Source organism: Cryptomeria japonica, chromosome 5, assembly GCF_030272615.1.
Source record: "Cryptomeria japonica chromosome 5, Sugi_1.0, whole genome shotgun sequence".
In the NCBI taxonomy this organism is placed as follows: Eukaryota; Viridiplantae; Streptophyta; class Pinopsida; order Cupressales; family Cupressaceae; genus Cryptomeria; species Cryptomeria japonica.
Window position 1 is genome coordinate 859160579 of NC_081409.1, and position 288358 is coordinate 859448936.

Here is a 288358-nt window from a genome sequence, read left to right on the forward strand (position 1 = left end):
TAATCTTGATTTGGCAACTTTAACCTTCTAAGCCTCTGTCACTCCTTCACACTCAAAGTGGTTTTCCATGCCCTCAATCCACTCCATAACAGTGTCTATGTCCATTCTTCCACTGAAATGTGGCAATCCTTCAAAAGCCTTGGTGTTCAAAGCCTTACTAGCCTTTACAAATGGTTCTTCATTGAACAAGGGATCTGGTTCAGGGATAATATCATCTATGTCTATAGTTTTCTTGCCTTTACCCTTGGTATCTTCATCCCAAGGTCCTTGTGTCCTCTGATCCACCACTTCCTGCAGTTTATCCCTTATCTCACTCATAGCTTCTTCAAGGAGTCTATTTTTCTCCTTTTGTTCTTCTACTTCTCTAGCTAGCTCTGCATTAGTAACCATTTTGCTCTCCCCTACTGATTCACCAGTATATAGAGACATACATAGTCCAACAAGTCTTTTACTTGCTCTGATACCAATCTGATGGGATGGGGTTAGAGCATAGATTAGGCTAGTCTATCCCTAACCCCATCCCATCAAGTTCCCCGACCTAAAAATAAGAATGTTATTGGAACTAAATGGGTTCTTAGGAACAAATTTAACGAGGATGGTCAAGTTATAAGGAATAAGGCTAGATTGGTTTGTAAAGGATATTCTCGGAAGGAAGGAATTGATTATGGAGAGACTTTTGCACATGTAGCTAGGATTGAAGCTATAAGATTATTTCTTGCCTATGCTGCCCATAAGAACTACAAGGTTTATCAGATGGATGTTAAGTGTGCATTTTTGAATGGGGATCTTGATAAGGAATTTTATATTGAGTAACCTAATGATTTTTCACTATCAGATGATACAAACATGGTTTGTAGGTTAAGGAAAGCTTTATATGGATTGAAACAAGCACCTAGAGCTTGGTATGCAAGGTTGGATAAATATCTTTTGAAGTTTGGTTTTACTAACGGTACTACTGACAGTAATTTATATTATGAGATCACTAATGTTGATATACTAATTATTGAAGTATTTGTTGATGACATTAATTTTGGAGGTGAAGATAAGTTGTGGATGGAATTTTCTAAGAATATGGAAAAAAAATTTGAAATGTCTATGATTGGGGAAATGAAATTTATCTTAGGGTTGCAGATTATTCAAACTGATAAAGGTATTTTCATCTGTCAAACTAAGTATACCAGGAAATTGTTGAAGAAATTTGGTATGGGAGATTCTAAACCGGTAAGTACTCCTATGGTTACAAGTGAGAAATTGACAAGAAAAGATGTTTCTGCACCGGTAAATCCTACAAGATACAAATATATGATTGGAGATCTGCTCTATTTGACTCAGACTAGGCCTGACATAATGAATATTGTTTGTATTGTATCAAGATTTCAGAGTGATCCTAGAGAAAATCATGAGTGTGGTGAAAAATATTTTTAGATACTTGCAAGGTACATCAGAATATGGTTTGTGGTACCCTAAGGATGATAACTTTACTTTATGTGCATATACAAATGTTGATTGGGCTGGTGATGTTGATGATCGGAAAAGTACTTTCAATGGAGCTTTCTTTCTTGGAAAGAAACTTGTTTTATGGATCAGCAAGAAACAATCATGTACTTATTTATCTGTTGTTGAAGTTAAGTACGTTGCTGCTACTACTAACTATACACAGGTTTTATGGATGAAACAAATGTTGAAGTATATAAAGGTGGATTGTGATGGACCAATAGTTATTCACTGTGATAACTTTATTGCTATTGACATATCAAATAATCTGGTATTTCATTCTAAGACAAAGCACATATCTATCAAGTACAACTTTTTGAAAGAAAAGGTGGAAGCAAATGAAGTTAGATTAGTTTATGTGAACACTAAAGAGAAGATTGCAGATATCTTCACTAAACCTTTGACTAAGGAACCATTTGAATATTTCAGAGATAGATTGGGAGTTTCTGCCTCTCTGGTAGAGACTTGATTGATGCTGATTGGCATCAGTTCAGTATGCATTATCAGAGATATTTTTCATTCTGACACTGATGTGGGGATGCTACTGCTCAGGGGGAGTAGTTATCTTTGTGATTCAATGGTTTATGTTTTCTTTGCTTTGATATTTTTGTCATATTTTTGGCATTGATGTCAAAGGGGGAGAGATATTGATGTGAAAAAGAAAAACTTAAGGAGTTGTATACTTCATTGCCATATCTTTAAGTCAGAGATCATTGGATGTCTTCCATTGGGGGAGACTTGTTTGGCATTTCTTGGTACTTAGATTTTTTCATATCTAGTGTTGTCATTAATGTCAAAGGGGGAAATTTTTGGCCATTTGGAGGAATTAATTATGTGTTGCATTGATGTTTTGTCATTGATGGCAACACTAGCTATTTGGATGCTTTACTAGCACCCTTTTCGTCCCGGTAGGTTGAGTGGTTTCTGGTTGGTTTGGATCCGACATGATCTGATAGGCTCCGGTATGGTTTGGTTATGGAATTGGCTTATTCATGATACTCATGTTCATATTTAGTGAGTTGGTTTTGGTTTGGTGATTGGATGCTATCCTGTTTGCTTGGAAGCTTGGCTTCTAGTTCTGGCAAGGGTTTCACCCACAGAGCTTTTAATGAAGATCTCTGATGATATGCATAAGTGGTGTAGGTGCATCTTCTGGTGGAGTTTCAAGATGCTATTGGTGATCATGTTCGAGACTTGGCGGATGGAGATCATTGCTTTAGTGTATGGACCTATATTGGGTCTCGGTTGATCTAGGTTATGGACTGACTTAATGTAACCTGTGGATTGGACCTCTCGATGTGTTTTTGGGATGTCTTATGTGTTGGATAATATTTGTTAGGTCTAAGGATGACATGTCTTGTAATTATGTAATCGGTTTATTATCTAGTGACCGACCTGATTGTTTATTGTTGAGGGTTTGTATATATATGATGTAAGATCTCATTGTAGATCATGATAGGTATAAGGTCCGGAATGTGTGAGGATATGTAATGTGTGAGTAATGCAATATCATTCAGGCAGGGGATTTGGTGGATCATTGAAGATCAAATTGGGTTTATGTAAGAAGATTTAGTCCTCCGGTATTGAGCTTAACCAAAACTGTACTCAGGCATAGGAGATTCTATCTTTGCAATTCAACACTTCTTCTGGATTGTAGTCTGGCTTTCTATGTAGTCAGTGAGGCTCCTTTTGTGATGAGCAGTGCGCTCTAGGCTGTTGGCCTTCCTGCAAGTGTAGGCCCCTCAAGTGTAATTAACATACTTACTGCAGAAGTATTATCTGACTATGGGTAGGCTTCCCACCGTGGTTTTTCCCTTTACCGGATTTTCCACATATAAATCTTGGAGTCTTGTGGATGGTATTTATTCTGTGATTGTTTTTTATGCTTAATTGATTTAAATGATATTCTGGTATTTGGTTTAAGCATTTTGGTATTAATTTTTTGGGTTTCGGTATTAAAGTTTTAATTGCTAATGGTTTCAGTAATCTGTGACAACTGATTCACCCCCCCCCCCTTTCAGTTGTCTTCTGGTTATTTGAACTGTCTAACAGCTACAACTTAGCCTCCTTTACTTCCACATCTCCTTCATAGATTATCTGTAGCTTAACTCGTGTTTCTTTTGCAGATGCATAGTGCATAACTTTGACAAACTTTGTGTCTGACAATCCACTAAGGATAACATTCTTGGCTTTAACATTGTGTTCATATTCCCTTTTTGCATTGGGATCGGTAGGAGTGGAAGGGATAGTATACCCATTTTTGATAGACATCCAGACATCATATCCTAGGGATGACAAATAAGTTTCTATTGTTCTACTCCAAAAAGCATAGTTGGTGCCATTAAACATTGGTACTTTAGCAAAAGAGGATTCATTCCTAGCCATTGTATTCACAAAATAGAATCTACCCAAGCTAGAGAAAGATTTTCAAATAGGAAACCTAGGCTCTAATACCAATTGAAGGAACACAAATGGACCACTGAGAGGGGGGTGAATCAGTGGTAACTCAAAACTTTCTCTTTCTAAAAGATTAAAGCTTTAATAACAATGATCAAGAGGTGATGAGAAAAGACACTAGACAAATTTTCACACACACATAAAATACAAGACCACAACACAAGATATACAAGGAAAACCCAAGGTGGGAAAAACCTCCATGAGAAATGTTGCTAGAGTCTACTGCTCTAATCCAGCCTCACAGTGAAAAAGTTTGATTATAAAGTTTATGGGCACCAACCCAAAGGAGCACCAACCCCTAATTTGAGCATCCATTTAGATGATTACATTAATTTAATAACAACAACAGATTGAATACCTTGTTACAAATGATGTTTTGTAACACATTGTGTTTTCCTCACCTGAAACTGAATCTTCTCTTTTCAGCTTATAGGCTTTGTCTTCAACTCTCTAATCTCTACAATAGATTTTTGCTCTCTGCTTGTCTCTTACTCTACTCCACATGATGTGAAATACACACTGTATTTCTTACACTATGTTTTCTTACTTTTGTTTCATCTACAACAATGCATTCCAGTTTGAGTTTTACAACACACTCACAACACAACATTTTTTTCATCTAAATTTATTTGATCACAGTCCTTTTTACTCCTTAGAATTTTCCCTCCAAAAACTTTTCCCTCCAAAGAAGAATTCAAAAATTCTTATTCAGATCTAGAGATTAATCTTCCTTAATTTGTGCTTTCTGATTTTCTGCCTTTCGTATCACATTCTTTCTAAATTCATTCAGTTAAGTTAGCATTCTGGAGAGATCTTTGCATGCAACACTTCTTCTTGTAAATGAAAAATCTAGTTGTCATTTGCTCAGCACCCATATCTTAAGAACAATCTTTGATTTGTCGTGTACATGCCACATCCTCCAAATCTTGTTTTATGTCGTCGGGTCAAACTTGGTCAAACATTCACATGGATCTCTAATGTGTTGGCATTGGGTGAAATATGTTAGGGTTTCAAGCAGACCCGAAGCAAATATGAACTAACAATTATATGCAGATTTAAATACAAAAGATAAAGAAATAAAACAAGACACAAATAACACAGAGATTTAACGTAGCTCACCCATAATGGGTTACGTCCACCATACACAACCGTCCAATCTTTCTTATTATCCAACAAAAAATAGTACATCAACCTTACAATGCCTTAAGCATCCCAGCCGCTTATAAGATGTGTTTTTAGGGCAACAAACAAAGTCGACTTTTTTAGTGTTTTATAACAATGTCGGTTTTCATCAATGAAAAATGGCAAAAAAAAATTTCTCGGGGGCGGGGCTGCCGCCCCCAAACCCCTGCCTGGGGCCCAGCTCGGCCTCGGACCCCAGCAAGGATACATGCTGAGTGTACAGTACTTTGCTGATCAATCACCACATTTCAACAATCTCCCACTTGGAGACTGATCAGGCTCCACACTGAACAATCTCCCACTTAGAGACTGATACTACACTACACCACTGTACATGCAACATCCGCTGGATAAAACACTAGGACTTGACTGGTATAAATTCCACAATTATCAATCAAGAAGACCAACAGAAACTGATGAAGAAATTAGCTTCTCCTGTGGAACTGCCTTTGTGAACACATCGGCAGGATTCTCACTTGTGTGAATCTTCTCAAGCCGTAACTGACCCTCCTCCAAAATAGTCCAGATGAAGTGGTACCTGAGCTGAATGTGCTTTGTCCTTGAATGAAAAGCAGAGTTCTTTGCAAGATGAATGACACTCTGGCTATCAGTATACAATGGGCTATCCTCTTGTGTTTGACCCAATTCCTTCAGAAAACATTGCAACCAAATCATCTCCTTGCTGGCTTCTATAGCAGCAACATACTCAGCTTCAGTGGTTGAAAGTGCAACAACCTTTTGCAGCCTAGAAATCCAACTGACTGCAGTTCCCCCTATAGTAAAAACATACCCTGTAGTATTCCTCTGTGAATCAATATCACCCGCCAGATCAGAGTCAACAAATCCACTCAGAGTAGCATTAGATCCTTTGAAACATAATGCCTTCGTAATAGTTCCTTTCAAATACCGAAGAATCCATTTCACAGCATTCCAATGTTCCATACCCGGATTACTCATAAACCTGCTCACAACTCCCACTACATGTGCAATATCTATCCTTGTGCATACCATTGCATTCATCAGACTGCCAACAACTCATGAATACAGGATGTTAGACATTTTATTAACCTCTTCCTGTGCCTTCGGGCACATCTCCTTAGTCAATTTGAAATGACTAGCCAAAGGTGTACTAACTGCTTTTGCATCCTGCATGTTAAATCTTTTCAACACCTTCTTTATATACTCACTTTGGGACAAATTCAAGGTTCTATTTTTCCTGTCCCGTGTAATCCTCATACTAAGAATTTGCTTAGCTACACCCAAATCCTTCATAGCAAATGACCTGGCTAATTTATGTTTAAGATCATTTATATGTTGCATGTTAGACCCAGCAACAAGCATGTCATCAACATAAAGCAACAGGATAATATAATTGCCATTATCAAATCCCTTAAAATATACACAATGATTAGAATGGCATCTATGATAACCGTGTTCAGCCATGAAACTATCAAATTTTAAATACCATTATTGGGGTGCTTGCTTTAGGCCATACAAACTTTTCTTCAACCCGCACACCAAGTTCTCCTTACCTTTGACCTCATATCCCTGTGGTTGCAACATGTAAATTTCCTCCTCCAAATCTCCATGGAGAAAAGTTGTTTTGACATCTAATTGTTCAAGATGTAAATCATCTGCAGCCACAAGACTAAGTACAGTTCTAATTGAAGTCATTTTTACAACTGGAGAAAATATTTCATCATAATCTATACCCTTTTTCTGTGCAAAACCTTTTACCATAAGTCTGGCCTTATATCTTTTTTGACCTCCTTGCTCCTCCTTCAGCCGATAAACCCATTTGTTAGGCAAGGCTCTTTTTTCTGCAAGTAAAGGGACTAAGTCCCAAGTCTTATTTTTCATCAAGGAGTCCATCTCCTCTTTCATGCCTAGCTCCCACTGTTGTTTGGCATCTACCTGCATTGCTTCTTCATATTCTTCTGGTTCACCAGAATCCGTTAATGAAATAGAATACAAAGAAGAAGAAAATCTTTCAGGGGGTCTACTTGTCCTCGTAGAACGTCTAACACTTGCAGGAGTTTGTGGGATAATCTGTTGTTGCTGAGCATCAGGTACCTGTGGCATTTCATTTTCAGGAATCTCATCCAACACCACATATTCTTGTTTGTCTTGTTCATGCTTCTTTTCCTACATCTGTTCTTTATATGTAACCTTCTCATTGAATATAACATCTCTACTTCTAATTATTTTCTTATTTTCAAAATCCCATAACCGATAGCCATATTCATCTATCCCATATCCAATGAAGGTACATTTTTGAGATTTAGCATCAAGCTTGGTTCTATTTTCTTTATCAACATGGACAAAAGCTTCACAACCAAAAGTCTTTAGAAAAGAATAATTTACCTTTTTACCAGTCCATGCCTCCTTTGAAATACCACTATCCAAAGGGGTTGAAGGTCCTCTATTTATCAAATAGACAGCAGTATGTATAGCATCTACCCAAAAATGTAAGGGCAATCCAGCATGTAATCTCATGCTCCTTGCACGTTCCATAATAGTCCTATTCATTCTCTCTGACACACCATTTTCCTGTGGAGTTCCTGGAACTGTCTTTTGCTTTCGAATCCCATTTAAAGAATAGTAATCTTAAAATGCTCTGCTGCAATACTCACCTCCATTATCCGATTTGAGACACTTCAACTTTTTTCCTGTCTCATTCTCAACCAAAGCTTTCCATTTCTTAAAAGTTTCAAAAACATCTGATTTTTGTTTTAGGAAATATACCCATGTTTTTCTGGTTGAGTCATCAATAAAAATAACATAATAACAAGAGCCACCAAGAGATGATACCTGAGCCGGTCCCCATACATCTGAATGTACAAGCTCTAACTTCTCACTCTTCTTCTCTTTCCCAACCTTGAAAAATCTGACTCTTTTCTATTTACCATAAACACAGTTCTCACAGAACTCTAAATCAATCTTCTTTAGTCCTGGCAATAGATTTTGGAGTGAAGGATTTTCATCCCTTTCTCACTCATGTGCCCAAGCCTATGGTGCCACATTATCAAATCTGTTCTAGCAACATTTATTGTTGTTGTCCCTGCAGTAACTTTATCTGTAGCAGCTAAGGTAGAGTAAGTGTTACCAGTACATAGATATAATGTGCCTACCTTCGCACCTTTAGCTACTACTAATGATCCTTTAGTGACCTTTCACATACTGTCTGAGAAGGTAACTATGCAACCTTCACTACCTAGTTGCCCTACAGAAATTAAATTTCTTCTTAAATTAGGAACATGTCTTACCTCCTGTAGAAACCAATCATTACCATTCTGCAACTTGATCTTTATCTTTCCTTTTCCAACAATTTGATAGGGCTCATCATCACCCAAATATACCTGTCCAAAATCACCTTGAACATAATCTAGAAAATATTTTCTATGGGGTGTAGCATGAAATGAAGCCCCAGAATCTATTACCCAGGAATCATTAACATTATCCAAACATAAGATTAAAGCATCTTGTAAAGTATTACTTGCAATATTAGCATCCTTACTATCATTTTCATTTTTGTCTCCTTTATTTTTTCGAGACCAACAGTCTTTCTTTAGATGACCAGGCTTTCCGCAGTACCAGCAATCTTTCTTTCCTCTAGATTGAGAGTGTCCTTTCTTTGAATTCCCTCGTGACTTCTCATTCCCAGGGCCTTTTCCTCTTTCCTTTGATCTTCCTCTGTTCTCCACATTCAAAACACTACCTGATGATGTTGAAGTCTCACCTGTGCTTTTCCTTCGCATTTCCTCGCTTAGGATAACACCAACAATATCATCAAATACCAAGGTATTTTTACCAGAGATAGAGTTACTTACAGCCATAACCAAGCTATTCTAGCTTTCTGGCAAAGAACATAAAATCAAGAGAGCCCTAACCTCTTCTACAAAGGTAATTTTTACCAAAGACAGTTAACTGGTAATTGTATTAAATTCATTTAAGTGCTCTGCTACAGATCCTCCCTCACTCATTTTCAAATTAAACAAACGCTTCATAAGAAATACCTTATTCGAAGCCGAGGGTTTCTCATACAACTTAGCCAATGTTGCCATCAAATCTACAGTCGTTTTTGCTTCTATTATATTGAATGCTACAAACGACGCAAGGCACAATCGAATGGATCCTAGTGCCTTTCTATCTAAAATGTCCCACTCTTCATCTGATATTGTGGTCAGTTTCTTTGCCTTTCCTTCCAATGGCCGCCACAAATCCTTTTGATACAGGTAATCCTCCATCTACATTTTCCATAACTGAAAATTCTGGCCGTTAAACTTTTCAACCTTGAATTTGGAATCCTCCGTTGCTCCCACTCAAATCTGAAAGTCCTGCCAATTTATAGAAAACCTCGCTCTAATACCAATTGTTAGGGTTTCAAGCAGATCCAAAGCAAATATGAACTAACAATTATATGCAGATTTAAATACAAAAGATAAAGAAATAAAACAAGACATAGATAACACAGAGATTTAACGTGGTTCACCCATAATGGGTTACGTCCACCATACACAGCCGTCCAATCTTTCTTATTATCCAGCAAAAAATAGTACATCAACCTTACAATGCCTTAAGCATTCCAGCCACTTATAACATGCATTTTTAGGGCAACAAACAAAGTCAGCTTTTTTAGGGTTTTATAACAATGTCAGTTTTCATCAACGAAAAATAGCAAAAAAAAATTTCTCGGGGGCTGCCACCCCCGAACCCCTGCCCGGGGCCCAGCCCAGCCCCGGACCCCGGTGAGGATACGTGCTGAGTGTACAGTACTTTGCTGATCAGTCACCACATTTCAACAAAATACCCATCATGTATTTTACCATCGCAAAATCCTACCTGCAGGATGGCAGAATTGGGCCCCATCTTCCATCTAACTTGCTCAGCAAGATCATTTTCATTCATCTTCCTATGCACGGGATAGTAGGGAACTTCAATTTCTTCACTTTTTGTTATCCCGCGGGGTTATTTTTCCACATCCATCTTGTCATGGGATAGCGGGGAACTTCATTTGCTTCATTTTTTGTTATCCCGCAAGGTTATTTTTCCACGTGCATCTTGTCGCAAGATAGCGAGAAAGCCTATGGTGATAAACACAGTGTGATATCTGCACATTTTTAGGTAGCCACCTTGGTCAACACACACATGTTGACCTACAAAATAGCAACCACACTTTGTTCTCTATCTACGCATGTAGTGATAAACACATTTAGTTTTCCACAACCTATGTATAGAAACTTTATCAACAAGACTCAATTGATCTTCCAGGCAGTCAAGGTATCTTGCATAAATAAGATGTCTCATCAATAAACTCAGGTGTGAAATGAGTAGTGACAAACACACTGTATAGCCAACATGAAAAGCTCCAATGCATTAATGCCAACGCTTGAACCAACACTTTTCCATTTGCATCTTGAACCTAAATCAACTCTGCATCTATGTATGTTGACATCAATGAAAACTCAATGCCAAAAATGTCTTTGTCAAAGATGCTTTTAGGGTTTCTTAGATCTTCTTCTTTTGATGTATAGCTTTCTATCTTCTTCTCAAAAAAAGAATTTTGAATGTAATTTTTTCTTCATTATTCTGGAAGCAAGGCTTCCATGTATATTGTGCAAATTTTTAATGACAATCGGTGTTATTTTTAATTTGTAGGTGCTTTGTATTTTGAGTAGTTGTAATCAGAAGAGCAAGAGAAGAATACGGGTTTCTCTTGCTTTTGTCTTCTATATGTAACAATGTTATTTATGAAATAGACAATCAAGGATTGTGTGTTTTATCCCAACAACCCTGGTGTTTATTTTATTTTTGCTTCTCTTCAAAGAAGACTTCAAAGAAGAGATTAAAATGCTTGAATACGATGATGAATAATATCTCTTGTATGTAGGATTTTTAAGTATGATTGCAGGAAGAACCAAGCTAATGGGTGTTAATGTCATGCATTAATGCTGAGATTTTTTTACTTAGGTGTAAGGTTGCATACTGAGAGTAGACTCTATTGCCCATGCAAGGCACTGATCATGGAGTTATTTTTTCAGTTTTCAGAATCATCATTTCATATTCAAAATCTTTTCTTTTCTACATTAGGAGTAGGATTAGTGTATAACCCTTCCCTCAATGAGTGCATAGATGCTTATAAACTAAGGTTATAGCCAAAAATAGGAGTTTATCCATCTCCCTTAGTATATTCTCATTGGGATGATCTTTTGTAACATGTAATGTCAAGAGTGTAGGAAGTTGTTAGTTATTTGGACATTATATAGGTTCATCCGCCTTGGTCTCGTAGAGCCAAAAGTGTAGGAGACCTCAGTTTTCTAATTGAGTCTCGTTCAGTTGGCCAAATCCTTCTCTGAGTTTGTTGATGAGTTAGTGGCAATTCCTTTATAACTCAGAGACTATTGGTTTGGGAACCAACAACATCAATCGAACCTCAACATTTAGCATTTTTCTCCTCTCTTTGCATATTATCTTTATAGTCCTATTCATACTTAACATTTTTACATTCTTCCTTTTTTTTCCATCTAATCACCCATCTATGATTTGTTTTTCATACACTTTAGCGATATGCTTCTCTATGGTGTCCAGTTTTAGCTACAACTTCTTGTCCCTTTTTAGTTTCCAATTGCATATCATACACTTGCATTCTATTGAAGGCTCATCGTTCTTGGATTTGGCACTTCTTGATTGAATGGGTACCTTGACACCCAATCCAACTAAAAATTCTTTTTCATTTCCCACTCATGACCCAATTTTGATTTTCCTTTTCTTTTCTTCTTTCATGTACTTCCAACAACATCATTTGTGCCTTTCTCAGCAACATCATTCACATCAACATTGTCTGCATCATTGTCATCACCCTCAATTGACTTATTTTTACTATTACGAGAATCCAATTCCATTGGAACATTATCTATGGAATTGATATCTAACTTAATTAACTCATTTCAATATTTCCCAAAGGTTTATCCTTCTTCACTAATTTTTGGTGCATCCACAACTATTGTTTGATGGACCATCAATAATAACATTACCAAAGTATGACATTATGTTTCTATTTTTGTGTTTTAATGGCCTTCCTTCAACACTTTCAGGACTTTAGTTGCTCGACATCTCTCAAAAAATATAAACTATAAGAAATGGAATCTAAGAAGATAGTGTTGGTAATTGACATTCATTTAGTGGTCTCTGGTGGTTCCTAGTGGTTTCTGGTGGATGATTATTGGTTTAGGGTTGTCATTGATGGTAACTCTTCATGGAAATTAGATCTGGTGGTCATAATTCCTCTTATCTAGAAGCAAGTGTTAACCAGTAGTTGATTAACCAGTATTTCAGGTAGAACAGAGCATTTTTGGGTCCGCAAGCTTTCCATTGATTGCAGTGCATTGAATCATGTTCTTGTTGATTGGGGCGACATAGACACATCATTTTTCTATTGTTTTGGTGATCCACACTCATCTTTTTGGATCTGGTCTAGCCAACATGTGACTACACGTTACACCTTCAGGCTAACATGGTAAATAACCTATTTTGTAGTTGTCGGTATATAAGTTTGGAGTCGGTGATCTTTTTGATGTATAGTGCGATTGTATGCAAGCGAGAGGTGATCGAGAATCCATTTTGGTGCAGTTTCACGTGCGCATTCTTGATCTGGTAGCTAACTGAGACAGAGGACAGGGCAGAACATAGTAGAATAGAGAAGGTGATCCAGTCAGTGTATTCAACACTCAACCGGAACTCATCCAGGCATTGTAGATGCTATTTCAGAGTGCATACATTGTAATTCATCACTGTAACAACTTTCTAAGTCAGTGACACTTCCTTGAGGGTTGTATCCTTCTGAGTTATTGTAACTAAGCAGTGAGCTCTAGGCAGTGTGCTTGAATGCATGTGCATTCCCATTTTGTAATATTATCTTGCTACTAGACATAGTGGAATAATATTATGGGCTCAAATCCCACTGTGGTTTTTTCCCATTTGGGTTTCCACATAAAAATACCAGTGGTATGATCTTGTGGCTATTTGTTTCATGTTTCTGCATTTCAGTTCTTAGTGTTTGCATCTGGTGATTGAAAGTTAAGTTTGAAACTCTGCTAACCAATAGATCATTGATTCACCCCACCCCCCCTCCCCTCTTAGTGATCCCTGATTCCAAAAATTGGTATCAGAGCCTAGTACCTCTGAGGAAGCTTAACCACTTGAGGAAGGTTCGGGAGATTGATTCAATAGAATCTGATTTTCAGATGCAACTCAATGTGGCACTTGAAGATCTTGATGCAACTAGAAATGAGATCTATACCTTGAAGAAGAACTTGAATATTTTGGATGATTTCATCAATGACTTGAAGGATCAAGCGAACACTTTTAGAGACAAGAGGAAAGAACTGATGGACAAGCTAAAAGAGAAAGAAGATCATATCATGGAATACCATGACAAAGCTGATGAAGTTAACAAGCTTGAAAGAGAGAATGCTTCTTTGAAGAATGAGATGCAATCCATAGTGATCTGGTTGACTAAGGAGATTGAGGACTAGAAGAAGAATGAAGAGAATATGGCACAATCACTAAAGGAAAGACCAAATGAATGTTGGCCATTTGGAGGAATTGATTATGTGTTGCATTGATGTTTTTTCAGTGATGTCAACACTAGTTGTTTTGGCTTCTTTACCGGTATCCTTTTTGGTCCCAGTAAGTTGTTTGGTTTCTGGTTGGATTAGATCATGATGATCCAGTATACTCTGGTATGCTTTGGCTTTTGCAATTGTCTTAGATCTGATATTCATGCTACTCAGATTCATATTCCGTCAGTTTGTTTTGATTTGGTGATCAGATGATATCTTATATACTGGTAAGCTTGGTTTGTTGATCCGGTGAGGGTTTCACCAGTAGAGCTTTGCTGAAGATCTTTGATGTTATGCATAAGTGGTGTTGGTGCAGCTTCTAGTAGAGATTCAAGATCCTGATAGTGATCTTGTGACTGATTGGGATCATTTCTTTAGCATGTGTGGACCTAAATTGGGTCCGGGTCTATCTAGGTTATGGACCGGCTTAATGTAACGTGTTGTTTGATCTTCTCAATGTGTTTCCAGGATGTCTTATGGGTTGGATATTATTTGTTTGGTCTCAGGCCGACATGTTTTTTAATTATGTAATTGGTTTATTGTCTAGTGGTCGAGCTTATTGTTTATGGTCGAGGGTTTGTATATATATGATGTAAGATATCATTGTAGATCATATAAGGATATAAGGGATAAGAAAATGATGTATAGGAGCGAATAATGTAATAATCATTCATGTAGAGGATTTGGTCGATCATTGGTGATCAATTTGGGTTTATGTAAGAGGATTAAGTCCTCTGGTATTGAGCTTAACTAGAATTGTATTCAGGCATAGGAGATGTTATCGTTGCAGTCCATTCTTCCTTCTGGATTGTAATCTGGATTTTTATGTAGTCAGTGAGACTTCTTTTGTAATGAGCAATGTGCTCTAGGCTATTGGCCTTCCTACAAGTGCAGGCCCCTCAATTTGTATTCGCATACTTACTGCAAAAGTATTATCTGATTGTGGGTAGGCTTCCCACCATGGTTTTTCCCTTTACTAGTTTTTCCACGTACAAATCTTGGTGTCATGTGGATGGTATTAATTATTCTCTAATTGTTTCTTGTTCTTAATTGGTATATCTGTTATTTTGGTAATTGGTTTATGCATTATGGTATTTATCTTATGTGTTTCGGCATTGATCTTATGTGTTCCGGCATTGATCTTATGTGTTTCGATATTAAAGTTTTAATTGCCTAAGGTTTCAATAATCTCGTGATAACTGATTCGCCCCCCCTCTCAGTTATCTTCTGGTTATTTGAACTGTCTAACAATTGGTATTAGAGCTCTGGTCCTCTCTACAAAAGCTTAACCACTTGAGGAAGATCCTATGGTGACTAACAGTTCAAGTTCATCTAGTTCATCTATTGTTGTCTTTCGGAGAGAAACTCCTAGGCTTGATGGAACAAATTACAGAGTATGGAAGACTTAGATGGAGACTTATTTGAGATGTCTTGGTAAGGAAATTTGGGAAATCACAGAGAATGGAGTTACTCCTTTCAATCTGGCATTTGGAAATCCTCCTCCGGCAAACTTGGATAAGGAGCTTGAGAATAATTGTAAGCTAGAGAAGCCCTCTTGTGTGCACTTTCTAATCAGAAAATAATGGGATTGACTGACAAATCATTAGCAAAATCTATATGGGACAAGTTGGAGACTCTTAATGAAGGTGACCCTACTGTTAAGATTACTAAACTTGATGGTTACCGGGTAAGATATGAAAATTTGAAGATGGAAGAAGATGAAAGGATTACTGCATTCATGGAAAGGGTAAATGAAATTGTCATGGGAATTCAATGTTGTGGTGGAACTCTAAGCGAAGATGAAATTATTTCTAAAGTTCTGAGAGATTTACCACCAGCTTGTAAGATGAAGGCTACTGCAATTAAGGAATTGAGAACAATGGCTAATACTTTTATCAATAGAGATACCTTGGTTGGGAAATTATCTACTTTTGAGCTTGAAGAATTTGGATCTTCTAGAGCTGTGAAGTCTGAACCTACTTTTCATGCATTTACATCATCAACCGGCAAGCTAGATTGGAAAGATTTGTATGCGAAGGAATTGAATGATATGAAAAGGGAAGATGAAGAATTTGAGCAACTTGAAGCCCTATTTTCTAGAAGAGTACCTAAAGGACTGGTAGGAAGTATGAAGGAAAATCATCTTTTAAATGTTTTGCATGTAATAAGATAGGTCATTTTGCATCTAGATGTCCTAAATGGAATTCAAGATTTGAAGAAAGAGCTAGAAGCTCTTTTAAGCCTAACCCTAGATTTCAGAACAAGTATAAGTACAGGAAAACAAAGATAAATAATGTTACTTTGTGGATGAGGAAGGTGTGACTGATTTTGATGATGAACCGGCACAAGAATCTGCTAGTGGTTTTGGCAATGGAAAGGAATGGGTGTTCTTGGCTATCAAGGAAGATGATCTGGCACTCGAAGAGAATGTACTTGAAGAGAAGGCCCTGGATGCTAAAATTTAAGATAAGGATGAATGTTTAATTGACAGTGGATGTTCACATCATATGACTAGAGATAAAAGAAATTTTCTATCTTTGCAAGAATTTGATGGCGGACTAGGTAGATTTGGAGATGACAAAGCATGCATGATCAAAGGAAAAGGAACTATATCATTAGATGGTAACACAATATTGATAATGTTTATTATGTTGAAGGTTTGAGGCATAATATTTTGAGTGTAGGACAATTGGTGGATAAAGGATTTCAATTACAATTCAAGGATGAAAAATGCAAAATCATTAATAGATCTGGATTGGAGATTGTGACTGGTACCCAGACAAAAGGTAATATATTTCATTTGAATTCCGGTGAGAAGACATGTTTGAATGCATAAATTGATGAGAGTTGGCTATGGCATAAAAGGCTATGTCATGTGAATTTTGATTGCATGGTAAAGATAAATTCAACTAAGAAATTTAGAGATATACCTAAGATTGTGAAGCCCTATAATTTGGTACGTAAAGAATGTCAAATGGGATTACAGGTCAGAACCTCTTTTAAGATTATACAAGATAAATCTAATGATGTTCTTGATCTTATTCATACTTATTTGTGTGGCCCTACTAGAAATAAAAAATTTCAAGGTGATAGATATTTTATGCTAATCATTGATGATTATTCTAGAATGATGTGGGTTACTTTTCTAAGGGAGAAATTTGAGGCTTTTGAAAAGTTTAAAACCTTTAAAGTTAAAGTTGAAAATGAGGTGGGATTGAAGATTAAGTTCTTAAGGTCAGATCATGGTGGAGAATTCACATCCGGTGAGTTTAATGACTTTTGTGAGAAGCATGGCATAAGGAGACAATTTTATGCTCCCCGGACACCTCAATAGAATGGATTTGTGGAAAGAAAGAATACAACTATCTTGGATGCTGCTAGAACCATGATGATGGAAGCTAATATACCTCATTCTACTGGAGAGAAGTAGTGAGTACAACATTCTATACATTCAACATAGTTCATATCAAATGGGAAATCGGTAAGACACCTTATAAATTATGGTTTGGCAATACACCTACAGTTAAGTATTTCAGAATCTTTGGTAATAAATGTTATATCAGGAGAGATGATTTCATTAACAAATTTGATCCTAGATGTGATGAAGGAATATTTCTTGGTTATTCTAATGAAAGCAGAGCATATAGATGTTATAACAAAAGATTGTAGAGAATTGTGGAGAGCGCTAATGTCAAGGTGGATGAGCAAAATAGAATTCAAATCAGAATTTATGAGCAAGAACCGGAAATGAAAATGACCATAATTGAACCAAGTACACCTTTACCATAACATAATATTGAACCAGTTACTCTGGCAATATTAGAAAATTCAACAGTAACTGAGGAACAGCAAACAGGAACAGAGAGTCAGAAGACTCCTAGGTATGTAAGGTTGAATCATTCAAAAGATCATATCATTGGGGATAAGAACAATGGAGTGATGACAAGAAGAAGATTGGTAGCTAATGAGGTATGTTTAATTTCTCAAGTTGAATTGGTATCAATAATTGAAGCATGTAAAGATGAATGATGGATGAAAGCTATGGAAGAAGAATTAAATCAGATAGAAAAGAATAACACATGGATTTTAATTCCTTGGCCTAAAAATAAGAATGTTATTGGAACTAAATGGGTTTTTAGGAATAAATTAAATGAAGATGGACAAGTTGTAAGGAATAAAGATAGATTGATTTGTAAAGGATATTCTCAGAAGGAAGGAATTGGTTATGATGAAAATTTTGCACCTGTAGCTAGGATTGAAGCTGTAAGATTATTTCTTGCCTATGTTGCACATAAAAACTACGAGGTTTATCAGATGGATGTTAAGTGTGCTTTTCTGAATGAGGATCTTGATGTGGAAGTTTATATTGAGCAACTTGATGGTTTTTCACTTTCAGATGATAAAAACATGGTTTGCAGGTTAAAGAAAGCCTTTTATGGATTGAAACAGGCACCTAGAGCTTGGTATGCAAGGTTGGACAAATATATTTTAAAGCTTTTTTTCACTAAAGGTAATGTTGACAGTAATCTATATTATAAAGTCACTGATGATGATATACTAATTATTGAGGTATTTGTTGGTGACATCATTTTTGGAGGTGAAGATAAGTTGTGCATGGAATTTTCTAACAATATGGAGAAAGAATTTGAGATGTCTATGATTGAGTTGTTTGGTTTCTAGTTGGATTAGATCGTGATGATCTAGTATACTCTAGTATTCTTTGGCTTTTGTAATTGTCTTAGATCTTCTATTCATGCTACTCAGATTTATGTTCAGTAAGTTTGTTTTGATTTGGTGATCAGATGCTATCTTATATACCGGTAAGCTTGGTTTGATGATCCGGTGAGGGTTTCACTGATAGAGCTTTATTGAAGATCTTTGATGTTATGCATAAGTGGTGTTGGTGCAGCTTCTAGTAGAGATTTAGGATGCCGATGGTTATCATGTTTGAGACTTGGCTGATTGGGATCATTGCTTTAGCATGTGTGGACCTAGACTGGTTTAATGTAACGTGTTGTTTGATCTTCTTGATGTATTTTCAAGATGTCTTATGGGTTGGATATTATTTTTTTGGTCTCAAGCCGACATTTTTTATAATTATGTAATTGGTTTATTGTCTAGTGGACGATCTTATTGTTTATGGTCGAGGGTTTGTATATATATGATGTAACATCTCATTGTAGATCATATAATGTAGATAGGAAAATAAAATTCATCAAAGCAAGTAGCAAATTAGACTAGCTCAATCACGAAAACTAAATTGCCATGATAACAATCCTAATTACATTCAATAGAAAACATGAAGACAAGATATTCAAAACGAAATTAAAGCAAACCAAATGCAGATATCTCCTTCATAATTCTCCATTGTCCTTCTTTCTCCTTCAAATTAGTGTGTTTGTGGACCTCACCTACAAGTGCATAAGCATGATGAAAGCAAGATTGACAAGACAGCATAAGGATACTACAAGCATGATTGATTGATCGGGGGGGGCCATGATTGAAGAAATTCATCCAATTTATAGATAAATTAGAGAAAAAACAAGATTAGCATGAAGAGATTTGAAAGGAAATTTCAAATCAAGAATGACAAATATGACAAAATTGACACTTTCTATGCAAGATTGATTAATTGACAAATTATGACAAGATTGAAATGTCATTCCCACAAAATTAGGGGAAATATTAGAAAAATAGGAGAAAATGGAAAATTAGATGAATTAGGAATTAGGAGAAATTAGTAAATTGATGAAAATTAGGTAAATTAAGAATTAGGAGAAATTAGTAAATTGGAAAATTAGGTAAATTAACTAATAATTTTTCATTCATTAATTAATTTACAAAAGGAGGAGGAATTAATTAGCCAATTAAATAAATATTTAATTGTGACAAGAAGACTTAGGATAAATAAATAAATTATTTAACCTAGAGAAAAAATGACAAACAAGATTTTATGAATAAATCATAAAACCTTAGAAGATGAATTAGAAATGAAAGGACGACAATTAGGTCTTGACAAAAGATAATTGATGTCGATTCGATCATGATTCTGATTAACAAAGGACCAATGCTAATAAATGATTTGATTGATAAATGCGCCAATTGACGAGGAACAATGACTAATTGATCCAAATTCACATGATTGAGAAGGACGACGATCGATGATAAATTGATCGCAAAATGACAAGATTGAAAATGACAACGATCGATGACAAATCAATCGAAAATGACAAGATTGAAAAATGACAACGATCGATGAGAAATTGATCGCAAAATGACAAGATTGAAATGACGATGTCCAAAATGATGACAAATGAACACGCACATTGATACAACAGGATAAGATCGACCAAAATCATGATTGAAGATTATTATCGACAAGACCAAATTCGAAAGCGAGACAAATGAATAATGTAGAAGGAGGACTCGATGCTCGCAAATGATAAAGACCAAGTGTGCAACATAGAAGAAATGTTAATGCGATGCAAAAACTCTAAAATAAGGCAATGCGCAAATGTTAAAGTATGACTCCGCAAGTGTTGACCATTTTTAGACGTCTACATTTTGCCCCTCTTTGAGACAATGCGATTCTAAGTGTTGTTTCAAAGAACAATAATGAAAATGCCCCAGACAATGACAATGACATATGCATGCCCCCTCGAGGAATTGGCCGGAAAAATCTAGAAAAGAGGCCAATTGATCGATAAGAATGACAGAAGATGATAGGTTCGAACGGATCACCAAGACTGATAGAAGAAATGTTAGTAAGAAGAAATTAGAGAGAGGACAGTTAGAGATGAAGGAAAACTTGCTTTCATCTCATGCTTATGCACTTGTAGGTGAGGTCCACAAACACACTAATTTGAAGGAGAAAGAAGGACAATGGAGAATTATGAAGGAGATATCTGCATTTGGTTTGCTTTAATTTCATTTTGAATATCTTGTCTTCATGTTTTCTATTGATGTGGATAGGAAAATGGAATTCATCAAAGCAAGTAGCAAATTAGACTAGCTCAATCATGAAAACTAAATTGCCATGATAACAATCCTAATTACATTCAATAGAAAACATGAAGACAAGATATTCAAAATGAAATTAAAGCAAACCAAATGCAGATATCTCCTTCATAATTCTCCATTGTCCTTCTTTCTCCTTCAAATTAGTGTGTTTGTGGACCTCACCTACAAGTGCATAAGCATGAGATGACAGCAAGATTGACAAGACAACATATGGATACTAGAAGCGTGATTGATTGATCGGGGGGGGCATGATTGAAGAAATTCATCCAATTTATAGATAAATTGGAGAAAAGACAAGATTAGCATGAAGAGATTTGAAAGGAAATTTCAAATCAAGAATGACAAATATGACAAATTATGACAAAATTGACACTTTCTATGCAAGATTGATTGATTGACAAATTATGACAAATTGCTGTCATTCCCATGAAATTAGGGGAAATATTAGAAAAATAGGAGAAAATAGAAAATTAGATGAATTGGAAATTAGGAAATTAGAAATTGATGAAAATTAGGTTAATTAAGAATTAGGAGAAATTAGTAAATTGGAAAATTAGGTAAATTAATTAATAATTTTTCATTCATTAATTAATTCACAAAAGGAGGAGGAATTAATTAGCCAATTAAATAAATATTTAATTGTGACAAGAAGACTTAGGATAAATAAATAAATTATTTAACCTAGAGGGAAAATGACAAACAAGATTTTATGAATAAATCATAAAACCTTAGAAAATGAATTAGAAATGCAAGGACAACAATTAGGTCTTGACAAAAGATAATTGATGTAGGGTCGATTTGATCATGATTCAGATGGACAAAGGACCAAATGTTGATAAATAATTGAGATTGGTTGACAAATTGACCAAGATTGAAAAAGAGATCAAATTGATAGGCACCAATTGACATGATTAAAGAAGACAAGGATCGATGACGAATCGATCGCAAAATGACATGATTGACAAGGACAAGGATCAATGATGAATCGATCACAAAATTACAAGATTGACAAGAGGACAAAACCCTAATTCTATCATCGATTAGGATTGACGATGATGATAAATGAGCACGCACATTGATGCGACAGGATAAGATCGACCAAAATCATGACTGAAGATTGTTATCGACAAGACCAAATTCGAAAGCGAGAAAAATGAGGAATGTAGAAGGAGGACTCGATGCTCGCAAATGATAAAGACCAAGTGCGCAACATAGAAGAAATGTTAATGGGACACAAAAACCCTAAAATAAGGCAATGCGCAAATGTTAAAGTATGACTCCGCAAGCATTGACCATTTTTAGACGTCTACAGGTTTATTGTCTGGTGGACGATCTTATTGTTTATGGTCGAGGGTTTGTATATATATGATGTAAGATCTCATTGTAGATCATATAAGGAAATAAGGGATAAGAAAAGGATGTATAGGAGTGAATAATGTAATAATCATTCATGCAGAGGATTTGGTCGATCATTGGTGATCGAGTTGGATTTATGTAAGAGGATTAAGTCCTTCGGTATTGAGCTTAACCAGAACTATATTCAAGCATAGGAGATTCTATCATTGCAGTTCATTCCTCCTTCTGGATTTTTATGTAGTCAATGAGACTCCTTTTGTAATGAGAAGTGTGCTCTAGGCTGTTGGCCTTCCTGCAAGTGTAGACCCCTCAATTCGTATTCACATACTTATTGCAGAAGTATTATCTGACTGTGGGTAGGCTTCCCACCATGTTTTTTCCCTTTACCAGGTTTTCCACGTACAAATCTTGGTGTCATGTGGATGGTATTTATTTTCTAATTGTTGCTTGTTCTTAATTTGTATATTTGCTATTTCAGTAATTGGTCTATGCATTTCAGTATTGATCTTATGTGTTCTGGTATTAAATTTTTAATTTCCTAAGCTTTTGATAATCTGGTGACAATTGATTCACCCCCCCCCTCTCTTAGTTGTCTTCTGGTTATTTGAACAATCTAACAATGAATGCTTCAGGCTTACCTATGAGAATGATTAGTTCAAGCTTGAGTTGACTCAGTCAAGGTATAATGGTCAAGAACTTGAAAGACAGATTGCTACCCTAAGAGATGAACTTGCTACTACTAATGAATACAAAGACAAATTCAAAGATATCTCAGCAAGGCTTGATGAGATAATGAAGAGTCAAAGACATGGAAAGGACATGTGAGGACTTGGATTTGAGAAAGGTGAATCCTTCGGATCTGGACAAGGCAATGCTAAACCTGATCAAAAGAAGAGCAAGAATCCTCCAGTAAGAGAACCTAATGCTCATAAATTCAATGGTAGATTCTTTTCTTGCAATAAATTTAGTCATATGGTGAATCAATGTACAAGCAGGATGAATAATGGAATGAATAGCATGAACAATGCTCCTACCTTTATCGGTCAGTGTTTCATATGCAATAATTTTGGTCACAAGTCAAATATGTGTAGAGCAGTAATGAATAACTTCCAAAATAAAATATGCTATGCTTATGGGATGTTTGGACATATCTCTTATCAATGCATGACAAGAAAAAATTAGATGAACTTCGGACCTATGCAGAATAATATTGTGTGTCGTGCGTGCAACAAAACCGGTCACATTGCAAAGTACTACAGAAGCAAGAATAGTGTTCCAGTAGACAAGAGCACATTAGATGAGAAGGGAAAAGAGAAGGTAGAAGAGATCAGAGACAAGCATGAGAAGATGTGAGTTAAAAAGGATGAATCTAAAGTTGACAATGGGTCTGCACCAAAATCCGGTGCATGATCTTCATCCAGTAACTAGGGCTTTATGCCTTAGGGGGACTTTTTCGTGCACATTCTAAGAACCCCCTCTTTGGTAGTCTGCAATCGATTCTGGGAGGTTGTAGAAGGATTGAATCATGTATATTGATGTTATCCAAAAGTTTCAGAAAATATTTGATGCTCTGGTATGCGACTTCATGAAACATATGGTAACCGGTTACATTTGTTACAATGGAAAATTAGGTTTTCGAAGGATAAAAGAGAATTTCAAAGTTTCATTTGTCACAATACAATAAAGAAAATAGAGCAGAGAAGAGAGAAAAGTGATTTGGTTATTTCTACAATGATTTCGGCAACTCTAAGTTGAATTTTAGTGCCCAATTGTGAAGCAAGTAATCTAGCTTTCAAAATGGCTTCAGCTTCTAGTATTGCTACCCCATTGGTGGTTGAGATTAAGGATAGGGCTCGACCTGTTTTCAAGAAACACCCTTTCAAGTCAGTTGAGGACAATCCAGAAGGTGCATTCTCATTAGTGCCCTATGGCATGCTTCATAACAAAGATATCAAGGCTTACATTCACTGTGATCTTGAGGAGGTTGGAAATGCGAACATGCTGAATCTTTACAACAAACATTTGGCTGATGGTTTGGGAAATTTCAAACCCAAGTACAAGGTACTTCAAGACAAGGATTTCTCACAGTTTGTGCATTTTCTGTTGTTCAATGAAGCTAATTGGATCTGATACATTCTTAGTTGTGTTCATGATGAGTTTATATGGCTTGATAGACCACATAAAATCACCAAGAAGGCGATTCAAACTATGACAGACCTAGATGAAACTGGTGAGGTTCCCAACTTGAGGAAAGTATCAACTGACATGATGATAGCCATCACTGGCTCTAAGTTTGATAGCAGATTGATGAACATTAATGACATTCTACAGAATGATGTAAAATTTGCATCAATGGTAGCCGATTACAAGGTTTACCAGTCAAGTAGGTACAACTCTATCTCTAGTACTAACATATACTCTACATACCATATGCTTAAGGAAGATAAAAGGTATGACTTGTGCACAGCCCTCTTGAATGAATTGTTAAGAAATCTGAAGAAGATCAAATAGGATAAGAAGCACACATTCAAATATGGGACACTTCTCATTTTCTTGGCCTTATACTTCCTGAATGAGATACCCGGTATAAAAGGGAAGGTCCAATGGGCCTATGATAGACCGGTGGCCATGCAGATCAAAAATGAATTATAGGGAATTGGAGATGCAACCATGAGAATATCTTATCTCTAGGGATATTTCAAATCCTTTCAGACAACAATGAAAAGAAGGGAAAGGATCCCTAAGGAGTTAGTTGAAAAATACGAGCAAACCATATGATTCATGGTTGATGAGGATCAATGCCTAATGTTAGTGGTGGAACCTAGGATTGTATGGATCATGCCCATGGGGTATGAAGTTGACTCTGTTACACTTGAGGCATATTCAAGGAAAATTTCAAACATTCAAGGAGAAAGACCTTGAATTGCATAGATAATTCACTGCACCGGCAAGAAAAAGAAAAGTTACCAAGATGGCAGAGGAAGTGGCTACTCATATGGGTTTCACCCAGGAGGAGGTGAAGAAAGAAAGGGAGAGATATGCATAGAAGGAGGCAAAAGAGAAAACCAAGAAACCTAATGTTGATCTGGTTCCCTCCAAAGTCAAACCTAAAGAAACAAAGTCTGCTCTTGCTTCAGTGGTACAATATGCAAGACCTAGCCCATCCGGGAAAGGTGTATTGAAGAAAAAGGAGAATCCTAAAAGAAACTATGTTGCAGTATCTTTGGTGGCTTCAGAAACAAAGTCTAAGGAGGAGGCAGGAAAGGCGAAGAATAAAGTAGAGTTTGTCAAAGTGGTGAGGAAGTCACAGTCCAGTGGAGCCCAACAAAACAAAAAGGAAAAATTGGATCATGTTCTTATCGAAGGCCTAAAAGAGAAAGGAAAATCAAGACTCAACATGAGTTCGGTGTTCAACAAGGTAAATCTAAATATGTTCCCTCATTGAGAGTAGATTAGTTAATTGATGAAATAATTGTAGATGGTAACTTAAACAATCTTGGAGTGTGCTATGAGAATTTTGATGAAGGAGATAAGAGAAAAGTTGAAGAGGCAGTTGTATTATATTTACACAATTTTAGAAAAACATTAATTGAATTGGAAAAGTCCATTCCAAAGTATTTTTAGAGTCTAATTGATGGAAGAAGAATGAATGCAAGTAAGATTGACAGGTAAATGAAGGAGAGAGAACTAGTAAATGTTTGTACTTGTATTACTCATGGTGAAGCCAAGAGACTGATTGAAGAGGTGAATATGAAATAATTCCGAAGCAAGAACAAGATTAACAGATTGATGATTGGAAATGCAAAAGAGGTGAGGAAAGAAACAGAGGAGATATAGAGAAAGATAATTTAGAATGACCCTCTGCACAAGGTTGCATTCAAACCATCTCAGACAAAAGATAAGCAAGGTGTTTCTAGAAGTCAGAAGGTTGAAACTCAGTCTGAGGATCATCTGGAAGATCAAGGTAACACTACACTTAATCTTGATACCGGTGATTCTCCTCTAGTGGTGGATAGCTCTACAGTCCTTGAGATCCAACAGGTTGATACTCCACCAAGTGGAAACACCAGTGCAAAAGATAAAGAGGATGGTGAAAATAAAAAGGATGTTGTGTCTGCAAAGGCTAAGGTTACTGAGGTAGATAAAGGAAAAGGAGTAGGTGACCCGGAAATTGTCACTCCTCCAGTTACAGGGGCACCACCTCAGATCCCTATTAATCTTGATGGTGTTGTTGATCTTGGAAAGATGTCTCCTACAGAAAATCTTATGCTCGCATCTGTTGTGCAAGCCTAGGCCAGTCAAGATCTGGTGAAGTTAAAGTCAAAAGATAAAAAGAAAATTTTGATGTCATTAGATGTCTTGCAAAAGGTGGCTCCTAATGTACAGTCATATTCAAATAATAGCCCCTCAGGTAAATTGTCAATTAATTAACAGTGTAAATACTAGTTCTGATTCTTTGGAGAAGACTACCACATAGAATTTTTTGGATAAATTCAAGGATGTTAGGAAGCAAACATTCTAGAAGATGATAGAGAATGATAGAGTAAGATTAAATAAGATATTGCGGATTATTTCTTACACATTGTCAAAAGTCGATAAATTGTACAAATCTTGCCTAATTTTGCCCAAATTCACTGTAGATATAGATAAGCAGATAGGTGTTTGCTAGGGTAAGCTTGTTGGTATTTCTCAATCCTTTGATCCAAATGTAACATTAACCAAAAGTATTGAAGGGCAAATTATAGCTCTAAATGATCAGATCTCAAGCCTTTAAGCAAACAAGGACAAAAATTTGAGAAAAGTAGGTGAACTCTAGAACCTGATTGCCACCCAATTGGACACTATATTAAGTAATAAGGTGGATTGTATGAAGGAGATGGCCCATTCTGTGTCATCCAACCTAAGAGAATTATAAATTCATGCTACTGTATTTAGTGCATTTATCACAGTTTTGGACAACTTGAAGAGTGGGTCAGATACTCACCTAGGACTTTTGAAGACTACTTATGCTGACATCTTCAAGTATTTATAAATATCTCTGTATATAAATTTTGGGTAGCACCCCATCTTTGGCATTGTTGTCAAAGGGGGAGAGAGACGGTGAAAAATGTATAGTATTGAAGAGTTGAATTCTTTGTCTAAGGGGGAGCCTTAGAAATTCTTTTGATTCATTTGAACAGGTGTATAGTTCTCAACACTTAGTCATTTTCATGAGTGTTGCCATCAATGTCAAAGGGGGGATATTGTTGGCAATCGACACTCATCCAATGTTCCTTGGTGGTTTCTAGTGGTTTTTGGTGGATGATTATTGGTTTAGGGTTGTCATTGATGGAACTCTTCATGGAGATTCAATTTGGTGGTTGCAATTCCTCTTATCCAGAAGTGGGTGTTAACTGCTAGCTGATTAACCGGTATTTCAGGTAGAACAAAGCATTTTTGGGGTCTGGAAGCTCTTTGGTGATTGCGGTGCATTGAATAATGTTTTTTTTTATTTGGACAACATAGACACATCATTTTGCTATTGTTTTGGTGATCCACACTTATCTTTTTGGATCTGGTCTAGTCGACATGTGACTACATGTTACACCTTCATGCCAACATGGTAAATAAACTACTTTGTGGTTGTCAGTATATAAGTTCAGTGTGGGTGATCTTTTTGATGTATGGTGTGATTGTATGCGAGCAAGAGGTGATCGAGAATCCATTTTGGTGTAGTTTCACATGTGCATTCTTGATCTAGTAGCTGACTGAGACAGAGGACATGGCAGAATAGAGCAAAACAGAGAAGGTGATCCAGTTAGCGTATTCAGCACTCAACCAAAACTCATCCAGGAATTGTAGATGCTATTTTAGAGTTCATACATTGTAATTCATCACTATAAAAACTTTGTAATTCAATGAGACTTCCTTGAGGGTTGTAGCCTTCTGGGTTATTGTAACTAAGAAGTGAGCTCTAGGCAGTGTGCCTGAATGCCTGTGCATTCCCATTTTGTAATATTGTTTTGCCACTGGCCATAGTGGAATAATATTGTGGGTTCAAATCCCACCATAGTTTTTCCCATTTGGGTTTCCACTTAAAAATACTAGTGTTATGATCTTGTGGTTGTTTGTTTCATGTTTTTGCATTTTAGTTCTTAGTGTTTGCATATGGTGGTTGAAAGTAAAGTTTGAAAATGTGTTAATCGGTAGATCACTGATTCATCCTCCCCTCTTAGCGATCTCTAATTCCAATAGATAGACCCCTGGATCATGATTCCTCGAGCAATGAATGAAACCCTACTAAATAATTTTTTTTAAATGAACCAAAATTCAAAAACTTTGAGGATAAATAATTTGTAAAAGAAATCATCACAGTCACTTATAAATTGGTTTTGTCCAAGTCCATTATACAACAATGCCTATAGTAGCAAATTGTCTATGATCTTAATCAATTATACAGAGCTCAAAATAGAACAAAATGTGTCAAAAAAAGTACCAAATTTTGATTGTATTTATACCAATCCACATTTGGAAAATTCTACAAGGCATTTTAAAATTGATCTTTTTAGCAGAATTAAGTGGGATTTTGGCATCGTAGATTGAAAATGGGCGAATCTCTCCAGCTATTAAAATGGTACGTTTTGATTTTCGAGGCAATCATGGACCTATAATTATTGTTAACTTACAACATGGCTTCCAGAATGGGTCCTCCTAAACAATTGTGGTATCAAACCCCTTAGTTGGGATTGGTGAAATAATGGGTGCACGTACATTGGAACCTTTCAAACTTGTTGGCAAAAAAATTCAATAGGCATGAATGGCCCCCAAAAGATGATGGCGAATTACATTGCTTATGGCTCAAAAAATATAAAAATTGGGAAAATGGGAGATAGACCCCCAATCTCTCATATTCACCAATTTCAAAATCCCTGATCTCGACTATTCACCAATTGGCAAAAATTTGCCACTAAAAAAAAGGTTGTTGTTGAAGGTTGCCACAATGAAGAATATGGTTGGATGAAATGCCTTGAATGATTGAATTGAATTTCTTCCTTGTTCTAATCTCTTGTCCATTTGTGTTCTATGATTCATGAGAACTAGACCGAAAATGAGGGAGAATATCTTGCTTATATACCTCTCCCAAGCATTTTGGGGTGCAAAACTTGAAGCAGGCCAGCACGGGAAAAGATTTCTCACTTAACCAAGCTAATCATTAAGTGATTTGAATTTAGGCCCAAACACTGGGGAGCAAGGCACCCTAATTGGCTCACTCCTATGAGCAGGTCACCCTAGGTGCCTTTCTCCCTCCAATGTGGCCCCAAATTGAAACCTGAGGTCCAAAGTGGGAAGAGGAAGGCAGAATGAGATGTAGAATTGAGCTAGGATAAACAAAACTAGATGCAAAAGGTCGTACATGCTAAAATAGACCCTAGTTGAGCAATAATTAGCATAGGGATGCAATTTATGACATTGTAAAAGGTTATTTGCATGGACTAATAAGATTGTATTATTAAGGACTTGTTCATCTCTCAAACTTAGTGTCATCCTATCCCTAGCTTGTCTTGTTTTTAGATGTTCTTTCTCTTCATTTCCACTTTACCTTGAGTATGAGCATAGCTTCATTCTCCAACTAATGTGTGGGATAAATTTAGTGTCATAAATTATACTCCTTTAATTGTGAGTCCAATATCACACTGTCCTTAGCACTTATTTTAATTTTACCACTCCTCTAGAAGTACTTTGGTACCTATTCTTGCCTTAATTAATCCTTAATTCAAGAATATGAGTCATATTTTACTTTAATCCATTGACACACTCTTGTTTGGGCCCTTAGTTTTAGTCTTCCCTTTATCATATACCATTCTAAGCTTATATGGGTCCTATCTCCTTTTAAAATTAAATGCACTTTTTCCCCCACTTAAATATTGTCATTTTTAATATATATTAAAGTTCCAGTATCAGGGCCCTATTATCTTCCAATCCTAAACATTGGAGCCTATTTTATTGGGACTACAGGGCTTAGCACCATAGACCAATTCTTTTTGGCTAAAATTTTAGGAGGATAAAGTGTCAAGCATGCCATTTCCAAATCTATCCTTGATATGTGAAAATGATTATTTTAAGTCATCCAAAAAGTGAATTTACCTTGAGAACCCTATATAAGACAACATCCTTTATTCATTTTCTGAAGGAACACAAATGGACCACTGAGAGGGGGGGTGAATCAGTGGTTACTTAAAACTTGAACTATCTAAGAGATCAAAGCTCTAATAATAGAGGTCAAACAACAATAAGAAAAGATATTAAACTAATTTGAACATACACATAGAAAGTAAGCCCACAACACAAGATATACAAGGAAAACCCAAGATGGGAAAATTCTTGGTGAGAAATGTTGCTAGAGTCTAGTGCTCTAATCCAGCCTCATCGTGAAAAGGATCTGATTACAAAGTTTATGGGCACCAACCCAAAGGAGCACCAATCCCTGATTTTTATGGGCACCAACCCCTGATCTGAGCACCCACTCAGATGATTACAAAAGATTTATAACAGCTATAGATTGAATACCTCATTACAAATGATGTTTTTTTAACACGTCATATTTTCCACACCTGAAACTAAAACTGTTATTTTCAGCTTACAGGTTTTGTCTTCTGCTTTCTGATCTCTACAATAGCTCTATGCACTCTATTTTGTCTTTTCACTAACTCTTTTGATCTCTACAATATCTCTCTATACTCTATCTTGTCTTTTCACTAGCTCTTCTTATCTTTGTTCTGATCAGATCCCTGCTCTTTGCTTATCTCTTATTCTACTCTGCATGGTGTGAAATACATACTATATTTCTTACTTTGTTTTCTTACTTCACTTTCATCTGCAACAACACACTTCAGTTCACCTTGAACAACACAAGCTCGACACTTAGCAATTACTTCATCTACATACTTCAAATTGATCACAATCCTTTTACTCCTTGGAATTTTCCCTCCAAAATGGATTTTCCCTACAAAGGAAAATTTAAAAATTCTTCTCGAGATCTAGAGCTTAATCTGCCTTAACTTTTGCTTTCTGATTTTCTACCTTTCTCATACTGTCTTTATAATTTCATTCAGTTAACTCAACAGTCTGTCATGATCTTTGCATGCAATGCTCATTCTCATAAATGAGACTCCTAGTTGTCATTTCCTCAGCAACCATATATTGTTAGTAATCTCTTATTGGTCCTATACATGCCACGTCCTCCATATCTCCTTTTAAATCATCGAGTCAAACTTAGTCAAATGTTGAGTGTACCGCTTTTGTGTCCAAAAATTATAGGATACCCATCGTGTTCTCAACATCACAAACCATGCCAATCGGATGGTGTGACTACGTGCTTTCTTCCATCTGACTAACCCATAAGTTCATTTTTCATTAGACTTTATTTCTGTGAGTTGATAGGGTGTTGTGCAAAACACGTTGTTTGATCTATTGTGCACGAAGTATCATTTTTACCAAGACATCTCATGTGCCATAGAAAAAAGATTCATATCTCTATAACACCAGGGGTCAGCAAGAAACGAATTGAGTTTTGTCGAAAAGCAAAGTCACATCGAAAAAAGAATATCAGTGTGACCCAAGGGTGTCGAGGAGACTTGTTGGATCTTTCACCCTCTAGCAAAGTCACACCAAAATGCAAAGGTGACAAACAAGATGTTATTGGCAAGACACGTGTAATGTCACATTGAAATAGGAACATCGGTGTGACCCTGAGGTGTTGAGGAGACTTGCTAGATCTTTCACCGAAAAGAAAAGTCACACTGAAATCCTTGGTGATAAACACGATGTGATTTCCAATTACTGTTACACTTTGTTTGAGTCAAGTCAGTTTGCCCAGTGAATACTCCATACTTAACCAACTTACTTGCATTGTTCTCATTGTTCTTTACTCAACCTATGCCAACCAAAAAACAACAACAATTCTATCATTTTGACCTTCATCAAGAGTATTTATCATCATGCATCTTTATCTAGTGCCTTACTTCAATTGTGGAGAACACGATGTGATTATTGTACAACAACATACAACACCTTGCCTTTGTCCTCTACTTCATTTGAGACACTCATCACCCTGCATCTCTATCCCATGCATTACTTCAGTTGTTGACATCAATGACAATCTAATGTCAACATTTTCACCTCATTATTATCTCTTTATGTTATCATTCTAATTCAAGAGATTAATTATTCTTCAAGAGAAGATCTAAGTTTTAGGAGAAGCTATCTACAACAACACATCTTCAATTATGTTTTTAAGATGATTTATCATGTTATTGCATCAATACATGGAGGACTTATTCTAAGAGCATTGCATCATCAATTGGAAGTATAAAAATTTCAATTCAGCATTTTCATTCAATTATTTCAGTTTAGATTTCTATTTCTTTATAATCATTTTTGTAGGGTTGAGTCCATCTTGGGGTTTGACTGAGGCAAGCCCCTATATATCCCAACACCATTTTATCTCTCCTTTTGTGCGAATTCAAGCTCAAAAATAGGTTTCAAATTCAAATAAAAGATACAAGGGTATAGTGCAAATAGAGATAGAGGCAATCATAGAGATCTCAGCAAAAATAGGATGACTAGGGCCCCTAGTGCCATAGTCTAGGTGTTTTGACCTAAAATTTGACTAGGAGAAAGATTGGAAGCTCCAAATTTCTATTGGATTCCTATTTTTCACCTAGACACCTATCAAAAATATGGTTCCTAGCCCTATAGTCCACCTATTTTGACCTCATATTTCTATGACAAATTCCTCTCTACATCACCTTTGTAGCTTTGTACATGTTAGTTGATTTCTAGATCTTCATTTGTCTATCTATAATTTTTATTGTCAATTTTGAACCTTTTAGCCTAGTTATTGTATCCTACTTATCCAATCAATCAAACACAAAAATAGAACAATCAAACTATTATATCAAGCTCTCCAAGGGGTTTGCAGCTGGGCCCAGTGCTTCTTCTCCAATATAATTTATTGAATTAGGTTTGATTCCTAGTTTAAATGATTATACTAGTGAACCCCTTTTCCACTAAATTATAGTTGTAATGTGGTGAAAATTAGGAATTAGGGTTTCACCAAGTAAATCCACTAAATAAAATAATTACCACAACATACATTGAAAGAGGATTGAACCCAATAAATCTAGGCTCAATCTCAATGGGGAAAGGGCTAAGATTCAAATTTTAGTCACTTGTTAGAATTGATTATCCTCTTTCTTAGTTGAATTTGGAATGTAATTATGAAATTAGGGTAAAAGTATGAATAATTAAAGTATATCATCTCAAACAAATTGCTATAGATATCCAATAGAGCCAAAAACTAAGATATGGGCAAAAGAAGATTTTTTGAACCTGTTCCTAGAAGCTCGGCCTGATCTTTTGGGACCAGGTACCATAGACTTGCCTTGGTCCTGTTAATTTTTCATCATCAAAATTTAAACCTATTCATCACTATTGACACTACCAGAATTCTCAAGTACAACTCCTACACACAGAAAGAGAGGAAAAGATGTTGGGAATAAGGGTTTGCCTTAGGTCAAACCCCAATTTTGGAATTAACCATAAAATTGACTTGATAAATATAATGAAATACTATAATAAAATACTTTCCTTTTGAGGGAAAGGCTTAAATGCTTGAAACAATAATGCATACCTTGATTCAAATTTTTGTTTGACCTTCACAAAGGTTTTAGGGTTTCATGTAGGATGTCTTCATAAAAGAATGATATGTCATCTTCAATACTTGAACTTGACTTCACTTCTGCCCCAATGCTTGATGAATGACCAATTGCTTGCTCACTTGAATATGCTAGAGTGTAATTAAGATCTTGATTTTGGTTAGGTTTTGAATGAGAAGGTTAGACCTCTTTTTATACTTGACCATCCAAAAACAAATTGAATTTCCAAAACAGACCAACATGGGATCAAATTTCTCACTCAAATAAAATGACCATTTTGAGGCCCCAATTTATTGCCTGATTGGGAGGACTAAGGTGTGGGATGCCCTAGTCCTCATTTAGGACCAAGACGTGGGCCATCCTAGTCCTAATTTAGGACCAAGGTGCCCAATACCTTGGTCCAAAAAATAAGGATTTCAGAATGAAGGGGGCGATGGAGAGGTGATGAAAATGTGAGTTTGGATTGTGGTGTGAGCAGAATCAGCATTGTAATTAGGCATCAAAAGCCAAAACACCAAAGTGAGGTCTAGGTAAGGACGAAATTGTAAGCGAGTACAATTTATAATTCTACAACAGCTAATAATGTCAAAAACATTTTGATAGCTTCCAGTCTAGCTACAAGAGAAATCCTCAAAATACAAACCTTCCAATTGAGCATAACCTTTTCACACTAATTTGGCCTTATTATAAATCACCCTTCCTTCTTCATTCAACTTGTTTCTAAAGACCACTTGGCGTCAATAATAGTTTTGTCTTTAGGCCCTAGAACTAACTCATGTGTCTCATTTCTCTTAATCTAAGATAAATCTTCTTCCATAACATCTTTCCAACCTTTCTATTTTCTTGCCTCTACATAACTTCTTGGTTCAATCTTTAACAATAAGGAAAAATGCACTTTGTTCACTAGCATTTTGTGTTCTTCAAGTTTGAACACCATTTTCTTTATCTCCTATAATATGATCTCTCTCTCTCTCTCTCTCTCTCTCTCTCTCTCTCTCTCTCTCTCTCTCTCTCTCTCTCTCTCTCTCTCTCTCTCTCTCTTACAGATTCTTCTTTATTTCTACAGACTGGTTCACCTCAGTCATCATCTTCCAAAACCTCAAGTTATTGCATTGTCTCATCAATACTTAAATTTACACTTTCCACTACTTCCTTAAATATCTTGATATAACATCTATATGCTTTATTTGTCATTGAATATCCAAGGAAAATACCTTCAATAGATCTATAGTCTAACTTACCCAAATTTTCTTCACCTCTTTTGATGCAACACTTTCTTTCAAAGATTCTAAAATTCCTAATAGATGTTTGTCTCCCACGCCATAGTTCATATGGTGTCTTTGTATTCCTTGGTCTAATTTGAGTGTTGTTCAAAATATATATTATTTTTTGGAAAGCTTCTCTCTAGTACATATCTGGTAATTTTGCACATACTTCAACATGGTTTTTGTCATCTCCTGGGCAATTTGGTTCTTCCTTTCGACCACTCTAGTTTGTTACGGATTTTTACCTATGTAGAATATTTTCTTTGAATCTCATGCTTTGCACATTATTCTTCATATATGTCATAAGTAAATTCTTCACCTCTATCTAATCTCAAACACTTGATCGTTCTATTGGTTTCATTTTCCACCAAAGCCCTAAAGGCCTTAAAGTTCTCAAAGGAATTAAATAATCATTCTATAATAATCATCATTAAGCATAATAAAATAAATGTCACCTTGTATGCTCTTTTTCCTCATAGGATCACACAGATCAACATGAATCAATTCTAATGACTTTGTAGTAGAATACTCCTTAGTAGTGAATCTAAACTTTTTTTAATTTCCCTCATGACATGGTTTATGTCTAGTGGATGAGAGCTTATTGATCTTAAACATCTCTCTCACCATTCCCTTTGGGCTAATTCTCACAAGATCATCAAAATTGATATGTTCCAATCTTCTATTCCAAAGCCAACTTTATTCTCTTTGTATACAAAAGCAATTCTATCAATTTACATCACTCAAATTATGTACATCGATGTTAATTTTTCTTCCTTCTTCAACTAACTCTTTGGTATCCTTCTATCTGATTTCACATCCTTTCTCATTGAATGATAGACTTTAACCATTATCACACATCAAACTTACACTTAGAATATTATGTTCTAAACCTTCTACGCATAGAACATTGTAGGTTCTTGTCTTACCACCATCAAGACTCGATATACCCTTACCAACAATCCTGGCAATAATATTATTACCAAGAGTAACATCTCCTTCACTAAACTTCTTAAAATTCATGAACTTACTCTTATCTCGAGTGATGTGACTTGAACACCAATTGTCTATGATCCACAAATTCTTCTCCTCCTATGCATGAAGTGATTTTGAGCCACCAAAGATTTATCTATCTTCTGTTCTTCTATTTTATTCTTACAAACCTTTCTAGAACTGTTGTTTTGATTCACTGTGTTATCTCCTTTAATCTCTAGAATATGAGAACCCATAAAATTGTCTCTATAGTTTATTGAAATATGTCCATAGTTGTTGCACTTATGAGAAATAATATTAAAATTAAATAATGGAGATAACACATTTATGCTAATAAAATTATTCCTTCTTACATGACCTTTCCTACAATCCACAACCTTATGACCAAAATGATTGTAAGTAAAACAATAACCTGAAAAAAGAAAACTTGAACCTAGTATTGAATCCTTGTCCTCTCAGTTCTTTCCTTTCAAATCTCCTATTCTATCATCCATCTTTCAACTTTCCTTTGTTGTCACAATTTGTTCTATCTTATAACTTCTAGATCCCTTTTCTTTTAGATTCTCTACTATTGTCTTCACAAATTATTTTGCACTCTTTCCCTTCTATTCTTCAATGAAAGCGATATCAATTTTAATATGTGATGACCTCCAACTCCCAATAATCTAATCTATAATCTTTGTACTCTTCAAATTTCATCTTTAACTGATCAATTTGCTTTGTCAAGATCTTTTCTCAATGCAACTATGTATGCCTCTAGTTTCTCATAGTCCTTGTCTTCATTTAGCAACCTCTTTTTCAACACTTCTTCAATCCTTTTTTTCTTCTTCTATTTCAATTTTCAATTTAATGATAGTAATTTTTTCCTTTTCAATTTTATAAGTCAACTTTTTCAAAAAAAATCACCTTTTTAGTGATCCTCTTCTTTAATGTTTTAATCTCTTTCCCACCATAAATAAATTCTTCCACAAGATCAACCTCATCATCATCATCTCTATGTTGGCATTTTTGATGTTTATGTTGTGATTGTCATTGATGGACACACACTTGCATTGAGATCCCCTTTATATGTATGAGCTAGAGCTCAACCGGTATTTGTTCCAACCGGTATGTTGTATTCTAGTCTTTAGACTATTGGTGATTTTGCAGAAAGTGTTTCCTGGTCTGAAGCGACATGTCGACCCCAATTAGTTCGTAGATCTCAAGCAGTACAAGGGAGAAAAGTGGCATAACACATTCTTACCAGTCTTCATTTTTGTCAAACTGGCAACCGGTATTTAGTATGAACCGGTAATACTCTGTGTTGAGTTACCAACCAGCATTTTGTGATGAGTTACCAATCCACCGATTGTCTGATGGTGCCAACACACTGACGGTTATTTTTGTGTCATGTTACTGAGTATGTCTAGATTCATTGAACCTAGGAAATTGAAATGTAATCCTATTGGACCGACATGAAATCAGATTCCTTCATAAGGACATCATGTCTAGGGTTCTAGGTTGTTGTTGAAAGTTTTTGTTTGTGCTAGGGTTTAAGGTGGTTGATGAGTTGTTGTAAGAGCGATCTTATCTAAGAAGATCAAGTTGTAATTGAGTGAGAGATAGAGAAGACTAAAGTAATGCTGGAATGCATTAGCTGTGAGCTATACTGGATCTAACCAAGCAATATGTGCTATCTGATAGATCACACACTTGTTGATTACTTACCTCTTTGACAAGTCTGTAGCCCTTAACCGGGTAGGCTCAGAGTAGCCTTTGTAAAATCCTCTAACAAGGCGGTTCACCTTTGTGAATCTAAAATCCTCTAGCAAGGTAGTCCTTGATCGGACTTATCTCCTAACAGAGATTGAGATTCCTAACAGGATCTATTCTGGTGAAGAACATTGTAAGACCTTATCCGGTTTGACCTTAACCGGTCTGGTTTCTATTATGTAGATAGTGACTTGTGAGTCCCATCTCACTGTGGTTTTTCCCGTTTGGGTTTCCATGTCAAATATCTTGTGTTATGGTTGTATTTCTTTTGTGGGTGAATGTTTTATTTGCATTTTGGTTTGCTTGTGTGATAACCAGTCTGTCTATTAAGCTGTCTTACCGGTTTATCTTTAGACTGTTTAAGTGCAGTGTTTTTCAGTATACTAATTCACCCCCCCCCCCCTCTTAGTATTCATCACTCTAGACTTCATTCTGGTATTTATAACAAAACTCTCCATATCCATGAATATATCCCTTTCACCATCATTCCTAAAATTGCCTTGATCTTTTTTTCATCAGATGATCCACTATCCTCATTTACAAAGAAACTCTTTTGATTCTTGTTAGATTTCTTCTTCTTATTGAAAGACTTCTTCCCATTATTTTGACCTTCAATGTTATAATATGTATGGGGAGACGTAGCCATAAAATGTCCTACCTCACCATAGTTGAAACATTTAAAAGGCAACTTACCCTTATACTTACCAAAAACTCTATACAATCTTCTGAAAAAACTTGCTTATTCTCAATTTGATACATCATCAAAAACCTACTTACCTTGCTTCTAAGACACCTTGAAATTAATCTCCTTCATTAAGGATTTTTCATTGTCAAATATCATGTCATAAGCAATTAAGAGCCCATGCAACTCATCCATAGTCAACTTGTTCAAATCTTTATCTTCTTCAATTGCAGCCACATTTGGATCAAATCTTGTGTATAGGAATCTAAGTATATTCTTTACAATTACCAATTCATGTAGTTCTTCATTGATTCCTCTAATAAAATAGACTATCTCATCATCCCAAAGAAAAAAAAAATTTGCAATATTTTCATCCTTGTAATGCCTGCCAAAATACCCTAGAGAAACGAACCCTCTAATATGCTATAGAGATAAAAAAAAAATTTAAATATCATCCAGTACAACATGTACAATTAAGTACTCTTATGAATTTAACATCCATTAACAAAATATACATGTTTCACCATGAACATAAACATAAAAGCATAACCATATGAACACATTACACAAGCATATATAAACATAACATAACAATTATTCTTCCCTAGGTCATCTCAACATCATTACTTACAACATCATCAAACATATCTCTACATAGCATAACATCTTAAATTACTACAATGACCAATGCATTCTAACTCAATTAAAATTTCTCTTTTGATGCATACATAAGAATCCTTCATTATCCTAACTATCATGAATACATCCATTAATAATGCAAATCCCATTAGACCCCTTAAGTTCATTTTAAGAGGACCAATCCAAATGTTCCTAGGCCCAATTACTTATTCAACATCCTAGCATCAATATTCCATTTCCAATACTAAATATATCTCCTTAATCATCATAGACATTCACATAACACTAAATACATATCCATAGAATCTAATTCCATTAATAAACAATAACCAAGATACATCAATATGCTCACCTACTATATCATCTACCATTACAAATGAATGCAATATCTATTTACATCAAGGAGCATATCTCTCAATCACAATACAACTATCTCATGAATTCTACACATGCATATGGCATATGAATCATATACATCAATCTTCTACAAGTATGATCCATCCATAGCTGAAGAGAGAAGAGTCCACATCATGCACAAGAGCATCCAATGAAGAACATCCCAATGGAAGAAGGCATCAAAACATTCAACCATGTGGAACCACAAGGAACCATTCTCCATGCTAGGATATGACATAAGATCCCACACACACTCTAGATCTAGGTTGACACCTAACAGCCAAAGAATATCACTCCACGCATCATGCGGCTAAATCAAAGCTCCCTATAAACATAAGACCTCCAGAGTCTACTCACAAAGTCAAGACTCAAGGTGCTAGGACCTACATGTAGGGAAAGAGTTTCATCACATGATATCGTTGTCGAGGGATATCCTAGAACTTTGTCCTAGCATCAGTGATACACATGTGGAACTATCTCAACCTTTTTGGAAATCAAGGGAGTTCAGTTTATCCGGTTACCAGATCTTCCCATACCTCACTCCAGTTTACTCCACGTCATGAGATGGGTTCTCAACACATATATATATTTCTTATCTTATTAAGATGAGTTCTACTACCCAACCCACCTATGATTAATTTTATTATGTTAACACTGTATTATTACCATGAACCTCCAATGAGCTATCCCAATGGTCTAGACCCTAACTCCATAACACAAGGAATCCTAGCAGTCCATTCCTCTTGACCTCGATAGACTCATGGAAGCCCACTCCCCCTAACATGCACCTAGCCCTTAGGGTGATAACACATGCATCTCATAATAACAGTGAGGAGGCTAAACCAATATAATTCACCAATGACATTTACATAAACATATACAAGAACCATAAATCCAAACATTAGATCAAGAGCCTCATATTGTCAATTACACATATAGGCAAGGCAAAAATCCTCTTGCATAGCCAAAACACAATCTCCTCTAAAGCAAGGCATTGGTCCTCTCACTAGAGCCAAAACATATACCCTTCATAACAAGAACACTCCTCTTGTTGGAGCAATGCAGCATAAACCTCAACAACAAGGCACAAATCAATATCACAATCACCAAATCAATCCCGGAACAACTTCAGGATTCTGATGACAACAGAAAATAGAAAATAGCCTCTGGTACCAAGGACTGAACTTGGAAAATCAAATTCCAAAGATCAAAATACAACAAATTAGCGCATATGACAATTTTTGCAGTGCTTTTAACATCTTTCTCAAGACCTTTAACAACCAGAATGTCATATTTGATAATTGTTATGGCACCTTTGACAGGTATAATGGAACATATAATAGAAACAATGGCACCTTTGACACAGAAAACAACGCCTTTAATATAAATTGTGGTGCATATGACTCAAGAATTAGTGCATACAAGATAGTGTCTCAGAATTACAGAAAATGAACTTAGACAATTGCAAATCCAAAATAAATTCTTCTAAGGTAACAATCAAGGTCTCAGATCAACCCAGAAAGAGACGCAAAATCAATAATAAACCAAGGACTTAAACAAATAACACAATGGGGATTGAAAGCTTAAAATATTATTTCAACAAGAAATGAACATGGCTCCCGGCCAACCATAGGAAGCTTAAACACAACAAGGCAAATAAGACTCCAAGAATCATAAATTTCCAATTCCCATATAAAATGACAATAGATTTCCAACACCTCTCAGACAAGGATGCAACACTCAAAGAATTTTACAGCAGTCATAGGGAAGGCATAGTGTTGTTCACGACAAGGAAGTAACAATTAAATAAAATCTAAATTAATATCTTTTCCCAAATCAATAATATAAACTATATCATTATTCTGATTTCATTAATATCTCCCATCTCTCAAACAACAAACACATAGGCACAAAGAAGACATTCTTTTCCGGAATGAAAATTTCAGAGAATGAGAACAATGCAACCAACCTAGAGCTAGAAGTTATGGCAAAGCAAAAATCGAAGAAGAGCAATTCCAATTCAAAATCCAGCAAGCTTCAACAATCCAAGCTCCAAGCAAGCAAACTTCAAAGCAGAGAAAAATCCTGAGAGGCCAATCCCTGGCAAAGCACATAAAACTCAATATATAGAGAATTAAACCAAAAACTATTGAAACATGTCGGCCAATAAAAATAATAGATTAAAATATATTTCATACCCTTTCGAAAATCAAGGTAAGAATATAAAATATTATTTAATTAAATTACCCCAAAATATCCAACCAATAGAAAATAAGGGTAGGTAGAATAAATAATATATTAATCAACCCAAAGGAGTAAGAAGAGAAATAATAATAATATAATCAACCAATTAATTAAATAAACCAAGGTACAATAAAATATGAAGGCCCACTTAAATATTAAACCATAAAATAATATAAATAAACAATTAAATAATAATATCTCACAAGCACAACTCCCAAGAGGTTCCAATCATAAAAAGGGTAAGTAAAGAAATAATAACAAATAAATAACCAATAAATAGATGAACCAACAATAAATAAATAAATACTAAACAAATAATTAGTTGTACGAATAGATATAAATACTCTAGCCAATATAATAAATAAATAAATAATATTTTATGCATAATTATAAATGCCAAATACTATAATCCAAAAATGACATTAATAAATAATAATCCCAATAATAATAATCTCGCATTAATATTAAATATTAATATCATCTATTAAATTAATTTATTATTATAAACTATATGAGCCAATTTAATTAATTAATAATTAATTAAACAATAATCACAATATGTCAAGACAACCCAACATAGGGTAACATAAATACCACAAGATAACTCTAAACAAAAAACTAAAACTCATAGGGTACCAACTTAAATCTAGAGTGTAGAATGGGATTTCATGTCACCTCCGATCAACTTGCCATTGGGATGAAGACACTCTTAGACCTGTGAAGCCAGGTGGAGTCGATGTCTAGTACCTGCAAACCTATCACCACCAACACATGCACAACAACATATACAATAACAAATGTCTTGAAATAAAGTAACAAGTGAAGGGGAATCACAATGCCATATCGTGCTCATAAATGAGTGGTATGACATCGTCCCTATCACAAACACAATAGAAGACATACATGACAACCAAACACTACCATCGTCATCATATTCAATATAATCATGAAATAGGGTCAGTACATAGTATGATACCATCAAATCATCTTTAAATAGACTAAGCTATATCAATCTGATCCATTGATGTACAAAAAGGCAAGATGAATTAGGGAGGGGCACTACAATCCTCGTTTATCTTTAGACTTTCAAACTAAGATGTACAAGTTTGAAGTTTCACTTCCTTGACCTTCTCATATCCTTCAAAGATTGTATGAAAATTGACTCATACATCGTTATTTTTTTTGTAGTACATAACTTCCACATACTCAAAATTAGTTAAACCACTAATAATGGCATTCGTATCCTTAGCATTGTTATCAAAAACATTCTTACCAACCTAATCCCTTAGGGAGCTATCAGGGATCTCATATCCATCCAAAATAGATTATCAAACCTCAAAAACTAAAGCCACCAAGTACGATTACATTCTTCCACTCCAAAAAGCATAATTGGATCCATCAAATAATGGAGCTTAGTTTGAGGACAAACCTTCCTAAGCAACTAAGTGTGCCATCTCCGATCAACCTAAAGTTGTTAAGATTTATTCAAGGAACTTAGCTCTGACACCAATTGATGCGCACACAATATACTAAGAAGAGGGTTGAATCATTATTATCCAATTTCAACTCAAATTAAACATTGATCGCCATTAATAACTTCTCCAGCTATAGATCAAAAATCATCAAATCAAATTAAACCAATACCCTTAATGATACAACAATTAAACAACATAAGCAAACACACATTCACGCAATGAATGCCAAATATACATGAAAAATCAAGATGGGAAAAACCATTATGAGAATAGCTACTTGGATCTACTATCAAATTTATCCTCACAAAATTAAAAATCACTTACACTCGTGAAGTAGGCACCAAAGTATCAAAGACACCAATCCCTTATTGTATTTGTAGGCACTAACCCACTAAAGACACCAATCCCTAATACATAGATTGTTGAGATAAAGGTGTCTCGGCCTTAGAGAGTCCCAAGATATTTTATTTAATTAATTTAATGGTCCCTAAGTTGTTGATTTTATTTATTGAAGGGTATAAGATTCCAAATTGTTAAGTTACATTACAAGACCTAATGGTAAGTTGGTTTGGAATATGCATTGAATGTAGATTAGAATTGTGACACTTCTCACATGGGCACACTTTTGTAGAGGATCAATGTTGAGGACCTTCTCAAATGTGAACCTAGGTGACATGTAGGAATTCTTTTGAGCTTGCACTTGTTGGGGTTTGGAAATATTCTCTATGGAATCAAATTTGATCACTTGAATCGACTTGGAGATATATAGAAAGTTCTAAAATGGTAGTTGACTAGGTTTTCTCTACTTGTATGCCTAGCATGTGAGAATAAAATATTATTTGTATTAAATAATATTTTGGAGCCTTGCATGTTGTTTCATGTTGCTACAAGATTAGCAAGTTGCCTTATGGGTGATTTTGGACCTATGCATGTTGTTTGTTATGCATGCATATAGAGACTATGGAGATGACATGTGGAATCCTTGGGTGTCTATGATGAAGATGTATAAAATGTTGACAATAATTTTGTAGACTTTATTTTGTATTGTTTTGAGAAGCCATTATGATGCTAGAATTACTTTAGACATTGTATCATAGTTTGAAGATACCGACAAGAGCATAGACTATGTGCATTGTATTGTAATATATTTTTACAATAATATAAATAGATATATGCTTTGGTGTGGTGAGTTTTTTAACCAAAGTATTTTCACATGTAAATGTTGTGTGTTATGGTTTTATTTGTTAAATATGCAATTCAATGTATGTGCATCTTTATGAATCTATAAGTTGTTTGAAGTTTGAAAATATTTTTTTGGATTCATTGTCCTATGTGATTTGCATTAAGAAGGTTGTTTATACAATCTAATTTTCTTTCAATTGACACCAAAGTTTTGGCAACTTTGTTATCCTTGGTGGGTTGTAAGGTTTTTTGTGTAGATCATGTTTCAATGGGAGTTTTGCAATGAGAAATTTCTTAATCTTGTTGCAGGCTTAATATGACAAGCACATCCAAAAGAATAGAGATGGATAAATTTAATGGCAGCAATTTTGAGTTGTGGAAACTCAAAAAGGAAGACATGCTTGTAGATAGAGACTATGGGTTGTGATATCTGGAGCAAAGCCTCATACCATAGCTCAAGAAGTTTGGGATACAATGGATTATTAATTTGAGGGTCTAATAAGAATTTGTTTTGTTGACTTTGTGCTCTTGAATGCACATGAAGAGAAGTTTGCAACTAAGCTTTGGAAAAATCTTGGTGACATTTATCAACAGAAATCCTTGATAAATAATCTCTTTCTAATAAATAAGTTGTATTCTTTTAGGATGGAGGAAGGAGGATTTGTTTCAAATCATATGAGTGCATTAAAAATGTTGGTTGCCTAACTTAGCTCTATTGGTATTAATATTTATGGTCAAGAAAGATGCATGCTTTTGTTTGGTTCTTTTTTGGACTTGTGGGATCACCTTGTGACGGTTGTTGCAAGAACAAAGGGTACTTTCAAGATGGAGGATGTGGTTTCTTTGTTGTTCTCTAAAGAGATGTGAAGCAAATCTTTTGAGATAGCTAAAGAGGCCCTAATTTCCCACAATATATCAATGGAGAAAGGAAACAAGGACAAGAAATTCCAATCAAAGTCTCAGGTGAGATCAAAGTTTCCTAGTAAAAAGTAAATCCAAAGTGTTGGAACTATGAAGAATCTGGTCATTTCCAAAAAGATTGTAAAGAGGAGAAGAAAAAGAAAAATAAAAAATTATGTGATTCTGATTTCAATAGTCTTCTCAAAATGATGTGGATGCTCTCATCATAGCCTTGGCAACACATGCATTGGAAGATGTATGGCTGATTGAATCAGGTGTTTCTTTCCAAATGACCTCTCATTTGGTTTGGTTCTCAAACTATGAAGAATATTATGGCAGGAATGTGTATCTAGGTGATGACTCTCACTTGGAGATTGTTGGTTTTGGAAGAGTCAAGATCGGATTCCCTGATGGTAGAGTGAAGGGGATTGGTGGTGTATTGCACATTCTTGGTTTGGTGTAGAATCTTCTTTCAATTAGCAAGCTAAGTGATATGAGAGTGCAGATTGTTTTCTCACAAGTTGGATGCAAGATGACTAGAGGTTCTATGGTGCTTACAAGGGTTCTCAAATAGGCACTCTATATAAGTTGTGTGTATGCACAATGCAAAAAAAATTCTATGAAGTCCAAGAAAAGGGCTTTGAATTATTCATCCTCACCATCAAATCAAGAAAAGAAGAAGATTGTTGTATCTACATCTAATGGTCGTGCTTTCTGGGTACCTAAAGGTGATAATGCTTTGGAGATTAAGCTCCTAGTTGAGAAGACAATTTTGTGGCACCAAAGACTTGACCACATTGGTGAAAGGTTTGATAAGCCTAAAAAATAAGAGCAGTGTTCAAGGCCTTGATGATTGCAATCTCGAGTTTGAATTTTGCAAACATTGTATGAATGGAAAACACCATGTTTCTTTTTATTCTAGTTCACATAAGTCTTTTTTAGTTTGAGACTATATTCATTCTGATGTGTTTGGTCCTATTAATGTGCCTTCTTTATCTAGATCTATGTACTTTGTCTTTTTCATAGATCATTATAGTAGGACATTTGTGTATTTCCTCATAATTAAATTTGAAGTTTTTAGTTCCTCTAAGGAATTTAAGTAGATTGGTAGGAAAATTAAGTGCTTTAAGATGGATAATGGTGGTGATTTTTTCTCCACGGAGTTCAATAAGTTACATAAGGGCCATAGGATTGAGAGACATAAGAAAACATCTATAGAGAGGATGAATAGAACATTGATGGAGAGAGCTAGGAGTATGATGAATGGCGTTGGCCTTGAACAAAATTTCTAGGTTGATGCGGTAGCCACTACATGTCAACAAATCTCCTATTTTAGTGCTTGTTGAAAAGACCCCTATGGAGGCATGGTTTGTAAGAAGCCCTCAATAAGACATCTCAAATTCTTTGGATGTGAGGCATATGCTCATGTGCCTAAAAAGAAAATATCAAAATTAGAGAACAAGGCAGTTAAATGTATCTTCATCACCTATGGTGTCAGTGTGAAGGGTATAAGCTTTGGGACCCATTTATCGAGAAGGTGATCTATAGTATAAGTGTAATCTTTCAAATTTGAAACCTTCCATAGTTAATTTGTAGCTAGAGAAAGAAGAGAAACAAAAGGAGGAGGTAGTTCAAGTTCCACCCACTCATAAGGGAGATGAACTATGTCCTTCTAATGGACCTAATGATGAGGAGATCTCTAGTAGCTATGAGAGTTATTAAGAGGAACAAGATCCTCAACCTAGGCCTTTAAGGAGGTCTATTCAGGTTACACGGCAACCAAAAAGGTTTGGTGATTCACTGTTAGATTCCAGTTGCATATTTTATTTAATTGCTAACACTAACGAGCCTAGGACTATTAGAGTGGCTATGGGTATGCATGATGTAGATTCCTAGATAGAATCCATGATTGAAGAGATGGATACATTGAAGAATAATTATACATGGGAGTTGGTACCTTTTCTTGAGGGATGCAAACCCATTGGTTGTAAATGGATGTTCCATAAGAAAATGGGTCTAGATAGTAGTGTTGAGAAGCACAAGATATGGTTGATTGCTAAGGGATATTCCCAAGTGGAGGGAATTTATTACAGGGAGATATTCTCTCTTGTAGCTAAGCTAGCATCCATTCAATTCTTATTATCACTTGTAGCAACTTATGAATTGGAAGTTGAGCAGATGGATGTGAACAAATTTACTTCATGCTGATGAATAATGATGAACAACAAATACCCTAATCGGTACTGAGAGGGGGGGTGAATCTGTACATACAAAAACTTCTCCACAACTTATCAAGTTAAAACAATGCTAACCAGTTGTCTTCATCACTAAACTTAACCATGGCAATACCAGTTAAACACAGTAAGACTTCAGATAGCTAAACCAGTAAAACTGAATACTTCAAATAACATTCAACACTTGATAACTACTTCACCAATATACTCATGCATGTGTTGTATCAGTAATACCATAACCATTAGCTTTGCATGCATATTCATCTAAACGAAGACAGCTCAATCATCACATGAAAAATGCACAACTCATGACACAGATTTTTCACGTGGAAACCCAAATGGGAAAAACCACGGTGGGGATGAATACCCACAAGCTTGTTTTTGAACTCTTTTGAAGCTTGCTCTGTTAGGAGCCTAGTCTGGTTAAAGACTTTACAATAAGATTCTGTTAGGAACCAATCCTGTTAAAGATCACCCAATTAAGGGATGGCTATAATACCCTGTTAAAGGTTGAAACCTTGTTAAAGGTTACCTCGCTAAAGGATTTAAAGAACTCAATGATCTTGAGTCACCTAGTTAGAGGATTTGCAATAATCCTATTAAAGCGACCCGGTAAAAGGGATTTTCCTACTGTTGAAATGGTTAGAAGACAACAGGTAAAGCTTTGATGTGATAATAGCACTACATGCTAAGGCATATCCTTTTCAGCTCATCTACTCTGCAATCACACTCTACAATTTTCCACTCACTGGTCTGGCAAGTATCTCATCATTCGGATACAAACACAACATTTGCCAACATGAACAATAAAAAACATCATCGACCTTATAGACAACAATTAGGTCGCTAGCATAAACCCTAAACATTTTAGGTTTACAATTACAAGCAGTCCAATCCTGACCGTTCAAACACTTTGGATAGAATAAAACAATCTCAAATAGATCACAAGTTATTTTGCATCGTCCATTCTTCACCGCATATGGAAATCAGTAACCCATCACGCTTTCTTCACATACCGCTAAGAATAATGCTCATTCTCGAGGTAAACATTTAATGCAATCGATCTTCACATGCAAGATCCTCAAGGAAATCCTTCACGAGCACAAAACTGACGTGGCATCTTGGTCTCAACCGTATCTCTTAGCTAACTCATCACAGAATGTCACCGGTTGCATCGCAAAAGCTAGATTGTCAAACCGGAAACCCTAGAGCTGAGACTACCAACTGGTAGTCACACTTAGTGAGCCCCAACACCAGTCCACTTCATCCTGGTTGACCATAACCACTTCCAATCTTCATACCAATTCATACCGGTTCACCTATTCTCATCAATGACAACATATATTATCACCGCTTCATCATATGCCAACAATCTCCCCCTTTGGCATTGGTGGCAATACTAAGTGTATCATTGCTCAGTATCTGCACCATGCTCAATAACATATACCGGTTGACATATACCTGTTCAAAGATCACAACCACCACCATCTGGACTGGTCAATGTGTACTCTTCCATATGTCTTCATCATCAGATATCTTCTCCCCCATACATAAGATATCTTCTCCTCCAGATATCTTCTCCCCCTTTGACAACAATGCCAAAGTGGAGGCACAACCTTCCAAGCTCCACTATGTTGCTCCCCCTGTGGAGTAGCATCCTTCAACACATCAATCCTATAAGATTTGTCACTGTAGTACCTGACTGATGCGGAGCACACATTTTTAATTTACTTCATGAAGGGGCAGAACCCCTAATTCACCTCTCAAATAGGTAAATGTAGTTTTCGGTAAGGGCTTAGTGAATATGTCTACTAGCTACTCCTTACTGGAAACATGTTCTAATACAACCTCTTTGTTTTGAACCTTCTCTCTCAAGAAGTGATACTTGAGCTCAATGTGCTTAATTCTAGCATGCAATACCGGATTCTTGGAAATATTTATTGCACTTGTGTTGTCACAAAATATACTCACTGGTTCAGATATAGGTACTTTGAAACTATCCAATACATGTTTCATCGAGATTGCTTGAGTGCAGTTCATAAATGCTACCACATACTCCGCTTCAGTTGTAGACTAGGAAATACAGCTCTTCTTCTTACTCATCCATGAAACTAGTTTTCCACCAAGAAAGAATGTTCCACCAGTTGTGCTCTTCTGGTTGTCCACATTACCTATCCAATCTGCATCGGTAAATACTTTGATATTAAAATCACCATTGTATGGATACCACAATCCATAATCAATTGTCCCTTTCAGGAATCTAAGAATCCTCTTGACTGCTACTGTATGAGGGAAAAGTGGGCGAATAAAACTTAATATGTGAAAATTTAGTTAAATACTAGTCCACACACACACAGAGGACTTCTTGGTGCAAGCTATGGAGTAACGTAGTATTACTCAGCTTCCCAAGGAGGGTCCCATGGTTCTCTATCTCACAATGTCCCTCAAACCAATGTTTTGCTCTCAGATCACTGAGCAAAATGGTTCAGGGATGGCAAATGCAAGAACGAGGGATGCACTGATAGTTTTTAGTATGAGATGGAGATTAAGCTATGTATGATTCTAAAATGCAATAAACTAAATGATAAGATGACAAGATTTGTATGAATACTATCCTAGCATACTATATTTAGTCTATAATTGAACTAAAATGATAAAGAAAGTAATCTAAGAATGCATATTAGTCTAATTTATGATCTAAAAGAGGCTAAATGATGAGCATATATGGAATGAAAGCTTGAATATATTTGAGCATAAGTGTGATGCTTCAAATTTGAAAGATGATTGTTAAGAATGGAGGAATGAGAGCTCTATTTATAGCCGAAACAGGGCAATGGATGGTCAAGATTGAAAGGTTTAATCAAGGGCCAAGTTTGAAAGTTGGGGATCCATGTGCACAATTTGCACCAATGAAATGATGACAAGTGTCAACATAAGATTGGGTTGAAAGAAGGGGTTGGAGGTATTGAATGCCTGAGAAGACCTCATAGTTATCTAGAGGCTAAGGGTCAAGTCTAAATTAGGATTACCCACTGGATTAAGAGTTAATCCAAGGATAAACCTTTGTGCAAATGATTAAGAGATAATCATGGTCAAAGCATTAAAGGCCTGATGAGACCCTTGGGTTGGATAGAGGTTGAGTCAAAACAAATGTTTTAACCATGTGGGAAGGTTTGAATTAAACATTAATGGTTATTGGAGACTTTGGGGATTAAGTGGTTGAAGATTGGAAGCCTTTAATGGTTTTCAAAGACTTTAAGGGTTTTAGTGGTTGAAGGTTGAAAACCTTCAATGGTTATCAAAAACTTTAAGGTTTTTGAGAAGTGACTTCCCTTTGCTTAGGGATGTGACAAAGTTTAAGGGAGGGTTAGGTTAATTAGAAGCGATTTGAAGATTCTAGAAGGGATTAGGAAGGGGTTTGGGATTTTGCAAGTGGATGGGGGGATAATAGGATTTAATTGAATTAAATGATTTTATTCAATTTGGTTGCAATTTGGAGAAATTAAATAAATATGATTTATTCAATTTAGGATAACTATTTAATTAAATTTGAATTTAATTAAAAGTGGATAGGGGGATTTAATTGAATAAAATGATTTATTCATTAAATGAATATAGTGAATTTTATTTAATAAAATAGAAGAATGTGGATAATTTAATTAAATTGGATTTAATCAAATAGAGAAATGAACATAAAATATTCATTTAGGAATATGGTCATTTTTATACGTCTACATTTTGCCCCTCTTTGAAGTGACGTGTGTGCACATGTTATTTCAAAGAAAATGATGTGTTTTTGTGATTTTATGATCAAATGCAATTTTTGTTGTGTCGCTCTTATGATTTGTAAGTTGTGCCCCAGATTTGATTTGATGTGTGATACCAGATTTGATTTGATGTGTGATGCCCTAGATTCGATATTTTGATGGTGATGCCCCAGATTTGATTTGATGTGTGATGCCCCAAATTCGATATTTGTGTCATGTTGTCATGATTTTATGTAGTTGTCCAATATGAGTGTCGGTATAACTTGTTTTGATGTGAGATATTTCAAGTTATGTAGATATCAATGTGTTGTTCTGATCAAAATATGATTTATTTGCGTGTTCTATTTCAAGTTCGATGTGGGAAGCCTGATGTGTATTACAAGCCAATATGGGTTGGAAACTTGAGTTGTGTTACAAGCTGATATGGGTGGGAAACTTGAGTTGTTTTACAAGTTTATGTGATTTTGGTACTTGAGTTGTTTTACAAGTTTTGATATGGTTTTTGAGAACTTGAGTTGTGTTACAAGTTGATATGAAATGATAGGTTTTTGAACTTGATGTAGATGAGCAAATTTGTTTCATGTTGTTGATGTAAGTTTGATTTTGATATCTTTGTTTTGATGTGGAAACTGATATTGGATTTGTTTTGAGATTTGATATGATAATGCCCCCTTGGGAGATCGTTCGTGCACACAAAGCATGAATGATCTCTCGAAAGAAGAAGAATGTTGTTTGAAAGATGGAAGAGTAGATAGTGATGGCATGCATGGGTTTGATAAGATTGATTAGATTGATTGGAATGAGAGCAAGTCTTGTTTCAGGTATGACACCTCTTGTATAAGACATGGATGATCGAGCGCCTGGTTTCAAGAATGATACCACCTGTATAAGATATGGATGATCAAGCATCTGGTTTCAAGAAGGATACCACCTGTATAAGACATGATAGAAGATAGTTTGGAAGAATGATGAAGATAGTTTAGAAGAATGATGAAGATAGTTTGGAAGAATGATGAAGATATGAAAGTGAAGAAAGATTCCATGATGATGTGATAGATATGCATGCGAGGGATGCAATGATGAATGATGAATGATATTTTGAAAATGAGATGTATGATATGATATGCAACTAATTGTAAAATGATATGCAACTAATTGTTTTTGGAGCATCCCTCATTCTGTATTTGCCATCCAATAGAACCATATTTTTGCTTTCTTTGTAAATATCATCATTGAGCATTGATTTGTTTAGGATATGTTGAAAATTTATACAAGCATAATGGTATAATTGAACCATAATGACTTGAGAAAAATTTACATGATATTTGATTTTGCAAGATAGCACAAGCGTCAAGGTATAATTGAACCAGGACGACCTGAGTGCATATTGCGTAAACATACAAGAGTTAACCTTTGTCCCATACAAATCCAAAATGTCCTCAGCGATATGCCACTGGATTTCTTCATAGGACAAATTTGCATGGTAAAAGACTTCACTCACAGATAGAAGACAAATAAAACATCACATTCCTTCCTTGCTTCTCTAGTCGTAAGACATCCTGGAGGTGCTCAGGAGATATGATAAGCAAAAATTAACAACCATAAGTAATCATGCATGCTATTGGAAATGTATTCTTGTCAATTAAAACATCTTGCAAAATAGATCTTTGTTCAGTTGAAATCAGTTCAAGTTCATGATGTTTAGCCTTCTTGCATTGTCATTTGTCATTTGTTGGTTGTTTTGATCCTTGTTGTCTTGCTACGTTTTTGGTCTGATGTTGAAAATCTTGAAGGCGAAATGCCCCAAGCGAGGTCAGGATTTTGCCCCTTGTCGTTGATACTACTTTGATATGGATATGAATACTAATCACCAAGCCATGGTGGGATATTATTTGGATAAGTGTTTCAGATAAACCAAGGACAGTGACTACATTAAGTATGTCCAAGATTGATAAGCATTTGTGAATTTCTGGTGACGTCTCAGATGGGTGGATATGATATGTACAATATGATTTGTGAAACATGTATTTCCATCAATTGATAAAGATAAGGCTAACTAGAACAAAACCCAGCAGTCAGATTGATTGATGTCATTGTTATGATGTGGTTGATGATTGATGTATAAAAATTTATTTCTCTTGATGAATTTGGAAAAACTAGGTTGTTGTTTCTTCAACGTGATGTTACGATAAAGGTTCTTTCTTCTCAGAATAAGGAGATTAGTCATGCATGAGTGATCAATGGTTTCCTTTGATTGGTTTGGATTCAGTTGATTCTTGTTTTTGAAAATTTCAAATCTTACTTTATCAGAGTGAAGGTTTAGCTGTCCCTTCACGACAAAGCGTGTCAAATGATATGGATAAAAGCTTCCCGATCTGGAAACTGGATTTGACAATTTGAAAGTTTTAAACAAGTGTTTTTGAGATAAAAATCCGTAAGATGGTAAAGGATTCTGTTGATACTGATGATGAAATTTTTCCGGATTATGATAGGAGAGACGTCCTTTATCGTGCGATTCGTTTAGGATTCTGACAACTTTTGTTTTAGCACAAATTTAGCTCGAGAAATAGTTTTAATGGTTTGTTTGTCACTCTGCTTTGATGAAAAATGATGTTGATGGATGGATTGATTATCAAGACTTGATGATTGATAGGAATGTCTGGATTCAAAGAGTGAGTACCCCGTATAAGACCAATCTGTCTGGTTTCGAGTGTACCTATCCCTGTATAAGACATGTTTGATGTTGATGTTGATTTCGAGTAATGAATTGATTAACAAGACATGTGATAAGTTTCATTGCAGACTTTGAGAGTTTTCCTGTTGTTGATTTGATTTGATGGATGGTCCATGTGTTCATGCTTTGATTTTTTTTTTGTTTTGATTTTTTTTATTTTTGTCAATTTTTAGTTTTTGGATATTTTGATTTTTTTGAGTTTTTGGATATTTTGATTTTTTTGAGTTTTTTTGGATATTTCGATTTTTTTGAGTTTTTTGGATATTTTGATTTTTTTGAGTTTTTGGATATTTTGATTTTTTTGAGTTTTTGGATATTTTGATTTTTTTGAGTTTTTGGATATTTTGATTTTTTTGAGTTTTGGGATATTTTGATTTTTTTGAGTTTTTGGATTAGAAGAAAGATGTATTTGGTTGCCCCAATGTATATCAAGACAAGGAATGGATGAATGAATGATTGAACCATTGAGGTGGAAATAGATTTGTTGTCCATAGTTTTGATCAAGATCAAGGATGAAAAAGGGGATATAGATAGAGATAGGATATAGATAGCACTGGATGATGGAAGCAATGAATAGATAGGATAGATAGATATGAATTAGAGTGAAGCAAGATTGTAGAAAGAATTGGAGGGTAGAAGAAATGAATATATAGGATAAAGGATATGGATTAGAGGATTTGGGAGATATGGTAGGAAGAATAGAGTGGATGAACTTTGCCCCAAGCATAGAGGTTTCCATTTGTAAAAAGGTGATATGTAAGATTGTCATAGTATTTAGCACCATCTGAATAAGTGTTCTCAAACTTTTCAAAGATAGAGACCCAACCCACACTTAGAACCTCTGGAAAATTCAACTGAACATTTCTAGCAACTAGGAAGCAGACTCAAAAGGGAAGAAGAATCCCAAACTGGATCAAGGTACTTAGTTCTTTGATTACCCATGTGTGTGCAAGTGGGTTCATTCTGGCTCATATGATCATTGTAATCTTCAGAATCCAACATGGCTAGCTACATGAGTTACCTTAACTTCAAAAGCATCCTAGATAGAGCCTCGCTGCTAGCGAGCATCCATAGCCCCGACGAGGTTATCGTTGTAATCTCACAAATATTGCTCCATTGTTAGCCAGGCGTCCATAGCCTCGATGGAGTTACTTGCATGTTCCCATAGCCAATCATTTTGATATTGCATTTCATTGCATTTTGCTTTTCTTGATATTCATTTTCTTGCTCATGCTTTTGATATTTCTTTTTTATTTTTTTTATTTTATTTTTATTTTTCTTGCATTGGCTTGTAAGTGATGAAACTTACATGGGTGTGATAATTACAGTGGCGCTGAAGCAAGATTTTAGATTTTTCACTAGCCATGTCTTCAATTTAAGAGATCACAATGATTTTTAGAGCAATCGATTAAGTGTATGAGATATAGTAATCAAAAGATGTCGGTACCAAGATACGATAAGTGGTTCTTTTCTGGATTGAGTGTGTATCCCAACCAAAAGAAAATGTTAAAGAGGAACAACCTCAGATTCTGAAACATTTCATGAATAGATATCTAGGAAAAGGACTGAACATGAGATTCGAGCATGGGCAAGTATGTGACAAAATGACACAAATGCCTATTTCACAGATGAATGATGTATGCAAAGGATTGAATGAAAGGGATGGAAGGATAGAAAAGAGGTGTTGGATAATAGATAGAATGTTTGAAGATTTGTGCAAGGATAGAGGGAAATGTTTTCAGGATGAGTGTTGGTACTTGAGAAGTGATGAAGAGATGGAGGAAAATTGAATTTTGGGACAGAAGGACCCAAAATAGATAGAGGAAATGATAGAAGAAGTTTTGGAAAGATGTTTAGATAGAGGATTGAAAGAATTTCAAAGATGTGCTCCTCATTGATCTTTCTTATGGATCATTTGAGGTGATGGATTTGTGGATGGAGGGAAGTAAGGACCCAAGATGGATGAAAGCGATGGAGAGTTTGATTGTGGAATGAAAGGACCTAAGATAGATTTGGAGGATGAAGAGATTCCTTGATCTTGATCTTGACTTGGAGTAGGATCATTTGAGTTTGTGCTTTTCTCTTGATGTTGAATTAGAATAGTGGAGGATATGGAAGGCCATCTCAAAAGATGTTTTGTTGGATATGGAAATCTTCTCCACTTTATGATTTTTCCTTGTTTGAACTGACTTTTGAGTTTGATTGTTGGATACTTTGCAAGATATTTTAACATTTGTGACAAGAATACATAGCACACATGAAGACAATGATCATCCTAATGCTAAACATTGAGTGTATATTCTTTTGAGGATGTGTTCAAATCCTCGATGTTATCACGGGTTTGATTTACAACAAAAGACACATCAGATAGACTCTTTATTCAAAGGTCATTGACAATATCATAGCCCACTAGTCTCGATACTCCGTCAGCTCAAACAGCCTTGTCACCCCCTAAAGGGCACCCATTTTTTTGCCTTTTACCAGAAATTAACTCAAAGTGAATTGCTTCACAATTGAGTAGTTATCTTGGGAGATATATGGTGAGTAATCTTGGGGGCAGATTCTTCCCCACCCTTGCACTATGATATTGCCAATGTTTGGCGACTGACTCGGTTCAAGGTTTCTATTTCTAAGGTTCATAATCAGGCTTCCTGTTCGGCCGTCAGTGATAAACTCCCTCAGGAGGCTTCCCAACCTTTAGAACAAAGGCTTTACATATTGTAAAGATACTGGGGGAAGGCTAATCGCTGCGCGTAACCGTTGAAAGGGACTTTCATCACCCTCCACTTTTGATTATAGTGGGTTGGAACACTTGGCTTCAAAGTCGTTCCCCACTTAGGTCGTTCCCTTCACACCGGCCAAAGAATGGCTTTAAGAGTTTTTCAACCCCTCGGGAAGGTAGGCCTGCTAAAGGATTTAAATGCTTGAAGTACATAAAGCTTAAGAGTGGCTTGGCTTTTTGGTCACCCAGTTATGGGGAGAGCATATACCTTCCACTTTCGAGACAAGGCAATCAAGTTGTTCTTTTTAGCCTTCAAGACAATGATTTGCTAACTTCTATTTGGAGATGTTGCTCCAACAAGCATGGTGTTCCTTTTTAACCTTTCATAGCAAAGTGTGTATTTCCAAAACTTTTGTAAAACAAGCCTGGTCAACAAAAGTAAATTGTGATTTTTGGTCAACAAAATTAAAGTCGATAGGGAAAAACTTTCCCTCTTTGCCTTGCACAAAATGAAGGTGAGGTTCTTTTACTTTGCAAAATTAAGTGAATCCTTTTAAACACCAAAGGATAGTGAGGTTCTTTTTAAAACATTTTGTCAAAGTAAAGATTGTTGGTTCTTTTCACAGCTTCCAAAATGAAGTGTTTTTCCTCTAATCTTGCAAGAAAACAAATATGAAATTGTTGTTCTTTTTATCTTGCAATAAAGAAAAGATGAAGTTTTATTTTAAAACACCAAAAAGGAAGGAATGAAGTTCATTTTATGCATCCAAATGAAATGATGAGGTTTATTTTAACTTGTGCAAAAAAAACGAGAGTGAGTTCTTTTTAACCAACTTTTGTTGAAAGAAAGTAAAAAAAAGAAACTTGAAGCTTCTAAACTAACTCCTTCCCCTGCACAAAAAAGATTAGAACCTGCACATAGTCAGTGATCAAATGTTAGTGTGGGCTTACACAAGCCTAAATTCTGATCTTGGTTACAAATTTTACGATTCTGATCCTGAAATGCCCTGAAATTTGTCTAAGTCTGAAATTTGGAAGATCTTCCAAAAACTAGATTTTGCATTATAACTCCTAGAGGTCTGAAACCCCTCTCAAACATCCTGAAAGTATATATGGAATATAGCTTAAAGTATAAGAAAGAGAAAAGAGGAAATGTCACTTATACTTAATGTTATATTCCATATATATTATGCCTCCCACAAGCCTAATTTTTGACTCTGTCATAAATTTTTGGCTTTGCCAACTCTATGCGTTAAGAAATGATGTCTATGAGCTAAGAAAAAGCCCCTACGAGCTATTATGTGCCCCCAATGCGCTAAGTTGTTTTCTTGATGCGCTATTCTATTTTTCTCCCGCGTTGATACCTACAGGAAAATATTAGTGTTTTGATGCGCTAAAAGATTGACTTCACGCGCTGGATGATAGACTCCATGCGCTAAACAGTGGACTAGATGCGCTAGGCTGTTAACCGGATGCGCTACTCTATTTTTTTTTATTTTTTTTTTAGCCGCGTCGAGACCTACAGGAAAAACTTAGTGGAGGCCATGCGCTAATGTTTTAACTGCACGCGCTAGAGGATGGTCTCCACGCGTTGAACAGTGGATTGGATGCGCTAATCTGTTGGGTCGATGCGCTACTCTGTGTTATGCCCGCGTCGAGACCTACAGGAAAAATTGTTAAACAAAATCATGCGCTAAGAGAAGGTCTTCAAGCGCTAAAATAGAGAGCCCACGCGCTAAACAGTAGGCTAGAAGCGCTAGACTATTAAGCGGATGCGCCAATGTACATTTTCGACGCGCTGATTCCTGTTGCCCGCAGACCTGCAAAAGTGATCAATTTGAAAAATCGATTTGTTATTTGGGGTCGAGCCCCACGGTGGGCGCCAGAAATGTATGCGGGAAAAGTGGGCGAATAAAACTTAATATGTGAAAATTTAGTTAAATACTAGTCCACACACACACACACACAGGACTTCTTGGTGCAAGCTATGGAGTAACATAGTATTACTCAGCTTCCCAAGGAGGGTCCCATGGTTCTCTATCTCACAATGTCCCTCAAACCAATGTTTTGCTCTCAGATCACTGAGCAAAATGGTTCAGGGATGGCAAATGCAAGAACGAGGGATGCACTGATAGTTTTTAGTATGAGATGGAGATTAAGCTATGTATGATTCTAAAATGCAATAAACTAAATGATAAGATGACAAGATTCATATGAATACTATCCTAGCATACTATATTTAGTCTATAATTGAACTAAAATGATAAAGAAAGTAATCTAAGCATGCATATTAGTCTAATTTATGATCTAAAAGAGGCTAAATGATGAGCATATATGGAATGAAAGCTTGAATATATTTGAGCATAAGTGTGATGCTTCAAATTTAAAAGATGATTGTTAAGAATGGAGGAATGAGAGCTCTATTTATAGCCTAAACAGGGCAATGGATGGTCAAGATTGAAAGGTTTAATCAAGGGCCAAGTTTGAAAGTTGGGGATCCATGTGCACAATTTGCACCAATGAAATGATGACAAGTGTCAACATAAGATTGGGTTGAAAGAAGGGGTTGGAGGTATTGAATGCCTGAGAAGACCTCATAGTTATCTAGAGGCTAAGGGTCAAGTCTAAATTAGGATTACCCACTGGATTAAGAGTTAATCCAAGGATAAACCTTTGTGCAAATGATTAAGAGATAATCATGGTCAAAGCATTAAAGGCCTGATGAGACCCTTGGGTTGGATAGAGGTTGAGTCAAAACAAATGTTTTAACCATGTGGGAAGGTTTGAATTAACCATTAATGGTTATTGGAGACTTTGGGGATTAAGTGGTTGAAGATTGGAAGCCTTTAATGGTTTTCAAAGACTTTAAGGGTTTTAGTGGTTGAAGGTTGAAAACCTTCAATGGTTATCAAAGACTTTAAGGTTTTTGAGAAGTGACTTCCCTTTGCTTAGAGATGTGACAAAGTTTAAGGGAGGGTTAGGTTAATTAGAAGCGATTTGAAGATTCTAGAAGGGATTAGGAAGGGGTTTGGGATTTTGCAAGTGGATGGGGGGATAATAGGATTTAATTGAATTAAATGATTTTATTCAATTTGGTTGCAATTTGGAGAAATTAAATAAATATGATTTATTCAATTTAGGATAACTATTTAATTAAATTTGAATTTAATTAAAAGTGGATAGGGGGATTTAATTGAATAAAATGATTTATTCATTAAATGGATATAGTGAATTTTATTTAAATAAATTGAGTAATTTATTTAATAAAATAGAAGAATGTGGATAATTTAATTAAATTGGATTTAATTAAATAGAGAAATGAACATAAAATATTCATTTAGGAATATGGTCATTTTTATACGTCTACAGCTACCAAGTGGATTCTCTTGGACTTTTTTGAAAACGGGCCACAATGACCACTGCATGAGCAGTATCCGGTTTGTTGTGTACCACATAGTGCATCCTACCGATCATTGATCGATACTCCTTCTCATTCACCAACGCTGAATCATCTTCCTTAGTCAATTTGCAGCCGGTCACCATCGGTGTACCAACTAGTTTGCTCTCCTCCATGCCAAAGGTCTTCAATACCTCTTTAACATACTTGGACTGGGTAATAAAGATACCCTCTTTCATCTGTTGAATCTGTAGACCAATGAAGAACTTTATCTCTCCAATCAGAGACATCTCAAACTCTTTCTTCATTCCATCTGCAAATGCATGGCTCATTTCATCATCTCCTCCAAAGATTATGTCATCTACAAACACTTCACAAATCAGAATCTGATCACCTTCAGATTTCAGGTAGATGTTGTTGTCCTCACTTGTTCTCTAAAATCCTATCTTCACAAGATGAGAGTGTAACCGTTCATACCATGCCCTTGGTGCTTGTTTCAATCCATACATGGCCTTGTATAATCTACACACCATGTTACTATCTTTTGATAAGGCAAACCCATCTGGTTGCTCAATATACACTTCCTCTTCTAGGATTCCATTCAAGAATGCAAACTTCACATCCATCTAGTATACCTTGAATCCCTTAAATGTTGTAAATGCAAGTAGCATTCGAACACCTTCCAGTCTAGCCACTGGGGCAAAGGTTTCTCCATAGTCTTCTCCCTCTTCTTGAGCATATCCCTTGCATACAAGTCTTGCCTTGTTCCTTACAATTGTGCCTTCTTCATTCAGCTTATTCCTGAAGACCCATTTGGTACCTATGACATTCTTGTGTTCCAGTCTGGGTACCAAAGACCATGTTGCATTATTTTCTATCTGGTCCAGCTCCTCTTCCATTGCCTTAATCTAGTCTTCATCTGTAAGTGCCTCTCTAGTGGTCTTAGGCTCAAATTCAAAAATCATGCAAGAGTTTTCTTTCACCTTTCGTCTTGTGAGTATCCATGCATCTTTATCTCCTATGATCTGATTCGGATCATGATGTAGTTTCACATATCTAGGAATGACTCTAGTTGGTTCTACATGATTTTCCCCTTCTTCTTCTTCTCCAACTTCTTCTTCACCTACTGCAGCTTCTACCGGTACAGGAACACTGAGGTCTTTACTTGTTTCTTTCTTAACCAGTTCCCAAAGATTACACCTGGTTCATCTTCCACTTGCTCCCTGCTGGTTTCCTTGTGTTTCACAAGGAATTCATCAACCCTGACATTGGTACTCTCAACAATTTTTTGACTCCTATTGTTGTAGCACTTGAGAGCTTTGCTTTTAGTGGAATATCCCAGAAATATCCCTTCATCACATTTAGCATCAAGCTTGCTCAGATGCTCACCTCTCTTGATATAACACTTACTGCCAAATACTTTAAAATAACTCACAGTGGGAGTCTTCCCGATCCAGTACTCATAAGGGGTTTTATCTTTACCTTTCTTGATGAGTACGTGGGACTGCAGTGCTCACCGCTTCTCTCAAAAAGTGTGAGCAACCTTTCCTTGGATCAGCATTGTTCTGGCCGCTTCAACTACACTCCTATTATTCCTTTCTGCTATGCCATTCTATTGTGGTGTCCTTGGGGTAGACAGCTACCTCTTGATACCGTTCTCTTCATAGAACTTGTTGAATTCATCAGAAGTGAGTTCACCTCCTTGATTAGTTCTTAGGCATTTTATCCTTTAACCACTTTCCTTCTCTACCAATGCTCTAAAGGCTTTGAACTTTCCAAATGCCTCAGACTTGTCTTTCAAGAATCTGACCCACATCATTCTTGAGCAGTCATCAGTAAGAATCATGAAATACCTATCTCCCTGAATACTTCTAGTTTTCACTAGACAACATAGATCGATGTGCACAAGATCAAGTAAGTTCTCTGCTGAAAAAGACTTACCTTTGAAAGTTGAGGAAGACATCTTCCCAAGTTGGCATTCTCTGCACAAAGAATTATCCGGTTGGTTCAGCAAAGGCAATCCTCTTACTGCCTTGATCTTACTGGCTTTTACAATATTTTCAAAGTTTATATGACAAAGTCTCCTATGTCTTATCCAACTGTCATCAAACTTCGCCATCAGACACTGACTAATCTTGGCATTCAACTGAAACAAGTTACCTCTGGTCTTCTTACCGGTGGCAATAAGTTCACTACTCTTTCCAATTATACTGCAGACTCCACCTTTGAACTCCAGAATGAGTCCTTTGTCATTTAGCTGAGCAACACTCAAAAGGTTATGCTTAAGACCTTCTACCCAGTAGACATCATCTGCACTGCTCTTTCCATTCAGTGAGATGGATCCTTTACCTTTCACCAAGCATGGTGCATCATTGCCAAATCAGACAACACCTCCATCATATTCTTCCAAAGAGAAAAACTTTCTCCGGTCACCAGTCATGTGGTGAGAGCACCCAATATCAATAATCCACTCATTAGAGTTGTCAAGGCGAGAGACAAGGGCTTTCTTGTGAGACACTTCTTCCTTTACATCTACACACACTATGTCCTCATTCTCTTCATCCTCAGATTCTTCATCAATAACACCTTCATCCATTGCAACAAGACAATTTCTCCTACCTTCTCCTTTATACTTTCTAAACCTCTCTGATTTATCCGTATTGTCATTGTTAGGACAGTTAACAGCTATATGTCCTATCTTATTGCAGGAAAAACATTTTAAAGGAAGCTTACCTCTATATTTTTTGGTGCCTTTTGGAAGTCTCTTGGAAAGAAGAGCTTCAAACTCCATCAAAATCTCTTCATCATCCTTATCTCTGCATTTCCTCTATTCATAACTGGTACTTACTTTTTTTCCTTTTCTGGTTGGTGCAGCAGATTTTCAAAAGGTTGACTCAGTCTTCTGAACATTGCCATCATATCTATTCAATTCATATGCAGACAACTTTGCAATGATAGAGTCTAAGGATACCTTGGTTTTGTCGATAGACCTTAGCTCTTGAATAGCAACAACTTTGATTGCATAGATCGGTAACAATGATCTCAAAACTTTACTGACAATGGTGGCATCATCAATTGTTCCACCAGTGCTCTTGATATCTCCAACCACAGTCTTGATCCTTATGCCATATTGTTGAATGGTCTCTCCTTCAACCATCCTCATGTCTTTAAATTTTCCTCTAAGGCTCTCTTCCTTAGCTTGCTTGACATGCTCATCACCACCATAAATGTTTTCTAGAGTGTCCCATACATCCTTAGGATTGTCCTTATCTTATACATCAATGAACTCAATATCGGAGAGGCTGCTAATAAGGGGTTCCATGACTTGCCCATTTTCTTGAATCTCTCTTTTCTGATCATCGGTTAGAGTGCCAGTGGGGATTATATAGGCATTCTCAACATAGCTCCAATGTTGAGCACCCAAACTCTTGATATAAATCTTCATTTTTTCCTTCCATATTTTGAAGTTATCTCTATTGAACTTAGGACCTTCCCTCTTCATCATTAAAGTAGGATCTTTTGCCTCAAGCAGTTAAGCTTATATCACCGAGGACCTAGAGTTGCTCTGATACCAATTGATGAATAATGATGAACAACAAATACCCTAATCGGTACTGAGAGGGGGGGTGAATCAATACATACAAAAACTTCTCCACAACTTATCAAGTTAAAATAATGCTAACCGGTTGTCTTCATCACTGAACTTAACCATGGCAATATCGGTTAAACACAATAAGACTTCAGACAACTAAACCAGTAAAACTGAATACTTCAAATAACATTCAACACTTGATAACTACTTCACCAATATACTCATGCATGTGTTGTATCAGTAATACTATAACCATTAGCTTTGCATGCATATTCACCTAAACAAAGACTGCTCAATCATCACATGAAAAATGCACAACTCATGACACACAGATTTTTCACGTGGAAACCCAAATGGGGAAAAACCACGGTGGGGATGAATACCCACAAGCTTGTTTTTGAACTCTTTTGAAGTTCACTCTGTTAGGAGCCTAGTCTGGTTAAATACTTTACAATAAGGTTACCTCGCTAGAGGATTTAAAGAACTCAATGATCTTGAGTCACCTAGTTAGAGGAATTGCAATAAGCCTGTTAAAGCTACCCGGTAAAGGGATTTTCCTACTGTTGAAATGGTTAGAAGACAACAAGTAAAGCTCTGATCTGATAACAGCACTACATGCTAAGGTAGATCCTTTTCAGCTCCTCTACTCTACAATCACACTCTGCAGTTTTCCACTCACTGGTCTGGCAAGTATCTCATCATTGGATACAAACACAACATTTGCCAACACAAATAATAACAAACATCATCGACCTTATAGACAACAATTAGGTCGGCGTTGACCCTAAGATTCTTAAGATCTAAATCTGACCATTATGTTTGTTGCAAATCCTAGAACGATCACATTCTCATTATTGTCCTATATGTGGATGATATGTTATTCATTGGGAATGGTAAAAGAATGATTTTAGATTTGAAGTCTCAATTGTTAGCATAGTTTGAGATGATACATATAGGTGTAGTTAGGTTCATTATGGGAATGGAGATCTAAAGAGATAGAGCTAATAGAAAGAATTGGATCAGCCCAAGCAAGTATGTGAACTCTATGTTGGAGAGGTTCAACATGTCAGGTTGCAGACATTTAGTTGTTCTAGTTGTTCAGGGAACGAAGCTTTCTGTGGAGGATTGTCCATAGTCTCCTACCAAGATGGAGGACATGATCAAAGTTTCTTATGTGAATTTTGTTGGTAGTTTAATATATGCTATGATTTGTACGAGGCCAAACATTTCCTAAACAATGGGAGTCCTTGGTTGATTTACGATTAATCCAAGATGAGTGCATTGGGATTTGGTGAAGAGAGTGTTCATGTATTTGTAGGGTACTTTTGAGTATTCCTATGTTTCCATGGTATTGTACCTTAGCATTCTTTGAGTATTTGTGGATCTGTGGATTCTGATTGGGTAGGTGACATTGACAGCAAAAGATCCACCTATGAATATGTTTTCACGAGGTTTGGTGGTACAATAAGTTGGATGAGTAAGTGGCAAGTTGTGGTCGCTTTGTCCACTACTGAAACAGAGTACCTGGTAGCTACTCATGCTTGCAAAGAAGTCATTCATCTTAAGAGATTGCAAATTTGTACATTGGTTTTGATGCGAGACATATTACTATTTATTCTGACATCCAAAGTGTCATTTTCTTGGCAAAGAATCCTACTTTCCATGCTAGAACAAAACACATTGATGTGTAGTTTCATTTCATTTGAAATATGGTGGAACATGGAAAGATGAAGTTGGAAAAGGTTGACACTTTGGTGAATGTTGTTGATGCATTAACTAAACCAATGAGCACAGAGAAGTTCAAAAGTTGTGTTAGTATAATGGGCCTTGGGGCCTAAGTTGTGATATAGTGACTCATGTAAGGTCTTTGACAAGTGGGAGAATGTTGGGATTAAGGTGTCTCAACCTCAAAGAGTCCTAGAAGATTTTTTAATTAATTAATTTAATGGTCCCTAAGTTGATGATTTTATTTATTAAATTATATAATATAAGTTTTCTAGTTGCTATGTTACATTGTGAGGCCTCATGGCAAGTTGGGTTGCAATATGCATTGAACAAAGAGGAGAATTGTGACACTTGTCAAATGGGCATACTTTTGGAGAGGAACCATGTTGAGGAGCTTCTCAATGAGCACCTAGGTGACATGTAGCAATCCTTTTGAGCTTGCATTTGTCGAGGTTTGGAAAGATTCTTTGCGGGACCAAATTTGACCACTTGGATAGACTTGGAAATAAGTGGAAATTTCTAAATGGAAGTTGGCTATATTTTCTCTATTTGGATTCCTAGCAAGTGAGAATTAAGTATTATTTATATTAAATAATATTTTGGAGCCTTGCATGTTGTTGCATGTTGCTACAAGATTGGCTAATTTCCTTATGGGTTAGTTTGGACCTCTACATTTTATTTGTTATTAGTTTGCATGCATGTAGACTATGGATATGACATGTGGCATCCTTGGGTGCCTATGATGGAGATCTATTAAATGTTTATGACAATCATTTTATAGAGTTGTTATGATTTTGGATTCACTCTAGACTTTGTATCATAATTTGAAGACACTGTGCATTGTATTGTAATATATTTTTACAGTTAAAACAAATAGGTATGTGCTTCAGTGTGGTGAGTTTTTGCCTAATAGGGTTTTCTCACATAAACTACGTGTGTTATGATAAAATCTAAAATTTAATGTATGTGCATCTTTATGTATCTGTAAGTTGCCTGACATTTGCAAAGAAATTTTTGCATTCTCTCCTTTGAAATTTGCATTAGGAAGGTTGATTTTGCACTTTGTTTTCCTTTCAGAGATTGGAGCACAAACTCGGAGGTGAAACACCAATTCCACGGGAATACAAGGAAATAGATTAGGGACCTTTAGATTTAATAACTCAACTTCCACTAGATCAAATCAACCTCTAGACACTCTCCTACACACCATATGATATTTTGATAAAGGTGCATACAGATTAAGATGCTGCAAATCATCATCCTAATGTTTGCATGATATGAACTTGTATCCTCAAAAGTACACTTATAAATGAATGTATGGCACCTATATATGTGTGTTACAATTACAATTACAAACATACCTTGGCCCAAAATACAAAAATAATATCCATAAGTTGACCACAAAACATCTTCCCAACCAAACGTGTCCAAACATGTAATAGGCCAGGTCCAATAGCCCACGCGCTACACCAAAAGTAAGAACATGCCTTGTGGATCCCAATGTAGACTCATATGGTCTCAATGGTCATCTACACACTACCTTTGAAGGGCACACGCCACAAGTTGTTGCCGCATCAAGCTAGAACTACATTTCATTAATTCTCTAGCACATTGAAACTTTTGTCGCTTCAAACATGTAGACCACTACACACCAACTCTGAAAACCCTAGATAAAGCTAAATTGTGTGTAAACATACTCTCTTTTCAAACTACAAGACACAACTCCCAAACATGAAGAAATATAGATTACAAGAAGGTACCAAAACAAGCTCAATGTCTTGGGTATCTTACTCCCAACACTCTAGAATAGACGTTTGGATCACTTATATTGTCATGACTAGATACGACGTGATATTATAGATATATTCCAACTTATTCCATTTTCATGGTAATCTACAATATTGTTGCGATTCAAAATAATCTCATATGACATGATAGTAAATACTATCTTCAACCTTCTGAATGCCACAAAAGTAAGCAGCATATCTGACATTCATATGAGATTAACCCGCCAATTGGGGAACAACTTGGATGTTTTTAGTGAAATTTTCAAATTCTAATTGATTGGTGATGCTACAAGATATACTCTTCTATTCATTTTTTATGTTTAATCATATAGTCTACAAACTCTTTATTATCAGTTCACGGCCTTTATATGTTATGCTAATGTTTTGGTGGCCTTGCATGGCTTGTATATACTACATTATTGGACTTTCGATTTTGTGACCCTGCATGGTCTATGGAGGTAGATTTGTTTTATGGATGTCTCTCATGGTTGCCCTCTCTAGTATGTTGTTCCATTTGAACTAGTGGTTGTTCTAGATTCTCTCATTTTGGAAATCAACTATTAATTCCAAAAAAAATTAAAAAATAGCACTACAGGGTTTTGACATGAGAATGTGTACTTAAGAATCTATAAGAGATTCTCTTGCAACATTTGTTCACCTGCACACATTATAAGTTATTGTTCTCCTACACTTGTCATTTTTTCCTACAAAAACCTTTAGGACTAGTCAATGCAAACAAGAACAATTCCCTTTGTCTTACCAATTCACACCATGCACAATCTTGTATTTATAGCATGTGCCCACCTCTCGCCACTATAATCTAACTACTTTCTAATAAAGATTTATACCATTATCAAATCAGCATTCCATCAAATTTGAGTGTTGCCTTACAAAGTAATGATTGATGTATATCAAAATGTTCCCCAAAATCCCTATAGGATATTTAAATACATAGCCTTGTTTTTGGATCACTTTTTAAAACATAAGCTAACAACTATGGGATGAAAACTAATTTTGGCTCTATTCCTAGCCAAGAGATACTTCAATCACTATAATGGCCATTAGAGTATTTTGATTTGTTCTTTAATGGCCCAATGATCTACAATAGTATTTAAATGCTTTTTGCAATGCATAAATACTTTTTGCAATGCATAAATAAAGTGATGGAATCAACAAATTGTTTTAAAGTTTTAGCTTCCTCAATGTAATGATCCAATTTCTAGCTCATGCTACTTTCTTCATTTTTTGTATTGATAACAAATCAAGGAGTCACCTTCCACTTCCTATGTTTTAATATTATGAGAAATTACCACCCCTAGATATGGAATTACAACTTGCCATCCCATTTCATTATTTGAGAAAAAACATAAAAGGGAGAGCCTCCATAGAGTAGATCACCTTACGAGCCCTGATAGCGAAACCTTCCCATGCGATTCCTAGTTTTCCCTTGCAGCCCCATCAAATTTAGTTTATAGTATCCTTCTTTTCTATAACCATAACTTTCTTTTCATTATTTATTTGACTTTTATTTTTGTCACTTATCCCTTGAAGAGGTGAATTTAAATAGTGCTTGTTGTTTGTTCTTTATATTTAATATATAATTCTGCCCAAGGGTGTAATACCTCTAAAATTAAATTGTTTAATATTGATAAATCCATTCCCATACGTTTGTGATACAAGGATCATGCCAAGATCATTGGCTTGTAACAGACAAAGTATCTATTATGTCCATTGCTTCCTATTTTGCCAAAAGTAAGAAACGATAGAAGGATTTGGCATAACAAACATTGATCTACTATGTAGCTTGATAAAATGGAAAAGGATGACAAATACATAACATGGCACAATGGCATGATATAGGAAATGATAAATGAAATGACTCAATAAGATAACAAGAGTGAATGTACTATATCATGTTTGCTACACTAACATCATGTAATTTCTAAGCTAAGGCATAAATTTAAGATGATCTGCAATCACTACTAACAAAGATATATTGGCCAAGGAGATGAAAACGTTTGCCCTAAGGAACTGAATCTACTGAGAGAGAAATAAAATAGAATTGTCTAAAGTGGCTCAAATTTCCAGTCAACAAATTATACTAGAAGGTGCACCTGCACTCCAAGCTCTTTGGAATGAATTTGCACCTTACATGTTTGTAATTTAGCCACTTAGTTTGAATATCTAAAGTGTTTTGATGTTATAGTACATCTAATCATTTCTACTTTTTTCAAATAAGTTGCCTACATTGAGAGACAAAAACCAAAAACTAATGCGGTAAGATATCACCCACAAAGACCAATGATGTAATTATCAACACCCACAGATTAGATACCTTCTTTTTAATATATTGCTAATTGTTTACAAATATGAGATCAATACAAGCTCTTGCGAGAATAATCATGTAATGTCCCCATTTTTGTGCCTTCCTAAGCATCAATTATTTATAGAGATTAGTCTATTATCAGTAGTCCTCGTAGGCTAATCTAGTGATTAGGGGGCCCTTTGTGGGTGATTCAGAGTTTTTCAACTGACCCTTGGGTTGTTTTTTTCAGTACTCTCCATCTAAGAGATTCATTCTTTGGTGGTTTGCCTTCTAGAGGTCTTTTAGGCTTTGTTTGTACATACTAATTTTAGTAAGTATCTTAAGCATTTGGTTTCATACTTACTATTTATAGCACGCCATCTAGATGGTTGGAGGGTACCACGGCTATTACTGGGTAGTTCACAGAATTAATAAAATGTTATGATATTGACATTTATTGGAGTTAAATGATTAATATTAATTTATTAAAGTTACTACTTTAATAATAATAATTAAATTAATGACTTTATATTAAGGGGATATTGTAGTGGTATCAAGCAAATTTTTCCTGCCATCCTATGTAGAGAAAATTCAAGAGTGAAAATTTTCAATAGTATCACAAAGGAACAACCCAGTGGCAGCCTCCACAAGTTTCATAAGGTGAGAATGTATCAAGTATCATTGGTCTTCATAGGAGTTCATTTGATAGTGTTACAAGACTAATGGCTAAAAGGAACAAAAGACGAGCAAGATCAGTTATTCCTAACACCAAAGCGAAGAGGAAATTTGACACCATAATGGACATGATGTCTCGGTTATCAAGACAGGGTAGAGTGCATCTCAACACACTATGCACGTTGGTGAGAGAAGTGAGTCTAGCAAGGGAACCCCTACAGGTTTAGTGCTTAGACCCCTACAACCTACCTTTACTCGCAGGGAGGAAACACAAGCTACGTAAGCTCAAGGGCAAGAACTACAAATTTCTATGACTGGGGAGATTAGACTGCATCACGTAGAGTATATGGCATTACCCCCAGAGATCAAGGAGATGGTGACATTAGAGCAATTTATGAACCATAAGAGGCAAAGATTAGTTGCAACAGTCAAGTCAGAGCACAAAGCACCTCAAGGTCAAAGGGATTTTCAGCAGGCTGTGAGCAAGGTAACCTTGCCACATTTTGATAGCAGCAATAAATGCACTACGAGAGCTTGGGTCTAGAAGTTGGATAAAAAAAAATTCTTTCAGGCCTATGCTAGAGGAGGACACAATTAAGTTCACTACTTTACACTTGGATGGTGTAGCACATGAGTGGTGGTACCACGGTTTGGTGACACTAGATCACAATCTTTTTACCACCTATGATGAGTTTACCACTAAACTCATCAAATGGTTTGATAGGAAGGATCCAGAGATGTATTTCACGGAGCTTGTCCAGCTCAAAACAGAATGGTTCCTTAAAGACATTTATAATTTTCAGAGATTGTCCACGATGGTGCTTAGTATCACGAAGATGAGACTTGTGATCCTATTCAATGAGGGACTTTTGGAGCCCTTACATGCATGGATCAAGACATTTGACCCTCACACTCTGCAGGAGGGCATGAGGAAAGGTAGGAGCATGGAACTTGCTACCCCTAGTAGCAAAGTGTCATCTAAGTCCTTTCCCTCTAATAAGGACAAGAAACAGTTACAAGAAGGAATGGATCAGCTTAACATACCTTTTCAAAAAACTGGTGATGAGACTCTAAATGACTTGAGAAGGAAGAAATTGTGCTTTAAATGCAAGGGTCCTTGGGCATTAGCTCATAAGTGCCCTATGGACAAAACTAATCAAATGGAATATTACTATCGTGATGAAACTAATTCTAAAAATTTTGATCAGCAATCTAATCCAGATCAAAAGAGGCAAAAAGTGCATTCGACAAGTCAAATAGAGAATCAGGAGAAGTGGCTCCCATAACACAACGCTATAGCATTCAAAAAGAGAGTACGTTCATGATTAGAGGAGTCTTGGGTGGACAACGTGTGATTACTTTGTTGGACATGAGTGACACACATAGCTTCATTGACGAAGGGTTAGTGGCTAGGAGAGGAATCAAAGCTAAAGAATTCGAAGGATTCAGGATGAGAGTTGCAGATGGCTTCATTCTCACTTGTAATAAAAAGACAACCAACTTGACCATTCAGTTAAATGACCACAACTTCCAGTCTGATTTCTATGAGGTTAGTATAGGAGAGATGGATGTTGTGATGGGCATGACATGGTTTCAGTCTATTGGAAAATTCTACCTCAGCTTTTGAACATTGGAAATGAAGTTTGATGTTGATGGAATAAATCATGTTCTTAGAGGAATGTCTGATGGGAGTGACCATAGAGCCTCACTTAGAAGAATGGAGCCACTCATTCAACATGCTCTGAAGGAGTGGGATAGCCCTAGAATCAAAGATAGCGCGTGTAAGTTCTAGATCTAGTGTTCATCATTGTGGCAGTTTACTTTCCTTGAATGATCACTATTGAAGGAGTCAACTTTCGATGTTTGTTGATAACCCATTGTTTGAGATGGGTGCTGATTTGGCTCATGACAATCTTCTTTTCAAGTTGGAATGTAATTTCCAATCTGATGTTGAAGGATATGCCTTTGTTGATAGCTCAGAGATTTCTCTGTGTGCAAGCGATTTTGATCATGGAGGCTGCAAATCACAGTGGTTAGAGGGTCATTGACATACCCATATAAAGAGGATAATTCTGTGATTGGGCACAATGCTACCCCAATCTCAAAACATACAAAGAATCTGATTATCTGATTATCAACAATCTTATATTTATTGGGTCAGCTAGTAGTTTTGAAAAGAATAATTTTCAATGTGATATACACTTTGGGACAGCAATGCACAGTGACACCGATGAAAGGGAAATTCAAAGTGGTGTATCAAAGAGTGGTTCATTAATGGTGAACATCAAATTATCAACCACATTTGATTTCATTGGTTGTGTTGGCATGCAAGTTTCTGTGATGAAGAGTGGAAAAACAAATATGTCATTTTGTAATACTTGTGCCAGATTTTTGGCAATGTTTCCTCTTGATTTCTCTTGGGGGTTACATATGACACATGGACATCATGATATCACTTACTTTAAGTTGCTGTCAATTTTTATGGTGCATAGGAGAATGAAAACCTGGTTAGCTTTGAACCGGACAATAAGCAAGCATATCGCATGGGGCAGCAAGTTGAAGTAGGGATTTCAAAATTCATACATTTGATTTTAGTTTATACCTTGATGGTTGATGGCAGCCCTACCTTGCTGCTCATCACATTTTCAAATTGCAACTTGTTGGCAGCAGTTTGGGTGGAGTTGGAGGTAGGGCCTTGTCACTACAGCCCAAGGCAGGTGCATGTTGAAGGGGTTCTACCCTTTTATGACAGCAACAATGTTCTTGCAAGTCTGATTTTCAATTTGTTGAGTGCTAACCCAGACTATACTAGCTGCCTAGAGTGGATGGACTTCATACAAATGATAGATATTTGTCTAGTCCATATAACACAATTCATCTCTAAATGGATATTTAATGATATTCCTAGCAGAGCAATGCAACAGAAGCCACTCTTGCATCTAAAATCAATTTGGTATCCAGGTATTGATTGGAGAATTTGGTATTAATATAAAGTTGACAAATGTAATTGCTTGTGGGCAAGCAATTTTGGGGAGGGTGGACTGTAAAGTCCCCATTTTTGTGCCTTCCTAAACATCAACTATTTTCAGAGGTTAGCCTATTATTAGTGGTCCCCGTGGGCTGACGTGGTGATTAGGGGACCCTTTGTGGGTGATTCAAGGTTTTTTGGCCGACCCTTGTGTTGTTTATTTCAATACTCTCCAACTATCCATCTCAGAGATTCAATTGTTTGGTAGTTTGCCTACCAGAGGTCTTTCAGGCTCTGTTTGTACATACTAATTTTAGTAAGTCTCTTGAGCATTTAGTCACATACTATTTATAGTAAGTCATCTGGATGGTTGGAGGGTAACATAGCTATTACTGGGTAGTTGGTAGAATTAATTAAATGTCCAATATTGGCATTTATTGGAGTTAATGATTAATATTAATTAAATTAATGATTTTATATTAAGGGAATATTACAAACCTTGCGACTAATATTTGCTCCTTTCAAGTAACCACACTAGAAATCATCTATGGAAGACCAAGAGTCACAACTTTAAAATCCACTTATTATAAACCACCTCCACATTAGAAGCCAATTATGGAAGACCAAGAGTCACAACATAGAATTCAATATTAGATGTCCCATTGGGATTTAAACTTGGGCCTCCAAGAGTCACAACTTAGAATTCAATATTAGATGTCCCATTGGGATTTAAACTTGGGCCTCCACAATGCCCATATTCAGAAATCAATGATTTAATCAATTGAGCTCAAATTCTCAACCCCTTGGACTCAGCTATCATTTTCCATAGTCCTGTATCAACGAATATATCGATTATTGAAATTAAAAGAAGAGACTCTCAATTAGCATCATCTAAAAAATTGTCAATCAATTCAACAAAGATATCAATGAAAAGCCCCATAGAATTGTCGATTGAAATCACAGATCCATACCATTGGTCAATAATTACACCGAATTGACAATGCACTGTCATTTTGCTGAAGACATGGATCCATTCAATAAATTGCAATATTTCCTTTGCACTAATACAGATTGTATGTCTAAGATCCTCCGAATGCTTATGAGAATTAAATTTTAGTATCTTCACAAAATTAGTGTTCTTCCCATAAACTAGCATGCTTTGCAAAGAACATAGACTTAACTTTCATATGTAAATATCCCATGTGCTAATACAGTTGTGACCAAATTGGGAGTAGATTGTCAAAGCTAGATGAACACATGATATGAAAAAACATTCTTTCAACTTAATACACAAACCAAGACCCATGTGATCGAGAAACTGAACACAAGAAATTCAATGCACAAGAGAATGCACAACTTTCTCTTATAGAAATTTACAAGCTTTATGTTTTAGTTTCCAGAGTTAGGATTAAATGTTTCGCTGTAGATGAAATATGGCACCTGGTTGTGAATGTGACAATCGATAAAAAAAATTACTCATCCTCAACCTCTGCAGAAAAATTTGGCTCTTCAGGCTTCTGTAACTTGGGCATTTGATCATTTGCACCATGAGAACTCATAGCCCTCGTCCTAAGAACCCCTCTCCTTGTATTCGCAGCAAAGCGAGATGCCAATAATGTAGCCCCTAGAAGAGGGTTATTCTGAGGAACTTCTGCCATGGCTGTGGAAGGGGTACCATAGCTTTCTGCATTAGCATCATCTGCTGAAGTAGCAAAATCATGACTGGGTTCCAATTCTTGCTTTTGATAATAGTAGAAGCTCTCCTTCTTAAGAAGTTCTGCTGCTAACTTTCTTTTCTTGTAACGCCGCCAGGCTGCTTGTATAAAGCAGGCTGACCATGTCCTCCACTGATGAGAATAGAACCGAAATGTATGTTGAAGTTTCTTGCTGTGCAACCGCCTGAATTGATTTGCAACAAACTTTAGATCTTCAGCCCGCAATGCAAATGCTTCTACTTCCACCAATGCTCTAACAGTCCTTGTCGAGGATGGTAAGTTTAAACTGGATTTCGGAAGCAATGCCCAAGTGAGCAACTCCTCACCACAGAAATCACCAGGACCCAATGTAATTGAATTGAAAAAGCCAGTTCTACCTCCATTGGTTGTTGCACTGTCTAAGTAACCACGGATGATAAAGAGCATTTCATTCACTGGATCTCCTTCCCGGACAATATATGTTCCTTCAGTGCTTAGAGCAGGTGTTAGCCGTTCACATATAGCATCAATAAGTTGATCATCCATTTGTGAGAAAAAGGGGACCTGCATATAAGAGTCTAATAAGAACATCTTATTTTTTTAGATCAAGGAAAAAAAAATGGTAACAAAAAGTTTAAATATTAAAATATCTAGCTAGAATGCTAAAGCTACCTCCCAATGCTCTAATCTTCTGAACTATTTTGTACTGAAATCCATAGTTTGGATTGATTTCATATACAAAATCCTAATGGACAAGAAAGATTTATCCCTTATTGCATCTCCATACATGTGGAGGTAATATATAGATGCAATGTTGTATTCAACAAATATGGGACATTTGCAGAAACTGTAGATGAAAATGCAAGCATCTAAGAGTTATATTCAAAGAATTAAGTTAAAGGAAATTTTGCTCAAATTCTATTCTATGAAACTGAATTCATCACAATGGACGGGAATATGCAGTTTCATTACTGTAGTCTCCACTGTAGAGGGCGAAAACAGCAATTTCACAGTATAAAATGACTAGGTGAAAACTAGCATTAACAGATGTTTATAAAGGAATGAAATATATTTTAAATAACCGAAAGCTTTTGTTTTTAGGTTTTATTACCATGATAGCTGTAATTTCCCTTTTTGGATTTTTATGGAATATGCAATTGCTTTGTGTTTTTTCTGATTTTATATCAACTTGTACAAACATCAAATTATTAAACAGCACTAACAAATAATAGTGGAAAATCTAACATATCAAATAATGATAGAATCTGAAATTCTCAGTAATGCTGTAGCATCCAGAACAGCAATTTTATTTATTTATCCAGCAATGAAAACTCACAATGCTACCCAATACCAAATGCTACAAAATTTCCCAAATGCTAGTTATAACAAATAGCAGCGAGAAAAACTCACAAAGAAATTTACTCAGCATGTATGACTGCCCCAAGGGAGTGTAAGGAAAAATACCCAACATATCCCATGATTTTCTTGATCAAATATTCATTATAGCTTGAGGCAAGCACATACTACTATGCCCTTAAGGCCAAATAAACATAGTTAATTTCCCACCATTAACCCTTAAACAAAAAAAATGCAGCTATCAGATCTAAGAAATTTTAACAATATAACATGTAGATTAATACTTTAAGAACATGAAAGGAGAAGAAAATAGACAGAAAAGAAGAGACCAATATATGTGGGGAAAACCCATTTGGGTTAAAATCTCCACTCCAAAGCATCAAATCAATGTATTAATCTTGCTCCTTTAGAGGAAAACCAACAGCATAAACCTACATAAAAAAAACTCCTCAAGTCTCCATTTCAAGCCCTCAATATACTGAGGGCTTACTATGGGCCCAAACAAGTGAAAAGCACACAGAATATACTGAGAGGGAGTGAATCAGTATTTTGAACTTATAAACACACAAAACCACATAAACAAAGAGATAGAATAAAGAGAGCAAACATCAACAAAGAGAACACCAAATTTCACATGGAAAACCCTTTTGGGTAAAAAACCACAGTAGATCAATAGCTTTCATTCATGAAATGGGCACCAAGCCAAATTACATAAGTGAGCACCAACTTTCCTCGAAGCACCAACTTCAGTTTTCACAAACTCAAATGCACTGAAACTTATAAACACTTTTCATAATACACTGAGCACTTCAATCACCATACAAAAATTACACACATCCCGCTGAAATAGTTCTTGACTTCTTTATCTCTAGCAAGTTGAAAAGACAACCAAAATATATCCCACACCAAAAATGAAGACAGCAGTTAACAGCAGAAAAATACACTTCAAAAGCTTAACATGCAGCAAACATGCTCGTCTCCATAAACTCTAAACAAGCAAGGAATGGCTGAGGTATTTATCAATTACTTCAGCATTCAAAATGATTCCCTTTTTAAGGCTGACTTTACACAACTGTCGTCAGGAATAAGCCACCCCACTCATAGTCTGAAACTGTCAAAGTATACAGACACCTGCAGCTGTCATACACTAAGAACATACCATATCGCCTCACTAAATTACCACATCCAGCAGATGATGTTTATTTCACGGTTCACCCAACAATACCATGGATAAAATATAACTGCCACTAATTAAGAAAATCACTGACTAGCTTTGACATGAATGACAAAATATTCAACAAGGTCCAAAACTACCATGGTAAGAATTCTCACAACCCACACCTAAATTTGACTCATTATTTGTCATTCACATTTTATAAGATTCTCTATGATGCATCAAAAGTGGGTCAAGATACTTGGTCCACTTTGTAACACCCTATAATCATGCTCTTACATGTAACAAAATTTGTCATATGTAACCCCCGTGTCTTACATGACATAGCAACATTAGATGCTCTTACAACTTCTTATACACACCACAAGGTGCCAACACCTGGCAAGGAGCGCCACCTAAAAAATCCAATGCCCCATTATGCTAGAGCACAAATATTATATAAAATAAAATATGATAATGTCCAAATTATCTCTGAGAAAATGTTAAATAACAAAATAAATAATTCCAGGAACTTGCAAAGGTTGAGACACCTTAATTCCCAATAGAGAGTATGGTAGTCAAAGCATTCCCAATAACGTACAGCAATTCAATATGTCCTTTAGACCACATTATATGGTGTGATGCCTCTCAATACACAAAAATAGCCTTCGTAGCTTTAGGCCCCACTTACCCGGTTTTGTCCCCTTTTGTATAAAATTTAAGATTTGTATTGGTGAGCAACTTGGAGCTTTACCCAACAAAATTAATATGAATTGACAGCCTCCAATATGATCAAGACATGCAGCAATTCTGCTGGTATACCTATGGCTATCCAAACAGAATATAATCATGCTGCTAATAACCCAGCCCAAGTACAAAAGTACAAGTACAGGTAAATTTGGTACGGCAAGAAAATTACACTAACCACCTTAATAAGAAATAATATTCTTATAACACAAGGATCAATCAGAACACACAGAAGTATAGGAAGAACACTTCATTGATGTCTTCATGTTGCCACTGTTACACAAGTACAACAGAAAACAGCTAAATCACACATGAAAACTAGGACAAGAATTCGAAAATCACCAAAAACCAAACTGAAAATCTGAAATCTTCAACAATATCATTGATATGGAAATTTTCTTGCAAATTCAGATTGCTCCAACACAATTATGATCCTTGATGTAGAATCACCTCAATTAGAAATGAGGATTTTCATCCCCAAATCCATAATGAAACAAGAGGAATTTTTATCTTAGGAAATCAAAACCAAGGATTTTCATCCTTGAATGCCTCAAACTCCAAATTGGAAGGAATACTGAATGACAATCAAATTATTTGCTTTGAACTTTCACCTCTCTTTTATGGGCACCTACTTTGGGTCCTCTATTTTATTTTATTTTTATTTTTATTTACTTTCCCTCCAAGTATTTACAAATACTTTTAAATTACATCCAAAAAGCCCTTTCTGAACTACATTTTGAATAAAGTGTTCAGAATAATTTTAAACAATACATAGGCCTCATAAATATTATGTAAGTTGCCCACTTGAAAATAAAGTGATTGGGCCCAACTTAATATATTATTAATTCTTTTAGTCCTAAAAAGGGGACATGACAATAGCTTATAACTATTACCATTTTAATTTGCCCTTTTTAGGACAACTCAAGCCAAAGTATGTGAGGTAAAAACTCTCTTTGAATCGGCTAAAAAACCTAAAACAATTAACACACTCACACTTATGCACACTATACAAATTTATCATCTAGAGTTGGCATGAAAAGAAATGATTTGAGAGCAACATGAGATATCCTTTTGATCTTGGAGATTGAGCACAAGATGTAAAAGTACTTATTTCACAACGAAGTTTCTTGCATTTGCAAGTAAACAATAAAAAGAATTGAAAACAAATGTTTAACATTGGTTAAAGCAAAGAGCAACAAATTCACATCAATGACAGGAGATGATTAAACAAACTAATACTAACAATCGAAAAACATAGTGCAAGATTTAAGAGAAGCAAACCACTTAATTGCATGCAAAGCTACTTCCAAGAAGAAAGACGGGTGCTAATGCAAAGATCAACGCCAACCTTTTTTTATCACACTTATCAAATTCTTAAACAAAAACATAATAACTCAACTTCAATGTTTGGATGACAATCTCTACAATGTAAGTCTGACTTCAACTAGCATTAACAAGTTATGTCACTAGAGTGTTTGTCATATAGGCATTGCAAAGCCAATGATTTTGTGTCATCAGGAGCTTGAATATACGATTTCTCCAAAGGGCAAGTTTTATCCATTCTCATACCTACAAGTTGACTATACCACCAACATTACTGAGTATGACACCTTGCTTCTCGAATTGTAGAATCTAAAAGATATGGGGACTAAGCTGCTCAAAATTGAAGGCGATGTTGTGTTGATAGTCAAACAAGGAGCAATTCCAAATGACATAGAACCAACTGTGCCCCTAGAGAAATCAAGATGTGTTTACTATTGAATCAGTGTATCAAGTGCTTGTAATTGATAATGTGGACAACTAATAAGTGTTATGTTGGGTCAAAAAAATGCTCCACAATCCTAGAACACAAATTTCACCTTCAAAGCCAAGGTGCGTCTTCAAAAAGATAAAACAAGGGCTGGTCAACAAGATAAGGAGGGTCAAAGGCCATTTGACGAGAGTGGATATTATCTCCTAGGCTTCAAGATCAGCTTAAACCCAGAAGTGTGTCCCTAGAGATATCCTAAACAGGTCTGAAGGTGTTGAAAGATGGTGCAATGTATGGAGTTTATAGTTGTATTCAATGTAAGCTTAAACCCAAAGGTTGTCACTAAGTTAAAGGCTAACCAACTGTACAAATGACCTCTTATATGGCTAATATTGACATCATTGTAGGAAATGTAAGATGAGGGTACAAGGACATGATTCTCAAAATGATTCACTTTGTAAGGTTCAGAAATTAGCTCCTTATTTACAATGCTTAATCATGAATTGCAAAAATGCTAAGACTAACTCTAAACAACTAGTTAAAGATTTGTTTGTTTTAAAGAGTGTGATTGAATCATTTGTTTCCAAGGATTGATACCTATCCAATGGGTAACAAAGTCATAATTTACCAAACGAAAAACAATGAATAGAAGCATAAAGGAAGTAATATGAGCATCAAATGCATCAAAGAAAAGATATCAAACACAAAACATACTTAATCATCCAATATTGTCCCACAAAAATCCATATGCAAAGAAGAAATGGCCATTAAAAGGTTTGCAATGTTTCCAAAATGTTCTTACATTTCTCATATCAAACATTACATTCATATTAGCAAGTGTGATAAGAGGAAACAAGCAAAACACGAACAAGAGATTACGAATTTCCCTGAAGACATAGATAATCCTAGAGACATTCAATTTCTAACAGCCATTACAGTTTTTTAACTTTCATATGCTTCAAAAGTCACATTGTCCTCTTAAGAACCAAAAATTCAAAGTTTGAAAACCTAAAATCCTCTTGCTGCTGGAAAATTCCACTAAAAACAACAACGACTAACTCATGCAATGAAGAAGGAACTTGTATTTATAGTATTGTGCCCTCATCCATGCATGGGAATCAAAAGGAGATCTGAAGTTTCAAAACCACTTACCAGATTAATGGTGATCTATGTAATTGATAGCCAGATGCTAGCATGAGAACCATAAAGAATTAAAAATTCACCACCGCATTGGTGGTTGCATGGAGCACCTTAATTTTTTCATTGTTGGAGACTTGGAAGTACATATGAATCTGCACCCTTAAAAGATGAGCAATTGTGTGTAGGAAAAATTCAATTGGGTAGTTGTAGAGTCTTTTGGGTCATTAATGGCATCCTTGATCGTGCTAACAGGTCGGTGGTAGTGAACAGTGTAAAACGTGAGAGTTTTGAAGTTTCGGCAATTCAAGATACCTCATGACCATATCATTGTCAAAGAGTTAGGGATTAGGAGTAAGCCATGCTTCATGCTTGAAGTAAATAGGTAAGGGTATCTCCACATCTCCAACTCCAAAAGGATCCTGTAAAGAAAATTGTTGGGGAGTTGAGGACCGAAGGTACTATTGTGACCTTTTCACACATCACCCCATTGCTAACGGGGACCCCCTCTTTTCCTACTTTCCGCGTGTTTAGGTTAGGGTTTTGGCAGCTTAGTGGGCAATTTTGTGTTTCCTGCGCCCAAGTCTTGGAGTTTTGATCATGCCTAGTGTCGTTTAGGGTTTTTGAAGTTATAGGATCAAGCACATAAAGTTGAGATTTTAAATGATCCTAGTTTTGTCCAAGTGTAGACCTTTTTGAGCGTTAACGTGTTTTCTGAACGTCCACGCCGATGATTTTAAGTGCTAAAGTGTTTCAAGACCTTTTGGAGTTGTTTTCTCGCTCCTAGGAAGTTATTCAAGTTGATTTCACACTTTATCCCGATAGATTTCCTTGTGTTACGCTCAAATCTTTGGTAAATTTGCCTAAGTCCAGTCGAGTTTTATTGAGTTTTGAAGTTTCCTAGTGGTTTTGAGTGGAAAAATCATCATTTTCCAGATGAAAATCCATACTAGAGGTGCTTTTCCCCTCATATTCTTGACTACCCATGATTTTCCCCCACTCAAAATCCAAACTGGACATGGATTTCCCCTAAAATCCAGACTTGCCCCATTTTTCCACCACTGTGAATCCACACTAGGGTCGATTTTCCCTGGAATGCTATAATTTTGGCTAAGTGTTAGGATTTTGTCCTGACTACCCTCGTTTTTCCACCGGGAGTATGGATGGGATTGCGGATGACGTTTGTGTTGATTCCACACCTAGGTCGATTTTCCACCAAGCCTTTTGTGACAATTTTTTTGAGGATTTTTGTGTAGATACTCATTCCAGACTCAAGGTGATTTTTCATTGAGAGAGATTTTGATATTTTTGAGTCCGGATATTCATCCAGACTAGAGTCGATTTTCCACCAAGGGGCATTTTTGTGTTGAAGGACGAAGTTTTAAGTGGAATTTTCATTCCAGACATAGATCGATTTTCCCCTAGACCCCATTTTTGTGCACGTTGATGAATTTCAATGGGATTTTTTTTATCCCTACTAGGATCGATTTTCCCCTAAGGGGATATTTTGACGATTTTAAATGATTTTAATGGGATTTTTCAATCCCTACTTAAATCGATTTTCCCCAATTGGCCATTTTGATTTAAATTTTGAAATATTTTTTAAAATGAGCCTCTTTTTAATTGTTTTTAAATGAAAAGCAAGGATTATTTAAAATAAAAGAAAAACAGTTAATGATTTGCAATAAGCATTTAATGTTTTCAACCTTCTAGAAGCAAATCGGTTTTTACCAGGCAAGTATAAGAACAAGTTTTTTTATCCCACATTGCTTGTGTGGTGAAAGTTGATGGTGAAAGCAAGTTCAAAAGGGGATACCCCAGCATTATTTTGTTACTAAGTTTGCCAAGTGTATCCATGAAAGGATGATTTCCTCTCCAGCTGGCGATTTTTGGTAGAATGTCCAAGAGAAGTGATTGATTGAAGACTATCCTCATTACCATTTTTTCCAGCTTAGCGACATGTTTGGTGGCTGCCATTGATGCCATAGTGCCACAATTTTTTGGAGATAGCACCATTTTGGGTGAAGTTCATGATTTTTGCTTGGGGTGATTTTTGTGTGAGGTTACCACCTCTAACTTTGGCGATTTTTCCTTGATGCCGCCATTTTTGCTTTCTATTCACAGATTTGGGTTGGCAGATTGAGGTACATTTTGAAGGCATTTTCAGACTTGTGTGAGGTGGCGCCATAGTTGGAGGAGGGCGATTTTGTTTGCAAGTGTTTTGGTGCCATTTTTTGGTGGATTCCCTTCATGTTTGGTGGTCGCCATCACTCCCTACCTGCTATGATTACTCCAGATCTGAGTTTTAACACCATTGTTACAGCCAGAGTTCCGTGACTCGCGGTGAGTCACGCGAGTCAGCGGGCCGAGTGACCTCCGCCGGGTCACGGCGACCCTGACCCGGGCCCGGACGAGTCACAGGGTGTGACTCGCCTGACTCGCTGAGTCAGCGAGTCACCCCCTGACTCGCCGAGTCCGAGGGTCGTGACCCGACCGACGCAGCTTGCAAAAAGTGGACGCTAAAACAAAAAAAACATAACACATTTTTATTATGTTTTGTGCCATTTGCCTTTGTTATAACCCTAAAAGGGATTGCCATTCAGTTTTATGAGTGGAAGAGAGGAAAAAAGAGAGGAAGAGAGGAAAAAAGAGAGCCATAGTTTTGCAACCAGCTGAGAGGAAGAGGTGAAAAACTTGCACAAATCACATTGAGGCAGCACTACAGTTGCATTGAGAGCATCAAGGAGCTCATTTCAAACACTTGTCAACAAATTTGAAAGAGGTAAGTTTTAATTTTTATTGATTATGTTGGTTTTTTTTCTATATTATGGATTTTTTCATTTTTTTTTATTTTTTTTTTAACTTCAGCTTTCCAAATCTATATTGTTGCTTGCATACTTCAATGATTCAATCACAATGACATAAATAGAACAATAGCATAGCAAACCCTAGACTTTTTTTTTGAAAAAATTGTATACATGTATTTATAATTTTTTCTAAAAAAAATCTAGGGTTTGCTGATTTTTCTGAATTGTTAATTTCTTTCTTTGAAATTTGAAAATTTTCAAGAAAAAACACAATGCACAAATTAGTCTTTGCTGATTTTTTTTAATTAGTTTAAAATTTTAAATTTAAAACTTTGTCAAACACAATGCTCAAATGGTGATTTGTAAAATTGTCTTATTGCAGCAGCCCTCACGTTTTGAAAACAATTTTTTTTCCTAATGGCTCATCCTAATCCTCCACCTAGGAAACATGGTCAAAAAGATGAGGCATGGAAATACACTGAAGAATTCCCTGGTAGATAGAGAAATCAAACCAAGTGTATGTTTTGTAAGGAAATTAACCATGGGGGGATAAATAGAGTAAAATATCATATTGCTGGCATACGTGGTCATGATACTAAGCCTTGTGACAAGGCAACTCCCGAAGCAATCTGTTTTTGTTACGTCCTATTAGAAAACTTTGAAATACATAAGCAAACAAAAAAAAGACAAAGAGAGGAGTTATGTCATATTGGCTCCCCTCCACCCACATCCGCATCCGGCTCCACATCCACAACTGCATCCATAGGTTGTGTTGGAGAGGGTTCTTCTATGCCTCCCTTTCGTCCTAGTGCTTCTGCTAATGCCAGTACTTCTATTCCTACTCCTAGTCACACTTTTGGTCCTAGAGTGCGAAAATCCAAGATAGACAATTTTTTTGTACCACGCACTACTCCTAGCGCACAACCCTCGCTTGAGAGCATGTCTTGGAACAAGGAGGTCCATGATGTAGGAAGAAAAGCAATTTGCAAGTTTTGGTACTTCTGCAACATTCCATTTATTGCAGCCAGGTACTTTTTTATTTGATTGTTTTAAATTAAAATTTAAAATTTTATGGTTAGAATTTGAAAGTTGAAATTGAAATTGAACTTTTCTTATTTAATCTATTTCAATTTGTGACAGGTCTCCTTATTGGCAAGGCATGATTGATGCAGTAACCATTTGTGGGTCGGGGTTTAAAGCCCCTAGTGATACTGAGTTGAGTGGCCCTCTCTTGTTGGAAATGGTGGAAGATATGAAAGTTGACCTAGAGGACCACCGCCAATCTTGGAGCCAGAAGGGTTGCACCATCATGACAGATGGTTGGACTGATAGGAGGAATAGAACACTCCTAAATTTTCTTGTTTCCAGCGGAGGTGATTGATCATTTTACTTCTCTATATGCATTGTGATTGAAATTGAATAATTTACATTCTAATTTATTGATAATTAATTTGTTTTATTTTTAGGATCCACCATGTTTTTGAAGTCCATCGATGCTTCCTCACATGTCAAAAATGCGGCATACTTATGTGAGGCTATTGAGGAAGTTATAGATGAGGTGGAGGAAGAAAATGTGGTGCAAGTGGTGACGGATAATGCAGCAAGTTATGTTGCTGCAGGTAAACTTTAAAAGTTTTCTTTTAAGTTTTAACTTTGAACTTTTAAACTTTTAAGTTTTTAACGTTTAAATATTAATGGTAAAATTTCACATCTAATTCTTTAACTAATTTAAAATTGTTGCAGGAAAACTTTTGATGGAGAGGCACCCAAAAATCTTTTGGTCTCCATGTGCGGCCCATTGCCTTGACCTCATGCTGGAGGATATAGGTAAGCTTGGATGGGTGAAAGAATGTGTTGAAAGGGCCAAGAATATATGCAAATTTATTTACAATCATGCATTGGTCCTTAGCATTATGAGGCAATACACGGGGGAAAGGGAGTTGGCTCGTCCTGGTATAACGAGATTTGCCTCAAATTTCCTCACATTGAAATCCTTGTTAAAATCAAAGGCATCTTTGAGGCGCATGTTTGTTGGTGAGGAGTGGACTTCCTCATCCTATGCTACGACCACTGCAGGGATGGATGTAGTAGATTGCATTTTTGATGAGCCAGGTTTTTGGGTCCCTTGTGCAGAGATCGTGCAGGTAATCTTATAAATTTATAATATTATATGCATATTTTTATTTTGTTTGCATTGTGCAACTTTGCAATTTTTCTTATTTTCATGCACACTTGTGAGTTAACTATTTTTGTTTAACATTATTTGCAGGTCACTGAACCCCTAGTAGTTCTCCTACGAGTTGTTGATGGGGAGAAGCCCGCTGTGGGCTACATATATGAGGGCATGGATAGGGCCAAGGAGGCCATTAGATCCATATATGCTAGAGTTGAGGATAAGTATAGGCCCATTTGGGGCATAATTGATAGAAGATGGCATAACCAACTTCATAGGCCCATCCATGCAGCAGCTTATTACCTCAATCCATCATTTCGTTTCCGTGCTGATTTCAAAGCGGATGAGGAGGTTCTTAGCGGGCTATATTCAGTAGTACAACGGATGGTCACTGATTCCACAGCTACACTTCTTGAGATGGATGCATTTAATAATGCATCAAGGGCAATCTTTGCCAGCCAATTGTGCAAAGAGGGTCGAACAAAATTGCAGCCAGGTAGAAAATTCTAAAGTTTATGACATGCATTTTAATTTTTCATTTTATAATCTACCTTGAAAGTTGGAAATGAGACTAATGTTTTTTTCTTTTCCTTATCTCAGATAGATGGTGGCAAATGTTTGGGCCTTCAACCCCAAACCTTCAAAAAATTGCCATCCGCATATTGAGCCAACCGTGCAGCGCTTCTGGATGTGAGCGCAACTGGAGCATGTTCGAGCACATCCACTCGAAGAGGCGAAATAGATTGTCTGTGGAGAGGTTGAATGATCTAGTCTTTGTTCATTACAACCTCCGTCTCAGGACCAGACAGATTTTGGACGATGACTCCTCTCCGATCACTCTAGAGGAAGTCGACCCCGAGTCCGATTGGCTCACTGAGTCCACCGATCCAGTCTTCACTGATGAGGACCTTGAGTGGGTTGACCAGGCAGACAGAGAGGCTGAGGCTGTGGCTATGGCAGAGGAGGATAGAGCACGATCAGGCACAGCACCTATGGCTACTCAGACTGGCACATCACAGGCAGAGACTATGGCTACTCAGTCATCCAGGACCTACCTTAGACGCCTTTGTAGGAGGCAGATAGACGAGGCTGAGCCTGAGCCTGAGCCATAGACTTGTTTCTTTTTACACTTTACAGTTAGATATATGTTTGGGAACATTTGAAGTCATGGATTTTATATTATACATTGGACAACATTTATAACTCTATATATCTATGTTTTCTAATTCCTTCAGCTACAATTTACATTTCTACGCATCTGATGGATGTATGTTTATGTATGTGATCAAATTAGCTTCTATTTGATGATGTTATAGTGTCTTTAAGCTTAATTCAATAATGAGTGTATGAAACAAGTTTTAAATCGTTAAAAATCTCTAAATTTCAAGGGTTTTCTTATTTTGCCGAGTCGTTGCCGAGTCCGAGCCAAGTCACGAGTCGAATCAGCCTTGCCGAGTCAGAGCCGAGTCCGAGTCTAGGAACTTTGGTTACAGCTGGTGCGACCTCCATTGTTGGCTGTTCATCCATTTTCAGACTTAGATTTTCATTGCCCAGCGAACTCCAACTTTGGCGATTTGCATTTGGGAGCATTTTTGGTCAATTTTCAGACCATTTGAGGGCTGCCACAGAGATCTGCAACTTCATTTTGGCTGCTTGTCCTCAGAAAATTAAACTTTTGCCAGCCATACCTATGTTCCCAAATTTGATTGCTTGCGTCATCAAGATTGATTTTCATCGAATTTGTGCATATTTGAGTGATTGCAACATGTTTTGAGAGATTAATTTGTATAGTTGCAGGTTGTCTTCAGATTTGCTGATAGCCATTGTTGACTTCGGAAGGTGTCCTCGGACATAATTTTGTATGAAAAAACAACCTTTCACACCTTTCGTTAGTCATTGTTGATCCGGTATACTCCTTTGCACTTCAATTTGAGCATAATTTCTAAGTATAAGGAGGTGTTGATTTTAATGAATTTCATGAGGGTTTCATACCCTAACCTTGTCACATTTTGTATATAAAATTGTTGAAATCTATCTAGAGTGTGGATTATTTTCCTGATTTCCATACTCTAATTAGTCTAAATCATTGAGAAGTCAGGAATTTTGTCAAGAATATTTTTATTTTCCTAAGTTCTAACTTCTAGCTTCGTACAGGTGCGATGTCGAAGTCCGGACTCAAGGAAAGGAGAGAACAACATAAGATACTTGAAACTGGATTCTATCATGAATCCAAGATGTCATCCAGATGGAAGGAGATTACAGACACGAACATGCATTTCCTGAACATGAACCAGATGCGACAGCGTATGTTCAGAATTGGAAGCCAGATTCCTTCCTAGCATATGTGAACATTATGAAGAGTGGCATTTTCCAAGCCGCTGGATTTCCACAATCCATATAGTGCAGTGAGCTTATCCTGGAGTGCGCACGATGTTACGATCCTCGCTCCCGAATGATCAAGACTCCTAAGGGTGCCATCATTGCCTACCTTGTTGAGGATGTGATTGCTAAGGTGTTTGGAATTCCACGTGGAGCAGACATGAAGGATATAACTAAAGATGAATATGAAGACCGACATAAGAAGAAGATGGATGCGTGTAAGACTATGGTGAATAAGGAGTGGATGATCAAGCCTAGGCCTCATCATTCCAAGGCTCCAAAGACACTCATGTGCACAGATTTCAAAGAGGAATATAGTGATTTAGTATTCCTTCTTAACCAAGTGATGGGGATGCCGTAGAGTGCAATATATGATGGATGGATGTTCCATTTCATCCAAGATTGTCTAAAGGGAACATTGATAAATTGGTCTAGAATCATAAGTGACAATCTGGACTTTCAGCTGAGGAATGTGGAGCGGTCCAAGTCATTGGCCATGACTTCCTACTTGGTATACCTGCTTGCACGGTTTGTTACATACAAAGGATTGATATGTAGAGGTGAAGTCGGGAATGGACAAAGACAATTCAGAAGTTATGAGTGCTATCCACAGTTGACCATGTATAGAGTTGAAGATTACAAGAGAGTGAATGATGTATTCACAATGTACATCACGCGGATGCTACAGGGTGGAGTCCACAAGAGGTTGTCCAAAGAGGCAATGGAGCTGATAGAGAAATATGGATCGTGGTATATTCAGTTTCCCACTTTCACATACCTCAGGATTCATGGGTTTCAATCCGAACCCTACAGGCTTCCTAGGTATCCTTCTGACAGAATGATCTTGTTGGAAGTGGTGAGACAGCTTCTGGAGTTTGATTCTATTCAGAAAGAGAAGCACAGGACAGGCATGACATTCCCTATTTCAATTGGGAAAACATTGGAGGTTTGTCAATCCGCCTTAGCAGCCAGCACAGCAAATGAAGAGCTTGCATTCTATCAATTTGCAGCATATAAGAAAAGAGAAAGGTTTGATCCAGATAAGAAAGTTGGAAGGATCAGGGGAGAGAAGTTCATCCACAAGGTAGACATAGAGGATTATTGGGTCAGCCTGATGGACAAGCAGGTAGTGAAGAGATGAATGTGGTCTCGAATGTCAGTGGATTTCATGAGGAAGTGTGGACTTTTCCTCATTCCTAATCAGGTGTTAGATGACAGAGATCATATGCATCCACAGTATGAAAATGAAATGTAGAAGGCGATCTTATTGCCTAATTGGTCAAAGTCAAAAGAGAGATTTGAATGTATTGATGAGAGACGTCTTGAGTTTCTCCTAAGCATGGGTAGATATTCATATGAATAAGTTAGTTGATATGGAAAAGATGAAACCAAAAGAATCCGCTTCCAAGAATGATCATAGGACTATCAGTGATGTCAGGATTCATGCGGATGAGGAGAGTCAAGCTCCCAAGAGAAGGAAGAACACACCAGGAAAAGTCAAGGCTAGAGGGAAGAAGATTGAGGAGGTCAAGAAGAAGAAACAAAAGACTACCATTCCTTCGTCTATCATTCCTTCACCACCTCTCAGTGTCTCATCAATCAAAGAAGTTGAAACGGCAGAACAAAACAAGGAGTTCAAGCAATGTTCCAACACAGTGATATTACCAAAGAATATTCAGGATTTACATGCCACAGCGACATCTGCTCCACCTAATGAAGATGATGATCAGTCGGGATCCCCTACTGTTTTTTTGGAGGTTAGTTTGGGAAAGAATGTATATGATTTGACCAGGAACAATCTTGATGATGATGATGATGATGATGATGATGTTATCTCGACATTGAGAGGGCTTGATCGAGAGATGTGTCTTGATGATGGTATGGAGATGGTCGCTATTCCTGATTGGTTGATGAAGAGTATGGAGAAAAGTAAGAAAATGATAGAGGTACAGCCTATTGATGGCATTGATGACTACTTAGCTAGGAGCAATAAGGAGAAAGAGCCTAAGAGAGCTGAGATTTTGTCACACATAGCTAGAGATGAGACAGGAATGCAGATTGCGCAAGTGGTTGTTCCTATTGGAGGTTTGATGACAGACATTGCTGCTCCTATGGATTTCCAGATTACTTCCGTTGCCCTTGGTCGTACTACAAGAGAGCAAGAATTTCAGGAGGTTGGTGATAACCTTAGGGCAATCAGTGCGAGATTGGATAGAGGGATTGCAGAGAAAGAGAAGTACAGAGAAGAGAATATCAGACTTAGAGAGTACATTGCAAGGATAAGGCATGAGAATCCCACCCTTATTTCCCCTATTGCAGTTGATCATGGACTACATCTATGAGGCGGCGAGAGATATACTCTCGGAGGTGGAGAAATGGATTGAAAGTGCAAGAAAACAGGCAGATGACTTCCTTACTCAGTTTGTCCATGCATATGACAGGACAACAGGGCTCATGTTCAAAATCCAGTATTTGGAGGGAGTTTGGAAAGAATTCAGACCTATCCAGGAGAAGACTATTCCATGCCTCAGAGCTTTGAAGAAGATTCCCAAGTCCACATTGATCAGGGACGACATTTGTGCACAATGGAGACAAATATGATTTCCATGGCTGGTGTTGTTCATTAGCCATGAAGAAACCAACTTATGAGAGCGCCCAACTGAGTTGTACAGAGATGGAAGGATCAGTTCATGGTATTCAGTTGAAGATCCTTGCCTCAATTGAGGAGTTATTGGGCATTGATGTTAGTGATGCTAGTGGTTTACACTTAGCCCAATTAAGAGACAAGATGAAACTTATGTATTTTTGTCAGTTGGACTCTTTGAAGAAGAGTCAGATGGATGATTTGGTCTCTTTGTTGATTCATGTTCATAGTTCGCAGAAGCTCATGCCAGATTGGGAGAACACTTTGGATGCTTGCTCAGATGCATTGGACATGATTGATTTACAGCAGGATACCTTACCTAGCATTTCCATGGAGGAGTTAAATTTTGTATTGGCTAGATTCTTGGAGTATGCTAAGAGAGAGAGAGAGAGAGAGAGAGAGATGTAAGGAGGAATCTTCTAAAAGATTCCCTATTTGATGACTAGGTATCTTTCTATTGGGCCATATGTTGGTGGCACCATTTTCGATGTAAACCCTAATTAGGGCAATTCTAGGGTTTTGTTGGCATGATCTTGGCCCTTAATTTAGTTTTAATCTTGGCCATCCATTTTGTATGAGACTCTATATATACCAAATTGTCTCTCATTTGTAAAAGAGTTTTTGTAGAATTGTTGGTATATGCTGCAGCTATTTGAATATAAATCATTGTTAGACTTGATGGTGATTTTGTCTTTCAAATGTTGTTTTACATTCATGGTTCTCAATTCCTCCAAGTTAGATTAGAATTTTAGATTAGAATTTGTTTTCATGTTTATTAGATTGAGTGGAAGATTTGTTGAGTATATTTGTGTGGAATCCTTAATCCATACCACTAGCCTCTTGTCGTTGGTAAGTGTGCCTTGTGTGGTCAACTGAAAATTTATGCAAACTTAACTTCGATTATTACATATCCATTGTTATGCATCGACTTGGATGGTCTCAATGCTTGATGGTAATGGTTTGAAAATCTATGAAGTATACCTTAGATGATTGCACTAAGCTCGTGTCAAAACCTATTTGTGAGACCTTGCCTAGTTCGATTCCACTAAATCTGTTCATCATTTCCTGCATTCCTAGGCTTGGAATAGATTTCCTGAACCCTATTACCTTTTGCCACTTTTTTAGTAAGAATTAAAGTCCAGAGCTACATTGCTAAATCCTAAGTTGTCAACACACCTATTCCGCATATTTCATGATCAAAGAAGATAATTCGAACATTCGTGCAAGTCCCCAAGTGAAAACAGCAATTCACATCGACCATTGAGTTACCCACTCGTCAAGACCTGACATGTATAAACCTTGGAATCATTTTAGTTGATCTTACCCTTAGCATCTAAGGTGATTTTGTTCAAGAGAGGGTAAAGTGCTTTGGTATTTTATTCTGAATGTTATGTGCCTAAAACACACATCAACAGGTACCAAAGAATTCATCCCCAAAAAAAGGGACGCCCAAAACTCCAACTCCAAAAGGTAACTTAGTGTAAATGATCTAGGTGTCAGTGTTTCAAAGAAAAGCATGTTAATACAACAAAGTCTGAAACTCCAACAAGGAAAGGGAAAAGAGTGAGGAATGGATGAAAGGTATGTCAAGATGAAAAGTTTCATATCTCAATAGGATTGACGGAAATGGCAATATTGGGTAGAAAGGCATACCAAGAAAGGAAATTATGAAAATCCAACATTCAATATAGTCCTTAGAAAACAGAACAATAAAATCTCCACACTTAAAAAGTTTGAGACCCTTGCAACTTCCAACACATGAGAGAGACAAAAGTACAATAATAGGCAAATACCTCAATAGATTTCCAAATTTTTCAAATTGGGTCCCAACATGTTCAATGGTGATACAAATCATTGAAATTTTCAAAAAGATTGATACTATTAGTTCTTTGTATTTTATGGGTAGTTATACTTCCTTACATAGAAAAGTTGACAAATGTTTCCAAGGGAATTGAAGCTAATCTTGATTCAAAAATTCTTCAATTGAAGGGGAACAAGATTCTTATAAAGTCTTGTGTCTTTAGAAAGCATGTTTAATTAGCATGATCAATACATGAAAGACCTAGTTTAATCTCAAAAATAGAAATCCACTAATTATGAGCATATTGACATAATTGATACTAATGAACAAAGGATGGTTAGTTTGGGTAGATGTTGCACACCCAAAGAGCAAGAAAGGTATAAGGAGTTGTCATGAAGATACAAAGAAAAATTTGCATGACCATATGTAGATTCGAAAGCTTTTCGACCTAAGGAGCTCTCACAATATCCCAAGAAAGACAGGGGTTAAACCATTCTATTGGAAGCATAGGCGATATAATCTATGTCTGACTAGCACTATCTCTAGTGAGATTCATAAAACAGTAGGTCTTTCTCATTCATCACTCTACCTGGGTTGCCAACATTGTGCCTATCAAGAAGAATGGTAGAGATCAAAATTTGTATTGACTTTTGAAATCTCAATCAAACCTCATTAAATCACAATCATCCTTTGCCAATCTAGGACCACATTCTAAAGTATCTAAATCTGAGATGCTATAATTGCCAAATGGTTTTCAAAGATACAATCAAAATGATGTATTGTCAATCTTGGACCACATTCTAAAGTATTCAAACTTTCAAGGATCAATGGTTTCAAGGGCATACCAACCATTTTCAAATTTTTGTTGAATTGAATTGTCAACATTGCTATTCACATCAATTCTTGAAGATAGTCAATACAAGGATCCAATTGAAAGGTGCATATTTCATCTCCTCAAGCTTGAGGAAAAAACTAAAACCATTAATAGGGTCACTAAACATCAAGGATATGTCAAGAAGGTTTTTAACAATAAAGCTCAACAAACGGATTTCAATGTTGGAGAACAGATCCTATTTTGGGACAAGAGCCGCACGGCCAAAGGAATGCATGAAAAATTTTATTTCTTGTGGCTTGACCCTTTCATATTTTGAAATTTCTGCAAAGATGATACATATTATCTAGCTCAAATGAATGGCACATGTCTGCCTTTGTCTTATAGATACTTGAAGCTAATGAACCCTTTGGGTTTCAAAGGGTTTCCCCTTCATGTTTGTAATGTTTTTCCCTTTCTTGCAATGTGTTTGGTTATCATATCATTTAGGTTAGCCTAGTTTTCTATGTAGCTGTTAGTTCTGTTAATGCATGGTAGCTTATGCAAGATAAGATCTTCCTAAACCTTCCTTGTTCTGTTATTTACATGCTTCATGTCAGATTTATATTGCATATGATTATCGGATTGTACAAACATCACTTATCATTATGCTATCGGGCTAACAACCCGATAGCATATTAATGTCAATTATTAATTGGCATTAATATGCTATCGGGGTATTAACCCGATAGCATATTAAATGCTATAAGTCATCGGGTTATTAGCCGATACATACTTGCTATCGGGTGCATAACCATTGGCACCGGTTCACATCTGTTATCAGGCGTAATTATATCAGGCATATTTGTTATCGGGTTTAATGAATACACCGCTTCATTTGGAATTAACATTAGTTAACAACTGCACTGGTTGGATTACATACATCGTGCACTTTGAATCATCGGTGTTTATATGAACCGATTCATTACATTGATCAGTCATTATATTATGATATTACAATATGCTATCGGGTGTTTTGAACCGATAATCAGCATTGTGTTAATGGTATAATTACAAAGGCACCGATCAATGGGTGCATTGATCGGTCATGCCTAAAAGGCATGACCGGTCAATACACCAATTGACCGGTTGCCTAAATGATATATATGCCAATTGAATTCATTTGGAGTAGACATAGAAAATATTAAATGATCTCTCTCCTTCAGACCTGCAGATAAAATCAGAATTATCAGACATTGACATAATTCCTCATATCCATTTATAGCATACATAGTTCATAACTTGTTCTTTAATTGAAATTGAAATAACTTTACATGGTATCAGAGCCAAGGTAATCGAACCTAAGGCTATTCAATTTTGATAAAATTCAAGGACTAAGTTACAAACTACATCACATTTCCATAATGGCCAACGCTATCAGATTCGAAGATAGACTCGGAGGTAGCGAAGATTTTTCAGCTTGGAAGTTTAGAATCAAAATGATTTTAAGAGAAAACAAAGTTGATTCATATGTCCAAACTGAAAGTGCACAACCAGAAGATGAAACCGAGAAATCCACATGGATCGAGGGAAATGATAAGGCCATTAAAATAATAGTGGATGGGGTAAGAAATAATATAATGCCCATCATTAGAAAGCAAGAGACGGCTTATAAAATGTTCAAGGCACTTGAAAAGACATTTGAGATATCAAATGCAAGTCGTACTCTAGCACTAAAACGAGAAATAATTCATATCACCATGAACAAAGGGGAGACAATCAACGCCTACTTCATGCGGATATCGGTTCTAAAAGATGAACTTGCAACTCTGGACTACGAGATCCGAGGCAAAGAACTAACACTCATTGCTTTAGATGGGTTGCCTAGTGGATGGAGCACATTCGTCCAAGGCATCAGTGCAAGGTCTAAATATCCTAAGTTTGAGAGACTAAGAGATGACTGTCTACAAGAAGAATCCCGATTGAACAAGGTAGGAATAAAACAGAAGAATATAGATGAAGACTTGCAAGTCCTAAATACAAACATCAATAAAAAATACAAAAAGAAGCAATTCAGGAAAAGAAAAGCTAAACAAGGCAAGAACACTTCTAAGAAAGACCTATCACATGTTCAATGTTATAGGTGTGACAAATTCGGACACTATGTTGCAAACTGTCTGGAGAAAGGGAAGCAAGCCACATTTGCAAAAGTGAAGAAATCTAGAAAAGAAAATGACTCCGAGAACTATGTCCTCTACTCAGCACTTACAAGCCATACTTCAAACAAATCTAACTCATGGGTGATCGACAGTGGTTCATCCAGACACATCACCGGCTTTAGAGAAATACTAGACTCCATGATAGAGAAAGATGATGAGGAAGTAACCATCGGAGACGATTCTTCACATCCAGTCAGAGGAATTGGAACCTGCACCATCAAACTGAAGTCAGGCATGTCACTACAACTTGAAGAAGTACTATATGTTCCAGGCATCAAAAGAAATCTAATCTCCATATCAGCACTAGAAGATCAAGGATACAGAGTGACCTTCATGGAAAACAAGGTGTTGGCTTGGCCAAAGAGATCCTCCATCAAAGACGCTAAGGTCATTGGTCGAAGACAAGGTTATTTGTATGAGCTATGTATAGAGCCCAATCTAGCATTGATCCATGAAGCAACTAATGCAAATGAAGTATGGCACAGGAGATTAGGTCATCTGAATTATAGAGCTTTGTCAACCATGGGAAACCTTGTCACAGGTCTACCTAAGTTGAAGCAATATCATTCAGAGGCATGCAAAGGGTGTGCCTTAGGTAAAAATACCAAAAATGCATTTCAGAATAGTACTAGGAAAACTAGCAAAGTTTTGGAGTTAATTCATTCTGATGTATGTGGACCTATGTCCGTACCCTCGCTAGGGGGATTTTTGTACTATGTAATTTTTGTTGATGACTACTCTAGGAAGACATGGATCTACTTTCTAAAATATAAAGAATCAAAAGAGATCCTAAGTAGGTTCAAAGAGTTTAAAACATTAACAGAAAATCTCTCTGAAAACAAAATTAAAACCTTAAGAACTGACAATGGGGGGGAATACACATCAGAACTATTTAAAGACTTTTGTAAAAATTATGGGATTAAGAGGGAGTTGACAATACCTTATAATCCACAACAAAATGGAGTAGCTGAAAGGAAAAATAGGACCATAGTAGAAGCTGCCAAAGCCATGATACTAGATCAAAATCTAAACTTGAACCTTTGGGCAGAAGCAACTAACACTGATGTGTACATACAAAATAGATGTCCTCATTCACACCTTGAAGATAAAACTCCTGAGGAAGTCTTTACCAAGACAAAACCAGATATCAGCCATCTTAGGATATTTGGGTGTCCGATCTATATTCATGTACCTAAAGAGAAAAGACTAAAACTAGAACCCTCTGGAAAAAGGGGAATACTTGTAGGATACAGTGAAACTTCTAAAGCCTACAGAATCTATGTACAAGGACAGAGAAATATTGAACTCAGTAGGGATGTAATCTTCGAAGAAGATTTAGCCTTCAAAAGGGCCCAAAATACAATAGAACCTGAAATTCATAATCCTACTCCTAACCTAGAAGAAGAACCTACTCCTGAGCTTCAGAGGGAGTATCTTGAGGAAACTATAAGTGAAACACAAGACCCACCTATAGATAATCGCAAGAAAAGACCACTATGGGCCACCAAAACTATAGTAGAAGCTCAGAAGTTCGCTGCTCCTTCAGGAACCTTCAGGAAAAGCAAGAGGCCTAATAAATTCATCAACTATGTTGCACTTATGAATGATCTATCTAAAGCTGAACCTAACAATGTTTCAGATGCACTCAAACATCAAGTATGGATAGATGCCATGACTGAAGAATATCAGTCCATTATGAAGAATGATGTTTGGGAGATTGTTCCTAGGCCAACCAAGAAGTCTGTCGTGTCTTCTAAATGGTTGTTTAAAATCAAGCATGCTGCAGATGGCAGTATTGAAAAACACAAGGCCAGATTTGTAGCTAGAGGGTTCTCACAGAAGGAAGGAATAAATTACAAAGAAACATTTGCACCTGTTGCCAGGTACACATCAGTAAGAGCTGTCCTAGCCATTGCAGCAGCAAAGGGGTGGAAGGTACATCAGATGGATGTTAAGACAGCATTCCTAAATGGCGAGATCGTGGAAGAAGTCTACTTAGAGCAACCTGAAGGGTTTGAAATTCATGATGCAAAGTCTCATGTGTGTAGACTCAAGAAAGCTCTTTATGGGCTCAAACAGGCTCCCAGAGTTTGGTATGAAAGAATTGACACCTATCTCTCAAAGCTGGGTTTCTCTAAGAATGATGCAGATCCTAATCTCTATCTCAAAAGAAATAAAGGTGATATGTTAATATTAATTTTATATGTTGATGACTTATTAATTACAGGAGATAATCACCTAATAGATCAATGCAAGAAAGATCTATCCACAGAATTTGATATGAAAGACTTGGGGCTTCTTCATTACTTCCTAGGATTGGAAGTATGGTAGAATTCTGATAATATTGTACTGAACCAAGGGAAGTACACCTTGGACATATTGACAAGATTTAGAATGCTAAACTGCAGACCCATGACCTCTCCTATGGAAACCAACTTCCATAAACTTAAAGAAGCAACAGCAGAATCAAGACCTACTGACCCCACTCAATACAGGCAGATGATTGGGTCCCTGATGTATCTAGTAAATACAAGGCCAGATATCTGCTATGCTGTTAATGCCTTAAGTCAGTTCATGTGTGAACCTTAGGAGATACACCTGGTTGCAGTAAAGCATATAATGAGATATCTATAAGGTACCCTAAAGCTTGGTCTTAAATATGAAAAGGTTGACATAGATCTACATGGATTTACAGATTCAGATTGGGCTGGCAGTGTGACTGACAGAAAGAGCACTTCAGGGTGCTGCTTCAGTTTAGGGTCAGCCATGATATCCTGGATCAGCAGAAAACAATCTTCAGTAGCTCAGAGTTCCACAGAGGCTGAATATATTGCAGCTTCAATGGCTGCCCGAGAAGTAGTATGGCTAAGGAAATTGCTCGTGGGATTATTTGGAGAACCTATGAAACCTACAGTCATTCAGTGTGATAATCAAAGTTGTATAAAACTTTCTATAAATCCAGTATTTCATGACAGGTCCAAACATATTGAGATCCCATATCACTATGTACGAGATATGGTTGACAGGAATGTGATAAAGTTAGAATATGTGTGTACAGGAGATCAGACTGTAGACATTCTAACCAAACCACTTTCCAGAGTGAAGGTTGATCACTTCAGAAAGGGTTTAGGTATGATAGAAAGGTAATCTGCTTTGTAATCTATACTTACATATGTTTAAGATGTTTAATGTGTAAACTTCTTTGTCATGTCTGGACTATCTCTTGGCTTCTTGCCACCTGTGTTCATATCTAAGAGGTGACGATCTCTTAGACACTAAACACTTGTATATAGACATCATAAGGTGACGATCTTATGATAGTCAAACCAGTAATCATGTTGGATCACTGGTAAGTCATGGATGTGTCATGACTATGTTGTGATACAACATTTGTACAAATGTTATTGCATTATCACAATTTGGATATAATGAGAACTTAAACACTTCTCATATGGTTATCCTTGTATTGCGTGTTAAGCAATACTGATATCACGTGTAGGTGATATCTCAACCATTGATCATGATTGGATCTCTGGTAAGTCAAGGATTTGCCATGACTATGTTGTGATAAACATTTATAAATGTTATTGCACTTATCACAACTTGGATATGATGAGAAACTAACCTTTCTCATAGACTTATCCTTAAGTATTGCATGTTAGGCAATACTAATGTCACGTGTTAGGTGATATCTTGATGAATCTTACAGATCACATGTTTTGATGATTTCTCACATGATCAGGTGATGATTCTCTTACTTTTATCACATGTTAAAATAATACTTTATGTCACATGCTCAAGTGATGTTCTTCTATTTTGTATCATATGTCTTGATGGTACTTCTCATGCATAAATGATTTTTTGCTGACTGACATTATCTTAGTTATGAAAAGGAAATGTGATGCAGGTTGCCTTATCTATCTTCCAAAGCTAAGAGGGAGTGTTAATGCATGGTAGCTTATGCAAGATAAGATCTTCCTAAACCTTCCTTGTTCTGTTATTTACATGCTTCATGTCAGATTTATATTGCATATGATTATCGGATTGTACAAACATCACTTATCATTATGCTATCGGGCTAACAACCCGATAGCATATTAATGTCAATTATTAATTGGCATTAATATGCTATCGGGGTATTAACCCGATAGCATATTAAATGCTATAAGTCATCGGGTTATTAGCCGATACATACTTGCTATCGGGTGCATAACCATTGGCACCGGTTCACATCTGTTATCAGGCGTAATTATATCAGGCATATTTGTTATCGGGTTTAATGAATACACCGCTTCATTTGGAATTAACATTAGTTAACAACTGCACCGGTTGGATTACATACATTGTGCACTTTGAATCATCGGTGTTTATATGAACCGATTCATTACATTGATCAGTCATTATATTATGATATTACAATATGCTATCGGGTGTTTTGAACCGATAATCAGCATTGTGTTAATGGTATAATTACAAAGGCACCGATCAATGGGTGCATTGATCGGTCATGCCTAAAAGGCATGACCGGTCAATACACCAATTGACCGGTTGCCTAAATGATATATATGCCAATTGAATTCATTTGGAGTAGACATAGAAAATATTAAATGATCTCTCTCCTTCAGACCTGCAGATAAAATCAGAATTATCAGACATTGACATAATTCCTCATATCCATTTATAGCATACATAGTTCATAACTTGTTCTTTAATTGAAATTGAAATAACTTTACAAGTTCAAGCTTCACTGTATTGCCCAATGAACAAGACACTGATCAAAAATTTTAACCAAAGATTCAGAGGTTCTCCCCATGAACCAAGCATATCTTAAGGTCCCTAGAAAGAGCCAATTGTTGCAACCCTACAAAACTCAATGTTGATCCACATTTTTCCATGTCACTAAAGCATTTGTTATACATTTGATGAAAGGCCAAAGATTTGATGTAATTCTTGTCCTCCATATTTTTTTCTGGTTTCAAAGCTAGTTCATCATTACAAGTATCTCCCTTTGAAGAATGTTGTGTGCAAGGGTTAAAATGTTAAATGTTAATTTTCAAATATCATAGAGTTGTTCACCAACAATTTTCATGTTCAAGAGGCAAAGAAGACTTAAAAAACATGCTGAGAAATCATGCTAGGTGGCAGTCCCTCTCAAATCATGTGATAGGCATTAAATTGCTAGGTAAAGAATGTTGAAAGTCACAAGGAGGAAATACTTCAAGTGGCAATGGAGGAAAGATTGCATGATGGGTGTTCATAAAACAAGCGATATAGTCAAGATCACAACATTAAATGTTGTCAACCTGGCAATGACCCTTGCAAAGCACAACCAGCAATAAAAAATGACAAATGTGATAGGTTTTAGTGGCAACAAGTGTATTTTCACATGATGCAGCCAATTGAGAAAGGAAATGAGTCAAAAGTTGTCTGAATAAGGCAATATAACTTGGCAGAAACCCTTCCAAACTGATACATGACAAAAATACAAAGAAATTATGACCTATAGGGCACTTAAATGGCAACAAGAAGATAATTGTGCAAATAGGGTTTAAGGATCAAGCAAAAGCACCAAAAACCTGTGATGACTTTCATATTAATATATTAGCAATCACATGTTAGAAAGTTGAAAGCCTGAAGATATATTCCAGGTCATGCAACAAAGTGTTGATGGCAAAATTGAGTGATGAAATGGCTTGATGAATAGGAAAGTTGACCTAAGTTTAGAATTTGTTATTCATTGTACCGTTTCATAGGTCAACTTTCCTATTCATCGCGTGATTTCATGCTTAGTTGACCTTAGTTTAGTGTGATGATGTTCAGCATCAGAAGCTAAAGAAAACACTCAAAACTTGTTCACCCTACCTATGCATCCACTAAGATCATCTTTCCATAGCAATTCATCATAGTAATCTTCCAGTGGGTGTTACTAGTGGATTTTGACTTATGATCAAAGGGATTTCAGATATTCAAGTTGAGAATCTTGCAAATTAGCCAGTTTTGGTTATTTCTGTTTTTGATTGTGTTTAATTTTGGGCAAATGAGGAGATTCTATTATAAGATGCCTTTGTTTCCTTTGTGTAGATTGTATATAACTCCTCTCCAAAAGAGAGAAAAAGAAATAGAAAAGAGTACATGTGACTAAGAATGAAGGGCTCAATATGTTCCCCCCAAGTACTAAATCGGTCACATAAGTACAACCAATATCCTCCCCATACAAGAGAAAGGAATAGACGAAAACACAATAAATGCATTAGTGAAAAAAGGAAAGGAGGACTTGATGTGACCCCCCAAGGACTGCTTCATTATGTCCCTCCAAGTACTGAATCGGTCACATAAGTACAATCATATCCCCCCACACAATTGGCTCAAAAAGTTGTGTGTTACTATTGATTAGCACCTTTTGTTCTAAATGCGCAAGTTGCAATATATGAAGTCAATGATAAAGTTGATTTCCTCTCTTGTACTCCGAGAGAAGATGACTATGAGGCCTCAAAACCATATGATAATCATCATGCAGAGCTTGTTGATTAAAAAGTCTAAGAATTGGTTGAAAAGGCTCACAAGTATACAATTGCATTGATTGAAAAACATGAAGGAAGCACTGCGCAACTAGCTTAAGAAAACAATTGGGGCGTACTCTATGAGTTTAACTGGGAGTATGGCACACCCTCAAGATCGAGAGCTAGATGCCACTAATTGGAAATCAAAGAAATGAGTTTGAAGATATGCTCCGAGCTTTGATCTTAGGGAAAGCCTGTTATGACCCTGACCTGATTTAGCAAGATCGAATAGGAAATTATCTCACAGTAGTGAGACTTCACAATTTCCTTTTATTGTTAACCATGACACTATACCCACATATCCACAGAAAATTGTATATCATTATGCATAATAATCAGTACTTGCTACTATATATATCACTCACACTTCCTTTATGGCAGCGATTGCGATGTCCCCATCCTTAAACTAATGAACAAGGAGTAATAAAACATATATGTGATCAAGGGTGGCAGACCTTGAACACCTCCAAGTAGTTAGCAAATAGAATTTGATAAATTTGTACATAGTATTTAAGAAGTTCAAGTACATAGTTGTATATTATATCAATAAAGATTGTAGCATGAAGACCTTATTAAAGAAAATCGTGTTATTCATAAGACTTAACGATATTCTTATCAAGCATCCAAGTACAGCATTGAGAATAAGGAGTGTCTTCATTAATAAGTAAATTAATTACCATGGAGCAATTATGTTTAAAGAAAGAAATGCAATGAGAGTTATTTAAAGACAATCAATCACACTACAATGAATATGGACGGTGACAATAAGTTGATTATGAATAAAGGCAAAGTTTGTCAATGCAATCACATCATCAGTAATGGGCAAGTTCCAAAAGAGGAGAGTAACTACAATAAGTTCATAAAAGACTAGCGACTGTATTAAGGATGATCCAAAGTCAAATACTGTACATTGACCAATATATGAAAATTCAGTTAATACCGACAGCAATATCATATACAGCAGCAACTATATGAAGGAAACTGTGACCAAATACATGCCTATCAGCAAAATAAGAATAGTTCATTATGCTTTCCCATTGAAAAGAAATAGATGACCGACTTATAGATATTTATACATATTGATAAAGACCACAGTGAAAAGGTTTTGATGATCAACACGGGACAGTGAGGAGCACTTAAAGTTTAATCTATGATAACTATTCTTGGTCGACTATAGGAACAAAATATGTTAGTCGACTCTATTCTTACTTAAAGAGGAGAAATTAATATGCATTACAGGGTCAGCGATTTAAATATACTCTAACATGAGTTACAAAGCAGCATTGAAAGATTTGTGGAGGACTTTCACATTATCGTGTCACAAAGGGGAAGGATGATGATCTACAATAATTAGCTAATTAACGATGAATTAGGAAATGGCACAAATCAAGTGCAGATTCAAAGATAATTGCAAACTTTCCTAATCTTCATCGGTCTATTTGGATGCAGTGACTCTTCCATTGCATCATTGTGAAGTTCTCTCCATGTTGTCCATGAAGATAGATGATATTTTATCTTGTACATCACGTCTTTCATGCTTATATATCTTGACCTCTTGCATCTTATCTCACTTGTCTTTGACTTGAACTCCTCCATTTTGTTCGTAGAGCTATCCCCATGTAGTGGTTGAATCCTTGAAGTGATGCCTTGATGTAAAGAAATGCTGTTTCAAGCCTCCCAAGCCTTGACTTGTAAACTTTGCCCCTATTATTGCTAAGTTCACCTCCTCACATCATCCATCCAACTACTGGCCCTTGATTTGAAGTGATTTTTCAAGGAAAATCAGATTCTCAGGTTATTTTTTTTATTTTTTTTCTATGCTTTTTTAAAACAATTTGTTTATTTTTTGTTGCATTTAGATGAATTAGAAATGATTCCTAGGTAGTCTAAATCCATTCTAAGTTATTTGCACAAGATTTAACACTAGATTTGGCAAGTTTAGTTGAATTTTTCACAATTTTTTTGAGGAATCTCTAGTTTTCAAAAAAAAATTCAAACCCTAATATTATTTTTTTTTTAAACTTTGAATAATGTCTAAATTTATTTAAACTAATGTAGATAGTTTGCTAAATTGTTTAACTAAAATGTTAAAAAAAAAAAATCACTTTGTATGTGTAGGTTAAGTAAGCATTAACCATGGCAAGGGAGGAATGGCCACTAGATCCATGCCCATTTGGATATATAGGCACACGTCCTAAAGGTGCTAGAAATGGAGCATGGAGGTATGCCTATGAGGGACCCGATCCTGGGTCAGTTATATGCATAAAGTGTGAGAGAATACTTCATGGAGGCATCACCCGCCTCAAATACCACCTTGCAGGAATAGACAGGCATGATGCTAGAGCATGCCCTGGGACCAATGAAGAAATAAAAAGACAAATGAATGCTCTACTTGCAGTTGGGGAAGAGAAGAAATTGCAAAAGGAGAGGGCAAAGCTAGCCATGAGATCAGCCATAGCTGAATCTCAAGGTGTTTCTGTTGACATTGAAAAGGAACGAGAAGCACTTGAGGCCATAGTGGGCTCTCGGCGTGGCCCACGTATTCGCAAACCCACCACCACCTCGCCCATCCCTTATGCTTCTGCTTCCTCTAGTAGAGTACCTGGCACTGTTCCATCATCATGATCAGGGTCCATAGGTCATTATTTTGTGCCCAGGAAAACACCTGGAGCACAACCATCATTAAAGGCCATTGAATGGAATAGGGAGGTACATGAGAAAACCGACATTACAGCAACTGATTTATGGTACTTCAACAACATTCCATTCAATGTGGCGGACAATCCTTATTGGCTAAATTTGGTGACTGCTATGACAGTTTCAGGAAAGGGGTACAAGACCCCTTCTCGCAAGGATTTGAGTGGGAGGTTAGTAAATTACTACATAGTCCACTTGATTTCATTTTTAATTATTTTTTAGATTTCTTGTTTATTAAATCAAAATTATGTACTAAGACCTAATTTCACTTTGCTCTTATAGGTTGCTCACAAATGCAGTTGCTAGGGCAAGAGAAGTGATGGAGGAACAAAAAATTGAATGGGCAAATTATGGTTGCACCATTCTTTCTGATGGGTGGACGGATGGCCAGAATCGCACCATCATCAATTTTTTGGTTGTTTGCAAGGACAATGTAGTGTTCTTGAAATCTATTGCTGCCTCCAGCAAGGTGAAAAATGCAGAAACATTGGCTGGAATGTTGGAGCATGTCGTCATGGAGGTGGAGGTAGAGAATGTGGTGCAAATCATCACAGATAATGCAGCAGCATATGTGTCAGCAAGTAGAATCCTTTTGAATTATCACCTTTAGGCATTAGCAATATTTTCATTTGTTGTGGCTTTGTTTTACTTGGTTGCATCTTTCTTAAGAATAAATTCTTCTTTTGCAGGAAGAATCCTCCAAGAGAGGCACCCCACTCTTTTTTGTACACCTTGTGCAGCACATGTCCCTGACCTTCTTTTGGAGAACATAGGAAAACTTGAGTGGGTGACTCCAATTGTGGAAGATGCAAGGAGGATCATGAAATATATTTACAATGACCCTTGGGTCCTAAATTTGATGAGATAGCACACCCAAGGGAAAGATTTGGTGAGAGCTGGTGTCACAAGGTTTGCAACAATTTTCTTGACGTTGCAAAGAATTCTTGCTGCATTGACTTCTTTGAAACAAATGTTTGTGAGTGGAGAATGGCTTAACTCACTTTATTCAAAGAAGCCTGAAGGAGAGGTTGTCGCATGCATAGTCTTCAACGGCCAATTCGCACAAAGGGCTGCAGAGATTGTGAAGGTAACTTCAAAACTTTAATTTTTAAATTTTAATTATTCTTGATTCAAGTCTCTCATTACTAATTTGTAAATTCATTATATAATCTTTTTGTAATTTGTATTTTTCAATTGTAGGAGTCAGAGCCCTTGGTTCGAGTTCTTCGCTTGGTGGATGGGGATAAAACCCCAATCGGATATCTTTATGAGGCCATGGATAGGGCCAAGGAGTCTATCAAAAATTACTACAAGGGGGATAGACTCAAATTTGATCCCATTTGGGAAATTGTTGATAGGAGGTGGAACAATCAGCTCCACCAACCCATTCATGCAGCAGGGTACTTCCTCAACCCTCGTTTTAGGTTCGGGGGTTTTGTTGACGTGTATTTTATACACAATCATACACAGAATAAAATACCAATAGGCATCTTATCCTCTCTTGAGAAAATAGTCTCTAACTGCTGAAGATCTGCAAAAAGGATCAGTTAGGTAGACTCCAAGGTTCTTTTAGTAGGGTCTCTACGTGTGGACAAGCTTTTTTAGTGGTATGATGTGATTTGCTGTTTCCTCCAAGGGGTCTTACGCATTCTAAAGCTCGAAGATTTTACTAAACTAAAAGGAACTTTCAAAAAAAAATAGCAAAAAGATAGGGTTTAAAAAGGACTAATCTAGCCTAACCCTATGAATGACTTAGTATGGACGAGATTTGGCAAGACTCAACCAACTTCAATTTTGCCATAAGATAACAACTCAATTGAAATTAGTGCGATCTTCTAAGGTAATATAATGGTGTTCAATGCATCAAAGATCAAGGACACTACTATGAAGGTACATATCCAAGACACAATGATAATTGAAGATTAAGGACTCCAAGTGTTCTCCAGTCGACCACTCAAGGCGTTCCTACAATCAGCAAGAAGCTAGTGGTTTGGATTACGAATCCTACCAAATATCAAATCTCACACTTAGTCTTTCAAATTAACAAACTACTTCGATTGAGCACGATTCAACTGTATCAAACAACCATGAAGATAACTCAAGAAATTTGCAACAAAACACCATAACTTCAATATTTTATTGATTTCCAAGTCATCATGTACAACAATTGCTTGAATTTCTCTCTTCAAGACTCAATCTTGCTACAAAATAAAATTGCTTCTAACTCTAATCTCTCTTACATCAACTATTGACTATTATCTGACTATTACTCTATTATCTCTTTTTAATGAAATGAAAAATGGGGGTATAAATAGCATCCCCAGTTACAATGAAAGGTCCAGATTGAAAGTAAATCAACGGACAAGATCATGACACCTAAACCCTAATTAGGGTTTGTTACAAATGACCTCCTTTTTACTGAACAATATTAAATACATAGCCAAATATTAAATTCGGCACAAAAACCTAGGAGGTATTAACCAATGAGAAATAAGATGTCATGTCATCTGTAACAACCTTTCATCTAGAATCTTATTCCCTTTCCAATTCTCTTTCTTAGCATATGCAATGAATTTTGTCACGATTCCTTCGATTTCTGTAATTGGAATCTCGGGAAGATTCTTGATACTCTCTTCCAAGTGGATGACCTGATCGAATGCATCTAGAAGAGCTGCGTCCCAAGTAGGTTCAAGTTCCTTCGTTCTATCAATCAGGAGCATGGTGGCAAACATCTGATCATACTGCTCATCTGTAACATCTGCGTCCTTGCGAAAGATGATCTTGATTCTATCCTCAAATTCCTGCATATCCACATCTGTCTCGACCTCGATCCTTCTGCCAAGAATGGTACGAAGTACCTCAAATACTCTGTCCTGGATCGGATTGATCACCTCCTCAACTTGACTACATCTAACACTGATGTCCTCGAAGAGAACACTCTTTATATGGAGTAAGGTTGACCACTGAAATAAACTGTGAGAATCACCTTCCAAGATCCTCTCCTGCGCTAAAATTCTTCTGGATGTATGTCTTATTACTTTCAAGACAGGGATGATAACGTCCTTGGTATGGGCAAATGCAGCTACTGTTACCATCAACCTGTGGATTATCTCAAGAACTTGGATAGCCTGATGAATGATCTTCGTCATCCTTGTAACAAACTCTATGGCCACTGTATGAGATCTATCCATCCAACTACATGTACGCTGGACCAGGTTCCTGAATCTTTCTGCTTCATTGATCGATTGAAGGGGCAATGCCTGCACTGGTGATCTAACTGGATCCTGACGTCCCAAAGGTTCATTGATGTGACTGAAATATGTCCTCCATGCACCGACCTCTCTCTCAAGCTTTCTATTCTTTTCTACTTCTTCTCTAAGCTTGTCCTTCAATGCCTCAAATGTGTCGGTGGCATCATCTAAAGTCTGCTCTGCTGTGGATGGTCCTAACTCAATAGTCTGTATATCATAATCCTCTGCTAGGATCTCACCCTCATATTTATCTGCTGCCGGTGTAGCTATCTGCAATTTTCTAGATCCAGTCTCATCTCGAATCATCTTGGACACCTTAGTAGCCTTCTTCTTCTCTGTTATCACATGTGAACGTCCAACAAGGCTCTCTAAATCAATTGCATTGTCCTCGTCCTCTACTACGATCACCTTGGTCAATCTTTCCTTCAACCAATCTGGGATATTCGATCTTGTCTCTTGAACTTGAATTTCTTTATGTACTATTTCTTCTTGTCTGGGAGGAGATGTTATTTCATTATCTTCTTCTAAATCATAGTCTTGGAGAGATCCATCCGATGAAACATGCTGTGCCTGTCCTTCCTCCTGCCTGTCATTTTGTACCATAGACTCCATGGACTCTTCCACTCGAAGTGTTCTATCCTCTGGTCTGGAAAAAGTACCTGGTGTTCGATCTTTGTTGGCACCTTGCTTTTTGTTGGAAGGCTCTTTCTTTTCTGATCTTTCCTTTCTCTTCGAACCTCTCGGATGGAGATTGCCCTCACTGGCACATTGAAGGTTACCTTCACCTGAATTCCTAGGATTAGGACTGCCTTCACTCACACTTGCTCCACCTTCGGCTGGCTTCTCTTCCAAAGTAAAAGACATAGCTATGCCTTGTTCTCTCAACTTCTGATGCTGAACGTCTACCCATCTGCGAGTACAAGACAAAACTGGTGCCATCAAAGCATCTAAATCCACAACCTCGGGCTCATTCCAATCCAACCTTATTGTTTTGCTTTCTCTATCATAGGAAGACTGGATATGCCTGCCATTGTCCTGAGCTTGGTCGGCCACTCTGTAAATCCTGCATTTCCTGATGAAATCCAAAGGCAATCTAGAATGTATCTTTCATTTCACTTCAAGATCATCTAGGAGGTTCATCATAAAATCTTCAATTTGATGCTCATGTCTAAATCTTCTACCGACCGTCTCCTCTAAATGTCCATGTGGATCAAAACTCTCTCTCCAAGCAAAAGATGAAAAAGAATACAAGGCTAACTCCTTCTCTGCGTCATCCATGGCTAAGACATTAGGGCATACCTCAACTGAATTACCCAAAATAATAGGTACTTGGACTCCATTCTGATGTCTGTGTCTGAATGCCTTCACATATGCTGCCAACTGCCTTGTTACTTCAAGTAACACAATTCTGTCTGTCGGATATCTCGGCAACATGTATGGTGGTAAAGGACATCCATGCACTCTAATGTAAGTAAACTTGGGAAACTGAATGAACCAAGCACCGTACCTCTTGATGAATTCCTGGGCGTCCTGAGATAATCTATTGTGAATCCCTCCTTGCAACGTCCTCGTGATGTTCATCGTGAAGGTATCATTGACTAACTTGTAGTTTTTCCCTGGCGGATGATGCAAGTAGGTATAGGATTCACAAGCTCTGACCTCGCCGGGTCCTCTTCCAATCACTCCTCTATGAGGTAGTCCTGCGTACTCAACACTCCTGATCAAAGCATAGATGACGTATGAACTCATGTGGAAGGACTTAGTAGCCCTGAGTCTCCCCAACTGTACGTCTAAGCAATGGCTAATTATCCTAGCCCAATGTATTGTACCCTTTCCTTGAACAATCACCTGGATGAAGTAAAACATCCACTTCTCAAAATAGAAGGCATGAGGTGCTCCTGTAACTCTGTTGAGCATAGTAATCAAATCTCTGTACTCCTCCTGGAAATCAATCCTGTGCGGTGTGTTCGGTACCTTGCTTAGACGGGGACGACTCTTAAGTAGCCAGTTCTTATTGATTATGCTTAAGCAAGCATCTGGATCATCATCGTACACTGATCTGGCTCCTTCAATGCTCTTGTATATCATGTCCCTGTGCTCTGGAAGATGGAAAGCCTCACTTATAGCTTCCTCTGAAAGGTACGCCAAAGTGTTTCCCTCATTGGACACAATTGTCCTGGACTGTGGATTGTAGTGACGGGCACACTCGATCATCAACTCGTGGCACTGAATAGCTGGAGGAAAACCGGCCGCCTTGATGATGCCACTCTCTATTATTCTCCGGGCGACAGGTGATGGCTTGCCAATGTAAGGGACCTCTCGAAACTTCTTCGTGCTAAAGTTCCCCAAGTTTGTATCTCCAATGTTGCTCCACTTCGACACGATCTTGGTCTCCACTTCTTCGGTCTTCTGATCTTCTTTCATGAGAGCTGAACGGTTGGTGGATGCTCCCGTCTTCGGAGTCGCCATACCTACACACCATTTCATTATAAGAACTTGATTTTGCAATAAATAACATAGATTAGAGAGATAAAGTTTTTAGGAAACCTCATGATAAGTCTCTAGAGTTATCATTTCCTAAAAACAAAAGATTGAGCAATGAAATTCAAAATTCAAAACTTCAAAACTTAAAATATGACGATGAATGAATAAAGCAATAAAATCAAATCGCCATACCTCAATAGAGAGCTAGCTCTAGAATGCAAAAGACAAAAGATCGCTTAGGCAAAATTGATGTATATAAATGATCTTCAAAGTTATCTCCTCAAAAGATCAACTTCGCCACCTTTGGATTGAACGTGATCTTCAAGTTCACCTTTGGCGTGGTCTTCAAATTCGCTCAAATGAAGTATCGCACCACCTTTGATGTAATAGCGCTACCTTGGATTTGAATGGAATTCGCACCCCACACTTCGCACTTCCTTCCTTCTCCTTAATTCGCATGTAGAGGGATAAAAATAATGATGTGAAAACAATAGTTTTCACCCTCCATATATAGCGCTTGCACCTCTCCATGCCCTTAGGCCGACTTGGAGATAAAACAATTTTTTTTAAATGATTTTTTAATTAAATAGCAAGGCCGACCTCCATATATGAGCGCTCAAATTCGATTTTTATTAATTAATTAATTATTAAATGCCTTTCGTTTTAATTTATAAATTTTGATTTTTAAATAAAGGCAAAATAATTAATAAATGATCAACGCCATATTAAATGCTAATTTAAATAGGATTTTCAATTTTATCGAACTTAGCATTTAAGGAAAATTTGAAATGTTTATTTGGCGCCAAAATTATGAAAATGAAAGGGACGTACCTCATCGCCCTGGTCCCTTGGAGAGGGACAGGAGCGATTCATGATTTTTTGTCTTGATTCTTGCAACTTCAACGTTCATCTCCTTCCTTTCCATGTTCAATACCGATCATTTTGATGGGTCCTTCGAATTTGATTGCCTTGCATGTGCGCATAAGTGCCTTTGGGTGTTCATCGCCCTGGTCCTTGTCCAAAGGATAGGAGCGATCTCCATGTTTTCACGTAGACCTTGCGTTTTTGATCTTCGATCCTTCATTGTAGAGCGAATAACTTCATTGCTTGTTTCTTCTACGCTTGTTCCATTTGTTTTCATGAAGTGTTCGGACATTTGAGAGGATCATCACCCTTGTCCCTTGGAGAGGGACAGGAGCGATCCATGTCTTTCTCTTTAATCTTAGCAACTTTAAACTTCGATCTTTGTTGTGATGTCTTCCAAACGCCGTCCTTTACCTTGTTCATCTTCGCCTTGCTTCAACTTTGAAGGAATATGAGTGTTTTTGATGGGATCGCCTTGGTCCTTGTCCAAAGGACAGGAGCGATATGAGCTTTTTTAGCATGTTTGACGATGTTTGGACGTTCAAGACCCTTGCACGTGATCTTCAAAGAACGCCTTGGACCATGTATAATCTTATGAAGTCTTGACTTAGCACGCATTTGAAGCAAAATAGAGAGTCCAAGGCAAATCGCCCTGGTCCCTTGGAGAGGGACAGGAGCAATATGGTCCATACGTTCATCTTGGTGATTATTTTACGTTTGAAATCTTCATGCATCACCTCCCTATCATACCATGGACCCTCTAAGATCTTGCAAAATCTTGACCTTACGTAAATCTTGCATGAAGTGGCCAATATACCTAATATCGCTCTGGTCCCTTCCTGAGGGACAGGAGCGAACTTCATCATTTTAAGCTTATTCTTGTTTATTTCAACTTGCAATCATCTTCATTACGTGAAATGATGTCCTTTCGACCCTCTTGGTTGCTCGAAACTTGTTTGTCCTTTGAATTTTATGCCATTATGGAGATATCGCTCTGGTCCCTTCCTGAGGGACAGGAGCGATCTGGGTCTTAGAGTGTAAATCTCTTCATTGTGATGACCTTTAAGTGCTTGTGCTCGATGAAGATGTCTTGAAATGTCTTTGCCACCCTTTGTCTTGACTTGGATCGGTTTTAAACTTGAGTGAGAAGCAACATAACCACTGTATCGCCCTGGTCCCTTGGAGAGGGACAGGAGCGATCCATCTCTTGTGGCCTTCATTTCATTTTGTCAGGTTCCAAATTTATATTCAACGGATTCGTCATGCTCCACTCCATTCATCCATGCCTTGATAAAGTCTGCAACTTGGCAAGAAAATTAATTATAACAAAAATCGCTCTGGTCCCTTCCTGAGGGACAGGAGCGAACTGGGCATTTTGGGACCCTTGTGGACGTTTAAAAATCTTCAATTTGTATTCAATGAGTTCATCTCATGCTCTTCCTTGCCTTTGGACGTAAACTTGTCTTGATTTTTGCCTGGATTTTGCCCAATGAAGGACATCGCTCTAGTCCTTGGGAGAGGGACAGGAGCTATAAGGTACTTCACCCTGGTCCCTTGGAGAGGGACAGGAGCGAACTTTGCATTCTGGACCATTCTCCTTTGTGATAGCACTTCAAATTATATTCATTTGGTAAAGCATCTTCCTTTGGACCTCTTCAAATCATCAAGTCAACGAAATCTTGCAAGGACAAGGCAAAATTTGATTTGTAGCTCCGGTCCTTCACTGAGGGACAGGAGCGATTTTTCTCCTAGAGGCGTTTCGGTGCTCATGAAAATCTTCAATTTATATTCAATGGAAAGATCTCGCCGTTCTCCATCATTTCCAATTTGAAATTCGTCTTGACTCTGCAGGAATAGTGAAATATTTGAAAATGAGCTCCCGTCCTTCACTGAGGGACAGGAGCGATTTTGCTCCTACAGGCCAAAATAACATGATTTTTCACATTTTAACACTTCACAAGGCAAAAACAAATCATTTCCAATGCCCAGGACCAAAATCAAAAAAGTCAAAATTTAGTCAAAATATTCAATCGGACAAAAATTCACACTTCACTCTCAACACTTAGACAAATTTAAGCTCTGCATCAACATTCCAATTGAACATTAAACCATTCTGGCGAATTCTTTGCATTCAAAATTTGCATCCTAGAAAAGGAAGCTCAAAAGCTCTCAAAAACGACTGGATTTTGGCCTGAAAAGACAAAAATAAAAACCCTAAGGCTTGACCCTAAATCCAGACAACTAACTGACTAACAAAATCCTAAAAAACGAAGCAAAAGGCGAGCAAAAAGAGGGGGTCCCCATTTGCGATGGGGCGATGTGTGAAATGGTCACAACAGGTTCTTACTCGGATCCGAATGGAGAGGTCATGGAGGGCCTCAGTACATGCATTGAGAGGATGGTACCCGATCTTGAGGAGAGAGACCTAATTGTGAGTGAGCTCCAAAATTATGAGGGAGTAAGGGGTAAGCTATTCTTTTCAGAGCTAGCTAGGAGAGGAAGAACCACTCAAACCCGAAATATAACATTTGTCATTTGGATTTTGGGATCTAAAATGATTGATAAATTATGTTTTCTCCTTTCTCTTTGCTTTCTAACTTTTCCATTTTATTTATTTTGCAGATGCTTGGTGGCAAATTTGGGGTGAAACACCCCACATCTCAAAAAATTTGCCCTCAGAGTCTTATGTCAGCCTTGCAAGTTCATCCAAATGTGAGCGCAATTGGAGCTTGTTTGAAGCAATCCACACGAAGAAGAGGAGCAAGTTAGTGCAAAAACGCCTCAATGACCTTGTCTTCGTGCAATATAATCTTTGATTGCGCGTAAGGAAGGTAGAGGAAGTAGAAGGTGGTCCAATTGACTTGGATGATATAGATCCTTACAGTGATTGGACATCACAGGAGCAGCCTCCATTGTTTTCCGACACTGACATCACTGATTTGGAGAGGCAGGCTATGGAGGAAGAGGGGGGTGGATTTGGGCTAGATGACATTGATGAGGAAGTGGAAGACGAAGAGGATGAGGATTCATTGCCAGTGCCAGAAGCAGGTGGAGACATAGCTTCATCCAGGATGGAGGATGAGCCAGCCATACCGAGCGAGGAGGCACAGTCACGCCCACTGCAGACTTATAGGACTAGACCCTCTAGTTCTACCTCTCCCCAAGTTTTTGCTAGAGCTAGGAAGAGGAAGTTGTAATTGTAATTTGTAAGGTTTTACAAAAACTATTTACTATATTGTTTTTAGGCTTCCAGCCATCAGCATTCCTCATGAGGATGCGATTTTGTAGACACTTTGCATTTAAATATATCTAGAATCAGCTTGTTTCTTTTGTGTTATCATTTATTGACTCATTGGATGCATCTTCTCATTAAATTTTGCAAAAAAAGTGCATTTTTTATTGAATTTAAGCGTGTTTTTAAGTTGCCGAGTTTTTCACAGAGTTTTTCCAAGTTTTTCCTGAGTTTTTTTCCCAAGGGCTTGGCGAGTCGAGCTGAGTCGCGAGTAGTCCAGCTATGAATAATAGATATTAGTAGGAAGTTAGATAATAGACTAGAGTAAGAGAAAAGGAGATTGTTGCCAAGAGTTTGCTGCAAAAAAAACATATTATTTTCATTGAAGATATGGTAAATTTCATGTGTTGATTCAGCATTTTTGCGTGGTCTTTACTTCTCATTTGTTTTGATGTTGATTAGATGGATGGAAGTTATTGTGGATGATTAATGGTGAAATTTGCATGTTCATACTACTTGTATTTTGGTGATTGCCAAATACTTTGCGTGGTCAACTTAACTCTTTATTCAAGCTCAACTTCAATTGCTACTCACCCATTGATATGCATCACATTGATGGTGTCTATGTTGTTGGTGGTGATTTGAACATCATAAAGTTGCCTTAGAAGATTGCACTAGCTTTGTGGAGTTGTTCTTAGCATGGCAAAGCAAAGTCTAGTAGAGTTTCACTAAATCATTCATAATCTCTTACATTCTTAGGATTAGATTAGCTTTCTAAACCCTCAATCTTTTTGTCCTTTTTTCAAATCAAGTTTTGCATGTTCCAGCAACATTCATGTTCAATGTAAGTCCCTTGTGATTCCAGCAATATCACATCAAACCATTGAGCTTATCCACACGTCAAACCCTGACATTTGGAATCTTGGAGTCACCTCATATGATCACATAGCTTAGCATTCGAAGGATTTTGTTCAAGAGCGGATAAGATACCTTCGTATTTTATTATGTGTAAGTGCATAAAAAACACATCAACACATACCATAACTACAAGTGATTGGAAAGATAATTGCATATATTTAAGAAAGATCAGACATAGCAATAGCATCACTTTACGCAATATTGAGAACCCTTGCAAATTTACTAAGTCAAATCAGAAATAGCATTCATCACTATAAACAATTGGGAAGATATTTCATAGTAAATATCATCCTTGCATAATTGTTAACAGTCATAACAGAAACAGCAGAGATAATCTTAGTATTGTTGTATTGCACTAAGTGAAGATATAGTGACCAAAATCAACTTTGTTAGCAGCAATATTGTTCTTATATATCATATCAATTGTATAACATAAGAACAATCTTCTAGAAGTAGTATCAGAGCATTGCATTTTGTAGTTATATTGCATTGTTCCTAAAATGGGACATTACAGCAATCCTATCTAAAACATAACAAAACGCAATTAATATGAATGGTTCAAGAGAGTTTAAACGAGGCATCTCACAAAGATTTGTTATGAGAGGGCATGGTCAGCATAAAGGGGCGCCTCCTTGCAAATCATTACACCCATGGGAAAGAATTGTGACTCTCTAGCATCCAACAGAAGATATAAAGGATCAGCCCAGAGAACCAAGCAATCACCACCAATCATCAGAAGAAGACAAAGAGGAAGGGATCAGACGGATAATAAACTGAATGCACAAACAGTTCAATCATGCTAGGGGTTTGGTATGAGTTTCCATATACTTGGCATAATAAATATTATTCACTGCTGCTAACTAATAATTAATGTTTAGTAATATGATGTTCATGATTGTGCAATAGCATCTATACCATTGTGTATGAAGGCAAAGATAGATTATTCATACAGGAGTAAATGCATTTATGTTTATATCTGACTGTATGCAGAATTCATTTTATACCTATATGCTTAAAAGATTAATTGAGAGTGAATATATAATTAAATCTATACACTTGATAACATAATATACCTACAATATTTAATTCTATTGAGGAAGTAGAGGAAGTGCAAGGAGGGGGAACAGTGAAAGACTCCTCACTAGGTATGGTGCCTCGTAAAGATGGTTGAGGACCAATGGTTAAGGACCGCGAGGCCACCTCCGATGATGGTTGAGGATCATCGATTAAGTACCACATTAGGTCAAGGAGGATAAGGTCCTAACCTTGGGCCTAGGGTTGAGGGTCAAAGAAACCCTATTGCAGCACCCCTACTATCTCCATATTGATCAATTGTTGAAGGGATCCTCAAAAAAGGAGAGAAGAATAGCATGATAGAGGGGGATGGTGTACAGGGTCCACTAGGTACGCCACCTCATGAGCGTGGTTAAGGACAACATGAGGCCAAGAGGGACAGGGTTTCCACTCTTGGGCCTAGGGCCGGAGAAATTTAGGGCACCTCATCATGACCATCCTATCTCCATCCTCGTTATGGTTGAGCCTATGAGATCATTTGAATTTACGTGTTATAAGTGTGTTTCTCCTTTAACCCCGAAGATGGATATATTATATGTATTATGTCTACATTATTACCTAATGTAATGTCCCAACTTCGCAAATCTAAGAAAACACGTAAACAATGAATTTTAATGATTGATTAATTCATTTAGGGTGTAATTTGTCTAAATTCATTTGAGTTTATTTGTTATCAATAAGTCAATTCCATATTTAATTCCTAGTGGGATAAAAGGGATAAGCTACCTTAGGATGCCCGTAGCGCTTATCAGGCCCAAGGACGGTACACACCCCCTTGGCCCTCCTGCCAGAAGCCCTTTGTCAACTGCAGTGGGTGGCCTACCTGACAGAGGCCTAGTTCCTGCTATCCCTGTTGCCTAATTCCTCATCTATCTCACTGGGTTTGGATATGCAATTGCTTTATTTATTTACTTGGTAGTGATTATTCCTATTAGTTCTTAATTGCATCATGTGGTCTATTCCTTGAATGATAGTTGTAGTTTATTTATTAACTTATTTAATTCATGAGAATTTATTCATATCTTATATCCCTAAACGTATATATATATATATATATATATATATATATATATATATATATATATATATATATATATATATATATATATATATATATATATATATATATATATATATATTATCGTTGAAATATTGATTTATGTTATTAATCTTTACTACATTATACTCTCACTATGTCTATGCATGTGCTGTGAACTATATGAAATAAATTACATATTTTATGCAACCATGTTTTAATAAACAACAAACATTAAGTACGAAACCCTACTAATTTTGATTAAGCTTACTGCAGAAGTATTTAGGGGCGGATGTATGACTTACCTACGCACTTCCCGCCTTCCCTTTGTCTTCTCTCGATCCAATTCTTCACGTCCCCCTTCCCTCTTCCCCTCGCGTTATGCTAAATACCCATCGCGAGGGTCGCGCGGCTTTTCCCACGGTCGTGACTGCTGGAGAAAGGGTAAGCGGTGGTGGCTATTGGAGTCACCGCTCCCTGGTTCCCCGTGACTCTTCTCAGCGCTTAACCTTACGCCCCATTTTTAGACTTTTCCCCAAATGCATTGCATTACATATAATGCGATTTGCCAATAAGGATATATTACATAGTTTTAATAATTCCGCATGAGGGTAATCGCATTTCAAAATAACAATATTTATAATGCATTAAATTCTATATTGCATATTTATAGTATATATATTTATTTAACAATATTTTATGGTAAAGTTAATTTAAGGATTTAATAATAAAAACATAATCATTATATCAATATCAGTATAATTATTAATTTAATTAATAATAAAAACATAATCATTATATCAATATAAACAAGGAGTCATTTCTTCTTTTAAATAATGGTAGGTATAATTATGCAATAATTACCAAAAAATGTGCGGTTATGACAGGTTCTCTTCTCCCTTTTATATCTCATTGTTGAGGGAGTCACAACCTTTCCTTTCATTTCTTTTGACTTTTCATTAACTTAATTAATCATATTTAATTATTTTACTTTATATTTTAATTTAATTTTAAATATTTTAATTTTATTATTATCATTTATTATTGAATTTTATTTCAAAGTGGGGACATTACACCTAACTTGGTTGCAGGTTTCCAAGACAAACTTATCTCATTCTTTTCTTAGGTAAGAATTATCTCTCTAACTTATTTTCCTTGTTTCATTTGGATTTTGTGAAATTAGGGCAAATTACAAGGTAATCCAGAAAAGGGGCATTACAAAGCCAAATAAAAGAAGCTATGGGTTTTGTCATGTACAATGTTGATGCTCAGTCTATTGAAGAATTATGTTGGTATGTTCATGAAATTTGGGTTGTACCTTTGTAAATTCCTCTAGCATTATTTATTTTATATCAGAAACTTGGGATTTTGCCTCTCCTCAATTGCAAAAAACAAAAGTTCACAAAAATGGGTATGCTTGGTTCAAGGAAGCACTTGCTCATGACTGAGGGTGCAAAGTGATGTAGTAACTTCCTAGGAAAGCTAAGTAATTGTGCATATTTCAAGTAACTTTCGATCCCTAAAATATTATTTATTGTAACCTAAAAAATAAGTGCCTTGGGTATTGTAGCAAAATTTGATGTTCTCATGCTTTATTTGCTCGTTTCAAAAATGTGACTCACCCAATGGATGGCAGCATAAATTTGCAACATTGGAGAAATCACCATTGGAAGGGGATTTTCCTCTACATATTAGAGATGCAACTGCCTTGTAAGATGGAGGCATTTTTGGGTTTTTGTGTACTTACCAAAAAGTATAAAAAGGAAAAAAGAAAATGAGAAGGGGAAGACCACAAAAATCCTAGATAGATCTGTTGATGTATGTAGCTAGGTCGGAGCCCTTCTAGGGCCAACCTAGCTCGCCTAGCATGCATGTGGCCCTGTCGGCCTTAGAAGACATTAATAGTTGGGCCCTAATTGGGCGTCATATGTAACTTGTGGCATATGTAACTTGTGATTAAGTTAAATGTAACTTGCAACTAAGGGAGACTCATATGTAACTTGTAATATATAGGTCTAACCCTATCCTTGGCGCCAAAAGTATATGGCCGACTTGAGATTCATTAGGAGGTATTGATTCATATATATGCAAGGTGATGAATTGAATAACATGAAGGACATGTAGTGTGCTCGGGGGTGACGATAAGAGCTTCTTGTTTATGGTTGGGAAGGCAACAGATCTGATGTTTGCCTGTGGTTAACGAGCACTACCATAAAATCAACATGGTATCAAAGCGGGTTCCTTCTATAGAGCCTAACCGCTTGAAGGTAGATCTTGTGCTTTTGAGGGAGCTTGACATTTCAGCTCCAGAGGGAGCTTGACATTTCAGCTTCAGAGGGAGCTTGTCATTTTCAGCTTCAGAGGGAGCCACGTCATCATGAAGTTTTGTTAGTGAGTTCTTCTCTATGAGGGAGAAGTTCAAGGTGCAAACCCTTGTTAATGAGTTCTTCTCTGTGAGGGAGAAGTTCGAGGTGCAATCCCTTGTTAATGAGTTATTCTCTGTGAGGGAGAAGTTCGAGGTGCAATCCCTTGTTAATGCATTCTTCTCTGCGAGAGAAGTTTGAGGTGAAAGCCCTCGTTCCACCCTCTGCGAGTAGGCATGGTGGAGATGCATTCTTCTCTGGGAGAAGCCTGAGGTTAGAGCCCTCATTCCACCCTCTGCAAGTAGGCATGGTGGCAATGCACCCTTCTCTGGGAGAAGGTTGAGGTGAAATCCCTCTTCCACCCTCTGCGAGTAGGCATGGTGAGCCCACCCTTTGCGAGTAGGTATGGTGGGTATCATGGAAGAAATTCCATGATGTGCTTGTTCACCCTTTGGAACCAGCTATGGTGAACATCATCCATGGGAGTAGCCATGGTGGTTGTATTCACTTACATTTTTCATGGGAGCAGCCATGTATCTCGGATCTTGAGAAGGTCTCCTCCCTAGGTAAGAGGGAGTGTTGATGTATGTGGCTAGGTCGGAGCCCTTCTAGGGCCGACCTAGCTCGCCTAGCGTGCACGTGGCCGTGCCGGCCTTAGAAGACATTAATAGTCAGGCCCTAATTGGGTGTCATATGTAACTTGTGGCATATGTAACTTGTGATTAAGTTAAATGTAACTTGCAACTAAGGGAGACTCATATGTAACTTGTAATATATAGGTCTAACCCTATCCTTGGCGCCAAAAGTATATGGCCGACTTGAGGTTCACTAGGAGGTATTGATTCATATATATGCAAGGTCATGAATTGAATAACATGAAGGACATGTAGTGTGCTCGGGGGTGACGATAAGAGCTTATTGTCTATGGTTGGGAAGGCAACAGATCTAATGTTTGCCTGTGGTTAATGAGCACTACCATAAAATCAACAAGATCAAATACAAAATTATCACGAGCTTGCTCAACACAAATGTAGAAAGTAGGAAGTGGAAGGGGTATATAGAAATGAATAAATAACGAATTCAACTTCCACACAAAAGTTAAAAAAGGGGAAAGACATGCACATTCATCAAATAGAATCCAGAGTTCAACAAATCTGCACAGCAGTAATAAATAAACTTGAATGAAACTTACAAATTGCAAAGAAGTGTCATGAAAAATAACAGTAGCATAATCTAACATAAGAAAAGATGATGCTTCGAGGTCAAATAGAAAACCAAAATGTTGTTCACCCTGTTATTCCTCAAAATTTTGCAAAAGTACAAAGTCCCTTTTCTCCCTATACAATCTATTATTTAAATTTTCATCCAAAAGTGGTACCCAGAAGCCAACCTTGATAACCCTCATACAATGATAAGACTATACATTTTACAAAGAAAGGTTGTTCACTTTCCCATACAACTGTTTTATTTCTTGCCCTTTCTTGGGTTTAACAATGATTTTAAGATATAATACAATTTCTTTACAAGTGTATGAACTTAACTCATTTAGTTAATTGCATTTCAAACTTAAAGAACTTTATAATTAAATGTTAGACTTCGCCATAACTTTGACACTCAAATGGTTGTCGCAGCATTTTGTCAAACATTTTGCATGTGTTGGTCGTAGATGTCCATTCCTTTCAAGTATTCAGTTGAATGATTATCATGAGCAGCCAGTATTTTGTCTCTTAGCTTGACAGAAAAGTTATTGGATGACTTTGACTAAGCAATAAATTTATATTCAAATGCCTTACCTTCTGCTTTCCCATTCAAGAAAAGGTAGGCATCTCTATTTGAAGAGTAATTTGCGGTTGAGGAACTCCCCCTTAGGACAGCAGAAAAATTCCCGAATTTCTTCTATAATCTTCTGTTTGCTACTAGCTTCTACATGCTTACTGCCTCTTTCCTAATAAGTCTTCACTCCAAAATGCCCATCTTCATCCCAAACAAGCAATAGTGATTGAAAATGTCCATCATATATATCACCTGCCTCATGTAGATTATGCGCAATTACTTAAGGGAATTTGGGTGTCAGCAAGAGTTGGCTCCAATTCAGTAACCTTATATTCCTTTGAGCTGTAAAATAATAAGAAAATTGACCTTGCAAAATAAAGCAAGAAATTGTAAAAGCAATTCGTTGGCAACAAAATAATGTCACCAAGATGGCTGCAGGCTTCTTTTCACTTATGGAGATAATTGCTTCCAATATACTCATTACAACTTGTTCGCTCCCTTTCTTCCTAGATGCTTGCTAAAGCTTTCTCACAAACTGAATAGCTATGTTTTCCTGATTGATGTTCAAATGGTATCTATTTGAACTTGAGTAACAGCAACATTTGACATATAGACCACCAATGATAGGTTCATCCTTGAGACACTCGCATTTCATGTTCTCAATCGCTTTAAATTATTTTCAAAAATCCACTTTCTACAAATCTTGCAACCATTACATCCCACGTGATGACATTTCTTCAGACATTCTGTCAAACAGCTATAATGCTTTGTCTTATTTCTACATTTTGCATATAAGTTTACTAGGATGGCTGCAAATATAGCATATGAAAAACTTCTATATCCTTCATGCTTGGATGGGTGTTATGCCATATTTCAATGCTCTCGTTTGTTAGAGACCATAAGATGCTGACAAACGATTGGTTTGGGGAGTTATTCATTGCAAATGGTGGAATAATGCGATTGCTTCATGAGGATACTCATGTCCTCTATATGCTGCAAAACTCTTATTCCATGAAATATTATTCATTCTTTCATGTGATTGAATAATGTATAGACATTCACCAAATTTCTGCACCTATTTTAAGTTTAAGCTCCCAAACTGCCATTTTGGCATAAGTGTAGGGGCTGTCTGGAAAGGCCATGGTATTTTGGCTTCACTTACGAGAGCAATATTTGCTAGAAAAGTGTTGACATGTTTTCAACAAATCCATTCGGCACATTCTTGCAGTTGTTGCCTTTCTTGGGATGACATCCCTCTAGAGCTTTACGCTTTTTTTCAAATGATATATTTTTGAGTGCTCACATATCATCTGTAATGTCCCCATCTTGAGATAGAATTTAATAATAAATTAAAACATAAAATAATAAAAATATAATGTAATATAATAAAAATATAATGTAATATAATTAAAACATAAAATAATAAAAATATAATGTAATATAATTAAAATGTAATTAAGTTAATTAATGGTCAAAAGGCATGGAATGAAGAGTTGTGACTCTCTCAAAAATGAGATATAAGAGGGAGAATAGATCATTTGAAAGGGGCTAAGGAGGAGGGAAGAAAGGAATGAAGCATGGGAATCAAGGAAGGATTAATGGAGGAAAAAAGGAATGGGAAGTAGATAAGGTTTGGTCTCTTTCAAAGCACAAGAATTATGATTGGTTGTGCTATTTCAAAGGGTGGAAATTGTAATAGGTTGTGTCTCTTGCCAAAGAGGTAGGTGTCATGTCCCCTCCTTGATCGTTATATATATTCTGAAATAAGCAATTATTATTATTAATTAATATAATAATTACCAAAGAATGATTATTTGAAATTTATTCATTTATTAAATATTATTATTTAATTAATATTTATTACTAATAATATTATTGAAATATTCAAATAAAAATATATTTATATTAGCTCTTACTTGGCATCAAAATACAATTGGAGGTTCTAAATCAATTATCAAAGGTATAAGGGATCAACAGCTCATCACAATCACCTTGAAATAATATTGCCAACGATGTATATATCTTTCGTTACACTATAAAATGTACGTACTTAGGCACTATGGTAAAAACACTTTGTGGATGTCGAATACGTAGCTGGCAAAGATAAATGGTAGGAGTCACTATAAATAAGACATTGAAATATTAATGTTTGACTGAACCGTAATTAAGAGTCACTAATTAAATTGGAGGATAAGAGGATGTGATACCATAGTTATCTCCTATCAAAGAAGTCAACATAATGAAGAGAATCGATATAATGACCATAAGTCTCCATTGCTTATCAGACCGATCTCATAATAAGGTTAGACATTATCAAGCGGAGACACGATATAATAGTGATGCAAAGTGTCTAAGGGGTCTCTCAAACAACCAAGATCAAGGGTTAAAGCCTGTTGTGACCATTTCACACATCGCCCCATTAAAATGGGGACCCCCTCTTTTTTGCTTTTGTTTTGCCTGTTCTTCTCTCTGCTTTAGGGTTTTGAATTAAATGAGTGAGTCGTCTGGATTAGGGTTAAGCCTTAGGGTTTCCTTTGATATTTTCAAGCCAAAGTCCAGTCCAATTTTGACAAATTATTAAGCATCCTCGCATTGATTGCAATTTTGAAATAAGATGAGCCTGCCAGGAAGTCAAGTTTGTCTCAGGATGGGTCCAGTTAAGATTTTGAGGGCACATTCAAGTTAGGTTTAAAGGTGTTAGCATTTCAATGATTAAATTATGCAATTTTGTCCAGGTGAATTTTGACCAAATTTTGGAAAGTTTACTAACTTGCCCCTGGCCTTGGAAATGGCCTAATTTTGCCTTGTCAAGCGATTGAAGATCAAAAATGTGGATATTTTGGCCTGCAAAGGTGAAATCGCCCCTGTCCCTCACCTAGGGACCAGGGCGAAATTGATATTTAGTGCAAATTGGTCATTGACTTGCTTAATTTGTTTTGTGCAGGATCGCCAAGGGATGTGATCGAACACGAATTGAAGATTTTGAAGATTTCGAAGACTCAAAAACGATGAATTTTGAAGATTCAAGACAAGTTCGCTCCTGTCCCTCACCCAGGGACCTGAGCGATTTTCCTCAAACACATCTCCTTGGACATTTTTGGGATTTTGACTCTTGGTCATAGCTTGCAAAATAATGATACCTTTCCCAGCAAAAGAGAATTGAGATGAAAATTGTAAAGATTTGACCCTAAGGACCAAAATCGCTCCTGTCCCTCACTGAAGGACCGGAGCTTGAAATCCAAACTTATGTTGTCCACACAAGAGTTAAGTGATTTTGCGATTTAAGGAGGTCGGGAGAAGAAGGCTTTGTTCATTGAATATAACTTGAGCCGTCTACGAAGTTGAAAATCAACCCAAATTGGCTAAGGTGCTCCTGTCCTTGACCAAGGGACCAAAGCGAATATCAAAGGTAGCTCCTGTCCCTCTCCCAGGGACCAGAGCGATTTTCCCTCAAGACATGTTTTTGGCCAAAGTAAAGCAAATTTCAAGATTGATATGAAGGAAAGAAGGCATCGTCACTCCATTTGAAGATAATTTTGAAGATTGCAAAACGAAAAGTGAGCCCATAATGGCCAAGGCGCTCCTGTCCCTCTCCAAGGGACCAGAGCGATTTCCTCATAAGGCAAATTTCCCGCAAAGTTAGAACGAATTTTATGTTGGAGATGAGTGAATGAAGGCACAATCAACCCGTTGAAGACAATTTTGAAAGTTGGCGAAACACAAGTGAGCTTATAAATGCAAGATCGCTCCTGTCCCTCTCCAAAGGACCAGGGCGAAATATAGATTGTCTAGCCTCCCTCTCCAAGGGACCAGGGCAAAATATAGATTGTCTAGCCTCCCTCTCTAAATTTGGACAAGTCCAAGCCTAGGTGCATGATGGAGATGATATTAGGAACGCTTCGAAGAGGATCAAAGTTGCAAAGACCACGAGAACTTGATGGAAATAGCCAAAGCGCTCCTGTCCTTGACCAAGGGACCAAAGCGAAATATTCAAGAGTACCTAATTCTAAGAGGCCACTTTTGTTTCAAACATTCAGGATGGAGTAAGCAATAACATTTTACACCTTGAAGACAATTTGATATCAATATGATTGAGGATTTGCGCCATGGACTAAAGTTCGCTCCTGTCCTTCACTGGAGGACCAGGGCGATTTCTATTAAACTAGTCATTTCCTTCCAAAACCATATCAAGGCGAAGTCATGCAAGATCCAAAATGTCTTTAGGAAGACGATGGATAAGGAGTTAACGTCAAAAGTCAACAATTTTAAGCTCAAGTATAAAATTCGCTCCTGTCCTTCACTAGAGGACCAGGGCGATAATCTTTGGAGGAGCTCATTTTGTCTTGGAAGGCAAGTTAAACATGCATAGAACAAACAAGGATGATCCTTGCCTACCTCGCAAATTGACTTGGCAATCAAAAAGACAAGGATCAAGGACAAAAAGACAAATCGCTCCTGTCCCTCACCAAGGGACCAGGGCGAAAAACACACTAGCCAACCTTCCTCTCCAAATTCGGACGAATCCAAGTCAAGACGCAAGGTCAAAGTGATGTTTAAAAGGTTTCACGGAGGAATGAAGTGACAAAGGCCATCAAGTTGATAAGAAATGGCTGGGGCGCTCCTGTCCCTCTCCAAGGGACCAGAGCGAAATGTTCAATATGCCTAATAGCCTAACGATTAAAATACCATTTCTCATTTTCACGACTTAAGATAAAATGGGGAAAGCATGTGTTGTACCTTAGAGGTAATTCAAGGACGATAAGATCAAGAATTTGCACAATCAACTAAATAGCGCTCCTGTCCTTCACTCAAGGACCAGGGCGAAAATGCTTTAAAATGCACTCATTTCAAAGATTGGATAAATTGACCTCGAAATTCTAAGAAAAAATGCCATCTTGGACGTCAAAAATGAGGTCTTGGACGTAAAAAACAAGAAGTGTGAGGTCCAAAGGGTATAGGCGCTCCTGTCCCTCTCCAAGGGACCAGAGCGATCTTGTTAATATCTATTGTTTTCCATGCTTGGGCGCCAATATCATTCAAAGTGCATTAAATGCCAGTTTTGCTAAAACTCCAAGATATTCTAAAATTAAATTGGCATTTAATGAGAGTGCCTAACATTTATTAATTGGTTTTAGCCTTTTAAAAAATCGAAATTTAATTGCAAAGGCATTTAATTAATTAATTATTAAATTAAGTGAAGGGAGTGCGCTTGGGGTTTTATTTTAAATATTTTATAAAGGTCGGCCTCCTTTTTATTTAATTTTGTTTATTATTTGCTTCATTTCCACCAAGTTGGCCTATTGGAAATTGCCAAGGTAAGCGCCTATATAGTGGAGGGGTGTTGGGCGATTTTAATCCATCATTCATTCATTTGTTCAAATGCGATTTGGAGAAGGAGAGAAATCTCATCCAAGGAGAGGTGCGAATCTTGATCCAAGGAGAGGTGCGAAATCTCAATCCAAGAGGGAGTGCGAACTTTGTTGGAGGTAGAGCGAATTGTTCCTCAAGGCGTTGAAGGCTAAGGGTGGTGAAATTGCTAGAGGAAGCTCACGTTGAAGACTTCGATCCACATTTTGCCTAGCAAATTCCTTAATTTTTGCATCTTTTTTAGAGCTAGTTCTCCAAGAAAGGTATGGTGAAGATCTTCCTAGTCTAATTTTGAAATTTTGAAATTTTGAATTTCCAATTGCATAATCGTCATATTTAGGAAATGATAATTCAAAGATTTATCATGAAGTTTCCTAAATTTAAAGACTTAAACTTAATCTATATTTTTACGTTCCAAGGTATATTGCTCATTATGAAATGTTATGTAGGTATCACGATGGCGACCCCAAAGGCAGGAGCATCCACCAGTCGTCCAGCCCTTATGAAGGAAGATCAAAAGAATGAAGAAATGGAGACCAAGATCGTGTCAAAATGGAGCAACATTGGAGATACCAACTTGGGAAACTTCAGTGTGAAGAAGTTTCGAGAGGTCCCCTACATTGGAAAGCCATCACCTGTCGCAAGGAGAATAATTGAGAGTGGCGTTATCAAGGCGGCCGGCTTCCCTCCAGCAGTCCAGTGCCATGAGCTGATGATCGAGTGTGCCCGCCATTATGACCCACAGTCAAGATTGATCGTGTCCAAGGAAGGAAACACTTTGGCTTATCTTTCAGATGAGGCTATCAGTGAAGTTCTTCATCTACCAGAACATAAAGACATGATTTACAAAAGCTTGGAAGGAGCTAGATCCATGTACGAAGATGATCCAGACAGTTCCTTGAGCATCATCAATAAGAATTGGTTACTCAAAAGTCGTCCTCGCTTGAGCAAGATTCCCAACGCACCACATAGGATCGACTTCCAGGAGGAGTACAGAGATTTGATAACCTTACTCAATCGAGTTACAGGGGCTCCTCAAGCCTTCTATTTTGAGAAGTGGATGTTCTTATTCATCCAAGTGATAGTTCAAGGAAAAGGAACAATTCATTGGGCTAGAATCATTAGCCATTGCTTGGACGTACAGTTGAGAAGACTGAAGGCTACTAAATCCTTCCACATGAGTTCGTACATCATATATGCCTTGATCAGGAGTTTTGAATATGCAGGACTACCTCACAGAGGATCGATTGGAAGAGGACCTGGAGAAGTCCGAGTTTGTGACTCTTATGTTCATTTGCATCATCCACCTGGGGGTAATTACAAGTTAGTCAATGATACCTTCACAATAAACATCACCAAGACACTGCAAGGCGGGATTCATAATCAGCTATCTCAGGAGGCACAAGAACTTGTAAAGAGGTATGGTGCTTGGTTTATCCAATTCCAGAAGTTTACATATGTCAGAGTTCGTGGGTGTCCTTCACCTCCATATATGTTGCCAAGATATCCGACAGACAGAATAGTACTACTTGAGGTAACTAGGCAACTGGCAGCTTATGCGAAGGCATTCAGACACAGACATGGAAATGGGATTCCTGTACCTATCATACTAGGAAATTCAGTTGAGGTATGTCCTAATGTTCCAGCTTTACATGATGCAGAAAGGGAGTTGGCCTTGTATTCATTTTCATTCTTTTCATTGAGAGAGAATTTTGATCCTTATGGACATATAGAGGAGACAGTTGGTAGAAAATACAAGCATGAATGTTAGGTAGAAGACTTTTGGATGAATCTCTCAAATGATTTGGAAGTGAAGAGAAAGATGCATTCCAGATTGCCTTTGGATTTCATCAGGAAATGCAAAGTTTACAGAGTGGCCGATCAAGCTCAGGACAGTGGCAGGCACCTTCAATCCTCCTATGATAGAGAGGACAAGGCAGTAAAGATAGATTGGAGTGAACCTAAGGTTGTGGACTTGAAAACTTTGATGGCTCCAGTTTTGTCTTGTACTCGCAGATGGGTTGATGTGCAACATCAAAAGTTGAGAGAGCAAAATATATCAATGACTTTTACTTTGGAGGAAAGGTCGGCAGAAGGAGCAAGCGTAAGTGAGGGCCATCCTCATCTTAGAAGCACAAGCGAAGGCAATCCTCACCCCAGAAGCGTAAGTGAAGGCAATCCCCATCATAGAGGTGCGAAGAGGAAGGAAAGACCTAAGAAAAGAGAATCTTCCAAGAAGAAGCAAGAGGCCAATCGAGATCGCTCATCCGGCACATCTTCTCGACAAGAGAAGAGGACACTTGAAGTTGAGGAATCTATGGAGTCAATGGTTCAGAATGATAAACCTGAAGAAGGACAGGCATCTCAACGATCATCAAGTCAATCTCCCCAGGTCAATGAGCTACATGAAGACAAAGATGATGATGAAGCGACGTCTCCTCTCCGGAAAGAAGAGTCACTACCTAAAGAAATACAAGTTAGAGAGACAAGGTCCGCCATTCCAGATTGGTTGAAGGAGAGACTAACAAGGGTGATTGTGATCGAAGACGAAGAAGATAATGTGATTGATTTAGATAGCCTTGTTGGAGATTCTCAGGGAGTAACAGAAAAGAAGAAGGCCACCAAAATGTCCAAGATGATCAGAGATGAAACAGGGTCCAGGAAGTTGCAGATAGCTACAACGGCAGTGGACAAGTACGAAGGTGAGATCCTTGCAGAAGAATATGATGAAGAAACCATTGAGCTTGGTCCACTCACCACCGAGAAGGCATTGGATGAGGCAACTGATTCATTTGAGGCACTTAAAGATAAACTTAAGGAAGAGATGGAAAAGAGTAGAAAACTTGAGAGAGAGGTCAGTGCTTGGAGAGGCTACTTTAGCCACCTCAGTCAGCCTTTGGGACGTCAGGATCCAGTCGTATCTCCTGTGCAAGCACTTCCCCTTGAATCAGTTGGTGAAGCAGAGAAAGTTAGGAGCTTGGTCCAGCTTATGAGCTCTTGGATTGACAAAAACCATACAGTTGCTGTTGAGTTTGCAACAAGGATGATGCAGACCATTCATCGGGCTATCCAGGTCCTTGAGATCATCCACAACCTAATGATAACAGTAGCCGCCTTTGCTCATACTAAAGATGTTATCATTCCTGTTCTTCAAGTAATCAGGCAAACACCAAGAAAGATCTTAGCACAAGAAAAAATAATGGATGGAGGAGCTCATAATTTACTCCAGTGGTCTACTTTCCTCCAGATGAAGGAAGTTCTCTTCGAGGACACCAGCACCAAATGCAATCAAGTAGAGGAGGTCATCCATCCAATCCAGGACAAGGTGTTTGGGGTTTTATGTACTATTCTTGGCAGAAGGATCGAAGTTGAGACAGATGTAGATCTTCAAGAATTAGAAGAAAGGGTCAAGGTCATCTTTTGCAAAGATGAGAATGTGATTACAGATGAGCAAAGAGATCAAATGTTTGCTACTATGCTCCTGATTGAGAAAATTAAGGAACTCGAACCTGAATGGGACGCAGCTCTTCTCAGGGCCTTTGATCAAATTATTCACTTGGAGGAACGAATGAGGAATCTTCCTGAGATTCCTATTGCTGAGATCGAGGGAATCGTGTCTAGATTCATTGCATATGCTAAAAAGGAGCATTGGAAAGGGAATAAAGTTCTAGAAGAGAGGTTGTTATAGATGACATGGCACCTTAATTGTCATTGGTCTATGTTTCCTAGATTTTTGTGCCAAATTAAATATTTGGCTATGCATTTAATGTTGTGCAATAAAAAGGAAACTTTTGTAATAAAACCCTAATTAGGGTTTAGGTGTCAGAATCTCAGCCATTGATCTTCTTTTGATCTGGGCCGTTCATTGTAATTGAGGATGCTATATATACCCTCACTCATTTTCATTTTGTAATTAGAAATTAGAGATTAGAGAGAAAATAAGAAATAGTTAGAAGATTAGAGCTTTTAGAAAGAAGAAAGTTATTTTGTAGCAAGATTGAGCATTGAAGAAGGAATTTCAAGCAATTGTTGTCTATTTTGGCTTTGAGATCAATAAAATATTGAAGTTATGGTGTTTTATTGCAATTCTTGTGGCTATCTTCATGGTTGTTCGTTTTCTTGAATCATTCTCAGTCAAAGTAGTATTTAAGTTTGAAGGACTAAGTGTTGGGCTTGATTTTGGTGAGATTCACGTTCCAAACCACTAGCTTCTTACTGATTGTGGGAACGCCTTGCGTGGTCAACTGGAGACTTGAATTACTTAAACTTTCAATCGTCATTGAGCTTTGGATGTGTGCCTTTGTGGTAGTGTCCATGATCCTTGATGAATTGAAAAATCATTTGTTACCTTAGAAGATCGCATCAATTTCAGTTGGGTTGTTATTTCATGGCAATATTGAAATTGGTAGAATCTTGCCAAGTCTAGCCTACATTGGGTCATTCATAGGATTAGATTAGATTTTATCCCTTGCAAACTCTACCTTTTGATCTTTTGAAGAACTTGTTAGTTTTAGGAAATTCCTGTTTTTGCAAGTCGGAGAACGTAAGGCCCCTTGATGAAACAGCATTCACAACGACCACTGGTGCTTATCCACACGTAGAGACCCTACATAAAAGAACATTGGAGTCACCCTGATTGATCCTTTTTGCGACATCTTCAGCAATCAGAGGCTTTATTCAAGAGAGGATAAGGTACCCTTGGGTATTTTATTCTGTGTATGATTGTGTACAAAATACACGTCAACAAAGCCCAAACTTCAACTTGATCAATGATCACTCAACTAAGGACTCTAGCCAAGACTACCCTCCTCAAGGGCATAATGAGACAACTTGATAAAAGGCACAAGCAGGGCTTGGGGCAGGAGTTCCAACATGTCCACTGACCTATGTGGACCCAATACAACCATCCTCACCCCTTAAACAAACTCAACTAAGTCACCCCACACCATTTACCTTCTATGAGGCCTAGTCTCTAGTAGCCCTACTCAGAGACCTTTTCCACCATATCGTTTGACTCACTGGCACAAAGGACAAAATGAAACCATTTCCAGATACCCTTTTGGGGTTTACAAAACATATGTCAAAATCAGTAAGGGGTGCTTTGGAACGAAGTGTTCAAAACTTGACTGCTATAGCCCTCCAAGAGCCTTATTAGGTCTCCAAATGCACTATGGCCACCTCTTAGACACTTTACCAATCTGCACAACCAATTTGAAAGGTAAGGACATGTCAAATATGAATCGATTTCATAGGTTTTATGACCTCCTTGGTTGTTTGGGTACCCAAACAACCAATGTGTTTCTTAACCTTGTCAAATCGGCTTAATACATAGAGATATTAAGCCTTCAATGGCTCAAACCACCACTTGAACTCCTTCCCTGCAAAAGTGGTTAAAAACCCACCTGGAGCATCCTCATACCCACCATTCCACCAAGTCTTGAGTCAAGCCATTGGTGGAATGATTAGTTATGCATTATTCTTGACAAAACCCTCAAACTCCAGGGTTTCAGACCAGTTTGCACAAATTCGCTTGTAGAATGCACAAAACTCTATGTAAACAAGCCAAACCGGTGCCAAATGAAAGCTAACACATGGGCCTCTCCAGCAAGTCCAGCCTTGTGTGCTAATTCATTCAAATGAGAGAGATATGAATCAAAGAACAGTGTATTTTGCAGGAAATTGCAGAGAAAAGTTCATTAAATTGCTTCCAAACTTGAGATCTCCGTACAAAATCATCAACCAACCCCTCTCCAACATTTGAAGGGTCTATATATACACCAAACCAAACGGCTATAACCACTTTTTGAATTGGTTAGCCTTACAACCACCGCATGGTGTGTTAAGTGACTTGACAACGTTGAACAGTTGTCAAGCAACTTTTACAAAAATTGCTCATTTTGCACAAATGACATAAATGACCCCTGTTGACCAAGACAACCTATTTGAGTACATGCAATCAACTGGCACTACGGCCTTACAAAATGACTCCAGAAGTTAGAAGATGGTCCTTGAGACCTTATTGCATCACAAAAACATAAAACACAAAAGCAAAACGCATTGGAACTTCATGAGCCTTCTAGGTGATCCTGCACCAAATAGGCAGATAAATGGCAATAATTACTACTACCCAAGGATATCGATCAGTCATCAATAATAATTGTTAGCCCTTATGAATAGCAGCGTATAAATATATTGCTACATATCGGTAGATAATATCTAATAAGAAGACATGATTAAGATTAATGCTAACCCATCATTAATGGCAACGATATGATGAGTCATTAAGAACAGCAATTATGCTAATTGATAGAAAATAACTTAATTAGTTATGAAGACAAACCGCTGGGTATGGATGGTGTCCCATCGCATATGAAGAGGTGCCATCCTATGGTTTTGCAAGGTATAAATGGGAGATCAAGCACTGTCCAACAAGGGGAGAAAAAAAATATATATATCTGCAGCATCGATCAGATCAAATCAGAACTGTTATTAAGTTACAGGCAGTAACATCCTTGTTCTGAGTGGTATGCATAGGGGATGTGTTTAGTAGGTATGCTTAATATATGAAGCCCATGAAACCTGTTAAGGTTTGTATGCAGAATTTAATAATAATATTACATAGATTGCCATATGTATAAGAGTAATAATTAATTTCATAACAGTGGCAGACCAGATCTGTTATGCATCAGAATCTATCTGTCCTTTTACCAGCCACTGAATATATTAATAACTAATGTTTTTAGGCAGTGGTAGTATCAATAATGAATATTGCAGGTAATTAGCCAATCTATCAATAACTGATTATATTTATTAATTTATTTATGTGTATATATTCAAATCAGAATTATATATATATATTATATATGGTGTAATATCTATAAGGTTATATACATATATACGTATATACTATATATACATAATGTCTTAATCAGACAAATAACAATATTAAATTGTAAATTAGAAAGAGCTCATAAGGTAATAAACGGTAAGGAGAATATGTTTTACTACTGTCTGTGTTTAAGAAGTTGGGAAAGGAGATGTTTTCATGTAGGGACATTAAAATTTTGTTTGACACTTGCACTAAGGACTATGTATGTATGATAGATGAACAATTTATTTAATAATAGTTAATTGATTGAGCAGTGGCATATCACTGATTGTATTCTGATTAAGGTGTAAATGCCTCCTAATATATTTAGTTTGAGTCATAAGTATATAAAAATAGATTAATTATGGTTAAAACATGTCTAAACCTAGTAGGGGACATTACAAGCGGTATCAGAGCAACTTTCCTGCCATCCTGTAGGAGTCAGTTAATGCATAGAAGAGGAAGAAAAGGAATATGCACGAGTCCCAAGGAAAGGTAAATGACCACCCGTATTAGTTCTGGTATATGTTCTAACCCGCACTTATTATGAAGCCACATTTCAAAATACATGTTTGATATTGACCATCATAACCAATAACATATATATAAACTTATTAGTCTGCACTTAATATTATCCAGGGAAGTAAAAGGGATCTGTAGTGGGGAGACACTGCCCACCTAAGTAAATCACCTACTGAATCTTAATGAAGCAGTAGGCCAGGAGGGCACGTGACTGCTCCTGGGCTTGGGTTTGGCAGAATTCAGCCACCACTACCATCCACTGACTCTCTGGCATAAGGAAACTGTAATTATGGAACAAAGTATGAGCTAGAAGACAAGACCCACGCCATAGGGGGCCAGAAGGGCATGTGACTGCTTTTGGTTCAATATGGGACAGTTGGGCAAACCTGGTCATACTTTGAATCTCTAACTTAAATGATAAAACCACCTCTACCATCCACTAGCTATCTGGCCAAGATAATGATTAACTGAGGAACAAGGTATGAGCTAGGGGATAAGACCCATGCCATAGGGGGCCAAAAGGGCATGTGACCACTTTTGGGCTCAATATGGGACAGTTGGGCAAACCTGATTGTATTCTTGTTTCGAATTCTTATAATACAATGAATTACCTTTATGATCTTGTAAATAATATTTGTTGCAAATGTAAATGATTTATGGTTATGTGTTTACTATATGCCTGATGTGTCTTCAACTTGATTGCTCCATTACATGTATGTTTTGTATGAATACATATGGGATTGCTTAATGCTGTTATGTTTTCGACATAATTACATCATACACCTTCCTAATGTATGCTTCATGTATTCTTTGTATATATACTACTTGTATTTATGTGATTGCTTGATGTCGAATATGTTTTTTCAGCATGTATACCTTGTGTCTTTATTTGTTGCTTCATGACTAATGTGTCTTCAGCATGTCCACTCCATGAGTGCCTTTCTTATATGTGCTTTGTACCCTACATATATTTGTGTATGGCTTCAGGCCTTACTTGTCTTCTGTGCATACTTTGTGCCTCAGTATGTTGGTATATTACTTTGTATTTTACATGAATGCTCCATCTATGCTCCATGCCTTATGTATATTACTTCATGTTTACATGTGTGCTATACTTTGTGCATATACTTATGCTTTGTCTGATATGCATTTAAGTGAATTCCTTCATGCTTTAAGGGTATTCGCATACCTGATGTATGTTTCTCATAAATGTATATACACTCACATATATACTTCATGGCTTAAGAGAATTTATGTGCATTCATAATTAAAGTAAACTCGTGCTTATGCACTGTATGATTCATGTGTTACATGTATTTCATTTGTATGTTGCATGCCTTAATTGTATTCACTTATATTACACATATGCATCACACCTTCTATATTCATGTGTATACTCCATATTTTATGTAGATGCTTCTTGCCTTATATGCTTTGGATTTACACCTTGTGTGTATTCACATGTATGACTCATGTCTTATGTATTCATGTGTATGCTTGATGTATTGGATCTGTGCATAGAATGTTTACTCTGTATATGTTTTCATATACGTGCCTTGCACCTCCATGTGACGTGTACGCTTCATATTTTATGTGTATTTGCAAATATTGCTACATGCATTACTTATGTCTATGCTTAAAGACTTCCATGTATACTTCAAGCCTTTGCATGTATTTACATGACTTCTTGTGTATTACTTTGTACCCTCCATGTCTTACATACTTTTAATGCCTCATGCTTCAGTCCTCGCATGTATTCATGCATATTAAATGTATTGCATGTATACTTCATGTATGCTTCGTGCCATTATATACCTTGATTTCTATTGGGAGATGACTCAGTGTGAGGAAATTGTCAATTGCTTAAGGACAAGCAATTTCGGGAAGGGCAGACTGTCATGTCCCCTCCTTGATCGTTATATATATTCTGAAATAAGCAATTATTATTAATTAATATAATAATTACCAAAGAATGATTATTTGAAATTTATTCATTTATTAATATTATTTAATTAATATTTATTACTAATAATATTATTGAAATATTCAAATTAAAAAAAATTAATATTAGCTCTTACTTGGCATCAAAATACAATTGGAGGTTCTAAATCAATTATCACAGGTATAAGGGATCAACAGCTCATCACAATCACCTTGAAATAATATTGCCAATGATGTATATATCTTCCGTTACAATGTAAGTACTTGGGCACTGTGGTAAAAAGACTTTGTGGATGTGGACATAAGTGAAAGATTGAAGCCATCCAAGAACCATGGAGAATACGTAGCTGGCAAAGATAAATGGTAGGAGTCATTATAAATAAGACATCGAAATATTAATGTTTGACTGAATCGTAATTAAGAGTCACTAATTAAATTGGAGGATAAGAGGATGTGATACCATAGTTATCTCCTATCAAAGAAGTCGACATAATGAAGAGAATCGACAGCTAATGAAGAGGATCGATATAATGACCATAAGTCTGCATTGCTTATCAGACCGATCTCATAATAAGGTCAGACATTATCAAGCGGAGACATGATATAATAGGCAGATCAATGGCGATAATTACTACTACCCAAGGATATCGATCAGTCATCAATAATAGTTGTTAGCCCTTATGAATAGCAGCGTATAAATATATTGCTACATATCGGTAGATAATATCTAATAAGAGGACATGATTAAGATTAATGCTAACCCATCATTAATCGCAACGGTATGATGAGTCATTAAGAACAGCGATTATGCTAATTGATAGAAAATAACTTAATTAGATATGAAGACAAACTGCTGGGTATGGATGGTGTCCCCATCACATATGAAGAGGTGTCATCCTATGGTTTTGCAAGGTATAAATGGGAGATCAAGCACTGTCCAATAAGGGGGGGAAAATGTATATATCTGCAGCATCGATCAGATCAAATCAGAACTGTTATTAAGTTATAGGCAATAACATCCTTGTTCTGAGTGGTATGCATAGGGGATGTGTTTAGTACGTATGCTTAATATATGAAGCCCATGAAAACCGATAATGTTTTTATGTAGAATTTAATAATAATATTACATAGATTGCAATATGTATACTAGTAATAATTAATTTCATAACAGTGGCAGACCAGATCTGTTATGCGTCAGAATCTGTCTGTCCTTTTACCAGCCACTGAATATATTAATAACTAATGTTTTTAGGCAGTGGTAGTATCAATAATGTATATTACAGGTAATTAGCCAATCTATCAATAACTGAATATATTATTTAATTTATTAATTTATTTATGTGTATATATTCAAATCAGAATTTTATATATATATATATATGGTGTAGTGTTTATAAGGTTATATGCATATATACATATATATACATAATGTCTTAATCAGACAAATAACAATATTAGATTGTAAATTAGAAAGAGCTCATAAGGTAATAAACGGTAAGGAGAATATGTTTTACTACTGTCTGCGTTTAAGAAGTTGGGAACGGAGATGTTTTCATGTAGGGACATTACAATTGGTTTGACACTTGCATTAAGGACTATGGATGTATGATAGATGAACAATTTATTTAATAATAGTTAATGGATTGAGCAGTGGCATATCACTGATTGTATTCTGGTTAAGGTGTAAATGCCTCCTAATATATTTAGTTTGAGTCATAAGTATATAAAAATAGATTAATTATGGTTAAAACATGCCTAAACCTAGTAGGGGACATTACAGCAGGCATGATGAAGAGATGTGACCTCTCCCTCACAGGACATTTGAGGAAGAGAGGGAAGGGAGATCAATTTGGAGAATAATATATTATTCTCAAAGGCAGCAATGAAAAGTGGTGACTCAATTGTTATGGAAGGTGGTGCCTCAATTTTTATGAAAGGTGGTGACTCTTCCCCCAATAAATTATAAAGGAGAGATCATTCCAAGCATTCAAGGATCACTCACTCACTCATCAATCATCTAATCATCAATCACTTAGTCATCAACTCGCCAATACCTCAAATCATCCATTCAAAGGAATCCATTGAATCAATCAATCAATCATACAAATATCATCGAAGGTTTCTGATTTAATATAATCATTAATTATTCCTCTCAGCAGTCTGACCCAACACTCCAGTTGGTATGAATTTCTGTGCATAGTATAAAGTGTTGTAGCTACATATGTTATTAATGCATTCTTATAATTTATGATGCAATGCTTTACGAATTATATATAAACCAGCAAATAGAAATCTGGCAAATTATATTCTGTAGTTGATTTATTGTATGTCAAATATATTTCTGTGCGTGTTCTCAATGTCTAAGAGTATATCTGCATATATTCCGAGTATTTCCAGACATTATAGAGAGAGAGAGGATTGAAAGTAGGGGAACAGTGTTGGGGATACCTTCTAGGCACGCCATCTCATGGTATAAGACTGGGGAGTCCCATGAGGCCAAAGGGGTACAAAGGGTGCTGCCTTTGGGCCTATGAAGGATAGACTTTCTGGGCACACTATTGGGATGGTCCTCATGCGCTCTATCATGGTGAATGAATGTGTTAATCATGAGACATAGGATAGGGGTGACAAGGTTAAAGAAAATGGTGATAGGATACCTCACTAGGTATTCCACCTCATATGGTATGGGACACATGAAGCCAAGGGGGAATGAGATCCGCCCTTGGACCTAGGGTAGAGGGTCTCTAGGGCACCCTATCAAGCATAATTTAATCTTGTAATTAGGACTATGTCTTACATATTATGATTGGTTTTTCCTACTTAATCGATCTATTTAATGAAATATGATTATTGTATATTTTCTAACTTACTTGCAGGGTTTCAGTCAAAATAACAGGTATCTCTAACCCCTCTCCCACTTCAATTAGGGCAGAAATTGGGTATCTCTAATTTGGGGACATTACATCATCTTATTAATTGCATACACATAATTTGAACAATTGAAAGAATAAAATTAGATGGCTCAAAAATAATCCAGCTTTCAGAACATACCCGCCGTACAAGGTTCAAACACAAGTGACGCTGTATATCGCGACGAAGGTCTGTGGGTAAGCCCCGCAAAAGTGTCTCTTCATCAACCCCTCGAGTAGCAACCCATTTGTACTGAACATAGCGACGAACACGTTCACGGAGATCTTGAGGTAGTTGACGGTGTCTCATCCATTCCTCTGTATCCCTTCTTTTGACTCTCCACTCTTCAAGCCTAACTGTTAGAGACTGTAAGTAGGTCTGTAGGAGAGAACATATTGAGGTATTTAGATAACATAAGTCAACTAGCTGTATCATAATAAAAAGCACACTTCCATTTCAAGATAAAAACCTTAAACTTCTAAAAAAGAGAAGATGATATTGCAGGCTTTGAAGCAACTTGTAAAAGAAAACAAATTAGACAGCAGCAATGATCCTATGATCATTATGGTTCCTGCTTTAGAGAAAATTGTATTGTATGTAGGGCAAAGAAAGGAAGACCATGCCTATCCTATATCTATGAATTTTTCGCATTTCCTTCCATTTTAATAAACCTGCTTGCATTTGAATGCTTCTAAATCTATATGTCAGCTAGAACTTCAATTATATGATCTAGCTGTACAGCCACATTTCTCGGCATACTATTAAGACAGGAAAAGCTCTCTTTGAAATATTCTCAATTCAGTTTTTGTCAAAGAGAAAATAAACTCCCTTCCTAACAACAAAAATCATTATATTGAAAATCATCAATGCCTGGCCTTAGAAAAAATTATAATTTTGGTACAGAGACAAAGTGCCTCACATGTGTATCCTCAATCCAATTAAGCTATTGCCCTTCTGTCACTTCAGAAATATTTCATATTCCCAAAGTTGTGGTTGGGTCGAACTCAGTAGAAAATTAAATGTTCAACATAATTTTATGGAAAAAGTTTAGCATCTATCACAAGCATAGCTAAGCATGGTTTAAAGAGCTGACGGTGATCGTGAATAAGTTGATTGCATATATAGAAAAATTCTTCCTTGAGAATCTTATTTGCTGAGAACCTCTTTATCTGTTCAAACATGTAAGCTTGCATATATCTAAGCCTTATATCAAAGATGGTGAAAGACGTTTTACCTGCATATTTCCGATCAGATGTGCAAATAATACCAAACCAACAATGCAAATAACAATTGCAAATGAGTTCTCCCAGATATAAGTGCTGGTTACAAGATTTTGCCCCACTGAACTGCAAGCACACAGCACACACAGTTACATCCTATATCCTATTTTATAACACAATGAATGTGAGCTTTCAAAGTGACATGTATGACATCAGTGCAGAATTTCTTCTTCAATGTGTCATTCTCCATTATTTCAGCCAGAGTTTGCCCATTTGAAAAAATAAATGCAGAGCAAATCAGAAGGCCTAAAAGCTGATTTTCAATTGTAATTAGTATAACGCTGAAACCCAGAACAGGTTATGGGGTGAAAGTATTTACCACTGATTTTACACTACCAGATTGAAGCAGTATAATCAATAAAAATAGTTACAATGAACACAATAAATACCAGAAAAGCAGTTATTTTCATATAGGTAGTATCTTTACAACTGTTTCAGTACAGAGAGACCCAAAAAGAAAGTACTGCACTTAGATGTGTTGCTGCACTTTCAACCCCATGAACCAGAGAAATGTTCAAAATCAACATTTGTAAGCAAATCATTAGACGGAAACAAGGAGTCCTAATATGGACACAAAGAGTCAACCAGAAGGTGAAGTGACAAGAAACAAAATATTGGAAAAACAATCTTTAGATTGGTTTTGCAGTAAAGAAAAAAGGAAGAAGCTCCTGAAAAACTCAAAGGGGGAAACATCAAAGAGAGAGCTCTTGGAGAAGAAAAAGAAAAGAGAGAAAGGGGACACATAGGGCTCTTGTACAGGAAGAGTCGAGGGCTTTTGAAAAGGAAAAGTGTAGGGAACTCTTGAAACTTTGAAAGAGGAAAAAAAAAGAGGGGGGTATAAACAATGACTACCAAAATCTGTTAATAGATGCCTGTAGGAGTTTTCAGAGCTGCAAATAGTATGGTCTGTAGCTGCCTGTAATGTTTCCATAGCTGCCTGCAGCGACCTATAGTGTTTTGCTAAGTTACCGGTTTCTTTGCCTAGACCCCCCGGGTCCGGGGCCAGTTCCCCCTGGGTCCTAGTCCTAGATCAGTTCTCCCTGGGTCCGACCAGGGTCCTGCAAATGCCGTGTGGGTTCTCCCCTGCCGATCCCAGAAGAACCCGGGAAGAATTTTGGAGGCTTTCGCAGAAACCAGGAAGAATTTGATGCAAAAGTGAAAAATTGTGACTTTTTTAAATCGCTTTTTAATGCCAAAAAAGCATATTCGACTACCCAACCCTAATTTGATGACTTAAAACACTAAAAAGGTAAAAGCTACTTCATTTTTGCACGATAGAATGAAAACATAACTACTTTGCTCCATTGCTGAACTTCATTTTTTGCTTGCCATTCCTCAAGGAGAGTTGAAGATTGATTGTTGCTTGTTCCTAGCTGGTTCCTCTAATCTACCATGGCATATGGAGGATGATGATGATGATGATATTTTTGATGACCCATATGATATTTGATCAGTGATGGCTGATTGTTGTAGCTTGACATTATTATTTTTGAATTAAAACATTAATATGGTGGTATATTTACTATTTTGCTATGTTATTTGACTATTAGCATAGTGGTGTATTCTGAAATTAACTACTGCTGCATATATATATATATTTTTTATTTTTACATGTTTTTGTACTAACGAACCCAAAACCCCAAAAAAAATTTGCCGAACCTGCGAACCTGAGTCTCAAACCCGAACCCAAGCCCGAACCGGGACCAGCAAGTTAGGTGTTTCGTTTCACAGTAATAAATTACCCGTGTCGTTACTTGAGCAACAACAATGTATGCATGTAGCATGTTCAATAAAAATCTATGAATTTATTTAATGAATACTACGTTGAATTTGGGTCCACTACAGGATGTGGTACAGGGTTACAAGGATGGGTTGTCAATTGTCAGTAATTTGACCTCATACCCTTGTCTGCATCAAGATTACCCCTTGAGTGGCATGGAAGACTTAACAATTATTTTATAATAGTTCCAGTAAATAAAAAACTTATCCAACATGAACACGACATTCCAGTTAGTAACCAACCTTTCATATTCATGCAGGTGCTATATTTTCACTATGACTTCTCTAGTGCTTCAAGCATCTATTAAATATAAGCCCTCAAAATTAATTTTCATAGTCATATCTGCAGATTCCTATTGCTCATATGTAGTTTACTAATTTCTCTTTTCTATTAATATAATTTCAATTTTTCATATCAGAAAAGCATAATAGCATTGGACACTGATCTAGGCTAGTGATTTATTATACGAGCATGTATCACATACAATAACACACAAACTATGGAACGACAATTATGGTTGTATATTTCAAATAATGATCATTATGGTTGTGTATTTCGAATGATGATCATTATGGTTGTATATTTCGAATAATGATCATTTCCTGTTCTATTGAGTTATTATGTAAGTAGGCATCATCTAAATGATATGGTTTTGTATCTACACATCATAAGTGCCCTGTAATTAAAAACACATACCAGAAAGGCAGGATATATTTGGCCAAAGTCTTGTGAGGTTTAAGTTATCTAGGACACGGTCATATTCTTTTAACCTCTGTTACAAGGTTGGCCAAGAACCCTGGATAATCCCAAACCAGTCTAGGTTCAGGCTGGGTTGATGTCAAACCTCCTTAGGGAACCCATACACAACATTTGATTGTTTTCTTGTATAGGATAGTCTAAGAACAAAAAGGCCCAAAACATGATAATATATATTATACATTTAGATATTCACAGAACCTAACTAATCATACTTACACCATACAGACAGATAACCTAAGCTATCAAAACAATCAGCAAAGTCCTAGCACATTCCTAGAACCTATTTCCCTTAGTAGGTGACCTAAGAGCTTGTAGCCCTTCTCAGAGACCTTTTCAACTGTAACTTTCTTCATACACCTGATAATGGAGATCTGAGACCTGATTCGGATACCCATTTGGCCCTTATTAAACATATCTGAAAATTAGATGGTGTTGTTTTGTACATAATGGGTCAAAACTTGCTGTTTACAATCAAATTTAGGCTTGTTTAGCAGACAGTTTTGTAAAAGCAGAGACTAAATGGACTGATCAGGCCCTAAGATTGATAGGGAAGGTGTAAATGGACATTTCTAACATGTCTAAACAATCATCTTGCATTGATCACTCACAAACACAAGAAATTCAAAAAAATACAGTCATACTACCATGTAGAAGCTTGCAAACCAAGGGTTTGATGAACAAGACACCTACACGTGTGGACTAGGTACGAAACTTGGCACACTTTACTGTAGACTAATAACAATTAACAATCCAACATTTGGAGAATTTTGGCAGTTGGAAATTTAAAGTAAGCCCTTGCCCTAGTTTGAGGCCAAAATAACATAATTAGGCCTAAAAATCACAAAACTGGGTGTCAAGACCTCAAATAAATCTTGTTAGCCTTATTTTGTCCTTGTTGAAGTGTCTACACCTTCACAGAGGTGAAGGGTTTTCTCTAGATTGCTTCTGTTAAAATCAAGCTTGCTGTCCTGTCAATGAAAACATGACAGTTTTGTGGAAACATGAAAAAAACTCAATAAAATCATTTCAAACTTCACACAATTGAAATATTCTTGTCATACAACATCTGTACCTACATAATTCTCATGCATTCATAAAGAAAAGGTTGTTCTCCTATGTTTAGATCATCAAAATCCTCTCCTAAAGTCACTCAACTAATCCTAAAGAAGCTCAATAGCATGTTAGGAAGGGAAAATCAGTTAACTATTACTGTAGCACACATATCTGACTCCCTTTCCACCTCATTTACATGATGACAAGGCTTTATGGCCTTATTTAGTTTATAACTACTCAAACTTGACTTTTAAAACTTATTTACAAGGCCTTATTTACCTACTCCATGACATTTAAACAAATTTTGAAATTTGAACTACAAACAAATGGAGGGAAACAAACTTGGAACATACCTAGGAACCTAGACCTTATGAAAATATTATTATTTATCTCCTAGCTAGCAAGGATGCTCCTGCATCATGGGTTCTAATCCCTGTCTAGGTCTGGCCTGTCCATTTTGCCCAGGTGTTCAGAACATACTCGGGCTGACTAAGCAAGCCCAGACTGCACCCTAGGCGGACCCATCAGAAGCTGAAAGGGTCCAAAAAGCAAGTGCATTTTTTTAATGTTTTAAAAATATCTGAAAGTTGATTTTTTGAAGCATTTGGAACTTGTTTTATTGCAATAAAAAAATGATAAATGGCATGCTATGAAAGTCCCTATGACCACGAAGGCCATCATTTGGGCTTAGTGGCACTGCCATTCAACACTACCAACCCTAGACTCCCACTCTAGTTCATAAAAGATAAATTGTTTTGCATTCCGCCAGATGGAAAAGCAGCATTTTTATCCCTTTGTATTGCTCGAAATTACAAAATCGCTGTTTTTTCCACTTTTCTGAATTTTTAGCAGATTTTAGTTTCCTGAGGTTTTTCCAATTAAATCTTGAGAGCTTGAATTTATTTATAATTTTGGTTTTCTGATTCCACGTAATAACACAACATAAACCAGTTTAATTTATCTTGGCATTTATGATTTGGCAATCAGCATTGAATCATCAATTATCAGCCATGTTCTCAAGAGTCAAGACTGTATTTAATATTATACATTTTGAACAAATTATGGTTATTTTTATGTTTATATATGTGTGTGTGTGTGTGTGTGTGTATGTGTGTGTGTGTTGTACAGCTGGACCCAGCCATACTGAACATGGGGAGGAAAAGACGTTGGGGAACTGCCAAATCTGAACTTGAATCGGCAAAAGAACTTTTAAAATGTAAAAGTTCTTGCATTTAAAACCAATCATATTACTCTTCACTTACCCCCTTTGGCTGCAGTAAGCTATTCCATAGTTTTTATAACTTGCCAGGTACTCGTGAGACTATTTCACAGTTGAGCAATTCACCCATTTACTTGTGAGTTCTTTTGGCAAGTTTTACAAAGAAACGTGTGGTGAATACCTGGCAAGTCAGCAGGAGCAACTCATGTACAAATTCTTTGTTGAAATTTGCTGAGTTTTAATCAATTTTTTTGTCAAGTTTTAAATTAAGTGTTTTATTAATTTGCTGAGTTAAGCTGACTTTTTTCCAAGTCACCGAATCTGATTCAAAATTGTGTCTAGCAAGTTTTTCCGACTCATGAGTCTTCATCCTATGGGCAATTCCAAGTCCAGTAACATACTTTGTATTTTGCGAAATGGAAAAAAAATTTAAAAAGTAAAAATTTTAGGAGTGAGGTGTCATGCACACGTACAGTGTCATGTTGAGTATGTCAAGAGTCAACAAACATGTAATGTCAGGAAATGCAAGAGTTTCTTGTACAGATAAATCCTAGTCCTTCATGCTGTTATGAAAGGATTCTGTGATCAAATGCCACTAGGTGAAATCTCCCAATATGAAAGCCATTTTGAGTAGTCTAGAATCCAGATAACCAACCTGAATTGCCATATAGCATTATAGAAAGGGGTAAGCTAAACTACAAAAAAAAGATGAAACTGGATGCTTTTTTTAAGGGCATTTCTTTAAGGGGTGTTAATTGATTGAATTGGCACCAAATTTTCAATACATGCTGATGAAAGTGGTATCTTTGGACTTTGGGTAGATACCTTTCTTGTTTCTGCCAGTTGCTTTGCCTGCACAGTGTTAGACATTAAATAATTCTACTGCAATGTACGCAACACAACATGATGGAAAACACTCTACAAATTGGCGAATTTGGACTCTTCTGTAATATTATCCCAAATACCTTTTCTTAAATGTCAGAATCTTATACAGTTTGGTATCCCAAAAAATATTTAACAGTTTACCTCAGATTTCTCAATCCCCACCAGAAGCAGAAGAAATACTTCTCAAGGAATTTTGAGGAGACAATCCCAGATTGCCAAGCACCCCCATAAATACCAAAATTAAAAGTGATGGTTGAATTATTTGCATCGCAATTATTTATTACTTGTGTAGTGTTCATCCACTGTTGACGAGCAGAACTCAAACCATCACTCAAACTGTCACAATCTAAAAAGTCAAGCTGGCAATTTGATATACTATCACTTTTACACTCGCTCCGCCAACATGTGTTTTGGCGTTCAACAGCCAACAGATACCAAGAAGCACCTAAAACCTGTGTGTCAATAAAGCAGAAGTAACCACTTAACAATCCTCTTATAACATATAATGTATTATCCAACTTTTTATCCGGGTTACATTATAAAAGATTTTAAACAAAAAGAGATATAAAATAACCTTCTTTCCAGATTACATGGAGAAAACAAGCAAAGAAATATGATCTTAAGAATTACAACCCATGTGTGCACTTGGAAAACTTACTATCATGTATGAAGTATCACATTATTTTTATCGGACAAAAGAAAATCCCACAACAGTGATATCCCAAGCATGAAAGAACTTACATGGCTAGCTAGCATGTAAAGCAATAAGTTGTATGCAGCTCCAGCCCAAGCGGTCTTGGTAACAACTCCAGTAGTTCTAACAATTTCGGATGTTAAAGGAAAGATTAAAAACAACCTGGGAAAATACTGGAACAGGACAATCATAGCCAGGACATTCTTGGTGTGATCAGCACTTGACCTTCTTAGAGCAGGTATTACACTCCAGATGACAAGCTGCAAAAACCTTTCAAGGAGTAAGCACCAGTTTAAATTATCCAAAATGAAACATTGAAAAGAATAAAGGACTCTCTCTCTCTCTCTCTCTCTCTCTCTCTCTCTCTCTCTCTCTCTCTCTAATGTTATTTGGGTTGTTTCACAGTCATGCTAAAAAAACTAAAGGTATTTTTTTCGATTCATCTAGGGCAAAAAGGCTAACATGCTCATCAACTCAAGACAAAATATAGTTTTAATCTTTTTGACAGAAAAGAAACCTACAATTACACACTTTCATTGTTCAACTAAAAGTAGAGACTGAATAGTGCAAGTACACATACAGATTGACTAAGTTTAAACATAACGATACAAATGCTTTGGTAAATAAAATTAAGGGATCCATATAAAGTGACAATATCCAACTTCAAGCAATCTGCAATATAAATCTTACAAACTCACTAAAAGTAATTTAATCTACCTAAACACACATAAGAAAAACATCTCCAAAGCAATTTAGAAGTGAGATAGGTATTACTAAATCATAATAAATAAATAGCAAATTTTGGATTAACAATACTCTGTGAACAATTTCAACAAGAAGTGTGTTTTGAAATCACCACTAGGAATCTAAGTGCAAATAGCACTTATTTATGACATTTATAAAATTAATGAATGAGAAGCAAATCAAAAAGCTCAGTACAACTTCTACCCTAAGTACAGACTACATGCATGCAGTCCAAGCTTTATTGCAAAACTGTATCCACTAATTCTAAAACTAAACCCAAGAAATCTCTAGTTAGAGTACTGATAAAGATTACTACAACTAACACTAGAACTCACATCTCTTGCATGATAAGAGATCTAAATAGACATCTCAAAATAGAGAATCACCAAAAAGCACATAGGGCTTAAATAGAGATAGCTAAAAATAGTGCAACCTACAACTAGCGCTAGCTTAAAAATGGATTTTCAAAATATGCCCATCCTTGAAAACAGTGGCAATTAAAAACAGCACTAACTATAAATAACTCAAGGTAAAAATAGCAAATCTAGACAAGTAGTCTAAATGGTGATTCTAAAAAAGCTTATGTTCTAATCAGATTAAAATCCTCTAAAGATAACTATAACTCTAAAAAAAACTTTAATGTTTAAATTTGAAAAACCATTGTTCAATGAACCTTAGCAACTCCTAGTAGGCCCATATTAGGTGTGCACACCTTTAATGCAATTGTAATTTTCAAAACTTCAAACTGATTCTTCCTTATGAGGGGTGCACTTAACAACCAAAAAACTACTTTGAAACATAGAATTCATTTCCTTCATATAGGTGCACACCTATACATGCAAAGTTTAACTTGAAAATGTAAAAACCATTATGCTTTGTCAAGTGCACACTTGACAATATAAATCTAGACTTCTGTTTTTTAACTATTTTTCACTCAGGTGTCAAATTCTTTGTAGGAGACCACCCTAGTTGGCAACCAATTTTTTGCACTTTCCCTTTCACTTTCAATTAATTAGTATTTAAGCATAATTTCAAACAGTTTTCTTGCATTAAGAACTATGATGTTTCTGCTGTAATTTCATTTTTCAGTTTGGTAATATGTTTGAAACTCACATTTATGAAGCATATGATATGTGTGAAAATAAACTTATATGCTCAGAAAAGTAGAACATTTATTGACTGACTAATACAAATAATCATTTGTACCCAACTGAAAAATCAATACCCTTTACTACTTAATAACATATTAAAGATTACAAGGGCAATGAAATAACAAGCTGACCTTTCATTAGCAAGCACCAATCTAAAAGGGAGATGCCAACGTTCAGCAATATAAACAGCAAAAGGAAAATGTCACTGAATCACAATGTTTGCTTAGAAGACTCAATTCGAATATAAGTCTGCAAACTGTATTGGAACACTCAGAAATTCCAAACAGCACTTGAAAAGAACATGGGAGACTTTTAAGTAAGATTGGTTGCCACAAACTCTCCAATCTTCAACTCATCCATTGAAAGTGTCCACAAGCAGCACCAAATCCCCCTCAAACTGTCCTCTTCTCAATGTGCTAGAGTTTGAGGGAATGAACAGCAGCAAGATCTTCAGTTAAGGGCCACAAGCTGTCCCGCTAAACTCACGCCTATAAAGAGAAGAATCCCACAATGCTACAGCAGAAGCTTCTAACTCGAAACTACCTCCAATCTCCCATAAACATTCCACCATTAATTAAAATAGAGAGCCACATGGTGCATGCCCATGCACTGATAAAGAGATACATAAATCTGCAAGTAGAATATTAAGAACTCCAAACCTAGAGTTACCACTCCACATGCCTAAGGCAAAATGCTCATTGAAAATAAATCACCGATGGCTCACCATTAGAATCCCCCAAGCGCACAATATAATTATCAAAACCTTACGCCCAAGATAAAAAACATAATGAACTGCTCATACCAAGAAGAATAGAGAGGTCCAAATACAAGCAACTTGCCAAACCTTAATCATAGAAATTTGTCTTGAAAGAATTCTTCACCATTTACAAAAATTCAATCATTAATCTCCAATGCAAAATCTGAGTGACTCCACCAAATATTAGCTAGGGTAGATCTTTCACCACCAGAGCCAATCTTCTCCAAAAGGGTTTTCATCCTCAAAAAGGCTGAGATGAACCAAGTCCAATCTCTAGAACCACAAGGGTTTTCAGACAAGAGATAATAAACTTCAACATTGAGAAGATGAGCTCCAAAATACCTTTTTATAAACTCCAAGCTCAACGCCCTAATTAGGGTTGTGCAATCTTTTAAATTTAACTTTATCAACTCCTTATGTCTCCCTATGTTGGTGCCTACTTCTAAAAAGCACTTAATTAAATAATTTAAAACCTTATAACTATAAATAGCAATTTTCTTCGAGAACCCAAGAGAACCCAAAAATATTAGCACCAAGCAAGCACTTACTATAAATAGCAACTATCAACGAAACCCGCTAAAACTGAGAACTGAGATCACCAAGAATATAGGAACACTCCTTGCAAAATTGGAAACCTCCAGGAAACCCTAAAAATTGGCCAACCCTAGCAAAATAGGAAGGCATAAAAATGGAGACATTACATTCTTTTCAAACTTATTGACCTCTTTTCCTTTGCAAAGGTACACCCATGTTAATGCAAATTTGAACTCAATCTTTGTTGATAATAAAACAGACTGAAAGCAACAAACAGAAAATGACACAATGAACACAAAGAACACAGCAGTACCCTGGGAAAACCTCCCTCTTGGAGGTGAAAAATCAGCATGCAACATTACACAATTACTTCAACACTTGAAGTAGTATATAACTCAGAGCATCATCATAATGAATCTGAACTAGGGCATAATCAGAATCATGACAACTTATCTGCTATCACTCAGAATACAAATCAATGTATATCTGATTGGGCGCTGACCCTGAGAGATAGTTTGCTGATCAGAAATGCAGTTCGCCACCTGGGAAGAGAAATCGCAGCCTCAAGAAAAAGTTCGCAGTCCTTAGGTTTGCTTTCGCCTGATGTAGACCATTTGCTTGATCTGAAGATGTCTTGCAGCCCTTAGAACAAGTTCGCTGGCCTTGTAGGTGAATTCGTTAGCCCTAGATAATGTCTAGGATGAATTCGCTGCACAAGAGAACTGATATGCTAGAGTAATTCCCTGACCATAAGCAGAGGTAATTTGCTGAAGTCTATATTTGATGCTTGCAATGACTTGTATATATGTGTGTCCAGTTCGCCCATACACCTTAGGTCGGCCTTAACATGAGTTTATTCTTGTCGCTAAAACATAGGGTCAGACCCATAACAATTCACAAGTTACATGGGATAGGGTCTGCCCTATTTCATTCACAAGTTACAAGTTTTATTGCCCATTATGGGGCCAGCATAAATTACAAGTTACATCGCCCAATTAGGGCCAGAACTGAATAAGAGTTATACATTAAACTTTGCAAGATATTGTGGCTAAGGCCGACAGGCCAATTAGCCACCCAAAAGTGCTCGGTCGGCCCAAGAAGGAATCCAACCTAGCTATAACATCAACAATCTTGAAAACACCGTTTCCTTCACAATGGCGCACCCTTCATAAGTGATTTTAGATTCATAAATAAAACATGTTTCTCCTTTATATAAGTGTGCCCCTTTGCATGCAACTTGGTCTTTGAAAAGTCAATTTTTTTCCTTTCACAAACACATTTGAAAGCTCTATTGATGATCTACAAAGATAGAAACAAGAAACAATAAAGACAACACACAAAATGTGACTTGTGCTTTCAAAAGAGATAAGGGTTAAAGCTTTGAAACTTGACATGTCACAAAAATTTCATATGGGTACAGCACTTGGCAAAGGCTTAATGAAATCAATAGTGTATCAATTTCACATTATCAAGTCTCGGAATATGTTAGATTCCACTCTTAGTTAATCTTCTTGATCATACGTGTTTGTGGTTCTGGACAATATACTGAACGTAACTATTTTTTAATATAAATACAGTGCCATACTCTTATAACTATCCATGCCTATTTTTTCTAATTTTGTTGTATATACTCTTTTTGGGGGGATTGTTGTTAATTACTTTGGTCCTTGACCACCAAAGTTTGTCAAATATAATGAAGTTGGAGATGATGTTATCCTAAGTGTTAGCTAGCAAAGATTTAAGCATCCCATATTAGTTAAAAAGCAAAAATCCAAGTGACAACAGAACTAAGATTCCTCTAGAACATTGCAACAGAAAGAGGATGCTCAAGGAACCTAGGTTATACCCAAATCTGTCTAGAACAATATGATGTGAAAAGAACACATTGACCAATTGATGATTAATTTTCCCACTCTTGCCATACCACTATTTGTTGACATAAAATTAGCACAAGGAACAAGCATGTGAAACACAAAGTGTAATGATCCAGTTGAAGTAGAAGAACAAACTTCATCAAGAAGAACAAGATCTACTAAAGGATAGAACCTCTATGTAGTTAAGACCATGCTCAAGAAAGCAATCAGGAAGTCATGACCAAGAGTTCAAAGCACACAAGAAGAAACCAATGACTCTTGTGAGTGCAGGCAGTCAGAAGATCCACACAATTGGCTACTTTGAGAACCTTGAAAAATAGGTTTCTAATAGTTAGGGACAGAAGCCACTAGTTGGGCACGTATGTTAATAAGTTTGATCTCTTATTAAAAGCCATGTCAGCCAACCAAATTTCTATCGTAAGTATAATAATATGTGCTCAAGTTAAATTTCTCATTTTGGGCATCTAAATTGTGTAGGTTATTTATTAAGGCATTTTCAAAAGGAAGTTTTAAATACAAATAAAATGTGATTGGTCCATAAGTTTCAATCGATGCTTGTAGGATGCAGGTGAAATCCCTTGTCAGTGCTCTCTCTCCTTCGAACAACTCCTCCAGCTCTTCCTTGAGTTTACTACTTGTCCCCTTGTTCACTGGTTGTCCCATTATCATCGTGCCATGTAGTACGCTCCCATCATTCTAGGTTTAATTCGGCAACGGCGCCAGATGTTTGCCCTCTAGGCGAACAGTTTAAGACATACAGACAGAATACTTAACAAGAAACAGTAATGCCATAGATACCAGACAATAATATTAAGCCAACAAAAAAGATGCCATTTTAATTCATAATTGTGATACTGACAAGTTACATTACATGGTATATAAAGGTACCGAGGGGGTGCGAGGGACAACCGTCGCACCCGTAACTACCAACCCTTGGTTACATTACTAACAAAGTACTTCCTAATTAATTACTTTTTATTCCCATATGTACAATATTACCACCAACAAAGTTGTCTCACCACCTCAAGAAATATCATTCTATCTGTAGGATACCTAGGAAGCCTATAAGGTTCAGATTGAAATCCATGAATCTTTTGGTATGTGAAAGTGGGAAACTGTATGTACCATGATCCATACTGCTCAATCAACTCTGTTGCCTCCTTGGACAACCTCTTGTGAATTCCACCCTACAACATCCGTGTGATGTACATAGTGAATGCATCATTTGGTCTCTTATAATCTTCAATTTGATACATGTTCAACTGTGGATAGCATTCATAACTTCTGTACTGCCCTTGTCCATTCTCGACTTCACCTTTGCATATCAATCATTTGTAAGTAACAAATCGTGCAAGTAAATACATGAGAAAGGAAGTCATGGCAAATGATTTGGATCTCTCCACATTCCTCAACTAAAAATCCAAATTGTCACTTATGATTTTTGACCAATTGATCAATGTTCCCCTTAGACAATCCTGGATAAAATAAAACATCCATCCATGATATAATGCACCTTGTGACATTCCCATCACTCGGTTCATTAGGAATACCAAGTTGCTATATTCCTCTTTCAAATCCGTGCACATGAGAGTCTTGGGAGCCTTGGAATGATGAGCCCTAGGTTCGATCATCCATTCCTTGTTCACTATAGTTTTCCACACATCCATCCTCTTCTTGTACTTTTCTTCATATTCATCTTGTGTCCTATCTTTCATGTCTGCTCCACGTGGAATTCTGAACACCTCAACAATAGCATCCTCAGCTAGGAAAGCAATGGTGACACCCTTAGGAGTCTTGATCATTCGGGAGTGGGGATCGTGACATCTTGCACATTCCAAGATTAGCTCGCTGCACTATATGGATTGTGGAAATCTAGCGGCCTGATAAATACTGCTCTTCATGATGTTTGCATAAGTAGGGGAAGGAATCTGGTTTCCAATTCCGAACATCCACTGCTACATCTGGTCCATGTTCAGGAAATGCATGTTTGTGTCTGTAATCTCCATCCATCTAGATGACATCTTGGATTCTAGATAGAATCCACTCTCAACTATCTTCTAGTGTTCCTTCCAAATGTTAATTCCCGACTTCGACATAGCACCTGCATGAAGCTGGAAGTTAGAAACTTCGGAAAAAATCTTCCTGACAACTATTTTCAGAATTAAATTAGTTCTGACTTCTTTTAATTGAGACACTTTTAAGTATGGAAATCAAGATTGTTATCAATATTTTAAACGAATTCTGAAAATAGAACAAAAATGTGACAAGATTAGGGTATGAAAACCTCATGAATTTCATTAAAATCATCAATTTTCAGACTTAACAAAGTCTGAAGACACCTCCTTATACTATGAAATTTCATCACAATTAGAGTGCAAAAGAGTATACCGGATTGAGAAATGAACTAGGAAAGGTGTGAAAAGTAGGATTTTCACTCAAAAATTGTCTAAAGATGCCTTTCCAAGATCAACAATGGCTGCCAATAAGTCTAATGTAATGTCCCCATTTTGCGAGCATCAGAGTTTGTAAGAATTAACCTATCATTTGACCCTCATAGGCTAACAATTACTGATAGAGGGCCTCGTGTGGCAGTTACTTGGTGATTAGAGACATTACTCTTTAGCTGGATTCAGGTTTTGGCCTTTGCACAGGTTTTTTGACTCAAATTGGCACACTTACTATTTATAGTAAGTTACTATTTTGGGAGAGTCAGGGTTCCTATTAATAGAAAGACACCTGAGCAGAGCTTATTGGCAGTGTCGACCTTGATTGGGCCTTTGCAGCTATTTCTAGACTCAGTTCCACATACTTACTATTTATAGTAAGTCACTATTCAGGGTTTCTATTTTTAGACAGGCATCCAATCACATGGAGAATAGGGAGAGTCGACCCCTGGCTCAGACGGCTTAGCAATCAGACAAGTACATCAAGAGATATTAAAGTTTAAGTGACTTAAGTGATTTATTTAATATTTTAATATTATTATAAAGTTCTAAAGTAACTTTATAATAATAAAGTCACTTTAATATAATAAAGTGCGTTAAGTGAATAATTTAATGTGGGAATAAATCTTTTATCCCACATTGGCCAGGAAGGTGTTTGAGCTCTCTTAAGGAAAGAATAAAAGGAAAGGCAAGAGTTCATTCTCGGCATCCAGTTGATGAATAGTATTTTGATTGATTTTTATTGTGGAGCCTAGGGCTTTCGCAATTTTCTTCTTTGATCATAGGAAACGAAAACTTCCTATTGATAGCAATTTTGAAGGTGTGAAATAACACCTGAATTATTGCAGTTGTGGGAAAGAATACTTCAGTTCTTTCATTTGTGCAAATTGGTGAAGTTTTCTACAAGGGTTTGAAGTTTATTGTTGAAGAACATTTATAGTTGGTTGTGAATCATCCTTATTGGGCAACAAATTATTCAAGGTTTTAAGAGCAGATTGCAAGTTTGTTCTTGCTGCTACAGTGCGCATGAACAGTGCGCGTGAATAGTGCGCGTGAACAGTGCCGTGAACAGTGCGCTACAGTGCCGTGAACAGTGCGCATGAACAGTGCGCTACAGTAGTTGGAGTTCTATAGAAGGGGATTTAGAGAGGTTGAACAGCTATATATATGTGACAAGGGATTTGCATATGAGGAGAATCAAACCAATATATCAAGGCAGCCATTGAAATACCAGGTTTTCTATCTATGGTCATTGTATTAGAAAATCATTACTTCATTGCATCATTTTCTATTATGATTATATCATGAAATATTTGGAGGTCGCATATGTTTAATGGAGATATAATTTGCATATTCCACATTCAACATTGATCAGCCATTTAGCTTTCATGCCAATTGTTTGCTTAAATGCCTAATGGCTGTAGGTGTACTTTGGGATGCATGACAAGTGTTTATCTTAATGTCAACTAGCTATACTAGTTAATTTCAGTCATTACATATGTGTGGAAAGGTCTAAAACAGCTAGTATATCATTTCTATAACAACTTTGCATTGTTAGAAGCTTTCCATAACTTCATTTGCAGCCTACAAACCCAAAGAAGACAAAGAAAGAATTCACTACAGCGGCTTCAAACATTGTATGCCAAATGTTTGACAATATTCCTTGGTGTTCAAATAAGCAAAAACAGGGTCAGATTAGCCAAGGGATATTACATCTAAAGACAACCTGCAACTCTACAAATTAGTCACTTAAATCATGTTGCAATCGCGTGAAATGCAAAAATTTGATGAAAATAATTTTCCCATGATGAAAACAATCAATTCCAGGTATGTATGTAGAGCTGGTAAAAGAAAGATTTTCTGAAGACAAGTCTGAAAATGTGTGTTTCAGACTTACAAGCACCTTGCAAAGTGATAAGAAACCCTGGAAATGATCACAAAATGTCATATAAATGCCCTCCAAGTAAAATCGCTAAGGTTGGGAAAGGGCTGGAAATGAATATTTTCTGAGGACAGCCAGCAACAATAGTGTCTCGGACCTGCAACAGCGATAAAAAGTTCTGAAAATGTACTGAAAACTCCTCCAAACAGCCACTAGACAAAATCTCCTAAGGTAGAAATGGGCAGGAATGAAGTATGAAGTCTAAAGATCGAACTCCCAGCCAACAATGGAGGTGAAAAATCTTCAGCAATGGTGAAAATGTGAAGGTCTGAAGGCAATCACAGCGAATTATCAGCAATGGCGCCACCCAAGATGGAAGAAAATCACCAAAATATAAAGGAAGTCAACCTCCCAATCAAAATCGACTTTCTTCAATAATGGCGCCACCCCAAAAAATCGCCTAAGGAGCAATGTAGCACTCCAAACTCACTCCAATGGTGCTCAAAAAAAATCACCTAAGGCTGAATAGGCAGAAAATGATCATCAAACATCAACTTCAACCCCAATGGTGTCAAGAAGACACTTAGCAAAAATCACCTAGCTGGAAAAAATCGCCAAACTTAGCCACTTGGATGCCACACTCAGCAAATATATTAATAAAATACTGCTGGCCTCCCTCTTTTAAACTAGTTTTCACCTCAAGTTTTCACCACACAAGCAATGTAGGATAAAACTATGCCTTTATACTTGCCTGGGGAAAATCGATTTGCTTCTAGATGGTAAAAATCATTTAATGTTTATTGTAAATCTTTTATTAATTATTTTTTTATTTTTAAATAATCATTAGTAATCACAAAAATAATTAACTTTGGGGCATCCTTATTAAAAAAATTTAAAAATTAAATCACTTGCCCCCTCTAGGGAAAATCGCCCCATATTGGGATAAAAATCCCAATTAAAAACTCATCAAAACTTTTAAAAATTCATTTGGGGGAAAATCGCCCCTTATTGGGATAAAAAATCTCAATAAAATTTCCATCAAGTTGCACAAAAATACCTTCAAGGGAAAAATCGACCCTTGTCTGGAATGAAAAATTCCAACTTAAATTCGTCATTCAGCTCAAAATCACTTTGGGGAAAAATCGACCCCTGCCAAGATAATTTTCCAGATCAAAAATCATCAGTCTTTACTGGTGGAAATTCGCCTCACGTCTAGAATTACTATCCGCATTAAAATCCTTAAAATCTCATCATGAAAAGCTCTGGTGGAAAATCGATTGTCATCAGGAATCATTATTTCAGTCCTCATCAAAGTCATCCGCAGTCCTGGTGGAAAAACATGGGTCATCAGGAGGATTTCCCAACACTTAGTCAAAATTCACCTCCCTAGTGGGAAATCGCCCCATGTCTGGATTCTAAATGGGGGGAAAAATAAGTCCATCAGGAATCCAGTGGAAATTCATCTCCCATCCGGATTTTGAGTGGGGGAAAATCATGGGTCATCGGAAATGTGGGGGGAAAAGCACCTCCCATCAGGAATTTTGACATTTTGACCCCTAGAACATGGATTTTCATCAGGAATTTAACAATTTAACCACTCAAAATCATCTAGACACTTAAAATTTCCAATAAAACCCATCGGGACTTAGGCAAATTTACCAAAATTTGAGTGAAACAAAAGGAAATCTATCAAGATAAAGTGCAAAATCAACTTGAATAACTTCCTAGGAGCGAGAAAACAACTCCTAAAGGTCCTCAAACACCTAGGCACTTAAAAATCACCGACAAGGACGTTGAAAAACACGTTTTGGCTCAAAAGGTTTACACTTAGACAAAATTAGAATCATTTAAAATCTCAACTTTTACACACTTGATCCTATAACTTCAAAACCCTAACGACAAATAGGCATGATCAAAAATCCGAGACTCGGGCACGGGAACGCAAAATTGCCCACTATGCTACCAAAACCTTAAACTAACCAACACAAAAAGCAAGAAAGAGGGGTCCCCGTTTGCAATGGGGCGATGTGTGAAAAGGTCACAACATTACCCTATCATACCCTTGAACATGAAGCTTTAAAGGTAAATTTGCAAGCTATAGCAGTTGGAGTGATCAGAAAGCTACCTATACTTTTCCCTACAATTGTCTTCTCTTACATTTCTTTTCTTCTCTCTCTTTCTTCATCACTAATTCTCTATCATTCGGCCATAAATCTAACAAAAAGAGGATCACAATGTCAAACAAGCAACTGTGCCTACATGCCTTGGACTGCCCTTGTGAGCAAATATGCCATTAGACAAACCTTTGCATGCCATTTTTATGGTGCCACTCTACTCTTCCATAGCACTTTGCTCTCACCTACATCTCCCTTCCATGTACTATCACTCTTTTGCATGCCTTCAGCAATGTAAGGTAAGGTACATCAAAAGGTTTGTTATATCTATTTACTACTATATCTAATAAATTAAATAAATGAATTAATAATAGAGATGACAATGCATAGCAGATACAATAGTCAACTATATCTTTATACGCACATAGAATTGTTATAGAAGAAGACCAAAGATGATTAGCCAAGGATCAGAGTTGATCTGACTAGATCATACTACTTTCCTTGACAATACACAATATATTTAAAGGACCCAATGGTTGCCAAGAGGAACACAACCAATGCTTATAACTATTTGATGCTTCTAACAACCTGATGTCAACAAACACTTAATACATAGCCGAATAACAAATATTATCATAACCTAAAAATAGACATTGTATGCTAACTACATCATCTCTCCAAAAAGAAAAAGTCATCTTCCAAATGACAAGTAAACATCAAGTAACATGAAGGAAATTGATAACACTAGTGTAGACAATGAATTGTACTTTGCAAGCTCAAACTTGGACTGTGCTTGGAAAATCAAAGAAGTGTAGTGTAGATCTAGGAGCAAAACTCCCAATGTGGTCAAGGGGCAGCACCCCTGTTATGTGACTTTTTCCCCAACAGAAGATAAAGTTATGAAATAAACCTTTCGAATTAACAGGGGGGTAAAATTTGTGTAATATCCTAATCTAATCTCTGAAACCAATCAAACAAAGGAAAGCTTTTATGGTCTAGGTGTGGCAGGCCTAGGACACCTCCATGTTAGTTAATAGCAAAAACAATAATTAGACTTAGCTAGAATAGTAAGATAAGAGACATTACATAAAGGCAGCAATGATACGTAAATAAGGAGAGCAGTGACTTCAATATACAATGCAGCAAATAAACCATTAAAGACCAAATACAATGATTATTTACTAATCAAAGGTTATCATTTCATCATATGCAATCAAACAGTGATAATATCGGACCACATGACACAAAGTTTATTGTTTATAATCTATGGCTTAATGATGATGATCAAATTTAGCGGCTTCAGACTCTAAAGAAAGATACATAATATGTATCACTATGCAGCAATCAGTAATCATTTTTAATAGTTGACAATGCAGAGTCCAATAAATAAAGTACTGCTAAGTTTGATCAGCGAACTCTTTAAGCAAAGATGCAACTTCACCATGGATTGGTGCAGCTTCATAAGATTAAGATGGCAAACAGACATACATATTAATACGCTGATCATTCAAAAAGTCAATTCAATCGAAGGTGGCAATACCAAGTAATGACCTTCAAATATAAGAAATAGAAGCACGATTCAGAAATATATTGGTTGGTAAATTAATATGTATTAAGTAATCTTGGATAAATGCATAATGATAACCAAAGCCAACGTATTGTGAGAAACAAAGCATGATACGGCGATTGCTTGTGGATAGAAATAATACACGAAGAATAATTAATAATATCAATCAGAAAAGCATATGATGGAAATCATTGGTTATAATCTAAACAACTTAGAAGCATGATTAGTTAAGTTAAAGAGACATGATTGAGGAGATAGAACTCCGCACATCATGACCACTTGAACAGATATTAATAGAGGATCATAAGTTTCTTCCAAGGCATGGAATAATTGTTTACTAGACTTGTTTCATACTCTAATGCTTGAAGAGCCATTTAGTAGCCAAGGAAGAGGTGATGTTCCATCATTCCCTTTGTAGGCTAGGCGCACAAGTATAAGGTTATCATTCAGATAGGGTATCAATAAGACATCGCAGGGACATAAGGTTAAATAGCAGAAAAGGCGATAAAGACTGTGACAGTCATCTCTCATATATGTATATTCACATGATCACAGAGATTACATTCCAAAACAGCAGCTGTATATATATAACAAAGTCACTTGTTCACATACAAATTACATTACTGAACTAATCCATTATAATTGTATTAAAAAGAGGATAGGTTTGCAGCAATACCTGGCCGATTTATATCCTACCATCAGTATTTAAATCAGACTTCTTAACTGCTGAGTCCCTAATAAATTATAAGGGTAGTTGGCAACATTATCAGTTAAAAATCCTCATTCTCTTACTTAGCCATTGATATAGCAAATATAGGCATATCTATATCCATTTTTATACTTCAATACAACTCTTTATGAATGACTGGTTCATTGCAGCATTAGACATTTAATCATTAAGAAAATAGGGCAAAATTTGAATTGACTCCACAAGGGACATTACAAGTGGTATCAGAGCTGGTAAAACCTGCCAGCCCGTGGATAAATTTATGAGTGAGAGAGAGAGAAGGTATTACAACAGGGAGACAAGAAACAAGTGGCAGGCTGCCCAAGCCCCGGAAGGTGAGACAACCTCAAGAATTTTAGGTATCCACAACGACTCAACATCAAACAACAGCCCAGAAGCCTCATCAAACAAACAAAGAAGCTTAAATATGGGAGATAGAGGAGATATCACCGACCGTTTGGATCAATTCATGGCTGAACAAAGAAATACTCAACAAAGAATGGCACAATTAATAAATATGTTAACCTAAACCATGATTAATACCAATAACAATCACAATAACAACAACAATAACCACCAAGGTGGTAACTATGGGGGCAATGATGAAGACAATTCAATCCACAATAGAACTCCAAACCGACAGGTACATACAACAAGCTCTAGACCTATGATAGCTACTTTCCCACCAAGAGTAGAACACCAAGAAGGCAATGAACCCACGTTGGTGGACTTACAAGATCAATTCCGCCAAGATTAGGTAGATGGAAGACTGTAAACTGAAATGTCCCTTAGGGACTACATGGACTTGAGAATGAGGCATTTACCCAACAAAGGTAATCAAGATAGTTACTTGATCTAAAAAAAAAGATTGGCAAACTCAATTTGACCTACTTTGACGGTTCGGGAAAATTTACAGCATGTGCTTGGGTGCAAAAAGTAGATACATATTTCCAACTCAACCCAATGGCGAAGGAAGAAGGAATCAAGTATGCTGCCTTACATCTCGACGAATTGACGCATGAATGGTGGCACCATGGCATGATCACTATGGGCCCATGCACAAATCACATCATATGTGGAATTCATGGAAAAACTGATAGAAAGATTCGACAACAAGGATCCCGAGCTCCACTTCAAAGACTTAGCACAACTTAAGCAAGGAGGATCAATTGATGACTACATCATAAAATTCCAGAGACTTTCCGTATTGATAACCAAGATTTCCGAGAGAAGATTGGTTGTCTTGTTTATGAATGGCTTAATGGAACCCCCAAGAGATTGGGTCAAAGCTCTCAACCCAAGTACTCTACAAAAAGAAATCAAGAAGGCTCAAGATATGAACTCAAGTGAATCAAGTATGCTGCCTTACATCTCGACGAATTGGCGCATGAATGGTGGCACCATGGCATGATCACTATGGGCCCATGCACAAATCACATCATATGTGGAATTCATGGAAAAACTGATAGAAAGATTCGACAACAAGGATTTCGAGCTCCACTTAAAGACTTAGCACAACTTAAGCAAGGAGGATCAATTGATGACTACATCATAAAATTCCAGAGACTTTCCGTATTGATAACCAAGATTTCCGAGAGAAGATTGGTTGTCTTGTTTATGAATGGCTTAATGGAACCCCTAAGAGATTGGGTCGAAGCTCTCAACCCAAGTACTCTACAAAAAGAAATCAAGAAGGCTCAAGATATGAACTCAAGTGAATCCAAGAACAAAACTCCGTCAAAGGTATCATCATCACAAGAGGACAAAGCCAAACAACCCATCCAAAAAGAATGGTCAAAAATAGTTTCTCTATATTATAGAAATACACATTAGATGTGTTAAGATTTTTGATCTTACATATATCATCTTAAAATAATGTATTTTTAATGCATTTGTGGGATTTTTGTGGCCAATAAGCCAACCATGTTTTCTTGATGATAATGCACATTTTGTGCCAGCCGTACAATTCATCCACTAGCAAATGTACATAGAGTGTTTTTGAACACATTCGTTCCAAGAAACACAACAGTCTAATGCAACAATGGATGAAGAATGATGATGTTTGTTTACCACAACCTCCATATGAAGCTAAATAAATATAGAGGTTAGAGTTTTGAAATACTTGCTCTAGTAATTATAAATTGTTTATCATTGTTTTTGTTTCCATTTGAATTTCCAAATCTAATTTCTATATGGAAAAATGAAGTACCATTGCGGGAGACCAACCAATTGACCTCGACAAGATCGATCAAAATTTTGAGCTGATTGCAAGTGATGATGTACTTCTTGATCTTTATGATTTTGATATCCTACCAGAGGCCAACACTGATAATGATGCGGTTGAAGGCCTTAGGAGAGGCTTGTTGTGACATTTTCACACATCACCCCATTCCAAATGGGGACCCCCCTACTTTTTAGGTCCTTTTGGTCTTTGGGTTGTGTTCCTTTGGGTCTTTTCGTAGCAATCCCTTCGGTCTCCCCAAGTCCCAAGTATTTTGATTGATTCTGATCAAGTCTACAAGTGTTTTGAGTAAATTTGACTAAGTCTGAAACCTGTTTTGTCTATTTTAGGGTTTTGCCCTTCAGAATTGTTGACACCTTTTCACACATCGCCCCATTGCAAACAAGGACCCCCCTCTTTCCTTCTTTCCGCATCATGTTAGTTTAGGGTTTTGGTAGTTAGGTGAGAAATTTCGAGCTTTCAATGTTCGAGTCTCAGTTTTGAAGTGATCATGCCTAAGGTACAATTAGGGTTTTGAATTTTGAATAGGATCAAATGTGTAAAAATGTCAAATTGCTAATGTGATCCTAAATTTTGTACAAGTTTGAGGTTGCAGCAAGTTTTAAATTTGAGCATAAATATGCCTAAGTGTTGCAAGTCGGTGATATTTTTGTGCTTGAACGTCAAAGAGTCCCTTTAGGAGTCATTTTCTTGCTCCTAGTAGGTAAATTAAGTCAAAATTACACATTGTCCCGATAGATCCCAATTTTCCCACTCAAAATCTAGTTGAAATGGTGAATGTCCCGATGCATAACGATGAAATTCGATAGGTCCGGACACCTTTTGGTGTGAAAATCATCAAAGTCCTAATGGAAAACATGAAATTAAGGTTCTAAATCAGTTTGTCCCAATGGAGGACGTTTTTCCCTTGATTTTTAGGACTTTGTCCCAATGGAGCGCGATTTTCCCCACCATGTGTCCTGATGAAGGGTGTTTTTCCCCAAGAGTCCTGATGGACCACGTTTTTCCACTAGAAGGCCTGAAAATTTGACTGAGTGTTGGACTTTGTCCTGATGAAGTGTGGATTTCCCAAGGGATGAAAAGTGATGTGTGACAAAGTTCTGTGTGGACAAAATTCCTTATCCAGATAGGGGTCATTTTTCCCAAGGCCAATTTATGGACAAAGTTGATGAAATTAATGAAATTCTTGTGTCCAGATGGGGATTGAATTTCCCCACAATGAGATGTGTGGACAAAAATGACAAAATGAATATGATTTTGGTGTCCAGATGAGCCACGTTTTTCCCCAAGATGATTTTTTTGGACAATGCAAGTAAAATGACGAATTCTAAGTGTCCTGATGAGGGTTGAATTTCCCCGTGGTGGAATTTTTTAGCAAAGTGAATGAAATGAGGAAATTTATTGTGTCCAGGCAGGGGTTGCTTTTCCCCAAGTGCCTCCTGTGATGAGTTATGGTGAAATTTAATGCAAATTATTGTCCCAATAAAGATCAATTTTCCCCAAGTGGCTTAAATTTAATGCAAGTGAAAGATTTTAAATGCAAATGTGCCTAAATTTAATTGTTTTGTCTGATTGCAAATTATTTAATGCCCAGCAATTATTATTTAATGTTAAATTTTAATCAAATTTTAATCCCAAGGCAAATCAGTTTTCCCCCAGGCTGTTATAAAGGCAAAGTTTTATCCCACATTGCTTGTGTGGTAAAATATCAAGGTGAAAATGTGTATAAGTTGCCCCAGCCAGCATTAAAATAATAATATAAGTTGCTGATGTGACAGTTAAGTGGCTGATTGGACACAAGTTGAGGGTCCCAGCTGGGTGATTTTTGCCCAAGTGTCATTTTGGACACCATTGTTGAAGAGAGTTGCAAATTGAAGAGGGCAATTTGCCCAATGGACACCATTGTTGAAGAGAGTTGCAAATTGAAGAGGGCAATTTGGCCAATCAGACCTAGGCGCCACCATTAGAGGAGTTAACAGTGATTTAAGTGGCTAATTGAGCCACATTTTTGGCAATTTGGGAGTGTGGCGCCATTATTGTGGAGCCACGATTTTGTATGTGGCTGATCACTTTGCATTTTTTGGCGATTTTGGAGATTGTTGTATGGCGCCATTGCTGGTGTATGAGGAAAATCTGAGTCTGGCACCATAGCTAGAGATTATTTTGATGCCATTGTTAGGTGCCATTTGCTGATAATTGACTGGAGATTTCATTTCCAGATTTGAAACTCCATTTCCAGCTAAGGCAATTTTGTTTGGGCATCAATTTTGGAGAGTTTGGGAGCATTTTATGTGGACACCATTGCTGGTGCAAGTCTGAAACTTAATTTTCTGAGTTGTCTTCAGACTGAAACTTCATTTCCAGCCACATCATAATGCCCAGATGTGACCATTTCTGAGTTTTGGAATGTAAAACATTTCAAATGCAAGTACGTGACATGGCTGTGACCACTTCCAGTCACTGATTTTTATCATTTGCAGGGTGTTTTCAGACTTTTGGAAGCCATTATCAGACCTTGGAGAGGTGTCTTCGGACATTGGAATCAAAAAATCAGACTTATACACCTCATTTTCCAAGTGTTTTCATACTTGTGGTATACTTTTGGACCTCATATTTATTGTTTTCTGAGTATCCAGCTTGTCCTCAGACTTAATTTTCCATGATCAGACCTTATATCTGTCTGAAATTTGAGGTTTTGTGAGGGTTTTAGACCCCAATTTGATTAAATTTTATATTGTTTTCAGAATTTGTGTTCCAAATTGGTGAAATTTCTGATTTTAGTTCCTTAAATTTGTCAAAATCATTAAAAATCAGAACTAAAGAAATTCTGGAAACAAGTTATTTCAGTTATTTTTTCCATGATATTTGACTTCGGGCTTCATACAGGTACAATGTCTAAAGCCGGGATCGCTACAAGGAAGGAATAATTCAGAATTGTGCAAGAGGGCTTCTATCTAGACTCTCAGTTGGCATCCCGATGGAAGAAAATTAAGGACATGAACATGGAATTCCTAGAGTGGATGCGGCAGAGGATGTTCGGATTGAAGAATCAACTTCCCTCCACTCTTTCCACCAATATCATGAAAAGTGGAATATATCAAGCTATTGGCTTCCCACCATCCGTACAATGCAATGAACTTGTTGTGGAATGTGCTAGGAACTATGATCCAATTACCCGGATGATCAGGTAAACTAAGGGGACTGTGGTCACATACCTTGCCAAAGATGCAATCATAGGAGTGTTTGGAATCCCGAGGAGTGCAGAGTCCAGACATGCGAGAGAAGACTAAGATGAATATGAAGCTAAGTTTTTGAAAAGGGCATAATCATTCACGACGGTTGTGAACAAAGAGTGGATTATTGAGCCTTGGTGTCATCATTCTAAGGTACCCAAGAGGCTCCTATGTATGGACTTCAAGGACGAATACAGTGATCTAATATTCTTGCTCAATTGAGTGATGGGAACACCTCAGGGAGCCTTGTTTGAGGGTTGGATGTACTATTTTATTCAGGACATATCAAAAGGAACAATGATTAATCGGGCCAAGATTATTAGTGATAATCTTGACTTCCAGTTGAGAAATGTGGAGAAGACCAAGACGTTCAATATGACTTCCCACCTTGTATACTTGCTTGCTAGATTTGTTGTATACAAAGGACTAATATGCAAGGGCGAAGTTGAGAACGGGTCAGGATAGTACAGAGTTTGAGTGTTATCCACAACTTCATATGCACAAGATTGAGGACTATAAGAGGGTTAACAATGCTTTCACCATGTATATCACAAGGTTGTTGCGGAACAAGATCCACAAATGGTTGTCCAAGGAGGCAACACAACGTATTGAGAAATATGGACGATTTCCTACCTTCACATACCTACGGATTCAAGGATTTAGATCCAAACCATCCAAACTTACTAGGTATCCGACAGATAGGATGATCATACTTGAGGTAGTGAGACAAATTTTGGAATTTGACTTCATCCAAAAGGAGATTCACAAAATAGGGATAACTCTCCCTATTGCATTAGGGAAGACTTTAGAGGTGTGTCGCACTGCAGCTGCAACTAGTTCAGTCATTGGAGAACTTGAGTTCTATCACCTTGAGACTTATTAGAGCAGGGATCGATTTGATCCATTCACAAATATTTTGAAGATTAAGGGAGAAAGCTTTATACATAAGATTGGCATTGAGGATTACTAGGCTAATCTCATGGATGAACACATAGTAAGGAAAAGAATGTGGTCTCGAATGTCAGTGGATTTCACGAGGAAATGTGAGCTCTTCTCCATTCCAGATCAGATATGTGATGATAGTGATCACACTCATCTGCAGTATGAAAATGAAGTGAACAAACCTATCTTGTTGCCTAGTTGGACACAGCCAGAGGTGGTGGATTTGAATGTGCTTGTAAGAGAAGTGAATGGGTGGACGAGTACATCAATAAGTTAAGAGAAATGAACATCACCTTTACCTATGAGAAGATAATATGTGAAGAGCGTTCCCTTGATGATGATGAAAGAACACCTAGCGATATCAAGATACATGTAGATGAGGAGAGTCATGCTCCCAAGAGAAGGAAAGGTATGCCTGGAGAATCCCAAGCAAAGGGCAAGGAGATTGTTAGTCAACAATCAAAGAAGAAAAAGCATAAGTCTAGCACTCCTTTATCCACCACGAGTTCCTCTTTGGTGAAAGAGATTAATATGCCAGAAAAAAGCAAAGAGTTCGTACAATGTTCCAATACGGAGATCTTGCCAAAGAATAATCAGGAGTTGCATGCTACAGCACAATCGGTACCACCGAATGAAGATGAAGAGCAACCAGGATCTCCCACCATCCAATTGAATGTTAGTTTGGGCAACAATGTGTTTGATTTGACTAAGGATAAGGAAACAGATGATGATGTCATCTCAGCTTTGAGAGGACTAGAGTGAGAGATGTGCCTTGATGATGGGATGGGGATTTCCACCATTCCCGATTGGTTACTACAAAGCATGGAGAAAACGAAAATGATAGGGACACAATCCATTGAAGATATTAATGATTTTTTGGCAAGGACAGACAAAGAGAAGGAACAAAAGAAGGCTAATATATTCTCTAATGTGGCTAGAGATGAAACAGGTGTGTGAATTGCACAAGTGGCTATCCCAACGGGTGATGTGACCAAAGATGTGGCCACTCCCATGGATTATCAGATCACCACAATTGACCTTGGATGAACTACAAAAAAATAGGAGTTCCAGGAATTTGATGGTACGGTCCAGGCAATCAGGGCATGATTGGATAGGACAATTGAAAAGAAGAATATGTATAAGGATGAGAATAGGAGACTAAAGGAATACATTACAGGGATGAGTTCTCATAGGCATGAGGATCCCACTTTTGTCTCACCTATTGCAATCGATCACGGATTTCCCTTTGATCATGAGGCAACGAGGAATACACAAACAGAATTTGGAAAGTGGATTGAAGATGTTACAAAACAGATAAATGATTTCCTAGCTCAATTTGTCCAAGCATTTGACAAATCGTCAATGCTCATGTTCAGGATACAATATTTGGAAGGAGTTTGGGATGATTTCTAGCCAGTGCAGGAGAAGACAATTCCCCGCCTCAAGGCATTAAAGCGTATATCGATGCCCACATTAATCCAGGAGGCGTTTGTGCAAGGGGATATTTATAATTTTCAAGGATGGTATTGTTCATTGGCCATGCGAAGGTCCACTTATGATCATGCGAGACGAGATTATGTAGAGATGGAAGGATCGATCCAAGAGATTCAATCCAAAATCCTTACATCTATTGAGGAGTTGTTAGGGGTAGATGTCAGTGCTTCCAACGGTCTACACTTGGAGGAATTGAGAGGAAACATGAAGTTTATTTACTTAATTAGTTGGATTCTTTAAAGAAGAATTAGATCGATGATTTGGTTTCCCTGTTGATCCACATCCACAGTTTGCAAAAGCTTACGTCAGATTGGGAGAATGCCCTTGATTCTTTCTCAAATGCGTTTGATGTGATGGATGCACAACAACAGGCTTTGCCCAATACCACCATGGAGGATCTTGATTCAATTTCGGTTAGATTCTTGGAATATGCTACTAGAGAGAGGGATGGAGGCCAAAATCTTCTAGAAGATTCCTTATTTGATGACTAGGCGTCATCCCATTGGGTCACCTTTTGGTGATTCCTTTTTTGATGTAAACCCTAAATAGGGCAAATTTAGGGCAATGTTGGCATGATCTTGGCCCTTCATTCTATTTGACACTCTATATATACCCTATTGCCTCTCATTTGTAAGAGAGATTTTTGAGAATTGTTGCCTATATGTTGCAAATTTGAATACAATCTTTTAAGTTTGGTAATTTTGTTTAATTGATGTATGCATTTTTGGTTCTCATTGCCTCCAAGATTTAATATAGAATTTAGATTAGAATTTTCTTCCAAGTATTGTAGATTGAATGGAGTTATTGAATGCATTTGTGTGGAATTTGTTTAAACCATACCACTAGCTTTCTTGCTAATTGTGGGATCACCTTGTGCAATCAACTGGAATTTAGAATTGAGCTTCACTTCAATTATTGCACGTCCATTGGTATGCATTGCCTTGATGGTATTGATGTTGATGGTGATAATTTGAACATCGATAAAATTTACCTTAGATGATTGCACTAAGCTTGTGTCAAATTGTTCATTGATGGTGAGACCTTGCTTAGTAGGATTTCATTGAATCAATCAATGCCTCTTGCATTCTAGGTTAGAATATAATTTCTAAACCATTATTCCTTTTGCATTTTATCTGAAATCCTTGTTAGATTAGATCAAGAGCTATAGTGCAAAATCCTAAGTCATTGGCAAAACCTATTCCAATCCATGATAAGATTGATTGATCCGAACAATTGTGTAAGTCCCCAAGTGAAAACAGCAATTCACATCAACCATTGAGCTTATCTACAAGTCAAGACTTGACATTTCGTACCTTGGAGTTGTCTCATTTGATCGCGAAGCATAGCATTTGAGAGACTTTGTTCAAGAGAGGATAAGATACCTTGGTATTTTATTCTGTGTTTGTATGTGCATAAAACACACATCAACAAGACTTAGGTTTGAGGTTTTTTCCTTAGGGTTTTGGAAAAACTGAACGTTGCACTGAAGTTAGAACTCTTCAAAAAAGCTACCAATGAAATTTGAGCGAATTCTAAGCACTTACTACTTTTAGTAAGTTTCACTGCATCCGGGATTGGCCCAATTTTGCCAAAAAAACAAACTTAATATTTTTAGAAGTTTCTATTTTTAGTGTCACCATGTCCCAGTTCGCCCTAATTCGATGTTTTGAAGTACTTACTATTAATAGTAAGTCTATTTTTGGCAGATTCATCTCAAGCAGTGGTTAGGACATTGAAGGTTGAACATTCCTGAAAAATCCAAGTCCAAATCCAGAAAGTTGAAAAAGCAGGCAAGTTGATCAGAAAAAAAATGGCTAAGTATGAAATCTTTCCTGGAATGGAAAAAGCATTAAAATCCTTCTAAGGCAAGAGAAATCCACTTCATTCCAAGAATGGCATCCAAATCCATATGATGAGCAAAAATGGACAAGGCATGGAAGAATTTCTAAGTTTGTCAAATTCCTTCATCCTGATCAAAATGCATATCAAATGAGGAATGGGGCGCCAAATTAGGGTCATGGAGGAATTTCTAAATTCTTCCAAAATTCCTCTTGCATAGTGAAATGGCACCCAATGATAAAGACAGAGCGCCGAATTTGGGTCAAGGAGGAATTTCTTGAAACATAAAAAAATCCTCCTAGTGGAAATTCCGCCCAAGTCTTGATGCGAGCGCCAAACAGGGGTCATGGAGGAATTTTTCTCCAAGGCTTGAATTCCTCCATCAAGGCAAAATAACGCCCAAGTCTAGAAGAGAGCGCCAAAGTGATGGGGTGGAGGAAAACAATGAAATCCACAAATTCCTCCACAAGGTGAAATTAGCGCCCAACCTAGAGGATGAGTGCCAAAATGATCAAGGGGAGGAATTTCTCTCCCAAGCAAAAATTCTTCCTCCTAGTGAAATTTCAACCCAAAGTCAAGACTGGGTGCCAAATAGAAGTCAAGGAGGAATTTTCTAGGTTTTCCAAAATCCTCCACAACATGGAAACAACGCCCAAGGACAAGTTGAGAACCTGGATTCCATGCCATGGAGGATTTTTTCCTCATCAAAATTGCTTCCTGTTGATGTGTATTTTGTACATGACCAAACACAGAATAAAATACCTAAAGGTACCTTATCCTCTCTTGATTAAAGTCTCCGAATGCTGAAGATGTCGCGAAAAGGATCAATCGAGATGACTTCAAGGTTCTTTGTTGTAGGATCTCTACGTGTGGATAAGCACCAGTGGTTGTTGTATATGCTGTTTCTTCAAGGGGCCTTACGTACTTTCAGAGAAACCTTGTCCACGTTACTTTCTTTCCAAATGCAAAAACAGGATTTTCCTAACACTAACAGATTTTCAAAAAATGTCAAAAGATAAGGGTTTTAAAGAAGGAATACTTGAACTGATCCTAAGAATGACTCAATGAAGACTAGACTTGATAAGATTCTACCAATTTCAGTTTCGCCAAGAAATTACAACTCTACTGGAATTGATGCGATCTTCTAAGGGGATTCAATAGTTTTTCAAATCATCAGGGATATAGATACTATCATAGAGATACATATCAATACTTCCAGGAATGATTGAATTCTTAATCAATCTCAAGGTTTCCAGTTGACCACACAAGGCGTCCTTACAATCAGTAAGAAGCTAGTGGTTTGGAATATGAATCTTATCAAAGATCAAGCACAACACTTCATCTTTCAAACTTAAAACTTAAATGCTACTTCAACTGAGAGTGATTCAAGAAGATAAACAATCATAAAGATAGCCACAAGTATTGCAATAAAACACCATAACTTCAATATTTTATTGATATCATAGCCAAATGGACAACAATTGCTCAAAATTCTTTCTTCACTACTCAATCTTGCTACAACAATAACTTTCTAACTTTCTTCTCTTTGAGCTCTCTCTCTCTCTTCTCTAACTTTTTCACTCTTCAAAATGAAATGAGTGAGGGTATATATAGCATCCTCAAATACAATGAATGGCCCAGATCAAAAGAAGATCGACGGCTGAGATTTTGACACCTAAACCCTAATTAGGGTTTGTTACAAAAAAGTCCCCATTTAGATAAACATCACTAATCCATAGCCAATAAAGAATTGGCACAAATATCGAGGAGACATAGACCAATAGAAATTAAGCTGCCACATCATCCTATAACAACTTTTCATCTAGAATTTTGTTCCCTTTCCTCTGCTCTTTCTTAGCATATTCAATGAATCTGGAGACAATTCCCTCAATCTCAGCAATGGGAATCTCAGGAAGATTCTTCATTCGTTCTTCCAAGTGAAGGACTTGATCAAAAGCAGTGAGAAGAGTTGTCTCCCATCTAGGTTCAAGTTCTTTGGTCTTCTCAATCAGGAACATAGTAGTGTACATATGATCTCGTTGCTTATCTGTGATGATGTTCTCCTCTTCGCAAAAGATGACCTTGACTCTCTCCTCCAACTCTTGGATGTCCACAACTGTCTCAATCTCGATCCGCCTGTCAAGAATGGTACACAACACCTCAAACACCTTATCTTGAATTGGATGAATGATACCTTCAACTCGACTGCATCTGGTGTTGATGTCTTCAAAAAGGACCTCTTTCATCTGGAGCAAAGCTGCCACTGTAGGAGGTTATGGGTTCCTCCATCCATTATCTTTTCTTGTGCCAGAATCCATCTTGGTGTTTGTCTTATCACTTGTAAGACAGGAATGATAATATCTCTAGTGTGAGTGAATGCAGCTACAATTATCATTAGATTATGGATAATCTCAAGGACCTGGATAGCTCGATGAACTGTCTTCATCATTCTTGTTGCAAATTCAACGACTATCGTGTGGGATTTATCAATCCAAGAACTTATAAGCTGAACCAAGCTCTTCACCCTTTCTGCCTCACCTACTGATTCAAAAGGAAGTGCTTGTAAAGGAGATACTGCTGGATCCTGACGTCTCAAGGGCTGATTAAGGTGACTAAAATAGTTCCTCCAAGCACTGACCTCCCTTTCAAGCTTCTTATTCTTTTCCATTTCTTCTTTAAGTTTGTCTTTAAGTGCTTCAAATGAATCAGTTGCTTCTTCCATCGCTTGCTCAGAGGTAAGTGGACCAAGCTCAAATGTTTCTAAGTCATACTCTTCTGCAAGAATCTCATCCTCATATTTGTCGACCACTGGTGTAGCTACCTACACTTTCCTGGATCCTGTCTCATCTCTAATTACCTTCTTCTTCTCCATTACCTCATGAGAATTTCCTATAAGGCTTTCCAAGTCAAACACATCTTCTTCCTCTTCAACCACAACTACCCTTGTCAGTCTCTCTTTCAGCCAATCAGGAATGGCAGATCTTGTTTCCCTCACTTGTATTTCTTTAGGTAGTGGCCTATCTTCCCGGAAAGGAGATGTTGCTTCATCATCATTCTTTTCTTCGTGTTGCTCATTAGCATCAACTTGGGGAGATTGACTTGATGAATGCTGAGGTGTCTGTCCTTTCTCTTGTTTATCATTTTGTACCATGGACTCCATAGACTCATCAACTTCATATACTATCTGCCTCTGATCTTCCCCTTGACTCGCCTCCTTTTCATGCCTAGAAGATGTGCTTGGTGGGTGATTAGGGTTTGTTTTTTGCTTCTTCTTGGAAGGTTCTTTCTTCTCAGGTCCTTCTTTCCTCTTTGAGCCTTTGGAATGAGAAGTATTCTCACTCACACTTGCTTCTCCTTCTTCTAGTCTTGCCTCCAAAGTAAATGTCATTGATGCATTCTGCTCCTTCAACTTTTGATGTTGTACATCCACCCATCTGCGAGTGCAGGATAAAACGGGAGCCATCAAAGCTCTCAAGTCTAAAACCTTGGGCTCATTCCAATCTATCTTCACTTCTTTGTCCTCTTTCTCATAGGACGACTGGAGGTATCTACCATTATCTTGGGCTTGATCGGCTACTCTATAAACTTTGCATTTCCTGATGAGATCTAAGGGTAGCCTGGAATGCATCTTTCTTTTAACCTCTAAATCACTTGGGAGATTCATCCAAAAGTCCTCCACTTGAAACTCATGCTTGTACTTCCTACCGACTGTCTCCTCCATATAACCATGAGGATCAAAATTCTCTCGCGAGGCAAAGGATGTGAATGAGTATAAAGATAATTCCTTCTCTGCATCTTCCGCGGCTTGAGTATTAGGACACACCTCAACTCAATTCCCTAGTATGATGGGCACGGGAATTCCATTTCCATGCTTGTGTCTGGATGCCTTCGCATAAGCTGCCAACTGTCTAGTCACCTCAAGTAGCACTATCCTGTCTGTTGGATATCTTGGCAACATGTAGGGAGGTGAAGGACACCCATGAACTCTGATGTATGTGAACTTTTGAAACTAGATAAACCATGCGCCATACTTCTTCACAAGCTCCTGTGCATCCAGAGACAGTCGATTGTGAATTCCTCCCTGCAATATCCTGGTAATGTTCATCGTGAAGGTCATTGACTAACTTGTAGTCACTTCTAGGCGGATGATGCAGATGAACATAAGAATCACAAACTCTTATTTCTCCGGGTCCTCTTCCAATCACTCCTTTGTGAGGTAGCCCTGCATACTCGAAACTCCTAATCAAGGCATATATAACATATGAGCTCATGTGGAATGATTTGGTGGGTCTTAGCCTTCTCAACTGCATGTCCAGACAATTGCTAATGATTATGGCCCAATGAAGCATTCCTTTTCCTTGAACTATCACTTGTATGAAGAAGAACATCCACTTTTCGAAGAAGAAGGCTTGAGAAGCACCTGTAACTCGATTGAACAAAGTTATCAAGTCTCTGTATTCCTCCTGGAAGTCAATCCTATGTGGTGTATTGGGAATCTTGTTCAGACGAGGCCGACTTTTGAGCAACCAATTCTTATTGATGAAGTTCAAACAAGACTCAGGATCATCTTCATAGATCGACCTTGCTCCTTCTAAGCTTTTGTAAATCATGTCTTTATGGTCCGGAAGATGAAGAGCTTCGCTTATAGCTTCCTCTGAAAGGTAAGCTAAGATGTTCCCGTCTTTGGTTACGATCGTCCTTGATTGTGAGTCATAGTGGCAGGCACACTCGATCGTCAACTCATGACACTTGACTGCGGGAGGGAAACCTACCGCCTTGATGATGCCACTCTCGATTATCCTCCTTGCAACAGGTGATGGCTTGCCAATATAGGGGACCTCTCGAAACTTCTTCACATTGAAGTTTCCTAGGTTGGTGTCTCCGATATTACTCCACTTGGACACGATCTTGGTCTCCAATTCGTCGCTTCTCTGATCTTCCTTGATGAGAGCCTGTCGGCTAGTAGATCCTCCGGCTTTAGGGGTCGTCATTTGATGCCTACACAAAAATTTAAAATTAGTCTTTAAGCATCATACCTTAAAGTATAGAACTTAAGACCTTTCAAGGGAATAGTTCAAAACATTAATTTGAAAATGACATGATAACTCAAGATTTATGAATTTTCAAATTATGAATGAAAATCAGATTGCACAAGACTTAGATTTTCAAAGGATTGCTATGAAATCAAAATAAGTCTTGAATAGAAACTTCAAAAGGATTCTTCATACCTCCTCCTTGAATGCTTAACTATGAACCTTGGAAAATGGAAGAAAGAAGATCAGATTTTGCTGGACAAAAAATTGAATTTCTGGCCTTCTTTTGGATGAACTGCACCTCAATTAGCCTTCAAAAGAACTTCGCCTTCACTAACCTCCAAAGGCTTAGCAAATTCTGGAATTCAGCTTCCAATTTAGTAAGAAATTCGCCTCCAATCTGCTAGATTTCGCTCCTCTAATGTGCTCCTCAAATTCGCATAAGAAGGAATGAATGAATGATTTGAATTTTGAAACAATACTCCTTCCTTATATAGGGCGCTCACCCTAATTCTTGTTGAGGCCGACTTGACAAAAAGGAAATAAAATGAAATAAAACCCCCTTTTTGAAGGATGGCCGACTTGGCAAATAAAGGCAAAATAACAAATATTGAGCGCTCAACTTAATTTTTTCATTTTTTGAATTAATTTCAAAGCTTTAAGGGTGGATTTTTACATTTATTTTAAGGCTTGAAAATTAATCAATTCAATTACAAAGGCCTCAAATTATGCGAACTTAATTTAACCTCCCCAAATGTCTTAATTTTAGCAAATTTGGTGAAAATTTGGGAATATGGAGGTTTGATTGAGGCTTAATGGAGCTTCCTTTCTCCTTAGGCTTTGAAATATTCAATAGTGATGAAGGTCTAGGTTCACTTCAAGACCTGTTTGAACCCATCCAGGCTTGTTCACTTGATCAAATTGAAATTTTCTCAACCTACATTTTTGCAAATTTCCATGACTTTGTCTTCACAATTTTGCAATTTGCCTTAAGACTTAATCAATCAAGGTTGAATGATAGGTTTTTTTGATGATTTCGCCCTGGACCCTCTGGAAGGGTCAGGAGCGATTTTTCAATTTAAGACTTGAATACCTCATTCCCTTCACTCCAAAATCTCCCAGAAGGCAAGCTTATGTTTGTTTTGGCCTAATCAAGGTCTTGTATTTCAATTTTTTATCATCTCATGAGTAATTAGGTGAAAATGTAAATTTCGCCCTGGACCCTCTGGAAGGGTCAAGAGCGATTTTTACATTTTAGGCCAAAATTCAGTTTAGTTTGATCATTAAAATCCTCCAAGGCAATCTCCAGAGTTCACTTATCTCCATCACTGGTTTAGCTCATCAATGTTTTGAAGGAAATGCCACCTTTTGGGAATTTCGCTCTGGACCCTTTGGAAGGGTCAGGAGCGAAATTCTCTCCTGAGCTCAAAATTCTCATTTTTGTAAGTCCAAAACCTCACCAAGGCATTCCAAATGGCATCTTTTACCGTAGTTCGGGCTTAGTTTCACTTGAATTTTGGAGGAAAAGGTGTCTTTAGTGTTTTTTGCCCTGGACCCTCTAGAAGGGTCAGGAGCGATTTTTCTTGCTTAGGCTTACTCCTCCATCATTTTAACTCCAATCCACCTCACAAGGTTAGGCAATGATCCTCTTCATTCACTTCACACATGCTTGGTTTGTTATTGCAAGGCAAAATAGGTGCTTGAAGGATTTTCGCCCTGGACCATTTGGAAGGGTCAGGAGCGATTTTCCTTCTCTGACCTAGAATCATCAAATTTTGAAACAAACACCTACTCACAAGTGGTCTCAAAGGCCTTTTCTAGCTTGGTTTAGCCTTGTCTTAGCACAAACTTGAAAGGAATGCACTGGTTTTGTATTTTTCGCTTTGGACCCTTTGGAAGGGTCAGGGGCGATTTTTAGGTTTTAGAGCAATTCCTTCATTCTTTCAACTTCAAATCATTTTCAAGGTATAGAACATCACGCCTCACTCCCATCCAAGTCATGAATAGCAAAATCTTGTCTTAAATTTGCAAGAAAAAGGGAGAATTTGGAAATTTCGCTTTGGACCCTTTGGAAGGGTCAGGAGCGAATTTCCCTCTTGGATTCAAAATTTTCATCCTTAGCAATCCAATTCCACTTCAAGGCAATTCAAAAGTCTTCTCAAACCCATGTCTAAGCTTGGTCTAGTCCAATCTTTGGAAGAAAAGATAGGTTTTAGGATTTTCGCTCTAGACCCTCTGGAAGGGTCAGGAGCGAAAATCATGTTCTAGGCTTGATTGCTTCTTCTTGACAATTTCAATTAGCTTCAAAATGCAAAACACTCTTCCTCACACCCATTCAAGCCATAAAAACTAAAAAGTTGCTTTGACCTTGCAAGGAAATAGGTGCTTTTAGGAATTTCGCTCTGGACCCTTTGGAAGGGTCAGGAGCGAAATTCACCATTTGGCTCAATTCCTTCACTTTTTGATAATTTCTTGCAACCTCAATTCACTCCCAGGGGTAATTATTTCCATGCTTGACCTTATCCCATACTTGGCTTAGCAAAATTTGATAGCAAAAGGTGATTTTGAGGAAATTCGCTCTAGACCCTCTGGAAGGGTCAGGAGCGATTTTTGCAATCTTGACCAAAAATCTTCATTTTTTCACCTTAAAACTTTTTTGCTTAGTGGGATTTCATCTTTTATTGCCCTAGGAACAAGGTTTTCATGTCCAAGAAAGGTTAAAAATGGGTTTACAAGGAATTTCGCTCTGGACCCTCTAGAAGGGTCAGGAGCGAAATTGCCTTTCTTGGCTAAAATCTCCATTCCTTAATGCTATCAAACACTTCTCAAAACAAGATCATGTCCATTCCTCTTTTCAACATGCTTTGGGCATCACAATTTGGTCAAGTAGGAAAGGAAATGAGGTCTAGGAGGATTTTCGCTCTGGACCCTTTGAAAGGGTCAGGAGCGAAAATCATGATTTGGGCTTGATTCTTCCTTTTTCCAACTCAAAATCACCTCAAGAGGTAACTAAACAACATCCTTCACCCAATGGATAAGGTCTTAAGCCAAAACAAGGTTAAAAGAATAGGCTTGCAAAGAATTTCGCTCTGGACCCTTTGGAAGGGTCAGGAGAGAAATTCACCTTCTTGGCTAAAATCCTTCATTTTCATCACTTCTAAACATGCCCAAGGGTTCCAACATGCTCATTCTTCCTTTCATCATGCCTTTGACACTTCAATTCAACCAAACCAAGCAAGAAATGCCTCCTATAGAGATTTTCGCTCTGGACCCTTTGGAAGGGTCAGGAGCGAATTCCTCAATTTAGGCTCAATTCAATCATCATTTCAAGTTGATTTCACCTCTCAAGAAAAAGACACTACTCCGCTTTCATCTATGCCAAGCTTGACTAGATTTTTGCAAGAAAAAATAGAATGATTTGAAAATTTTCGCCCTGGACCCTCTGGAAGGGTCAGGAGCGAAATTACCCTTCTTAGCCAAAATTCTTCATTTCTCAACGCTTCCAAATCTTCAAAGGTATCAAATGGTGTCCAATCTTCATTCCAAGAGACCCTGCACATCACAATTTAACCAAAGTTAGTGAAAAATAAGCTCTAATAAGATTTTCGCCCAGGACCCTCTGGAAAGGTCAGGGGCGAAATCTCCATTCCAGGCCAAATTGCTCATTTTTCATGTTTCAAACTACTTCACAAGGCAAAGTTAGGTCCTTTTCCAAGCTAGGAACAAGTTTGCAATTCCATCTAAGGCAAGAAAGAGTTCTTTTAGGATGAAATTTGCTCTGGACCCTCTGGAAGGGTCAGGAGCAAAAATCCTCTTTCAGGCATCATCTTGCTCTTCAAAAATCCATTAATTCCATCTTCGGGCAAAACATATCAATTCACGTCCAAACATGCCTTAGAAAGTATCACTTAGTCAAAAATGAGGAGAAAAAGAGCTTTACAATGATTTTCGCCCTGAACCCTCTGGAAGGGTCAGGGGCAAAATTTCCCTTTCAAGCCAAGTATTACCTTAATTTGCTTCATCCTCCATCAAACTTGATCAAACCTACTCCTTTTCTTCACTGACTCTGCTCAACTGACTCAGACAGGGAAACAAGCAGGACTCTGACAAGAAAAAACTCTCTTTCTATCTAGACCTGACCTGAGACCTATTCTCCCTGTTCCTAACCGATCTTGACTCTCCTGAAAGGCATGCTTCATTCTAGCAATCTTGAGGCTTCAGGCAGACGACTAACAACCTCCCTAAACAAGACTAGACTTAGCTTGAAAGAAACCCTAAAACGAGCTTCCAAGGTTTAGCCCTAATCCAGCCAGCCCAGGCAGACCACTCACTCACTCAAAACCCTAAAAGCAGAGAAAAAACAAGCAAAGAGAAAGCAAAAACTAAGGCAAAAAAAAGAGGGGGTCCCCATTCTAATGGGGCGATTTGTGAAATGGTCACAACACTTCCTTAAAGCCAAAATGCGCCCAAGTATACAGGATTCCAAGAAAGTAAAAAAAATGACTAAGTATTGGAAATTCCTTCCTTCAGGAGAGAATTCTTGGAAATCATGAAAAATTGGCTAAGTGTTGGAAATTCCTTCCTTCAGGACAGAATTCTTGGAAATAGTAAAAAATTGGCTAAGGCATGAAGAATTTCCTTCCCTCGGGGCAAAGTAGAATCAAAGTCAAGGTTCGATGCCAAAATGAGGTTAAGGAGGAATTTTCCTCCACGTCAAAAATTCTTTCACCATGGAGAAAATGTGCTCTAGGAAAGGAATGGACGCCAAAGTCACATCAAGGAAGAAAAGTCTAATTTTCCAGAATTCCTCCACTCCTTAGCAAATGTGCTCCATGACAAGTAGAAAATGTAGAACATGGTCAAGAGGGAAAATGTCAATTCCAAAGAAATCCTTCACCACCTTCAAATAGCGCCCAAGGACAAAATAGAACGTGGAATTCAAGGCTAAGGAGGAAAATTTCAAAAAATTCCTTCCTCAAGGAAGAAATGCACGCAAGGTGAAGAATTTCAAGGGACGAGGAAAATTGGCTAAGAGAGAGGATTTTCTCTCTCCAAGAACTCCGGATAGGATAAAATTTTCCAAACATGGAAGAAATGGTCAGTTGATGGAAAAATCTCCTTTAGAACAAGATGTGAACTAGAACGCAGAAAAATTCCTTCAGGACAGAAAATCTCTCTACAAAGATTTTCTCTCTCCTATAATTCCAAACGTACATGAATCCTTCAAAAGTGGAAAAAGATTTTTAAAATTCTTCCAATGTAGGAAAATCTTCCAAAATGTCTTTTGTGAGCCTGGAATGGAAAGATTCTTGTAAAGGATGAGTTGGCGACATGCAAAGAGAATATTTCGTATTAATGAAGCACAACTCGGAAAATTATAAAAGTTCCTATGACAGCGAGGTCCATTTGCATGGCGAGAATCTATTGAGTGCATGGCGGCATGATGGCACATTTATTGCTAGTGGACATCTTGATCGAGTAGTGGCATACTTAATGCATGGCAGCTACTATATTCCAGGAAGTGATGGCTCATTTATTGCATGTTGGGCGATTTTGGATGTAGTGGTGCATTTAATGCATTATGGGCGCCATTTTGAGCAAAGGATAATTAATGTAAAGTGGGCAAGATTCCTCATTTATGACTCTCCCCACTCCTTGGCGTCATGTATTTGGGAATTTATTGGTCAAACCCTAATTAGGGTTTTCATGTTTAATCTTGGTCGTTGATTGATTTATAATCAAGGTCGTCCACTTTCCTCTTGGAGGCCTATAAAAGGGGTTCACCCCTTCATTTGTAAAGGGGGGAGATTGTATAAAATTGTTGCAATAAGCTATTGAAGTAATAAACGGTGATATATTGTTCTTTGATGGTATACACTTGTGTTATTTTGTCGCTTTCATGGTTTCACTTTCCTCAGTCTAGATTCCATTTCAAGCATTAGATGAACAAAGATGATTCCAATGTTTGACAATGAGATCAATTGCTCATACCTTTTGTTGATAGATGATTTTTATCAACAATGCAAGGTTGGACTGAGCTATTTTATGTGCACTCTTAATCTAAATTATTGGATGAATATTGTTCTCTGATGATGTTCATCAATAGTTTAAAACTTTTCAAACACAACCTCTAAAGATTGCACCCGCTTTATGTAGTTGTCTGCTAATGGCGAAGTAAAGTGTGGTTGATCTCGTCTGAACCATTGCTATCTATTGAGTTCTTAGATTTAGCTTAGTCTTCCTAAAGCCTTTCCCCTTTAATTTCAATTTCATTCCAGTTCAGTTCGTTCGAAGTAAAGCATCACAGAATTGCTATATCCGATGATGAAGTTCCAGCCACAACAAAGAAGTGAAAGAATGATCCAAACGTAAGTCCCCTTAGATTACCAGCAAACATCAAAGCCAAACGAGTCTATATCCATAGTAAAGTCACTAGTATGCAACAGGAACCTTGGAGTCAATGTATGATCTTCCTACAATCTTAGCATACATCTGATTTTGATCAAGAGAGGATAAAGTAGCCGTTGGAAAACTTTATTCTGTGTTGGTGTGGTCACAAAACACCCATCAACAAGGCTCTAACCCAAAAGATTCATTATTAGGACTTATAGCCTTTAGTGTAGCTCTCCACATAGCAATAGAAGTCCTTGGCTACTCTAATTTTTTAGAAATTTGCAATTAGATTGTAGGTTGACTTTGTACAAAGTACATTGTAAAAGAAAAATTGAAAATTATTTCATGTGCAATGCAATGTACTCAGCAATATAAACATAAATGATAAAACCCATATTCCACAATACATGGGCTAAACTCTCATTTTTATTTTCTTTCAATATTTCTATGCTATTAAAATGCCTTAAAATTTAAGTAACGGCAGATTTTTCTCTTTTTTTGTGTGTTTCTATGTGTTTTGAAAATCCAATTAAATCCCAATTTTTCAAAAATTTCTTCATCCTTTAGTTTGCCAATTTTTTCCCCAAAAGGTTTTTTCTGCTATGAAATTTTCAGCTGTTCCATCATACACATCACATGCCCATTTTCATTGGCATTAAGGAGGATAAACTTTTGATACATTTTTCTGTTTCTTTTGAGTTATCCAGGTGGTCCTCTACATATTTAAGTCTATCCACAGTTCTCCCTTTCTCTTTATCCCTTTTATTTTCTTGTACCTTTAATATTTCAGGGAAAAAGTACAAAAAATACAAAATTCACATCATACAAGGGAGCTACCCCTGTAAAATGCGGGGGAAAATAACCTTGTGCAAGGTGAAATTCCTACATCTGTAATTATGCAAAGAATTGATGTGACATTCAAAAACTAACACAAAATAAGTTGTCTCTAAAGAATTTTGCACCAGATATATTTGTAACTCTTATGCCTAAGCGACACTTGTAATTTGTAACTACCTTAAGAGACACTCTGAAAGCTAAGTGAACAGCTATTCAACCATGAGTACCAAATCTTCATTGTTTCTGTACCGTGTCCTGAAGTCAGAGAAAATACATGCTTTTGTTTCCAATGGAAGTTTCCATTTCTATGGATTGGCATTTAACATTTATGTTAATTATCATCACTGAGCTCCATCTCTAAGCCACATCTAAACCTTAGCCAAATGAAAATTATATTATATTATGCATTCCAAATAGCCTAACAAGAAATGAGAATTCGTGAAAAAGGACTAGAGGATTAAAATTATACCTGAGGGAGGGGCAACAATGCAACAAGATCTAGAAAGAAATCTGTCTTCAAATATCTCTTTGCAATTTGTGCCGGATCAATAACAAGTTCACCCCTGCCAAAAACCCGCGAGCTTGGAGCAATATATGCAGTCCGAAACTTTAATATCATATGCAAAATGTAAAATAGGTCTGCGATTGAACGGAAAACAGTGACAACAATCGCAAGAGTCCTATCAATTTGCATACATGCATTGTCACTTCTATATAAAGGCAGATAGAAATAAAGTGGATCAAGAAATAGAGCAGTTAAAGAAGAAATGAGAAATATTTTATTCCAACGCTGAACCAGCTCATCTCCCGGGTCCAAAATCCTCCTCCTCAGTGGCACAGAATCATCAGCAAATATTTTGGATTTCCCAAAGTGCAATGGCCGTCCCAAATCTGCAAAGCCATCAGGTTTTTTCAAAGGGTTGGGAGTTGATATTTGAAATGATTTCAAGCCTGTCTTGTTCACCTCATCCTTGTTTCCCCATGTAGACATTCCACTATCCAAATCACGGTGAAACCTGAAAAGCATAAACAAATAAGACATCAAAGTTTTAAACACTTGCATGTTTTCTATAGACATTTATTAGCCTTTAGAGAGTTATGCCTATACATTTCTACATGCAATATCCTCTGGAAAACAGAGAATGTCAGTTATTGATGTAATATGTAAAATAATTAAGCATTTCAATTGTATTCTGTGAAATTTTCCATGCATACTTCATTAACCATGCTTCTATATACATAAGCATAAATATCCGTAAGTGCTTAGCATATATTACGTCAGAGATAATACAAGAAAAAATTCAATATATTTATGTTTTGCAGATGAATTAATCCTCAGCGAAAAGCTGATTGTTTTCTGCACATAATTGAGAAAAAGAGAAATGTTGATAATTTCAGGGATTAAAAGGATTATGCTGTAAGCTATAGCCACAGTCTACAGACACGAGGATAACACAAATGCCCAAAGCTTGAGGCAAACAATGGTACCATCAATAAATAACATGACAAGTTCTCCAGAGCACATAATAAAAAATATGCATTATTAAAGCACCAATCCCCGTAACTGAACTTCAACCTTTGTATCTTTCAGAAGTAACTAGCTGAAATAAGGTTTGCATATTTGATAATTAAGTAATACCAAAAACTGCAGATCTTATAAGAATCTCTGTGGAAATGGACAGTTCTAGCTCATGTTGATTGAATTTTCAATGGTTATCTTTGATCCAAAAGATGTCGGCATAATCATTAATGAGTTCAAAAACATCATTCTTTTCCAGCTAAAAGCAATGTATGAAGAGAAAGGGTAGATCTAGAGATCCTTTTGGTCGTTTTTGGAGCAGATTTGAATTGCAAAGTGCATAATAATTCTGCAAAGCAGAGTTCCGGATAAAGTTCCAATGGAGACAAGGCACATGAGGTACACAACTGTTACTTAATTAGAGGCAAATAAAGCATACCATTTTTGTGGAGTCTACTCTGCAGTGGGTTTCTGCACAGTGAATCCAAAGTAGCATTTCATCAAAATAGAATTTATTTGCACTTTAGTTTCTCTTTTGCAAAACAACTTAAACCAGAACAGTTTGTTCACGTTTTAATTTGCACCTTTGAGTGTAACATGACACATAGTAGTGTGTAAGGCATTTCACCCCTACAAAACTCAATGTCTGTACTTACTTTTGTGGTTTGTCATTAAGGCCATAGTTGTTGCATTTGAACCAAATTCGACTTGTGGATTCCCCAGTCAGCTTGTTAGGCCATTCTTATCAAAGTTTTACTCTTAAAATTAACAAATGCCACAAATTGATAAAGATTGAAACTGTTTGTTGTCAAACAAAGGCAAGACTTAAATAGGATATAAGAGACATTGGTTAAAAAGAAGAGATGGAAAGCAGGCTGAGTTACAAATTCTCCTTCAATTCATTCCAAACTTGGCAAGAATAAATCTGAGGTCTGCCCAGATTGAAAGTGGCGAAGTACACTGAGATTTCCACCATGGCAACCAGAACACAATGTCCCATTAAGGTCATGGAAAGTCAGCAAAATGGGGTGAAAACTCCACTAGGCAAAGTGGCATAATGATGTGAACGCTACTTGGCAATGAAAAGGGTAGCAAAAGCATCCAAAAGTTTCACCCAAAAGATAGATGTGGTGTGAGTGAGGACAACTTCTACCCAACACTTGAAAAAGGTGGCAAAAATAAAGGAAGCATGTGTCTGGACTATATTAACCATTTCTAAAATTTGAAGGAAGCATGTGTCTGGACTACATTAACCATTTCTAAAATTTGAAGGAAGCATGTGTCTGGACTATATTAATCATTTCTAAAATTTGACTAAGGAAAAAAATGATGAAAAGGACTGAGACACACACAAAGCTTGGTTGAGCCATTGTGAAATTCAACTTGGCAAAGTTAGCAGAAAGTTCTGCTGTGGCACTTCAAAATTCTGCCTGGTTAGGTCACTTGAAATTCCCACCTGGTAGAGATGTGTTAAAGTACCGCCTGGCATTCTGAAGATGGTTAAGTCACTTCAAGTTTCCACCTAAGGCCAAAACAAGTGGTAATTGCACTTCAAAGGTACACCTATCAAGCAAATCAGCCCCAAATTCATAAAATGGTAGCACTACATTGAAGAAAGTTGATCAGTTGGGTTAAAATTGATGCCACAACCATTCATAGTTGGCTAGGAAAGCAATAATCAGAATTCGAAACATTAAAATTCAAGAATTTCCCACAAAGATGCAAGCCATTCGCCATTATGTGTCTTCAGCATAAATCTGTCTTTTACAGGTCTGTAAGCAAGATTTCAGCACCATTACAAGGCATTTCTGAATGTAAAGTAGTGCTAAAAGTGCTTATTATTCTTGTTCAACATTTTCCTACAATTTGAAGCACATAATCAATGCAGACATTCAGGAAATTTTGGGGTCTAGGGTTTGCTGATATGAAGACTATTTTCCAACCATCAAGGGTTCCTGACTCTTATATAGAGCTGTGTTGATTCCCCAACGTTTACCTTCCCTAAGTTGCTCTCAGTCATTTAGAGTTGGTTTTCATATGCCAAGGTGGATGTGGAATCCTAGGGTTTGGTCGTCATTTCTGAAGATTTTTTGTGGCTATGCCCATGGCTAAACATTTGCTTGTCCCCACCTCTTGTTGCTAGTTTAGCCTAGTTTAGATTCAAGGTTTTCAAGAAGAATTTCTAACTTTATCAAACACATTTGAAGATTCAATAGTCTCATGGGACTTTGGAGATTTTAGTTCATCAAAGCATTGGTGCACAAATACCATTTAAATTTCTAATGAACTCTCTATAGAATCTGGCTGGCCTATGGAAACCTTTTACCACTCCAACATTCACTAGTGTAGGCCATTCCACAACTGCTCTCACTTTCTTTGGATGCATCTTCAATCCTTGTTTTGAGATTACATATTCTAAATACACCAATTATGTCTTCATGAAACTACACTTCTTGACATTGATCAATGAATTTTCCTCTCTCGACCTTTGCAACAATAATATACCATGCTCCAAGTATCTCTTTAGTTATACAAAAAACCAAAATATCATCCAAAGTACATGACCAAGCACTCATGCAATCCTTTTTTCGTCTTAAATGTAGTCTTCCACTCATCTCCTCTAATTTTGATCTAATGATAACTACTTTTCACATTTATCTTGGTAAAATACTTTGCACCATTTAAACAATCCATAAAATCAATCTTCCTTGGCAATGGGAATCTATACTTGATTGTGATCTTATTTATTACTGTAGATTTTATACAATATTATCCACTCATCTCCTTTCTTCAATGCTAGTAAAGCAAGTACCACACATGGACTTAAACTTTCTCTAATCAAACCCTTCTTCAACAATATCAGCACTTGCATGTTCAACTCTTCATTCTCTACTAGTGCCATTTTATGTGCATCTTTATTTGGTAAGCTTGCTCCTAGGATCAAATCCATATGATGGCTAATACTTTTAACTAGTGGTAATCCATCTAACATGATTTTTGATATGTTATCAATGTACCATGTTACAATCTAAAATTTCCTTCTATTGCACTTCTTTTCCATCTACACCACTGCATACTATAGGAATCAATGCAAAACACATTTTCTTATGTCTCAAACCATCTAAGAACTCCCTTCCTTTTGGCAACTAGTGTTATCATTGATGTCAAAGTCATCATTGATGTTAGACTGCAAAACTGAATAAGTGTTCACCATAGGGGGATATTGGTGTTTGCAGTGATGTTGCAAATGTTGTCACTTGTCATCAAAAGTTGCAAAGTTGTCATGAGTTGCTCTGATCTTCACAGAGGTTGGTCCTGTTGACATGTTTTTTATGACAACGTCAAACACAGAATGAAGTTGCCTAATGGTCACTTCATTCTCTCTTGATCAAAGTATGATTGTGCGCTAAGATTGCAGGAAGATCAGACAATCGACTCCAAGGTTCCTTTATGCTACAGACGTGACTCAATTGGCTAATGTGATTGCTGGTAATCCAATGGGACTTACATTTGGATCGTTCTTTCACTTCTTTGTTGTGGTTGGAACTCCATCATCGGATATAGCAATTCTATGATGCTTCTACTTCGAAATCAACTAAAACTGAATTAAAGGGGAAAGGGTTAGAGGATCTAAATCTACTCCTAAGGGCAGTGATATCAATAGATTGTGTACTAGTGGACAAACTCCAAATAAACCAAGCTCTGCTTCACCAAGTTTAACTACAACTCCGCAAGAACCGGTGCAATCTTCTGAGGATGTTGAAGGATTTTCACATTGAGAAAGTGTATTTGAATACCCAACACGGCACAATCCAAACGACTATTCACAATCGAACTTAGCATAAATTTGGGAGTTCAGGCTAACTTTGCACTGCAACTTACAATCAGCAAGATGCAAAAAGTATGAACCATGGGAATTCATCAAACACCATTACATTCTCCATTGAAATCAAAGCACTTTATCTAACGACTGAGAAAATAAAATCCTACTCTAAGTGAGGAAGGTGAAACCATGCAAGTTTTGAACAATAACTTAAGTGGACACCATTAAAGAACAATGTTTCACTGTTATTATCGCAACAATTTCATATAAATCTCCCTCCTTGCAAATGAGGGGGGAAACCACTTTATATAGGCCTCAAATCCAAAAGACATGCAAACCCTAATTAGGGTTTCCCCCAAAAGATTCTCCACTCAAGATGCAACAAGGTGGGAATCAGCAATTAAAGCCTATGAAACCCATTTACAATTAATTCAAACATGCCCAAATGGCATCCATTTGTGCATTAAATGCACCACTTATATCAAGTCACCCAACATACAATGAATATTCCTCATGCAAAAATAAATGCCCATCATTCCTCCATGCGACAGTGACATGTGGAAGGAATCTGTCATAAAATCATAAACATGGTGGCTGCATGCAAAAGATTTTTCATGTGCTCAACATGCATTGACCGAGCTGCCACTTTAGTCAAAATATTCCAGCGATAAGTGTGTCGCCACTATGCCTTCAGGCGATGGCTGCATGCAAAAAGATGCTCCATTGACTCAACATGCACTGACCCAATTGCCACATGGCGAGAACCCCCTAGAGAGAGAAAACTTCAAGAGAGAAAAATTTGATCCATGAAGAAATTTCTTGAATTTTTGACCTTTTCACACCTTGGAGGAGATTTTCAATACTTTCCCATCATCTCCTATTTTTTAGGAACTTTCCTAAAATTTAGGAACCAGGTCAAGGAGAGAGAATTCTCTCGCGAATCCATATCTGTAAAAAATTTCAAATTCGGATGAGATTTGATGTCTAAAAATGGATATTTTTGAAAATTTTCCCAAAGGAAATCTTTTGCTTTTCTATCCATTCCCGACCCTCATTTTGCCCTTTGCCTTGGAAAAAACTTCATCCTGGACTTAGGCGTGGATTTCCTTGGATGATGGAAATTCATTATTTCGATGCCTCAGTCATTTTGGAATTGGATTTCTTCCTTGAGCGCTATTCTTCTCTAGGTGTGGAATTTTGCATTTTTTTCATTTTCCAAGACTTTGCCATTCTGGCGCCCTCCTCTAGGCATGAGCGCTATTTTGCTTGTGCCATGGAATTTTGATGCTTGTGACTTTTCCACGAAGACTTCTCCCTAGCGCCCTTGCTAACTCCTAGGCGCAAATTTGGTGTCAAGGAGGAATTTTGTCTTTTTCACATTTTCCTTCATCTCCATTGTTTGGCGCCTTACTTCATCGTTGGGCACTATTGACTCCTAGGCAAGGAATTCTTCCTTTTTCATGTTTTCCAAGAGCATGAGGTTTTAGCGCCCAACCTTCCTCTGGGGCACTATTTTAATGTGATCATGGAATTTCACCTTTGGGAATTTTCCACACCCTCCTCATTTTGGCGCCATGGCTATGTGTTGGGCGCCATTTGCTTCTAGAGAGGGAATTTGGAGTTTGAATGTTTTCCATGACCCTAAGGTTTAAGTGCCTAACCTCCTTCTTGGGCGCAATTTTAACTAGGTCATGGAATTCCAAGATTTTTGCATCTTCCATGTTCAAGTGGATTTAGCGCCCTATTCCATCCTTGGGCGTTGTTTTGATCTGTGGAAGGAATTTCAACACTTTCATCCTTCCTTGATGTCAGACTCCTCTTAGGCGCATTTTGAGCTGATGAAGGATTTTTCTCATTGCTTTCCATTCTTGGACTGATTCCCACACAGCCATTTTTTATCCAATTTGTCTACTTTTTGAGTTTCCGGATTTGGACAAATCTTCAGGAATGCTCAGTGTTCAATGTTTGCCTGAATGGTCCTACTACAAATGGACTTTCCAAAAATAGAAACTTTTCAAAATGTCAAAGTTAGATCCCAAAACAAGACGCGAGACAACTTACCATAAATAGAAACTTACTAAAAATAGATTTTTTCGCTCAAATTTCACGTGTCGGATCCTTAAAGGATCCAACTCCATTGCAAACTTTCAATTTTTGAAAACCCTACAATTAAACCCCTAAAATCTAGGATTGAAGGAGAAAATCCTAAAACTGACAAAACAAGCCCTAGAGTAGCCAAAATTACTCAAACGAAAAGCAAGCTTAATCAAATTGACCCCCCAACACTTGCAAACTCAGAGGACTGACGAGACTGTTGCGAAAAAAAGCTGAAAAACCAAGATCAAAAGACCGAGAAGGCCTAAAAAGTGGTCCTCATTTGCAATGGGGCGATGTGTGAAAACGTCACAACAGGTCCCAATATATTGGGCATGGTGGTGCAAATTTGATGGTATGCTCAAATCAAATGGGTTGATTAGTCTTGGCTCTCAACTCAATTTCCTATACTCTTTGGCTTGTTTAGGGCTTATACATTGCCATATTCCTTAAACCCTAGGTGACAGCTTTTGGGCATGAGCACTTTTGTTACATTTGCTCATTGCCTAGATAGCGCCTAATGTCAGTAGCTTAATTCATCACTTAAGCCTTTATGATCATCATGTAACTGGCCCCTCTTTCCTAGCAATTACCACTTAGAATGGAAAGTCAAAGACTCCATTAACTCCTAAGTCAATGGGTTAATTTATTGTCTAGATTGGATCAACAATCACAATGCGTTCTTAAAGATCCAATGGTGCCCGCGGTATCGCAAGGTTGTGGTAGGACACTCCTCCCTTGGTTGCAAAATTGCATGATGGCGACACATCAATGTGTTGTCAGGAGAAATCAAGCAACTCTTGCACGCCCACAAGATGTTTGTGGGCCCACAACTATCTGGCTGCGAGATTGTGGGGAGATGACATGTCAATTCAGATTGACAATCAACACACAATCACAAGGAGACTAGTGGGACAGCATCTGTCAATAGTGAAAACATGCGATGAAGCCATGTGTCTATAGCGGACCCAGTCAAAAAAGTCTTTGTAGTTCATTAGAGAAACTACATCTTGTTCATCCATTGTACTACGAATGTTAGAAATCAACGACTAAATTTCAAAGTTGGCAAACAGCTAGTAGCAGACTATGAATTTGAACGTTTTGGCGCGAACTGTGAAACGATGGAGAAAATGTACAATGGCTCGACAAGATTACACTATAGCAGTTAATCTAATTACAGGTTGACATGTTTTAGTGAATTTATATAATTTATGGCCAACTTGTAAGCAGTGCACGGATATGTATATATATGCTTCAGATCATTCCTCTGTACAGTTGTTGAGTTAAGAGTGTATACCGTAGTTATAACGGAAGCCATCAGCAATCAGAAAGAGAGAGACTTTGTGCAAATCATGCTCCATTTTTTATGCAAAGGTAAAGTGGGTGTTGTAGAGCAAAGTGCGTAAATAGAGGTTGGCAAATGATAAAGCATAATTACCAAGTTTATTCTGTCATTCTTAAATTTTGTCTCAGACAAAGGTATGTCTAATTTATAGTTGTGAGATTGTTGCCTCTTGATTTGTATAAGGTTGCAGCCTTCTTATTTGAATTGGGTTGGTGCCCTAATTGATGTGGCGAAAGGATTATTCTCCACTTGGGTTGATACTCTAATTATTGTATTGGTAAAGGGGGATTGGTGTTTCCTGAAGGTTGGTGCCTTCATAATTGGTTGTAATCATTTGTTTTTCTTTGAGGCTATCTTTGGGCAATAGATCCAAGCAACTTGCTCACCATGGTTTTTCCCTCCACATTATGTCTAGTGTTGTGGTCATCGTGCATATGCATTCTTTGTTTGCACTTGTTGATATGCTAGCTAATGCACTTAACTATTAATAAATTGATTCACCCCCCCCGCCTCTCAATATATTGGTGTGTTCAACAATTCCATCCAATAAACAAATTCTAGCATCATCACAAACCTATTTTTCTCTCTCCTTCACTATGACTAAAGTAGGTTTCTTAGCATCTTTTATTGCAAAGTAAGTATTGTTTTCTTCCATCATGTATAGCTTTCCTATCATACTGCCATGGTCTTCCCAACAACAAATGGCACTCAACCATCAACATAACATCACATAAAACTTCATCACGATATGGTCCTATCTTAAACTTTACCAAAAAAAGCTCACATATCAACAAATTATGTTTGCAACTATGAAATCCTATATGTACTTGGATGTTCTAACTTCAATTTCAATTTACCAATCATCTCCTCTAACACTAAATTATATGTTCTACCACTATCTATGATAACTTTGCAACATTTGCCTTCAATCTTGCATATTGTCCTAAATAAATTTCTTCTCAACATAAATTCCTCCTTGCCTATTCCATCAGGTTTCAACAAAACTATTTTCACGATCAATGACTCCACCTCTCTCCACTTCATCTACTAGAATCTTTTATCCTCTTGACTTTGGAAACTTTCAAATGATCTATGTCCTCTACACCACAACTAGAACAAGTTCCTCTAAATGATCTTCCACTACCTCTACCATATCTTCCTCTATCTCTCTAATAACCTATTCTCTCATTGCAGTATGCACCACTACTTTCTCTTTATTTTGCATCTTCATTTTAAGTTCTACCATCCCCTTGATGTCTAGCTCTCTAGAATCTTCCTCCCTTTCTCTTTGTCTATTCTACCTGATCTTAATCTATTGTTCAACTTCTCTTCTAACTTTAATGCAAATTGGTATGCTTTTTCAATTGTTTGCAATCTTACCATGCTTAGTTTTTCTTGAATATCTCCTCTCAATCCATCAATGTATCTTGCAACCTTTTCCGAATCAACTTCATTATGACCACCCCTAATTAACAATTTGTAAAACTCTTGGTATACACAACTTCAAAGTCTTCTTCTTTTGTCTCAAATTTTGCAATCTTTTCAACAACTCTAACTAGTAATAAGCAGGTATAAATTGGCTTTTCAGTTTTATAACCATCCTTTCCTATCTATCTATCTATCTTTGCTTTACCTCTCCTATTTCTTTCTAATTCTACTTCTTCCCACCAATACTTTCAATTTAGTTTTAGCAAATCTAACCCTCTCAGGATCTAGAATGTCTTCATACTCAAAATATTCTTCTAAATCATTTATTCAGTCAAAATATTCTTCAAACTATCTAAATAACTAGCAATATCAGTTCTAGGTCTCTTACCAATTTTAGAAATAACTTTCAACATCTTTGCTTGATTTGTATCTTCTTCTTCTAGGTCTTTGCCATCTTATTCAGCAATTGGTGCATTCTATCGTACATTCTTCTTTCAATTTCTTCATCATCACTATCATTAGATCTAGAGTTATGACCTCTTCTATCTTCTTCTACAACATCCAACTAGATCTAAATGTTCCTTATCATTTCAAAGATTTCTTCTATCCTTCCAACAATGTTAGCAACACCTTGGCTTATACACACTATTCGTGGAGGCATGTTGCTTTGGATCTGATGCCAATTGCCTCCAGTTTGGCAATTTGTCCACAAACTACCTTGTAAACTGCCTCAAAGTTGACACTCTGTTCATAAGATTCCTTTATAGACTGCCTCAAATTCAAAAATATGTTTACAAGCAAAACCTTGGATATCTGCCTTGTGTACTTGTGTCATTGGATTTGTATTGTTGATAAAATTAAATTCTGAAGAAGTGTATTATACTGATTCACACCCCCCACCCCTCTCAGTATAATCGTGGGACCAACACTAAGAAGGGTTGCAAATGGCATTGTACCAAATTGCCTCCGAACTAAAACTAGCAAAACTAGAAATCTCCTACATTGGGAAACTGATAGTTGCTTGTTTCTAAGATGAACAAACCAAGAGGTGTGCCACAATCAAATTGGTAAAAACACAAAAAAATAAACTAGGAAAGTGAACATAAAACAGAGAACTCGAGCATGCTACAAATGACAAAAAATGAAACAAAAGATGAATTCAGCTAGAAATAACAAAAGCAAATTTTTGAATAAGTTTGATGATGCTGGAATCACTCCTCTAACCAAGGGGTGAGCTCAATCAATAGATAGTCCCAAGAGGAAGCACAAATGTCACTATCAAAAAATGGCCTAAAATTTTGTTGGAGGGTGCAAGGGATCTTGAGATACACTTCTTATAATTGTCATCTTGGATGAATCTACTCTGAACACCAGAAAACAACAAAACCCTACAAAAAGAAAGTGTTATGGAGGGAGCTTCCTTCAATCAAGTCCCTTATGGATTTATTCCCACTAAACACCATATTAAACACATGGTAAATATGTATACAAATGTGGGGAATAGAAACAAGTGGTTACAATGGATACTAATGGTGGAAACAAGCAAAATCTTAGTGTAAAGGGCCAACCCTAGGAGGTGTATAAGAACAACAATGGCTAAGAGATAATCAAATGGACATGGGAGAGGAATTGGAAGCAAAAGGATGACAAGCGAGGACGAATGCAAAAGAGTATGCAGAATTGGGAAAAAGAATGGACTTCTTAATGGCTAGGGAGATGAAGAAAATAGATGGATACCATCTATGGGCAAAGAGAAAGGGAGAGCCACAAGAGTGCTAGACCAAAGACAAAGCAAGCTCGAAAAAGTGTGAACTCCAATGGCATCACACTTCAACAATATCTCATCAAGCAAGCACATGCAAGAGAGCATTATCACAATAAAAATCACCACTTCAAAGTGTAAGCAATTGTGGAAAGATTGATTGCAAGGATATATCAAATGGGGGGAATGGGAGCCTCTATTTATAGGTTTCCAAAAAAAACTACGGCAAGTGAACACAAGAAATGGGGTAAGTGGGATCATTAATGAGGTCTCATTTAATTTTGGTGGCAAATCCCACCAAAAAAAAATGCACACGATAAGGGGTACACTTGATAGCACAACTGGCATTTAATGCTAGGGAACTCAAATTTCCAAAAGGAAAAGGGGTCAACAATAAACTTATAGAAGGTAGCGTCACATTAATTTGATTATTGAGGAGCAAGATATGAAGGAAACAACAATTCTCAAGAGATGAGGAAGGAGACACCAAAATTAAATAATAGGCAGGGTAAGATAAACACCACATGGATAGAGATAAGGAAGGCTTACATAAGGGGATAAACCCATGACAAAGGAAAAACATGAGATTAAGCAAAGATGCACAAAACTAGACAAGGTGTGAATGAGGATTAAACAGGGATGCACAAGTTTAGACAAGGGGTAAACTAATGGTAAAGACACATACTAAAGGTAATGCCAAAAATGAGTGCAAAACATAGTAAAAGAAGTTGAAGGGTATGCAACTTCTATCATTAAAAATATTTCCCAATGTCACAAGTCCACTTTGTGAACATCAAAATAAACATAAGACCTTGCAAATCTAAACATTATAGAGTCAAATGTGTTGTTTATAATTAGGGCCTGGCGGATTCCAATTGCCTTGGGCAACATTGGAATCCGCCTAAGGGGACCAGCCCCTTTTCCAATATATGAGGCCAGGTCCTATACCCTTCGGCCACTCCAAAAGGTCCCCACACTACACTTAAAGGTCCCCACGCTACTCCTTGATAGGGCCGACCTATCCTCTACAAACAAAGGAAATTAAATAAATTAATTTGCAAATTAAAAGGGTAAAGCCGACTTGGTTAGGGGTGTTTGATCTCCTATAAATAAAGCATACATTCTTCACAACATCATAAAACAGCTCAAGTAAAAGGCGAAATACAAATGCAAGATAAGCGAACTTCATTCAGAACATAGCGAACTTCTTTGTGAACACAGCGAACTTCATTCATGCACAGCAGATCACAGCGAACTCCTTTTATTACCAGTTAGGTGGCAGCGAACTCCACTTATGTGCAGCAGATCATCAATTAGATCACAGCAGACAACAAAGCTATCATTGAACCAGTGATCATGATTTGCAGCCCTAGTCTTCTGTAGCATCTTCTCTATGACTACAACTTCTATACTTCAGATAAGTGTGTAACTATCAATTGAATCAAAACCATAATCAGATCTGAGGATCTTTTCTAGCTGGGTTTTTCCTCTTAGGAGGTTTTCCCAGGGTATCTTTGTCTTGTCTTTTGTATTCATTTTTACTATGCTTAAATCTGAAAATCAATAAATCTAATTAAACCTAGTTAGAAACAAATTCTGATTTTCTGAGTGTTATCTAATCTGAAAGTACTAAAATTAACATGGTATCAGAGCTATAGGTTAGATCAATCTTCAGATTTGGAATTCGGTACGCCTTTATTTCCAGATTGTTGTTGCATTTGCAGGTCAGGTCAATGGGGCTGAAAGTTGAAGATAGGCTTGATAGGAATCTCAATTTCACTGCATGGAAAGTTCGAATCAAGTTGGCTCTAGAGGAAGAAGATCTTCTCCAATTCATAGAAGCGAAAGAGCTAACTGAGCCTACGGATGCTGCCGAACTAAAACAATTCAAAAAGGATGCTGTCAAGGCCAGGAAGATTCTCATTGATTCAGTCAAAGACCACCTAGTCACCTCTATTGCCTCATTTACCACTGTGTTGATGTCTTTTTCATGCACATGCGAACACAGAATAAAATACCAAAGTATCTTATCCTCTCTTGAACAAAGTTCCCGACTACTGAAGATCTCGCTGAAGGATCAGTCGAGGCAACTCCAAGGTTCTTATATGTAGGTTCTCTACTCGTGGATAAGCTCTTTGTGGTATGATGTGATTTTGCTGGAATCACAAGGGGACTTACACTCAATGACCTGAACGTCTGATTTGCTAGAATCACAAGATTTCACTGGCCTAGATTTTGAAAAAAAAGGAAAAAGGATGAGGGCGAGGGAAGGATCTAATTCTGATACTAAGAATGTAGGAGCAATGAATAAACTTTGGTGAAATTCTAACTAAGTCTTGTTTTGACATCTCAGGACCATCTCCACAAGGTTAGTGCGATCTTCGAAGGAAAGCTTTATGATGTTCAGATCATCGCTACAGGCATAGACACCATCAGGTTGATGCATATCGATGAAGAAGCGACAATTGAAGTTAAGCTTAAGCTGAATGATTCCAGTTGACTACACAAGGCAAGTCTGCAATCAACAAATTGCTAGTAGTATGGATATACAAATTTCACCATCAATCAAACACATTTCTTCCACTCATCTAATAACATGAAATCAAATCTTAGAAGTATAAAGACCATGCAAATTGTTGAATCGACCCATAGATTTCACCATTTCTTCAATGAATTTTTACAAGTCTTTTACAACAACATCTTGGCAGCAATCTTTGCCTTCTCTTCCTATTCTACTCTAACTGCTATTCTATTTGCTATTAATCATTAGCTATTCTAACCTCTATGAACTAACTATTAACCTTCTAGCTATTAATGACTAACTATTAGCCTTTACAAATGAGGAGCCAGGGCTTATATAGCGCCCTCAATACAATTCAATGGCTCAGATCAATGGCCGAGATTTTACAATGAAAACCCTAATTAGGGTTTGTTACAACAACCTCAATTCTGGCCAATGAAATAATTGCATTATTTGGACACATGTCTTCTCTGGAATATTCAACCAATGGAGAACCGGGGTAGGTACATCGAAGTTTGTGCCATCTCCCATGAGTCAGGTACATTGAATCTAGACACACTAAGGTGGACAAATCCGACTAGAAGAGTGATGACTGGGATGCCACCTTGTCTGACACTTGTAACTTGGTAGATATTCAATTTGATGTTGCTGAGAAGCTAGATTTAATTAACTCTTCTAAAACTGTCTGCTTCTTCAACGAACCCTTGCTTTAACTTCCTTTGTCTTCGATGTGCAGGATGGATGGTGTACCTTTCCTTCGAATGCTGGACTGGAAGAGGTCGTCCCTGATGATGCTGGATCGGAGAAGGCCGTCCTTGATGATGCTGGGCTGGAGAAGGTCATCCTTGTTGATGCCAGACTGGAGAAGGTCGTCCTTGTTGATGCTAGACCGGAGAAGGTCGCCTTTTAACTGCAAGACAAACAAAAAGATGATTAAGGACACATAATAAATTCATTTCAACATAGCATTTTATACCTTAAATCATCAACAAGAAGACATCAAAATTAAGTTTGTTCAAGAGTCTTTCCAGGGACAGGCCCTATAAGAATTTCGCCCTGGACCCTCTGGAAGGGTTAGGAGCGAATTTTGCACTTTTGGACAAATTCCATCATGTCTTTATTCCAAAATACCTTCCAAGGCAAGCATACACTAGTCTTTTCTCCACCAAGGCCTGGGAATCCATTTCTTGATCGTCATTGTGAGCAATTTAGGTGATACTGGGAATTTCGCTCTAGACTCTTTGGAAGGGTCAGGAGCGAAATCCAAGCTTTAGGTCTCAATTCCTCATCTCCTTCACTTCAATTCATCTTGCAGGGCAAAGTAACATCATTTCAACCTCAACTACGCCTTAGGACTCCTAGTCTTGACTTGACACAAGGAGGAAATAGGCAGATGAAGGGTCAGGAGCGAATTTCTTGTTTGTAGCTCATTTTTTCATCATTTCAACTTCAATCCACCTCACAAGGCAAGGAAACACTTTTCTTCTCTCATCCAACCCAAGTTTATCTTGATTTTGCAAGGCAAAATAGGTGATTGAAGGATTTTCGCCCTGGACCCTTTGGAAGGGTCAGGAGCGAATTTCCTCCTCTGGCCTAAAATCATCACTTCTAGAGACAACCATCAACTCAAGGGCAATCACAAGGGCATCTTTTACCTTGGTCTAGGCTTGGCTTGGCACAAATTTTGGAGAAAATGATGGGTTTTAGGATTTTCGCTCTGGACCCTTTGGAAGGGTCAGGAGCGAAAATCTTGTTTTAGGCTCATTCCTCCATCATTTCAACTTGAACTCGCCTCCAAGACTAAGGACACATTGCCTCACTCCTATCTAGGCCATAAAAATCAAAATGTTAACTTGTCTTGCAAAGAAAGTAGGTGATCCTAGGATTTTTGCTCTGGACCCTTTGGAAGGGTCAGGAGCGAAATCCTTGGTTTGGGCCAATTTTCATCATTTTTTAAAACCAATTAACTTCAAAAGGGCAAGAACATGTCTCCTCGCACCTATCCAAGCCATGAAAACCTAACGTTTGACTAGACTTGCAAGGAAAATAGGTGGTTTTAAGATTTTCGCTCTAGACCCTTTGGAAGGGTCCAGAGCGAAATTCTCATTTTGGCTCAATTCTTTCAAACTTGATAATTATTGACCATTCAAGGACATGCCTAAGGACTTCTTTAATCATGATCCACAATAGATTTGGCATGAAACTAAGGGAAAAGATAGGTTTTACACAATTTCGCCCTGGACCCTTTGGAAGGGTCAGTAGCGATTTTCCTTTTCTAGCCCAAAATCATCATTTTTTCAATCCCAATCTTCTTTGCAAGGTGAAATTTCATCTCTTTTCACCTTAGGAACAAGTTTTTAAGCTCAAGCAAGGTTAAAAATATATGCTTGTAAGGAATTTCACTCTGGACCCTTTGGAAAGGTCAGGAGCGAATTTCTTGTGTTGAGCTCATTTCTTCATATTTGATGACTCTTGACAATTCAAGGACATGCCTAAGGACACCTCTAATCTTGACCCACACTAGACTTGGCATAAATTTGAGGGAAAAGATAGGTTTTACACAATTTCACCATGGACCCTTTGGAAGGGTCAGGAGCGAATTTCATGATTTGCTTGTTTATCCTCATTCAATTCCATTCTTTTCACTTTGTTTACTTGGACTCTTATCCTTGGATCCCTCTCCCATGCTTGCAACATTTCGCTTGACCTCAAAGTGACTAGAAAAGAGAATTTCGCTAGAAATCATGGCCAGGGACAGGACCTATAATGAATTTCGCCCTGGACCCTCTGGAAGGGTCAGGAGCGAAATTCTTCCTCTAGCCCAAAATCATCATTTTTTGAGACAAAAATCCATTCAAGGGCAATCTTAAGGGCTTCTATCATCCTTGTCTAGGCCTGACTTGGCACAAATGTGAAAGGAATAGGTGGATTTAGGATTTTCGCTCTGGACCCTTTGGAAGGGTCAGGAGCAAAAATCTCATTCTTGACTTGATCCTTCATCTTTTCACCTCCAATCTTCTCTAGAAGGTAACTAAACATCATTCTCATGCAAGGAACAAAGTTTTAAGCCCAAGCAAGGTCAAAAAGGTAGGCTTGTAAGGAATTTCGCTCTGGACCCTTTGGAAGGGTCAGGAGCGAAATTCACCTTCTTGGCTAGAATCCTTCATTTTTTCAAGGCTTTCAAACATTTCCAAAGTCCAAACATGTCCACACTTCCCTTCAAGATGCCTTGCAACTCAAAATTTGGTCAAACTAGGGAGGAAATGAGCCTTAGGAGGATTTTCACTCTGGACCCTTTGGAAGGGTCAGGAGCAAAATTCACTATTTGGGCTTGATTGTTCATTTTTTAAACTTCAATTTTCTCCTGGAGGCAAATATAGATCGTTTTCCATCAAAGGAGCAAGGTTTCAAGCCAAAACAAGGGAGCAAAAAAGGTTTATGATGAATTTCGCTCTGGACCCTTTGGAAGGGTCAGGAGCAAAATTCACTTTTTGGCTAAAATCTTCATCTTTCAAAGTGTCCAACTCCCTCCCAAGGCAAGAACATACCAATTTATCCTACATCACGCCAACACCTAGCCAAAACAAAGAAGGAAACAAGAGCGAAAATCATGATTTGACCTTGATTCTTGCTTTTTTCAACTCTAATTTTCTTTGGGAGGCAAACATAGACTACTCTCCTTTCATCTCCATCTTGGTCTTGACTTTAGCAAAGGGGAAAATGAGTGTTTTCAAGAATTTTGCTTTGGACCCTTTGGAAGGGTCAAGAGCGAAATTTCTATTCTAGGCTCAATTCACCTTCAAACTGACTTGACTTTGTCTTAGACTCAATCCTAGATCCATTTCCTTCCATATCCTTGCAAACTTGCTTGACCACTCTTTGACTTAGGCGAGATCTTGAGTCTTTGGTGAATTTTCGCTCTGGACCCTTTGGAAGGGTCAGGAGCGAATTTTGACATTTTAGCCTCTTCGTCAAGATTATTTTATGGAATATAACATTTAAGTATAAGTGACATTTCCATATATACTTCCAGGATGTTTGAGAGTGGTTTCGGACCTCCAGGAGTTATATTGCAAAATCTAGTTTTTGGAGGATTCTTCAGTTTTCCAGACAGTCAAATTTCAAGATCAGGACATTCCAGACAGCCAAATTTCAGGACATTTAAAGATCAGGATGACATTCCAAACTTTATCACTCACCAACTTGACCTAGCTCGGACCTTCAAGAATGATACTCACTCACCAAGCAAGACACAATTAGTAACAAGAGCAAAACCAGGCCCTAAGGAAGACTCTCAAAGAAACCCTAATTCTGGGGCCCTGTGGACTCACCCTGGCTCAAGCAAAGCCTGCAATCCAACGATCCCCTCGACAGCACTCATCTTGCAAAGGCTAACAGACAAAACCCTAAAAGACCTAGAAAACAAACCCTAGAAAGCAAAAAGCAGGGGTTCCCGTTTGCAATGGGGCGATGTGTGAAGACGTCACAACACACTGCAAGGGAAATGTTCAGCCATCTACAAGGTACATATGAAGTTAACAATTTCAGTAGGGCAATTACTTTAAGACAGCAACTACTTAATATCAAAATGGCTAAAGAAGATTCTATTATTTCCTACTTTATGAGAATTTCAGAACTAAAGAATCAACTAGGTTTAATTGGCCATAACATGGAAGACAAAGACCTTGTCATGATTGCCCTAAATGGTCTACCTCACTCATGGGAGTCATTTATCCAAACCATAAGTGGCAGGACTGAGCTACCTACCCTTGATCGTCTTAAGAATGATTGCATCCAATAAGAGTCTCGCCTCATCACAAGGGGGCAAACCAAAAGTCCCCATGTAGATGATTATCACATGCTTGTAGCTCAATGCAAGAAAGGAGGAAATTGGAAGAAACCTTATCCAAAAAGAAATAGGGATTTCAAACCATTTAGTTCCCAACACCCTTGGAAGAAATCAAGAGATAGCTCACGTGTCCGATGCTTTAGATGTGACAAATTTGGTCACTATGCTAAAGAATGTTAGAATAACCCTAACCAAAGTGAAGCCAACCTAAATGAAGTCTCAGAACAAAATAATGACTTCTTATTCATCTCCGCTCTATCTAGCAGTGTTCCTTCAGATAGCAATACATGGTTGATTGACAGTGGTGCCTCCAAACACATCACAGGTTACTGTGATCACCTTTCAGGCTTAGTTGAAAAAGATACCAGCCTTCACGTGGTAATTGGTGATGACGCTCGTTATTCGGTAAGAGGTTCTGGCTCTACTTCACTGAATTTAGATTCTGGTATTTCCTTGCATCTCAGTGATATCTTGTTTGTTCTTGGAATTAAAAGAAATCTAATTTCCATTTCTGCTCTAGAAGATAAAGGTTATCAAATTGCATTTTCTGAGGGAAAAGTTCTTGCTTGGCCTAAGAAAGCTAGTTTTAAATCTGCTCGTATAATTGGTCATAGATATGATAGTCTTTATAAGCTCTCTACTAACCCTATTCAAGCCCTCATTAATGAGGCTCCAGAATCCTCTGAGTTATGGCATAGAAGACTTGGACATTTGCATTATCAAGCTCTTCCATCCCTTGAAAGATTAGTCAAAGGTATGCCTAAACTTAATCAAATTCATGATAACACTTGTAAAGGTTGTGCTATAGGCAAAAATGTTAAAAGTCCATTTCATAAAGGTGAAAATAGAGCTAAAGACAAACTAGAACTTGTTCACTCTGATTTATGTGGTCCTATGTCTATAGCATCTCCTAGTGGATTTCTTTATTACGTAATCTTCATAGATGATTTTTCTAGGAAAATTTGGATCTACTTCTTGAAATCTAAAGAATCTGATGGAGTCTTAAGTAAATTTAAAGAGTTTAAAGCATTAACTGAAAACTCCTCTGGTAAAAGAATTAAATGTTTAAGATCTGACAATGGAGGTGAGTACACCTCCGGTAGCTTTTATGATTTTTGTGTTGAGTCAGGAATTAAGAGGGACTTTTGTGTTCCATACTGTTGACGTGTATTTTGTACACAATCATACACAGAATAAAATACCCAAGGGTACCTTATCCTCTCTTGAATAAAATCTCTAACTGCTGAAGATATCGCAAGAAGGATCAGTTAGGGTGACTTCAATGTTCTTTTAAGTAGGGTCTCTACGTGTGGATAAGCACCAGTGGCCGTTGTGATTGCTGTTTCATCAAGGGGTCTTACGCTAAATCCGAACTGCAGGAACAGGGTTTCCTAATACTAACAAGCTCTCAAAAAAGATCAAAAGAGTAGGGCTTGCAAGAGATAAAGTCTAATCTAATCCTAAGGATGACTCAATGTGGACGAGACTTGGTAAGATTCTACCAACTTCAATATTGCCATAAAATAACAACTCAATTGAAATTGATGCGATCTTCTAAGGTAACAAATGATTTTTTCAATTCATCAAGGATCATAAACACTACCACAAAGGCACATGTCCAAGATACAACAATGATTGAAAGTTTAAGTGATTCAAGTTGATCCAGTTGACCACGCAAGGCGTTCCTACAATCAGCAAGAAGCTAGTGGTTTGGAGAGTGAATCTCACCGACGATCAAGTCCAACACTTTGTCCTTCAAATTAAAACACTACTTTGATTGAGAATGATTCAAGAAAACGAACAACCATGAAGATAACCACAAGAATTGCAATAAAACACCATAACTTCAATATTTTATTGATCTCAAAGCCATCATGAACAACAATTGTTTGAAATTCCTTCTTCAAAGCTCAATCTTGCTACAAAATACTTGCTTATATCAAATTGCTAATCTCTAATCACTAATGCTGATATCTAATCTCTAGTTTCTAGTTCTAGTTTTAAAATGAAAAGAAATGAGGGTATATATAGCATCCTCAATTACAATGAACGGTCCAGATCAAAAGAAGATCAATGGCCAAGATTATGACACCTAAACCCTAATTAGGGTTTATTACAAATAGCCTCCTTTTTACTGAACAATATTAAATGCATAGCCAAATATTAAATTTGGCATGAAAATCTAGGAGACATAGACCAATGACAATTAAGGTGCCACCTCATCTATAACAACCTCTCATCTAGAATCTTATTCCCTTTCCAATGCTCCTTTTTAGCATATGCAATGAATCTAGACACGATTCCTTCGATCTCAGCAATTGGAATCTCAGGAAGATTCTTGATTCGTTCTTCTAAGTGGATGACCTGATCGAAAGCCTTGAGAAGGGCAGCGTCTCATTCAGGTTCAAGTTCTTTGATCTTCTCAATCAGGAGCATGGTAGCAAACATCTGGTCCCGTTGCTCATCTGTAATAATATTCTCATCTTTGCAAAAGATGACCTTGACTCTATCTTCTAATTCTTGCAAATCCAAATCTGTCTCAACTTCGATCCTCCTGCCAAGAATAGTACGTAGTACCTCAAACACTCTGTCCTGGATCGGGTGGATAACCTCCTCAACATGATTGCATCTAGTACTGATGTCCTCGAAGAGAACTTCCTTCATCTGGAGTAACGTCGACCACTGAAGTAAACCATGAGGTCCTCCATCCATTATCTTTTCTTGCACTAGGACCTTACTTGATGTTTGTCTGATTACTTGCAGGACAGGAATGATAACATCTTTAGTATGAGCAAAGGCAGCTACCGTTATCATCAAGTTGTGGATGACCTCAAGAACTTGAATAGCTTGATGAATGGTCTGCATCATCCTTGTTGCAAATTCAATAGCAACTGTATGGGATTTGTCAATCCATGAGCTCATAAGCTGAACCAAACTCCTGACTCTCTCTGCCTCGCCAACTGATTCGAGGGGAAGTGCCTGCGCAAGAGATACTGCTGGATCCTGACGCCTCAAAGGCTGATTGAGATGGCTAAAGTAGCCTCTCCAAGCACTGACCTCTCGCTCAAGCTTCCTATTCTTTTCCATTTCTTCTCTAAGCTTGTCCTTAAGTGCCTCAAATGAATCAGTGGCATCATCCAACGTCTGCTCGGCTGTGAGTGGACCAAGCTCAAATGTCTCTACATCATATTCCTCTGCGAGGATCTCACCTTCATACTTGTCCACTGCTGGTGTAGCTATCTGTAATTTCCTGGATCCTGTCTCATCTCTGATCATCTTGGACATCCTAGTGGCTTTCCTCTTTTCTGTCACTTCCTGAGAATTTCCAACAAGGCTCTCTAAATCAATCACATTATCCTCGTCCTCGATCACAATCACCCTTGTTAGTCTCTCCTTTAACCAATCTGGAATAGCAGATCTTGTTTCTCTAACCTGTATCTCATTAGGCAATGTTTCTTCTTTTCTGAGAGGAGATGTTACTTCATTATCTTCCTTATCTTCATGTAACTCATTAGCTTGGAGAGACCCACTTGGTGACCTTCGAGGTGCCTGCCCTTCTTTATCGTTTTGTACCATTGATTCCATAGACTCCTCCATCTCAAGTGTCCTCTTCTCAGGTCGAGAAGATGTGCCGGATGAACGATCTCGGTTGGCCTCTGGCTTCTTCTTGGAGGATTCTCTTTTCTCAGGTCTCTCTTTCCTCTTCGAGCCTCTTGGAGGGGGATTGCCCTCACTTACACTTCGAAGGTTGCCTTCGCTTGCATTTCTGGGATTAGGATTACCCTCACTTACACTTGCTCCTCCTTCAACTGGTCTCTCTTCCAAAGTGAAAGTCATAGATATGCCTTGCTCTCTCAACTTCTGATGCTGCACATCAACCCATCTGCGAGTACAAGACAAGACTAGAGCCATCAAAGCCTCTAGATCCACAACCTCGGGTTCATTCCAATCTAGCCTTACTGATTTGCTTTCTCGATCATAAGATGATTGGAGATGTCTACCACTGTCCTGAGCTTGGTCGGCCACTCTGTAAATTTTGCATTTTCTGATAAAGTCTAAAGGCAATCTAGAATGCATCTTTCTTTTCACTTCCAGGTCATCCAAGAGATTCATCACAAAGTCCTCTATCTGAAACTCATGCTTATATTTTCTTCCGACTGTCTCCTCTATATACCCATATGGATCAAAGTTCTCTCTCAAGGCAAAGAATGAAAATGAATATAAAGCTAACTCTTTCTCTGCATCATCCATGGCTAGAGCATTAGGACATACCTCAACTGAATTCCCTAATATGATAGGCACAGGAACTCCATTTCCATGTCTGTGTCTGAATGCTTTCACATAAGCGGCCAACTATCTTGTTACCTCAAGTAACACAATTCTGTCTGTCGGATATCTCGGCAACATATAGGGAGGTGAAGGACATCCATGAACTCTAATATATGTAAACTTCTGAAATTGGATGAACCAAGCACCGTACCTCTTTACAAGCTCTTGTGCATCCTGAGATAGCCGATTGTGAATCCCGCCTTGCAATATCCTGGTGATGTTCATCGTGAATGTATCATTGACTAACTTGTAGTTACTTCCTAGCGGATGATGCAAGTGAACATAGGAATCACAAACTCTGACTTCCCCGGGTCCTCTTCCAATTACCCCTCTGTGAGGTAGTCCTGCATACTCAAAGCTTTTGATCAAGGCATATATGATATATGAACTCATGTGGAAAGACTTGGTAGCCTTCAGTCTTCTTAACTGTACGTCCAAGCAATGGCTAATCATTCTAGCCCAATGGATTGTTCCTTTTCCCTGAACTATCACTTGGATGAAGTAGAACATCCACTTCTCAAAATAGAAGGCTTGAGGAGCCCCTGTAACTCGGTTGAGTAATGTTATCAAATCTCTGTACTCTTCCTGGAAGTCGATCCTATGTGGTGTGTTCGGGATCTTGCTCAGGCGAGGACGACTCTTGAGTAACCAGTTCTTATTGATGATGCTTAGGCAAGTGTCTGGATCATCTTCGTACATGGACCTGGCTCCTTCTAAGCTTTTATAAATCATATCCTTATGTTCTGGCAAGTGAAGAGCTTCACTGATAGCTTCCTCTGAAAGATAAGCAAAAGTGTCTCCTTCCTTAGACACTATCGATCTGGACTGTGGATCATAATGGCGAGCACACTCGATCATCAACTCATGGCACTGGATTGCTGGAGGGAAGCCGGCCGCCTTAATGATACCACTTTCAATTATTCTCCTTGCGACAGGTGATGGCTTGCCAATTAAGGGACCTCTCGAAACTTCCTCACACTGAAGTTCCCCAAGTTAGTATCTCCAATGTTGCTCCACTTAGACACGATCTTGGTCTCCAATTCTTCGTTCTTTTGATCTTCCTTCATGATAGCTGGACGACTGGTGGATGCTCCCGCCTTCGGGGTCGCCATCGTAACACCTACACAACATTTCATAATGAGTAACAGATTTTGCAATATAGAAATATAGATTAAAATTTAAATTTAGGAAACTTCATGATAAGTCTTTGAGTTATCATTTCCTAAATACGATTGAGCTTACTGAAATTTCAAAATTTCAAAATTCAAAATTTAAGGCTATGACGATCAAAATTCAAAACTCAAGACAAAGGAAGACTTCGCCATACCTTACTTGAGAACTAACTCTAAAATGCAAAATTAGGAAATTCGCTTAGGCAAAAATGAGGTTTGAAGATTTCAACGTGATCTTCTTCTAGCGGATGCCTCTTCCTTATCAACTTCGCCAACTTGGAGGGTCTTCAACGTCTTGATGGCAAATTCGCTCTACTTGAACACAAACCAAGTTCGCACTCCCCTTTGAATGGAAATTTCGCACCTCCTTGATGAAATTCGCACTTCTTCCTTGTCTTCTCCAAATTCGCATGCAACAATGATTGAATGATGGTTTAAAATGCTTGAAAGTACCCCTCTTATATAGGCGCTCACCTCCTTAATTGCCCCTAGGCCGACTTTTGGAAAATAAAGCAATTAAAAACAAATTTTAATAAAAAATAGGGCCAACTATATAAAATATAAAAAATAAAATCCAAGCGCTCACCCTTTTATTTAATTAATTAATTAATTAATTTTAAATGCCTTCGTAAATAATTATTTCGATTTTTTAAAAGGCAAAATTAATTATTTGAATGTTTCATGCACAATTTTTAAATACTAACTTAATTGAATATTTCAAATTTTATCGATTTTTAGCATTTAATATAATTTGAAAATTATGTTAGCGCCAAAATTTGGGAGATGTAAAGAGGTACAAACCACATCGCCCTGGTCCCTGGGAGAGGGACAGGAGCGAACTTTGCATTTACCCCTTGGCCTTTATCTTCTAAGTTGCCAAATTGATTCGTGAGGTAGGCAATGATCTCCTTGTTTGTTTCACACATGCCAAACTTCTTCTTTGTAAAGCAAATTTGTCCTTCAAGTGGTTTTCGCCCTGGTCCTTGACTGGAGGACAGGAGCGAATTTAGTTTCTAGCTCAAATTCGTGATCTTTTAACATTCATTTCTTGTTTATCACCTTTCAAATGACATTTTCAACCTTGTATAACTTTGCTTTGATGTGATCTAGGAAAGGAAATGATTGATTTTATGAATATCGCCCTGGTCCTTGACTGAAGGACAGGAGCGAATTTGCCTCTTTGCTCAAGTTGATCACTTTTTGACGTTTGGTTCCTTGCATATCATCTTCTCAAAGACATTTTCGACCCTGTGTGACCTTGTGCGACCTTGCCTTGACGTGGTTTTTGAAAGAAATGGCCAATTTAGTGAATATCGCCCTGGTCCTTGACTGAAGGACAGGGGCGAACTTTGGTCTATAGTGCAAATCCTCCATCATATTGATATCAATTTGTCTTCAAGGCGTAAAATGACGTCCTTTATTCCTTCTTGAACATTTGAAACGAACGTGGCCTTCAAAATTTAAGCATGCTTAGAGATTTCGCTCTGGTCCCTAGGAGAGGGACAGGAGCGAACTTAGGTGATTTCATCACATTAGGCGGTCTTTGCAACTTCATTCTTCGTCGAGGCGTTCCAAACATCATTGCCTCCTTGTACCTTGACTTGGAGTGACTTAAACTTGGAGGGAAATGTTAGATAACCTTGATTTCGCCCTGGTCCCTGGCTGAGGGACAGGAGCGAACTTGTACTTGTAGGCTCAATCACTTTTTGCCAATGCTTAAAACTATCTTCAACGGACTCGTCATGCTCCCTTTCATTCACCTTTGACATGGAATTCGTTTCATCTTGGCGAGAAATTTGTCTAAGGAAGAAATCGCTCTGGACCCTTGGAGAGGGACAGGAGCGCCTAGGATAACATGGACTTCACTTGGCGTTTTTGTAATCTTCAAATTATCTTCAATGGGTTCGTTACGCCTCCTTTGCTTGCCTCAAACTTAAAACTTACTTGATCTTTGCCCAAAACTTGCCTTATAAGAAAAATCGCTCTGGTCCCTGGGAGAGGGACGGGAGCTATCACTAAAATTCGCCCTGGTCCCTGTGAGAGGGACAGGAGTGATTTTGCTTCTATGGTCAATTTCCCTTATGATGGCAGTTTCAAGTTATATTCAACTGATAAACTGTATTTCCTTTGTTCTTCTCAAATCGCGAAATCGTTCAAATCTTGCAAGGGCAAGGCAATTTTGGATTTTAAGCTCCGGTCCTTCAGTGAGGGACAGGAGCGATTTTTGTTCCTGGCACATTTCTTTGTTTGCGAATTTCTTCAAATTATATTCAATGGAGAGAACGTGCCTCCCTTTATCTCTTCCAATCCAAAATTCGTCTTGATCTTGCAAGGACAGTAAAATTTTGAGAAACAAGCTCCGGTCCTTCAGTGAGGGACAGGAGCGATCTTTGTCCTTGAGGGCAAACGTTCAACTTTTCTTCGCAAACGACTAAGTCTGGACGCTCCGTCATGTTGATTTCACCTTTCATTATGCCCTTAACACTTTAGTTTGATCAAAATGAGGTCAAAATGGCCTAGGCAAGACATTTCGCCTTGGTCCCTGACTGAGGGACAGGAGCGATTTGACCTCACACTCCAAAAATTTGCCATTTTCGAATCTCAAAATCTTCAAAGCTTCCAATTTACGTTCAACTGTATCTCCTGGCGACCCTGCACAAGACAAATGAAACAAATTAATAACCAGGATGCATAAAATATCATTTTCGCCCTGGTCCTTGGCTGAGGGACAGGAGCGAACTTGCTTCCACAGGCCAAAATATCAAGTTTTTAAGACCTCAGTCACTTCAAAAGGCAAAATTAGGTTATTTCCAATGCCTGGGATCAATTGTCAAAATTTCCAAAATTTGGCCAAAATCACTCAAACAAAATTTCAAAATTCCATCATCAACACTTAGGCAAAAAAATTCAGACTCGCATTCAAAATTCCGACTGAACCTAGACAGACTTACTCACCTCTTGACAACTCACCTTACTTCAAAATTGCATCTTACGAGAGGAAGCTTAACAATCTTCAAAATTGGACTGGACTCTGGCTTAAAATCATCGAAACGGAAACCCTAAGGCTTAACCCTGGTCCAGACGACTGACTCACCTACTCAAAACCCTAAAAGCAGAGAGAGAAACAGGCAAAACCGAGCAAAAAAAAGGGGGGTCCCCATTTTAATGGGGCGATGTGTGAAATGGTCACAACACATACAACCCTCAACAAAATGGTGTTGCTGAAAAAAAGAATAGGACTATTATGGAAGCTGCAAAGGCTATGATCCACGATCAAGACTTGCAGACCTTTCTATGGGCTGAGGCTTCTAGAACAGCAGTGTATATCCAAAATAGATGTCCTCATCGTGTTCTAAAGAACATGACCCCGGAAGAAGCCTTCACAGGATCCAAACCAAACATTAGTCACCTCAGAATCTTTGGAAGCCCCGTGTATGTTCATGAGCCCAAAGAAAAGCGATCAAAGTTGGAACCCTCCAGAAAGAAAGGCATGCTAGTCGGGTACAGTGAATCACTCCAAGGCATTCAGGATTCTCATCCCAGGTCAAAGGTACGTTGAGGTAAGTAGGGATGTTACATTTGAAGAAGACATTGCTTTTAAGAAATCGAAAGGTTCTTGTGTTATTGATGAAGCTAATGACAATCAAAATATAAATGTTGATTCTAACCCTAAGATTTAGAGGGAGCAAGTTGAACCTCCTCCTCAAGATGATCATGATGATCCTCCAGAGCCCATGAATCCCACTGATATTCCTAGTGACATTATCATTACCAAAAAGAGGCCTCTTTGGGTAAGGAACACCATTCAAGAAGCTGAAAGATTTGCTGCTCCTAGAGGCACCTTCCGTGAAACTAAGAAACCTCAGGTATTCTCCAACTACATTTCTTTGATGTACAATCTCATTGAAACTGAACCTTGCAATGTTGAAGAAGCCTTAATTCATCATGCCTGGAAGCTTGCTATGGATGAAGAATATCAGTCAATCATCAAGAATGATGTGTGGGACATTGTGCCCAGACCCAAAGGTAAATCTGTTGTTTCCTCTAAATGGTTATTTAAAATTAAACATAATGCTGATGGTAGTATTGAAAAATATAAGGCTGGATTTGTAGCTCGTGGTTTTTCTCAAAAGGAAGGCATAGACTATGAAGAAACATTTGCTCCTATTGCTAGATATACTTCCATTAGAACGATAATAGCCATTGCTGTTGCTAGGGGTTGGAAACTACATCAGATGGATGTTAAGACTGCCTGCCATTGAGGAAGAAGTCTATATTGAGCAACCTAAGGGGTATGAGATTCAGGATAGATTAACCCATGTGTGCAGGTTAAAGAAAGCTCTATAGGGTCTTAAACAAGCTCGTCGTGCTTGGTATGAAAGAATTGATAAATACTTGCTAAGTCTAGGCTTTTGTAAAAATGATGCTGACTCTAACATATACTAAGGGAAATATCTGCGAGACATTGTAATTGTGGCAAGATGTAGAATGTAAAAGCATGTAAGATGTATTATGTATGTTGCCTTGATAGAAAAGCATGTAAGATGTAGATACATAAAGCCCAATTCCTTGCCAGTGATGCACTCGCCTATGTTAAATTGGGAGCTCTGCAATCCCCTACCAACATCCCTTCTAAGGTAGCCAATGATGAAATGCTAATTCTAGTTCTTTATGTGGATGACTTATTCCTTACTGGTAAAGATGAACTTATTATTAGATGCAAGAAAGAATTAGCTTCAGAATTTGAAATGAAAGATTTAGGTCTAATGCATTATTTCCTAGGTCTAGAAGTATGGCAAAGATCTAACGAAATTTTTCTAAGTCAAGGAAAGTATACTATTGACATTTTGAAAAGATTTAGAATGATGGATTGTAAACCCATGTCTACTCCTATGGAATCTAACTTAAAGAAGTTAAGTGTTTCTGCAGTTAACTCTGAATTTGCAGATCCATCCGAGTATCGGCAGTTGATTGGATCACTGATGTATCTAGTTAACACTAGACCAGACATATGTTTTGTTGTGAATGCTCTCAGCCAGTTCATGAGCTTGCCCAAACATGTTCATCTTGTTGCAACCAAGCATATCCTAAGATACTTGCGAGGCACAGTTGGTTTTGGGCTGAACTATCCACTTAACACTCCAATAACCTTGGAAGGTTATTCTGATGCAGACTGGGCTGGAAACGTCAAAGACAGGAAAAGCACCTCCGGTATTTGTTTTAGCTTGGGTTCTGAAGTGATCTCTTGGGCTTGCAGAAAACAATCCTCGGTGGCATTGAGTACTGCTGAAGCTGAGTATATTGTAGCAAGTGTAGCTTCCAGAGAAGCAGTGTGGCTTCATAAGCTTCTTGCTGGGTTGTTTGGTCAGCCATGGGATCTTACAGTTATTCACTGTGATAACCAGAGTTGTATTAAAATGTCTATCAATCCAGTGTTTCATGACAGGTCAAAAAATGTGAAAACCCATTATCATTTCATTCGGGATATGGTGCAAAGAGGTGCTATTCAGTTGAAGTATGTCAGCACTAATGAGCAGGTTGCAGATATTCTTACCAAGACTCTATCCAAAGTGAAGTTTGTGTACTTCAGGGACAGACTTGGTATTGTAGAAAATGAAACCCTAATTGAGAGGGAGTCTCAATTTCAGTGATACTTTGTGTTGTATCAAACCACCCTTTGCGGGCAATGTAAGGTGGTATTGTAAACTTCTCAGAGAGAAGTATAATTATTAACCATCCTCTGCGGGCAATGTAAGATGGTATTGTGAATGTTAACCACCCTTTGCGGGCAATGTAAGGTGGTATTGTAAACTTCTCAAGGAGAAGTGTAATTAGTAACCATCCTCTACGGGTAATGTAAGATGGTATTGTAAATGTTAAACCATCCTCTGCGGGCAATGTAAGATGGTATTGTAAATGTTAAACTATCCTCTGCGGGCAATGTAAGATGGTATTGTAAAACTTCTCAGGGAGAAGTGTAATTGTTAAACCATCCTCTGCGGGCAATGTAAGATGGTATTAGTGTAATTGTCAACCATCCTCTGCGGGCAATGTAAGATGGTAGAAAAGATCCTCTCCACCCTCTGCGGGCAATGCAAGGTGGATCCGGTCTATGCTTGTGTGCAAGACGGAAGATTATGGTTATGATTCTCTACCCTAATTAAGAGGGAGTGTTGTTTATAATTAGGGCCTAGCGGATTCCAATTGCCTTGGGCAACATTGGAATCCGCCTAAGGGGACCAGCCCCTTCTCCAATATATGGGCCAAGTCCTATACCCTTCGGCCACTCCAAAAGGTCCCCACACTACACTTAAAGGTCCCCATGCTACTCCTTGATAGGGCCGACCTATCCTCTACAAACAAAGGAAATTAAATTAATTAATTTGCAAATTAAAAGGGTAAAGCCGACTTGGTTAGGGGTGTTTGATCTCCTATAAATAAAGCATACATTCTTCACAACATCATAAAACAGCTCAAGTAAAAGGCGAAATACAAATGCAAGATAAGCGAACTTCATTCAGAACATAGCGAACTTCTTTGTGAACACGGAAAACTTCATTCATGCACAGCAGATCACAGCGAACTCCTTTTATTACCAGTTAGGTGGCAGCGAACTCCACTTATGTGCAGCAGATCATCAATTAGATCACAGCAGACAACAAAGCTATCATTAAACCAGTGATCATAATTTGCAGCCCTAGTCTTCTGTAGCATCTTCTCTATGACTACAACTTCTATACTTCAGATAAGTGTGTAACTATCAATTGAATCAAAACCATAATCAGATCTGAGGATCTTTTCTGGCTGGGTTTTTTCTCTTAGGAGGTTTTCCCAAGGTATCTTTGTCTTGTCTTTTTGCATTCATTTTTACTATGCTTAAATCTGAAAATCAATAAGTCTAATTAAACCTAGTTAGAAACAAATTCTGATTTTCTGAGTGTTATCTAATCTGAAAGTACTAAAATTAACAAAATGTCAGTCAAATATTAAATAATATAAATTTTTAAATGTTTATAGCAAAGCAGAAAACCCAGTGAGAACGGATTGAACTTCAAATGGTTGCAATCCTTGAAATTATACTGAGAATCATTGGTACCAATCCCCAATGGATATTTTTCCTTAGAATAAAGTTATTTTCTGCTTTTCTGCCTAGTTTCATCCTACAGACATGTAACAGCACCAATGGATACCAGACATCTTGCCATATACAAAAGAATTCATCAAAGCACATTTAAATGTATTCGAAAAGAAATTGCCTGAAGGATCATTTCAGTTAGGTGGAAAGATAAGTAAACATCCAGAAGGATTTGAAGGATGCAGATATGGAAAGTGATGGATGCAGCAATAGCGATTCTTCACCTCATTCCTTAGTGGTTCTTCAGGGAACACAGTAAATACGTGCTCCTAACAAGTTAATTTGTAAAATAAAATTGAAAAGATGTCAAGTGCAACTAAATAGATGCAACAATTGAATGGCCATTATTAGCAGGAAACTAGGAAATAAAATTTACTTGTAGATGGATAACAAGTAGAGACGATCTCTTACATTTACAGTGTAAAATTACAGGAGGAAGTAATATAATTGATCAAAACTCGATGGTACAGAGTTTGCAATGCATGGATAGCATGTCTAAGTCGAGAGATGACACAAAGCTATTTCAAAAATTTGTTTATCATGATACAAATTAAGCAACTTTAAAAAGTGAATATGGAAATAAAAGCACACACCTCACAGACTTATTCTTGAATTCCATCGGTTGAGATGCTAATTGCCCGGTCCAAGCTAATCATTAATCTTCCCCAACAGAGGTACAATAAGACCTAAGCTAGTCATCCCAGAAGCTAAGAAAACAAACCCTGCAGAATTCAAAGGGCTAATTAAGCTTATCAGAAAATGGACCCAGCCTAAGCAAGAATAACTTCAAAATCTTAAATTGAATCCTAAAAACCTAACAACAAAATGTATTAACTGCATAAAACTATTTCTGTTATAATTCTTGTTGTTTCAAAACAATTTCCGTCTCACTGAATTGGTCTGCTTCATTACCATTAACAATCAAGGATCTGTACCAAACGCTCGGACCACATTTAACACATTCTAGCCAACAAATTCAACCCTGTCTTCACTGTTTCGCTGTCCTCTCAAGCCTTCTAGCAGACTAGCTCTACCAAATAATAACACTTACTTATTTCAGCTCTATTTTTGTACCAAATCACTGTGAACTCATAAATTCAACTCAGTGACTTCTCTGATTTGCTGTCCGCTCAGACCTTAAAGCACAGCCAAACCAGGAAGTGACCCCAGATGGATATCTTGTCCAGGAGCGACTAATAAGCACTGGCGTGTGTTTGTGTTTAATCCTTTTAAACTCGACAGCTCAAAATCAACCAAAATGAACGAAAAGTTGCTGGATTTTGTACTTTACTGTATAATCCTCCTCTACTCTTCAATTAATAAAATTCAATTATGATAAACTCTCCGCCTTGTATCATTTTTTCCAGTAATTTTTTGTGCGACAGAGCACGTTCTTTCATTAAGGCTGCAAGCATTTGGAAAAGAGAAAAACTTATCTTGAGAATTTTCTTAACTTTTTATTCAGCAGAATTAGATTGAAGCCCGTAGAACTCCACGATCAAAATAAACAAATTCTAACACATTAGATGTATGCAGCAAAAACCTTTAAGGCAACTGCAACGCTAACAACCTTCAATTGTCTTACACCTGAGTCATAATTCGTCCAATCCTGAGGACAAAAGCCCTGAATTAAAAGTCAATACCTCGCAACCGAGGCTGCATATCACATATATTCAGAATAACATCGCAACAGATGCTTCAAACACAATAATGCCACCTGAAACCCTCAAATTGCACACATAACCGAAAATCCAAGAATTCTTGGAATTTTGAACCTTCAAAAACCCGAAAATAACATAAATGATGCACCCCAAAGCTCTGCAATAAATGAAAACTTCTTCAAACCATACAAGGATACTGATTCGTTCAGAAATGTTCAATAAGCCGCTCCAAAACTGAAATTACAGAAATGAGCTACACATCCTAACATCGAAGACTGCTGAAACCTCGCATCAGATCAGGGCTACAGGCTGGCCGAAATATTTCAGTTCCGAGAGCCGTAAAATCAAAAACCACGGCTATAAACTCAAACGGGCCACCAAAAAAGCAACTCAAATCCGAACCTGTCAAAATCCTAATCAAGAAAAGGGCTTCTAAACAGATCTTCGATGCTTCCGACGTGAGTAAGAGCACACATCCAGATTATTTTTCAATCTGAATCAATCCAAATTCTCGCACACAAAATCCCTCGACGGCCACTCGTGAATCCCAAGCTTTTCGCATGGTATCTGTGGAAATTGGGAATATATTCACGTAACACGAAAAATACAAAAGATTTAGAAAAGTCTCCTATGGGGTCCAGCTACGCCTGACAACTCAGCCAACCTGTAATTTGGATTCACTCGCCTGAAATACTTAGCGAGTTCGCTTCAACTTTACGGGGAATCGAACCTTGATTATCCAATCCATTTTTGTCACTGTAGAGCTTGATAAGCGAAGAGTGTATGGCGTAGATTCCTTCCCGAGGGTTTGGAGCCCGTGTAAACCGTCACATACATAGTTGTCCGAGCTCCTTTAGGCAGTTCTTTTTTATATTTACCTGAATCAAGAAACATTTCTCGTACTAGGAAAAATTCTCCCTTTTTCTTTGGGTCTTTTGAGAGGTCGCGTCAAAACACTTATTCTCTTGTATTAATTTTATTGTTTTTTTTCGAAGTTTTTTTAAGATGATTATTATTTTTTAAAGGTTTTATTAGTTCAGTTCATATAAATGAATCAGCGAGATGTTAGTCAAATTTTTTAATATATATTTTTAATTGTATCAAAATTAATTAATCTAATATTTAATTGGATAATAGTTATTAATTTAGAGATTATGAAATTAAATGAAATGTTAGAATTAAAATAATTTGATCAATTTTTAATATATTTTTTGAATTATATGTTTAATGCATAGGAGCGAATGGAGCGTAGAGAGGAGCAGGATCATCGCGAGGAGCAGGACCGCAAGGAAAGGCTGGTCCGCGAAAAGCAAGAACGCGAAGATAAGTTGGCTCGCAAGGTTCAAGCCCGGAAGAAAAATCAGGCGCGTGGAAATGGCACTGTGGAAGTTGATAAATCGGTGCGTGAGTCTAGTCGGGTGAACAGATACAAGCCGGCTTTCAATGATAAAGAATTTCTGCAGAACGCCTTTAGCAAACAGAATGTCAAAAAATGGAAAGTGTGTGATGTGAATTGGGAGGATAATGTTATCTCTGAACACGAGGAGACCTGGGAAGACATCTCCCACAGAGACCAAAACCTAGGTCAGGCAACCAATTTTAGTCTCTGCAACCCTAAGTTGTGCGAAGTGGATTTATCAAAGGAAGTATATGAGGATTGTGCTATTTTTGAAAACCACGCTATCATTGGGAGAGTTGTTGGACCTAAACTTCCTCGGAGTTTAATCAGGACATGGGTGGATGAGAATTGGGGCAAAAATATTGTCATTAAGTTCCTACCGAAAAGCTTCTTCATTGCAGACTTCACAGAGGCTGAGGAGAGGGACAGGATACTTTGCTCTCAAAACTGGTTCTTGGAAAACCATCCTTTTTACCTTCAGCCCTGGTATCCTAATTTTGACCCTAGTAAGTTGGCGATATATGATAAACCTCTGTGGATTCGTCTTTACAATCTTTCATCTGAATATTGGAGTAACCCTTGCTTAGAACGAATTGGTCAAACATTGGGCACTCTATTGGAAATTGATGAAGCGATCATTGATGCGGACCTATATATCTATGCCAGAATGAAAATTGCGGCGGTCAAAGAAATCCTGTCTTCCATTTCCATTATAACAAAAGAAGGGTGTTGTGTTCAACAGGTGGAGATCGAAACAGATGTTGTCTCTTGCTCTAGATGTGATGGAAGGTGACACCCTGTTGGGAGATGCGGTATGTTCACCAAGAGAGCATTCAAAAAGCCTTTTAATAAATCTGATAAAGTTGGGAACCATTTGCCTCCTGTGATATCAGATTTACCCCCTCTGAATGGACCATTGGATGGCAATATTGATCTGATTCCAAAGGACTCATCCCATGATATCGGTGTTCCTGATGAGGCTCCCTCCATTAACATCGCCCCAATTTTAGACTTGGTATCCCTCCTTCCTCCAATTAGCCAGAACGACAATAAGGAAGACAGGCTCTCTGAAGAAGAATCTGAATCTTCCTGGCCAGATGATGAACCAGAAAATTTAGATGATTTGGATATTGTGGATCCTAGATGCATTAGTCATTCCACGAACGCTCTCCTTGGCAGAGTCAAGGGTTCTAAGGGGCGCAGGAGTCACAAAGTTATCAGAGAACAAAGAGCTCACGAAAAAGGAATTGTCAGTGTTATGGATTTTCTTAAAGTATCCAAGGGAGGGAAACCCTCCCTTGGAGAATGATGAAGATCTCTTCCTGGAATGTCAGGGGTCTAGCAACCCCTAACAAGAGACGCTTGGTCAAAAGAACCATGACCAAGCTGGTATCTGACATTTTTTTGTTACAGGAAACCAAGTTAAATCCAGAGAAAGCGCTGGAATTTAAAAAAATTTGCTACTTTTGGGATGGTATTTTTCAGGAGGCTTGTGGCTCGACTGGGGGGCTTGGGATCTTATGGAACCCCTCTCACATCGAGATAAGTTGCTTCGCTTCCTCTGATTTTTGGATTGCGTGTTTTGTCAAATGTAAAAAGTCAAATATATGTTTTTCGTTGTTTAATATCTATGGTCCAGTCAAAACTAAAGATAAGCGTAAGGTGTGGTCAGAGATGTCAGAATTGGCCCTTAGTCTGGATCTTGGAAAAGTTGTCATGGCTAGAGATTTTAACGCAATCTTATGTGCAGAAGATAAACGGGGTGGCTTAAATCTACCTACGAAGGTGGTGGAAGACTTCAAAGATTTTGTTACTATTTGTAAAGTGGTTGATATCATCCCTAAGAATGGTACTTTTACTTGGAATAACAGAAGACGTGACTTTGCAAACATTGCTGAAAGATTGGACAGGTTCTTCGTTGGGGAATGGTGGATGTTAAGTCATCATTCAATTGATTCTGTTATCGAACCCCATAGTGGTTTGGATCATTACCCTATATCTCTTAACATTGGGCAAGATTTGGAGAGGCATAAAAGTTACTTTAAGTTTCTTAGTATGTGGTGGTTGGACCCAGCACTTCTTAGTCACATCAAAAATTGGTGGTGCGAAAGTAATGTTTTCTTAGGTTCCCCTAGCTTCAAATTTACCAAAAGACTACAATTCATCAAAAGAAGATTAAAGGAGTGGAATAGCTCCTCCTTCAAAAATGTTTTCGCTGAAAAAGATCGAATAGAAGGTGAATTAGAAGCAATTAACTCAAAAGTAATGGCCCATGGCATGACAAATGTGGAGTTTGAGGCTGAAAAGTCCCTCAAGGCTCAGTATTCTGATATTTTGCATAGAGAAGAATAGTATTGGAGAGACAAGGCTAGGGAGAATTGGGTTGCTGAGGGCGATATGAACACCAAATTCCTTCACGCCTCTGTAAAGGCTAGAAAATGCACTAACAGAATCAGTTCGATCCAAGACAGGAATGATTCCTGGGTCCATACTCCTAAAGAAATAGAACAAGTGGCTCTTGACTACTTCAGGCGGCTATTGGGAGATAGTAAGAAGGAAGAGCCATCCTCCTTCCCTGCATTAGACGACATTATTCACCTGATGCTGTCAGTCGCGGATGGTAAGTTTTTAATGGCTCCTTTCACCTTAGAAGAGGTAAAGGCAACCACCTTCGCGCTACACCCAAATAAATAGCCTGGTCCGGATGGCTTAAGTGCTGAGTTTTTTTCAAAAATGTTGGGATTTCATGGGGGTTGACTTATGGAGAGTAATTGAAGATTTTAGGAAGAGTGACAAATTTGTTAAAGAAATCAACCATACTCTGATATGTCTTATTCCTAAAAAAGCAGAGTGCACAACCATGAAGGATTTTCGACCAATTTCTCTCTGCAACACCTTGTACAAGATTATTTCCAAAACAATGGCAGAAAGGCTCAAAGTTTTATTACCAAAGTTGATCTCGGAACACCATAATGGCTTCACCCCGGGTAGGGAGATAGCCAACAACATCATCCTAGTCTCTGAAGTCATCCATACATTGCATAAAGATAAGATAGGAGGAATGGTAGTTAAATTAGACGTGGAAAAAGCTTATGATAAAGTGGTATGGGAGTTCCTGGTCTGTGTACTGGAGAAATTTGGTTTTCCTCCCCAATGGATAGCTTGTATCAAGTTCTGTTTATCTTCAGTCAACTTTTCGCTACTGATTAACGGGGGTGTTTGTGGCTTTTTTCCTGCCACGAATGGTCTTAGGCAAGGTGATCCCCTTTCCCCATCGATTTTCATCATCATGGCAGAAGTTTTAGGAAAGTTAATCCAAAAAAAACATTTACAAGGGTTATGGAAGGGCGTTTGCATCCATGATTAGCTTCCTTCCATCACACATTCGCAATTTGCAGATGATACGGTGGTCTTTGGGGAGGCCTCAGTGGTAGAAGCTAGATGCATATTAGAAACATTGAATCAGTATTCAAAAATCTCGGGCCAAGTAATGAATAGGGATAAGTCACAACTCTTTTTCTTTAATTCTAGCAGACATATGCAGACACGTATTTCGGGTATTATGGGGATCAAGATTGAGGCACTTCCCATGAAGTATTTGGGTATTAAAATTGATAAGGGTTGTCGTCAAACACATATGTGGGAGGATGTGAAATAATCCTGTGTGGCTAAAACAGCACAATGGAAGAACAGATGGTTATCTCAGGCCAGGAGACTCACTATGATCCGATCAGTTCTATCAGCTATCCCAATCTATAGCATGTCTTGCTTTAGATTGCCACAGGTGGTTGGAAAGAATTTAGAAAATATGTTGAGAAAATTTGTATGGGATGGGGCTAAAGATACTAACAGAATTCCCCTTATCAATTGGGATACTATGTGTTATAATAAAGAATCCGGGGGGGCTAGCTTAAGAAAGATGGATCTACAAAACATTGCCCTTGGAGCAAAACTCTCTTGGAAGATGTATCGGGAACCCCAAAAACTATGGTGTAAAATCTTTCAAAAGAAGTATCTTGACTCGGTCCAACCGGACAGAATCCTTACCATGGCTAACTCTGTCAGAGGCTCTGCAACTTGGAACTTTCTATGGGAGTGTAGATCAGTAATTATAGACCATATATCTTGGCATATTGGTCGTGGAAACAGAGCGAAATTTTGGGAGGATTCTTGGGAGGGTGAACCAGCGTTAACTGAATTGATTTTGGAGCAAGATTGGATTAACTTAATGAAAGATAGATACGGTTCCTTCGTTGAGGACTATTTTGACCCAACTCAAGCAAATAGTAACATCCGAAAGTGGAAACAGGTGGAATTCGGTAGCCCTGCTCTGTGTGAACAACTAAGACTCATTCTTACCAAAAGAAATATTCCTGTGTCCAATGCAGAGGATAGTATTTTCTGGTGCGGTTCGAAGACTGGGGAGTATTGTGTGAAGTTGGGATATAAGGTCCAAAGGGCGATTAGCCCGTTCACTGATTGGTCATCCAAACTCTGCTGGCATGATAGGCTCCTTCCCAAAGCCGGTGCCTTTTTTATGGATTGCTCTTCATAACTGAATCCTTACTGGGGATAGGCTCAAATTGATTGGCATCTCGGGTCCAAGTATATGTGTCTTATGTTTGAATGCAGAAGAATCGGTTTATCATCTACTCTACACTGGCCCATTGGCTGCATCTTGTTGGAACTGGTTTTTAGATAAAATTAGCTTCTCCACAGTTGGGAATTTGAAATTGAAGGATTTCCTAGTTTCGTGGCCTGTGGATAGATCCTCTATGTGGAGTGATATTTGGATCACAGGCCCTTCAATGATAGCATGGCATTTATGGAAGGAAAGGAATAGGAGGTTTTTTAAAGATAAATGCCTCCCAGTGGACAGACTCATTGATCTTATCAAAGTGTCCATAGAGGAACTGATCAACGGGAAGCAAAGAAAGCAGTCTCAACACTTTACTAATTGGGATAGGAAAATGATGGAAAATTGGTCCCTGGTTACTCCCGCCCTGATGCCAATGCTCTCAAAAAAGAAAGGTATTAGAAAACATATCAGGTGGAAGGCTCCCCCCGAGGGGTGGCTAAAACTAAATTTTGATGGTGCATGTAGGGGGAATCCTGGGGTTTTTGGCTTTGGGGTCATTATTCGTAACGGTGCTGGCGAGTTAGTATTGGGAAGTTTTGGGTCATTGGGCGTGGCCACTAATAACGAAGCATAAATTTGGGCCCTCTTGGAAGGCCTTAACTTATGTGTCTCCAATAATTTGTCAAAGATCATCATTGAAGGGGACTCTTTAGTTATTATCCAGGGGATTATCAAAAAGGGATTTGGGAGTAGGAACTTAAACAAATGGGTCTCATGCATATCTCGGCTCCTTAACGATATCAGCCATTATGAAATTATTCATACTTATAGAGAAGCCAATCGAGTGGCAAATTGTGTTGCCAATTTGGGGGCGGACATCCCTCAAGGTTCTGTCACTTTTGACTTACATTCTGTCTTAGAACCTGTCCGAGATCTAATTCAATCTGACTTCGGTCAGTAAAACTCTCTGAAGGTTTCACGGTTTGGCGGTGTGCCAGGACACTTTTGATAAGTGGGCTCTGTTTTTTGTTCAGTGCACCCTTATGGCTGCGGTTGCTACAGATAGGAGGACCAAGAATGTAGTGAATTTGAAATCTTCACTGACAGTTTCCGATCCTTTGGATCACACTAGATTCTACAACTCTCTCCGTGGTTTGTGTCGGAAGCTCCTAGAACGGGATGCCCACTTCTATTTATGTGTCCGCTCTTTGAAAACTTCTATACTTGAAGCTTATCCTGAGCTAGGATTGTGGTTAAATGGCCTTCTTTGGTGATGTCTCATGTGTTAATTATGTTGAGGATCTGAGAGGGCAGTTACAGGACCTATTTTTTACAGTGGACGCAGCCTGTGACGCCATGGAAGGTTTGGTTGGTGTGGCCCTCAACCACCATAGGCACTGGTGTGACTCTAAGGTCCTAGAAGCTACACTTATCCCGGTGGTGGATGTCTTGGAGTCAAGGGAAAAGATAGTCGAGCTTCTCAGTGGGTTTGTTAAACCTCTCCTGGTTGATGCAGTGGCTAACTGTGTCTTAAGTCTGCTATCTGACCAGAGACTGAGCATATTAAAAGTTTATTTCCAGATGGAGAATTACTTGTCATCTGATAACTCGGACGATGGGTCGTCTACGGAAGAGGAGGACTCGGATAATGAAAGGCACAATCGTGCGATGGAGAAATTTCTGGCAAAGATGGAAGAACGGGATAAGATGCGAGTCTTCTGTGAGAATGCTTGGGAAGTATTTCATTGTGTTGTTAAGAACGGCAACATGGATCCCTTCAGACGTGTTACTCAAGCTGAGGATTAGTGGCTGTCAGAACAGTCGACTAGCAATGTCATCCATGTTGGTGAATGCACATCTGCTATTCTGCAAGCCTTGTGTGGCAGTTAATAGTGGTTTTGTTAATTTGGATTGGTCTATGGTTTTTGAGTCAAAACTTTTTGTAATCTTTTGAAATATCAATATAGGGCGCTATCCCCATACTTGATAGCACTTACCCAAATATATATATATATATATATATATATATATATATTGAATTATATTGAATTATATCAAAATTAATTTATTTATCATTTTAGTGGACAGTTATTTTTTCATAAATTACAAAAATCAAATCTACATTATTCTATGGATTGTAACTGATACAATGGATAATAGTTGTGAATTAGTTTGAAGTAAGTTCTAAAATCTTTTTCATTTTCACTATTCAAAAATTAATAATGCAAACTTATTTTCATGTAATTTTTTTAATTTATTAGTTGCATTAAGAAAGATTCATCCCATAGTGTGTTGGTTAAGTGGTGGTCTTGTTGTTGCAACCACCAAGTTTCAAACCCTTGCTAGTTAAGTGTTAGTGTTGTTGTTGTGAGCATTGATAATTGGGAGTCACTTGTTTGTGACCTCATTGATTCACAGCTCTAGGTCAAAAGTGTTCCATGTGGTACTAGAGGGCATGGTATGTTTTTTGATGTTTTAGTTGTGTGGTTGATTCTAAATATATATAATATTCCAATAATCTTCTATTGCCAACTCTATTTTTGAATTACTTTGTCATAATCCATCTAACATCCAACAACCCGATTCTATTGCTATAATGCTACAAATCCAAGTACTTGCAACTACGTAACACTTCTTGAAAATTTTAAATGGGAAAAATATGAAAGATTGTGATTAAAATAATTAATAATAAAGTAAGTAAAATTTGCATTTATTAATTTATTTTTTAAAATTTAATAATAAGAAAAGTAATAGTTAATAAAGAATGATAAATAATTATATTTTTTTATCTATTATATATATATATATATATATGCATTCATGTTGAAGTGTAATTACTTTCTTTAATTAACATTTCAAATATAATTCTAACTTTTGTTGAATAAGGTTCATTTATTTCAAAATTAAATATCATTTAGAAACAAAACTTTGAAAATACTTTACTAATTTCATCTCTAACATGCCAAGTGCTAAATATGTCATTATATTAGCAGTATTGGTAAATTAATTGTTCTAACAACAATAGTTTAAACTAAGTAACATTTTATACATCTTACTAAGAGGAATCAAGTGTAATGTGTCAGTTTGGTGCAGGAGCACCTGATGGACTTTATGCCTCCATGAGGCAATTTTGTAAATTTGTCTTTAGCATTGTGTTTTGATAATGTAACGAGGTCTTTTAGACCATTTTGGACTTATTTGTATTGAGTTTGAGTCTTAGGAGGTTCTTTGCGGGTTATATGGAAAATATTGTCAAATGTTGTCATGCAATTTTGCTTTTTTGGTTGTATGTGGAAGGTGAGGGTCAAGTCATTTAAAAGTTTGTTGTAATTGATCATTGTTGGTTGGAAAGGCATAAATATGGCCTCCAACATGAATTTCATGAGTTATTGAAGGTTTTTGAAGGTTGGAGAAGGATGAAATAAAGAAGGAATTTATTTTTGTAGCATCCTCACCTTGTTTACTTTAAGTTTTTAGAATTTGCAGCCTGAAACATGCTATTTTATGGCCCTTTAATGGTCTCATATTGAGGACCATAATATATGGATGGAAATATATTTGTTTCTAGTTTCCAAATCTTTTTGTTTCATTAAATTTTATTGATTTTTGTGTAAGATATGGTGATTTTGGTGAAGGTTGTCCAATTTGACAGTTTTTGGTGAAGATAACAGTCTACAAAATTTGTGGTATGGAAATTGTTGGTACAATAAAATCACTCCAACCAATTGGAAAAGTTTAAAAAATGATTCTGATTTAATATAAAGGTGTTTTGGTTCACTTTCATTAAGTCTTTCAAAAGTTATAAGCAATTTGGTACAAGTTGCTTGGAACCCTACCTAGGGTTAGTAGTTTTGGGAAAAGTATCATAACTTTTGTTTTAACTATTGGATTTGGCTATAACTTTGAGTAAATGTTTGTATTTAGGCTTTCTTAAATCTCACTGAAGCGATTGGCTTAATTATGTCTCTAGTGAAAGTTATTAAGGATTGTTCTCAAGTGGCAGATTTTGTCCTAATACGTTGATATGGTTAAAGGGTTACAAAAATCAATCTATTGTGTTGATGTGAATCCTCCCTCTTGTATCACAGTTGTTTTGTTAGCAAGTGTTTTTTTTTTTTTTACTTTTGTTTGGTTAAGGATTATTTACATAATTCAAGCGGTTTTTATTTTTAAACATTTTCTATAAAATTTTGAGCTTCAATCAAATTACAATAGGTTTGTAGATTTATTTGTTTTTAATGTGTTGTGATGAGGGATTGTTAAATATAAGTTGTAATAATAATAATGATCAGAAGGTTGTAATCAATTCAATAATGAAAATTCTTTTAATATAAATTTAGTATTATATGTCAAACCTAATAAACTCCTACATCTTATATATTTTTAGTTGCATTGTGGAGATCAGTGGTAACCTAATTGATAAGTGTGGCCTTGTCACTCCCCTCTCCTAAATGAAAACCATTAACATCACCAACTATATGGCCAAGTTGAAATAATCATTGACATACACATTCAATTGTATTTAGGGCCTCCATAAAAAATCTCCTCATGCTAATCTATTGAGTGCTTGGTACCAAGGCCAAAAATCATGTTCTTCCTTTACCTATTGATGTTGTCGTTGTCTCATCAAGATATCAATGATATTACTACCTTTCTCTTATGGAGGGGAGACTTGGGGGACATAAAATCCAAAGGTGCTCATAAGTCCATGTTAAGAGAAGAGAGACCAGTTGAATTGTTATGCCCCTCTCACAAATAAAACTACATAAATCATTGTATAATTGGGCTAATATACAACAATCTCGATCAAACACTCACAAATGTTCCTTCACTTCCTTGCAAATCTAGACAATCTCATTTGAAACCATCAAGCCCTTGGCATCTAGTAAGATGAAAATACTAATAGTAACTAGCATCCACTTGCACCCTTGGGATGTATCTCCTAGTATAAGCTCATTTAAAGGCACGAAATCATCTCAATACCTCAAGTGACATGTACACTATTGATATATCTTTATGTCTTATAAATGTGTCAAATGGAAAGTCTCTACTTAACTATGCCTAGTAAAGATAATATGGGTCATAAATCCTTGAGGCTCGCAAACATCCTCCCTATCAATAAATGAAAAGTAGTTATATTTGACTTCCATCTCTCTATGAGGTTAATGAGCATGCACATATCATAATAAAAAGGTGAGGAACCTAACAATATGTCGCATACTCAAAACCTCTAAAAATGTCCAATCCACAATTATGGGATTTAAAGATTACAATCCCAATAACCTAGGGGTATATAGCCTTTAGTGGATCTTAAACTTGGTCTATAAACACAAACAAAGGAGTCACTAATCTACACAAAAAAATTGAAATATTAACTTCAATTCAAAATGATTAAACAATTAAAGTGAAAAAAAAATAGTTATTGGAGATCAATTATGTGGGTCAATCTCATCTTTGTGGATCACCCTTGTGGGTTTATCACATATATAATATGTCAATCCTACAGGTTGTTAGTGCCCAAATTTGTAGTGCAAAATTTGATTCAACCTCAGTCCTCTTTTTCCCTTAGCCTTGTGTGTGTACCCATCATATATAATTGATTTGAGATATTTTCAAATTGGATTGGAAAAATTCAGTTGTGTTGTCTCTTGTCATCATCCATACTCCAATCATACATTGGAAGTTGCAAAAATCTAATAAATCCAAGTATGTGATGGTTTTTTTGTGTTTTTCCTAGTGTTTTTATGAAGGTGCAAACTTCTAGCCACTATTAGAATTATTTTGTACTCAATAATGTGTATAACATAATTCTATAGACTTTATTATTGTTATTCGCATTGCTTATATTTTATATTAGCTCTAAACATTAGACAACTTAGGAAAAATTGAAATTAAAAGACTTAAATCTAGGATTTTAACCAAAGATCAATAAGATGTACTCAATTTTAACCAAAATTCATGTTCTAGACATAGATTATCTCGTGTTTTTCACCTCTCCAAACACTATAACTTATCTCATTTAAATTTTTGTATGCAATTTAATATATTTAAAAATATCTCAGCACTATACCTTTTCTACTTCTATGTTCATTTTGTATATCTATGTTGGTTAATATATTCCCCTTTATATATCTTGTATGTTTGTAACTTTGTATGTCTATTTAATAAAGACAATCACAACCAACATTTTGGTAAGTTATCTCATTATTAACTTCCCTCTAAATTTTAGAGTTACATATTCCTCTCAAGATTGAATTTCTTTTTTGAAATAAAAATTGATGGTGTGCTTTTTACCAAAAAGCAAGAAAGGCATATAAATACTTTTTTCAGACTAAAAAGAAAAAACAATATTTGAAAATTTTATGCTTATGAACGTATGAATCTCACAAGGTAATATTTAGAACATGGACTAGCATATCACCTTAAGAAATGAATATTTAACCTAACAAACATCCACCAATCAAGATAAGATCAAATAATAAAAAATAATTGCCACACTCTCACAGAAGAATAAAATATATAAATAAACCATGATACATAGACAATAATATATTTCTTATTTTAATATTCGAAATTGCAAGCACAAAGACTTACTGTAGACACTTAAAAATAATTATTTTTAATTCCTCGCATAATTAATTAATTAATTATGTTAATTCAAATTCCTTTCAATATTAATTAAATATAATTAATATTGTCACTATAGCATATGATTGATTTATTTAATAAATCAATCCCTTTCTTTATTCTTCTAAAAAAATCAAATCCTCACAAATCTTCCTCTTAGCTAATTAATTTCAAATCATCTTCTTAATTCATTCTTCTAGAAACTCACTTAACATTATTCTTCTAATTTTTTATTCCCTCCACTCATTCTCTCTCCTAGTCAAATATTAATCCCACCTAACATTTCCTCTATTCCCCCTCCTAATGAGTCATTAATGGTTAATCATCATGATTAGCCACAAAGTCAACTCTTTGTCCTTTTCATCCAGCCACTAGCTTTAAATGCTCTTTTCCTGGGTGAATGTATGATTTTCGAAATCACACATTCCTCTAGGCATCCCCTCTCCCAAGGAATTTTTAATTCCTTTTTATTCCTCCAATCCCCATGATATCCTTTTTTGGAGAATTTTTAATTCCTCCAATGCATCTTGTGGAGTGTGGAGATACGAAATGCCTTTAAGGCATATTTCTTGGTCTCCACACCCTCTCTTGGACCTTGTGTGAGCTCACAAGTAAATCTTAGCCCTTCATCTCGAATTCATCCTAGCCATCCGTTTTCCTCTCCTCTTCCTATAAAATAGGGCTCCATCCCTTCATTCAAAACATCTTGAAATCCAGTAAGTTTATGCTGCCCTTTTGAGCCCAGGAAATCATCTTGGCAACTTGATCATCTCATTCTTATCATTTTTCAAATCCATTCCATTTGTGCACAACATTGGAGAGCCATCCACATCCAGCAATCAAAGGAGCACATCAAGTGGAGCATTATCAAGGGGCGCCTTCACTTCATCAAGCTCAATCTGAAGGAGAAGGTAAAATAACAAGGTGAAATGGCCTTTTAATGATATTTTAGCATTTTGCATGTTTATTTTGTTATGTTTTGATCATTTGACTCAAATATGTTTTCCCCTCTTCACTTACAACCTTCTCACAATTGGCAAATTTTAATTTCTATTTCCTTTTCTCTTAATTGAGTATCAAAACAATAATAATCCCCTCACAAAGTCTTTGGTTACATATTTAAACTTTAAAGGTAATCAAATAATTGATTGTTTTAAAAGAGTCTTTTAAAACATTTAAAAAGACTTTACATTATATAACTTTAAAAAGCTTTGAACAAATAATTGAACATCAATGAAGTGAGCTATTGATTAGGTGACACGTTCACTAAGTCAACATTGTCTCCTTCTCCTTATGATGGCTGAGTTGCATACCTAGCCTTGTAATCTCAAAATGCTTGAGTAATCATTGGTATTTCACCATGTTGAGGGACGGTAACATTCTTGGTTCTCAATTTCCAGAGAGCTTTGTTTCCTTTAATTTGTTTCAATTTAGTAGTAAAAGTTGTTGGATGACTATCACAGTGCACCAGAGCGGATTCAATTGTGGCTATCTTATTAATATTGTCTACACGGAATGATTTCTCATTTAACAACTCCTCAATCATCTTTTCAAAATCATTCTTGATATAAGATCTAACTTGATTACACTCTTATTAATTTATTTTTCTCTATGACATTTTGCTTCAAGAACTTAAATTTCCACTTGATGCTCTTTCTCCACATAATATATCTAGCATCATTTGTAGCTTGCAATATCTTATCTAGTACCAATTTGTCCATCCCAAGATCAATGATTCCTATCGAATCATTTTTATCTTGTTGGCATATGTATTTTTCATATTTGGTTTTTACAACCTCATCATCAATATCCTTCTTCAATAGTTTGGTGTCATCACAAATTTTCCTTACATCTTGAATGAATTTAATTCCTTTAACTACAACATCCTTAACCCAATCCTTTGTGACTTTACCACAGGATCTTTATTTGTAAAATTTTCCAACTATTTATTTCTGAGTAGTTGAACTAGGGTCAAAGAGACATCTATTTGACTTATTGGTTGAGGAGAGGGGTCAATAAATGACTTCTAGCAATCAATTAATACTTTTACCTACTGCTTTAATTCATCCTTGGTTTTCTTGTACCTTGTTGTTCTCTCCATAAGTTTAGCAATTGTCACTAAAAATTATGAACATCTCCATCTCTAGTTGAAGGTGTTGGAATCCAAGAACACTAAGAGGGGGGAGGTGAATCAGTGTTCTATCAGAATGGAGAAATTCAACCTTATTAATACAACTCAACAACTGGTAAACATAAAAGCATAGAGCAATAAGCAACAGTGCAACCATAAAGATGAACACCATAGATTTATATGTGGAAAACCTCAAGGAGGAAAAACCATGGTGGGATTGGAGACCCACAATATCTATCCACTGATCAGATGAATAAATATTACAATAAGGGGCCTACACATGCAGGAAGGCACATTGCCTAGAGTGCACTACTCATCACAATGGAATCTCACTGACTACAAAAGAGGTTAACCACCTCATAATATTCAGACAACAATCTAGACAGAAAAACTGTGTTAGACAGTTCAAATAACCGGAAGACAACTGAGAGGGGGGGGGTGAATCAATTATCACAAATTACACGAACCATTAGCAATTTAAACTTTAATATTGAAACCCAAAACATTAATACCGGAATAGCAGATAAACCAATTAAGCATGAACAAATAATCACAGAATAAAAGTCATCCACATAACACCAAGATATGTACGTGGAAAACACGGTAAAGGGAAAAACCACTTTGGGAAGCCTACCCACAGTCAGATAATACTTTTGCAGTAAGTATGTGAATTACAATGAAGGGGCATGCACTTGCAAGAAGGCCAACAACATAGAGCACACTGCTCATCACAAAAGGAGCCTCGCTGACTACATATAAATCTATACTACAATCTGGAGAAGTGTTGAACTGCAAAAGATAGCATCTCCTATGCCTGAGTACAGTTTCGGTTAAGCTCAATACCGGAGGACTAAATCCTCTTACATAAACCCAATTCGATCTCCAATGATCGACCAACTCCTCTTCCTGAATGATATTACATTATTCGCACATTACATTCCTTGACCATGACCTCTAATAATAACCACAATGATCTACAATGAGATCTTACATCTATATATACAAACCCTCGACCATAAACAATCAGGTCGGCCACCAGATAATAAACCAATTACATAATTACAAACCATGTCAACCTTAGACCAAACAAATAATATCAACACATGAGACATCCTGGAAATACATTAATAGGTCCTATCCACACGTTACATTAAAGTCGGTCCATAACCTAGATCTACCGGGACCAAGTATAGGTCCACCTGCTTCATCAATGATCTCCAACTGCCAAGTATCGAACATGATCACCAACAATATCCTAAAATTCCATTAGAAGTTACACCAACACCACTTATGCAATTCATCAAAGATTGTCACCAAAAGCTCTATCGGTGAAACCCTCCCCAGAACCAGAAACCAATCTTCTAAGCAAGCAGGATAGCATCCAATCTCCAGACCAAAACCAACTGACCAAATATGAGTATAAGTATCATGAACAAGACAATTCCATCACCAAACTATATCGGAGCCTACCAGATCATACCGGATCCAAATTAACTAAAAAACACTCAACCTACTAGGACCAAAAGGGTGTCAGTAAAGCATCCAAATAGTTAGTGTTGGCATCAATGACAAAACATCAATGAAACACATAATCAATTCCACCAAATGGCCAACAAACTACCTGTGATAGCATCAAACATGCCAGATTACAATTTCAGTTAAGCTCAATATCGGAGATCTAAAACCCCTTACATAAACCCAACTCGATCACCTATGATCGACCAAATCCTATGCACAAATGATTATTACATTATTCCATCCTTGCCTATTCATACATGATCTACAATGAGATCTTACATATATTTATACCAACCCGAGACCTAACCAATTAGGTCGGCAACCCAAATGATAATTCAGTAGATCCATTAATATAATCTGAAAATAAAATCATAAAGCATGTCGACCTAAGGCCAAACAAAAATCATCCAATCAATAAAACATCCCGGAAGCGCATCAGAGGATCCACCAACATGTTACATGAAAACCGATCCATAACCTAGATAGCATCGGACCTAAATCAGATCCACACACGCCAAAGAAATGATACCAATCAGTCGAGGCATGAACACAATCACCATCACCATCAGCATCCAGAATCCCTTCTAGAAGTTGCACCAACACCACTTATGCATTACATCAAAGATCTTCAATAAATCTATGTCGGTGAAACCCTTACCGGACCTACAAAGTAGGCTTACTAGAACATGAGATGGCATATGATCATCAAGTCAATACCAACTGACTGAAACATACTTCAGAAGCATATGAACCATCAATACAAACTTATTCCATCATCCAGATCATACGGTGACAATCAAATGATAATCTTCCCAATCCAATCCTTCTACCAGAAATCGGTAAACAACCATAACAGCTAGTGTCGACATCAATGATAAAATATCAATGCAACACATAATCAATTCCATCATATTGCCAACAATCTCCCCCTTTGGCATTGATGGCAACACTAGATGTGAAAAACATCCAAGTGCCAAGAAGTGCCAAACAAGTCTCTCCTATGGAAGACAACCAACAATCTCCCATAAAATGATATAGCAATGAAACTCTGAACCAAATATCTATGTACCAATTAACCATCCATAGACCTAAACCAAAATCCCCCTATGGGATACAACCAATCTGAAATTTTGTTTCTCCTTCTTGTGCCAACAATATTCCCCTTAGACTGATATCTTGTTAAGCTTTGTTTTTTACATATATATCTCTCCCCCTTTGACATCAATGCCAGAAATTTGACATAAACACCAAAGAAAGACATAGAGCCTTTGAATCACACAACTAACTAATCCCCCTGAGTAGTAGCACCAACTCATCAATCCAGAATGAATAGAACCTCTATAAATGCATACTGGACTGATGCCAATCAACATCACTCAAGTCTCTATCGGAGGGGCAAAAACTCACAATTTGTGTCTCAAATGCTCAAATGATTCCTCAGACCAATCTAACTTCATTTCCTTCTCCATCAAAACATTATACTTGATAGAAATATGCTTAGACTTGGAGTGAAATATTGGATTCTTTGATATGTCAATAGTCAGCTTCAAAAATAGATAAAGAAATGCATGGATGCTTCTTGTTGATCCATGAAACCAACTCCTTCCCAAGAAAGAATTCTCCATCTGATGAGCCTATCGGGTTATCAACATCACCTGCCCAATCTGCATCTGAATATGCCCATAGTGTAAAGTCCTCATAAACCAAAAACCATACCAGAAAAACCTTGAAAAATATCTAAAAATCCTAGCTACCAGAGGAAGGATTCAACATAATCAATTCCTTCCTTCTGAGAATATCCTTTGCAGACCAATCTAGCCTAGTTTCAAAAACATCCAAGTCCATGTATTGTCCTTTCCTAACTAATCCAATTTCTCTTCCATAGTTTACATCCAACATTTATCTTTACAAGCTTCAATTACTGATGATAGTTCAACTTGAGAAATTAAACATACCTCATCAACTATCAACCATCATCTTGTCCAATTATCTAATCTTCTGAATGATTCAGCCTTACATACCTAGGAGTCTTCTGACTTTCTGCTTCTTTACTTTGATCTTTAGTTATAGTTGAGTTGATGATGTCGAGGTAACTGGTTTAGCATTTTGTTCTGGTATAGGTGCTATCGGATCACTTATGATCATCTTCACTATCGGTTCTCATTTATAAGTTCTGATTAACAATCTTCACAATTCTCTGCAGTCTTTTGTTATAACATCTATATGTTTGTTTTTATTAGAATAACCAAGAAATATCCCTTCATTATATCTAGGGTCAAACTTTCCAATGGAATTATCTCTTTTTATATAACACTACTTCCAAAGATTCTGAAATACTTAAGAGTAGGAGAATGACCAAATCATAACTCATAAAGTGACTTACCGGTAAACCAAACCAGATCCAAGATCCAACAAATCTTCATTGTTTAACCTTCAAAATGATTTCTCCAAAGATCTGAAATAGGATTTCAAACCACTACCAGGGGCAATGCAAGATCTGTCATCAATTTGCCTCCCCTTAAGGCAAATGCCTTAGTTATTGGATGAGTTTCCTGTCAGTGCAGGAACTTTTTGCTCTGTCGGTTGAGTAACCGGGGTAAATCCTTCAACCAAATGAACATTTGGGGTGATTCATTCTGTTGGTTGAGCCTCAAACTTCACAACCCACTTCTTCTCATGCTCCTTCCAAATGTCATCAACCTTCTTCTTTTCCTTTTCATCAGATTTATCACTTTGTGTTGATAGGTTCTTGCTTCTGCAAAATTTAGCAATATGTCGCCCTTTATTGCATGCATAACAAGTGATATTATTCTTCTGAATTGCCTTACTGTAACCTTGACCATTCCTTGACCTGCATTGATTAGCCATATGCCCAAACTTTCCACGTGTATGACATTTCACATTCATTCTACAATCATCTGCCTCATGACCATACCTTTTACAATTTGAACATTTACCTAGAACTACATTGTTATTCTGATTTGCTCTATTTCTACAATATCTTGCCATATGACCAAATTTATTGCAAACAAAACATCTACCATTGAATTTATGTGCATTGGGTTGCCTTACCGGTGACCTCTGATTCCGATTGACCTTTTGATCATTCTACATACCGGATGTCTAATCTTCATTTTCAGTACCGAAGCTCTAACCTTGTTCAAATCCAACTCCTCTAGTGTCTACCTTACACCTTTGATCCTTTAGTAGCTCATCCAGTTTAGCAGAACTAACCTTGAACTTATCTTTATATTCATTTGCAGCATCGAGATCTCCTCTTAGGATTATCATCATTCTTTCCAACTCTTGTTAATTGTTATGTGATTGCACCAATTCAGTTTTCAACATATCATTCTCATGCACCAACCTAATACATTCCTCATATCTGTCTTTCAGAGATATAGAAAGATTTTCTTCATTCTTCTTTTGGTCTTCAATCTCCTTGCACATCCTCATAGTTAGGGCTTGCATTTCATTCTTCATCACACCATTCTCCTGACTCAACTTCTAACATTGTTCCTTAAGGGCATCCTTCTCTTCATCATCCCGATTTTGCATAAGTTCCTTCCTTTTAGCTTGAGCATTAGATAGATTTTCTTGTAGAGTGATAATAAATTATTTTGCAGTCTAAGTTTGTCTTCCAGCTTTATGTTCTTAAATTTTTCAGCTTCAAAATCTTCAAGAGCAACTTCAAGTTGTTGCCTCAAACAAATCTTCATGGATTCCGATTTCAGGATCTTCCTCAAGCGGTTAGGCATCTGCAAAAAGAGGACCAACTCTAATACCAATTGTTGGAATCCAAGAACATTGAGAGGGGGGGATGAATTAGTGTTCTACCAGAATGGAGAAATTTAACCTTATTAATACAATAACTCAACAATCGGTAAACATAAAAGCATATAACAATAAGCAACAGTGCAAACACAAAGATGAACACCATAACACCATAGATTTATACATGGAAAACCTCAAGGAGGAAAAGCCACAGTGGGATTGGAGACCCACAATATCTATCCACTGATCAAATGATTAAATATTACAATAAGGGGCCTGCACATGTAGAAAGGCACACTGCCTAGAGCACATTGCTCATCACAATGGAGTCTCAGTGGCTACAAAAGAGGTTATCCACCTTAGAATATTCAGACAACAATCTAGAAAGAAGAACTACATGTGATAGCATCAAACATGTCAGATTACAGTTCTGGTTAAGCTCAATACCAAAGGTCTAAAATCTCTTACATAAACCCAACTCGATCATCTATGATTGACCAAATCCTCTGCACAAATGATTATTACATTATTTTCTCATTGCCTATTCATACATGATCTACAATGAGATCTTACATATATTTATACCAACCTAAGACCTAGCCAATTAGGTTGGCCACCCATATGATAATTCAATAGATCCATTACATAATCCTAAAATAAAATCATAAAGCATGTCGGCCTAAGGCCAAACAAACATCATTCAATCAATAAAATGTCTTGGAAGCGCATCGGAGGATCCACCAACACGTTACATGAAAACCGGTCTATAACCTAGATAGCACCAGACCCAAATTAGATCCACACATGCCAAAGAAATGACACCAATCAGTCGAGGCACAAACACAATCACCATAAGCATCTTGAATCACTTCTAGAAGCTGCACCAACACCACTTATGCATTGTTACTACTTATCAAGTTGTCATTAGTTTCATGTCAAAGTTATACTATATACTCTAGTCGGTTACTACTACCGAAATATTCAGTCGGTATGCACAGTCTAGTCGGCTACAAAAGAAAGTAGTCTCAGAGTGTAGTTTACACCGAGCTGTCTACCGAGTATCATTCTATGTCTACCGAGCAGCAAAGTTGACACACCGAGTTGATATACACCAAGTTAAACGTGTTACCAGATTCATTGAACCTGGACATACATATGAAAATGTGTTACAAGATCGAGGAATATCTAACCGTTATCACATTGGAAATTGCACTTAAAGATTGTGTATGATTTTGAGGTCATCTAACCAATGAAATATCTTGCATGGTTATTCATTCAATAAATTATATTTGTAAGATCGAAGCAATGAATGGATCACCGACATAAGAGATCTATTTATACAACATGAGTTAAGAATTAACCAAGGTGTGTGCATGAGTGTAAGAAGACTGTTATAGAGACACAGAGGTCATCGAGAAGGATTTCAGAGAACAATTAAAGAACAGAGTAAACAGAAGGGTTTACCGAGTTACTATATGGGTTACCGAGGTATGCTATAAGCAAGGTAATCATATTCCGAGCACATAGAATCTGTTATAACATTCCAGATGTAAAGTTGCAGATATTTGTAATGATTTTATTGTAATATTTTGAAGTTGTAAGAGAAACCTTTAACAGGGTAAAAGACTCTAATCAAGTCTATAAATTGTAAAGCCTCTAACCAGGTGCAACATTTAGTTTAAGTGCTATAAAATCCTTTATCAAGGTAGATCTAACAGATCTTATTACTCCTAATAGGGTAAGCTATCAGAAATAGCTGAACATGTAGCTCTAACCGAGCACTCTTTATTATTGCAGTAGTGAAGTTGTGGGTACCATCCCCACCGCAGTTTTTCTCTCTAACCAAGAGTTTCTGTGTAACAAAAATATATGTGTTATGGAGTGAATCATGTATGATTGTTATCTATTTGTTTTAGCTTTATATTATGTTACTACACTATTCGGTTTATGCATAACAGTAAAGTTCTTATTGAAGAAAAGTTTTGAATTACTGATTCACCCTTCCCCTCTCAGTACATTAGCTTTCCATATTGGGCCTAACAATTGGTATCAGAGCTTCAATCTTGAAAAAAGGTTTAACTGCCTAAAGAGAAAGATCTTATCAATGGAAGGCTATAAACAATCTTGGAGGATTGTGTATCTGCAAGAAGAACTGGATCATGCTAATCAAGTGATTGCAGACATGCAAAGGCAAATGCAAAAATCTCTGAAAGTGAGAAGAAGATCATCTGATGATTTGCGGGACTCTCAAGAGTTAGTGGAACAAATTGAGACATCATCTGAGAATAGTATATATGAAGAAAATGAAGAAATGATTGGAGTATTGAAAGAAAAGAACAAAGCACTGGCTGATCAACTGAAAGCAATGAAAAGAGAACATGAACATTTCAGCACACAGATGACTGAAAATCTTGATGCATTGAGGACAACCGAGGATAAAGTAAGAGATCTAGAAAGAAAGAAACAACAACTTGAAGTCTTAGTAGCTGATAAGAATGATGAAATCACAAGAATGAATGGAATTCAACAAAATTTGTCAGATCAACTAGGTTATGCACATCATGAAGCAATTCTGAAAAATGATGAGAATCAAGAATCGAAACTTGAAGTATCAAGGTTGACTGATGAACTTGAATGAGAGAAGAAATCCAAAGAAACATTGAAGAAGAGTTATGAAGCATCAAAGATGTTGGATGAGCAACTAAATACAAGAAGACCCAACAAGGATGCAGGACTCGGTTACAAAGGAAAAGACTCTACTAAGAAGGAAATTCATACTACTAAGAGAGGAGAATCATCAAAGCAAGCTGGAAACAAGAATAACATAAAAAAGAAGCCTATTTGCAACTACTGTGGAAATCAAGGTCACACTGCCAACATGTGCCAAATCAGAAAAGGTAAGCAATTGAATGTCACTAAGTCCAATGGTTATTGTTACAATTGCAATAAATATGGTCACACATCTAATCAATGTAGGACAAAGTCTATTAACAATTATCAAAAGGCAAAATTCAAAGTGTTTTATAAAAACTGCAATAGATATGGACATAGTACCGAGAAGTGTTGGTTTAAGCAAAAGAACTATATGTGGTATGCACACCAAGCAAATGCTAGAGGTTACCGAACTCACACAAATCCTTACCAACAGTACTCTGTAGTACCATGGGATTACAATACAAGGATATGGTGTGAATGTTGTGGAAGATATGGACATATAAGTGCCAACTACTTTATAAGGTTTGGAATGAACAACCGAAGATCATGGAGAAATCCTGGTATGGCATGTTTTCATTGTCACAAAGTTGGACATTTAGCTGGAGATTGCAGAGATCAACCTAGAAAAGACACTGAAGAAATAAAAGACAAATTAAAGATGATTTGGAAAAAGAAGGAAATTGTGTCAAATGAAGTAAGCATCTTACCTACTGAGTTAGGTGCACCTATTCCAAATTAATCGGTAAAGGTATGAAGGGACTGCATTATCTCAAGGTTAAATCTCAATAGTTCCTATTTTATTATGTACTTAATTCAAAATCTGCATAATTAAGATGTAATAGTAAGTTTGAAATTCTATCAAAGTCCTTTAAAGCATTATATAAGAAACTTGTCAAGTCGGTGAATACAGGAACCTGTCTAGTTGGTGAATGAAGGAAGTTTGGTTACTCGGTTAAAGCGGAAAAAGGAAAGAAAGTTAAAGTGAACCGAGAGCATTTAATGTTTTTGATCTAACCTGTACGGAGCCCGATAAGGTATAATGTAGCATTTTCGTGGTCATTTTCAACTCACCAAGTTTTTGAGAGAGCAGAGCAAAGTGAATCCAAGGCGATCAAAACCTCCTACAAAGAAAATTCAAGGTATTTACATCAATCTCAATGCATTGTTAAGCTAGTTTACTGGTCTTATCTAGTTGCCATTATCTGCTAAGTATAAAGCGTCTGTCGTTTGAAAATCCTGAAACCCTAAGGATTCTTTGTTAGCTTTTATCTGAAATCTACAATGGCACCTAAGATCCAAGATCCCATTGTTGTCAAGAATGTAGAGAAGCCCTCACTAAAATACTCTTTGACTCCCAAAGTTGCATTTGAACCGGATGACAAAACCGCTTTTTCACTCATCCCGGATAGAGTGTTGTTAGTCGAAGATGTGAGATTCTTCACCAAATGTCGTGTTGAAGAAATCGGTCATGTTGAAATTAAAGACACCTATGATGAATTGTGCATAGATGGTAAATTGAATAGCAAGTATGAACACATCAAGATCAAGGGATTAACTAAAGCCCTAACCTATCCTCGTGTGTTCAAACCCCAGTGGGTCAAGTTTGTTTTGAGTAGAGTTCACGATGATTTCATGTGGCTAGAAGAACAACCATTTAAGATTACCAAGGAGATCATTCATCTGATTACCGATTACCCCATTTATGATCATGCCCAAGCCCAAAAGATGATATCATAGAAGGAATTGATTAGTTTAACTGTAGTGGAATCAGATTGCAGAGGATTGAAACTGAATAATGTCACTGATGAAGAACTAAAATTTGCCATAAGAGTAATGGGTTACTGTTTCTTCCAATCAACAAGGGAAAACAGTGTACCCTATGCAGTAGTAGACTTTGCATACAAAATTGTGAAAAAGGGAATGAAAATTGATCTATGTGAGGTGTTGCTAAAGAACCTATTTGAGAATTTGAACACCATCAGGAAGCTAAAGAAAAACAACTCGGCTAATACACTAAAGTTTGGATCATTACTTGTATGCATGTTTTTCTATTTTGAAAAATTCTTTCCATCAGTCAGTAAAGTTGTTTTGGAACTACACTGACCAATCACCCATCAAATTAATGACTTCATCAAGAAGTTAGATGATAATTTCAATGATATTATGGATGACTACTTCAACAAATTTCAAGAGAAAATGCATATCAGATACCGAATTCCACCCCAGCTAGTAGAGAAATACAAAAATGATATATGTTTTGAAGTTGACACTGATTACTGTTATGTGAATGTTGTGGAACCGAGAACTCAATCTTTCTCACCTATGGGATACGAGATTGATTTTGACATCACACAACAACAAATTGATGCATTTCTTACATTACCAAGGCATGCTACTGAGCTAAGGTATGGAACCTATGAGGAAGTAAAAGAAAAGGTAAAGATGAGCATTGCAGTACCCAAAGCTACAAGAAAGGCAACAAAAATGATAAAGGCATTGTCAGAGAAATTCAGAGAAGACTCTTCCTCTACACCTGTCAAAGGCACCATTGCCATTACCGAAGAGGAATCTAAAGCCCAAGAGGCAGCAATAACACTAAGCACTGAATTGCCTAAGGGTAAAGTGTTGAAGAGAAAGAAACATGACACATCAAAGGCCTTGCCGACTCCACCTCCAAAGCGACCTAACACAAGAGCATCTGCAGCCTCATCGAGTAAGAAAAAAAAAAGTGTTACTGCTCCCAAAGAACAAAGACCTACAAGAAATCTACTCGGAGACTCATTTTGGCAAAAGAGTCTAGTGATACCGAATCAGAGGATGCAAGCAAATTTTAGATTGTCAAAAGCAAGAAGGTAAATGTACATTGTGTTGAAAACTTCTGTGCTAATCTGAAAGAATATGGAGGATTTGGTTCATTCAGATATGTAAAGTATGAAACCAGAAATAATGATGAGAAGAGACAAATTGAAGAAGCTGTCATCTGCACACTTCTAAAATTCTGGTTAGCTCCATTGGAACTAGCAAAGTTACTTCCAAATGAACTTTACTTGCATATTGATAATAGGTGGAAGTATGCAATGGACTCAGAGAAACAAATGAGAGAGAACATTTTGGTTCATCTATTTCCTGACATGTTAGTAGCTGAAATTAAAGAACATCTAAGAACCTACAACTCAAAGTTTCTTGTCAAACAGAGAGCCTTAAAACTGATGAATGGGCTGTAGATTGAAGTTGAAAATGAGACAAAAGCAAAGTGGCAGGAAATCTTTAAAGTCAAGGATGCCGGTGAGCAAGCTACAGTTGAAATTGTTGATGTCATCGAGCAAGATCTTGATGTTACCGAGCAAGACCCTACTGACACCATACAAATAGATGAAGATGTCATGGATACAGAGGCACCGGAACAGGAAATGATAGAAGGCAATGCATATGCAAAACTTGTATCTAGTGAATTAGTCTTGGAACAAGTTCAGCCTTATCCACCAGTCAAGCAACTTGTCTCAACCAAAATCCCTCATGACACGGATCAAAGCACCGAAGGTCTCAAGTCTACAACAGGAGAAGGTACTACTGAAGAACATATATCTCAAGCACCTTCTAGCACAGAGAATGTTGCAACTGAGACACTGAGTACCGAGACACCGAAGGACACTACAGAGGCTAAAGAAACCGATCAAAGTGTTGCCTCTACTGAGCAACCTACCGAGGGTCATCAAGCCTCACAAGCCATTGTCTTAGTTCCATCGGTGAAAGGTAAAGAAAAGAAGATGAAAAAGCATAGTTTTAAAGTTGATTTGTCAAAACCAATAGTGTTGCCCAATGTTGATATATCAAAATTAAAGGGGCAAGCACTCATTGATTTCGGTGAACTATGCAAAGCAAAGGCTGAACAAGAGAAGCAAATGGCCATTCAAAAGAAACAGAAAGTACTTCAGAAGGTGAAAACACTCTTAATAGATATGCTACCTGAAGCTACAGTATCCACTAATGCAGCCATCCACATTCAACTGGATGAACTCCTAACAAAAATAGAGACATCTGGAGTAGATGCATCAGAGTATTTGAGAAAGCTAAAAGACAAAGAGCTCACTGCAAAAATGATAGAAGAGGTACAGAAAGCTATAGCTATTGGCAAAGTTAAACTTGTCAAATGTACTGCTGAGTTGACTCCTCAACTCAAGCACATTCTTTATTTATTTCAGAAACTCTGCACATTTTCTTTATTCATTAAAGACATTAAAAATAAAACAGAGGCAATTGAGAAAGAGATCATCAATCTCTCAAATAAGTTGACTACAGAGCCAAATTCAGTTCAGAATTTTTATACCAAGCTACAACAGCTCATGGCTCAACAATTGGACTTAAGAAATGAAGAACACAAGATCAGGATGGATATAATGACACTATAGACATTATTCCTTCCTCATCTTTCATCCGTCCAAGAATAGATCAACTGAGCCACCTCCTTATCTACTACACAAGAGGGAAGCACTCTAGATGGCTTAATATAATTATTGGCTGATATTCAAGCACAAAATTCTTTAATGGACAGTGTAAAGAATGCACTCTTTGTCGCTCTCACTGAAGCCCAGACCAAGTACAAATCCATTTTTGATTAGTTACCACCCCCGAATAGTAATTAAGTTTTGATGTTTGTCAAAAAGGGGGAGTAATACAGTATCGGAGGAGTGATATAGTATTCAAAGTATCAAACAAAAGGAGTATAGTATACAGGGGGAGTATACCGAGCAGAGCAAGCAGAGTATCCAAGAGCAGTGAATCGAGCAGTGAACAAGACAGTAAGCAAAGATAAAGAGAAGCACATGGAACATTAATCACCGAAGATACAAAATCAGAGTTTTGTATAGTATATCGATAAGGGGAGTATATCTGGATATATTATTTTATTGACTATTATACATACTGCCAATATAAGTATATAGATTTTTGAGTTATAAATTTGAAAGTAATTTTTTGTCAAACATCTCAACTAATGTCAAAAGGGGAGATTGTTACTACTTATCAAGTTGCCATTAGTTTCATGTCAAAGTTATACTATATGCTCTAGTCGGTTACTATTATCAAAATATTCAGTCGGTATGCACAGTCTAGTTGGTTATAGAAGAAAGTAGTCTCAGAGCGTAGTTTACACCGAGTTGTCTACCGAGTATCATTCTATGTCTACCGAGAAGCAAAAATGACACACCAAGTTGATATACATCGAGTTAAACGTGTTACCAGATTCATTGAACTTGGACATACATATGAAAATGTGTTACAAGATCGAGGAATATCTAACCGTTATCACATTGGAAATTGCACTTAAAGATTGTGTATGATTTTGAGGTCATCTAACCAATGAAATATCTTGCATGGTTATTCATTTGATAAATCATATTTGTAAGATCGAAGCAATGAATGGATCACTGACATAAGAGATCTATTTATACAACATGAGTTAAGAATTAACCAAGGTGTGTGCACGAGTGTAAGAAGACTGTTATAGAGACACAAAGGTCACTGAGAAGGATTTCAGAGAACAGTTAAAGAACAGAGTAAACAAAAGGGTTTACCGAGTTACTATATGGGTTACCGAGGTATGCTATAAGCAAGGTAATCATATTCTGAGCACATAGAATCTGCTATAACATTCCAAATGTAAAGTTGTAGATATTTGTAATGATTTTATTGTAATATTTTGAAGTTGTAAGAGAAACCTTTAATAGGGTAAAAGACTCTAATCAAGTCTATAAATTGTAAAGCCTCTAACCAAGTGTAGCATTTAGTTTAAGTGCTGTAAAATCCTTTAGCAAGGTAGATCTAACAGATCTTATTACTCCTAATAGGGTAAGCTATCAGAAATAGCTAAACATGTAGCTCTAACCGAGCACTCTTTATTATTGCAGTAGTGAAGTTGTGGGTGCCATCCCCATCGCAGTTTTTCTCTCCAACCAAGAGTTTCTACGTAACCAAAATATATGTGTTATGGAGTGAATCATGTATGATTGTTATCTATTTGTTTTAGCTTTATATTATGTTACTGCACTATTCGGTTTATGCATAATAGTAAAGTTCTTATTGAAGAAAAGTTTTGAAGTACTGATTCACCCCTCCCCTCTCAGTACATTAGCTTTCCATATTGGGCCTAACAATGCATTACATCAAAGATCTTCAATAAAGATATGTCGGTGAAACCCTTATCGGACCTACAAAGCAGGCTTACTAGAACATGAGATAGCGTCTGATCATCAAGTCAATACTAACTAACTTAAACATATTGTAGAAGCATATGAACCATCCATACAAACTTATTCCATCATCCAGATCATACCGGTGACAATCAACTAATAATCTTCCCAATCCAATCCTTCTACCGGAAGCCAGTAAACAACCATAATAACTAGTGTTGATATCAATGACAAAACATCAATGCAACACATAATCAATTCCATCATATTACCAATAGAAGGTACCAAGTTAATCCTAGTGATGCTGAACTCCTTTGTAGGAAATTGACTCACATCCTTTTGTGTGAAAGGGAGTGATACTTCTGTGAGATTTTTCCAATATCAAGAGCTCAATGAAAAGTGCAAAATAGAGAGACAAAATAGATGATAGGAATAAACTTTATTCTATCAAGATGGAAATGCTGATCAATTGGATCATCAAGATTATTGTTGTTGTTACATACAATGTAGATGAGCCTACTTATCAAGGCAAGGCTAAGAGACAAGAGAGCACATAATGATGACATGTGGCTCAATGAGATGAAAGGGTAGGTAGGGGTAGGTAGGAGAAATAGTTAAATATTCCACATGAGGTGGATCACCCACCAAAGGTGGAATTATCACTCCACAATAAGTGGATATAATAAAGTAGTAACAAGATCACACCACAAAAGGTGGAAATTCTCCTACATACACACTCCTAATGTAGCACATCTCCCCAAGTGTCTCATATGCAAACTACAATGTGGTGCATGTACCTAAGTAAACTTAAGTAAAGTGTAATTATATCCAAGATGAATAAATAATTACACCAACAACTTCAACATACATATTTCATGTATCGTTTTCTTCCATTAGCCTAAATGTAGGTTTTGGTTTCTTGGCCTTTATGATTCTCTATAGTAAATGGACAATCATACCCTTGTTAGAGACTTGATTGAACTATTTTTCTCTTTTTAGAAAGATTTTGCTCTAGCTATGAAGAGGAGGTAGGAGATGTTGTACTAATTTAGTACTAGGGGAAACAAAATGTAGAGGTTTCTAAAGAGGAGTACTAGAAATTTAATTATCAAGGGAAGAAGGGGGAGTTGGGCCAACTCTGGTTGGTGGAGTTTGTGGTACATTTGGTGGAGGATAATTGGGAGGAGCATGAGAAGAGGAAGAAAAAATTGCCTAATATGGAGAGGAATTCACATCTATTATTTCTTCTTCTACTACTTCCTTGTCTTTTTTTCTCTTTCTTCTTTTGTGTTCTCTTCGCAATGGCATCTTCAAAGGTTTTCTCAGATATTGTCTTCTTTGGAAGGTCCTCGTCACCATATCCTACACCACTTGGAGTTATTTTTTGAGTAGCAAAAGAATATGGATGTGGAGTAGAGGAATATTATGCTTGGCTCCTTTTTGTCTATCTTGCAATGTCTTGAAACCTTTCAGGTACTGCACTTGATTTTTCTACAATATTCTTTGTTCACCATTCTTGAGTTTTCTTGAGCACAACTACACTTTTGACTTCAATAACTTCAATTTCCTTAATGCTCCAATCAATTGAAACTATTGGTTGTGTCTGCACATGATTGATAAATATGGGATCTACCACATCAAACTCATCATCTTCAATGCATGAGATATTCCAATTCAACTTGAAATTCACAATTTTTTTCAAGGATATTCTTATCCAACTTATATTCCTTAATTCATATTCATCTACAGAATCCACCCAGTAATCTTCCAAATATGGAATGTGATGCAAACTTGGTCCTAGTTGTAGATTATTTTTGACAAAATTCTTACTGTTGAAGGGAAATATTCTTTCATAAAATTGCATAGAAATATTTACCAAAATTTTCTCAATATTGAGAGCATTAGACAAAAACTTACATGAGTAATAACCAAGGCAAACTAGAAACTAGATTCTAGCCTTTTTTCTTTCTTTCTTGACATCTTTTTTTCCCTTAGCTAGTTGTCTACACACCTCAATGGGGATGAATTTATCTTCAACATACTTGGGGAATTTATAAGGAATCACGTGAATCTGATAATCCTAATGTGGGTGAATCTTTGAAACTATATAAAATGGATGGGCCATATGTGTTACCCAGCTAGAGGGCCTCTGGAGATATTCTCAAAACTATATCTCCTTGGATCTCTTTCAACATTTTCATAGTGAATGCTTCATTCACTCTTCTAAATCTTTTATAATCATTTGTAGTTGGAGTTGTTAATGAAAGTCATAAATCTAAATCATTTCATCATGTACCTCTACTGGGTGCAAGCTTGTTCATGATCTCATCCGTGCAATTTCATAGAATAAGTAAGAAGACATGTAAAAGGACTTGTTCAGTGGAAATTGGGTTATTATTGAGTGAATTTGGTCACTAAGGAGCCAAGCCCAATCAATAAATTGTTCTCCATGATTAATTATTTGTATGAATAGATACATCCACTCCTCAGAGTCATGGGAATTATCATTACCATTTAGTCATTGTAAAAGGACTATAATATCTAAAATTTCTTCAACAAAATGAGACTTGTGTGAACTTTTAGGCAATTAAGATTTACCTCTCTTTAGAGTCGCAAACCATTAATAAGCAATTACATGACTCTTCTTCTCATGGAAACATTGATGAGAGAGGAGGAAGTTGAAGTTTATGTAAGATTCATTTTGCTAAATGTAAGCATGACCTAAAAAAATTATTTATTATTGTTGGCATAACTGATGGAGATGATGATGAGATGAGAAGATGACCGGTAAAGTTGATTAGAGATTCTTGGCTTGATGATGATGATATAATTTCAATAGGATGTTTCATTAATTTATTTGTGTTGTCATTGATGGCAACCATGTTTGTTTAGTCATCTAGGTCATCTAGACCAACCAATATAGCCTAACCGGTAGTGGAATGAGTTAGACAACAAAGCTGCTAAGTTGTTGTCAACCGGTAAATAGGAACAAAGTGATGATCAAGTGATCGGTACGAACGATTGGAGAAGATTTAGGTGTTGCGGTTAATAATATATATTCATAACATTGGCATGAGTCTGTGATTGAAATCACATCAAGTTTGTTGAACCAGAAAGCACATTTGCAATTGACTACTATGAACTCTATGAAGAAGAATGTATACCGGTATCAAATCTTCAACCGGTAATGATTTAAGGTTTGGCGGTGGATCTTATCATGATCACAACTTAGTGATGATGTGTCAAAATCTGTTTGTAATAATAAGATTGTATTTAAGCGTGTACAAGGATCGGATTTCTTGGGAAACAACAAAGTGATTAGAAGAATGAAACAAGGGTTTGATTGCTTATCAAATCAATGTGTGATGATCATTCAACAACGAAAACCATCTAGAAATTTGTTGTAATAATCTATAATGTATTTTGGCAGAGTGTTTTGCCGTGCTAAATGTAAATTCATTGTATCTTGTTGGTGTAATTAGGGTTTGTAAAAAGTGTATTTAGGGCTAGTTGGAGAAGAGATTTTGTGTCGATGATTTGAGGAGAAGGTATTGCCAAACCAGATTGAAGTATCTGCATGTGTGTAGAAGAGTTGTGCTGAAAAGGATCTGTACTAGCAAGCAAGGAAGTGATGTAATCGGATCATTTACCCTGTTGTTCCCTAATAATTATAGTAGTTTGAAATCTCTTAACCGGGTATATCCTAATAGGTCTTATATTGTAAATCCCTTCAATGGGTGGCTCATTAACTTGAGTTTGAAATCCTCTAACAAGGTTACTCCTAATGGGGTAGAGCTCCTAACAGGGCTAAGGTAAAATCCCTTGACCGGGTGACTCCTAAGAGGGTCTACTCTTAACCGAGCTAGGCCTTTAACTAGAAACATTCCAAAAGAGTGCAAATATTTTGTGGGTGCTCATTCCCACCGTGGTTATTCCCTTTTGGGTTTCCACATGAAAAATCTTTGTGTTTATGTGGTGGATGCATTATTGATTTGTGCATTTGATATCATTACTTTGTTTGCATGTTGATGAACACTTGAGTGAATGGTTTCTTAAATCAGCTTAGCAAATTGTTTGAGTAGTTACCAGTACAATTTTGTGAAGTATTGCAGATTTGTTTTATTAGTGATTCAACCCCCCCTCTTAGTACTAACTAGATCCTCATAATAACAAATTGTATCAGAGCCTAATTCTATTAAGGCTTAACCGCTTGGGAAGGATCTCTAAGGATAACATGGGGGAAGGTTCAATGAGTTATAGAGTGCTTTCACATAGGCTTGCAGAATCTGAAGAATCCTTTGGTGAACTAAAGGTCAAGTACAAAGTTTCATAGGCTAAGAGAAGAGAGTTGGCTAAGTAGTTGTTGGAACTCAGTGAAAATAGTTCATTTGAGGAAGCAAACATTGATGCCTTGTCTAATGAGGTGGAAAAGCTGAATGATAAAAAGTCAAATGTGAGGAGAGAGCTGGAAGCCCTTACCATCAAGATGAGTCAAGAGTTGGAAGCTAGGAGGACAATTGAAGACACAATAAGAGATCAGGAGCATCAGATCATTAAGTTGAACCGGGAGATTGGTACCTTGCATGCACATCTTCATGAGGAAAAAGAGGAAAAAGAGGAAATACAAGTTGATCTAGACATGGCTATGTCTCTTTGAGAAAGTCTCACAAAGAAGAATGAGGGTTTTACCAAGGAGCTAGCTGATGAAAATGAGTTATTAGCTAAATTCAACAAGAGCACTCATATGCTTGATGATAAGATTTAGTCACAAAGGCAGAAAGGAGATACACATGGCTTGGGATACACAACCTTTGAACAAAGAGAGCCATATGATACTAAGGTCACCATGCATGAAGCCAAATCTGCACTAAAGACCAAGAAGAACACCGGTAAGAGAACCTACAAACCAGTATGTTTTAACTATCATAAGGTAGGTCATCCTTCAAATGTTTGTAGAAGTAGATCCAGTACTTTTGATGGATATAGACCTAATGCATATAAATGATATAAGCCTAGTACTTTTGATGGATATTGCTTCAATTGCAACAAATATGGGCATGGAGTTATTGAGTGCAGGTCAAGAGTAAACAATCAGAGATCTTACATGGATTAGAGGTCTAATGGTGAATGGTAGATATCTTACAATGACCGGAGAAACCCTACTTGGAAGAGACCTTATGTGAACCGGTCTAGTCCATATTAAATGGAGAAAAGATGGAATGTGACATTTTCAATTTGTCATGACTATGGTCATGTGGCTATGAATTGTCAGAGAAGAACTAATAGAGGCAATGTTGGACCCTGGAGAGCATCTAGAATGGCATGTTTCCACTGTCACAAACCGAGACACATTGCAAGGTTTTGTAAAGCTAGAATGAACCAATTGGTTAATTAGTTTGTTGATCAGAAAGGAAAGAAGAAGGTAGATGTGGAAGAAACCAGAAGTGAGATGAATAAGATATGGAGAAAGAAAAGTGAGGAGAAACCATCAGAGGACTCCAATTCTTCACCTGGTGTGGAGAATCCCTCACCGGAAAACTAAGCTATGTATGAAGCTTAGGGGGAGCATATTGTTAGATCTATTTCCAGACCTCCTAAATGGTGTACGATAAGTCAAATCTGCATTTTTTGATGCAATATGATGTTATGAAGTGATTTTGAACCTGTTACATCTCAAACTGGTAAATTGGATGTAATATGTGAACCAATAGCAAGTTTTAGGGTTGAGCGGTGATTAGGGTATGTTCAACCGGTTTAGAATTAAATGCAGTTGGTAAAAGGCAAATAAAAAGGTGTTTTATAGTCTCATTTTTCACTTAGAATTTTCGAGAGAATATTTGGAGAGTGACAGAAACATAGAAGAGCATTTGATTGCTACTTTGGTGAAGTTGATAGTAGATTGTGAAGATTTGTGGAAAAGTGAATCGGTGGAAGAGAATTTAGACTGGAAACCCTAGTTACAAAGAAGTTTGATGCTTTCAACAAGTTTAAGGCATTCAAAGCCTTAGTGGAGAAAGAAACTAGTAAGAACCTAAAGTGCCTGGGATCTGATCGAGGTGGAGAATTCACATCAGCTGAATTTGTGAAATATTGCAATGAGAATAGAATCAAGAGACAACTATTTGCACCAAGGACACCACATCAGAATGGGATTGCAGAAGGAGGAACTAGACCATAGTTGAAGCAGCAAGAACAATGGTGATACAAGGAGATGTACCTAAATTTTTTTGAAGAGAAGTAGTCAACACTGTAGTATACACAATGAACCGGGTATTGGTCAAGAAAGACAGTGACAAAACTCCCTATGAATTATGGTATGGTCATACTCCTAATGTTACTCATTTCAAAGTCTTTGTCAACAGGTGTTACATAAAGAGAGATGAGTATACCAGAAAGTTTGAACCTAAAAGTGATGAAGTAACTTTCCTTGGTTATTCAACTAAGAGCAAAGCATTCAAGTGCTTTAACAAAAGAACCAAGAAGAATGTGGAAAGTGTTAATATGAAAGTTGATGAGTATTCTGACAAATCTGATGATACTAGCAAGTTTGATATAATACATGATCAGAAACTAGTGATCATTGAACCAAGAGTTCAAAATGATGCTAAGTAGAACAGTGTGGAGGATATTGCTCAACCGGTGGAAGATGAAGAAGAAGAACACGAAGAGACTTCTATACCGGAACCAGTTATACCTAGATATGTAAAGTTGAATCACTCTGCAAATTTGGATAATTGGAGACAAGAATGTTGGAGTACAAACAAGAAGAAAGATCAGAGAAAGTGCTTGTCTAATTTCCACAATTGAATCTAAGACAACCAAGGAAGCTCTCAAGGATGATGATTGGATAAAGGCTATGAATGAGGAGCTTGATCAAATAGAGAAGAACAACACTTGGTCACTTGTCTCCAGACCAGCTGATAAAAATTTGATTGGTACTAAATCGGTGTTCAGGAACAAATTGAATGAAGATGGTGAAGTGGTTAGGAACAAGGGTAGACTAGTTTGCAAAGGATATGCACAAGAAGAAGGTGAGGATCATGGAGAAAACTTTGCACTGGTTGCTAGACTTGAAGGAGTAAGAATTCTACTTGCATTTGCAGCATTCAAAGGATTCAAGGTTTACCAAATGGATGTCAAGTCTGCATTTTTGAATGGAATTCTAGAAGAAGAGGTTTGCATTGAACAACCAGATGGGTTTGCATTGACTAAAGACAAGGACATGGTGTGTAAACTTCATAAAACTTTATATGGATTAAATCAAGCTCCAAGGGCTTGGTATGAGAGAATCCATTCATTCCTGATAAAGATTGGATTTCAAAGAACTAGTGAGGACAACAACATTTACTTGAAGACAAAAGGAGACAAGTTATTGATTGCAGAAGTGTTTGTAAATGATAACATATTTAGAGGAGATGATGACGTGAGTTTAACTTTTGCAGAAGAAATGAAAAAGGAATTTGAAATGTTTTTGATAGGTGAAATCAAATTTTTCATTGGTTTGAAGGTCTAACAGATGAAAGGAGGAATCTTTATCAGCCAATCTAAATATGTGAAGGAGATATTGAAAACCTTTGGAATGGAAGACTCTGAACCAGTTGGAACCTCTATGGTTACTGATTGCAGATTATCCAAGGAAGATGATTCATATCTAGTGGATGAAATTGAGTATAGATCCATGATTAGAAAACTACACTATGTTGTTCATAGCAGACTGAACATTGCTCATGCAGTTGGTATAGTGGCTAGATTTCAAAAAAGTCCTAAAGAAACTCATATGGTGGTAGTAAAGAGAATTTTCAGGTATCTTAGAGGAACTATTGATTATGGATTATGGTATCTAGACAAAGGAAACTTCTCTTTGAAGGTGTTCACAAATGTTGATTGGGAAGGTAACATAGATGACTGGAAGAACACAACCAGTGTTGCATTCTTTCTAGGAGGAAGACTGGTATCCTGGACTAGTAAGAAACAAAGTTGCATTTCTCAGTCTATAGCAGAAGCAGAGTATGTGGCTGCATCTATGAACTGTACTCAAGCAATATGGATGAGACATGTATTAGAAGGATTTAAGGAGAAAATGACAAAACCGATGGTCATATATTGTGACAATACAAGTGCAATAAACATTTCAAAGAACCCGGTATTGCATGCTAGAATAAAGCATATTGAACTATAGTATCATTATCTGAGAGAAAGAGTGCAGGAAAAGAAAGTCAGGATGGATCATGTGTCAAGCAAGGAGAATTTGGCTGACATCTTCACTAAGCTATTTCCTAAAGAAACCTTTGAGTATCTCAGAGGCAAGCTAGGGGTTATACACCTACAAAAGGTTAACTAAGATACTGTTGTAGCATCAATCCAATGGACTAATTGAAGATCTTTCACTACAGATTGATGAGAAAAGGGCTACTCCTAAGGGGGAGTAGCTGAGATGAAGAAAACAAGAGCAACAGAGATGAAGAAAACAATAGCATCAGAAGATGAATTTGACATTTTGTACCTTTGGCATTGTTGTCAAAGGGGGGGGAAGAAAAGTGATAGGGGGAAAATAAAAGTAAACGAGGAGGAGAATGGTGAAGAGCAAAAAGAGAAGAAAAACTAATGAAGGGAGTAGAAGAAGAAAAGAACAGTACAACAGTTATAACAGTTAGAGTTCTAGTTTTGCATGATGAGCTTATGGTGTTGCCATCAATGCCAAAGGGGGAGATTGTTGGCATAACTGATGGAGATGATGATGAGATGAGAATATGACCGTTAAAGTTGATGGGAGATTGTTGGATTGATGATGATGATATAATTGTAATAGGATGTTTGATGACTTTATTTGTGTTGTTATTGATGGCAACCATGTTTGTTTAGTCATCTAGGTCATCTAGACCAACTGGTATAGCCTAACCAGTAGTGGATTGAGTTAGACAACAAATCTACTAATTTGTTGTCAACCGGTAAATAGGAACAAAGCGATGATCAAGTGACTAGTATGGACGATTGGAGAAGATTCAGGTGTTGTGGTTCAGAATATATGTTCATAACATTGGCATGAGTCTGTGATTGAAATCACATCAAGTTTGGTGAACCGAAAAGCACATTTGTAATTGGCTGATATGAACTCTGTGAAGAAGAATGTATACCTATATCAGATCTTTAACCGGTAATGATTTAATATTTGGAGGTGGATCTTATCATGATCATAACTTAGTGATGATGTGTCAAAATCCATGTGTAAAGATAAGATTGTATTTGAGTGCGTACGAGGATCAAATTTCTTGGGAAACAACAAAGTGCTTAGAAGAATGAAACAAGGGTTTGATTGCTTATCAAATCGATGTGCGGTGATCATTCAACGATGGAAATCATCTAGAAATTTGTTGTAATGATCTATAATGTATTTTGGCAAAGTGTTTTGTTGCGCTAAATGTAAATTCATTATATCTTGTTAGTGTAATTAGGGTTTGTAGCCACCCTAACTGAAAGTGTATTTAGGGCTAGTTGGAGAAGAGTTTTTTTGTTGGTGTTTTGAGGAGAAGGTATTGTTGAACCAGATTGAAGTATCTGCATGTGTGTAGAAGAGTTGTGCTGAAAAGGATCTGTACTAGCAAGCAAGGAAGTGTTGTAATTAGATCATTTGCCCTATTGTTCCCTAACAGTTACAACAGTTTGAAATCTCTTAACCGAGTAGATCCTAACAAGTTTTATATTGTAAATCCCTTCACCGGGTGGCTCATTAACTTGACTTTGAAATCCTCTAACAAGGTTACTCCTAATAGGGTAGAGCTCCTAATAGGGCTAAGGTAAAATCCCTTGGCCAGGTGACTCCTAATAGGGTTTTCTCTTAACCAGTGTTTGGGTAAGCTCTAAATCGGGCTAGGCCTTTAACCAGGCGCATTCCAAAAGAGTACAAATATTTTGTGGGTGCTAATTCCCACCGTGGTTTTTCCCATTTGGGTTTCCGCATGAAAAATCTTTCTGTTCATGTGGTGGATGCATTGTTGATTTGTGCATTTGATATCATTAATTTATTTGCATGTTGATGAACACTTGAATGAATGGTTTGTTAAATCAACTTAGCAAATTGTTTGAGTAGTTACCGGTACAATTTTGTGAAGTATTGTAGATTTGTTTTATTATTGATTCACCCCCCCTCTCAGTAATAACTGGATCCTCATAATAACAACCGTGATAATCAACTTGTTGTGATTTGCCTTATCTTTGTAGTTTTGGGATCATAATGGTTTATGCACTCAATTACTAGGCATGTACACTACATAGCTACTAGAGAACTTATAGGGTGTATGCAAGAAGTTGAGTCCACTTTTTGGCCAAAAAGTGGAAGTATTTTTCTTGATTTTTAGAATGTTACAATTGAGCTAAAAAATTGAATTGCTTAAAGACTGATTCTTAATTTAAAAGTCAATAAAATGAAATGTAGTACTCAGAGTTTAATTTCCAAATATGTAACTTATTTTAATACCCAAATGATACAAATTGATTTTCAATATACATGTCTAAAAACCACAGTTTAAAAGTCATTATTTTAGGACCATACCATGTGCATGTACAATAACCATATTTTGACCTAAATAAAAGGTATTTTTCTAAATCCTCTTGCGAAAAAATATATAAGACACTGAAGATTGTTGAGGATTTTTTTGTAATTTTTTTTTGAATATTTTTTATTAATTTTTTATTGGCCCTAATTATTGTTTTGAAAACTCCTCATGTACGACAAGTTTAAGTATAATTAAACTTATTAGTCTATGATTTTATTTTATAAACTGAAAATAATTATGTGTATATTGTTGTCATATAATTTATTTTATAAAAAATGTAAAAATAAAAAGTTATTAAAAAATAAGCTTGTTATTTCAAGTTTATGAGTTATTAAAAAATAAGAAAACTTGTTATTTCAAGTTTATGGAATAGTTTCATCAATTATTATCTGAAAAATAGAAAAAAATACCATATTTCAAATCTAGACATTCTCATCCCTAATGGGTTTTAATTTCGTCGAAAGATTCTCAAGTCATCAAACATAGATCCAAAGTCACTCTTTTCTAGTGACACTAATATTGTTGAATTTTACAACACAAAAGATTGCAACATAAGCTTGCAAGATCAAATGGCAAATAAAAACACCTTCCACAAATGAATATCATATTACTTAAAAAAAAAATACAAAATGAGTTACAACTGTAAAATGAGGTGCTTATAAAGAAAGCACGTAGCTAAATTTAGTAGAACTAAAGTGCAAGTATGCGGAGTTAAATAAATCTCAACTTTAGCTAAACTAGATGCATAAAAGGTAAACGAGGTGCACATCTAAAATAATCACTCCTAAGTGAACTTATGTAAAAAATCATAACTAGTTGTAAAAAAACAACAATAGCTAAATATGCTCTAACACCCCTCCCCGCCTTAAGTGAAATTTAGGGTGTTTGAAAAAACTCTAAATGCAGAAATGCAAAAAAGGGTCTCAAAAACTAAAGGCCTAATTAGGTACCGATGTACAAAGAAATGAAGTATCTCTAAATAGAAAAAATGAGAAAAACCACGTGGGAAAAAATGCCTCTCTAAAAGCGAGAGATGCAATGCATGAAAAGAAACATGAACTACTAAAAAAGGAAGGCCTTAGATAGATTCCCCAAGGACAACTTCCTTCACCCCAAGAATTGATTACAATTGAAGATAACATGGGTGTTAGTAAGATGAGAGGGGGGGGGGGGTGGGGTGAATCATATAAACTCACAATACAATATATTCAACAAATTCAACATCGACAGCCTTTACTTTAATATGCAACCAAGACTATAAATCATTCAAACTCATAAACTGATAACCTTAAAACATCACAACACATTTAACACCAGATTTAACATGGAAACCCAAATAGGGAAAAACCACTGTGGGATTTCGGACCCGCTAAGAAATATACCCTTCTAGAGTATGCTTGGTTAAAAGCCAATCCTGTTATAGATTACATAAACACATTGCTAGATGTGACCCGATTAAGGGATTTCCCTCAGATCTATTAGAATCTTGCACTTTGTTAGAAGTGACCTTGTCAAAGGATTTCAAACACTCAACTAGAATGTTACCTTGCTAGAGGATTTACAAATAAGACTGTTAGGTCCACTCGGTTAAGAGATTTTCTGTCACTTACAAAAATAAAATAATAGTAATAAAATATATCTGCAACTTTACATCTAAAATGCTAAAGAAGACTCTATGTGCTCAAAATAATCATGTCATAAGACTTATCTTGCTCCTTGCTGGGCTTCTCAATCTGTTCTTCAATCAGATCTTCAATCTTCTGTGCTTGGTGATCACTACAGCAACATCACTATTCTTCTATTTGCCCACATACATTGTTCATCAATAATTCCTTATTTATAAACAATTCCTAACCGCTTAATCTCCTTGATCACATTTCCCATGATTAATCTTAGCCATTAGATCAACAAACTTGACTAGGTTCATTGAATCCTTCGATCTGAAAAACATTTTATCTCGCCTTGGAACTTGTATTCCTTCCTTGGTACTTGTGCTAGGTTATGACCATTTAATCTGCACTGTAGATCTAACTCTTGTATTTTCATTATCGTAGATCCTCAACAAACTTCTTGCATGACATAGCAATCATCTATACATCTCCAACTCATTGGCATCCTTCATTTAATAATGCTTTTATTCATCCAATGCGTTCTGTTACTGCTCAGTTGTTACTCAGTTAATACTTTACTTCACTCGGTAGACATTCTGCCTTCTTTGACCGATATCGATAACCTTGGGGTTTACCGACTAGCTTCATTTCTCGGTAACATAGAACACTATTAAACCTATATTCATCTACCGAATGAAATCTTTTCTTATTCTTATTTAGCCAACGAGTACACATATATAGGATATCAAAACAATCAAAACAATAAAATCTCATCACTGTCTAACTCGGTAATAGTTGCCCATTGAATAACTTATTATTCCCCTTCATTTTCACATTCATTCTTTGTCACTTACCAACATCTTTATACTCATCAAAACATACTTAAGATATGGCAACATCATATTGAATCAGAAAATCAATTGCTTGACATCAATGACAAAATAATATTATTAAGATAGTAATTATCCTTTATCAGTTATATCAATAATCTCCAACAACCTTCTCAATATCCTTATACCAACAAACTTATTGAAATGCCAACAATCTCCCCCTTTGGCATTGATGGCAATACCAAATTTAATGGCAATACCAACTTGATTTATTCCAAGTGATTCGGATTCGAATTGCTATTAATCTTCTCTTGTTATCCTTGATTTCTCTTTAAATTCTCTCCCCTAGTCATTAGTCTTCTCCTATCTTCTCCTATTAGTCTTCTCCCCCTTTGACAACAATGCCAAAAAGTAAAACCAATTCATGATTTCTTCCCCTGTGAAGTAATTTCCTTGCAATTAAAACATATACAAATGTATCATCTCAATCTCAGTCAAAGCATCTTGTCTTCAATCATTATTTCCTACACAACTTTAGGTGACCTCCTAAAGTGTGTAAATCAGCATCAACTCATAAATAGTATTCTATAGAGTCATAGAATCGATGCTTTCACCGAACTCTGTCAGTGAGTAGAAGATAGGGGTAGGACCCCTAACTTGCTTCTGAGATACTCAAAAGTGTCCCTTGATAGTGGCTTTGTGAAGATGTCTACTGTTTGTTCCTTTGAACTAATATAATCCAGCACAACTTTCTTTTCTTGAACTTCTTCTCTGAGATAATGATGCTTTATAGAGATATGCTTTGTCTTAAAGTGCATTACCGGATTCTTTGAAATGTTAATAGCACTAGTATTATCACAAAATATAGTTACTGGCTTGGTAACTTTCTCATTCATACCTTCCATCAGTTGTTTGATCCATGCTATATTGGTGCAATTCAATGCTGCATCGACATATTCAGCTTCAGCTATTGACTGTGAAATGCATCCTTGTTTCTTGCTAAGCCAACTTACTAGTCTTTCACCTAAGAAGAAAGCTCCACCGCTTGTGCTTTTTCTGTTGTCAATGTTTCCTGCCCAATCAACATCAGTATAGACTTTTAAATCAAAATCATTCCTCTTTTTATATACTAAACCATAATCTTCAGTGCCTCTCAGGTATCTGAAAATTCTCTTGATTGCTGTCATATGGGTTTCTTTGGGATCTGCATAAAATCTTGCAACTATACCTACTGCATGTGCTATATCAGGCCTGCTGTGAACTACATATTGCAACTTTCCAATCATAGATCGGTAAAGTGTCTCATCAACGGATGCAGATTCTTCATTCTTTGATAGTTTACAATTGGTAGTCATAGGAGTACTTATAGGTTTAGAATCCTTCATTCCAAATTTCTTCAAGATTTCCTTTATATACTTGGATTGAGTAATGAAAATCTCATTTTTCATTTGCAATATTTGTAAACCTATAAAATACTTTATTTCACCGATTAATGACATCTCAAATTCTTTGCACATTTCATTTCCAAAGTTCTTGCATAAAGAATCATTTCCACAAAAAATAATATCATCAACAAATATGGCTGAAATTAGTATTCCATTGTCCTCATCATTCTTCATGTACATGTTGCTGTTTTCACTTGTTTTCATAAAACCAATCTTGATTAAGAGTGCAATCTCTCATACCATGCTCTAGGTGCTTGCTTTAGGCCATATAAAGCTTTGTTCAACTTACATACCTGATCTTTATTCTTCTCGTCAATAAATCCTTCAGGCTGTTCAATATAAACTTCTTCTTGTAGTATACCATTCAAAAATGCAGATTTAACATCCATTTGATATACCTTGAAATTTTTGTAAGCAGCATATGCCAACAATGTTCTTACTCCCTCAAGTCTTTCCACAGGTGCAAAAGTCTCACCATAGTCTATTCCTTCTTCTGGAGCATAACCTTTGCAGAATACCCTTGCTTTATTCTGAATGACCTCACCTTTTTCATTTAGCTTGTTTTTGAAAATCCACTTTGTCCCGATTACATTTTTCTCTTTTGGTCTTGGGACCAGTGTCCATGTTTCCTTTTTCTTGATTTGTTCAATCTCTTTTGTCATAGCATTTACCCAATCTTCATTGTTAAATGCCTCTTTTACTATCCTCGGTTCAAATTTAGATATCAGACGTGTTCTATCTCAGTTTGTTCCTTGTCATCACTGGATCATCCTTATCTCTTATAATCTGACTTGATGCATGATTTCTTTTGACATATTTGGCTAATATAGGCTCAGTAGGCTCTGTATGATCTTCTTTATCACTCGGTGACTGGGTATTTTCTTCATTTTCTTCATCAACTTTCTCGGTAGGACTTCTAGGTTGAACATATACCAACTCTTCATAATCTTCTGGTTCTTTGGAATTTCCTTCATCATTTCTTTCTGCAAATTCATCAATTTTCACATTTGCACTTTCCACTATTTTGTTAGATGATTTGATCAACCATTTAAATGCTTTACTTCTAGAAGAATTACCAAGAAATGTTCCTTCCTCGCTTTTTTGATCAAACTTTCCATTTCTGTTATCTTTGTGAACATAAGATCTACTCCCAAATATTTTAAAATAACTTACATTAGGTTTCTTGTCATACCAGATTTCATACGGTGTCTTCAAAGTTCCTTTCTTCAGTTTTACATGGCTCAAGGTGTACACTGTAGTGCTTAATGCTTCTCTCCAAAATGTTTGAGGTACCCTCTTTTCTATCATCAGGGTTCTGGCACAATCTACAATAGATCTGTTTCTTCTTTTAGCTATCCTATTTTGCTGTGGAGTTCTCGGTGTAGACACTTGTCTCTTTATACCATGATCATTGCAAAATAAGTTAAATTCATCAGAAGTGAACTCTCCTCGTCTATCAGATCTAAGACATTTCAACTGTCTTCCTGTTTCATTTTCAACTCTTGCCTTGTACCATTTGAACATTTGAAAGGCTTCTGATTTTTCTTTTAAAAACATAACTGACATCATCCTTAAGTAATCATCCACAAATAATATGAAGTATTTATCACCATAATAACTTTGAACTTTCATAGGACCACAACGATCAGTGTGTACAAGATCTAAAATTCCTTTAGAAGTGTAGGATTTACTTGTAAAGCTTGATTTTGTCATCTTACCCATCTGGCATCCTCAACACATAGCATTCTCAGGTTTTTCCAAGCTTGGTAGACCTCTTACTTGGTGCTTCTTACTTATTTTGATCAGATCATCAAAATTTACATGACAAAACCTTTTATGCCATAACCAGGTATCTTCTATTTTTGCATACAAACAATTGTTCTGAGTTGAGTCAAGATGAAATGTATTACCTCTTGTTTGAGTCCTGGTAGTAGCTAACTTTCCATATTTGTCATGATCTTTGACAATTCCTTTCTGAAATTCTATTCGGTATCCTGTATTGTTTAGTTGTGCTACACTCAACAAATTTTATTTCAAACCTTCAACCCAATATACATCACCACATTTAGCATTGTCAAGAAGTGTGATAGATCCTTTACCTTTCACCGGACATGGTGCATTATTACCAAATCTTACATAACCTCCATCATAATCTTCTAATTTAACAAACTTGTGTTTATCACCTGTCATGTGATGTGAGCATCCACTATCTATGATCCAAGAATCATTATTATTTATGTGAGATATTAAGGCTTTTTCTTCATACCTTTCTTCATCTGATCCATCTTTGATAGCCACAAACAACTTCCTTTGTCTCAGTTTCATCAGATTATCATTGTTGGATTCCTCATCAGCTACTAGGCATGTCTTTCTATCTCTCCTTCTGAAGTCTTGGTGCCCTCTATAATGATTGTCTTTCTGTTTGTCATCTCGGTATTCTCTCTTTTCACTAGATTCTTTGTCAGGGTAGTTAGAAGCCATATGTCCTATTTTATCATAGTTAAACCATTTCAAAGGTAACTTTCCTTTATACTTACCTTTGCCTCTCGTTAACCTTCTGGCCAATAATGCTTCAAACTCTTCCTGCATTCTGATTTCCTCATATAGTTTGTGTACTTCTTCCCTATTTTTACGAAATCTCACTTGCTCCACTGTGATTTCCTTCAGCATACTTATACATTCTATCATTGTAATCATCAGATTCACCAAGATGAAAAGAATTGAATGCAGATTCAACTTTATTTACCGAAGACCCACTGTTATCAAAATTACTTAACTCAAATGCATGTAGGTTACCGATAGTGGCATGCAAAGAGACTGGCATGTTTGGTACAAACCTTAATTCATTAATTGCAGAGACTCGAATGGAATAAGAAGGTAGAAGTGTTCTAAGCAACTTACTTGTTACATCCTTTTCTTCAATAGTTCCTCCTGCTCCTTTGATTTGATTGATAGTTTCCTTTAACCTTGTACTGTATTGCATTATGTTCTCACCTTCATTCATTCTCATGAATTCAAGTTGACCTCTTAGACTGTCTACTTTTTCTCTTTGAACATGTTCATCATCACCATACACAGATATGAGTTTATTCCACATAGCTTTGGCATCATTACAACCTTCCAGATCATTGAACTCTGAGTCGGTCAATGCTGATGTTATTTCAATCATTGCTTGAATATGTTCTTGCTTTGCCTTTATCTCTTCCATTGTCATCGGGTAGGTGCTCGATGTAGTGTAATCATTCTCTAGATAATATGTTGCATATTCTTTAATTTCTGATAAGTGCAACTTCATCCTTTTCTGCCATGTGGAGAAACTTGACTTGTTCAGCTTTGGGGCATCCCTCTTATACATCTTCGGATCTTGCCTCAAGTTCCTTTAAAATTTTCTTCCAGAGTCCAAAGCTCTGATACCAATTATTAGTAAGATGAGAGGGGGGGGTGTGAATCATATAAACTCACAATACAATATATTCAACAAATTCAACCTCGGTAGCCTTTACTTTAATATGCAACCAAGACTATAAATCATTCAAACTCATAAACTGATAACCTTAAAACATCACAACACATTTAACACCAGATTTAACGTGGAAACCCAAATAGGGAAAAACCACTATGGGATTTCGGACCCACTAAGAAATATACCCTTCTAGAGTATGCTCGGTTAAAAGCCAATCCTGTTATAGATTACATAAACACATTGCTAGATGTGACCCGGTTAAGGGATTTCCCTCAGATCTGTTAGAATCTTGCACTTTGTTAGAAGTGACCTTGTCAAAGGATTTCAAACACTCAACTAGAATGTTACCTTGCTAGAGGATTTACAAATAAGACTGTCAGGTCCACTCGGTTAAGAGATTTTCTTTCACTTACAAAAATAAAATAATAGTAATAAAATATATCTGCAACTTTACATCTAAAATGCTAAAGAAGACTCTATGTGCTCAAAATAATCTTGTCATAAGACTTATCTTGCTCTTTGCTAGGCTTCTCAATTTGTTCTTCAATCAGACCTTCAATCTTCTATGCTCGGTGATCACTACAACAACATCACTGTTCTTCTATTTGCCCACATACATTGTTCATCAACAATTCCTAACCGCTTAATCTCCTTGATCACATTTACCATGATTAATCTTAGCTATCCGATCATCAAACTTGACTAGGTTCATTGAATCCTTTGATCTGAAAAATGTTTTATCTCGCCTTGGAACTTGTATTCCTTCCTTGGTACTTGTGCTAGGTTATGACCGTTTAATCTATACTGTAGATCTAACTCTTGTATTTTCATTGTCGTAGATCCTCAACAAACTTCTTGCACAACATACCAATCATCTATACATCTCCAACTCATTGGCATCCTTCATTTAATAATGCTTTTATTCATCCAATGCATTCTATTACTGCTTGGTTTTTACTCGGTTAATATTGAACTTCACTCGGTAGACATTCTGCCTTCTTTAACCGATATCGATAACCTTGGGGTTTACAGACTAGCTTCATTGCCTGGTAACATAGAACAATATTAAACCTATATTCATCTACCGAATGAAATCTTTTCTTATTCTTATTCAGTCAATGAGTACACATATATAGGATATCAAAATAATCAAAACAACAAAATCTCATCACTGTCTAACTCGGTAATAGTTGCCCATTGAATAACTTATTATTCCCCTTCATTTTCGCATTCATTCTGTGTCACTTACCGACATCTTTATACTCATCAAAACATACTTCTTAAGATATGGCAACATCATACTGAATCAAAAAATCAATTGCTTGACATCAATGACAAAATAGTATTATTAAGACAGTAATTATCCTTTATCAGTTATATCAATAATCTCCAACAACCTTCTCAATATCCTTATACCAACAAACTTATTGAAATGCCAACAATGGGGATGCTAAGGGTTTAGTGAAGATGTCTGCAACATGCTCCTTTTTAGGAATGTCATCCAAGCTAAGAAGACCATCCTGAATCAACTACCAAATGAAGTGCATGTGGATCTCAATGCGCTTACTTTGCTAATACTCCACTAGGTTTAGAAATATGAATGGCGATTTTATTATCACACCAAAGAATAGTGGGACCATCAAGAGGAAAATCAAACTCTATCAATAAATAACAAAGTCATAAAACCTCCTATCTAGTAAGAATTGTTGCTTGATACTCAACCTCAGTAGATCATAATGGAATAGAAAATTGCTTCTTGCAAGACCATGAAATGGGGCTGAAACCAAGACAAAAAGACAAACCAAAAGTGGACTTTTGATCATTAACATCACTAGCCCAATCTGAGCCAATGAAGCCAACAATCCTAGAGTCTCCTAATGTATAATGAATGCCAAAGTGCAATGTGCCCTAAATGTACCTCAAGATATGTTTTTTGCGCTTCTGAGGCCATAATTTAAGCAAATGAACTCCATTTTCAACTTCCACATATCGTTAAAAATCTCTTGGAGTCAACTATTAGGGTTTAGGCAGATCCGGAGCAAATACAAATTAACAATTATATGCAAATGCAAACACAAAAGATGAAAAAAAATACATATCACTGATAACATAGAGATGTAACGTGGTTCACCAAAGATGGGCTACATCCACAGAACATAGTTGTCCAATATTTTTTTATTATCCAGTAAATCAATATAACACCATTACAATTCCTTTTTCATTCCAGCCGCTTATAACAAGGAATTTTTAGGGCAGTTCACTCAAAGTCGATTATTTTTAGTGTTTTTTTTTAATGTCAATTTTTCAACAAAAAATGACAAAAATTTTTTCCTCAGGGGCCCAACAAGGATACATAACGAATGTATAGTACTTGCATGATCGATCGCCACCTATCAACAATCTCTCACTTGGAGACTGATATTGGACGACATTGCTGAACTCGTAGCTCCCACTGGATAAAACTCCTGGACTTGACGATTCCTTAATTCCATGATTTTCAGTCAAGAAGGCCAAGAGAAACTGAGGAGGAAATCAGCTTCTCCCATGGGATTACCTTCGTGAACATATCTGCAGAATTATCAATTGTGTGAAACTTCTCAAGCCGTAACTGGTCATCCTCCAAAATAGACTGTATGAAGTGGTACCTGAGTTGAATGTGTTTTGTCCTCAAATGAAGAGAAAAATTATTTACAAGATGAATGATACTTTGGCTATCAGTATACAATGGGCTATCCTCCTTCATCCGGCCCAATTCCTCTAGAAAACACAGTAACCAAATCATCTCCTTGCTAGCTTTAGTAGTGGCTACATACTTAGCTTCAGTGGTTGAAACCACAACAACCTTTTGCAGTCTAGAAGTCCAACTAACTACAGTTCCCCCTATAGTAAAAACATACCTTGTAGTACTCCTCCTTGTATCAATATCACCTGCTAGATCATAGTCAACATATCCTTGTAGAGAAACATTTGATCCTTTGAAACATAATTTCTTGTGATTAGTACTTCTCAAATACCTAAGAATCCATTTGATAGTATTCCAATGTTCCATTCCCGAATTGCTCATATACCTACTCACAACTCCCACTACATACATCAGATTACCAATAGTTGATGAATACGAGATGTTAGACATCTTATTTACCTCATCCTACGTCTTTGGACACATCTCCTTAGTCGATTTGAAATGACTAGCCAAAGGTGTAGCAACTGCTTTTGCATTATGCATGTTAAATCTTTTCAACACCTTCTTTATATACTCACTTTGGGGAAAAGTTAATGTTTTATTTTTCCTATCCTGTGAAATCCTCATACCAAGGATTTGCTTAGTTGCACCCAAATCCTTCATAGCAAATGACTTTGCTATTTTTTTGTTTAAGTTCATTTATATGCTACATGTTAGTGTATACACCTAAAAATGGTCTAAAGATAATTAATTAAATACATAGTTATTTAATTAATAACCCTTCCCAATTAATTGAATTCGCAATAATTTGATTAATTTCCTCATTCAGTCTACTTATAAAAAAATCTAAGGATTTATTCATTAAGTTCATTTCAATAAGTCCCCTTTGATTAATTAATTTAAATTAATTAATCGTCCCCCCATTTAAATTCATTCTTATAATCTCATAATTAGTTACAATAAATCAAATCATGATTTGTTGAAATTAATTTTCTTTTCCTAATATTTGAATTTCTAAATTCAAATGAGCACATGGCTCCTAACTTTTGACCACCTAACCTAACCACCCCCTAGCCTAACCCATTTTATCTAATCCTGGGTTTAACTAATCCTATCCTGTTGCACATACTAACCTCTTTATCCTAACCTCTTATGGGTTGGATATTCTCCCCTTGAGACACATGTCACTTTTGCCACATATCTCCTCCCTTGGACACTTGCCCTCTCATGAGGAAGGTTCCTTGACACTTGTCACCATAGAGATGACAAGTGTCCCTTCCTCCAACCTCTTCTCCAACTTCCTCAATCTTGGCCCTTGATATCTTCATATCGAATCTAGACCGTCGATTCCTACGACCTCAACTTTGGCCTTGGAATTCCTATAAATACCCCTCATTTTGGAGTAATAAAGATCGCTTGCATCGTAGATTTTAACATCAGTACTATAGTCATTTTTTACCTCAATCATCTAACATAATTAGCATCTTAGATTAATCATGCATACAATCACGTATATCATTTTAGATTAATCTAGCTTAATTTGTTAATCTTGCATTCATATAGATTAAATCCTCTGTGTTCGTGTAGTAAATTCACTAGTATTGCTTAGATAAATCTGAGAGCAAATCTATACTCACATCTTTTAGGAGGCAATAGGTCGATTTGTTATGGTTTTACATTTATTGATTTTGGTCAACTAACCATGCATGTAATGATTTATTGAGTGTTTGTGATGCAAATGCAGATTCCAGATTTCACGCAAACATTAATTGGTGCCCACCGTGGGTCTTGAAACTCAATTTTTGGCCTTGCAGATCATCAAATTCTCATCCTTCAGATTTTGTCCGTACATTCTATATAATCTCGTACGACATTATTTTCTTCATAGTACGATATTCTTTTCTTTGTCGTATGGTTAGGTGAGAATTCTCGTATGACTAGATGAGAAAGCTCATATGAGTTTCTGCTTTCTCATATAAAAAATAGATTGCATTTTAGGTTTCTTCTTGATTGAATTTTGATGATGCTAATGCTAACCCTGATTTGTTTTGAGATTTTTAACAACCTAACCAGTTTTTGCAAGATGTTTGTCCAAGAACACGCTCGTTGCTCAAAAACAATATGACTACTAATTCGTTGTTTCTACAAGTTTCCTCTAGAGATTCAACTAAACTTTGTGTATTCTTAAGTTTTCTAGGCACTTAAATTGAGATATGGTAAATGAACAAATTTGTGTTTCATGTTTGAGAAGAGTCTAAAAGGTAGGAGAGTATGCTCTTGTCTATATAGACAATCAGAAATCCAGAGCCTTGAAGCTTTTCGAGTTTGAGATTTGTGTTCCTTTAGTGGACCTGTCACAGTGGGAAAAAGTAATCACCTTGTGAGAATGACCCAAGTGAGTACAGCTAGACCTAAGCATTATGACTCACTATAATAAATAGGCCTCTCGGGATTAAAGTCTTGGAGCATGGAGTTATTTGAGTTTTCTCTTTGAGATCCCTCATATCGATAATTTTGTAGGGCCTCATGGTCTCAATCATGCTTGTGTGACTACATCTTGTTTCGGTACCTTGTCGGGCTATAGGCCTCAATCATGCTTGCGCGACTTCAAGGGGTAGTTTTGAACGAAAATCCTTATTAAGAACTTTAAGATAGAAGCTAGCCAATTCACCTCCGAAAGGGGGATAATCTTTGTGCAAGAGAGATAGTAACTCTCCCAAGATACTTGCCATATCGTGCCCCCATTAGCATTTGGAGTCGGGTAATACGGTGTTGAGAGTCCATTGTGTGAGACTCAGTGGTTGTATTCTGATTAGCTATTGGGTGTGTACCTAAGCTTGCAAGCAAAGGTTTTCTATCTCATCCAACTTCCTTAGGATTAGCGTGATGTACTTGAGGTCACTTTGCATCTGGCGTGTTTGTTGTGTTTTTGTCCTTGAAACTAAAACTGGAGAAAATAATCAAAACATCAAAACTCATTGGTCAAAACTTTTTTCTTGCCAAAAAATCATCCTTGTCTAATCTTGTGTCATATGAGTCTTCCAATTTGTCATTCTAGTCTCTGAGAATTATCGTCTTGTTCACCCTCAGATGTTGTACGAGTCTTCCAGTTTATCAATTTGGTCTCTGAGAATTATCGTCTCATTCAAACTAATTGGGCAATTTGTGTTATATCTTCAGAAGTAAAGTTGCCTTTGGCCCTAACTTTCTCCATGTGCAGCTTAAATGCCTTTACTGCGTCCTATGTATTCAACCCACAAAGTCCTATTTGCCGATCATGGTTTGGGCTAACCACTTTATTGTCATTGACCAGGCTATACTGAAGTTCCCGAAGCTCATAAACGGAGGCCTTGGCATCAGAGATTACAACCTTGAATGTAATCACTCGCCACACTATAGTTTTCTTCAACACAAAGAGCTGGCACTCATCAGTTACCAATTTAATCGAATTTTCTGCTAAAAACTCCGTGGCTCCATATTTTTCTATCTCGGTGAACATAGGTAATACATTTTCCCATTTATGTTCTTCCTTTTCCCATGGCACAATCTGATTTTGGATCTCCGCAGTGAGGTTTTGAATTTCATCGCATAGCTTCCTGGAATCTGTAATATATTTTTTGCCATCCCTGATCACTCCTTCAATCCATTTCTCTATGGCCCCTACGATACTCTTGGTTCGCTGAACTTGATTCATCAGTTTCTTGTTCTCTGGTGAAGTGGGATCGAAGTTTTCTGAAGCTTGCGATATAGGAAGTGCTCCAAAGCAGCCTAGGCTATCAATGAATTGAGCTAGAACCTTGATATGCCGTTTCAGTTCCCTTTTCTCTTGTCTATCTTTCTCTGACCTGGTGAGCATCTTCTTAGCCGTCACATTGAAAAGATGGTTATCAGAGTCCCTGCTCATGTTTTCGAGATCTACTTTGGTGACCTCAAAATCTTCTGCATTTATTTCTTTACTTTCCTCCTTGGGTTTATAGGAAGCGATTTCAGCAACCCATCTCCCGATCTTTTCATCAGCGTCTAACTTGTGGTTGTTTTGAACTTCTTCTATTTAGGCCCTTTCTCCATGTATTTGACCACCATGACTTGAATTGGAATGGACACTGGGATCAAGCTCTATTTCTTACTTACTAAAGTAGTTAACCATCTGGGGGTTGTGCTTGAACTAGCTGTTCTTCCAGTTACTTTTGGTGGTGGTGTCATGGCTATAGTGATTGCATGGGAATCCATGGTGTTGACAATGTCACTATCAAGGTCCTCGACCTCAAAAATATGAATATCAAGAATCTTGTCTTTCACCTCTGTGTCTCTAAGGTCCATTTTCTTCTATGCAACACTCCATGACCTTGTATATCGAGGAGCAGGAAAGTTCAAAGTAGGATTAGGCTCGTGCTTGGTGTGAGATGACTTCTTATTTTTACCTGCATGAACAGACATAGAAGTGGGGTTAGAAAAGCATTTTGGGAAACATAGAGAAACCACATTATCTCTTGCAGGACCAATCTTGATGCTTGATTTCATTGCTCTTTTCTTATTAACCCAATCTGCAGTTCTCTCCAAGACTCTTTTTGTTCTGAGTTGTATATCATCTTCTTCTTCCACATCCCAATTAATGTAGGATGTTTTAGGTTCAGTTTGGTCTAGATACCCAGGTTCAAAAAGATCCAAATAATCTTCTTCGATCCCACTTATATCAAGTTTCACCTACAGTAAAACTACCTGTTCCAGAACCATTCTCATATTTTCTCTTTTGAACACTTCAAGTTCATCACAACAATCTTCCCAAAAGTCCTCCAAGTGTGGGATAGGAAGGTGCGGCATCAAACCCAGACTCCGTGAGAAACCTTTATTATCAAAACCATTCCTTTCTTGATACAATTGAAAATTGAAATTCTTCAAGTTAGCTCCTATGCTCAACGCATCTGACATTGAACTACAAGATAAAGTGCCCAATTGAACAGGGTAATGATCTTCCCATTTATCTTTGGATTGAGCTTTCTTAATTACGACAGACAACTACCTACAAATCTCAGCAAGGATAAAACAATCTGAACAAAAACAAGGAAGTCTGAAAGGTTCTTCTTCGAAACCACCTATCCTTATATAATAGAAATGAGGAAACTGAACAAAGAAGCTACCATATCTTAACACCAAGGCCTGGGCATCTTCAGACATCCTTTTTGATTTCATGTTCTTCAATTCATAACATAAGTCCCCCAAGAAAGCATTATGCACTCTCCTAAAATCTTGCAATGCATTATCTTTTTGCAACATGGGGTAAAAGTTGTATATAGAAACATCTCCTTCGGCAAGTTGCCTAGGAATTCCCATTATTTATTTGACACATGCCAAATAATATATCAAATAAGAAGACATGAAGAAATTTTGTTTGAACTTCTTTGCCATGCTCAACTGTTCTCTCATAGAGTCAGCAATAAGCTATGCCCAGTCAAGGAACTTCTTTCCTTCCAACACCAGTTGCACATAACAATAAATCTAGTCATCAAAGTTGTGGGCTTCAACTAAACCTCTAACACGGTGTAACAACAACATAACATCATGGATGTGGGGAAGCATGTGATTTTTGTTGGGATTTTTAGGTAACCTGGAGCCACCTCTCTAAGGAACTCTCAACCAATGCTTCGCTATATTATTCCGGTGTCCACTCTTGTCTACATTGAACTCAGTGATTTATTGGGCAGGGGAAAAATTTGAGAACTTATAATCTGGCAATTTGAAAATAGAAGAAATGACTTCCCTATTAATTGCAAGGAGGGTTTCACCATTGTCCCTCTTGATGGTTTCAGAAATATGGTCATATCTCAGAATGCATTACCTAACTAATTCTGGGCAAGGAATAGCAGAAGGGAAGGCTGCCGCCTCTATCAAGCCACTACTTAGGATTTCTAAACCAAAAGAACCATCGATACCTTTAAACACCCTTTCCTTCAAAACTTCCAAATTCTCTCCTTTCAGATCCGTGTCACTGACAATGGGTTTTGTGCAAACAAGACTAAAAATATTTCCGAAAAGATGTAGAGTGGACTTCATAACTCATAACCAACAACCCTTATCTCTCCAAGCAATTTTATTACAAGAGAGAAAAACAACTAAAAATCACTGAAGAAGATAGGAATCAAAACTCACCTTCATAGCTGAAACCAATTGAATGACTACCAGCAAACAAACCTTCGACCAGACACTCCGCAACAATGAAGAACAGGTTTCAAAAATAAATCACTTCATACCTTATAACAAATGAAGTGCCAAAAGCTCATTAATGGCATTAATTTTAGCCTTCAACTCAAATGTGTCGAGCTTTGGGATTTGACATCATGCATGTGTATTGAATGCACAATGACACTCTTAGCGTAACTGCCAACTCATAAAAATGATTACTTGCCTTAAAAAATTGGCTAGTTGACGTCATCCGAGATATGGCCAAATCTTCATCTCACTTAGTAATAAATGCACCATCAAGTTGTTTAGTCTTTTCCATGGGACCCACCTGGTTTGAACATTCATGAACCATTTGAACTGCCTTCATGAGGGTTCAGGTAGTTCAAAGCAGATGCTATACCAAGGAGATTTTCCTTTGGAAAAGATTAACTTTGTTGATTGCCGCTGGTCCTTTGAACTTCACCAAACAGCTTGAACATCACTAAACTGTTTGAACTAGGTTCAAACGGTTCACAACCTGGAGAAAGAGTATATGAAATATCATCCACGACCATGAAATAGAGCTACAACAAAACACTTGAGTGAGCGTTAGCCTGAAGATGTCTTAGACACAACTTAGAACCTGCGGTACCTAAATGAACACTATGAACTCTATTTAGGATGGTTCAAGGGGTTCATGAGGTTCAAACTGACCATTGAAATGTAATGCTAAGGATCTCGAAATGATTTACAGGAGGATTAAGGATTGAACCAACAAACTTTTAACAAGACAACGACTTGACCAAAAAATTTGCAAGACGACTCACTCTTGTTATGAGGGACGAATGACAAGGTAACAAACACCTTACTTGAATATTATCAAGAGAGATCATCTATACTGATTGAACCAACAAAGCCACTCAACATTAGCACAATAGATAAACCAAAGGTTCTACATCCGACAACCTCTTTATCAAAACAAGAAAAGCAGAAATATTTGGAATTTTTCAAAAGACAACAAATCAATTTCGCCTGGTCATATGTAGACATGCTAGGGTTGGATCCAAATCTTATAATGCATCACCTAAATGTCATTCCAGGAGCTAAACTAGTAAAACAAAAATTGAGGAATATGCATCCTCATATAACTCTCCTTGTCAAAGCAGAACTGAAGAAATTACTAGATGTGGGATTCATTAGACTTGTGGCATATCCTCAATGGGTATCAAGCATAGTTCCTATTTCTAAACCAGATAAAAGTATCAGAGTGTGCATAGACTTCAGAGATGTCAATAATGCATGTCCAACAGATGACTTTCCTTTGTCTAATATTGACATTATTGTTGATTTAACTGTTGGACATTCCATGTTTTCTCTAATGGACAGATTCTCAGGATATAACTAGATTAAAGTAGCTCCAAAAGATCAAGAAAAGACAACTTTCACATGTCCATGGGGTACTTTTTGTTGGAACATCATGCCATTTTGACTAAAGAATGCAGGTGCTACATATCAGAGAGCTATGACAACAATATTCCATGACACGATGCATACATTCATGGAAGACTGCGTGGATGACGTATTGGCAAAATCGTACAATAGAGAAATGTCATGCCTGAGAAGCGTGGACCTGTGTACCTACACCTGCAACACAAAACACTCAATAGATCATTACAAGCATGATTAGCAAATATAAACAAAGACATATGAAATCATGGCTAATCGATCTATCACCTCCTAGTAAATGCGAGCATGAATTTTGCTCTCAGATCTGGTTAGGAAAATTCCAGTGACTTGGCTACACCTAGATGGATGATTTTGGATGATAATGATGATGCATTTAAACTAGAAATGATGAGATTAAGCTATATGATAAGAAAATTAAGCTAGAAATAAGCTAGATTTAAGCTAAAATTGATTATGATAACAATGCTAAAATGCTATATGCCTATAGTAACAATGCTTGAATGCAAATGAGATGGATTCGGGGTCCTTTGAACTCCAAAATGGGGTCTATTTATAGGATTTCCAAGGCTAGGGCTGAGGTGGCAGGAATCAACGGTCAAGATTAAGTCTGAAGATATCAATGGTGAAATTGGAGGAGGTTGGAAAAGAGGTTGGATGAAAGGGAACAATTGGAGGTTGGTAGGAGAAGGGGTTGGATGAAAGGGGGCAATGTCATCTCCATGGTGAGAAGTGTCAAGAGGCTTTTAGAAGAGGTTGGATGAAAGGGGACATTTGTCATCTCTATGGTGACAAGTGTCAAGAGGCTTCTAGAAGATGTTGGATGAAAGGGAACATTTGTCATCTCTATGGTGACAAGTGTCAAGAGGATTCTAGAAGATGTTGGATGAAAGGGAAAATTTGTCATCTCTATGGTGACAAGTGTCAAGAGGCTTTTAGAAGAGGTTGGATGAAAGGGAACACTTAGTGACAAGTGTCAAGAGGCTTCTAGAAGAGGTTGGATGAAAAGGGAACACTTAGTGATAAGTGTCACAAAGCTTTTCTCATGAGAGTGCAAAGTGTTCAAGAAAAGGGGACATGGTGGTTAGGAGTTAGGAGAATTTAAATTTAAAAATTCAAATAATAGGAAAAGGCTAATTAATTTCAACAAATTTGTATTTGATTTATTTTAATTAATAATGGGATTTTAGAAGAAGTGAATTTGATGGGGGGAATTAATTAATATGAATTAATTAATTAAAGGGGATTATTGAAATGAACTTATTAAATAAATCCTTAGATTTATTAATAGGTAGATGAATGGAAGAATTTAATCAAATTGCTTGATGAATTCAATTAAATTGGTGAGGGAGATTAACTAAATAATTGTTTATTTAATTAATTATCTTCAAACCATTTTTAGGTGTATACATTTTGCCCCTCTTTGAAGCGAGGTGTGATGACACATTGATTCAAAGAATAATTTCCTTTTGATAATGATATTGATTTGATAGGATGCCCCAAACCTTGATTGATAAATTTGCGGTTGATATTAGGTTGAAGGATGATTTAGATTTGTTGATGTTGGTACACTTGAGGGGGTAGAATAAGATTTGTGCTGGGTTGACGATATCTGGAGAGAGATGAGTCATCATTCTAATTGTGTATACACCTATGATATACAATTGATGATTTCTGTGATAGATTTGACCTTGGATAAGATGAGCTTTTGTGATCCCATGCAAGAATGAAATGCAAGCTAAATGCTAATGCAAATGTTAATGAAATGCAAAGCTATGATTGGACTAGTCACTGGATTATTGCTTTTTGTCATCATTGAGCTTTTGAAATGTGGGAAGTGAGTGCAAACATCGATGGTATAATTAAACCATGATGACCTGAGCACTTATTTCCTAGATTTTGATATTGCAAGTTAGCACAAGCATCGAGGTATAATTAAACCAAGATGACCTGAGTGTTGCTTGCGTAAAACAGGCAGTATTAACCATTTCAATATGCAAATCGGATATGTCTTTGATGATACTCTGATGATCTTGTCCTAAGACAAATTTGCACATATTAATGATTAATTTTCAGACTGCAGACAAGAAAAATATCATGTTCCTTCCATGTTCCTCTAGTCAAAGACATCCTGGAGTCACTTAGAAATCATGATAGCAAAAATCAATTATAGAAAAGTTGAACAATCATGTTAAAATCATTATCCAAAAGATATCATCCATTGAAAAGTGTGTGATGTGCTTAGACTGACTTTGTGATAGTTTGATGGTTGATAATTTGATCTCGTGTTCAATATTGGATATGTCACAATTTTTTCTTGATAAGAGTTGTCTAACCATTTATTCTACTTGTTTGATTAAGCTCAGAATTGATCAAAAGTTTTTCCCCTAGCTAAGTGCAGGATTTTGCCCCAAGCCTATAAACAAATTTGTTATGATATACCCAATGATCCAAACCATGGTGAGAGATTTAGCTGGGATGCTTGCCTATGTACAAAGGCTTCATGATGCATATTGAACAACGCTGATGGAAAATGAATGCAAGCAGAAAGATGCATGAACTAATAGATGGAAGAGCTAGTTGACAGATAGCGCTCGTTTGCCAGGTTTTCACCATCTATTTTTATTGCACTTTTTCTCGTATTTGATTTTTTTTCATTTTTTTTCCACTGTTTTTGTATTTTCTGCTTTTTCACTATTTTTAGATTTTTCTTTTTTTCACTATTTTGGGATTTTTCTTTTTTTCACTTTTTTTGGATTTTTCTACTTTTTCAGAAATAAAAATTCTTTAGATGCATGCTATTGATGGGTTCCTTGAGCTGATCCTCATCTTGTGTTGATAGTTGATATGCTCCTGACCCAAATACTACTGTGACCACAAACAGACCTAACCGGTTTGGTACAAATTTTTCTTTCTTTTCTCTATCTGACTGGTTTTATGGATTTTCCTTTAGTACTAGTTCCCCAACTTGAAAGACTCGTGGTTTGACCCCATGATTATAACTCCAGTACATTCTTTGTTGATACACCTTTAAATGATCAAAGGCATTTTGTCTTCATTCATGGATCAATTCTAACTCTTGCAGTCTAGATACTCATTGTTCTTCATCTGGGATGAGACCTTTTAATGATACTCATAGAGAAGGTATCTCTACTTCTATTGACACTATTGCTTCTGATCCATAACAAGAGAGAAAGGTGTGGCACTTGTTGGTGTGCGAATATTGGTACGGTAGGCCTATAGAGTAGGATTTAATTGAATATGCCAATCTTTTCTAGCATCATTTGCTGTCTTTTTGAGGATTTTCAAAATAGTTTTGTTTGATGCTTCTGCTTGCCCATTCCCTTATGGATAGTAGGGTGTGGAGGATCTATGTTGGATCTTGAATTTCTCACATAGCTCTTGTACATCTTGATTCTTGAATGGTCGCCCATTATCAGTAATAATGGTCATTGGTATTCCATAGCGATAGATGATGTAATTCAAGATAAATGCAGCAATTTGTTTTCCTGTGATATTTATGAGAGTTATTGCCTCAATCCATTTTGTGAAATATTCTGTAGCTACAAGGATGAATTTGTTACCATTAGATGAAGAAGGATTTATCTTTCCTACGAGATCAAGACCCTATTGGCAAAAAGGCCAAGATTTTGCCAAAGCATGAAGTTCTTGTGCTGGTGCATGAATCAGATTCCCATGGATTTGACATTGTTTGCATGTTCTAGCTATCTGAAAAGAATCTCATTCCATAGTTGGCCAATAATAGCCCAAGCGTATGAGTTTTTTTGAAAGGGTAAGACCACTTGAATGAGTGCCATAAATGTCGTTATGGACTTCACGTAAGGCTTTCTCAAATTATTCTTGTTCGAGACATCTTAAAAGAGTACCGTCTAGACCTCGTTTAAACATGGTATCCGCGACGAGAGTAAAATGGGAGGATTGGCGAATAAAGTTTCTCTTTTGATTTTTTGATAAGTCAAGAGGTAAGGTGTTATCTTTCAAGTATGTGTAAGTTTGGCCATAATGTGAGGAATCATGCCCCATAAGGTGATAGATAGTTTGGGAATCAGAGTAATTATGAGCAGGGTAAAACAACTCTTCCACTAGGAATTCATAACGCTGTTGATTTTCCTGTGTCTGAAGGAGAGAAGCAAGTGTTGCTATGGCATCTTCTGCTTTGTTGTAATTTATTTGAATCTGCTGGAAATTTATTTCTACAAAGTATTTCTTGATATCATCAACTATCTTTTTATAAGGCATAAATTTTTCGTCCTTTGTTTGATAGTCATCATTAATTTGATTAATGACGAGCTGAGAGTCTCCAAAGAGTTGAAGTTGTGTAATGTTCCATTCTATAGCCATTTTGATACCTGTAACCAAAGCTTCATATTTTGCCGTATTGTTGGTGCATGGAAAGCTTAATTTGTATGCTTTTGGAATTGTATGACCTTGTGGTGTGATAAATCGAATACCCGCTCCTAATCCGTGTTGTGTTCTATTATTGATGCTTGCTCCTAGACTAATATTTGGGTGATGTATTGTAAGATATGGATCGAACCCTGGAATGTTTGTATATGACCAGGTAAAAATGATTTGCCATCTTTTGAAGGGTTCCAAATATTTTTTCCTTGTTAGTTTTGATAGAGAAGTTGCTGGATATAGATCAGTTGTGCCAATGATAACTACCTCTGTTGGTTCTATCAAAATGGATGACCTTTCTTGATAAAATTCAGGTAAGGTGTCAAATCTCCCATCCTTTGGTGCCTCAAGGAGGTTTTCACCATTAGATGCATCCTTTCTTTTTACTTTTTCTCGCTCTAATGTTGCTAGTAAATGGTTTTCAGCATTAGACCTGATATTTTTTTCTTTATTTTCATTTTTGCGACTAGGAGATTTAACACACACTTGACCGGAAGATATGTTAGCGGAATCCCTGGTGAAAGTTGTTGCAGGTTTGATTTCATTAAGATATAAGGATATGGCCTGGTCATTAGGAAAGGTATCAATGGTAGTATGTCCATTTTCCCAGTCCATAGGTTCAAGAGGGATTAAGGATAAAAGATCCTCATGTTGAATTATGTCAAAGATATTTGGGGCCATGATAGAGATATCAAAGCTTTCAATATGTATTTCCATGTCTAGAACGTTACTCTCGTCAGAATGACCTCGCATAAGAAACTCCTGATCATCCTTAGTTAAGTCCATGTCAACCGAATGTGATTCTGATTCAAGTAGGCTAGTTCCTAACGTTTGTTCTGCATACACGTGAACTACATCGACATCTATATATGGTTCTTCTCTTTTCCTTTCAAGTTTCTCTTGTTTTTTTGTCCATGATAGCAAATATTCTTCGGTCCCTTGATCTCTTAGCTGCATTTGTTTCTTCATGTTTGATATAATTGATGCACATGATTATTCCTTGGATTGTGTGCTTGAAGATGTTGCCTCCCTATTATGTGAAACAATGACCTCTTGATCTGATTTTAGATTATTACAACACTTGCAATGGATTTGAGTCTGTTGATATTGTGATTTCCCGTCCATTGTATGGAAATTTTAAGTACTGATGAGATGTTGATGTAATAGCTTTGATGTCCTGTATCCATGGTCTTCCCAAGAGTATGTTGTATGGTAGGTCTAAGTCTAAAACTTGGCATGCTGTGTCTTTCTGCAAAGGTCTCACTCTGATAGGTAATGTCACAATTCCTTTAGAGGAATGCTCTTCTTCATCATAGGCCTTGATTGTTATCTTTTTCTGGGGATCAACTGCATCTTCTGAATAACCTAGAGCATGGATAAGACTCAAAGAGAAAATGTTTAGGCCAGCTCCCTTATCTATTAGGACACATTTAACTTATGTCTTATGAATGATGAATTTGATATGCAAGGGAGCATTATGGGGATGCTGCAATGAGTTAATGATTGGATATGAAGGAGATGAGCTTTGAATAGGATCCTCTGAAATAGGTTTGATGGCAATTATGGATATCCCTTGGGGAACTTCATCTTTGGATGTATTCTTTTGTGATGATGCTATGGAAGATTCTTGCAAGCTTTCAAGAGGTGTAGGAATAGATGCCTTTGGAGAGTCCATTTGTTTATGGGGGGATGAGTCATTGCTAGACATAGGTGTACGATTTTGATCTTCTTTAGCCAAATCCTTTAGGGATCTCTTTAAGAGTTGCATAAAAGAGCCACCTTTCTTCGGAGATGTGTTTGAATCCTTGTGAGGTTTTAACATAGTTGGATTTTGATTTTGGACTTGTTTGATTTTTCTGATATGTTGTCTTGTTACTTGTATTTTGCTTTGGTATGTCATGTTGATATGATTTTCAGCTATTTCAAATGTTTTTGTTTCCATTTCAAGGGCTCAATTGTCCAAAAGTTGTTTTGGTAAGTGATCAATTGTCAATGTAAATGTGATAGCGCGATATGACACGAAAAGATGATTCAAGTGTTTAAAAGTTTTCAAGTTTTCTGATCTTCAGTTTAAGAGTGCAATGATGATGATTTGATAAGAACCAAGTCTAGTAGGAATGATATATCCTATGATGTGGGACAAGATTATCCAGACCAAACGTTTCAGTTTCGTGATAAAGGATGATAGATCCTGATGAGAAATTATGTTTGAGTGATCAATTTATCAAAGAGGGTGATAATGCACTTTGAGATGTTTAGATCTTGAACTTGTTGAGAGTAAGCACTTGAAAATCTTAAGGTGTTTATGTTCTAAAGTCTGATTTTGACAAATGATAACTTGACCAAGCGAACCAAGAAGACAATTTAAGCACAGATTGAAAGATAACATATGTTTATTCTTACTGCAAATTGATTAAACAAGAATTATAGATCTGAAAATGGCATGCAAGAAGAGCTTTGGACTGACAAATACAGAGACTCATACGATAGAATACACATCCCCAAATGACAAAAGATACAAGACCAGATGACAAATCAGAAATTTCCTTTGAAAAAATAGAGACTCGTACGACAAAACTTTATGAACCATATGATAAAATATTAACCTCATATGACAAATCACCAGACAGTATGATAGAGAACATAGCAGAGATAAAAAATGTGTTTGTTTGGTTGAATTTTGATCAATGAAGTTTGATGTTTTGCTTATGTTTTCCTGTTTTAGATGTCTGATTTTTCAATTTAGGGATGAATACACAACAAACACATGATGTGATAAGTGTCTCCAAGCATGATAAACCCTAAGGAAGTTGGCTGAGGAGAGAAAAACTTTGCTTGCAATCTTAGGTACACACCCAATAGCTAATCAAAATACAGCCGCTGAGTCTCACGCAATGGATTCTCAAAACCGTATTATCCGACTCAAAATGCTAATGGGGGCATGATATGGCAAGTGTCTTGACAGAGTTACTATCTCTCTTGCACACATATTATCACCCTTTCGAAGGTGAATCAGGTAGCTTCTAATTTTAACTGGAACAAGTAAGGGATATGTTCGGCACATCGGGGTATAATACTCAATTAAGAGGTCTCCCAACCTTGAAAACTAATGACGATTATCAAACAAAGGATGACAAAATAATGCCTTATAAAAAGATGGTAGATGATTTCAAGAGGTATGTTGTAGAAATCACTTTTGAGAAAAATTTGAGAAATGAGAACAAAGCAGCAGATGCCATGGCAACACTTGCTTCTCTACTTCAGACACAGGAAAACCAAGAGCATTACGAATTCATGGTGAAAGAATTGTTTTACCCTGCACATAATTGTCCTTATTCCCAAATTATTTGTCACCTTGTTGGGCATGATTCCTCCCGCTATGGTCAAATTTATACATACCTAAAAGATAATACCCCCCCTCCTGACTTGTCAAAGAATCAAAAGAGAAATTTCATTCACCAATCCTTTCGTTATACTCTTGTCATGGATACCCTTTTTAAACGAGGTCTCGACGGTACTCTCTTAAGATGCCTCGAGCAAGAATAATTTGAGAAGGTCTTAAATAAATTCCATAACGACATTTGTGGCACTCATTCAAGTGGTCTTACCCTTTCGAAAAAACTCATACGCTTGGGCTATTATTGGCCAACTATGGAATGAGATTCTATTTAGATAGCTAAAACATGCAAACAATGTTAGATCCATGGAAATTTAATTCATGCATCATCACAAGAGCTTCATGCTTTGGCAACCTCTTGGCCTTTCTGCTAATGGGTTCTTGATCTAGTAGGAAAGATAAATCCTCCTTCATCCAATGGTCACAAATTCATCCTTGTAGCTACAAAATATTTTAAATGGATTGAGGCGACACCTCTCACAAATATCACAGGAAAACAAATTGTTGCATTTATCTTGAATTGCATCATGTGTCGCTATGACATACCCATGGTCGTTATCACTGATAATAGGCGACCATTCAAGAACTAGGATGTACAAGAGCTTTGTGAGAAATTTTAGATCCAACATAGATTTTCCACACCATACTATCCACAAGGGAATGGATAAGCAGAAGCATCAAACAAAACAATTTTGAAAATCCTCAAAAAGCCAGTGAATGATGCTAGAAGAGATTGGCATATTCAATTAAACCCTGTTCTATGGGCCTACCGTACCAGTATCCGCACACCAACAAGATGTTGGAATCCAAGAACACTAAGAGGGGGGGTGAATCAATGTTCTACCAGAATGATCAATTTTAACCTTATCAAAATATGCATTCACCAACCGGTATACCAGTACATATAAGTTTGAAAGAAGTAAAGCAACCAATAAGCCAATCACACAAATGAATACCATAACACAGAGAATTATACGTGGAAAACCTCAAAGAGGAAAAACCACGATGGGATTTGTGACCCATAATATCAATCCATTGGCCATATGAAAAGATATTACAAAATATGGGGGCCTGCACTTGCAGGAAGGCTTACAGCCTAGAGCACACTACTCATCACAAAAGGAGTCTCATTGACTACATACAAATCCATACTACAATCTGGAGAAATGAGAGAACTGCAATGATAGCATCTCCTATGCCTAAATACAGTTATGGTTAATCTCTGTTTGTTCCAATCTAAAACCCTAAAGCCTTACCGGAATAGCCTCTTCCATAAATGTCCTCACATACATGATCTCTCTCACGTATCTCGCATCTCCATTACATTACAAAATAATCTAATCAACTAACCTATATACCCTTACAATCCTTCATGCCTTATGTCAGCTTACACAGTTAATTACAAAGTGAATATACATGTCGGTTCAATTACATATATACAAAAATATCAAAATCAATTACCGATTGTCGGATCTCCCAAATTGATGTTGGCCTCCAATACCGATAACCTGATGAAGTCATGTCAGCCTGCAATGTCGGTACCAAAAGAATTCCTCCTATCGATGAAGATACCTATTGGTGCTAGTGAAGTGTCTGTCGGTAAACAACTAAACCAAAATATAAAGTCGAAACTTGTTGCCATCAATGACAACATATTGAAACCAATAAAATGAGTGTCAATTGCCAACACAGGAGTCACACCTTTCTCTCTTGTCTATGGATAAGAAGCAATACTGCCAATAGAAGTAGAGATACCTTCTCTACGAGTATCATTAAAAGGCCTTATCCTAGTTGAAGAACATCGAGTATCTAGACTAGAAGAGCTATAATTGATCCATGAATGATGACAAGCCTTTGATCATTTGAAGGTGTATCAACAAAGAATGTGCCGAAGTTATAATCACAAGGTCAAACCAAGAGCCTTTCAAGTTGGAGAACTAGTGCTAAAGGAAAATCCACGAAACCAGTCAGATCGAGAAAAGTAAGGGAAGTTTGAACCAAACTGGTTAGGTCCGTTTGTGGTCACAACACCATTTGGGTCAGGTGCGTATCAGCTATCAACACCAGACGGGGATCAACTCGAGGAACCCATCAATAACATTCATTTGAATTTTTTTTATGTGTAAAGGCAGAAAAATCCCCCAAAAGTGTAAAAGCAAAAAAATCCAAAATAAGTGCAAAAGCAGAAAAATCCCCAAAAAGTGCAAAAGCAGAAAAATCCAAAAAAAAGTGAAAAAGCAGAAAATACAAAAACAACAAAAATAACGAAAAAAAAAAGAAGAGAAAAAGTGCAATAAAAAACAGACGGTGAAAACTTGGCAATAGGCGCTATCTATCAGCTAGCTCTTCCATCTATTAGTTCATGCATCCTTCCGCTTGCATTCGTTTTTGTCATCAATGTTGTTCATATCCATAATAAAGCCTTTGTACATGCTGTTAGGAAACTCATAGATACTGAGAGGGGGGGTGTGAATCAGTATCTAACCGGTAATTAGAATTTCTCAACTTAAAATATGTAGAACATATTGTAACAGTGTACCGGTATGCAAGTGAAAGAAACCACATGAAAATCACACCATAACACAATGTTTTAACGAGGAAACCCAGTGTGGGAAAAACCTCGGTGGGATTTGTGACCCACAATATTCACTTACTGGCCAATAAGAGAATATTACTTACAATAGGGGCCTGCACATGCAGGAAGGCTAAGTTCCTAGAGCTCACTGCTCAAATGGGAAGTCTCACTGACTTACAATGTGGATTATACAAATCCAATAACTTGTAGTGCTTTACAATAGCATCTTCAATGCCAGATTCAGTACCAGTTTCTGCTTTGTTCTTTACATATACCCCTTAACCTATATTTTGCATAATAGGTCTGCCTAATCTTTTTCTTCGCTTACATTCCTTACTTGCTTACTTCCAAAATGTCTACAATGATCTCTTTTATATATAAAAGTCATTTTACAATGATATCAAGTCGAATTACAAAGTTTTTCAAATAATAAACAAAATATAATATAACAAAAATCCTGTCGGCCTTTGTGCCGGTATGCTTCCTTTCTCTGTGCCGGTGCCAGTGTTTTGAGTGCCAGTGTAGAATATGTTCTGATGATGCCGGTGAACTATCTTGCCAGTGTAATGCCTTGCTAGTGTAATGCCTTGCCGGTGCCATAGGATTGTAAGGTTGCCATCAATGACAAAACCTTCAATCACATACAATGTCTCATTGGAGTGTGCATATGCCAGCAATCTCCCCCTTTGGCATTGATGGCAACACTCATAAGAAATTTCAAAAGTGTATCCAAAAATGTTACCAAAAATGTGTGCTCCCCCTGAGCATATGATTCCTATGATATTTGAATTTTCTCATACCACTACTCCCCCTTTGGCATCAATGACAAAGGTTGTTAAGATGTCAGTAGAGTTTGTAGTTTCAACCTTGTAACTAGGTAGTTACAATTTGAAATCGATCTGCCAAAATCAAGTTTATACTCTCCATAAACTTTTTACTGTCTCTTATTGCTGTCTCTGTTCTTTTAGCTGTACTGGTGAGATGCTGCAAATGCTCTGCCAGTGTTTTCTGTCCCTGTATTAGTGCCTTAGATATTTCCTTCCGCAATGATGCTAGATAGTCCAATCTTGGACTCAGTTTTAATCTCAGATGCTTTGCCTTATTCACTATTCTCTCCTTTTCTCTTTCTAATTTAAGTAATTCTTCCTCAAAATTTGTTATCTTTTGTACAAAAACTGATAATGTATTAGGTGAGTTAACAAAATTATCAACAAGTTTATTGATTTCATCCTGTACCTTGCTTATTTTCTTATCTATATCTACAGTCAAAAAGTTTGTCTTTGTACAAAGTTTTCTATTCTTTCAATAAGTTACACAGTTCCGGTAGAAGTGTGTCAAAATCCCTAGTACACTTCTTTATATGCTCATCAAAGAATCTTTGTTTTTCAATTTCTAATTTATCCTTCAATGTCTCTTCCTTTATTTTCTCAATGTTTTTTGTGATATATTTACACAAGGTATCAAGTTGTCCTAAAGAATCTTTATTGTCTATATTACAGTTAGGAGCAATTACCTTCAAAATTGGTATTGTGTCATCTATTGCCTTATAAGCTTGTGAGCTGCAATCCGTTATCCTTTTAATTGAATCTAAGAGTACTTTAGTCACATTAGTTGATTTGTAGCCCGATGATGTGGAACCAACATTCTGAGTACCGCCGGTGGAAGTAACCAAGCTTGTATTGACCTTTGGTAGGTCTATTTGTGTCTGCATTTCCTTAAGAAATGGTTTTTCTACTTCTCCAGTTGCCGGTTGCATTGTTTCCTCATGAACCTGTTGTTGTTCCTGTTTCGGAGCCTTTTGCTCTGTTTGTTTCTCTGTTTGTTACATTGTCTCAATCTGAGTCTGAGTTTCTACCTGTTTCTTTTTGTCATCTGCCGATTTCTCCTGTGTTTTAATAGTTTTCTCATCTGCCGGAGGCTCACTAGCTATGTCAGTCTTATCAGTTGTATCTTTGTCTACCACAATGTTGATCTTTTGAGTATCAACATTCACTGTGTATAAGACTTCAGGATTAGGATTGACATCCTCTACATCCATACTTTCAACTGCCGATTGATCTTTTGTAGCTATTGTTGTTACCGGTGGAGTAATCAAAGGAGGTGGGGGTAAGTTGTCTTTAACCTTGATACTAGGTGGTCCACCAACTTTATCTTTACCCTTGTTTCTTTCTTTCTGATATACCTTTATAGGTTTGTGGCTCATGTATTCTTCTTGTTTTTCTTTTTCCACTAGGAAAATGTCCCATGCATTTTCTGTCTCCTCAGTCACCTCATTAACTCTTCCAACCATTAAAGCAACGTGCCGATGTGCAGTAGAAAATACTGACCGGTTGGCTTCAACAATTAAGTCATCAATTTCTTTGGGTGAATTCACTGGGTATACAACAAGTAGCTTTTCTATCTTTATTTTCTTGTCAAGTTCTATTACTACTTGTCTCCTTGCTTCCAGCCTTTTGAATAGTTCATTTGGTACTTCATCTACTACTTCCATTAGAAATTTCTTATACATATCCATATGCAATATAACACTGTTTTCTACTTGTTCTTTTTCATCAGCTATCAGAGTGTCATATAATTTCTCTATATTCTTCAGTTTCCCTTCCTCTGTAATTTCATTCAACAATATGTCAAGAGGGGCCAAGTCCTTATTTGTCTTCTTCTTCTTGGGTGTTAGTTTCTTCTTTGGTGTAGCCTTTCTTATCGGAGATCTCACTGCTTGTTGTTTTTGTCTTGTCCTCCTAGGTGAGGGTGTGGATGCCGGGGAGGGATCTCTTTTCCTTACAACTCTCTTGAAAGTCGCAGGCATGTCATTCTCTGAAGATGTGCTTACCGGTGATAGGTGAGTTTCAGGTTGTGGAGCTGCTAACTCATCCTCTGTTATACCGGTTTGTTTCATTACTTTATCCTTGATTTCCTTTTCTTGCCTAGAACCTCTTCTTACAACTGCCTCAACCTTTTTCACTCTTTTATGGGATTGTATTTGGCTTTCAATAGTTTTTGCACTACCAAATACTTCTTCCTTAGGTTCTTTAGGGGCTTCCAGAAGTGCTTTAGCATAAGTTTCAATGATAAGGTCATCTGTTTCATAGCCCATTTCTGTTACCCAGATTGTCCTAGGGATGGCTGCTTCCATCCAGATCTCATCCTTTTTGATTACAAAGCATATTTCATCCTTATATTTGTCAACAATCTTTTGTGATAATCTGATTCTTTTCTTCAATTTGGCCTTAAGTGCTTGAAAGAAATCATGGATATTGTTTTCCTTATCTTCTCCCATATTATTGAATAGCTCTGTTAGCTGTTTACCTACTGGTATATCATATCCAAGTTCTTTGTAGCCTATACCAAGTACCTGTTTGGCTATATGTAGCATCAGACATACTAGAAAATTTCCAAACCTAAAAGTTCCTTTCTTGTCCTTCTTAATCTTGCCTAAGTTGTCAATTAACTCGTCCTTCAACCACTCACATACACCAATCTTTGCATTATCTGTGACCATGTCATAAGCACTCTTAATGCACATACTTGATACTGAATTGAGTCTGTTTGTATGAGTTGCCTTATATCCTAATATCATGCTGATAAATCTTACATTAGTATCTTTTACATCATTGATTCTTAAGGACCTTCTGTCGGATGTTGCACCAGTTAGGTTCATAACTAGGTCATTGGAAACCTTCTTAGTCTTGTCTGGTCTTTTACCGGTGGTCGGTAACCCTGTAACAACTTTCACACCTTCCTTGGTGATTTTGTGAATTGCATCTAACCAGAAAAATTCACCATGTACCCTGCCTAAGACTATCCTAATCACATCCTTGGGGAATTCAGGAATGCTAAGGATCTCTGTAAGTCCTAGGGTTTCAATGATCTTATGTTCATCTTTTACATTGCTGGATTCATCACATATGATAGATTTAAACATGGTT

At 36.9% G+C, this 288358-nt stretch overlaps 1 protein-coding gene across 2 annotated transcripts; it reads right to left on the bottom strand.

Annotated features, from left to right (window-relative positions):
• Nucleotides 1–74415: 74415 nt before the first annotated feature.
• On the bottom strand, nt 74416–217642 carry LOC131033829 (protein CNGC15b). Of its 2 annotated transcripts, none has more exons than XM_057965120.2 (9): nt 216813–217642; nt 216155–216647; nt 215836–215964; nt 183735–184281; nt 147506–147718; nt 146906–147216; nt 141023–141134; nt 139930–140166; nt 74416–75515 (listed from the first exon to the last, which is right to left on the bottom strand). In XM_057965120.2, the coding sequence occupies exons 3-9, from the start codon at nt 215859–215861 to the stop codon at nt 74730–74732; spliced, it is 2232 nt and encodes a 743-aa protein (XP_057821103.2). In that variant the 5' UTR covers nt 215862–215964; nt 216155–216647; nt 216813–217642; the 3' UTR covers nt 74416–74729. The 2 variants fall into 2 exon arrangements, with proteins under 2 accessions (XP_057821103.2, XP_057821102.2); XM_057965119.2 differs by having other exon boundaries at nt 216786–217642.
• Nucleotides 217643–288358: the final 70716 nt, after the last annotated feature.

Bases quoted from the DNA above. Each gene is read 5' to 3' on its own strand.
- LOC131033829 (XM_057965120.2), bottom strand. From the start codon at position 215,861: ATGGAATTCAAGAATAAGTCTGTGAG. The intron at 147,217-147,505 runs GTAAGTTCTTTC...ATTGACACACAG, and splicing joins TTTACATGCTAGCTAGCCAT to GTTTTAGGTGCTTCTTGGTA. The intron at 141,135-146,905 runs GTAAACTGTTAA...GTGTGCTTGCAG, and splicing joins TGGGGATTGAGAAATCTGAG to TTCAGTGGGGCAAAATCTTG.